Source organism: Lepisma saccharinum, chromosome 3 (genome assembly GCF_977018435.1).
Source record: "Lepisma saccharinum chromosome 3, izLepSacc3.1, whole genome shotgun sequence".
NCBI lineage: Eukaryota > Metazoa > Arthropoda > Insecta > Zygentoma > Lepismatidae > Lepisma > Lepisma saccharinum.
The window spans coordinates 16,968,663-17,257,020 of NC_139231.1; the positions used below are offsets into that span (position 1 = coordinate 16,968,663).

At 38.3% G+C, this 288,358-nt stretch overlaps 2 protein-coding genes across 5 annotated transcripts; one reads left to right on the forward strand and one right to left on the reverse strand.

Annotated features, from left to right (window-relative positions):
• The first annotated feature begins 41,166 nt into the window (after positions 1–41,166).
• Positions 41,167–53,804, forward strand: LOC145985712 (uncharacterized). Its single transcript, XM_083119773.1, has 3 exons — positions 41,167–41,672; positions 50,702–50,910; positions 51,763–53,804. The coding sequence occupies exons 1-3, from the start codon at positions 41,263–41,265 to the stop codon at positions 53,088–53,090; spliced, it is 1,947 nt and encodes a 648-aa protein (XP_082975899.1). The 5' UTR covers positions 41,167–41,262; the 3' UTR covers positions 53,091–53,804.
• A 10,048-nt stretch (positions 53,805–63,852) lies between these two features.
• On the reverse strand, positions 63,853–236,703 carry LOC145985713 (calpain-5-like). Of its 4 annotated transcripts, none has more exons than XM_083119775.1 (14): positions 236,533–236,703; positions 226,621–226,833; positions 221,869–222,009; positions 214,519–214,721; positions 206,491–206,689; positions 185,910–186,034; positions 178,012–178,131; positions 167,783–167,899; positions 147,089–147,263; positions 118,402–118,527; positions 108,104–108,309; positions 101,613–101,743; positions 84,245–84,378; positions 63,853–64,162 (listed from the first exon to the last, which is right to left on the reverse strand). In XM_083119775.1, exons 2-14 carry the CDS (start codon positions 226,819–226,821, stop codon positions 63,947–63,949), a joined length of 2,094 nt encoding a protein of 697 aa, XP_082975901.1. In that variant the 5' UTR covers positions 226,822–226,833; positions 236,533–236,703; the 3' UTR covers positions 63,853–63,946. The 4 variants fall into 4 exon arrangements, 3 of the variants coding, with proteins under 3 accessions (XP_082975901.1, XP_082975900.1, XP_082975903.1); XM_083119774.1 differs by lacking the exon at positions 236,533–236,703 and adding an exon at positions 232,135–232,364; XM_083119777.1 differs by lacking the exon at positions 236,533–236,703 and adding an exon at positions 232,131–232,364.
• Positions 236,704–288,358: the final 51,655 nt, after the last annotated feature.

A 288,358-nucleotide genomic window follows, 5' to 3' on the forward strand; every position in this document is an offset into this window, starting at 1 on the left:
GAAAAGCTCTCATGCTTTATCTTCGACAAGTCCACAATACACACTTTTTCATTATATAGTTAATTATTAATGTTGTTATTAACGATTGTTACCAGTAAAAAATATAAACCATGAGGATTTTTAAAAGGGTGATAAGTGAAAAAAGCCAAGACATATATTTTATCCCTGTTTATTACCAATATTTACAAAATTCAAAAGAGCCGCACACACACACACACACTCACACACACACACACATACATATGTAAAATGTTTATATTGTGTCACCAGTTTATCAGCATGTTATTTAACAAGTTTTTATTCTTCAAGTTTGTTCACTCACCCACATAAGGAATTGTGTCACTATCATATCCATTTTCTGCTGCAACCACTGAATTAAAATGTTTCACTATTTTTTCCACAAGCATGTTCTCGCAAAAAACAAACACTTCTTTGGAAAGTCTTTTTCCGTCGATGTTTTGTATAGACAAAGGCTCAGGTTTTGTACATCCATGTAGATGGGAAAGCACAAACTTCTCCTTATTACATGCATGGACAGGGGAAATATCTGTGCAACCGAAACATTGTTCGCGAAGGTCGAGAATGCAAGATTCCACACAGTTTCCAAAATATGATTTCAGATACGGCGACACTGTTTCACACATAACTTTCGCATGCTCGATGCACACAAATATCTTCATAAAGTTCCGCCACGAACTTTCTGCGATGAACACTATCTCCAGGGAACCGTAAGCTGGTTTCTTCCTTATAATGATCTGACGGCGATTGTACAGTGTGGTTATCAGCAATTCATGTTGCTCACTTAGTGGGTAGGAAACACGAGGCTGCTCACCTGGAATAGCGATGTAATTGTCGATTACTGGAAACAATTCCTGAAGAGCGTGCCACTCCTGCAACTGTAGTTCAACACCGGCCGCCCCGCTTCTGTGTAGCCTGACCACAGGTTGGAAATCCAGATGAGAGGAAAGTCCGATTGAGATAACTTTTGTTTTCGAAGCATTCAAATAGTAGACGTGATCGAATAATATCGACTGGCGTATAAGATTAGTTACTTGTTTTTGTTCTTCAGGTAAATGCTGATCGCTCTCTTTCTGAAGAACCCCTTTGAAATTAGTGTACGGTTGAAATCTTTTTTTCAACGGCATCGAAATAGAGGATTCCATGACTAAGAACTGCGAGATACTGCATGTCGCAGCGTGCAGGTATACATTTGAAGAAATGCGTGGGTGTGTTTTTGAGACGCATGCGCGCGTAGCAAACCAAGCATGTGCTGGACAAAAAAGGTGGAGGGGGCGGGGCATTACAAAGATCAATGGTGAGAGAAAAATCAGCAGAATATCATAAACGTCATATTGAGGAAATATTGAATAACAAATATTAATTAATTTAATTAAAGCATCAACCGCATTGTCGATCTGAAATTAGGTTTATAGACAGGGGACAAAATGGAAAATATCGACGATGTTCTAGTATTGGATTGTTTCTGTATTTCCATCGGTATAATCCTCCACCACATTTGAAGCATACTGTTTTATCCTCTTTTTGAATGTAAAATAATCCTGCTTCGGACAGAGCTTCTACAAACGGGAATTCTTTTGATTGCCAGTTTCTGAAAGAGGACAATCTAGCATTGAAAGATCCCATCTCTGGATATTGCGTCATTGTTCTGTAAAGACACAAAACAAGATAAATATTATAAGTAAGCTGTTGTAAACTGTAACGCTACAAAATTATTAATATACTATTAGGACTATATGTAACTTGTATAAAATTTCAAACAGTATTTACTGTCAATATTTTCTAGTATACGTACCGAGTATTATAAATTTAATTTACGAGTCAGCAAATAACTTGTTATAATATTGTCGTTTTTTATCGGTACTGGGAATAAAATTTGAAATTTATGCATGGGTTTACCAGAGGCTCTATGGAATAAATACAGAAAACAGTAATGCCCACAGTACACAGACCCGTAACTTTGTATCTGATGAGTGTTGTACGTATAGAATTTAGAGTTATTTTCCAAAAATCGCAAATGGTTATGCACATGTGGAGGTTTTCCGTAACTATCAAAAAATTCCCCCCGGGAGTTACTGTCTATGTAAATTGCTACCCAGTGCTTCCCGGGGCTATCTTTGGGATCTGTATTTACAATCAACGCTGCTGGTAGTTCCACATGTACAGGTAATTCATTAGCTGCGAAAACCCCAACATGATGATTGTCAAAGGCTCTATTTGATATTAACCCGTGAAGCAAATTTAAAGTCGACAGCATTGCTGGACACTAAATAGTAATATTGTGCAACTCACCTTTTTATACTTCAAAGTAGACGGTACACGTCACAGTAGATTCCAGAACCAATTTGATCTGGGCCACCAAGCTGTTTATCGTTGTTGAAACAATGGAGAGGTATCTAACACAACGCTGATGCTCGGAATATGTAGGCGGGGTTTACAAACGCGCATGCGTACAATGCTATCTGGCATTTGTTGTGCTGTTGTAAAATGAATTTTGTACTATAAGAAAATTGTCTGTATGTGTGTGTATATATATATATATATATATATATATATATATATATATACATACAGACACACACGCATATTTATTTATTGATGAAGTGTATATATATATATATAATACAATACAATATAATATATATATATGTAATTTGAAGATAGAACATATCAGTAAAATCTAACAACTAGAAAAATATTCATAACATTCGACTTTTATATTATATGTAATTTAAAACATTCTTCACAGTTTGAGAAATGGAGTGCTTGTGGAAACACCCGTTCTCTGCAATATTGGCTGGTCCATCAGGATGTGGAAAGACATATTTTGTGAAGCATTTTCTCCAGTGTTTACCCCAAATGGTAAATGTAAAATTCAACAATATTTTGGTGTGCTACGGGGAATGGCAATCTGCATACAATGATTTCCCTGGTTTTGTACAATTTCGGGAAGGAATGCCTAATATTGACCAATTTGTGCCAAATTCTGGACCTCATCTTATTATTATCGATGATCAGATGAGGGAATGCGATCAAAGAGTCACAGATTTATTTACAAAAGGGTGTCATCATCGTGATATTAGTCTTTTCTTTATCACTCAAAATCTATTCCATCAGGAAAAAGGGAATAGGGATATATCTTTAAATAGTCATTATATTGTATGCTTCAAAAATCCAAGAGACAGAGCCCAAATTAATTATTTATCTAGACAAGTATACCCGGAGAATCCAAATTTTATAAAAGATGCATATTACAATGCCACCGCTGAACCCCATGGATATTTGCTGTTTGATCTGAAGCAGAACACTCCGGAAGAAGTACGTTTTCGGTCGCGGATATTTCCCGACGATGATATCAATTATGTATATATTCCTACAAAAAAAGCAAGCATAATCACTAGTCGTTTATTCTGTCATCATGGCTCCAAGAGTGAAACACGCTAAAGTGCTCCAAGTTTTGTCGGATGCTAAACCAGCTCTTCGCACAGCGATATTACAAGCTGCTGATTCTTCCTTAGTTAATTCAATCTGTGAGTGTTGTTACAATGTTCTAAAAGGGAATGTTCCTCTTTCAACACCTCAGAAAACAAGATTGAGCCGGTACAAGAAGGTGATACGTAATCTCTCTGCCAAAGGACACTCTACAAAGCAGAAGAAACAGATACTAGTGCAACACGGAGGATTTTTACCTGCGTTATTAGCCCCTTTAATAGGAGGTGTGTTATCAAGTTTATTTAAGTGAAAAAAAAATCTGAACATGGAGCATGCCAAAAAAATGGTTATAATACCTCAAGAATTTATGGATAACATGAGACATCCTGTTATGTCTGCACCGTCTACATCCTTATCGCAATTGGATCAGGATATGCAAGTAATTTTGAATCTCAAAGGTCTTTCGGATGATGAAAAATGGAATCGTTACAGTATTGTGCTCCAAAAATTTCTGTCTATTACTCGAAAACAAAGAGAACCTGTGTCGCTACCGATTACAGAATCTACTGAGAAGTTGACTGATATGAAAGAAGAAATTCTAGCTGCTACACCTAGCATGTATCGTAGAAAAGCCGAACTGTTGTATGAACGTCTTTTACATAATAGTAATATTGATTGGGATAAATATGGGGCAGTTTTTATTAACAATAATAAAATTGAAGGCTCAAATATTGTCGATCTAGTATCGGATATAATTCGACCACGAAAAACAAGCAATCCTGTTGGGTGGCAACTATTCAATAGAGCTCTGGCGTTATCTAATATTCCTCAACAATATATAGGTAACCCCCGGAGACAGGAGTTTATTCAACAGATTGTTTTTGGCAACCCCGGACGCCATGTTCCGCTGTCCGGAGCTAACCAAGAAGAGGCACAAGAATTAACAGAAGCAGAAGAAGAAGAAGAAGAAAAGGAACCAATTTCTTTTGTATCATCATTTCCAGGGCACAAACGTAAACGTACTGTTCCAGTTTGGTCAAGATACAAACCATGAGCGAAAAAATATTAGAGAATATCTGGTACAATCCATCTCATCCAGCATCCTATTCTACAGCTTCAACACTATGGAAAGCTGTAAAAAAATCCATACCATTGTCAACAATCAAACATTGGTTGACAAAGCAAACTGCATACACTTTGCATAGACCTGTAAAGCGTCGATTTCCGAGAAACTTTTATTTTGTGCATAATATCGATGACCAATGGCAGGCTGACTTGAATGACATGCAGAGTTTGCGGAATCACAACAAAGGGTACAGATATATACTCACAGTTATCGATATTTTTAGCAGGCATGCTTGGGCTGTCCCTGTAAAAAATAAAACTGGTGTATGTATAAAAAAGGCTTTCCAGCAAATTTTCAAACAAAGCAAAAGAAAACCTTTGAAATTACAAACTGACAAAGGCCGTGAGTTTACCAACAGTATTGTGCAGGAATATCTCAAAAAACAAAATGTAATTTATTTTACAACAAAGAATCCTGATATTAAAGCTAGTATTGTTGAAAGATTCAACAGAACTTTAAAGGAACGCATGTGGAAGTATTTTACTAAGCAAAGAACCAGCTGTTATGTTAATGTACTCCCAAAGCTTTTGAAAGCTTATAATCATAAAATTCACTCGAGTATTAAAATGGTACCAGCAGATGTTACTCCTGAGAAGGTTTTGAAAGTATGGCACAATATGTATGACAAAAAACTCAAATCTGATTCATCTCCACTATTGTCATTGAAGATGCCATTCAAAATAGGAGATACAGTGAGAATAACAAAAACCAAAAAACGCTTTGACAAAGGTTACATGGAAAATTGGACAAGAGAAATATTTGTGGTGGAACGTATTTTGAAAAGAAATCCTCAAGTGTATGAATTAAAAGATCTACAAGGACATAAAATCGATGGAACATTTTATACGGAAGAGTTGCAATTGGTCCGCTTACCGGATATGCATGAAATTGATAAAATCCTTGCGACCAAAGGTAAAGGAGCCAGTAAAAAGTTGTTAGTTCATTGGAAAGGTTACTCCAGATTATTTGACAGTTGGATTAGCGCATCGTTTTTGGAGTCAAAAAAAGAGAGAGAGAGGCATAAATTTTTGTAGGTATTCTCATCAGTGGTACAAATAACCTTCATAACACATCATGAGAAAAGCAAACGCTTTCTACCTTACTTTGCCTAGTAACAGTTCCATGAAATATTTCCCAAGTAATACTCTAACTAATTACACCACAAAGCTTCAGAACCGTGTGGAGTTGGACACCAACAAATGGGAGATGGCATTGGTAGAAGTGCATTATCCTTATTCAATACTAAACATTACAAGATTTAACAACTATATTCAATATAAATCTATGGATGATGTCAAATGGAATGAACTTCGAATATCCGCAGGCTATTACGCATCTATAAACAGCATTGTTGCAGAAATCAATAAATATTCTGAAACATTAAATTTTAGTCTCCGAAATCATCCTGCGTACAAACATGTGACTGTTGATATATCTACCAAGCAGAGAAACATAAATGTACGATTGTCACCTCAACTGGCACCGATATTAGGTTTTAAACCGACCGATGATCTATCAGAAGTAAAAATTGGACGCTCGCCTCCAAATGTTGTGAGAGAAATTCCTTCCCAGATGTATATTTACACAGATATTGCGGAATCACATATGGTGGGAGATGCTGTCGCCCCTCTATTACGTATTATAAACATTAATCCTATGGAACATACTTTTGGAAGTGATGGTGTGCAAATTTTCGATTCACCACATTATATCCCAGTGCAGAAACATAATTTCGAACAAATAGAAATTGACTTAAGGGATAGCACTGGTGCACACATCCCATTCTCCTTCGGACTAGTGTGTTTGAAACTTCATTTTAGACGTTGTGGTGAAAAGCTCTGATTATGAATGACCCATATTTTCAATACTACCATCAACAAGCTGGATCTGGTGTAGGTAACATATATTACGGTGCTGCCTATCAAAAAGGACATGGCATTGGAAGTTTTCTTGGAGGACTTTTTCGGTCAGCTTTGCCTCTTATCAAAAAAGGAGCGAAAGCTGTAGGGAAAGAAATGTTAAAAACACGGGTAAATGTGTTAGGTGATGTTGTAGACAAAACACCCCTAAAACAGTCACTACAATCCAGAATTTCGGATGCCAGATCAAATCTTAAAAGAAAAGCTAAAACAAAGCTCAAGGAAATGATTGGTTCAGGTTATCAGGGGCATAAACATTTCAAAAGGAATCACTCTGCTTCGGGACAGCGAACTGGAAGGATCGCTCAGAGAAAGAAGAGATCCAGTGCCAATACAAACACCAAGAAAACAACCAAACGCAACCGTAAGAAAATTCAAATAACATCAGATATTTTTGATTAGATATGGCGCTAATTAGGGAGAAATCATGTGAGTGTTTTAAAAGTGAATTGGATATTTTCTCGGTAAAACCTACTCAGACAAGCATCTTAGAACACCACACCATCGGATACAAACCTGTTAGTTCCCTGGCAGATAATGCCCCCACCGAGTTTGTAATACCTGGACATGGTGATGATTATATGGATTTAGCACACACAATGTTGAATATAGATGCCAGAATTGTAAAAGCGAATGGTCAGTTATTGCTACCCACAGATAAAACAATTGGACCTGTCAATGATTTTCTCAATGCAATGTTCAGCGAAGTACAAATCTACTTAAATAACAAACTCATCTCGTTTCCATCTCATATGCACCCATACAGGTCTTATTTTGAAAAAGCACTGAACTATGACATATCTGCAAAATCATCTCATCTCCAAAGTGCATTGTGGTACAAGGATACAGCAGGCGCTTTTGATAACGTTTCGGAAGACAACAAAGGCTTTACAAAACGTAACCAACTAACAAAACGGAGTAAAACATTTGATATGTTTGGTTACTTGCATTCTGATATTTTCAATCAAGAGAAATTTTTGATCAATGGAGTGGAAATGCGAATAAAACTGATTCCTTCGAAAAACACTTTCTGCTTGATGGGATTAGATGACAGTGAAGGCAAAGTGGAAATTCTGGATGCTACACTATATGTGAGAAACGTATCGGTCAGTTCATCCATCAAACTTAGTCACAATCGCATATTGCAAAAACATACAGCAAAATACCCTCTAACAAGAGTACAACTTAAAGCTGTAACTATTCCAAAAGATATTGTTTCAAAAACAATTGACAATGTGATACTTGGACGTCTTCCGAAACGATTAGTTGTGGGGTTTGTTACCAACGATGCATTCAACGGCACACTGTCTACAAATCCATTCAATTTTCAACATTTCAATTACAACTTCTTTACTTTATATGTTGATGGAGTCCAAATTCCCGGCAAACCACTTCAACCAGACTTTGAAAACAACAAGTACATAACAGCATATCACACATTATTCTCTGGAACAGGGATACACTATATGGATGAAGGAAACAATATATCGCGTGAGGAATACCCCCAGGGATACGCATTACTTGTTTTCGATATAACACCAGACGCAGCTGCAAGTGCCATATCCCACTGCAGTCTTCAACGGCAAGGGGCTGTTAGCTTGGAAGTCCACTTCAAATCGGCTTTGGAATCTACTGTGACTTGTGTTATCTACTCTGAATTTGACGCTCTCATGGAAATTAATAATCAAAGAGATATTCATCTGGATTAATTGTATAACAAGGTGAGTTGCACAATATTACTATTTAGTGTCCAGCAATGCTGTCGACTTTAAATTTGCTTCACGGGTTAATATCAAATAGAGCCTTTGACAATCATCATGTTGGGGTTTTCGCAGCTAATGAATTACCTGTACATGTGGAACTACCAGCAGCGTTGATTGTAAATACAGATCCCAAAGATAGCCCCGGGAAGCACTGGGTAGCAATTTACATAGACAGTAACTCCCGGGGGGAATTTTTTGATAGTTACGGAAAACCTCCACATGTGCATAACCATTTGCGATTTTTGGAAAATAACTCTAAATTCTATACGTACAACACTCATCAGATACAAAGTTACGGGTCTGTGTACTGTGGGCATTACTGTTTTCTGTATTTATTCCATAGAGCCTCTGGTAAACCCATGCATAAATTTCAAATTTTATTCCCAGTACCGATAAAAAACGACAATATTATAACAAGTTATTTGCTGACTCGTAAATTAAATTTATAATACTCGGTACGTATACTAGAAAATATTGACAGTAAATACTGTTTGAAATTTTATACAAGTTACATATAGTCCTAATAGTATATTAATAATTTTGTAGCGTTACAGTTTACAACAGCTTACTTATAATATTTATCTTGTTTTGTGTCTTTACAGAACAATGACGCAATATCCAGAGATGGGATCTTTCAATGCTAGATTGTCCTCTTTCAGAAACTGGCAATCAAAAGAATTCCCGTTTGTAGAAGCTCTGTCCGAAGCAGGATTATTTTACATTCAAAAAGAGGATAAAACAGTATGCTTCAAATGAGGTGGAGGATTATACCGATGGAAATACAGAAACAATCCAATACTAGAACATCGTCGATATTTTCCATTTTGCCCCCTGTCTATAAACCTAATTTCAGATCGACAATGCGGTTGATGCTTTAATTAAATTAATTAATATTTGTTATTCAATATTTCCTCAATATGACGTTTATGATATTCTGCTGATTTTTCTCTCACCATTGATCTTTGTAATGCCCCGCCCCCTCCACCTTTTTTGTCCAGCACATGCTTGGTTTGCTACGCGCGCATGCGTCTCAAAAACACACCCACGCATTTCTTCAAATGTATACCTGCACGCTGCGACATGCAGTATCTCGCAGTTCTTAGTCATGGAATCCTCTATTTCGATGCCGTTGAAAAAAAGATTTCAACCGTACACTAATTTCAAAGGGGTTCTTCAGAAAGAGAGCGATCAGCATTTACCTGAAGAACAAAAACAAGTAACTAATCTTATACGCCAGTCGATATTATTCGATCACGTCTACTATTTGAATGCTTCGAAAACAAAAGTTATCTCAATCGGACTTTCCTCTCATCTGGATTTCCAACCTGTGGTCAGGCTACACAGAAGCGGGGCGGCCGGTGTTGAACTACAGTTGCAGGAGTGGCACGCTCTTCAGGAATTGTTTCCAGTAATCGACAATTACATCGCTATTCCAGGTGAGCAGCCTCGTGTTTCCTACCCACTAAGTGAGCAACATGAATTGCTGATAACCACACTGTACAATCGCCGTCAGATCATTATAAGGAAGAAACCAGCTTACGGTTCCCTGGAGATAGTGTTCATCGCAGAAAGTTCGTGGCGGAACTTTATGAAGATATTTGTGTGCATCGAGCATGCGAAAGTTATGTGTGAAACAGTGTCGCCGTATCTGAAATCATATTTTGGAAACTGTGTGGAATCTTGCATTCTCGACCTTCGCGAACAATGTTTCGGTTGCACAGATATTTCCCCTGTCCATGCATGTAATAAGGAGAAGTTTGTGCTTTCCCATCTACATGGATGTACAAAACCTGAGCCTTTGTCTATACAAAACATCGACGGAAAAAGACTTTCCAAAGAAGTGTTTGTTTTTTGCGAGAACATGCTTGTGGAAAAAATAGTGAAACATTTTAATTCAGTGGTTGCAGCAGAAAATGGATATGATAGTGACACAATTCCTTATGTGGGTGAGTGAACAAACTTGAAGAATAAAAACTTGTTAAATAACATGCTGATAAACTGGTGACACAATATAAAAATTTTACATATGTATGTGTGTGTGTGTGTGTGTGTGTGTGTGTGTGTGTGCGGCTCTTTTGAATTTTGTAAATATTGGTAATAAACAGGGATAAAATATATGTCTTGGCTTTTTTCACTTATCACCCTTTTAAAAATCCTCATGGTTTATATTTTTTACTGGTAACAATCGTTAATAACAACATTAATAATTAACTATATAATGAAAAAGTGTGTATTGTGGACTTGGACACGCAAAGGCAAGTATCTTTATTTTCATTCTATTTCTAACAATGATTCGCTATTTTTTCTTGTCACTATAAAAAACTAATTCAATTTTTCTTTTATCACATCTCTCGCCATTTTGCTTGTTTTTGTTTAATTCCTCTTTATGCATTGAGGTTAATCGAAACATAACTTTAGACTTTTACATGGAATTGAAACATAGAATCTTGCCTCCTTTGATTGAATCGAACCTGTGACTCCTCTTTGATCACAAAACAATAGTGACGGCCATCTTGCTTATTTTACCAACTCTTTATGCATTTAAGCTAATCGGTACTGGGGCCCCACAGGGCAAAACAACAGATTCTAATTTATCTTTATACATTAGCGGTAAAGTCTTTGCGTTGTAATCAAAAGGCATTTTGTTTTGATTTTTAATATCTGTTCCTGCCTAAATACTAATGGGGACTCAACACACTTCTTTTTTTTTTTTAAAAAAAAACATCATTATCAGCCAATTTGACATTGTGAATCGAACCCGGGACCTTTTCATTACAGCATAAACATCCTATTTCCAATTAGTTCATTTTCTCTTTGTGCACAAAAAAGCTAATCGGAACTTTTAAACAAATACAATTGAATATCCAATTTTCACTAACATTGGGAATCGAACCCTCAACCACTTGGTTAAAACATCTCGCGGAATAAAAAACACCACCCGCGCCGCGCCGCCCCGCCCCCCGCGCCGCGCCGCGCCCCGGTCGCCGCCGCCGCCGCTAAACACAAAACGCGGCCGCCATTTTGATTTTATTCAAATACTATTTATGCACAGATGGACTAATCGCAACCTATAATGGCGGGACAAAACAATTGGCCTCATTTAACTACCTAGAAAATCGAACCCCGCGACCTCTTCATTACCAGGCGATAACATTAACCACTAACCCAAGGCCGCCATATTGATTTTATTCAAACACTATTTATGCACAGATGGACTAATCGGGGACCTATAATGGCGGGGCTAAACAATTGGCCTAATTTAACTACCTAGAGAATCGAACCCGCGACCTCTTCATTGCCAGGTGACAACATTAACCACTAACCCAACTCGATTTTCGAACTCAACCATTTTGTTGCCTTTATGTACACACAGGCTAATCGAGACCATTCAATATTGACATCGTCGACTTGTAATCAAGGGGTCCCAGGTTCGATACTCGGTGGAGGCACATAGAGGTCCGAATCACCACTTTTCAACTGTAGCTCCAATCCTGATTAGTTTTGCCGTGCATAAAATTGACTTAAAAAACTAACTCAATCTATCAATCAATCAATATTGACTCTACCAGGAATCGAACCCTCGATGCCTCTTGTTTTACAGAGCAATAACCTTAGCCGCTAAGCTTTCGGGGTAAAGCAAAATTCGGCGCCATCTTTAAATCATTTCTTCATGTCTTTGAATCATACGCAATGGTTGCGCGCGCATTTCCTCCACACACACACAAACATACGCACGTGTTAGTTTAGCATACATCAAGAAACAACGTGACAAATCCATTGACCCCCCCTCCCCCCACCGCTTCCGATGTCTTCAATGTCAACAGTCACGTTCTGCTGACTCAACATTAAAATCGCTCGTACCCCGCTACCACCGGATGTAACATAACACCATCCGCATCGAATTTTTGCTGACGCGTAGGAACATAGTGCTGCCATTACTACTCACCAGTCGCATCGAATTTTTCTGACGCGTAGGAACGAAGTGCTGCCTCTCTACTGTACGTTACGTTTGAACTTGGAAATAAATATTTGGTCAAGTTTTCGGTGTTACTAGTTCGAAAATTCTTCTCGTGTATGAGTTTGGGTTTTCTTAAAATGTAAGTATACTAAGAATTTGTAAATTACGTGTAAATGTTATCATAAGATTTAACGACCTAGGTTGGAACCAATGTTCTTAAACACTTATAACAGCAAGGCAAAAGTTTAGTTTACTAAGTGGTAACATACAAATTTGAATACCCCCCAAAAAAACTACTTTTCGAAATGAAATCACAAATACGCCACTGAGTGAGCAACCCCCCCCCCCCCCAAGCAAAAAGTTAATTCGCACGGTTCAATGACCTCTGTCGAATACCCTTTACGGCCTGTCCTTTTCCTCAACCTTGCGACTATCCCAAGCACTCCCTCACCCTCACAAGAAGAGCCAAGACCATCTTGAGGTTCAGGCCACAGAGCTCAGCCAAGACGTCATCATCTGGAGGCGATCGTCTTAACGCTCTAAACTCCTTGTCGTAATTTTACCGTAGATAATTAAGGTATATTTATTTCTCTTATGAAGTTAAATTTCGACATTTACCCTCCCGACGAATATAGTTACAAGAAAAATTTATAATATTGAATATTTGCACCAAAATTTTCATTTAGGAAGTCACTATGGCCACCACATAAGTTCTTAAGTTACATTGCTTTTACATTCTGTTCAAAAAATCGTGAAGAATATTAAGAAATTATGAAACAATAAACATTTTCACTGATTTAATAAACAAAGTTACGAACATTGAAGCTTCACAAAGACAAAAAATAAAAAGCAGTAAACAGCATGAAACAGTTTTAAAAATTTAATACATTTGTAGTTCAAATTAACATAGCTAAGTAACAAAATGCTTTCTGTGTGAAAACATTTGTATTTGAAACATAAGTAATATATTCTTGGATAGTTTTACACACGAATATTTCATCGAAGTTCTTGTTACACATCGCACCTTTGTATTTGAATGTACAACATATCTTCCATTAGCCTCCGATTAGCATAAAGAAGCATAAAGCGGGATAAAATAAGAATAAATGTACACATGTATCAACTTTGCCCCGTTGTATTGCTTTCTTTCATTAAGCACATTTTGAAACTGAAAATTTGTGTAAATAATATGAATAATTTATCGAATGCTTGCATAAAATTTACACTAACAAATTGCTTTGGTAGACGTAATATTAACCAACGTTTGTAATTTAGGGTAAATTATTTGATATTTCTAAAACAAATGTAGATATTTAGAGTATATTTGATGCCTATTCCGGACACATAAAATGTTTACATCATGAACTATTACTCTTATTTATTTTTTAGCATAAAACATTTGTTACTTAACTTGTATCTTTTCGTAGTGATTGAATCACATTTAATTGCCCTAAAAAATCTCATTTTTAACAACATCTTGAAGAAATGTGAACGTTACTCTTACCTTTTTCATTGTAATTGCCTCTGCAATTGAGTACACAAGACTTATACACCATACCTCTTCCACATTTAAGCATATTTACACGTCATGTAAACTCGATTACAGTTCTTAAATTTGCATTACAATTCCATATTCACTAAAAAGGTCCAACATTGATTCCGAAGAAGCAAATCAAATATGGCGGCTATCTCGCCTCCAGTTGATGACGCTTAGTCACAGGCTTAGTCACGTGACCGGAGCAAGCCATGAGGCTTTCAGATTGAGAAGGTAATGGTAGAGCCCGGAAGTTCAGGCATTTATTTTGGTTAAAATAGGCAGGCAAAAAGGCATTTAACATGTGAAAAAAAAAACCAGACACAATGAACCGAAAAAATGTGTCAAATTCCAGTCACTTATACCTAATTTCATTCTATATCTACATGTATATAACATTTTTACTTTCGTTTGTTGCCTTGATTGCACATAACCACTAGTTTTTAATTTATTTTTTTAAGTTTTCGACATTCATAGAGAGTCGACTGTCAGAAAGAATGCTTTTTCATAACAGAAAATGATCTCTCTACTTCGACAGACTATTGTAGCTGGATTCATATCGTCACGAAAAGAATTTGCACCTTTAAGATTATCACAAATTGTTTTCAATTTTTCCAATTCCACATTTACACTCATTACACGTTTGCACTTTTCTGCAACAACTAACTTTTCCTTCTGGCACTTCATACAGCTGCTTCACTTATTCCTTGAAAACTTTCATAGATGCTCAAGAGTTTAACCTCTTATTTCAGCTCTGTGCTTGTTTCTGGCAACACCAGAATGTGCTAATCAATAACGTTTTTGAAAGAAAAATAAGTTATATACAATTAAAATAAATTAATCGAAAATTGAATTGAAAATGTAAAAAAAGGTGTTAAAATTTAAAATAGGCAGTAGGGTACAAAATAGGCAAAATGAAATAGCTTCTAAAACTTTGGCAACAACATAAAGATGTATATCAATAAATGCAGAAGGAAAAATATGTATTTTGCCAAACTTCTGGGCATTTTCATGAGGATCGCCCTCCGGAAGGTGAACACCTCTGCTTTAGAGAGGATGACGTCAATACAGACACTTCCAGATTCTCAAATTACAAAAAGATCGTAGCCCCCCACTCAGGGACAAATAGGAGATTATGAATAGACAGAATTCGAGGAAATTACAGAGCATGGAAAGGCCGAGAGAGCGTGTATTCCTCCTCGCAAAGAACAATGTCTCACCGTGGCACGTATCGCCTCAGTCAAGCAATCAGCCTCAATTTCCACCGGCCTTAATCCTCTTTGCTGTGCTTTTCGAAGCTACAAACCCACGTCGGGACGTGCTCGCCGTCAGGTCCCGTCTTAAGCCAGCTTCGCGCGGCCCTGCATCGCGTTGGCTTCTAAATTAGGCGAGCAATTTGAGTGGATGCCTCGCTATTTCTTTTAATTATGTCGATAAATCCCAGAAGGCCGTATCACGCAGTCAACTGGCATAATAACACACCGATGATTATTATTTTTTCTCTCCGAGACAGAATTACCTTTTTCTTAAGCTCTGTCCAAAAAGGTTACCACATCCTGCTGACTAAACCGCAAGTCGCGGTAGTTAGGGTCATATCCGAAGCTCGCAAAAATAATACAAGCCTTCTTCGTTGGCTGTTGGTTTTTGTATCGGAAGTTCGCCATCTTCAGCGAAGACCTTGGTGCCAATGATGTCCTGTGGTCTGTAACACTGGATCAAGCTCCTACCTGACATCAGTTTCAATGGCTAATCTCAAGGTGATTTTTTCAGAAAAGATCAAGCAATGCTTATTCTTTCAAAATAGCGTGCGCCCCCCAAGAAAACTTCATTGAATATCAGATTTACTAACCTTCCTTGTAATTATCAGAAGTTTCAAAATACATAATTCAATGTTGATAGTGAAATAATTAATTAATTTAATTTTACTACGCTTGTCTGCCACTTGTGGCTAATCGCGAAGATGATGATGAATGGTGATAAGTAGGTAAAGGATTTCTAGTTTCATACTTTTCCTTGTTACATCATAGACGTATGCTATTTACAGATCTTTTCGTTTCATGCACACAGTACATTCTATAGGACCTAAAATGTCTAAATGAGCCATAAACTACTATAAATACCTAAAAGCTTTGTTTGTGCCTGAGAAATACCTTTTAAACGTTTCGTATACATTTAAAAATAACTTTTACGAGAGGCAAGCAAGGGGCGTCACTGCCTTCAGCCTTTCTCTGTGCAAATTTCAACCATCTTACAGTCAGCATGACGAAATTGGACAAATGTGGAGCCACACTCAATGAGACGTTTACGCTGTATTTCCAGACGATAAAAGTGACTTTTATAATCAAAGAAACCGCGGTAGCTCAGTCGTTGTTGGCCCCCGTGGCGGAGTGGTTAGCACATCCCATGCGAGAGACCCGGGTTCGATTCCCGGCGGCGGAAAACCGGGACTTTCTCAACCTGTTCTAGCGGCTCCGGCGCCCACCCAGTGTCGTATAAAGTGGGTACCTGGAGGAAACTCTGGGGGGTAAAGGCGGCCAGGGGTGTGGTGCTGATCACATCACCCCCAGCTCGGCCGAGATCAAGAAAATGTGGGGCCCTAACCCCACACCCCCTATACGCCTTCATGGCGTGGTGCAAAGCACAGGGGAGCACTTTACTTTACTTTTTTTAAAGAATAGAATTCGTTGCACTGAAAATAGTGACTTTGTACGATTTGCACCTAAATGTCCTAAAATGAAGATTATGAAGTATTTGAGCACCTAAGAATCTGTTCCTAGTGACAAGCAGACCCGTAGCCAGGAATTATTAGTAGGGGGGGCAAAGTCAATTCTTGAGGGGGCAAATTTTTAATATATTATTTCGCATTGGCAGATATAGTGGGGAACATAGGAGGACGCGTTGCCCCCCCCCACACACACAAAGCAATTACTAACCGGAAAGGGATGATATTGTGAAACTCCAACGAACAAAAGAAAAAAAGTCTAACATCAAATATGAATAAAATTTAAGATAAATAGGCTAATCCGGACTGTATCTACTTGAAACTTAAATGTGCTGCCACCGAAAATCGAATCTGAGGGTCTCTTAGGACTACCACGGATCCTATTTGCTTCAAAGGGGAGACTCTTACATCACTACAGAAAATGTTGGCTTACTGGTTACTTTAACCAATTTGCAAAATATTGTGTGAATTGTATTATTTTATTGTTGAAAACACATTTCTTTGACACCCGACAAACAAATGGGAACCCCTTGATTGATCAATGACTTCTTGGATTACGATGTCATTTCATACTAAGGAATTTTGTATCCTCTTTACATTATGAAAAATATGTTCCTTAATGACTATAATATGAAATCAACTATACAGTGTATAAGGGGCCTCCTTCACCTTACTCCATCCTTGCTGCATGAGGTCTCACGGATGCCTGTCACCACCAAAGCGTACAAACCCCAAATATCAGGGTTTTTTAAAATACTGATACTGCTTTCTGTGAAAAATAGAATGCCTTAAGATAAGTAAAATTAGGAAAATCCACTCCACAGCTGAAGAGTTGACAGAATGTTTTGGCAAAAAATTAGGTTATAAAAAAGTCAAAGTTTCCTGTATATAGCACCTTGCCATGAAGACACATTTAGGGGATGTGGGGATAGATCCACACACATTCTCGACCTCGGCCAAATTGAAGGTGATGTGATCAGCACCATGCTCCGGCAGCCTTTACTCCCCAGGGTTACCCCCAGGTACCCATTGATTTGAGGCTGGATGAGGCCCAGAGCTGTTTTATGCGGGATAAGACAGGAAAAATTCCGATCTTAGTTCACCCACCCCAGGAATTGAACCCCGGTCTCCCACGTGGCATACAAACGCCATACCGACTTTTTTTATTTTTTAAAGGAATACCCCTAAGCGGTAGTATGCCCTGTTATTCACTTTTTCTCAGGTTGTCATTTTTTACATTTTTGGACAAACACAAACATCCATGTCCAAACCGGGATTCGAATCCAGGACCTCTGGCAACGCAGCGTCATTTTCTTGAACCTATATACGCAGGGCAATTTTCACAGTGTGTAGAGGACATCAAGGCGAACAACTTTTCTTATATTTGCTCGTCCAGTTCTTGTTTCGATGCTACAATACAAGCCATCGAAAAATGGCATCATCTGCCATTCTTAATGTATGCAATCCCAATTAGCTTCACGGTTGCAAATGGCATTTATTTTTACTGCCGCTAAATATTCTAAAAGCAATAGAATACTATGGAAATGATAGCATGCCAACAGGAAGTCAACACTTACCCTTTCCTTTATAAAATACATTTATCATATCACACACCCATGTTGCTTATGATATTTGCCCCCCAAAAAACACCATTTGCATTTGAAATCATCGCATTAATGTAAATTACTATGAAAAATCAAATTACACGTGTTAAATATATTATTTTAGGTTGACATTCATTTTTCTAAGGGGGAGGGGTGGCTTTGCCCCCCCCTTCCATGTTCCTACATTATTATACTTTCACCTAGAAATTTAGTGTAGAGGAATCTTATCACCCATATTAGACGACATTAGACTCTTAAAGAAAATCAAGTATTTTCAAGCGATTAAAGTTCAAAGCACTATGGGGGAAGAGGGTGCAGTGGCGCAACCACAGGGGGCAATGGGCATTGCCCCTCCCCAACCTTGAACAGAAATCAATTCTAGGGGGACAAACATTGAGGTTAAAGAAAGCAAGACTAGGAGAATCTAAGAGTAACAGGACAAAATGATACTCAAGATACTCTTTCTTGCATTATTTCTTCCAGGCGGCCAAGACCACCTGCAGGGGGACACAAAGGGGCAATTGCCCCCTCGATATCAAATTTTATAGAGATAAAAATACAATTGGTAAAGTTTTCTTGATCGCTTCGCAATGTCTGCTTTTATTGCAGTTTTGTTAAGTTCAGAGCCGTAGCTATACCGCGTTTGGTAGAACCTGTCCCGCTTCCCGCGCTAGGGAGCGCTCAACAGTTTCCGTGCTGGGGAAAGTCAAAGCCAGGCAGCCAATTAAAATACGCAACGTCGCAACAGCGTCTACGTAAACGCCTCTCTTCTGGCTTTCATTCGCTCCTCGCTGCCCAGCAGACGATTTTTTCCTCGTTTCTCATTGACACCGAAACTGTTGAGCGCTCCCTAGCGCGGGAAGCGGGACAGGTTCTACCAAACGCGGTGGCGGCGGGAGTTGGCCTTGGGTGCCGAACGATCTAAATGAAAAAAAATGTAAAAGAGAATGCCATGGCGCCCCATGGAATTTTTAGTGCCATATTAAATCAATATTGTTTTCAGTTTGCAAAAATTTGGATGTAAAAGATTTCTTGCTCGCTTCGCTCGCAATTTTATTATTTTCTCTAATGCATTGTAAATTACCAGTGAAAGAAGTTATAACTAAGTACTTCACACTCTTACTGCTAAACTATTTTGTCTTAAATGTATGAACACAATTATTTGAAGGAAAAGGAGGGCAGCATATTTCACAGATAATTTATTTATTCGTTATGATTCCTCTATGTTACTGCATTATATATACCCACCAATGCAATGAAACTAAACAGAGAATAAAATGAGGATTTTCTTTCCCGACTGAACTTTCATCAAGGCTTTTGCTCCCTTAATCAGAAGGTCTGCTCACGCCTATGCCAGTGTCTGTGCAAGAATCTCGATCAGTAAAGAAGAGGATGATGTTCGCCTATACTGTAAGGGGAGTTGTGGAGCACGTGGTGCTATTAACACAGAAGACCGTCACCGCGAAGTGGTACACCGAGGAGGGCTGCCCAAGTAGTTCAAGCTCTCAAAAATACTCGTCCACGTTCGAAGGCAGACGCTTAGTTGGCATCGAGTATTTTGCACCTACGGGACTGAAAGTGTTGGAGCATCCTCCCTACGGAGCAGACCTCGCCATGTGACTCTGCACTGTTTCCTCACGTCAATAACAGGCTAAAAGGAATAGGTTTTCCAATTAAGAGAACCTTCTAAGGGCGTGGGATGACGAGTGTACCCACTTCCCTCAGGAATTATAGAAGAGTTGGTTCGACGAATGGTTTTGAAGGTTGAAGAAGTGGTGAAAAGTATTTTCAAAGATTTGAAAATGAGAGGTGTATTGCAAAACTTTCGTAGAACCTTTTCTATTTACACTCCAAAAGATACCTGGTGTAACCGACATCACACCACAAATTTTATTGCTTTCTAACAGAAATAATAAATGCGAAACACTCACATTTTCGTCATGTTTGATAACTGACCCAGTAATCTGTCCTACACATTACGTATCTTTAATAACATAAGGTCACTCAGAATGTCTGAAAATCGTGAAATCATTTTCCGAAATCTGAATATGGAAAGATTTTTTTTCCCCAATTCTGGTACGACATTATGGAATCCAACACACGTTCCTTAATAAATCACCAAATCCATAAGTGTCTTTGTTAAGTTCCTAGAGCAATATAGGATATAATTGTAAAGAACAGTGAGAATTCCAGATAGTAATGTGTTCTATATTTTTCACAGGGGGGGCAAGGCATGGTCTCAGGGGGAGCAGTTGCCCCCCTTGCCCCCCCTCTAGCTACGGGCCTGGTGACAAGATAAAATGGACGAAGGGACTTATGGACGACAACACAACCTTCACAGAGTACTTTACAAGCTCAGAGTCGGGACGCCAGAGCCTCGTTAGTCTACAAATTCTATTTGAGTGTGTCTTCACAAATATTCATAGTGGTGTAAGGGGTGACCTTAGTACACCCTGGACTGCATTTTGCAGACTAACGAGGCTCTGGCGTTTGGACCCAAAGCCAGTATAATCCTCTGTGGGACTCGTGTTGCGTCGTCCATTCATCCATCTCATCAGCATTCATTTACGAGCACGTTAAATTCATCAATTCACAACTTGACATGATGTTTTACGGGGGCTATTCACCGGATGTTTACATTTCTGTGCTTCCTTGGCACGGACGGGAACTTTACTTCCGGTTTTCAATATTACTAATAACATGGAGATCAAAGGCGAGAAGGCAGTGTCTTAAGAAAAGGCGACGATCATTGTGTGGCTTTTGGTTATAACACGAGGTTGGGAACAAATATTTTTTCTCTGGTATTTGTGCAGTTTTGAGACAGATCCGATACAAAAAAAACAACAAAAAAAAAAACAGTGAATTCAGGCAGTAAAGGGAAAAGACTAGACACACACGAGGGAATAGGCTCTATAGTCGGCACTACATCACTGGAGTAATCGAAATGAAAATATTTTACGTGTTTCGAAAATCATAATTGTAAAACGCACATGTGTTGACTATATTTAAAAATTGAAACTGTTTATAATCATCTAGAATTCCAAAATTTATAATTTTATAATTTAATGTAATCAACGTATACTTTATTAATAATATTTTTACTAACTTCTAAAGTCTTTTCTTAATCGACACTTGCAAAGGTTAATAATAAAATACAATAAATGTGAATTTTAGTATTGTAACCGTTCTGCTGGATATGCACTCGAATAGCATTAATAAATAATCAATAATAATAAATTTAGAATAAAATTTGTTTATTTCATTAGTTAAGTACTTATTTATTGTATAGCATTTATAACAGTTGTAATTATTATTATTAGTATTATTTATACTATTCTACTTTTATTACTCGTACTAGCCTTTACCCCCTACAAAAAATTCTGACGACGCTCTCTCTAAGTCGTATGATAAAATTAAAGGGGCTGTGTTTGACTACACAATGTCGAAAATTATACATTTTACTGTTGTAAAATTGAAGTATGTCAATGTTTATAATTTATGTAAGCTTTATTTCAACCTGCGGAAGTGTTAACACGAAACTGTTGGAAGAAGATCAACATTGTCTTGGAAAATACTACTATTTACCGTAAATCTTCATCCAAAGGATCCGGGAAATTGCCAATCTTTTCAAGGTACCTTTGTTTCTCTATATCACTCAACAATTTCAAGTGATCCACTTTGTACTATCCGATCATTTATAAGAAAATAAGCTCGGTGACGATCTGATTCCACTTGTTTACATTGGAAAATTGCCCAAACCGGAAGTTCTTTCCCCGCCATCTATAATCGAATTGCCTGATCGATTATTTTTTGTTTACTCAGGAATACCTCGGAGTGCTCTCGCTGAATGGTTAACGTTGTCGCCTTTGTGATCACAGGTTAAATCCCTAGCGGAAACCCAAATGTGTGTTGACTCAGCATCTCATGAGGAGAACAGAGAAGTTACAGTGGACCCCGATGTAATAAGCCAGAAAACAACGGCGATGAAATTCGATGCGGTGGCTAAGCGTGATCTAGTGAACCCACGGGATTCTGTTCCAAATTTACATTGGAGCGAAACCGATAGCTGTATTTCAATAACGTTGATGTGGAAAGAGCGATGTGGCTTTTAGAATTCCAGATATATTATTTCCGCACGTGGATATAATGAAACATAAGAAGCATGCAAAGAAATGTGCATGTTGATAGCTTAAAGAGTTCGGTAACTACTGTCGGATTAAAAATTATAGACACTAGAATTTGGACTCCAATTAAAAATTAACAAGTAGACCTGCATAAAAACGCGTTACAAAATTTAGCTTAATCAATTCTGCGTTAATCTATGCTAACCAATTTCTTATCGTCATGATAACAAAGAAAGTGCCGCTTTATTCGAGCTTTGCAAAGGATCGTTCTCTTTGATAGTCTATAAATAAAAAAACGGGTAGTCCGATCGTCATGAAATTTTAGTATGGTGCACAGACACTGGCGTACGCAGAGGGGCTGAAGGAGCTACAGCTCACTTCGAAATTTTTAGAAAATCAACATTTTCAAATAAAAGCATTCAAGAACTCAGGAAATGTTAAATGCAAATTCGCCTTAAAATGATCCCTGATTGTAATTTTTAATATACGAAATATCTTACTGTACGTATGTGCAGTCCCCCTAGAAATCAACTATGCACTATCCAACTTTACAATTCCAGCCCTTCAAAAAAATAAAAAAATTATAAAATTTTTTTTTTAAAAAAATTAAAAAAATCGTATACGCCAAAGTAAGTTATCGGGACTGGAGCTACAGTTTTTAAAGCGGGATCCGAACCACTATACACCTGCATCAGAGACAGAGAACCGTTTGATTACAAGGCGACAGCCGGGAGACCCACGAGTGTGTGTGACAGAAACAGTTTGTAGTAATGGGGCTGTTCATTGCCAAACTTTTCCGGTGGCAGCGCCTCCCCCTGTTGTGTCCCTAAAGAATTTCGTTCATCATTTGGTTGACCTAAGCTTTAAATAGGAGCGGTATTTGTATGCCTATTCAAACGTTATTTTCAACGAAAGTAAGAATTTCTCGTGCATAGCGATAATAAAAATGTGTTTAGTAAAGCTTTAAGATTATGTATTAAGTCATACGTTTCCGAAAATTACATTCTTCTGAACCTGAGAATAAAAGCGCAACTGCAGGGTAGCTCAAACGGGCTAAATACCTAGGTATAGTATGTTTATGCACAAAGAGAACTCAACGACGACATTTTGGTCCTCCCAGCTGTCATGGGTCAGCTATACAAAAATTTAGATTTTTACACTACGCTTCATGTCTTTTTTCTGGATGCGAGTATGTCTGATTCAACGGCGAGAGTAAGAATCGCAGAAACTCCCATAATTATAAAGATAAAATGTATTGAGTGCGTAAGCGAATGATATTTATTATTATACACTATGACACTATACCCTATCTGATAACTTAATACGAGTAACGCGTTTTCATTGTATTAAGCAGACATTTCCCCTCGTTATTTCTTTCTTTCGGTAACAGACATTTTAAAATTATAATTCCTGTAAATAGACCTAATGAAGCTCTAGAAATTGCGAGATGTGAAACAGAAGAGATTAAATATTTTTTGTAATAACTATTCTTCTCGATAAATGTGTATATAAAACAGAGAATCATATGATATCACGGGACAAAAGAGTCAGTTAAAAATAACAACTATAAGAATAAAATTACAGTCAAGCGGAATTATTATGTATTCTTTTTTTTACCGGTTTCACAATAATAAAGCACTTAACTAACTAACTAACTTACTAACTCTCTAACTTTCTTGAGCCCGAAGGCTCATGGCTGCAGCAACACAGGCCTTCCATCTGTCCCTATCCTGAGCAAGATCTATATACTATTTTCCATCCCTATCAATTTCCTTTAGGTCCATCTCAACATTATCCCTCCATCTTCGTCTTGGTCTTCCTACATATTTAACCATATTTAATTAACTCAGTTGGTATTAAATCAATGCCAGGTGCATTTTTATTCTTTAGCCTTTTAATAGCATTTTTAACTTCAGTCAAGTTAGGTTCTGGAATTAAAGGTTCTGCTGTGTACTTAATTTACTTCTGTTTATCTCCTACATGAACATTTAAAAGGTCATTAAAGTAGTTCTTCCATCTATTTAAAATATCGCTTGGGTCAATCAAAAAATCACCTTTTTTATCTTTTATCAAGTTTACTTTAGGTTGCCACCCCTTTCTAAATTCATTCCCACCTTTATATTAATCTCTGATATTTTTTTATTTTTGCTGTTTGTTTCAATTTCGTTAATTTTACTTTCCAAGTAATCTCTTTTTTTACTTCTAAACGTGCAGTTAACTTTTCGCTTTATTCTATTATAATTGCTTAAATAATAATAAAGCACTTAAATTGTGAAAATTGCAAGTGACGTAAACAAGTGCTGTGCAAAGTTTAATGCTTTTTTGGGTTCCGATATATTTTCTGTTGTTGACGATCTTCTTTTCAAAAATCTTAGTTTTACAGCACTGATTATTCAACTATCATGTTCAGATATAATTTCTGAGGTTAAGATGAAATTAAACTTTGCATTTTAATGTGATAGCAGCACGTTCAGCATCAAATGCTCCATGTATTTAAATGGGAGACCAATTGCCCATCAAAATCGCGGGGACACAATAGGGGTGGCGCTACCTACAATAGTTTGCTTTGACCAGGCCCATTGTCGCAAGACATGCAGGAAATTGGTTCATATAAAAGCTTCGGGAGACCCCGTAGGTGGCAGCACAGGTTGAGTTCCCAGAGTTTACACAAATCACCATCTCCCGTTTTCAGCTGTTGAAGCTGTCGGTGATCACGACTAAATTACTTAATGCACGAAGATTGCCCGTAAGTAACGCCTCGTGGTTCACCCGCAGCTGTGAAATCGAACTTCATTTTGAGAAGAGTTAACGTTCAACATAATTAAGCGACAACTCCTAGTAGTATAGTTTATGCTACGGACAGCACCACTTACAAGTGTAGAAAAGGCGAGGCTATTTGATTGTTCAATCAGATTTGCTTACACTTAAAACAATGCCAAGAGGGGCCTATACCCCAATTCTTCCAGTGTGATATGCTCTGATTTTTAAGAAATTCTGAATTTCTAGTGTAGAAAAGGCGAGGGCTCAACAGATAGATTTGCTTACACTTAAAACAATGCCAAGAGGGGCCTATACCCCAATTCTTCCAGTGTGATATGCTCTGATTTTTAAGAAATTCTGAATTTCTAGTGTAGAAAAGGCGAGGGCTCAACAGATAGATTTGCTTACACTTAAAACAATGCCAAGAGGGGCCTATACCCCAATTCTTCCAGTGTGATATGCTCTTAATTTTAAGAATTTTGAATTCTAGTGTAGAAAGGGTGAAAGCCTCTCAGACAGATTTGCTTATATTTAAAATTATGCCAAGTTCCCATATGATCTTATTGCTTATAGTGTGTCAAAATCCCAGGAATTGAATTTTAGTGTTTCAGATTGATTCTGCCATGTATATTAATATAAAGCTTATAGTTACTGGGTTCTGAGGCCCAGTGGAGTGTGGTGCATGGTTTTTATTGCCTTGCAATCAGGAGGCCTCTGGGTTTGAGTCCTGATAAAATGTGAAGCCTCTCCTGATGGCAAAATGTTAATATTGTTGCTTTGTAAGCAAAAGGCTCGGGTTTGAGTCCTGATAAAATGTAAAGCCTCTCCTGATGGCAAAATGTTAATATTGTTGTCTTGTAAACAAGGGGCTCCGGGTTCGAGTCCTCATATAATATTTAAGATTGAAAACATGTGGCAAAATAATATGTCCACAAGTGAGATTTTGAGAATAGTTGATATACAACTCCCAGATCTGAAAACCTGGTAAAAAGTGTTTTACAATAATATATTGTACAAAAAACTGAATTTTCTTATTTTCTCATGTTTTATAACCACCTCCTCAAATACAATAGGAGAAGAAGCGGGTAAGCATTTGCATGCTTTGCCGGCACGCAAGAGACACGCTAGAAGGGGGGCATTAATGATTTTTCTATATGATTCACTGAAGAGGTCATTAATCTTTCAGCACGACAGGGGAAAAAGTGTAACAAATTCCTAGTCATGCAAGACAACATGTAAAAGTGTAACAAAGATTATTGAGATAAAGATACATATTTTCACACAGTGGCAATGAACTGTACCCCCCTCGTGCTGAAAGCAATTCTGTTCAGATAATATGAGCCTGGGCAAAGACTTAGAAAATATTATGGCAGTTCAAAATCCAATTTTGTCTGCATAAGGGTCTCAGAACCCAGTAAAATATGGGCATATTCTATTTGGAGACGTATTAATATTGTGGCATTGTAATCAGAGGCTTTGGGTTCGAGTCCTGATATAAGATTGAAATATATGCAACTGCCCACACATAAGATATTCACTGCTAGCTGATAAACAGTTGAGGTTTGTATGTTGTACATCAGCAAAACTATCACCAAAACCTAGTTACTGCTATTGTTTGGGTATAAAAGCACCAGCTCAGCCATTAACTGCTGAACCCAACTGATATTTTTATTAAGTATAAAGTTTGGAATTGAAGCCCAGAAAATCTTATATAATAAACTACAAGAAAAAATGCCAAAACAAAAATATTGCAATCGGTGTAATAAAAATATATCTAGTTCTTATTGGACTAGGCACCAATGTAAGCCTAGGAAATGCAGAAAGGCCATGAAAATATGTCCAAGATGCCATAAAATATTAAGCAAGGCATATTACAAATGGCATAAGTGTAATTCTTATGTACAGTCATCAACATTGCCCCCACAACCATCCACATCTGGTCTGAAAAGAAAATACGAAGCACCTGTTAATGCTGGACCTGCAAAGCAGCCACGCTATGAACCACCCATACATAGCAGTTTTAATGCCCAACTTAGGGATTACCGGTTTGTATCAGAGCCAAGATGCGGCATTGAGAATTTCTTGAACAGTATAAATCCTGATCTGCAGGCAATTCTAAATGCACAAAATGGCTCTTATAAGCTCTCCCTCAAATTGTTTGTACAATATAAGAAACCAAACGGCACAAAATTTACACATCCCCACTTAACAGAAACTGTACCTGTATATTCAAATTCAAATTCAGATACAATAATAAGCAGTTTAATAGTTCAATTAAATATTAAACACTCTGAATTTGCGGCAAAAGAGTCCGGATGGAGCCTATGCGGTTCTCCACACAAGTTATATGTTAATATTTCTGAATTCAGCCCATTACAAGGATCTACATATCTGCCATTGCCTGCTAATATCAAAAACAAAAGAGCCGTGGTCAATATAAAAAACACCGACCAGAAATGCTTTTTGTGGTGTATATTAGCTGCTTTGTATCCAGTTTCAAGGAATCCTCAGAGAATAAGTTATTACAAACAGCATGAACATGATTTTGATGATGTAATGGAGGGTTTGGAATATCCAATGTCAGTTCAGAATATTGATAAATTTGAAAAAAGGGCCAGGCACATCAATGGCAAACAATTATCTATTAATGTATTTACTTGTTCCACTGGCAATTGCCCGATAGCACCTCTCAGAATCAGTACATTTGATGATGAATCTGCAATTCCGATTGATCTGCTCTTAATTGAAAAGGATGGCACATATCATTATACTCTGATACATAATCTTGAAGCTTTAGTGAGAACACAACTAGACAAAACTCATAGAATATTCAAGTTGTGCAGAAGATGTTTAACTGTATTTGATGGTCAAAAAATGGTGAAGGGGGTTCCTGAATGTAATGCAGAAATTGCTAAAAACAAGTTAATTGAGCATCTGAAATACTGTGGCAACCATAAACCTGTTCATATGGTGATGCCCAATCCAAGTGAAAAAGCAGAATTCAAAAAGTATGAAGCCTTGTTGGAACACCCTGTATATATTGTCTGTGATTTCGAATCGAACCTCAATCCTTTTGCATTCTGTAGCCCAGATCCAGAAGAATCATCAATTACACCGTACCAGTTACATGAACCTTCCAGCTTTTGTTTTATGGTTATACGGGATGGTGTTGTTATTAAAGAAGATTCATACAAGGGACCAGATGCCATCAAAGAATTTGCACATAGAATAGAAAATGTGTGCCGTGACATAGCATCTAACATCTTATTAATATCAAAACCCATGTTGCCTTTAACAGAGGAACAGATTGAAGATTTCAACAATGCAGAAAAATGCCCGGTATGTGATTGTGAATTTTCAGATACAAATATCAAGGTTCATCACCATTCTCATACAGATGGTAAATTCTTAATGGCCCTGTGTAATAGCTGTAATATTAAGATCAAGAGACCAAGATTTGTCCCCATATTTTGCCATGGAGCATCCAATTATGATTTCCATCATCTGATCAGGTACGAGGGGTTTGACAAGCAGAATTTAAATATTTTAGCTGAAAATGACGAGAAATATATATCTATTAGCAAGATAATTAAAGTTGATGGTGTTCCTATTCACATAAGATTTCTTGATTCTTACAGATTTTTACCTGCTAGCCTGGCCACACTGACCACTCAATTATCTGATGATGACTTGAAAATCACACGTGCATTGTTTCCAAATCAGGACCTGAAATTAATTAGGCGGAAGGGTGTATACCCATATGATTATGTTACAGGTTTTTCTAAATTTGATGAGTGTTCTCTGCCACCACAAGAAGCATTTTACAGCAAAATCAGAGGATCTGGAATCACTGATGAAGATTATTACCATGCCAAGTTGATGTGGAACAGTTTCAAATGCGAGACATTTGGTGATTATCACATGGCTTATTTGAAACTTGATGTGACCCTCTCAGCTGATGTAATACAGACATTCAGAAAATCTTCGATGCAAAATTATGGACTGGACCCAGTGTATTTTTACAGTGCTCCGGGCCTAGCATGGTCTGCAATGTTTTTCAATACCAAAAAGCAATTGGATCTGATCCACGATCAAGATAAGTATCTGTTTATGGAGGAATGTATAAGAGGAGGGATGGTGCAATGTTCCCAGAGATATGCCAGAGCAAATAACAAGTATATGCCTGATTATGATCCAGCACGGCCATCAAATTATATACTTTATGTGGATGCAAACAACCTCTATGGTCACGCTATGATGGATAAACTGCCATATGCAGAGCTTGAGTGGGTCGAAGATTTCAATATTGAAGATCTTCAGGACTTTGATGACAGTGAATATGGCCTCTTCTTAGAGACTAAACTGATATTTCCAGATCATTTGCACAACAAATTTTCTGATCTGCCCCCAATTCCCGAGGTTCAGTGCTCACCTGGCTCTAAACAGAAGAAGCTCATGATGACTTTGGAGCCGAAAGAGGGTTATGTTATATATTACAAAAACCTCCAGTTTCTGATGAAACATGGTGTTCAAGTAACCAAAGTTGGCAGAGTTTTGAGGTTCAGGCACTCAGAATGGTTGAAACCATATATTGACACAAACACGGAGCTTCGAACATCCGCAAAGAGCCAATTTGATAAGGGATTGTTTAAATTGATGGTGAATTCAGTGTATGGCAAAACTATTGAAAATGTCAGAAAACATACCGATGTTAAAATAATTACTGACCCCAGCCGGAGCAAAAAATTGGTTGCAAAGCCCAACTTCAATTACAGAAGAATTTATGATGATGACATGGCACTTTTCAACATGATGAAAACAAAGATTAAGTTTGATAAACCTATTTATGAAGGGGCTGCGATATTGGAATTGTCCAAATTACGTATGTTAACATTGTATTATGATGTGCTGAAACCTTATTATGAGGATCGTGTAAAATTATTGTACATGGACACGGATAGTTTTATTCTTGATATTCAAACAGAAGATGTTTATCAAGATATGTCACAGCCTGAATTGTTTCAATACTTTGATACCAGTGAACATGCAAGAATTCAACCCCACAACAAAAAGGTGCCTGGCAAGTTAAAAGATGAGACACTTGGTGATGTTATTGTGGAATTTGCTGGGTTAAGTGCCAAGATGTACAGTTTTAAAACATGTAGTGCTGTTGTCAAAAAAGCCAAGGGAATTGGCAGAGTAACTGTTGAAAAAGAGCTTGTATTTGAAGATTATAAAAATTGCATCAAATCACAGAGTTCAATCAGAACATCAGAAAATAGAATTCAGAGTGAGAATCACTTGCTGACTAGCAATATTGTAAGAAAAGTAGCCCTGGACCCACATGATGACAAGAGATGCATTTTGTCATGTGGCACACATACTTTACCTTGGGGGCATTGTGATTTGAAAAATGGAAATCAATGCCCAATTCCAGAGCATGATTTGAAATAAATAAACATGCCTATGAACTTATTTGGGTTCAAAAAACAGGCTATTATGGACCTGCCTACACCACAACCCTCTCCTGATTTACAATCTGTAATGTCTAAACTGAGTGGCTTGTTAATTATTCATCTGAACAGCATACTTACAGATAATGATGAAGAAACAGGTAAAATATTGTACATATTTAACAATAATTTAAATCATTACCAATTACCTGTAGGTGGGCAATTGCAATTTATTACAACCCCTGAGGGCAATGTCAAGATTTCAATAGGGAGAAATATTTATAGAATTAAGCACTCAAACATGATTTCTGGCACTGTATATACTGTTTCTGCTGGTGACTGCTTATATATTGAGGTCCCTGGATCTTATGACAAGCTTATACCCTTTTTCATAGAATTAAGAATCAGATATTCAATAATAAATAACCATTAAAACAAAATGCCTAACGATATATTTGGCCATACAAGACATGAAGATCACAGTGATGAGATTCTGATGCTTGATGTCAGAGTCAAGAAATTAAGAAGTGATTTGCAAGCTTTACAAACCACACTCAATGCCAGTCTTCAACTAGAAATTACAAATTTGCAATCACAATGCATGGACCCTCTTCTTAAAATTGATTCTGAACTCAAAGTGCTGCTTCAGAAATATACTGACCTGGCAACATTGGATAATTTTCAAAGTTTGGAAGAAGCTGTAGCAGCTCTTCAAGCCAAATTTAAGACCCAGGCCACCAACTCTGAGCAATTGAAACAGCAATTGGAAGAGCAGATAAATAATGTCCAGGCACAGCTCCAAACAATTGTCAAAAGCATAAAATCACAAGAAGATTTTGATCTAGTGATTTCCACTCTAAAAGAACAGATTCAGTCACTCCAGATACCTAATCTGGACCCTCTGCACAATGCCATAGCCGAGGTTAAAGAAAAAATTGAGACACTTGAAAATTTTATGAACAACTTGCCATCTTCTGATGCTTTGAATGCAATAACTCGGAGTGTAGCCAACATTAAGCTGCAACTTGAAACATATGAAGATTTTGGAAAAATTCAAAGTACCATAACCCATCTTGAAGGTACAATAGCAGCAGTGCAAAGTGATTTGACAAATGTACAAGAATCCAAATTGCCTGGGATTGTAGATACTCTTGTCAGTGTCCAGCACCAAATCACAAAGCTTGAAAACCTCAACACTGAATCTGAACTATCTCATTTTCATCACTTGATAGATGATATCCAAACAAAGCTTGAAATTTTACAACGATCAACACCCTCTCAGGCAGATATAGCCCTGCTCCAAAATGCCATGCAAAATGTGGCTGATGCATCTGAATTAAACAATGTGAAATTGGCACTTGAATCTTTGCAAAATACAGTATCAAATCTTCCTACATCACAGGAACTTAAAAATATTAAGAGAGCTGTGAATCGCATATTGAAATCAGAAGATATCAAGAATATCCAAGCAGAGATCAAACAACTCACTCAGACAGTGGCTACTCTACCAACGAATCAACATATTAATGAACTGCATGCCCTGTTTGAGGATATCAGAAGGCAAGTCCATGATCTTACTGCTCAAAATTCTAAATTGGCAGTTGTTGAAAATTTGCAACAAATTGTAGCTAATATCAAGCAGCAGCTAGGGACCATGGAATCCAATCAAGCAAATGCTCTGTCTGTTTTTGCCACCCAGCTTCAAGAGATTGTGCAACAATACAAGAAACTTATTGTGGACATAAAAATCAAGCCAGGCCACGATGATGATGTTAGGACCATCAATGAGCACCTTGAATCTGTAACAAGCAGATTGCTTACAGCAGAAAAGGAAATAACAGGCATAATCGAGAATCCAAAACATACAGTAATTCTTGAATTGTACAGCATCCCCAACAGAGAATATGATTCACCATTTACACCAGGTGGCAAAATATATATGCTGTCCCCTGCACAATTTTATTACCAGTTTTTTGTTGGGGGCACATTGAGACCAATCAAGATCAAATATTGGCATCAACCACAGGCACACCACTACCCAACCTTATCAATAACAAATGCTGATAACAAAGTGAAAATCACCAGTGTAGAGTTAGAGGATTTTACAGACCCCAATACATTAGAAACAGCCTATGTTGAGGATGATGGCTCTTTGGAATTTAAAATACAAATAGGGGACAAATTATATTTAGAAAATCCTGCAGTATCAGCTGCTGAACACCCCATAGTTGCAATATTCTTGTTTACATATCATGTCTAGACAAATTATTGTCGATGAATTACACAGACAGGCCCGACATAATTATAAGAGACTCCCAGTAGTCACAAAGGGCATAGATGATTTATGGCAGAGCGACTTGATTGAAATGGCAACTGGACAGTTGAAAAACTTAGACAAAATCAACAAGGGCTACAAGTATCTACTCACTGTGATAGACACATTTTCAAAATTTGCCTGGGCTGTGCCACTCAAATCCAAGACTGGAACATGTGTTACAGAAGCCTTCAGGACAATCATCAATCATTCAGGAAGATCCCCGCGCTATTTGCAAACAGATAATGGCAAAGAATTTTATAATTCAGTGTTTCAACAATTTATTAAAAGCCAGGCAATAAAACATTACTCGAGTTACAGTGATCTCAAAGCCTCGATTGTAGAGAGATTCAACAGAACCTTAAAAAATCTTATGTATAAACAATTTACACTTCAAGGTAATTATAAATGGATTAATATTCTTCCAGAACTTCTACATAAATATAACAACTCGGTCCATTCCACAATCAACATGAAACCCTCTGAAGTAACTTCATCTGATGAGCAAAAATTGATCAGGACTGTTTATTATCCTAGATACCAGCCAACAACAAGAAGGGCCAAATTCAGGGTGGGTGATCAAGTAAGAATCAGTAAATATAAGCACTTATTCAAAAGAGGCTTTACAAGAAACTGGAGTACTGAATTATTTACAGTGGTTCAAGTTAAACCTGGGACCCTTAACACATATATAATAAAAGATCACCGAGGAGAAATTCTCAAAGGCAGGTTCTATGAACAAGAACTCAGCAAAACTAAACAGCCTGACACATATCTCATAGAAAAAATCATCCGCAGGAAAGGCAACAAGTTATTTGTCAAATGGCTGGGTCATCCGGAAAACAGCTGGATCGATGCAGACAAAGTGATAATATGAGCACCTGGGATGTTATAAAAAGGCTGCCAGAACCTGAACAGCAGAATAAGATAAATGGAGTGCTGCTACCTGATAATATTAGATGTCTTATTGTTGGGCCATCTGCTTGTGGTAAAACAACACTAATGGTTGATAATTTTTTATTAGCACCCAACTGGTTAGACTGGAAAAACAGGCACTTGTATATCTTCTCTAAGAGCTTGGAACAATTAAAATATCAGCAGCTGATGAAGCTATATGATGGATTGAATATTGCCACTTTTGAACCAGATGTTAAGCCACTTGATGAATGTCTCGATAATTCTGTTGTTGTGTTTGATGACATTATACTGGATAATCAAAACAAGGTTAGAAATTTCTTTACACAAGGGCGGCACAAAAACATTGATTGCTTCTACCTGGCACAGACTTTTTCTAAAATACCGAAGCAACTGATCCGAGACAACAGCAATTTTATATGTGTGTTTCATCAAGACCATACCAACCTCAAACACATACACGATGAATATGTAGGTGGGGACTTGAGCTACAATGATTTTTCCAAGTTTTGCAGCAGGTGCTGGAACCAGGACAGTTATGGGTTTGTCACAATTGATATGACAAGAACACCTAATACTGGAAAATACAGAAATAAAATCAACGATTTTCTAGACGTTGAAACATATATAAATAACCATGAAACGACCAGTCATTGATGATCTTAAGTTAAGAGATTATCTTGTAAAAAGATTTAAGGGATGGAAATCAGAGAACCGTGGAATTTATGAAAAACACAAACAAACAGAACAGCCTGTCATTGATGCTATTAATAATTTAGGTAAGAATATCAAAACTGTTACAGAGCAAAATCAAGATTTGATCACAGAGCTTGTACCTGTAGCTGCAAGGAACATATTAGATTATCCATTCACCCCACTTTCCAGTATTCATACACCTAGTCCTGTTGCTCCTAGAAGAATTGAAGCTACACAGGATCCTATTGAATTGGGTCTTCTTGCTCAAAAATATTTAACCACACCTAAAGACAACAAAGATGAGGTTTTTGGCTTATATGCCGACACAGAGCTTGATGGCAGCATCATACATAGAATTGGTAATTTCAGAGTAACATTTATGGGAGATGATCTAATTGTTTATTCAGAATCTCGTCTCGGAGAAAAAGGTGGTTTTGTTAAATATCCCGGCACACCTGGGTTGTGGGAACTGATAACTAGGAAAAGGCCTGGCAGCTATACAGATCAAGATTATGAGCATTACAAAGAAATATTAATAAAATCAGATGCTCTATACCAGAACAATGATCCCACACAAAAAAGGGTTAAGTCGAGCAGTGGGGCAAAATACAATAATTTAATCAAGCCCATATGGTCACAGATCAAGACTGGCAGTGGAATCAAACAATACAACACCCTGCCTAAAGAATTTGTGTGGGTTGATGATGTCAGGAAACTTATAGATAGGTTGCTGGTGATAGCTGGGGAGGAAAATGCTGGGAACCACAATTTTTACAATGAAAAGGTTGGAATTATGGACATGATAAGCACCAAATTGTCTAATTTTATAGTGAATGACCCTAAGGGGATTGGATATCTCATAAAAATTATTAATACTCTACCACCTAAATTTTGGAATGTTTCTGAGGGTCGGGGGCTTGTTAATGACATTATAAACAAGTTGCCATTTGAACTACACATTCCAGGCTATCAGTATTGTGGTCCAGGCACAAAATTGGACCATAGATTAAACAGAGGGGACCCTGGTGTTAATCCCCTGGATGCTGCTTGTAGAGACCATGACATAGCATACAACACACATTCTGATCTTGACAAGAGACATGTTGCAGACAAGAAATTAGAAGAGGCAGCATTTGGCAGATTTGTAAGCAAAGATGCTTCTTTAAGTGAAAAAATAGCAGCATTGGGAACCACCATAGCCATGAGCACCAAACAAAAACTGGGGTGGGGGTTGTGAATATGTATATAATAAACCTACGATGAAGGCCAAGGGTGTTATGTATCAAATACCTTATGCAGGTCTCAAATCTCTTAAAACTATTGACAGTCTTTTAACCAAAAAGCAGCGGAAGAAAAAAAGCTCTTGTCTTGCAAAGGGACATGGTATGAAATTGTTGCTTAGTACCCCCCAATTAAAAAAATTACAGCAATCCAGGAAAAAATTGCATACAGGGGGATTCATATTTACTATCCCTGCCATCTTAGCTGCTCTCGGGGCTGTGGGGAGCTTGGCTGGGGGATCAGCTGCCATAGCAAAAACAGTAATAGATGCCAAGAAAAATAGGGCAGAATTAGATGAGCAGAAGCGCCATAACCTGGCCATGGAGAAAAAAGGCAAAGGTGTTAAGAGAGCTATGAATAAGTTTAAAAAAAACAAGAGCCGCTTACAAACCAAGATATTGAAGCTTTGATCAAGCCACTGGGCATCAAACATTTTAGAGGTGTGTACATGTCTGATTCTTTACCAGAACAACCACTCAACAAAGAGTGTGGCATTGTTAATTTGGATGAGTACAAAAATCAGGGCACTCACTGGATCTGTTATCTTAAATATTTAAACAACGAGGCATTTGTGTTTGATTCATTTGGAGGTGTTCCACCTGAAAATTTAATAAAATATCTAAAATCAGCTAATCTTTATTACAATAATGCCCGTGTTCAAAACTTCAAAGATGTTAATTGCGGACATTTGTGTTTATCTGTTCTTAGATATATGTCTCAAATAAATAAACCATCAATTGAAAATTTTCAAAAAGCCTTGTGGTATTTGAAACATCATGGGGGTATTCCATCTCACCAGCCAAAATTCAATATTGAAACTTAGATTACATGATGATATAGTATATCCCAAAACAATAGCTCTCAGAGCATTTTACGGCATGTACTTGATACCTAATATTACACACCACAACAACAAAATTGCAGTAGGGGATCAAAAAATTGTCATCACTCCAGGGCAGTATAATCTATCCACTTTAAATGCTCAATTACCCAGAGGTGTGGTGTTAAGTCAAAATTCTGTCACTCACAGAGTAGAAATTGCATCTGCTACAGAAACAGTGCATCTGGGTACTATAGGAGAGCTGTTAGGCTTTGAGAACAACACAAAACTCGAACCGGCCATCAAACACACTGCTATTAATATACCCAAATTCTTAGCCATAGAGACTCTGAATATTCACTGTAATGTGGCTGAGGGTATGATCACCAAATCAAATGGCATAGGCACTCACAAACAAACTGGCATCATTGCAACATTCAAACCTAATTCCGAATTCATGGAGCCAATCATCTACAATCCATCCCCAACATTATATTTTCCTGTGTGCCATAATAGAATAGATTATATTGAATTGATGGTCACTAATGAAAAAGAAGAATTAGTTGATTTTGCTGGAGCCACAACAACTGCTATCATAGAGATTAACATTTAAATAAAAATACATACAATGGAAAATATTGAGAGTTATGAGCTACAATCATTCCCCCCAAACAGGAGGACATTTGCAAATTTAAATCAACCCAACACAGAGATTGAGGTTGATCTTGATGTAGGGGACGGTTTTATACACCCCCACAGAGCAGATCTATACATCAAATTTGATGTCGTAAAGCTCGATGGTACAGATTATCCGGCAAATACAAATATAAGATTGGTAGATAATTTTGTGCCGCATCTGTTCTCTGAAATTGAGATCAGAAAGCATGGCGTTGTTATAAACAGAATAGATTATCCCGGCATTACCTCCACAGCTTTGGCCACTCTAAAATTATCCAAAACCGAGGCTTCTTACTACAAAATAGGTGGATTTGAGGCTGGTGATAAGATATTATCTAAGAACCACACAGTGCTGTTCCCCATGCGCCTGTTGCCAGGATTCTTCTCGGATTACAAAGATATTATGTGGAAGGGGGGGTTAAGAATCACATTTAGAAGAGCTGCCAATGATAATAATGCCTTGATGAGGTACAGCACATTAAACACTACAGGAGAAGCTATGCCCAATACCCTACCTGATGAGGGCAAATGCATTATTCAGACTATGGAGCTAAGAATCCCCGTTGTTGAATATGAGGCCAGTTACGCTCTTAAATACAAAGCTGATATAATAAAAAATCCCCAGATTCCTCTGCAATTTTATACATATCAATGTGTACAGAAGCCCGCATCTGGCACCTATTATGAGTTTGATGCTACAAATTCATTCTCCAGTATTCAATATGACATGCCTGATTTTGTAGTGGTATTGTTTCAGACTGGAAGACACAATAATCAGGAAAAAAATTCAAGTAGATTTGATAACTGCAACATCAAGAACATATATCTTAAAAATGGCAGAAATGAGGTATTCCCCAGAGAAAATTACAATTTAGACATGTCCAAGGATGATTTTCTCAAATTATATGAGGCATTTTCGGCTTTCAAAAGAGTCACTACTGGCAGTACTGATATGTACTACACTCCAGATGAATTCAAAACACGGAGACCCATGTTTGTAATCAACACTTCAAAAAGAAAACAAGTTGTGGTGAATGACAGAACAAACATTAAAATTATCTGTGAATTCCATGAGGCTTTACCTGAAGACACCATTTGTAGTGTCATTCTCATAGGTGAAAAATCATATGTTTATGATGTAAGAAATGAGAGAGTCACGGAGCAGTTCTAGAAGATATTTGTTCTATTATCCTGTTGTACAACACACAAACCTCAACTGTATTATCAGCTAGCAGTGAATATCTTATGTGTGGGCAGTTGTATATATTTCAATCTTATATGAGGACTCGAACCCGGAGCCCCTTGTTTACAAGACAAACAATATTAACATTTTGCCATCAGGAGAGGCTTTACATTTTATCAGGACTCAAACCCGAGCCTTTTGCTTACAAAGCAACAATATTAACATTTTGCCATCAGGAGAGGCTTCACATTTTATCAGGACTCAAACCCAGAGGCCTCCTGATTGCAAGGCAATAAAAACCATGCACCACACTCCACTGGGCCTCAGAACCCAGTAACTATAAGCTTTATATTAATATACATGGCAGAATCAATCTGAAACACTAAAATTCAATTCCTGGGATTTTGACACACTATAAGCAATAAGATCATATGGGAACTTGGCATAATTTTAAATATAAGCAAATCTGTCTGAGAGGCTTTCACCCTTTCTACACTAGAATTCAAAATTCTTAAAATTAAGAGCATATCACACTGGAAGAATTGGGGTATAGGCCCCTCTTGGCATTGTTTTAAGTGTAAGCAAATCTATCTGTTGAGCCCTCGCCTTTTCTACACTAGAAATTCAGAATTTCTTAAAAATCAGAGCATATCACACTGGAAGAATTGGGGTATAGGCCCCTCTTGGCATTGTTTTAAGTGTAAGCAAATCTATCTGTTGAGCCCTCGCCTTTTCTACACTAGAAATTCAGAATTTCTTAAAAATCAGAGCATATCACACTGGAAGAATTGGGGTATAGGCCCCTCTTGGCATTGTTTTAAGTGTAAGCAAATCTGATTGAACAATCAAATAGCCTCGCCTTTTCTACACTTGTAAGTGGTGCTGTCCGTAGCATAAACTATACTACTACTCCTGTTCGGTTCCTGCTAACAAAGAAGCGAGAACATAAATTTCGGCTTGTTTTCTTGCAAGAGGAGGACTGATGAAGTGTCCGCGAGGTGGCGATCACCTGAACCTCGGTCACGTGCGTGAGTGATTACGCTTAATTGGTAACCGAAAAGAGTCTTGTTTTTAGAGTACTCATCGAGTACCCTTATACGTGTCCGCTCGTCTGTCGGTATTTAAAAGAAATAGCAGACCTAGAGGCAAAATTTGGTGAAGTTGAATTCTTGTTTTTAAGTCCACTTCATGCACAGATACGTTAATCGGGACTGGACGTACAGTTTAAAAGAGGATCCGAACCACTGTGCCTTCATCGGGTATCGAACGCGGGACCCCTTCATTAGAAGGCGACGACGTTACCACTACGCCATCGGGGAGGTCCAAAAAATTGGTGAAGTGATAGACCCAGTGGCGGCGATTAGGGGACGAGGGGGGAGTTAGCCCCCCAATTTTCGCCACTTTTGCCCCCGCAGTATGCTAAACCTTATATACAAAGGGAAATATACTATCTTTGACCTTCCCCCCGTTTTGGAACCCATTCGCCGTTACTGTCTGCAACCAAAACAGATATAATCAACGTGAGTAGATGGAAGTGTCAAGTTGTAGTACAGGGTGGGTCATAAGTCACTTGGCATATGATAGTGATATTTGAAGACTATAATTGGTAAACGCTGTAAGTGCCACAATAACTCAAACACGCTTTATCATGCGGTAAAAGTGAACAGTGGCTGGTAGCCCCTCTAAGTAGTTCAAAGGGCGTGTAAAGAGGTCGTGAACGTTCTTACGGGCTGATGTGCGGAAAGATGCAATTTCCCAACACTTTCGCTTTTGACACTTACAACGTTTGCCACTTTAGTCCTCATTTATTGATATTCTTGTACGAGTATTATGTACATTACAAATGTGTGGTTTCTTTCATCTATGTGTAAAAAATTATTTCACGTAAATGTCCACCATTATTGACTTTGCACGCATCATTCCACGTGTCAATGTTGCCAGTATTAGGGCTTGGATTTTTACACGGATGTGCTCATTGAGTTACTGGATTGCCTGCGGATTTTTGAGGTATCCCAAAAGAAAATTGTCTGCTGCTGACAAATCTGGTGAATGTGGAGGCCAATGAATGTCTGCATTATGTGAAATGATTCAATGCCCGAAAATGGTCCGAAGGAGCGCCATCGTGTTCCTTGCTGTGTGCGCTGTGGCTCCATCTTGCTGAATGGTGAATGTTGTAAAAAATGTTTATTCCTCCACTGGATTATTTGTTCGGTGTCTCATGTTGAAGCACTTCCACATTTATTATGACACTAAGGAGTTTTAGAGACATTAACACACGATTGAGAGTCACATTACGTCGACAGTCTGGAAGAGTGGAATTACTAACAAAAACAGGTTTTTCAGTTCCATGTGTTCACAATTAGGATGGATTGATTTTGTGTTTTAAGTCCACTTTATGCACAGTAAGGCTAATCTTGACTGGACCTACAGTTTAAAGTGGGATCCGAACCAATATGTGCCTCCACCGGGTATCGAAACCGGGACCCCTTGATTACAAGGCACGACGCTACCACTGCGCCATCGGAGAGACGTTCGCAATTAGGACATGGAATTATTTCGCACTTTTATGTGTTCGCAATTAGGACAATTTTGGCATTGTTCGTAATTAAGATCTACCTCCCTCACCGATTCTCAATGATTTTGCACCCTGAGCATACTGCATACGAGACCAATATTTCTACTGCACCCACAGTGCACATATCAATCACCAAGCACTTATCTAATCTCTAGCAACACGCCCGTTCTTATCGTGCACCGGATGAAATAATCAAAGTAAACCCAACAAGACGCTTCCTTATCAGTCAACCAAGAATTGATTGCTGATAAGCGGGACGCAGGTATTCCACAACAGATTGCGTGTGAAAGGTAACAAGTGAGATACAGTGCAAAAAGTCAGCACCAGCTTGAATTATTATATCATGCAAACGCGGTACTGCACAGAATGTAGCTGCCATTTTAAGCCATGACCAACGCGGTGAACTTACTTCAGGAAGTGGGGACTTACACCGTGAGCAATGACTTCCATGGGCCCTCCATCTTGGAGAAGAAACCGTCTTTTGTCTTGACGTATCAACTGAGCGACGTGCAGAAAATCTGGTTTTACTTTCTGCTGCCCGTTGTAGTGAGGTTCGCGTGCTTCTCTTTCGATTTGGCGACGGACGTTGCTCTGCTTGTGGACTACTTCAGGAGTGGGAACGTCTGGTGCGGTGCTCTGACAATAGTCTTCCTCTACCTCCCCCTGCTCACGTTTCTTCTCTGGATCGTCACCAAGCAGCAAGCCTGGGAGGACAAGGAGGGGGCTACGGAGAAGTGCCAGTGGATTCTTCTGCACACGTTCCATATTCTAACCTACCCAATATGGGCACTGCAAAGGTAAGATTTTCTTAGGACTGCAACGTCTTCCACACGTCACAAAGGTGTCCCACCTCATCTGGTCGGGACAATGAGACTCATCATCACTCAGGGCTTGCTGGGTTAAAGTGTTAGGGCCTAATCACATGGAACTGGATTTCCAGTTAGTTGGCGCTGAACTGGCCGGAATTGATGGCTGTCTGGCCGGCTACTTGACGAGCTTTGAGGAATAGATCATGTTCTAATTGCAACTGGCTTTCCTCGACTGGATTCTGTGGAACAGCCAATCAGAGCGAAGTTTGGCCATGTGAAGATTATCTGAGTTTGTCGAAGGAAATTTTTCGTCTGTGATTTCCGAGTGTTTTGTTTTCTTCGTTTCTCGATAAAAGAAAAAGTAACTGAAATGATTCGCGTTCGTGTTCAGTTCGTTAGGTTGATTGATTGATTTGCTTTTATTTTACTTCGCATTTTGTGGCACTTTTGGCTAATTTGCGAAGATGGGTATGAGTGATGATAAGATGAAATTGATGAATGGCCACTCACAAACAACCATGCCCAGGCCAGGATTCGAATCCTGGATCCTTGGCTTCGTAGCGCGATGTGCTAACAACTCCGGCACGGGGGCCGGCACAGTTCGTTATGTATTTGTGCAAAGCGATGAGATTTATACGTGACAAATATGATTAGCCGATAATGAAAATCCTTATTATTACAAGTGCATTGAATATTTGATATACATATTTACTTGAAAAAAATATTGTTTTAATGAATGAATCCTGTGAATCTCGTGTATGAATATGCATACCCGAGATCGTTAAAAACCTTGTTCACTACGCATTGATTACCATATTTTCTTTCGAGCCAATTTCTAGTCCATACTTTTCTATTTTTATTTTTTAATACAGCAGTAATTCTCCTACAACGTTCTTCAAATTGGCCGTCCATCCTTTTAGATTGTCTGCTCTGCGCAATGTCTTCTGGGAACAAAAGTCTACTGGGACATTCCTACTGGAAATCTAGTTCCGTGTGATTCGGGCTTTACTTATCAATTTTTTTTAAGTCTTCGCGTGAAATTAGATATGACTGATTGTAATAAAGAGTGGGTGTTCCACATTTAGCATACAAAGGGTCTTGAGCTTAGACAATGGACTATGGCGTTGTTTGTACTCTTAAGGTGGTTTCATTTGTAGTGGAGGTACCTCTCAGTGCATGCTCCTTCTTCTTCAGGCACTACAACTTCATGCTTTGAATGTTCTCACTTTCTCAACAACATCTGCCCACTTTTTCCTATCCTGGATGCTCTTCGTCCAATTCTTTACTTTCATGTGTTTCAAATCTTTAATTATTTCAATTTCCCATCGTTTCTTTGACCTGTCTAAGGCTCGTGTTTCGAGTGGATTACGTTTATATATTTATTTTACTAACCTTTCATCAGACATTCTATTTATGTGCCCAAACCATCTTAATCTTTGTAATTTTATGGAATTTACGATGTTTTCATTCCTTATTAATTTATTGAGTTCTTCGTTAGTTCATATTCTCCAATTACCATCGGGTTCTTTCGTTTCAAATATTAAGAGTTTCTGTTGACAGGCGTCTTTGAGGATTCAGGTTTCTCATGCATATGCGATTACGGGTCTTATTATGCTATGATAAAGTCTCAGTTTAGATGATATAGATATTAATTTGCTCATAAATAAAGTTAAAGCCAGTCTCACACGGTAGTCTTGTAGGTCCTCACTTCCCGATCCACCTCCGACTCGAAAGTACCATAAATTTTATTCCGTCTACAGTTCGCGAAGACAGCAAAAGGGGTCTCACACGATCCTGCACAAACACGGTATACCACTTCGCAAGTTTAGATGCTAATAACTGCTGAAGATTTGAGAAAACAATGTTTTCTCTTAAAACAATAAGAGAATAACTGTTACACTGTTGAAAAATGCAGCACATGTAACCAGCGTCAGTGAATGTGAGTATATAACATGTTATTTCAAGTTGATATACCACTTTACGGACACACTAGCATAAAGTTGCATTACCCGTATATTACGACAGAAGTTGCATATTCTAATGAAACCCTTCTCGTACGATTTTGAAATATATTCCCCAATATTACATAAACTTCGCAACATTCAAAGTGTGGAAATTGTGGTGTTTACATTAAATTACCATATTATATTTGTATTTCATTGACACTTCTTTGCTCCTAAAATACTTAGTGAAATTTACTTTCAAGTCCATGAAGAACTAATTACAATTCATAAATTATATATCATTACAACATTAGCAGATTCATTTACTGCGGTGCTACACACAGCACAGTCTATTTGTTACAGCTAACAAATCAGAGAGTACATACCTGGTGGCGTATCTCCCCAATGGCGCAGTGGTAGCGTCGCCGCCTTCTAATCAAGGGGTCCCGGGTTTGATACCCGGTGGAGGCACATAATGGTTAGGATCCCACTTTAAATGTAGGTCTAGTCCCGATTAGCCTTACTGTGCATAAAGTGGACTTTCAACACCAACTCAATCAATCAATCAATCAACATACCGCGTAGCCAGAATTAAAGCTGCCCAACTCAGAGCCCTCTATAGCCTGTTTGAGGCATCTGAAATCTGGTGAATCCACTATGCAGACCATGGGGAGGAGGATGGCGATAAAAATAGTTCGATTTTCCGCCACCAGGTTGAAATGTGGCGCTGTACTTCCATGATGGATTGTACAAATAATCACGTTAAGTGATTTTAGCTGAGTTATTAATTAGAAAGACATTTGTTAGTAGCTGGAAGCAGGCCCGTAGCTAGAGGGGGGCAGGGGGGGGCAAGTGCCCCCCCCTGAGAGCCTCCTTTGCCCCACCTGTGAAAAATACAGAATACATTCCTGCGTGACATTCTCAATAATCTTTACAATTATCTATATCATATGTTACTCTAGCAACATAACAAAGACACTTATTGATTTTGTGATTTATTAGGATGTATGGGATTCCGTATAATGTCGTTTCATGATGGGGGGAGGGGAATTCCCTTCCAGATTCAGACTTCGGGAAATGATTTCGCAATTTTCAGTATCTAGAACAGTTGTGACATTTTAAAGGTGCCTAATGTGTTCGGATGTTTTTCTTTTATGTGTTACTTGGAACTGCTTACATTTTTGTTTCCCAAGTCTACCTTTTGGTAATAGTGATTCATGTGGTAGAGAGAGGGAGTGGATATTTGATTTTTGTTACTTAGCGTTGCTTTTCTGCCACTTCTAGCTAATCGCAACAATAAGTGATGACGTGAAATTGACGAAGAGACACTCATAAACAGTGCCGCAACCACAGGGGGGGGCAGGGGGCATTGTCCCCCACCCCCGACCTTGGACGGAAGTCCATTCTAGGGGAACCAAACATTGAAGTAAAAAAACAGACTAGGAGAATCTAAGAATAGCAGGGCAATTGGATACTCATGATGGAATTAGTTTTTACGTCTTTCTTGCATTCTTCTTCCAGACGGCCAAGGGCACTTGCAAGGGGCACAAAGGGGCCCCCTTCGAACCAGGGACCTCTGTCGTCTTGGCGCACTGTGAAAAGCAGAGTGGATGATCCAAATATCGTACACTCTACTGACGTAACAGTGCCGATTAGTAATTCAGACCACTGTTTATTACATCTTGAGAATGCTGATAAACATTTTAAAATAATTTTCTCCAGAGACCATTCGATGTTAAGAGTTTTCAAATGAATGCTAAACATTTCCATTCACACAATATTAAGTAGTTAGATAATAACGAAAAAATACAATTAAAAAATAATAGTTTTGCGGGTTAAGTGGTAGAGCAGCCACAGGCTGAATTTCTATCACGAAGACTTCACCAACTTATTTGACAAAAACTGTGTTGATCTTTTAGTTTCTAATACACATCGCTGTTCGTGCGATAAATTATACAATGCAGTGGCCATTAAGAAGCAGTATATTTGAGATTGGTAAAGTTACGTCAGTCAATATTGCGTATTGTAGCATCACATAGCACGAGTTGCATGAGCGCGAAGAGAAAGAACCGGGTAGGAATTCTGCCGCTGTCGTCTGCTTCAGAAGGCAGGAAGGGTCACATGAACCAATCACGGTAGACCTCTCGTACGCTGGCGTAAGAGAGCCCATTTACTCGCGTGCTGTAGAAATGGAAGATTTCCCTCCATAAAGGCAGCAAGGAACATAGGAGTCCTGTACGCCGAACCTGCTCGGCGTCCGGCCGGGAAAGGCATTGAAAAGAGATGCTAGAACGAGTGTTGAGAGTGGAGCGTTGCAAGCGGATCATGAAAAATAGCCATTATAATGCCATGAAGGTCAAACATATATGAAATTAGTCACGTTTTACTTTATAATCACAGCATTTAAGCATTTTTGAAATTTTAAATCTGGGAACGCCGGGCGTACGGGCGTACTATAACGCTACGCCACTGGTGTTCTTTGTCGGTGTCCCTTCATCAATATCATCACTCATATTCATATTCGCAATTAACCAAAAGTGGTAGAAAAGCGAAATAAAATAAACCAAATCAATCAGAAGTTGGATCGCCCACAACAATGACGTCTATTGTTGTGCAGAGGCGCTTGTGATTCAGGTAGGTTTTTAATGACTTGCGTCATGCAGAAAGATATAAAAAAAGGTATAGAACACCAGAGTTCAAAACATTTGTGGCATAGTGAGGCATCTAATTTTCTAGCTAAAACATGCAATGATGATGTTTTATTGAAAACCCAGCTTACTTCAGGCAAATAATATCTGTGGCGACTAATACCATAAGTAAATTATTAAGCAAGAAAGGGCCGACTCTTCCTTCGGACTTGGCGTTCCCACCCGAAATGTCCATGCTACGCCACCTATTGATAGCCATTAGTATAAGTCAGAAATGGGATGTCCAATGCCAAGAGGAGCTTCATCAGTTATTTTACTTATTTCTTATGACTAACTGCAATGAATGCCGAAATCGGAATATCTTCAATACATAGATACCTTTGGTCATCCACAAAGAATGGTGAACTGCACCAGGAGCTCTAAACGACTCATTCCCACTTCTTCCTCCAAGAAACAAAATGTTGAGGAGCAGAATTAATTTGTAATCATCCCTTGGTTGCTGGATATCAAGAACATGTGGCAAATAATTTACTATCTCGTGCTTCAACATTCTGAACATCGAATGCATTTACCTGTTACCTATGGCACTTCGGCTTGTTTTCGGGCCATGGCCTCCCCAACTTTCTTCCTCCAGAACTTGGGCTGCTCTTCTCCAGTTTCTGATGTGAAGGATGGAGTCTGCGTCTTTCTGAATACTATCCTCCCATCTGATCCTTGGTCTTCTTTCTCCCATGTTTCCTCCTAGCATCTTCTTCGGGATTCGGTGCTCATTCATTCTAGCTACATGGCTAGCCCAATTTAGTATTTTTATTCTTATGTTTATGGAGAGAGGTACTTCCTTATAAAGTTTGTAAATTTCGTCATTATATCTAATTCTCCACACTCCTTGTGAGTGAATAGAGTCAAAGATCCTTGGAGGATTTTACACTCAAATGAGTAGAGTTTGTTAGCAGCTTGTTCTGTAAGAATCCATGCTTCACATCCATATACTACAATACTACGAATGAGTGTTTTGTGTAGCATCACTCGAGCTCTCCAATTGACATCTCTACATCTAATTAAAGGTAATATCGAGAAGTAGGTCTTATTTGCTGTTCGAATACGTGCTTGTATTTTTCATTGAGGCATCTACCTAGGTATGAGAAATATTGGTCATTTCAATGTTAAAGTTTTCTATTACCATGTTCTGTTCAAAGTTTCTTCTTTTCCTTGACTGGATTAATATCTTTGTCTTATTCTCGTTTTTTTTTTAGTCCAACTTTCTTTCCTTCCTCATTCAGGTCCTTAAAAACTTACTTTACTCTTCTTAGTGATCTACCCATGATGTTAATATCATCTGCATATCCAATTATTTGTGTAGATTTGTATTGTATCTGGTATCAATTCGTAGCTGACTGATATATTCCAACACCAGGTTGAAAATGAGTGGGGCCAGTCTATCTCCTTGCTTTACTTCAAAGAAGTCTCCCAATTCTGCTTGGATGCGTGCAGAGGAAAAGGTACTCTTCATTGGCAGTTCTATCAATCTGACTAACTTCTCTGGTATTCTAAATTCTCTCATGATATGGCCTATCATATCTCTATCTATGGAGTCATAAGCTTCCTGGACGTCAACGACATCTATATTTCCTTCCCAACACTTCTCCAATATTTGTTTTACTGTAAATATCTGGTCAATGGTGGAGCGGCTTTTCCTAAAACCAGCCAGGTATTCTCCTATGATTGTTTCTGCATATGGTTCCAATCTGCTTCTTATTACTGATGTGAATATTTTAAATGGTGTACATAAGATTGAAATACACCTATAGTTCTTACATTCCAATTTGTCCCACTTTTTGTATATTGGACAAATTATGCTTCTCTGCCAGTCCCTGGGCATTTCTTCTCAATTCCATACTTCTGTTATCAATTGAAACAGTGTCTCTCCGAGTTTGATCCCTCCATTTTTCCATAGCTCTGTTGGTATGTCATCTATTCCTGGAGCTTATTGTTTCTTTGGGCATTTAAGACTTTTTCAAGTTCTTGCCTTTTAGGGGGTTCACAGGTTCTTCATTTTTCCTGGCAATTCTTTCCTGCTAGTTTCTTTGTGTGCATTCACCGAGTGTGTTGAATTTAGTAGTCTAGAGAAATACTCTTTCCATCAATGTTTGATTGCTTCCTTATCTTCCAGAAGTAGACCATCCTTGTCTTTACAACAGTTTGTTCTGGTTTTAAATCCTTCTTTGATTGATCTTACTTCTTTATATGCCACATATGTACTGTTGGACTTAAATTGTTCTCCAATATTAATTATTTTCTCTGTTATATACACTTCCTTTTCTTTTCCCGGCAAATTGTGTGTACCTCTTTATTCCATGTATCTAGTTCTTGTTTTTTCCTTTTTGTTGGACAACTCAAATATGCATGGTATGCTTTATTTCTCAATTCAACGATTTCTTTGCAATCTTCATCAAGTTTTGTTCTTCCTACATTAGACCACTGGTAACGCTGTCTTAAGCTTCCAAAGCTTCATTCACGTTGACAGGGTGCATACTGAATGCTGCTGTACTGACATAAACTCAAATTCCCCATAGTCTCCGTAGCCTCTCTACGAAGTTTCACTGCAATCTGATGCTTCAAAAGGGCTCCTGAGAGCTCTTAATAGGACAACCTTAATTGTGGCAATATCCATTATTAGTGGGAGAATCTTTATAGACTGGTCTTTGCTCAGAGCTCTAAGTGCTACTGTTTCTGATTTACTTAGATTTGGTTTTGGGGAATTGACTTTCTCCCGAGCTGCAAGAACTCGCCACCTGTTTTCCTTGTGGTGGTTGGAGTTTACAGGGTGGCTACTCTAGGACCATGATAATATTCAAGTATAATTCCCGGTTTTAAAGGCGAAAATTCCAAAAATTCAAGAGTGCAAGCAGACGTTTTTTCAATTTCAACTCACACACAAATATATTAATCATATAAATGGTCTGTGTGATTCCAATGTATCAAAAAGATCTTGTTCAATTTAATTAAATGGTATAAATATTTAATTTAAGGTGTGAAGTTTACATTTGCCATTTCACATACTCAGACTAGAAATACATCTACAAACACAAGTCACAAATGCTACACTAATCTATGAAAAATTGTTAACATATAAGAATTTCAAACTCAAATTTAACTAAGATATCTTACCTTGCAATTATCTTTCATCTATCAGGTAGACTGCTCTGCAGAGGCCACTAACAAAGTAAATAAACTGGGAGAATTCTCTTTTATTTTCCATGCTGCTTTCCTTTCATTCCTTAATAAAAGCCAAAAATTGAAAATTTTCACGTCTATGGAAACAAATTCACGCAAAATTCCTGGAGTCAATAATTCACGGAATTCAAGTAATTCCTGATGAGTAGCCACCCAGGTTTAGGTATTGTCGATGCAACTGCTGCCATGTTATCTAGTTAGATATGTATGTCTAGGCTATAGAATAGGTTTGTGTTGAAACTTTACTAGCTTGGTAAAGTTGCTATTGGTGGTGTGAGTCTGCCTTTCAGCTTCTCGTATTAGTTTCCCTGAAGATGAAAGAAATATGCTCCCTGATACGTAGTGTAGTTAAAAGCACTAGACAATGGGTAAATGTTCAATTTAAGTGCATGCAGTTAGGACCCCCCCCCCCCAAAGTGACTGTTATTTGAAACTAGAATACAAGTAACTAGTTACTTCCAAACACTGGACAGAACTTAGAGATTAGAGAGGGTAAGTTGGTTCCATTGTATACTTTAACCCTTTCTGGACGGAACTTAAAATATCAAATTTTCACCAGGGGATGGGATTTTTTGTTGTTTTTAAAAAATCATGGAAAATATGTTAAGTGTTCTGTTTTTTAATATTTTTTCTAAAATCTTCAACATTTCCTCTTTCTACAGATATTTAATGTTACATTTTATGTAAATTTTCTACATTTATGAATTACTTTCTGCAACAATTTTTTGAAAGTAAAAAAAAAAATATATAACGTTGCTTGAAAATTACTGAAAACATATTTTGATTAGGTAATATAAAAAATAATTCATGAAAATAACGTAAAAACTATTAGGATCAAAAACATCACTAATTGCCAAATATGAAGTGGAATCATCATAAGAAATTTCCACAATGTGAATATAAATTTTGAAATGCTATTCTCAACAGTTATAAACAAAAGCGCAACTTAATTCAACATGGGTAGAAGTAAAATCCAGCAATGAAGAAAATACGACACCTAGGGGTTGAAGAGAAGCAGTTCAATTATAGCCTGTCGTTCATTCACAATGGAATTTTATAGTGAACGATGGGCTGTGCCAGTCTCTCGTCCGGAAAGAGTTAATCTCAAACAACAGATCTAGCAAAGATATTGATAGTGATATTTTGTGAAGTTAAAAACATGCAGATACTGGCAACACTGAATTCTTTGTAGATTGTCTATGGTGCTGTTTTGGAGCATAGAAGCCTTGGCACGCACAGGCTATGAGAGAGAAGATGCACTGGGGAAGTGTTCTAGCTGGAGCTACATTGAGTTCTACTTGCTCCTGCAACCCTTCCTTCAGTCAGCACCTCAGGCCCTGTTCCAGACATGGATGATGACATACGGATACAAGCAGGGACCGCTGCCTCTGACATCAACAGGTGGGTTGTTAGCCTTTGATCCTCTAATTGAGAATGTGTGTTCAATTTTTTATCAGAAATTCCATTCAAGCTTATACTGTACACTTGAATGGAACTGGAAACACAACTTGGATAATCCATAGGCCACTGGACTAGGTACCAAACTCGGAATATTTACTCTCAAACTGTTTACACCAGCTATTGTGACCTATTTCGCTATTGAATGATTTCATTATGGTCAATTCTACACCTCCCTGGTGGTGTAGCAGTAACGTCACTGCCTTGTAATCAGGGGGGACCCAGGTTAGATAACCAGTGGAGGGACATAGTGGTTCGGATCTTGCTTCAAACTGTATGTCCAGCCCTGATTAGTCTTACCGTGCATAAAGTGGACTTAAAATAAAAACTCAAACTTTCACACTTATTATGAACTTTTATCTTATAAATTAGTTTTTTCTACTAAGTGTTGAAAAAGGTTGCATCCCTCCTTTCTCTTTAATATCCCAAATGTGCTCCTGAGATCTAAATGAGATGTTTTGTTTTGAGTGGTCTGTAAATTGCTTTTCACTTGTTTTGTTTGACCAATTCATTACTTTCAACTTACTTTGATTTACACTTTGTGAAGACACCCAAATGCCCCCATTCCATCCTCGTAGTACACCCTGGACAACAGGCTTTGGCATATAGACTAACAGCCAGTAAAATCTCTGTGGACCACGTGTTGTATTCTGTCTATGAGTGTTTGTGATTATCCTTTCATCAATTTCATCTCATCGCTATTCATCCTCATTTTTGTAATTAGCCAAAAATAGCAGAAAAGGGAAGTAAAATAAAACAAATTATCATTTAGATTGGCTTTTCTGTTGTTTGCAGTGACATCTCAGGCAGCAAGCATTGCAACATCCCTTTTTTCCCTGGCCATCACAGTGACTGCTTTCCAATGGTACGAGAGCCAGAAAGTATTTGGAAGGAAGGTTCCGTGGTGCGAGAAAGAAGGGGATGCCAGAGACACTTGGAATTTAGACGTCCTTCTGTCCAGCAACCGCTCACCCAAAAGCAATGAGTATGATCCGGAAGATGGTTTGAACAACATGAAAACTTCAGGAAATTCATCATCACATAAAAACTCCACAACCAATAACGGAGAAGGTGAATTATCCAAAAAGAAATTTACTGGAGGGGATTCAAGACAAGTTTCTTTCAGCCTTGAAGAATCAACAGATATAGCTTCAACAAAAGACAGTGATGAAGAACAAAGCAAGAGTGCCAATGTAGTCGCTGACGAGACTGATGTTTGTCAAGAGGTAGAATCACAAGATAGTGACTCAGATGATCCATATGTACAATTTACACGTGAAAAACCAAGTACATCGTTATCACCTCCTGTTCGGCCCAGAAGTCTTATACTATCCCCACCACCAAGGCCACCAATGTCTGATGCAATTCGTAGAAGTCTGCAGAGATACAGCATGTATTACCCTCTAGAACTTCTACGGAAGAAAGTCTTTAGAACAAGTGATGCTAGTTCCGCCGTGACTAGTACCACAGCAGTTTCTATTATTAGTTCAATACAGCCACCTGATTATAAGGCCCCATCACCACCAATCGAAAGAAACAGGAAACAAGAAACGGATGTAGTGGATTCTGCTGGATCAAACAATAATCGTGCCCTCGATATTAGTCTTCCGAGAAAGAGGACTTACGTCAAAGGAATGGACGAAGACAATCCACTAGGAAAAGTAGTGGCCTTCCTATGGTGGTACTTCTTCATATCATCTCGAATCCTAGCACTGGCAGTTTTCTGTGCCTTCTATCCCTTTGCAGCTCTTGCACTAATTTTGGCTCATGTAGTCACTGCAACGACCTGGCTACTCTGTGCGAATGGATGCAGTGATTGCTCTTCGACTCTCTCACTGATTGGAATGGGACTTTTGTCCCTTTTCTGCTTCATAGAGTACAAAACGAAACACAGAAATTTGCCACTCAGGTTTCTAGTTTTCTTCCTAATTTCCTTCCTGGAGAACACAATCTCCAGTGCTGTCTGGTACAACTTAGAGGCTGTGAAAATCAATTCTATAAATTTCTGGTACTACAAATTTACATACTTTGGTATACTTGGTGCATACATTCTGAGCATTTCGTCAATGGTAGCATACATTGTAATATTGAAGCCTAAACCAAAAATAAAATATCTTGACTAAATAACATTAGTATGAAGAAGTGTTATTTATGTTTTTGTAAATATGTACCAATTTTTTATTGTATTTTCATTGTAATAAAATTTATAAACTAATGTTGTGAAACATGGTACATTATAAAAAATGGCTTATAGGTTTTCATAATAGTAGCTAGCAAAGTGGATTCATTTAAATCAGGTTGATTTAAATCAAGATTTAAATGTATAATTTATAGAATAATGTACATAAGGATTTTGTGGATATCAGAATTATTTTTGGTGAAAGTACATTAATCTCGTAACCATATAATGGTGTTTATTAGGTTCTAAGAAAGGGAAAGAAACGAAACAAATATATGTACTGATGGGGTGAAGCTCATACGAAGGAAATGTAAACTGTAAAAACCATTAAATTCCTCGATTTAAAATTCAATAATTTTTACAGGCAAAAATAGCAAACATTTTGTGTAGAAAAATATACAAAATACTAATCATGTTAAACTGTAAATAGTGCCATTATCATTAAACTGTAAGTAAACATGGCAGCAGATATTATGCAAACTATAATTTAAAAAATTGCCAAATTTCAGCTACAAAGATTTTAAAAAAAATTCAATTACAATTACAGAGTACATCCAGAAGATTTTATTTTCACTGAAAGAAAAGTTACTGAAAATCACTTGAGTTTTATTATCACAGTCAACAAACATTTCCATAGTAGGTTCATATATATAGTATCAGAAACAGAAAAATGTATATTTACATGTATTTTTTATTTGCTTTAATCAAACTGTTCAAATATTTTACAGGGCTATTTCCTTGAAAAAGCCTTTCTATAAAAATCATACATTTATATGGATGGTGCCAAAAAACATACATAAATTTTAAGCATGTTTTTTAATAATAAAAAAATAGATTTAAATTTTAAAAAAAACAAATTATTTTTTAAATATAAATCATGATATTCACCCACCATGGTAGCTACAATATTCATGTTTGGAAAATAAAATATGCAGATGATAATAATTAGATGTAAGGGAGTTACTAAAAAAGTTAGTAACTCACTTAAGTCTATTTATTATAGCTACTATTGTACTATTGTACTAAAACAAGCATTCAAGTTTTACGTAGCAATGTTTCCTCTTTACTTATGAAGCTTCTAGTATGCTATATGATTTAAAATGCACAAAGTACTCGTATTTCCAAAAGTAAGCAGACTTAGACCTTGTGCAGTTCAAGAGTTTCACGACAGCATCCAGTCCTTTGGAAAAATGAGCCGAATGGTTAGAGCTCTTGCCTTTGTTTCAAATGGCCTGCAGTTTTGATTGCCAGTCAGAATCCTCAAATTTTCGCTGCTGGCTGAGAATCATGAGGACAACTTGATGGGATGGTGGGAGGGTTACTTGAAAAGAAGTACCAAGCGCTGCCTAGAAAGCTAGATAGCAGAAGTAATGGGAATCAATGTGATCGCCACATATTACCCAATGTGTGGGGCCTGACCCTGTGGCCGAGTGGTTAGCACATCGTGCTGCGATGCCAAGGGTCCCGGGTTCAAATCCCGGTCGGGCTTGGTTGTTTGTGAATGTCCATTCATCAATTTCATCATTTCATCACTCATCCCCATCTTCGCAAATTAGCCAAGAGGGACAAAATGCGAAGTAAAATAAACAAATCAAATCAAAATCAAAACTAATGTGTGGGCTTGGCACAACTTGACAGTTGCACCACACAAGTTTTTTCTTCTTTCTTTTTTGGATTGTACGAGGAGGTATCAAAAAGTTTTGCCTGTTGAGGTATAATATGTTTAATAATGGAAAGATTGAAACAATGAACATACGTATAGTTTGCATGTAGTGTCCTCTACTCAGAGTTACCCTTCCACACAGTTGCCATCACGTTCGACGCATTTGTGCCAGTATTTTATCCATCCCACAAAACCAGTTTGGAAAAAATTCACAGAACACTCCATCCCCACAGTTCAGAGCTGTTCAAAGTGGGATAAAACGAAAGTGTGGACATGACAAGGAGTGGCAGGCCATCAACGTCGTTGACCGACGACAATCACCACAGGGATGATGAGCTCATTCGAGAGGATACCATCCAGGAAATTTCTGATGCAGTTCTCATATCCTATGGATGCAATGATTGAGAGTTTGGGATACCATAGAGTCTGAGCTAAGTCTGTGCTTCGTGGCATGAGATTCGATGACCTACAGGAGGTTAAAACAGCTCTGAACGGTGGGGAGGGAGTGTTCTGTGGAATTTTTCCAAACTGGTTTTGAGGGTTTGATAAAACGCTGGCCCAAATGCATCGAATGTGATGGCAACTGTGTGGAAGGGTAACTCTGAGTAGAGGACACTACAGGCAAACTATATGTATGTTCATTGTTTCAATCTTTCCATTATTAAACAAATTATACCTCAACAGGCAAAACTTTTTGATACCTCCTTGTACATTAAATTTCTGATAATATCTTGCCTTGAACAAAAACTAATGTATTTGTTTGAAATGCCATGATTTGCTTCGAATTGGATAACAACTGAACTAAGCAAAGCAAAACACATGCATAAGAAACTACTCTTCCTATGAATTGCTTATTAGTTTTAATTAACATATCAATATACGGCGTACGCTTTTAGAAGGAATATGAGTTCAGTCAATACGCAGCCAGTGCTGTCGCACAGTTGTAAAACCCACTTCTAGCGGAAGGGAAACGCAGAGAATTTGCTGGGTCCAATATTCAGCTTTTTATGAGTATAATGCATGCACGTGATATTTGAGTACAATGAAATATATAGTGAAGAATTCTACGCAGGATTATATCATACCTGAAAGAAGTTTCAAGGTACGTATTTATTGTAGAGGAACTGCAAGGTCATCATCATCGCTCTCGTTTCTGTTCTCTGGCATGTTTCCCAGAAGATTTGGATAGGGGTTCGCCGATTTCTGTGGTAGATTCTTTACCCTGTTTTATAATACGCAACACAGTATGCACACATAGGCTACACCACACGCTTTAACCGTAAGTTCTCAAAAACACTGTTTCAGCACGCACGTCTTGAGAACGCCAATTCCTTGAAGTAAGAATAAGCTTTAAAACTAAGATTTCTGTCTTGTAAACGTAATACGAGTACCATTGGTGCCTGTACTACTGGTACGTACTAGGTTTCGAGAGCGACATTGTTAATTTAATTTGATTTGCTTTATTTTACTTTGCTTTTCTGTCACTTTTGGCTAATTGCGAAAATGGGAATGAGTGATGATATAATGAAATTGATGAAGGGACGTTCATAAACATCCATGTCCAGGCCAGGATTCGAACCTGGGACTCTTTGCATCGTAGAGCGATATACTAACCATTCCACAATGGTGCCGGCGCGACATTATTAAATAACACTCACGCAACACACACACTATTGCACAACTATCGAGCATAAGGGCTGTATTGCACAACACGCTACAATGCCAGGAGTCTCGGATTCGAATCCCGGCCCTGGCATGGATATTTGTGAGTGTCCATTCATCAATTTCATCATTCATCCCCATCTTCGCAAATTAGCCAAGATGCACAAAACACGAAATAAAATAAACTAAATCAATCAATCAATCAAATCAATTTCATCATATCATCACTCATCCCCATTTTCGTAAATTAGCCAAAAGTGGCAGAAAAAGCGAAGTAAAATAAATCAATCAATAAGGGCTGTATTGAATCCTCTCACAACTGTTCCCCATGCCGTACGAGTAAAATTATCTTACACTGCCCTTGTTATGAAAACGCTGAACTCAAAACTGACCCAGAGTCGCAATGTTTGTGAACACACAAGACAATGAAAGGTCATTGTGCATATTCAGCTGAATTTGACACCCATAGCTTTACCAAGACACAACAACTCATCGGGGTCAACACGGTGGCAACGAAAAAAAACAAAGGACGGAACACGGAAGGAAAATGAAAGGGTCATTGTGTCTGTTTGTAGAGACGTGTTTTTTCCCGTGTTTCTTCGTGAAACAATAACTCCGGCTGTAGGCGACGGAAATTCATCGGACTTGGACAGTCAGGTTCAAAATGTCGTGCCCCATCTTATGATGGACCTTAAAGTGGCGAGTATTACGAAAACTTCTTGCGCGCAAGAAAAATACAGAACACGGCATTTAACTCGCGTACCACAGTTTCCTAACTGTATAACGTTGCACTCCTGCCATTGGCTGGTTGCCACGCACACCCTCTGCTTGGCTCCGCCCGATATCGCTTCTAAAACCGTGTGTCGTATAGCGTACTCAGGATTTCATCAAGGGGGAGGGGGTTATTTCTAAAACTTTCTCCAAATTCACATTACCATTATTTTTATACTTTAAATTAATAATACTCATAATTAATTAATAATATTTATAATTAATTAATTTAATTACTGCTAATAATACCACTACTACTATTAAGTAGTAGAGATCTACAGAAATATATTTATAAAAGTAATAGAACGAAATTACTTTCTAGTCATTCGATTTGTAACAAATTCTAGGAGCATTTTTTGTTTGTTACGAAATAATTGTCTAGTCAATGAGGTGAGACATTTTAAGTGTGAAGAAAAACCATAAAAGCAAGGTAATATACGAGGTGCATTTAAAAAAAAAAGGGAGCCGATATTTTTTTACGCAGGGTTGACAACACTGATGAATTTGAGCATGAGCAGGAGCATGGCCTAGTATTCTGTGCTTGCAACAGAGATAGAATCGTCAGAGTGGGGTTGCATACGTGCGAGTAGCAGTAAGGTGAAATGGCTACCGTAATACAAAATCTCGCCAAATGTGAAGTGAGACCTGTCATACGATTTCTGAACCCCAAAGGACAGAATGCAGCTGACATCCATCAGGAATTGTGTGCCATTTATGGACCGACAGTGATGAGTGAAGGGAAGGTCAGGCAATGGTGCAGAGAGTTTTGGGAAGGGGGTTCAAATGTCCATGACGATGACTGTAGCGGAAGGCCTAGTGGATCTGGTGGAACGCGTTAACCAGAAAGTGAGTTCCAATTGCCGGTTCACAATATCTGAAGTGACCAAAGTGTTTCCAGAAGTGTCTGCGAGAACAGTGCATCGAATTGTGACAGACAACCTGGGGTATCACAAACTGTGTGCGAGGTGGGTACCAAAAATGCTGACACGCTCACAAAGAGCAAAGAAGGACAGCTGCACGTGATTTTTTGGCCCGCTGGGGGGAGGATGGGGATGACCTCTTTTTGTACATAGTGACGGGGAATGAAACGTGGATATCATACGTCACTGGGGAGTCGAAGCAGCAGTCAATGCAATAGCGGCACTCTGGTTCTCCTAAAGCAAAGAAATTCAAACAAACACCATCAGTTCACAAAATCATGGCAACCGTGTTTTGGGACCAAAAGGGTGAGATTTTTGTGGAATTCTTGCAACCAGGACGAACAATTACAGCAGAGGTGTATTGCAAAACACTGAATAATCTGCAACGTGCCATCCAAAATCGGCGGAGGAATGCTACGCTCTGGAAATTTTCTGATCCATGAAAACGCCTGCCCACACACAGCTGCTCGTACTGTTGAGACAATTGAAAGATTTTGATGGGAACTATTCAATGATCCCCCCCTCGATTTCTTTTTTTTTTCACCTGAAAAAGTGGCTTGCATCGAAGCGTTTCACAGTGACGTGCTCAAGACATCAGTTCTGGACTGGCTGCACTCTCAGCAGAGGGTACGGAAGATTGTGCCACGCTATCAGAAATGTCTGGAGGTTAATGGTGACTACGTCGAAAAATAGCCAAGGTATGTACTTGTTTATCAATCACAATAAATTTCTTTTCCTATCATTTTCTTGTTTTTAAAAAAATATCGGCCCTTTTTTTTGACATGTGCTAAAAAAAAAATAATCAAAGTATGGAACTCATCCAAGGTGGTCTAGTCGATAGGGTGTCTGACAACCACGCGGGAGATCGAGCTTCGATTCCTGGAATTGGTTGCAATTTTTCCTGGGGCTGCCGGAGTGTGGTGCTGATCACATTACCTCCAAAATGGCAGAGATCGAGAATGTGTGGGATCCCACCCATACATGTGCCTTCATGGCACGCTTCTATATGGAGGAGGAAATTTACATTACCTTTACCTATGGAACTGACCCAGGATGATGATGAGGTGCGATGTTCTAGGGTCACTATTTATATTTTGAGCCTTGGCAACACTGATTGAAGTTAGGCGCGATTTGACGTTTGCATGGAATCGTCTGGCATTATTGACCATAACGTACTTCAAATGTTTTGTCAATAGCTTCATTTGTGTTGTTTATGTTGCCTTGGAGATTGCGCGACAACAATAAAATGAAATTAACTATTGAACATTTTCGTGCAATGATTTTTTACGATTTTCGACGTGGATTATCAAGACAAGAGTGCATCGATCAACTTACTTCCATATTTGGCGATGAAGCCCCATCCTTTGCCACTGTGAAACGCTGGTATAACGAATTTAATCGTGGCCGCCATTCGCTCACCGATGAGATTCGCGAAGGTCGTCCAAAATCAGTTGTTGTTCAAGAAAACATTGATGCTGTGCAAAACCTAATACTGCAAGATCGTCAAGTGACATACTGTGAGATTGAGGCAACCATAGGTATTAGTTCAACCAGCATATATAAAATATTACATGATCATTTAGCTGTGAGAAAGGTATGTTCTCGTTGGATCCCACACAATTAGACAAAAACTCAAAAAGACGCTCGCGTCAATTGGTGCAAACAAATGCTCAATAAATACAATTGTGGTGCTTCAAAAGACGTATATAAGATTGTAACAGGTGACGAATCATGGATATATGCATATGAGCCGGAACGTAAACAGCAGTCTACTGTATGGGTGTTTCAAGATGAACCCAATCCAACAAAAGTTGTTCGCGCTTGAAGTACATCGAAACAAATGGTTGCCTGTTTTTTCGGGAAAACTGGTCATGTGGCAACTGTGACTTTAGAGGAATGTAGAACGGTTAACTCTGAATGGTACACAACAATTTATTTGCCAGATGTCTTCGGTCAAATACGGAAAACAAACAAACGCCGTCGGATCATTCTTCATCAAGACAATGCCAGCTGTCACACATCTCGTCTAACAACCGACTTTATGAACAGTCAAAAAATCGAATTGATGGGTCACCCGCCGTACAGTCCTGATTTGGCACCCAATGACTTATTCTTGTTCCCGAATGTCAAGAATAAATTGCGTGGACAACGATTTTCGTCGGCGGAAGATGCCGTTGATGCGTTCAAAAACCATATTATGGAGGTGTCTCAAGAAGATTGGAAAAACTGCTTTGACAAATGGTTCGAACGGATGCAAAATTGTATTGACCATAAAGAAGAATACTTCGAAAAACAATAAAGCAGTTTTCAATGCCAAATTCCTGTTTTTTCATTGTTAGGCTCAAAATATAAATAGTGACCCTTGTAGAGTACATGTTGCTAAATTCCACTGAGTCTATTCTTGTGTTCAAAAGTAAGTTTAAAGACATTCCAACACATTTATCACTTTTAGGTGATTCACAAAGCACTTTTTCAACATTATTTATATAGTAATGTGGATGTAGATGCAGCATTGCTTGAGTGTTCACAAGGTGATGCGAAATCAGTATAATAAATATCACAATAACGTCGACACACAGCGACGAAGCAAGGAATTTTCACAATTCTCGAGAGTCACAGTGGGAATTTTTGCAAAAAAAATTTGCAAAATTGAACTTTGCGGTCGCTTAGATTGTTTCGACATATCAACGGATCCCAAACGACACTGCAAAGATTTATGAGAAACGCGCCAATACCGCCCTCAAAATCTACCATGCACATGCACGATAATTCACATCTGGATTTTCTTGCTGTTCTTACCAACAAAATATTTTACAATAATTCAGCTTATTGTCGTTCGAATTCGGAAATTCCATGGGTGGACTAGTGACTGTGTATTCTTGTCGGCCTAGCCTTTGTCTGCATTAGCCACTTACAACGAACCAAGAATTTTCTTTAGTTAATTCTCATTGCTCACAGAAAAAAAATATATGTTCATTGAACATTGTTGCAGCTGAGGTACAAAACAACTTCTTTTCTTTTTTAAATCATAGTTGACCTCATATTTTATTTTCAACAATTTGTGTTTATTTTCAAGTCAAGGCATTCACTCTTAAAGACGTGTGTGTTTGGAATGCTGTGCTTTTCTCTGTGCTGCATGGGAATAATAATTCAAATTATTATTATTATTATTATTATTAGTAGTAGTAGTAGTAGTAGTATTGTTGCAGATCTTTGACTGTGATAAATTGGCCATTTTTATTTTTTTCTACACAATTTTTTATAATATTTCAAAAGCTCAAGGGGGGGGGTTAAACGTGGTAACCCCCCTTGCGTACGCCACTGTAACATATTACTCTTAAAAGACAGCATTAAGAGCATTATATTGTTTAATGGCAAGGTGACTACATGGAGGAAAGTCTTTGAACATATTATTGTAAATTTTTACATTCATGAAATTTTAAATAGGACAAACTATTTGCTTCAAGCTTTCAAAGAAACTTCTTAGCATTGGCAATATAATATTTTCACTTGCACAAAGAAGGAACTAAGAAATTTAGGTGAAAGATAAGTTTGTGTTTTACTGTATCCTGTGCCTGCAGTTTAATATAGGATTCAAATCATTGTGCAGTAATTCTTCACAGAGGATAAAATATGGGACCTAAGTGGTGCAAAGTTTTACAGTTCAAAATGCAAACTTTAAAAACTAAACTACAGGGTGGGTCAAAAGTCGTAATACACCTAAATAAAAGAAGCTACTGTGGGGATAGGTGTCAGTGAGTGTTGGATATGCATGTTGGGGGTGGGGGAAAACTTTATGATGAGGTTGATCTTGACGGTCGCCATCTTGAAGTCCGCCATCTTGGATTCAACTTCATTTTTTTAAATGGGAAGGGGGTCGTGTGACACATAATTTTAGGCTAGAATTTTGTCAGGAATTAAATGGTGTTGTCCATTTTGATGTATCTTTATTCGTGTAGGAGTTACAAAGGTTTTCTCTTCGTTGCAGGTTGACAGGACAACATGAAACTAAGCGACACTGAACGGGTTGAAATCATCCTAATATCAGGGGAAAGAAGTTCTCGCACCATTGCAGCCGATTTCAACACTCACCATCCAGACCGACATCCAATTTCCCACGCCACAGTTGCATCACTGCTGTCCCGGTTCAGTGCCACAGGGAGTGTGAAAGATACGCCACGGTCTGGGAGGCCACGTTCATCAACAGATGAGGCGACAACCATCGCCGTGTTAGGTAGCTTCGCCCTCAGTCCCACAAGGAGTGTGCATAGCATGTCTCATGTGACTGGTGTTGGCAGATGCTCCATACACCGGATCTTGAAGACACATCATTTTCATCCATTCAAGCTGCAGTTATTACACCACCTTTCTGAAGACGATCCTGACCGCCGGCTTCAGTTTGCGGAATGGGCAACAGCACAGCTTGCAGATAACCCACAGCTCGCCCAGAATGACAGACGAAGCTAACTTTTACGTTAACGGGGAGGTTAACAAGCAGAACCTGCATTATTGGTCAGACAGTAACCCACATTGGACTGATCCATCCAAGATGGTTGGACATACCAAAGTCATGGTGTGGTGCGGGATCTGGGGAACACGGGTCATTGGTCCTGTGTTCATCCACAACAATTTGAATGCCGACAGCTACAAAGAGATGTTGGACGAGCCGGTGTTCCCATCCGTAGCGACGGAGGATGGTGACTTCCCCTTATGGTTTCAGCACGACGGGGCACTACCTCACTACGGTCTGCAGGTACGTGGATTACTCAACGAACAGTTTCCACAGCGTTGGTTTGAACGTCGAGGTCCAGTGGAGTAGCCTGCAAGATCCCCCGATCTCACTCCCCTGGACTTTTACCTATGGGGCACCTCAAAGCCATGGTGTATGCGGTCAAAATCAATGATCTTCGCCACCTGGAACAGCGGATTATTGATGCATGTGCGGCTATTACAGCAGATGTCCTGTTACGTGTGCATACGGAGTGGCAGAAGAGAATGGAAATGACTGTCCAGCATGAAGGAGGCCTCATCGAACACATCATGTAAAGTGTGCCACTTTTCAAAACTTGAAAAAGAAACCTTTGTAACTCCTACACGAATAAAGATACGTAAAAATGGACAACACCATTTAATTCCTGACAAAATTCTAGCCTAAAATTATGTGTCACACGACCCCCTTCCCATTTAAAGAAATGAAGTTGAATCCAAGATGGCGGACTTCAAGATGGCGGCCGTCAAGATCAACCTAATCATAAAGTTTTCCCCCACCCCCAACATGCATATCCAACACTCACTGACACCTATCCCCACAGTGGCTTCTTTTATTTAGGTGTATTGCGACTTTTGACCCACCCTGTACATAATGCAACAGCTCTCTGAGGCCCAGAACCTACTAAGTGGCTGTTTCATCATGTGACACATTATCCGTGCATCGAGTCCCATCACTGCTCTTTTCTGACTTTCAAGACTACAGCCTGCTACTTCTTCTTTTCAAGTAGCTCCCCAATCATACTCCCAACAGCAAAATTTTGGGGCTCCCACCGGGAATCAAAATCGGAACCATTCACACCAAAGGTGAGAGCGCTAACCACTTAAGAGACCTGTAAACTTTAAAAAGTGTTTTAAAATAAACGCTGAATTTCTCTTTTAATTCAGACATCAAGTAATGAAACTGTACTTCGAGGTTTCTATTTAGTACCTTTATTTTTTAAAAACAACACACACTGTCATTGTCACAAATGTTCAATGCCATACGGTTCCTACTCTCTGAAAAGTCTTCCTGCATCACACAGATAAGAAGTTCTTGTCAGCCTCAACATCAACAACAAGGGCTGTTCCTTTCTCCTCGGGAATGGATCTTGACAACATGGTGGTTGCCCTCCTCCCCTTGAATATGCCTGGGACCACCAATGGAATGTGGAGGACCTTATGCTCGGCTTTGGATGGAGTCGTCACATACCCAACAGCTAAAGGAACAGCTCCAGAATCATCTTTAAAAATCTGTATTTGGAAACCGTGCATTAATAGTACAAAAGAGACAGATCACACTCATGTTATCTACAAATTCTCAAGTACTGACACTGATATAGTCTACTGAAAACAACACTAATAACCCACAGGTTGCTTTTAATCTCAAATCTAATCTGTGGCTTGTCCTACATCATGGCAGTGTGGTCTGAGGCATCAGTATTTGTGTTTGGGCTACAGGATGCATGCTGGTTCGCGTCTCCTTGTGGAAAAAGGAACAAATTTTCTGTTGGAATTTTGGCTTGTGTACGAGACCAGTGGGCCACCCACCATCATGAAGAAATTGAGGACTATGAATGGGTAGCGTAACCCAGTCATGGAAACTTACAACAATGACTGGGGGTTTGTTGTGCTGACCACACGTTACCCTGCAACCGGTTGGATGATCAACCACCTCTGCTGAGGCATGAAGGAGTGAGGGCAGTAGGTAGGCCTTGCCCCGAATGGGCTGTTGTACCATGGGTGGAGGTGTGGGGCGATGCAAGTGATCCCACGTTACACAACTGTTAAAAATGTAGGTGTGATATTTAATCAGAAATCTGATCGACTAATTGATTGATATGGTTTACTTCCACTTTTCGGCTAATCACAAAGATAAGGATGAGTGATGATGAAGGGACACTCGCAAAGAACATCATTGCCCTGGCTGAGATTCGAACCTGGGATCCCTGGCATCATAGTGTGCTGTGCTAACCACCCATGCAGGTCGGCTTGCTTCACTAAACCACACAATATCTCAAATGTATGGTACATATGTTCGGATCACTATAAATCATCACATTTCCTCTCAACTGAAGCTAAATTATGTCTCATGGAATCTCTTGTTCTGCTGATCTTTGAATATTGTGATGTGGTTAATGGAATCAAATTAAGAAAAAGTAATGCTAAAATTGTACAAAAAGTATAGAATTCCTGAAAAGTTTTGCACTTAATTTGAAAAAACAAAAAAGGGATCACTTTTTGCGCTACCTAAATGAGCTTAAATGGCTTAATATGACATGTCGCAGAAAAATATACATCTGGTTTTCACAGTATTTAAAATCTTGCACACAAAAGCACAACATACTTGTAGGACAGACAGACGTCAATTTAGACATGAAATAGAACTACATGACTCGAAAAACTGCAAAATTTAATGTGGACAATGTTTCAAAATCTACTATATATGCCTGTAATCTTTTAAAGCTGCCTCCAATAGATGCTACCTCACGTACACTAGCAAAAGAACTTCTTGATGAGCAGGACAAAGCCTCAGGAGATATCACTAGATTCAACATCCTTACTTTGAAACCAAATACACTAGAAGTTTTTAATTACGAGCCACATTAAAAAGAAGGGGGGGCTGATTATAAAAAGTGACTTCCAAGTTTGTACATACTTGAAACACTTACTTTCATACACGAAACAAAATTGAACTATCCAATGAACATAGACACTCACAATTACAATATCAGACAAAAAGATAACTTCCACATTACCAAAGTGTGGCTAACTGCATACCAAACAGGACCTTTTTACTCAGGCATCCAGTTATACAATATGTTACCAAAAAGTTACAAAAATTTTGAAAGAACCACGATCTTTAAAAGTAAAGTGAAAAAATTGTTATTGGAATACACATTATATTCAGTTCAAGAATTTCAAGAATTAATTAACTTTATAAAATAAATTTAGATTGTATACACTATATAATATTGTACTTTTACAGCACTAGTTCACTTCAAGAAATAATTTGGCACTGTATGTTTTTACTATTATATTATCTTATATTATTATTAAAAAATTCTGCCAAATTGATGTATATATATATATATATTATGTGCAATGTCAACATGTTGTATTTTGTAATATACATACACCAATGCCCCTCAGGGGTACTTTCAGTGTGAAAATTGCTGAATAAACTCAATTGATCAGATCGCACCTGCGCAGTAACATCAACTGGTCCACTGGCAACCCAGCAATCATATACTTTTTTGCTAGTCACTTATTGGTTATCATGTGAGTTAGAGCATGTAAAAATGGTTGCATGAATACACCGGTTGTGAAGTACGACCTGTGATTCAAATTCATAATGCCTAAAGTCATAATGTTGCCCAAATTCACAGAGAATTGGGTGAAGTGTATGGTCGAGTGTAATGAGTGAAGAAAAAGTTTGGCAATGGTGTCATGCATTCACACCCACCAAATGCAAAAAGGTTGAAGCAAACTCCACGACCAACAAGCTGTGCTTTTGGTGGATTTCAAGGAGCTTGGGCAAACAATCACATCACTGGTGTACTGTGAAACACTATCAAAACTAAGGTGTGTCATATATAACAGACGACGTGGAATGCTGCGCTCAGGAACTGTTCTCATTCATGTCAATGTTAGACTACACACTGTTGTGGTAACTCTTCAGATGTTTCAGAGTTTCGGATGGGAACATTTTGATCACTGCCTGTATAATCCAGACCTTGCACCTAGTGACTATCACATCTTCTGGCACCTCAAAAGTGGCTTGCATTTTAATGATCTGAAGAAACCAAGGTATTGAAAACTGCAGTGTTGAAATTGGCTGAACTTCCAGGTGGCAAACTTCTATGTAGAGAGTATAAAAGAGCTTGTTCCATGGAACCAAAAGTGCTTGGAAAAGAATGGTGATTATGTTGAAAAATGAAGTGATTATCTACGTATTTGTAACCACTAATACAGTGTTGCTAAACTTCTTTTCTTTTTGGTTGATATAATCGATTTCTAAACGTACCTCATGGAAATTAATCACTATTAATTTGAGTGATTTTTTATGTATTTTTTGTAGTACTCGTTATTAACATTTTAGTAAGGATAAATGTAAGTGTTTCTCTTGTACGTATGCATTGCTTGCATTGTAGAATTATTTTCCTGTAGTTTACGGTTATTACAAGCATAAGAAAACAGTTTTTTGTTCTGACGTTTCAGGAGAACACATGCTCCCTTCATCAGACATTAATTTTCATTTGACTAAAGATACAGTTATAACAATGGTTAGCAATTTTTTAAACAAAAGAATCCATTATATAATGGATGTTGTAACGGATTCTTTTTGTTTAAAAAATTGCTAACCATTGTCGTAACTGTATCTTTAGTCAAATGAAAATTAATGTCTGATGAAGGGAGCCTGTGTTCTGAAACGTCACAACAAAAAACTGTTTTCTTATGCTTGTAATAACCGTAAACTACAGGAAAATAAATGTAAGTGGATACTTATATCTGTTACAGCATTTAAAAAAAAAATGCTCCATCGTACAAGTTTTGCACGTTAAGTGGTATAGCAGTTACAGGCTGAACCTTGCCCATGAATAAAGAATATCTAATTCTAATAAAACCAGGGATTGAACTGCTTAATAATTTGATTGTTTGTATCAGCTTAGTTGGGTGCAAGTGGTTAGAGAAGGACAATGCCTGGTGGGGAACAAACCTCATGCTCATTGACCAAGAAGTTCTTGGACTCCTGACAATATTGTGAGAACTGCTCAGCTTATTAAATAGTACATCTAAAAGCTATTCTACACTCCTCACAAAAAAAGGTTAAATTAGAAATTCACTCCAAGCTAAAGAAATGGCAGGGTTCTGTTTGTCTCCACCATAACGAGTTTCCTCTTGTTGCAGTATTAAGGGCCGGTTCCTCAATGTACAATTAAGGTTCAAGTTAGCATGTAACTGGAAGTTTGTGAAAATTTCGGTTTTTCAATGTACAGTTAGTTTGTAACTGGTAGTGATTATCTTACCTGCTACTCCATCTTGCAGTTACCAGCCTAACTGGAAGTTGTGAAGCAACATGGCTCCCTCATGGAGCCATCGAAGTTCCACACTCAACAACTTACTTCACCATCAGATTAAACAAGATATGATTCATAAAAAAGTTAAATTGGTACAGAAGAAGACTTGTTTTGTAAGGAGACCTTACCAATACCCATACAAACAGTGAAATAAAGCAGCAAGGTTGCTAGAATTCACTTAACGAGGTCGTGGTAGACACTTTGTGATGATGGATATCTGGCTACCAGATGCTCCAACCTTCGAGCCTGATTTGGTGCAGTGGTTAGAGGCACTAACTTGTGCTTTGTGGAGCATGTTGCATTTTACAATACAAGTTCGAGTCCTGGTCCCGGTTCTTTTTTTTTATTATTATTATATGTGTTCCCTTCACTTCATGCTTTATTGTTGAATGATCTTAACTCAGAAAAATATTACAGTAAATTTTAAAATTATTTTTTACTCTTTGCACCTTCACATTTTTAGAAGTTGACCTACGAAGCATATTCACTAAAATGTTTCTTTTTTCGTCCAACAAACATGCATAGAGATGGTACAAAGCTTGTAGTCACAAGACATGTACAATTTCTACATATTAATAGTGTTTTATCAACAGACAGGAATTATTAATGTTTCATCTTTCAAGCTCTTCACGAATCTTCTATAAGGAAGTATCTAAGCTTGTGCTCCATAACAGCATTTGACATATATGGAACTGACCTTTATTAGAGGAAAGCAAAATCTGTGGTGCTTGCTTTTGTTAAATTTTATTTCATAACCATGAAAAATGGATACGCAGCCATTGTTCCCAATGTTTCCAATGCACAAGCGTGCTTTTGAGAGCAGCCCGTGTAGCATATGTGCTTGTAGTTTTACATTTAAACACAAGGTTGTGTGTTAATCGATGCAGTTTGAAACGATACTAAGAAATGGTGCACAGATCGATTCCCTATATTTCCACGCTTCAGGATTGCCAACACACTATTTTGAAGTGCAAACTTAGGATTGGCTAACTGGCAGTTACTTTCACATTGAACACCCTGGTGCTGGTCAAGACTGGGGATAATCTGCAACTGGCAGATAGCTAACAGAAAGATTAACTGGACATTGGATAACCAGCCCTAAAGCCACCAGTTAAGAAAACTGAAGTAGGACATTATGCCTCAGGGTGGTTTGTGGACTCAGGTTGCATCCAGAAAACTTTGTTTTGGGGTTGTGATGGAAATTTCACTGAATAAACAATACAGACGGGATAAATTAATCGGTACTCTATCGGTATTGGCCGATATATTCATATCGGTGTATCAGTTTATAAGTAAAATTACCGATAATTTTACCAATCATATATATTGTAGAGATATGGAGATTATTAAACCGAGAAAACCTCGTCATGTTAATATTCACACTTGTTTATTTCCTGGAATTGTCAGACCAGCGGGAGATCCCAAGAATGCGCTAACTTGTAACTTCCGTTAAACAAGGAACTGGAAGGCAAACGCGTGGATCAAAACAAGATCTACCGCGTTCGAAAGGTTTAACAACCTTTCGAAGCCTAAGATGATAAAAGCAAGCTCACTCCCTGAGCTCGCTCTCATTTTGAACTCATTTGAACTACGCCCTTATCATCGACGCGGCTCTTTTGGATTTCGACTCTAATCGACGCTCACATGGATAATTAGTCTCTGATTACTTACAACACATTAACACTACTGAACTACGACGACGGACACGGAGTTACGGCTGCCTAGCATGCTACAAGTCGCAAGGGATTGCTCGGTTTGGTGAGCCAAGGGTCGAAGGATAGAACCTTGGCACTTGTCACGATTCGGTCTGCAAGAAGCATCTGGACAAGAACATCACACACCTACCAGGTATGAACAAGTGTGAATAACCTTTACATCAACTTTCCATATCTCTACCCTCCTAATCGGAGCAGGTTCAGCCAACAGATACAATTAAGCTCTACCTAAATGTATAATTGAAACTTCCCTGTGACCTCAGATCCCAGGTAAAACGGGATTACAACATGGTGGAGATGCTTCAGGCCCTTTTTGCAATTGAGTACCCTTCTGTACGAATTGCTTTACATTAAATTAGTCCCCCCACCCTCCCTCCCATTTTGGGAGCATTTTTTTAAAGTAAATTTTTAGTAATTCCAACTCATACTCCCACAGTACGCTTAAGATGCGTCAGACCCAGTGACAATTTTGTATATTACCCTATGGAATACCACCCCTCTTTTCTCTTTTTATGCCGAGTCCACCCCCCCTTCCAACAAAGTCTAGTTCTTCTGCATAACATATATTCAAGCATCATTCACACAGGAATGAGAACACTTGCTTATACTTATTTGACAAGCGATATATTAATGACATAAATAACTGCATAACCATACTTTCATTTGTTCTTTGGTCAGCACGACGAACCTTTGTTTATGAATACGTCACAGATAGCATTGCACGAACACCTAGATTCCTCCCTCGACCAAATCATAGAGTTAGCTACTGCAATCACGGCAAATCCAATAAATTCACGACCTTTCTCCCCAATTCCCTCCCCTCCGCTAACACGGTTAAGGTCTGCTAATAGAAACTACCCCCAATTTGTCCTTGGACTGGAAACACCCAAAAGAAACCAACCCCAGCCCTTAGCAAGTACTCCAGCTCACGTTCTTACTCCCTCTAACAATCCTAATAGCTCTGATAACGTAACTGTAGAAATTCCCACCACTAACATGGCCACCCCAATCCCACCTGCATTATACCCGGCACCATTTAGCGGAAATGACCCAAAAGACATTGACTCATTTTTCCTCAAGTTTCAAAATGTAGCACACGTCGCGGGATGGTCGGAAGCTAAGTGTAAAGAGATGTTGCCTTTATTTTTGACTGACACCGCTTTAACTTATTTTCATGACATACAGAAACAACCTAATTTTGTAGACCTGACGTACACACATATAAAAAACGAGCTAAGTACTTTATTTAAAGGCTCGTACCTATCAGCGGATCCCGTACAGATAATTTTAACAAGGAAGCAAATGATAACAGAACCGATTCACACCTATGTTATTGCTAAGAAGGCATTGGTCCAGCAATACTTCCCGAACGCCACTGAAGAACAAACTCTCTCTTATATAATCACGGGACTGCGAGCCAAATACATTGGCTGTTTAACTAATAAGCACTTTGCCAAAACAGAGGAATTAATTGCCCACCTGCAAAATTTCGAACGCCAGCAGTTATTGATTAATTCCCGTATGATGGAGGAAAAGTTTGAAATTGACCAGGCAATAACACAAGCAAGCTTGCAGCAACAGACATTGACCCAAACGCCACTTCACAGCTGTTCTCATGCACAGGTTTACTCCCCCTCCCAGTTAATCCTCACAACCCGAGTCAGCAGTTTGTACCATACAACCAGTGTCCATCTCCTTTCCTCCCACCATCGGCTCATCAAGTCCAAAGTCTGAAATCAAATCCCACTCTCGTCAATAACTCTCACGCAATGTATCAAGGAATGCATCATGTATCAAGTTCTGAAATTCCCCACGGCGTGGCGCCACCAGCCGTAGCCACAGTGGAACACGCTCAAAAGGCTACCTCTAGTGATGAAATAAATAAACTTTCGTCACAAATGTCGAACTTAGCATTACATTCAACCGAACAAATGAACACAGCTTCTCTTTTTAATTTTTGCTCAAATGTTTTGGAATTTGCAAAAACGGCTAATCAAAACGCACATAACAAAGGGAACAGAGCTCACAGCAAGGGGAATAATAACTCCTCTTCCTACAGGGGTAATAATAATTATAGAGCTAATCATAGAGGAAATTTTAGATCAAACTCTCGAGGCCAATTCAGAGGTAATAATAATAATAATAGGTTTCAACGTCGAGATCAGACTCGCAATATGGGTAATCGCGACGATGCAAATACATCAGCCTGTAAGTTCTGTGGTCGCTACAATCACGAGAGCGATAACTGCTTTTACAAGCCACAAAGAAACAGTAGTTTAAACTAAAATCATCTTCGACTTGCAGGAACGAAATCGAGGATAATAGTAGATTAGACAAAGTTCCTATCATTGAGAGAAATAGCCTATATTTTATCAATAGTAGCATACAAGGGAAAGAAGTAGATTTACTTATTGACGTGGGTTCCCAAATATCCATTTATCCCTCCCACCTCCTTCCTACTGAAAGAAAAACATACAAGGTGAAGTCCACAATCCAAGGTGTGTCCGGATCAAAACTGAGTGTGTCTGAAATTGTGGTTCTTCCTATCATAATTGGAAAGTGTAAATATTCGCACCCGTTTAGGATTGTAGATTCAACAAATGTCCCTCCCCTTTTAGGAAATGAATTTTTGCGAACGCAGAGGTGCGAAATGTCGTTAAAAGAGAACACAATAACTCTTCATCATTTAGGACGTACTCCAAAGTACAGTATTTTGAGGTCAAAGTACAAGACTCACCAGCTGTCACATGACATATTCACCCAAATTGAAAATGTAAATGTGTATGAGGGAAAAGCTACCCTTTCAAACACAATTCAGTTAAGTCCACGATCAAAAACTTATATCAATTTGAAACTCACCACTACGACACCTAACACCCCTAAGCCTGTACTTTTTACCCCATCTGCTTCCCTTATGACCCAGCATCCAGTAGTCCTTCCCAATGCTACAGTAAACCCTCAGTCACCTGACATTCCCAAAGACAACCCTATAGAAAAGACTAATCATGACAAGAAAGATGATGATGATGATGTACTATTCTTTCATCAAGTATTTCATGCACAAGCAGCAGATTTTGATATTAGTTCAGAACAACGTAAAGACCCCTATTTAAGAGACATTATTGACGTATTAGAAAACAAAGATAAAGCTAGTGATCCCAAGCTAGAGAAACTTTCGTATTCTTATGTACTCAAAAATGGAGTCTTATACAGGACTAATAAAATCAAAACTGGTTATAGGGATAGACTTTGTATTCCCCATGCATTAAGAAATCAAGTTTTCGATCTTATTCATGCACACAAAATGAATGGAAGTCACCAAGGTGCACAAAAGACATATAATTTAATGCTTATGCGCTACTTTTTCCCTAATATGAAGAAATTTGTGTACGATAAGGTTCGACATTGCATCCCTTTTCAGATCTCAAAGAAACCACAAGGTTCTAAACCGCATACGCTGCGAACATTTCAACCAGCCCAAATTCCTTTCCAACGAATTCATATTGACGTATGTGGTCCTTTAGTCTCTTCTAAAATGCACAAATACAAATATTTTCTATCAGTAGTTGATAGTTGTACAAGATACGTCATTACAGCTCCTTTGGCTAATCATGATGCACAAAACATAGCAACAGCTTTAGTTGAGAAAGTCTTTTTAGTCCATGGCATCCCGGAAACGATCTATTTAGATCGTTCAACACCCAATTCAAGTTTACTCTTACGAGAGTTAGCTAATACTACAGGCGTACAACTAAAATATGTAGATACTTGTGCACATTTCACAAATGGGTTAGTTGAGAGTTCATTTAGTTACTTAAAGAAAGTTATGAGAGTTTTTGTGTTAGAGAAAAAGGCTTCGTGGTGTGACTATTTAGCTAGTGCTACGTTCAGCCACAACATTACAATCCATTCTGGATCCCTCCAGAGCCCATATTTTACTTTGTTTGGATACAACCCAAGGATTTTAGCAGATGCAGTCCTTCCTTCGAACCCCGACAATATCTCCCAGACGAACGCACAGAGACTTGAACTCCTGACATCCATACGTAAGACCGCTCATGACAACTTACACAAGCGTTACGAACAGCAGAAAAAGTACACAGAGCGCACTTCTAGGCAAATAGAGTACTCACCAGGACAACATGTGTGGATTCTAAATGCCACTCCGACTCCAGGCGTGTCAAAAGCCTTTGCGTCCTCTTATAAGTATAAAGGAACTATTCTTCGCAAAGTTAACAAGAACTCCTATGAAGTTACTTTCATATACGGTAGGAGTAAACAAAAGACTGACACGATTACTGTTTCTAGACTCAAAGCCCGCTACGACTAGTGCCATAAAAACCCCACTAACATATACGCTAACATTCATTAACACTCCACTCCGTTATCACTCTCTTTAGCCTCCTCGCTACGTATATTGCACATGCTAACATCCCATGATCCAGCATTTTCTCACGCTCATCGACCCCCCCCTTTTCCCACTTCCCGTGCTCGCACTGCACTTCTTCGTTAGAACGAACTCATTTTTATTTTTAACAAGACCAGGATTACAGAATGCTATCTCAATCGTCAGAACATTTATAATACATCTCTTGCCTAATAATTAATTTCTACTGATATTTTAATGTTATTTTATAATTTACGATTATACGCATAGTAATAGTCAGAACATATCACTTAGCTGATTTGACTAATAAGTACTTAGAGCATTTATGATTCTCACTAGCAAACATTTTTTCTTTCCCATTTGCTGGTACATATACGCTCAAATGAAAAAAAAAGTACAAAGAAAGAAAGAAAGAACTAAGATAGAACAAGATGAATGATTTAAAGAACAAATGAACTGCGTAGAACTTGCTGAACTTTTTGGCTTTTTGGCCATAGCAATTTTTATTTACGCTCAGGTGTAACGCGAACTGCTTCTTTGAAAGCTGCAATGTACTAAATATGTTAATAAAGCATATAACAAATATAGGCAAATGTTCCCACTTTTTTTCCTTTAATTTTATAGTTCAAATATTGATAGCATACAACATGGTATAGCTCATATTTCATGAAATTAAAACCTACTCTCTTTTTCCATGAACTTTCTATAAACATATTACTTACTCTTTTTCAATTTTTTTTTATTAGCAGCGAATCGAAGGTGCTTAATCCTTTGACCACAATACACGTAAAAAAATTCTTGCAATTATTTTTATATACGACATTTACACATATTACAGACGGAAATGTCTCGTAATCACTTAGTTCGTTCTATTATCGCTGAACTCCCCTTTCTTTTCTCATTTCATTCCCGGCTAAGCCGGCTATTCCAACACCAACTTCCCCCCCCCCCCGTTGCCCCCCGGCGAACCTTCCCTCATGTAAACCTGTCACTCATAAACAGGTCCCCTTAAAAACTCTACGTCATATAAACAACAACGCCCCTTTGCCTTCACTACGATCAGATATTACCTCCCCTTCCCCCCAAAATAATATGAAAGTCCTTTTTCTGTCGACTTTATCACCCGACATCATTTATTGTAAATCTGCTCCACTACCTTTTACATTTTTCCTAATTTTTCCCTTTTTGCGCTTGTTTCATTCTCATCGCCGCAAATGCTCCTGGATGGATTCATCATGACGACCTCCTGCCTGTGCTTCCGAGCGAGAGATCTAGGCTCATCGCAGAGAACGACGACGATCTTGTGGACTTCCAGCACCAAAAGGACCCAATCCTGTCTGGACTGCTTGGCTTGATCTTTTTCCATCTTCCCGGATGCGATGCAGAACTGGAGCGCTTTGCTCAGGACGTCTCTTGACCCGAAGCGCCATCGCAAACTTGAATTCCAGACTACGATTCACATGACGTAACGGCGACCTACATCGGCAAGGCCCCTCCCACTCAGGGCGTACTGCCCTTGTTTACCTACCATCATGTGATACGCATCATCCTTTGTCGTCGGCTGAAAGTGTGTTCCAGCTCCATCAATTAACGTCAGGCACGCATATTTAGTACACAAATATGTCGTTTACAGCGCCAAAGTTTGTGACCATGGGTACTGCAAATATTTTAGTGGATTTCAATTCTTACGCCATGTGTGAGATAAAAGTGTTCGTTAAGTGTTTCTATTGTCTGCTGCAAAGAACGTCCCGCCTATGGCGACATGACGTCTACAGGCGTTGCCATGGTAGCATTACCTCAATGCTCCGCCCAACCTTGTGTGTATTTTTCAGTGTGTACTTTGAACTCCGCGAACAGTAAACAGAACCACGTGCGTGGTGTGGCGTTCTTTTGCTGAGTAATGACATGTGTTTTTCTGTTATCGTGCTGTCGTGTTTACTTCCAAGCTAATTGAATGTCAAACCTCTACGCTTATTTTTATATATGCCTCCAGACTTCGTTATTGGTGCTCGTACTCTTTGAGTATACAAGACTTACAGTTTTAATTTTTTTTTCCTCAACGGTGTTTGGTGCTACGATTTTTTTTTTTGATGATATGATTATTCTGGTGATCTCAATTTTTTTTATGGTGATGTGATTCTTATGGTGAATGGATTGATGTACTGGTTTTCTACGGCTTTTTGATATGTTAATAAATGATCATTTTTAAATATAACCTCCTCCGGAGAAGGTAGTCGACCATCACAGATTGGTTCGATTGACTCAACAAGGGGAATGTAGAGATATGGAGATTATTAAACCGAGAAAACCTCGTCATGTTAATATTCACACTTGTTTATTTCCTGGAATTGTCAGACCAGCGGGAGATCCCAAGAATGCGCTAACTTGTAACTTCCGTTAAACAAGGAACTGGAAGGCAAACGCGTGGATCAAAACAAGATCTACCGCGTTCGAAAGGTTTAACAACCTTTCGAAGCCTAAGATGATAAAAGCAAGCTCACTCCCTGAGCTCGCTCTCATTTTGAACTCATTTGAACTACGCTTATCATCGACGCGGCTCTTTTGGATTTCGACTCTAATCGACGCTCACATGGATAATTAGTCTCTGATTACTTACAACACATTAACACTACTGGACTACGACGACGGACACGGAGTTACGGCTGCCTAGCATGCTACAAGTCGCAAGGGATTGCTCGGTTTGGTGAGCCAAGGGTCGAAGGATAGAACCTTGGCACCTGTCACGATTCGGTCTGCAAGAAGCATCTGGACAAGAACATCACACACCTACCAGGTATGAACAAGCGTGAATAACCTTTACATCAACTTTCCATATCTCTACCCTCCTAATCGGAGCAGGTTCAGCCAACAGATACAATTAAGCTCTACCTAAATGTATAATTGAAACTTCCCTGTGACCTCAGATCCCAGGTAAAACGGGATTACAACAATATCTATAAATATCTTACAATTTCATTTTGCACCATTTTGTTATAATTTTTTTGGACATTAACAAATAATCACCATTCTGTACTTTTTTAAAGTAAATGTCTTAATATGCAACTTCTTTTACACTGCAAAAGCTTGATTCATCTGGTAACATACAGTTTTTAAAAAGATCAACGAACCATTTGAAATTTTATATCGGATTGGTAGAATATTGGTTATAGGTAAATTTTATATTGGTATCGGTCAAAATTTCATACAATACAGCAATTCACCATGGAAGTTGACTTATGTTATAATTTAAGCATCACTGCTATATAAATAGCAATTTGTAGACTGCCAACGAATATATCACAGATAGCAAGTATTATTAGATGTGTGGGGGTGGGAGGGGGCACAATATCCAAATCTCATATATTAAGTCTAAAATTCACAGGTGGATTCTTATGGGCGATTGAGCATTAAATTTTGGGCAGACAGTATTCCACTCTTGAGTTCTAATATTAAATCATATATTGCCATGGAAGTTCTGGGGGGGATTGGGCATAACATCCAGCTATGAAATGTCAATGCTAAGTTTTAGATCATGATGAGATTTCTTTAGGTTGAGTTTTAAATTTTGGGGGACAATTTTATTGATATGGCATTAGTACACTAGTTATTATTCATTATTTCTGGGTTGTTCACAAAGGTGTGTGTGTGTGTGTGTGTGTGTGTGTGTGTGGGAGGAGGGGGGACTTGCTGGTTGGTTTTACAACCATCCTCCTCTGTTCCTCCTCTCACAAAAAAAGTCTGATACCTACTACTAAATAAGAAGTCCATGGGCACCGATAGGGGAGAGGGGGATGGATTTTATTTGAACCTCTCTTAAACAAAAAAATTAAAACGTGTATTTCATCAATTTCGAGCACATATGTGAATGTATATACTGGTCAAAGGGCAATTTGCATCCGGTAGTTTATACATTCACACTTTCATAGTAGTCTATATCTTGGTAATTGGTACCTCCCCAAAGAAACGTGTCTGTTACCTAAAGTGGAGAATTCACCAGCCAGAATCACCATAAAATTATCAACAAAACAAGGTTTAAAGGTTTTTGATTACCCTTACAATTACCTGACATTTAACAACTTTTCATGCCACTTGTGAGTGATGTGCTCATTTTTTGGTGCATTTCCCCAGTCAGGGTGCACCCTTTCACGAGAGGAGTTTAGTACCACAGCCTCAAGATTTTGCTTGCATGTTGGAGTCAAACTACAGAGTGACTCAATAAGTCCCTTAACACCCCCGGTACAAGGTAACTGAAGCGCGTAACGTGGAAATGGTGATGACCAATAGTTTCTAGGCCAAGGGGGAACCACATTGACACCACCCGCACGGTCGGCTGCCATCTTGATATCCGCCATCTTGAATTCAACTTCAGAATTTTAAATGGGAAGGGGGTGATATGATATATCAAATCAGGCTAGAATTTCACGAGAAATGCAATGGTGAAGGTGTTTTAGACGTATCTTCAACCAGCAAAAAGTTATGAGTGAATTCTTGTACCAATTTGCTCCTTTTCGAGGTGTCAGAAATTAACATTGAAATGTCTTTAGCGCTTCAGTAACACATCGAGGTCAAAGTGACATCTAGGGAGAGAAGTTCGCATGCCATTGTACACGATTTTAATCAGATACATTGGCATGCTGCAGTAGCCTAGTATCGGGAGGTTAAGGGACTTATTGAGCCATCCTGTACATACACCTAGAGCCAGGAGTTTTGGGTTAGAATCCCAGCCTGCATATGGGTGTTCTTTATGAGTGTCCCTTCATCAATTTCATCATATCATCACTCATCCTCATCTTCGCCATTAGCCAAAAGTGGAAGAAAAGAAAAGTAAAATAAACCAAATCAATCAATCAATAAAACATAAACCTGCAACTTTCTTGGAATTTATAGAATTTGAAAATTATGCCATGCCTTTTTAACTTTGAAACTTAAAAAAAAAAACCGAAAAGGGGTGGGGGAAGAAGTAATGTTCATTTTAGGTAATATATCTAGCTATGTTGGTTACCATGAGGTAACTTTTAGGGAAGAAAACAACATAATGTTTAAAAGGTGTTGTGACCAATTTACAAAGAAACATTTCCGTACATGTTCCTACTTGAATAAAGCCACACAACTCAAAGAAAACAAGTATGCTCTATGACTGACAGGTTTCCGAATGCCTTATACTATCCATGATAGTGTCATGCCATAAAAGTTTTGTGAATTCCATTATCCTGAATCTGAGGGACCAAAATTTCTAGACAGTTATCAGTATATGGTTCAAGTAACACAAATAAGCTAAAGAAAGTGTCAATTTACACAGTCTGCACTATGTATGTGTGTGTGTAAATAAAATGCATATATACTTTTAAAAACTAACATTAAATTTAGCAATATTAACAAATTCAAATTTGGGGATAAGTTACCTACATTAAATAAGCAGTGGCGTAACAGCCCGTGAGGGTCAGTACCTACCTACCGACTGCCGGCCTCACTTCCACCAGAGGTGGGTGATCATCTAACCAATTACAGGGATATGTGTGGTCAGCACCACGAACCCCCAGTTATTGTTGTAGGTCTCCGTGACCGGGTTACGCTACTCATTCGTAACTCGCCAATTTACTCACTATGATGGGTGGCCACCAGTCCAATACACACGCCGAAATCTTAGGAGAAAAGTTGTTACGCTTCTCTCAGATGACTCAAACCTGCACACGACATGTAGCCCGAGCCCAAAGTTTGCACCTTAAACCGCATGGCCACGGTGCGGGACTTACCCACGTTACACTTTCATATTTATTGATTGCTGCTTTAATTAAGACTTTATTATCTCTTACTCACATAATGAAGGAAAGAAAACAAAGTAAACTTTTCAAAAATAAACAAAGGTAATGCCACATGCTATATAGGACTCTCGTCTTTCATGAAAATTATACCAGCTTAAATTAAATCTTTGATGGAAAACCCAACATTTTTGTGCAACCCCCAGGATCACAAGGACAATTGGAAAGCTACCTGCAAAGAGCAATGCCTCGAAAGGTGTGGGTGTGGGAGGGGGGGGACTAGGCCCTCAAGTAGCTGTTGCATCATAGAACATGCAAATTAATTCCAAGTTTTTACTATTTTGAAACTGAGCTTAGTTGTTTCATGAATGTTTATTAGGTATGGGATTAATTGATTGGTAGATTGTGGTATGAAAATATGTTTCACAGTATTGATACGTATATTTTACTTTGTTTTTCTGGCACTTTTGGCTAATCGCGCCTATGAGGATGAGTAATGATATGATGAAATTGATGAAGATAGACTCATGAAGAACACCATGCCCAAGATGGGATTCAAACTTGGAACCTCTGGCAGCATACATGGTGTGCTAACCACTCTGCCACGGAAGGCAGAAGTATCCATATTCTCAAGATGATGTACAGATGGGGACAATACCAGCAATTAAGGGAAGTCATTATCTGTCTCCAACATGTGATGGGCCTCCCTTATGTCATAGTGGTAACATCATCACCTTGTAATCAAGGGGTCCCAAGATCAATATGCAGTGGAGACACAGAGGTTCAGATCTCACTTTAATCTGTAGGTACTGTCCTAAATAGCCTATCTGTACATAAAGTGAACGGTTGTTCTACACACACATTCTGGAGTTCTGGCAATGAAGGAGAGACCCCAAATGACTTTGACAACAGCAGATGTTCTGGCAGAGTTCAGTTGGGAAAGATATCAAATGGCTTCCATTTCTTCTGGTCTTTAAGGGGTTTCTTCAACCTGTGTCACTAGCTTCTTAATGTCAGTCCGCTACATAACCTAAATTAAAAAATTGCTTCGTGAATATACCCCGAGATAGCCAGCAAAAACATTGCTATATACTAGCGCCATCTGAAAGCATGCCTTTCATATAATGCTAACGGAAGACAGTCAGAAACAGTGCTTTGCCATCATCCACTATCTCTTCCTATCTCTTAGCGTAATCTTGCCCACACACAGCCATGGCACCTCACAACATGCTTCTTCCTTGCTGCTTGCACTTGGGATACGAGACCTTAGCCGTATAAGACCTGGAGACTACTGTAGTGTTGGGGTAAATTCTACCACTAACCCAATGGTGGCTCAGTCGGTAACGTATCTGACTACCATGCTCAAGGTTCCGGGTTCGATCTGGGTTCAAATCCGGGAACTTTTCTAACGTTGGAAGCGGCCCCGGCGCCCACTCAGCATCAAATAACATGGGTACCTGGGGGAAACCCTGGGGGGTAAAGGCGGTCATGGCCAGATCAAGAAAGTGTGGGGTGTTACCCCCACACCCCCTATACGCCTTCATGGCGTGGTGCTAAGCACAGGGGAGCACTTTACCTTTTTTACCTTTTACCCAACTGAATGTATGGAGCTTAGATAATTAGATAATAATGTGCAATAATTTTTCTGAACTTTGCAATTCATTAGAGAACTGAACCTTAACATTACAGCATTTAAATATTGGATATGCGTTTTTCCCCTAGTACTCATTTTGGTTGAGTTTTAACAACTGAATATTTGGCCTACTTGCTTGCATCACAGTAGCACTTTTTAAACACAGAAAATTAAATTGTTAATTAACCATGAATATTGAATACGAAAACAGCAATTCAACCATGCCTACTGATGATTGCTACTATTTAAAAAAAACAACTACATTACTACGATTTCTTAAAATCGTAAATGCTGATTGCCTTTCTTTTATTCAGTCATACAGCAAGTGCTGGAGCGCCTCCCCAATGGCGCAGTGGTAGCGTCGTCGTCTTGTAATCAAGGGGTCCCACGTTCAATACCTGGTGGAGGCACATACTGCTACACTTTAAACTGTAGGTCCAGTCCCGATTAGCCTTACTGAGCATAAAGTGGACTTAAAACACAAACTCAATCAATCAAACTCAATTAAAAAAAGGCAAGTAGGCTTTCTATCATCTAATTAAGATCTTTGTGTTATTGACATACCAACTAAATCACGGAGCCTAAATGCACGTTGAGAAACCTTGTTCTGATTCTAACTGCGACACCAAATACGAGGCTGTTACTGAATCGGTGCATGTTCGTAAATATTGGATTTGATTACTTTGCAATTGTTCTATTTGTGCAAGTTCTTAAAACTGTTTTCACCTACATGGAAAAGTTACATCTCAAAACAAATGATTTCAAGTAGAGTTGTACGAGTCTAGAACTTTATCCACCCGAGTTTGCAATAAACTTTCCTTTCCATTTTATTTTTCAATATGACCATCTAAATTCGAGAACATTGAATTGGATTGAGTTGACATTTCAAGTCCACTTTATGCACTGTAATGCTAATCGGGACTGGACCTACAGTTTCAAGTGGGATCCGAACCACTATGCGCCTCCACCAGATATTGAACCCGGGCAAATTCGAGAACAATAAGTCTTACGATTCTGAACTACAATAACTATTTATACTGGTAATTTTAAGGTAGAAAGTGGGAATAACCTTTTATTTTATTTTTTTGCTTCTTTTGAAGCATTTAAAAATTCAAGCTTAAAACTAGGAATCTTATCCTGTAAGCATTTGAGTGTTTAGACTGCAAGTTTTGCATTAAACCATTCCTAAGCCATTTTAACTTGCAGGAATATCCCAATGCGATGGGGGAGGGAGGTGGGAGAGTATGTAGGAATTCAACTTTAACACTGAGTTAAATGAATCAAATGTAAGTTTATGAGTTTGGGTTTTCGACAGTAATTGTTTCTAAATTTTGGTTAACAGACATGAAGACATGGAGAAAGAATACTATGACATTCAAAATTGATATTTTTCATTCCCTTAATGAGTCAACTAAAATCACAAATGTACTGCATTGTACAAGATTGTTTTCAAGGTGAAAAATACCTTTTCATTTGACTTATTAAATAATAAAGTCCATTATTTGTTCACTTATTGTTAAAAGTGGGAGGTTTCTCTGCTATGCACTATTGTTGGGCTAATTGATAGAAATCTAAGCCTTGCATTTATTTTGACATCAGTAAATGTTCTTAGAGAAAGACTATGTCCTGAATGTTGATATTTGTATGGCATTTGTTGTAATGCACAATTTTATATTGAAAACTTGGTGGTTAAAATACATTTAAGAATTACATTGAACTGGGTAAACTTTTAATGTTACATTTGTTTTGGAGCATCAATATATATTACTTTATAAATTTGTTACATCACTGCTTACTATATTGTTGCCAAATTGATTGTTTACCTACTGTCGCTGAGCAACTTGTCCTATTGGCAAAATAAATAAATAAATTTTTGGAATTTGAAACATCCAAAACCTCGACTAGACCACCATTTTTTAACCATTAATGGCTTTGCTAAATTAGTTAACCTTATTGCATTGAATGTTAATAGTACATGCTTGAACAAAGTTATTTCTGACTAGGTGTAGATGTACAGGCAAATTGATGATACCTTTGCTAGTAAAAAGAGAGATAAATTGACACTATTGTGTATAGTGTGTATGAAGAAAAGCTTAAAGTTTATGACTATTATCTTAACTAATATTTTAAGTGTGATGAAGTGGAGTACTGCTCTACATATTGATGTGTATACCGACTGCTACTGTGTTGGATACGCCGAGAATTAGAAGCAATCTGCTTATTAAATAATCCTAATCTTGTCTTCAACTTTGTCTTCCTTGATTCTCTAAAAGGATGTCTTAATCTGTTACGCTGCAGATTTTCATATGTGTTGGCCAGGCAGTATTGGGGCCAACATAGAAGAAGAATTTTTGTATATGTGTAACTGAAGGTTTTCAGGGGCCAGTGCACGATATAAATAAACCGAAGCAACCCGCTTCAAACCACAGAACTTCTTTTCGGACTATCCCTCATGTGCTTGATCATCTGTTTATGGACAAAATTACTGGTAATTTCGCTGATTGATTGTCTTCCAAGTTCTGACAGTCTGCCCATATTACTTTTAAGAATTTCTTGTTGTTTCATTTCTTTTTACAGAGAGGATAGTGTGTGGTGGGGTTTCTTTAACGAGAGTAAGGGAACAGTGAAAATATCTAAATTAGGGTGTCATGGCCTGTGAACGTGGAGGCTACTGGTCTAGCAGACACCATGCAAGTTATCCTAGAGCAGATATTCACAAGGTAGAACAGTATTATTTGAAACAAAAAAAAACAAAACATACCTGAATACTAATGGGATCTTCTTTCTTCCTGTGAAACACAAAGCAGAGATTCCATTCTGGATCCCTTGTATGCCATATCACAGGCACAGCTTCTTTCTTGCCTTCACAGTTCACAATAATAGTTAATGGCATGGCTATAAGAAAGAAAATAAAAATGTTCTTATAAAAGTGGAAGTTATTATCTGTGCACACTCCAATCTTAAAAATTTCTTTCAGAGGGTAAGGCTGTTTGATAAAATAGGAAATGAAAAACTGATTCCCCAACATTACTAAAAGATAAGATAAAATTTTAAAAAGCAATTTCAATTAACAGTAGTCAATATCACTACATAACAACCTAAACACACAAAAAAGAGCTTTGAAAGATTTATTTGGTAAATTACTATGTGCCAAATGTGTGCTCTGTTTTGTTCCCATTCAATTGAAAACATGCCAAAATGTCTCACCATATTGGTGTTTGAAAAACTTCTAGCTTTTGAAATCACCAATTGAGTCCACTATAAAAGGTATTGTACACAATGTACATTCAAATGCATTATCTAGACATTCACTAATGATTAACTAGTACTATTCCGGAGAAGGTGGAAAGTTGTTTTCATAAAATGTAGGACACCCTATGCTCTAGGTTTCCCTAGACAACTGTCTTTTACCTGACACTACTTAGTGTCCTGCCACCCTTCATGATTCACATCCAGCAGCTAAGCATAACCACATTTATCTAGCTATTTGAAATACTTCTTCCAACAATAACTAAATTTTTCACAAATGCCTCGGCTAGAATTGACAATACCGGAAGCCTCTATAATTTGTATCCTACTTTTTATACTCATGAAATAATTAGTCGCGGCGGTTTATCTGATGTTCACATGTTGGGGTGAAGTCAAGAAATTAATTATTGAGCTGTAGGAGTTGTATAATAAGCTTCTTCATTTTGGCATTCATTCTCCATATAGAAGTATGTAAACCATGTTTGTTGACATAAACAATTGACAATCGCAATCGGTTACGCTGTCTACAGCGTTGCAAGACTGTTGACTTGAAACTTGGAAATCATGGATCGTGCAGGAATGGCGGAAGATAAGAGTAAGAAAGTTTTTAATGTATCACAGATCATGAAATGGAGTATGGAGGAGGATGGACGAGGACTAATTATGATTCAACGTAAATATATATGCGAATTTCAAATAGAATTCAACTTTTTCAAAATCATGTTTTCATTCGTATTTTTCAATGTTTTCATTAAAAGGAACTCTCTAGAAAAAGGCACGTGGCCGGAGCATAGCGTAGCTTTCAAATTCAGCATACTCACTAATTTTGGCCTCGTAATCACGAATCTGCAGTTAAAATTTGGCGGTCACATCTAGAAATTCCAAATAAGTCGAAAAAAGTGGGTCCGTGAACGGAGTAAACACCCTTCATTTATGAAGAAAACAACTATTTTTTGCAATGATTAGCGTTTCAAAACTATGTTTATGATGACCCTTCATTTTAACTATGCTTACCTAACCTAACCTTACCATGAATGGTTCGTGGGGCAAACATGTTTTCCACCTTTACGCAAGATGCCATTTTCTCACATGCAAATCAACGCTCCATGCAAGGGTCTCACTTATTGCACAACACTTGAGCAACGTTGTGTTATGACACAACACAAGGTAGCAAGACCATTGTGCGGAAAGGAAGCTGTCTTCATATCAGAAAACATGGAGAATCATAGCGGTAATTGACAAGGTTATTTTGCAATTTTTAGACGTGACCGCCAAATTTTAACTGCAGATTTGTGATTACGAGGCCAAAATTAGTGAGTATGCCGAATTTGAAAGCAATTGGAGATACTTCCAGTATTGTAAATTCATACCAGAGTTGAAATGTATCATACATAAGACTAACCTATCTATCTTATCTTTTTGTATGATAAATTTTAAATCTTTGAACATAGGGTGTAGAGAATAATTTTCTTGTTCAATGTTTAAGAAACATCCACACAGACAAAGTGCAAGGTTCATGTGTCTATCGCTTTTTGTACAAAAGTTACAAACATTCAAAATCTGGGATGCCTAGCTTTTTGGACACCCTGTACAAACCTCACTAAACTTAGAAACTATAAAAACTTTATACTTTAGTTTATTCCATTCATTATTAAGATATGGTATAGGGTCATTCCATGTGAAATCACCCAATTAAAAGACAAAAAATTGCTTCATAGTCACAAATATGTTTCCATTTTTTTTTACTCGTAGATACTTGGTCCAATATGAAAAATATGTAATATTAGGCTTGTCCAATATGTTGAGTTACAAATTTTTGAAAATTTGAAGATTTTCAGATATTGGGTGGATGAACGAATGCACCATATGACACAAAACATGTCATATCTTGGCAGGCCCGTAGCCAAGAATTCTTGGTGGGGGGGGGGGGGGCAAAGTCAATCCTTGAGGGGGCAAATTTTTAATATATTGTGTTGCATAGGCAGATATAGCTGGTACACCGAAGCATGAGTACCCAAGTAACCCAAAAGGAATGATATAGTGAAACTCCAACAAACAACAAAAAATCGAGTAACATCAAACAACAATAAAATTTAACATAAATATGCTAATCGGGACTGTATCTACTTGAAATGTGTCGCTACTGAAAATCGAATATGAGGCATCTACATTGCAGGTCGATAACGGTAATAGACGATTAATACGTACCAACAGTTTTGAGCCTCTCTGCAGAACTGTTTAAGGGAGTCCCTTATAAATCGTACGTCATATTGTTTCCCTCCAGTTTCCAGTATACAAGACATTTACGCATAAAGGAATCTAATGAGAATTCCATAACACCAATTTGTTGTGTTATGCAAGAATAATCGATATAATTAAATAATTACATATTATCTACACTTTGATGAATACTGTAAGAATGTGTAATATCTTTTTTGTACATTAAAACTTGGGCGCCTCTGTCTACCACGGATCCTATTTGCTTCAAAGGGGAGACTCTTACACTCGCTACAGACAGTGTTGGCTTACTGGTCATGTTAACCATTTTGCAAAATATTGTGCGAATTGTATTCTTTTATTGTAAAAACACATTTCTTTGACACCCAACAAACAAATAGTAATCCCTTGATTGATCAATGACTACTAGGATTTTGTATCCTCCTTACAATAAGAAAAATGCATTCCTTAATGACTGTGGTACGAAACCAACTAATGAGGGGTCTCCTTCGCGTTACTCCATCCTCTCAACGTGAGGTCTCTGGGGCACTTACCGCCACCACTGAGCAGAAGCTTTCAAGCACCAAATATCAGGTTATTTTATTCTGATACTGATTTCTGCTAGTCAGAGAACGACTTATGAAAAAAAAATTAGGAGAATCCACTTCACAGCAGAAGAGTTGATAGAATGTTTTGTCAAATAATAATGTTGTAAAAAAAAGGTAAAGTTCCCCGTGCCGTGCATATAGCACCGTGCCATGAAGACACATTTAGGGGATGTGGTGATAGATACCCACACATTCTATATCCTGGCCAGATGTGATCAGCACCATGCTCCAGCTGCCTTTACCCTCCAAGGTTTCCCCCAGGCACCCATTGATTTGAGACTGGTGATGCTTGAGTCCCGGAGATGCTTTATGCAGGACAAGGCTGAAAAAATTTGACCTAAGATCACCCAGCTCAGGAATCGAACCCGGGTCTCCCTCATGGCAGTTAGACACAGTACTGACTAGACCACCATGGTGCTTATAAATTAGGTCGTGGCTGAGCTATATCAACAGCCAATGTGTGTTACAGATACAGTGTAATATAAACATAAGAAAATATGTAGAATATAATTTGAGAGATTTTCAATCATATTCATTTTACTGCAACTATTTCTACTTGTCATTTTCTTGAACCTATAGTATATACACAGGGTGCCTCCCTATAACACTGACAATTTTCACAGTGTGTAGAGGACATCAAGGCAAAGAACTTTTCTTATAAATACGGAGGAAACTAGTACTCACTTTTATCCGCGAAGCTGTTTTTCTTCTTTTTTGATTAATTTCAGTGGCCACTGGCACCATCCTCGTTGGAACTTGCTGTACTGTTGCTTGACGTGCGTCTTTTGTTCGTGGTTCTCCGGCTGCCGCTAGGTGCGCTGTTGTTAACTGTGCATCTGGGTTTGTGTCGTCTGCTATATCCAGGCGATAACTGTTGTAGTAAGGGAATCCAAGTGTGGTGCACTTGCCCGCTATCGATGTTTAGCTTGTGCAGGAAGTGCATTATGGCATGCATTTCCTTGATTTTGGTGTCTACGAGCATGTGGACAGTGTGTTTGACTTGAACCTTTTGAATTTTATGGCTATTGTATTTGATATGTTTAGCAAGACCAGTAGTGGGTTGGGCTTTTCTTTGCATCTGCTAGGTGCTGTTGGATTCTTTCATTGACAGATCTGATGGACCTGCCAATGTAATGAGCCTTGCATTCACACTCTGCATCGTAAACACCTGGGTTAACAAGGGGGGAGAGGAAGTACCGTTTGTGTTTGTTCAGTTTATCAGCTATTTTGGAATTGGGTTTGTGTGCTACTTTGATGCCATATGGGAGAAGGGCTTTGGATATGCGGTTGGAAGTGGTGGGATGGTAGGGGAAGGCAAACCATTTATATTGGCTGCTGGCGGTTGATTGTGTCTGGGTTGCTTGCGGATGGGTTGATTGTGGTTGGTTAGGGTGTCTGACCTGTATTTCCGCTTTACTGCACCAAGTGGAAAGTTGTGCTTCAGTGTAGTCATGTTTCAGGGCTATTTCAGTGATTTTCTCTTGTAGATCCTCTTCTCTGCAACAGTAGGGGAAGGCTCTTCGATAAATGTTCAGCCACACATTGGCTTTTTGCTTAGGGGGATGGCTAGAGAGAGCATGTATGTACTGGTTGCCTGCACCCGGTTTTCTGTAGACAGTGGTTGTGAATTTGTTAAGTGCAAGGCTGATGGTGATATCCAGGAAGTTGATTTTACCATGTTTTTCTTGTTCTACGGCGAAGTTGAGCCTGGGGTGGATGCTATTTAGCTTGTTCACTAGAAGGTTGAGTTCTTCTGTCTTTTAGTATACAACTATTGTGTCGTTCGCATACCTTCCATATCGGATGTATTGTAGTTCTGGAGTATCTCTTTTTCAGCCAGGTGCATGACGATGTTCGCTAAAGGAGCTGATAGCGGCCCTCAGAAGGTAAAGCCTAACCCACTACTGGTCTTGCTAAACATATCAAATACAATAGTCATAAAATTCAAAAGGTTCAAGTTAAAAACACACTGTCCACACACTCGTAGACACCAAAATCAAGGAAACGCACGCCATAATGCACTTCCCACATGAGCTAAACATCGATAGCGGGCAAGTGCACCACACTTGGATTCCACTACTACAACAGTTATCGCCCGGATATAGCAGACGACACAAACCCAGATGCACAGTTAACAACAGCGCACCTAGCGGCAGCCGGAGAACCACGAACAAAAGACGCACATCAAGCAACAGTACAGCAAAATCCAACGAGGATGGTGGCAGTGGCCACTGAAATTAATCGATAAAGAAGAAAAAACAGCTTCGCGGATAAAAGTGAGTACTAGTTTTCTCCGTATTTATATACTAGCGCATCTCTCTTTTCCCAATTATGAAAACTTTTCTTAGTAACTATTTTCTGGTACAATTCTTGTTTCGATGCTACAAGCCATCAAAAAAATGGCATCTTCTATCCTTAATGTGTGCAATCCTAATTAGCTTCATGGTTGGATATGGCATTTGCTTTTACTGGCTTAAAGTTCTAAAAGGAATAGCATGATATTCAAAACATATCATGCCAACAGTAAGTCAACATTCACCCTTTCCTTTATAAAATGAATTTATCGTAACACACACCAATGTTGCTTATCATATTTAATGTTTGCATAAGAGAAATAATTCATAAGATTTGAAATTGATACAAAGGGTACTAGGAAAGTTTTCCAATATGGCACAACCAAAGGTCACGCATTGTGACAAGTTGAAGTGTGTTGAGGAAAATGGAACACCTCGCTACGTCAACAGCATCTTAACGGATTATGAAACCTGGCTTTACTATTAGGACATGCCCACAAAAACCCAGAAAAAAGTCTGGGTGTCCGAAGATGAAAACATGCAGCATCTGTGCCAAAATCCCGATCGGCTTCTTTACTGTGAGGCGAGTTGTGGAGTGTGTGGTGCTGGAAACACAGAAGACAGTCACCGTGAAGTGGTACAGTGAGGAGTGCGTGCCCACAGTAGTTCTAGCTCTCAAAAACGTTCTTCCATGCTTAAGGGAAGATGCTTAGTTTTCCATCATGACAACGCTTCTGCCCACCGCTACAAAATTTGCACCAAACATTTGGCACATACTGGGCTGAAAGTGCTGGAGCATCCTTCCTACAGTCCAGACCTCGGTCCATGCAACTTTGCACTGTTCCCTCATGTCAAGAACAGACTAAAATGAATATGTTTTCCAACGAAGAGGCCCCTTTTAACGGCGTGGGATGACGAGCGTGCCCAGCTACCTGAGGAAATATGGAAGAGCAGTTTCGATGACTGGTTTCGTGTGTGGTGGAAAGTATTTTGAAAGACAGTGAAAATGAAAGGTGTATTGCAAAAACTTTCCTAGTACCTTACCTATTTACACTCCAAAATATGCCTAGTGTAACCCGCATAACATCACAATTTTTATTGCTTTCTAACAGAAATAATAAATGGGAAACATTATCAAATTTATTTTCGTCATGTTTGATAATTGACCCAGTAATCTGTCCTACATCTTTCACTAGCCGACCTCCGTGGTGGGGTGGTTACACAACGCACTGCAACGACAGGGATAGCTGTGCAAACCCCAGCCTGGGCATGGGTGTTCTTTGCAAGTGTCCCTAAATCAATTTCATATCATCACTTATTCCCATCGTCGTGATTAACTGGAAGTGGCAGAAAAGCGACATTAAGTAACAAAAATCATATATCCACTCTCTCTCTCCCTCTCTCTACCACATGCAAGATTTTCTCACATCTACCTATTACCAAAAGGTAGATGTGAGAAACAAAAAAAACAAACAAAAAAGAGCATTTCAAAATTCATAGAAATCAAAGAAAACATATTACACGCCTTTAATAATAGAAGACCATTCAGAATTTCCCAACTGTTCTAGATACTGAAAATCTGGATCTGGAAAGGAATTATTTTCCCAATTTTGGTATGACAGTATGGAATGCAACACACCTTCCTTAATAAATCACCAAATCAATAAGTGTCTTTGTTGTGTTGCTAGGACGTAAGAATAGTGAGAATTCCGGATAAGAATGTGTTCTATATATTCACAGGGGGGGGGGGCAAAGTAGGGTCTCAGGGGGGGGGCAGCTTCCCCTCTATAGCTACAGGCCTGTATCTTGGAAACTATGTGGAGTATTGTAATGATTTAGATATTGTTGGAGAGGAGAAGAACAGTCCTAACAGAAAATAACTGTGTTACCACTATTACTTCCTCAGAAAATAGAAAAATCTTTAAAGAATGTAATATGTTGTGATGAAAAAGACACTCCACTTCAGGTAATTGTGTCAGGTATACTTATATTTATACAAATAAATGTTCACTTTTAATGAACTAACATGCAATTGTAACCAATAATGTAAATTTACCTTTTGACCAAATTCCCCTGTTGTAATTTTGTTATCCATGGAATATCATTCTCATTTTTTTTTTTTTGCAGAGTACTCTTTAATTATGTTGTAAATATTAAATTTCTGTTAGGTCCCCCACAAGAGATATTGGAGCCAAAACTTTGAACAAAATGAAAAACTAACATTTTCAAAGAGCTATAACTCAAAGAGAAAATCAGTAACAAAGCTCAAATATTTTCTGCCAAAACTTTGGAGGTATATGTTGCCTCTAAAAAAATTATAGGTCTGATATGACATCACTTCCCTACGAACAGGTGTTCTCGGGTTACCAGCCAGGTTAAATTGGAGTTAGCTTCCAGCATTTTGTTAATCTGGCTGGTAACCCAAGAACACCTGTTCGAATCACGCCGCCAGGAAAGCTACAATTCATATTATCACTCTACTTTATAAAAAATCCTAAACTTTGATTTTTGTTCAAAATTGAATATCAGTTTTAGGTCTAAATTTCAGCCAATTTCATTAGAGATGGTGAAAAAGTAAAGAACATAAAATATAGCTTAAAATGTACTGAAAACTGTGTTTTTACCACAGTTTCTTTATCATTTTTCTTAGCTGAGTTATCATAATTATTACGAGTATCGCAACTGTCTGCAAAGGCCAAAAATGCCAAAAGTCCTGAAACAAAAAAATGGCCACCATTTTTAAACAAAGTCAAGTTTAAGAAAAAAAAATGTTTGCTTTGAACTACCCTTGCATAGGAGTTAGAACCACTAAAATATTGGAAATTTTAAAAATGGTCAAACAATTAGTGCTGGACCATTCAGTATGGACTGACACATATGCATTCTGGACAAAAACTCTGGTCAACAAGTTCTGTGAGCTAAAAGTGGATAAACATCATAGCAATGCCTCTCCCACATTTTCAACATTTATAACAATATTATGTGTACTCATTTTAGTAGAGGTGTCACCCTCGCCATCCGACATTGCTCTCGCCCTTGTCCTCCAACACCCTCACCCTCCAACATCATAGTTGCCCTCACCCTCCGAGATTGCAGTCAACCTCGCTCTCCACCTCCCTCACCCTCTGACATCAAAGTCGCCCTTACCCTCCACCACCTCACCCTCCGAGCATGGGTTGGGTTCACCAGAATTTTTTAGGAGGGATCAGACCATTGATAAAATATCAATAATATAAATAATAACAATAATGATAAATATTATTATACAATGTTAATGAAAATACCATAACACTGATCTAATTTAATTCCATTAATATTATCATCATAATTTTCATTATTATTATAATTACTACTATTATTATATCCTTGAGGAGACTTTCATTCTCGATCCACCAGATGAACAGCATAATGGTTTTAACACTGCATTCTTTACATTTAATACAGTTAAGTACACAAAATGCATAGTTATTCTTTTTTGTTATTATCTTTTATATAAGTTGTTAAAAAAAGCTTTCAAAAAGAGACAGCTGGACATTTTTCTTAAAAAAATTTAGTTTGTCCTCTCACATAAAACTTAAAAAAACTGTGGAACCATTTATTATTTTGATTAAATGGTAGATTATCATATATATATACAGTGGCGGCTGCTTAATACGTGCTACCGTGCTATAGCACGTTATTCAATTTACTAAAATGAAAGGAAAGAAAGGGACACATTTCATAGATTGAAGAAGTTTAATAAAAAACTGCAGTGAAATGAAACTTCTCTCGTTAAGAGGCTCAAAAATTTGCAGCGCGCTATAATATTTTCCGCACGCTGTTAAGCTGCAACGAATCGAATACCGTGCTATTGGCTTCATAGCACGTTTTCACCACCTCGCGCCGCGCCGAATCTGGCCGAATGCCCCTCGGTTTCTACGGGGGAGGTATGGTCGGAGCCAATCAGCTCGCGTAATCCGTCTGCTAGCGTGCTACACAGATCCACAGCACGGTAAGTGTTGTCATCTCAGTATAAGAAGAAAGTTTGCGGATAGCTTTACAGAATCAGACACGATTTTGCGGTTCATGGACATGCGCGTGGCATATGGAGCAGTCATTGTAAAGGACAGTTGTGCTCTGTTGTTCCAAGCAGTGGCGTTCGAGAGGTTGGGGCTAGGAAATTGATGGGGCTACATGCCATCTCCAAATTTTGAGTTTTGGATGAAAGCAGCAAAGAACTCGGAAACAAAAAAAATAGTGTTAAATGCAAACACCCCTTAAAATGATCTCCGATTACCATTTTTGTCTTTGAATAACTTAAGATGATGGTTTAAATCGGTGATTGCAAAATATTTTATACTTTATTCCAGCCGTACGTAGAAAGCAGCTATATAATACAGACATTTACAATTCCAGACCCCTCGGGTAAAAAAAACCCTGCGTACGCTAGCAGCTCCAAGTGAGTGTGTAAATTTGTATGTGTTGGCGGGGAGGGGGTAATTGTAAATGCAAGAAACAACATCTACCTGTAGCACGCATCTGTGAAAAGTCACGAGCCGCCGCTGTATATATATATATATATATATATATATATATATAATGGTTTCTTTAATGCACCCTATTTTTGTTTTTTGATCTAATGAAACTTTTACTTTTGTTATTCTGTTTGAATACTAACTAAACTTTATTTCTCTTATTAATAATAAAAATGTTTTGTATCTTGAAATAAACTATGCCAATTCCAGGGGATCCATGGATCGATTCGGGTCGATCCTCTCCTCCCGATGCTCATAATTGTTCTTATACCTACCAAACAGCATTACAACAGTTACTATGCACTCTATGGACCGTAGTGCACGTGGAGCCGTCATTTTGTTTATTTGTGTGCCAGATGGATGGAATCATTCTTAATGTTGCCACCAGAGGTCAATAGAATCGGTTCCGCAATGACATAACAAGGAAACCTTGGTGCGAACTCGCAGCCCTTCAGGCAGCGCATTTTGGATTCTGACCCAGGGAGAGGAAGTAGTTGTTCCTCTAGACAGACATCTTAGGAAGGTGTCTGAGAAACCACGACATGGGAGGAGAAGGATAAGTACTTTTAAGTTTCGAATTGGCACTCACACACCCAAATTATATTTTGTTCATCTTTCTCGTCCGTTAAACTACATGGAGAATTGACTTGACTGTAAAGGAATAGATTTAGTTCATCATTATTAATTATTTAGTTCAATTAATATCCATCCAACTGGCACACAAATAAACAAAATGACGGCTCCGCATGCACTACGGTCCATACACATCTGTATGCACGTTAAACTGGCTTGTTTAATGCATACAAACCTTTAGAAAGCGCGCAGTGGAAATTTCCGCCTTATAGGTCTACTTATTTTGCTATGGGGCAGCTATGCTATTAGAAAGTACAGATACAACACCTTTTCCAAAATATGCGAGTTTATTCATATTCACATAATGTGCAAGCACCATTAGTCTACATAAAGAAAGATTTTCAATGTTAAACTCACTGAAATAAACATTTTCGTGTCGTACCACTTGTGCCAGTTGGATGGATATTAATTTAACTAAATAATTAATAATGATGAACTAAATCTATTCCTTTACAGTCAAGTCAATTCTCCACGTAGTTTAATGGACGAGAAAGATGAACAAAATATAATTTGGGTGTGTGAGTGCCAATTCGAAACTTAAAAGTACTTATCCTTCTCCTCCCATGTCGTGGTTTCTCGGACACCTTCCTAAGGTGTCTGTCTAGAGGAACAACTACTTCCTCTCCCTGGGTCAGAATCCAAAATGCGCTGCCTGAAGGGCTGCGAGTTCGCACCAAGGTTTCCTTGTTACGTCATTGCGGAACCGATTCTATTGACCTCTGGTGGCAACATTAAGAATGATTCCATCCATCTGGCACACAAATAAACAAAATGACGGCTCCGCGTGCACTACGGTCCATAGCACTAAGTACGTGTTTGATAGGACTGCATGTATACACTACATCAGCCGCTGAGTGGAGGGTGGTGAACGTGCTATGAAGCTGGAGGTCCTAGGTTTGAACTCCTGTCAGGGAGGATTAAAACCTTATCAAGTGGGGAACTTAAAGGTCGGGAAGGCAATTTTGGGACACCCCAAACAGAATTTTCAGTCTGAAAGAGAACAGCAGAAGTGAAAATGGAGGAATCGAGAATGGGCTGTGATTCCGAGAAAAGAAAACTGTTTCGCGCAGGTTTCGGGAATTCCAAATGTTTGAAAATTCTAGCTCAATCATTTGATTGATTTGGTGTATTTTACTTCGCTTTTTGTTACTTTTAGCTGATCACGAATATGAGGATGAAAGATTATATGATGCAATTGATAAAGGTACATCGATCGTCTCAGCATTGTCTCCCTGTTGTATTTTGAAAAGCTTCAAATACATTTTTGAAAATGAGATACTGATTTGGTTCCTGAACGTCCATTAATACATTTGAAACAAGGATTTTAAAAGAGTAAACATATTTGAACAAAAAAAATAATAAAACGAAGTGTCCCAGGTTCAATACCTGGTGGAGGCACATAGTAGTTCGGATCCCACTTTAAACTGTAGTTTCAGTCCCAATTAGCCTTACTTTGCATAAAGTACACTTAAAACACCAATTCAATCAATCAAAATCATGCTTAGAAGTTAGTTGGTACTTGTGTGGGGTTTTACTTTACATATGGATTCATATATCTCCATATATTAGTACCCTTATAAGGTCTTTATTCATGAAGGGCTTTAAATGTATTGGATTGTTCTATCTGTGTCTGTGTCACCCTTCGAGATCACTTTCACTCTCCCCCTCACCCTCAGACATTGCAGTCACCCTTGCCCTCCACCACCCTCACCCTCACAAGTCTTCTGGAGGGTGAGTGTGAAGTCTGCCCTCACGAGAGTCACCCTCCCCTCTGGAGGGTGAACAGCTCTTAGTGGTAATTTCTGAGTATTTTAGGGCCATTTGTCAAAAATATAACTATGTGCCAGTGGAAGAATGGTTCATACATTGCATAATGAAACCTGTGATATTTTTATTATGAACAATATTACCTTTCTGATTTTTTTTAATATTATGTTGAACATATGTAACAATTTTCATTGTGGGAAAAGCTGTCAAACAATTACCTGAAGTGGTGTTCATCACAACATATTACATTCTTTAAAGATTTTCCTACTTTCTGAGCAAGTAATAGTGGTAACACTGTTATTTTCTGTTTGGACTGTCCTTCTCCTCTCCAACAATATCTAAATCATCACAATACTCCACATAGTTTCCAAGATATGACATGTTTTGTGTCATGTGGTGTGTTCGTTCATCCACCTAACTTCTGAAAATTTTAAAATTTTAAAAAACTTGTAACTTTCAACATATTTTTTGGACAAGTCTAATATTACGTATTTGTCATATTGGATTAAATATCTATCAGTAAAAAAAAATGGCAGGAAATCCATGACTATGAAGCAACCTGCTCTGAGTGATTTCATGTGGAATGGCCCTATAGTATTTTGAGACAATTCACCTAGTAGGAAGAAAATATTTATAATGACCCAAATTATGGTAGGAGCCAAGGCAAAAGGCTACCTTTTTCAGGGAACTACGCACTGCCATGCATATATATACAGGGTGTCATTTTAATGGTGCCCACGGACAACATATTCGTGTAGAGGACATCAAAACAAACAACTTTTCTCAGTAACATTTTTCACGTTGGTGCGTCAATTCGACGCTACAGCCGTTCAAAAAAAGACCGTTTTGCCGCCTGGATGCTGGCAACCCAACACAACATTTGATCGTATCTGTGACGTCATTTCCTGCGACGAAACAGCGCACGGTAGGGTTGCAAGGAACACACAAATTTTGTGAAAAATGATAAACTACCAACCACATTATTAGCTGTAAAACGAAGCGAGAAACACGTGCAGCAGACCGAACATCATAGCCTACTAGCCAGAAGATCAGCAGTCATCTCAGGGGAAGGGGGAAGTGAACCAACGATATGAGAAATGGTAAAAAACGTATTCAAAATGAAGAGTCAATATCGGATTTTGTCTCAGCCTACATGTCAAATATCAACAACAATAACTTTTATTGTACTTACAACTTACATGTGGCTGTTTACGCCCAGCTACATGTCAATTATATTTGCAAATCTCGTTGCAAGGTTGATATCTACAGGTTTGTGTCCAGATGCCTTGTGGTACTTTGTGCTGATAACGGAATTATCTGAGGTTCACGTTGTTGCATTAATGTTCATCTAATGATGAATCAGTAGCGAATATACTCCCCTGTTCATAGTTGCAAACTATTACATTTGTATCCGGTACGTAGATAAACACAGTCGTCGGAGAGTTGTTTCACTGCTATTTATGTCCCTGTATTTTCAACCATTTTTGTCACTTGCCTCATAATGCCCTGAATATACATTATATTATCTGTTGCTTACCTTTGGAATTTTGAGTTCTTTCATTTCTATTTTGTCATCTGTTCAGTATGTCTCAGACAACTAGTATCAGAAGGACGAAGTAGATAGACTAAATTGTAGATGCCAACTTGGTAACTAGATTTGCAAATATTTGACATGCAAGCTGATACAAAATTCGATATGACCACTTCCACTTGAATTCTATTTTCTTTCTACCATTTTTTGTATCGTTTGTTTACTGCCTGTTAGGTTACATAACGTGTTTTCTCGTTTTGTTTTACGGTACACAATGTGGCTGATTGTAGCTATGTCATTTTTCACAGAATATGTGTGTTCCTGGCAACCCTGTAACGCATCGCTTCACGATGGGATATGACGTCACAAATGCAATCAAATGTTGTGTATGGTTGCCAGCATTCAGGTGGCAAAACGGGCTTTTTTGAACGACTGTAGCTCCGAAATGACGCTCCGAGAAAAATGTTACTGAAAAAAGTTGTTTGTTTTGATGTCCTCTATACGTTTCCGTGGTCCGTGGGCGCCATTAAAATGACACCCTGTATATATATTATAACTTCTCTATTATGTATTTTTAGGTTTAGGTTGAACAAAGACACTCATGACTACTGTAGAGGACCAACTGCAATCTTCTGTGCCTCTACACAGCTCAATGTTGTGTGAAAAAAGCACAAAATATAGTGGTATTTTTTAAACAACAAAATTCCAAGTCATATAAGAAAGATAGTCACATAAACATTTTTAAAAAAGAGTAAAGAATAATTTGCTAATTTATAGTTTTTATTTGCTTAAGAAATATTTAAAAATGCAATCTTTAACCAAGTTGCAAATATGAATGTGTAGAGTGCATTTTATGAACTGCCAAGGGTACCTATTTGTTGCTCAGACCAGAAATGAGAATGAATGTAAAACTGTACCATGTTAAAAATTTCATTAGTATGAGGCTTGGAAGGTAAGCCATGACTCATGACAACTATTTTTTTTTTCTCGAAGTTAAAAGGTGGTACTATAATATGATCATATGTCTGAGAGAACGTGGCCCCTGTAGTAGGTGGACAAGTCACTAGATGGCAGCATGAAGTATGGTTATTGTACAGAGGGTGGTAAAAAATCATTCGTGAGTTAATCGCCATACAGAGTGTATGTAACCTGGCATGAACAGCGGGCATATTATGAAAATAGCCAATTTTTGGAAAGAAATGCCAGATAAGACCACAGGGAGCTGGCAGAAGCTGTGAGGAAATTGCCTCTTTTGTTCCTGTTATGCTAATGTATGATTTCTGACTAACCAACACATGTAGCATGATGCTGTTGTTTATGGCTGTTTGCATGCTTCCCTATCCTGCACCTGATACATGATGTGCACTGTTCCAATTACATGCATTCCAGTAGAGCAAGGCCAGCAGCGCGGTCCACAACATTTCAGTTTCAAGATACTTTATTATTCCTTTAATTATTTTCTACCATCTCAGCGGAATGAATTTGTAATCCTCCCAGTCAGTTCGTTTTTGAGATGGCCACCCTTAGCACCATCTTGTGGCAATTTGACAAAACATCTGTGTATTTAACCTAACACTGGACCCGTGGGAAGCAGGATATGAAAATGGGACTAGGCGACCATGAACCATCCACTAAAAACCAGCTTCTATGCACGATACCTTTACTTACAATCAGAAGGGGCTGAAGTATAATTGCAGTACCATCAGTAAGTTGATTGATTTGGTGTTTTAAGTTCACTTTATGCAAAGTAAGGTTAATCGGGACTGGATCTACAGTTTAAAGTTTGATCCGAACCACTATGTGCCTCCACCGAGTACCATCAGTAAGGTCTGCTGCTGTAGCTACCATAGTGTTGCAAACTGTATGGATAAATAACTACAGGGATTTTCTCTATCTATGTCATTGCTAGGGTTGAGGCATATCAGCGAAGAGTTTCTTATAAATTATAATTAAAAGCTTTGGAGCAAGTAGAGATGCAAAACTATGATATTTGACAGAAGAATAACATATTATGGCTCAGGGTGATTGATTGAAAAAAAAAAAAAACTTTTGTAAACATTGAAAACAAAGGACACTTTTATCAAGAAATAACATGAGTTTCAAAGACAGGAAAGACTACTTCTTACCTTCAAATAGTTTTGTAGTAGAAAGAATGTAAATATTCTTGAGTTTCATAATTTTTCTGGGGCTGCTTCCCCAAGGATAAATGTCATCACACACCATTGCATTGTTCATACTGGTATATTCCAAAGTACCATACACTGCCTTTTCATTCATCCTCACGAAAAAAAAAAAAATAGTTCTCATGACTTACAACTCAACCAGTGATGCATTCTGCATGTTACCATGTTTACCGACAGTCAATCAATTTTTCTCATGTATTTTTTTATGCATTTAGTATTAATATATGGGAAGTAGCTCATTATATATTATGCAAACTATTAACACAATCTTTTAAACCACAATGTATGCAAATTATTTAAAGAACAGAGAGACAGGTTTATGTATGCTATTGATCGTTGTCCATTATACCCTTCTGACAATCCTCCTTGATTGTACGCGGTAAGGGCAAGGGAGATAAGGAAAAAGTGAGCGGTTGGCTATTTAAAACCACACAGACAGCATGGTCACTTCCACCAATGAAAACAGCATTTGCTCCTTTCTGTTTCTGTGCCACCCTTGGCAGAGGCAGTACTGCTACATGAAGGGAAATTTTCCTTGTGCAGCAAAAACCAGGTCCAATTTTCAGTGAAAAGCGAAATTTTATGAAAAATATCGAAATTTGAAGTTGTTGGGACTCCTGTTTTCATTTAACTTGCATGTCTGCATTTTATTTCTATTATAACACTAACTCTCTAGCCTTCTTAAACCCGAAGGTTCATGGCTGCAGCAACACATCTTCCCTCTGTCCCTATCCTGGGCAAGATCAATCCAATCTTTTCCATCCTTACCCATTTCCTTTAGGTCCACCTCAACATTATCCCTCTATCTTTGTCTTGGCCTTCCTACCTTGATATTTCCCAAAAAGAATCCTGTAAACTCTTCTCTCTTCTCCCATTCATGCCACATGGCCTGACCACCTAAGTCTTCTTGATTTAATCATTCTAATAATATCTGGAGATGAATACAAATGATGCAGTTCTAATATAATCGTTAGTTTGTTGCGATTTCAGCTGTAAACAGTTTCAATGTAAATGCTCATGGGGAGACAGAGATGGAATTGTCACATCCAATGTATTATCCCGTGTTCACATCTCATATTCATATTTTCTGAAATGTTTTTTTTTTAAAAAAAAATAGTTGTAATAGTACTTACTGTCTATCCCTGGCAAGAAGTTCCTCAGATTTTCTGCTTGCCTGATTCTTAGAACGACGACATGGGTGACTTTGGCACCAGCTCTTCTACACAGCAAAGTTGGTTTTGACGGACAATCTAGTGTCAGTTCCCTATGAAAGGATCAGCTTGCTCTCAGATCATAATTAAATAAATTGCATTCAATGCACATAATTTAAAAGAAATAGCAAAAGACACACATATATGAGTCACGTATATTTATGAAGCAGAGCCAAAAAGTTAGTAGTAACAATGCAGAATGTATTTTCTAAAAGAGATATTTTGATGAAACTTGATAGCAACACTAGTTACACTTCTGTTTCACAGTCACAATAATGCTTCCAACATGACAGGAAGAGTTTGTCTATTATCACTAGGGCCAGGGACTTTATGTTATAACATATTTTTTATTTGGCATCGGATCAAATACTGGGGTGAGATTTTTGTCTGTGATGAAAATCATCCAAAATAGATGAACTTGATAAGATATATTTCTGAATAATTTTGTAATTGTCTTACATATAATAAGTTATTTAATAATTTATTCTCCACAGTTTTAGCGCAATGGATAGTTTATATTATCGATGCCACGATAAGGAAATTACGGACAAAGAAATTAAAAGCAGATGCAATCTTTTCTTACTAACTAGTACAGAACAATAATAATAATCCTCCTTTTTATATCACGCCGACAATTGATGCCCATATCTAAATTTAAAGTACAACTTTCTATATGGAATTCATAGCTAGACATAACCAGTTAGCAAACCTTATGGTTTTTTTGAATGGATAGTCTTTCCAAAATGTTATCTTCAAATTTTGGTAGGTTTTAAAATATATATACATGATATGTACCCACTCTCACATAACTTCATAAGTTTTGCATATATATTTTGTAAATAGAATCTAATAGTGTAATATATTTTCAATGATTGATTTGTTTGTTTGAATTGTTGTTTTAAGTACACTTTTTGCACAGACAGGATCATTGGAACTAGACTCACAGTTTAAAGTAGGATCCAAACCACTACGCAATGTGCTTCCACAGTGTATAGAACCCAGGAATCTTTGATTACAAGGCCACGACGTTACCACTACACCTTGGGAAGGCACTTTTCAATATTTGAATTTGCATATAAAGCAAAAGAAGAATAAATCTTGCTACATCTTTTAACACACTTAATCAAATGTATCCTTGATGATACAGTTTCTTCTTGAACTATGTCAGTAAATGAAAATCATAGTATCAAACTCCTGTACATTTGTATTTAGCATAAAATATTTGTATTCTGCCTTTCACGTGTAATTTGAATTAATGGCTACTAAACTTGGTCATGGAACAAGATCTGGTGTATTTTGGGCACCTATAGTGGAGGCACCCTTCCAGCCGGCGTGGGGACCAGTACTATTTGAAAACTTCTGAGAATTGAATGTAAACAATAAACACTAAGTTGTACGGAGTGTGACAGCCTTTGCCAATAAGCGAGCATTTCTTGCTGTTTCTAGGGTCAAGGGGGATGATCGATTTTCTCATTACTTTGGACCATAATACTGAAACTCTACAATTGTATGATTAGGTTAGCAAGGCATGCTACGATATCAGTGGTCTCGGGTTCGAATGCCTGCCCGGGCATGGGTGTTGTTTGTAAGTATGTTCCTTCATCAATTTCATCATATCATCACTCATCCTCATCATCGCCATTAGACTTGGGAGGAAAGTGACGTAAAATAACCTAATTCAATACACACTACAGCATTTTGAATCTTCTTTGTTCCACATTTTCGGATCTCCCCCCTCCCCCAAGGATGTATTTCAGACCCCTGGAACTCTTCCCCCTTAAGACTTACTAAGGTCTTAAATTAAATAATGAAAATATACTTGTTTAGCATTTGTTGTATAATTAAGGGTTATTTACTGCTGTCAAACTTATTGGAAGGCAAGGATTATATTGAGATCCTATGGCTTTGAAGGGCAGTATCAAAGAAGATTTATGCACACTACTACTTATGCATAAAATATTAATCAGAAACTTTGCTTTTCATAAATTGGATCTAACATCCTTTTTTGTTATTCAATAAATATTAAATTATATTTTTTTACATTAAATTTCTTAACTGTACTGTTGTTTTGTACAAATTTTGGTGGTCTTAACTACACATAAGGTAGATAATGAATAAGTACTGTTATATTCTATTCTTGTACTTCCTTTTTATCTATTAACATAATAATAACAATACAGTATTAATTAATTTATGCATTATGAATAGACCTATAAATTATATTAACATATTAATTTAATTCACTCCTCACAAAAAGTTTGGAATATTGTTACATTAGGCAATAGGAGATAGGCATGGTGGCATATGTCGGCAAAAGATGAGAACGTTCACCAGACAGATACCATTTCAAGGCCATGTCTACTACCTACTGTCTAATATACCAGGTGTGCCGGTTAATAATTCTTAATTGATCCGAAAGAAAACAAGTGTATCTGGGGAGAAAGGTAACAAATGCTTTATTCAAAGTATGCACCATCACTAGCTATACATTGTGCCCATCTGTCCGTCAAATTGTGGATGCCCTTCCAGAAAAATCGTTCACATTTTCAGGTGATCCAGTCATCAAGCCATTGTTCGACATCTTCGTAATTGTTGAAGTGTTGCTGGGAAAGTGAGTGAGACATTGATGAAAACAAGTGTTAGTCCGAAGGGGCTAAGTCTGGTGAGTATGGTGGGTGGGGCAAGAATTCCCAGCCAAGTGCAGAAATGGTGTCTCTGACGCCTTTCGCTGTGTGTGATGAGGCGTTGTCGTCACTTTTCCGTGTCTTGAGGCCCAATCTGGGCACTTTTCGATCAATGCATAGTTCAAATTGATGAGTTGTTGGCGGTAGCGAACGGCATTCACTGTTTCACCTGGTTTCAGAAGCTCATGCTACACTACACCTTTCTGATCCCACCAAATGCACATCATTGTCTTCCTTCTGAAGCAATTCGGTTTTGCGGTCGATGTTGAAGGTTTTCCTGGGTCAACCTATGACTTTTTGCATTTTGGGTTCTCAAAGTAGATCCATTTTTCATCCCCAGTCACTATCCAATGCTAGAAAGACTTTCTTTCATGTTGATAAAGCAACACTTCATACACCGTTTTTCGCTTTTCCATTTGTCTGTCGTTCAGATGATGTGGGACCCTTTTTCCTGCCTTCTGGATCTTTCCCATGGCATGAAGACGATCAGATATGGTTTGGCGACCAACATTTAACTTCTCTGCCAGTTGTTGTTGCGTTTGTGTATCGTCTTCGTCCAACAGTGCTTGCAATTCAGCGTCTTGGAATTTTTTCGGTTGGCCCGGGCGATGTTTGTCTTCCAAGTCGAAATCACTACTTTTGAATCGTCGAAACCAACGCACACACGCGTCTTGCACTAGGACATTGTCACCGTACGTTTACACAAGGATACGATGGCTTTCACTCGCGTTTTTCTTTTGATTGAACAAGAAAGGCAGGACATGCCGCACATGCTCCTTATTTGGTTTGAAGGTCAACACGTTTCCCACACAAACCCAATATCACGATCACTCACACTCGGTTGCACATCCACGGCATTTTGACAGGTACTGTCCTGGAAACACACTGACGTAACAGTTGAGACTGCACCAACCCTTGCTTCCAGCGAAATTAAGAATTATTAACCAGCACACCTGGTAACAATATTCCAAACTTTGTGAGGAGTGTATATATGTAACATTAAATCAAAATTCTGGCCATTTTCCAACAACAGCACTTGCATTTATAAGTAACTTTGGGCTCTAAACCTCCCTTGTAGTAGCATACTGATCTTAAGTATTAAATGGGGTGTGTGTATATTTGTGCAGTTCTGCATACGAATTGTGAATAGTAAAGTTTTTAATTGTCCTGAAACATATAATAGTTTAATATTAACTTTTGCTTCAACTTGAGTATAACCAAATCATTTTTAGTTTCTAAAAGGCCGATGATACGATGACAATGGCACAAACATGTTCAAGTTTGTATTAAGTTCATTTTATGTTCAGATAGGCTAATCAGGACTGGGCGTACAGTTTTAAAATGGAATCTGAATCACTATGCGATATGTCTCTACTGAGGATGAAACCTGACACCCCCTGATTATAAGACAGTGTTACCACTATGCCATTGGATAGGTAATACAAACTCTCATATGGCACAAACAAATTAGTAACTATAGCAGAAATGGTCAATGTGTGTCTCTTGGATGTAAAATTATTTAGGTAGTTCCAAAGTATGACTTCATAATCTCTAAAACTCTTAACTGACACTACAAGTGAGATAGCCGTAATTAGTACAAAGCCAAAATTTCAGTCCCCCCCTGCAAAAGCCAGCTTTTTATCGGAAAAAGACAATCCATTCAAAAAAGCCGGCTTTTGTGCAACTCTACATAATAGTAAATGAGCATAATTGCAGTTGTTATCATCATCATCATCCTTCCCAGTTTCCTGTCTCTGGGTGGGTCGGCATAGAAGTAAAGCCTCTCCATTTTCTTCTGGTCTTCCACCATTCCTCTCTTTCTATGGTGTTCTAATCTTGTCATCTTCTCCTAACACTCTCTGCTATCTGCTCTCTCCACCAACATCTTGGTCTCCCTTGGCCTTATTCCCAATCCTTGTGCATTGTAAGCTCTTACTGGTAGTCTTTCTGCATCCATCCTCTTCATGTGTCCAAAACATCTCATATGTGCCTGATCTATTCTGTCCTGGAGCTTCACCTTATTCCTTATTCTATCCCTTCTAGTCTTTCCCAATATAGTCCTTAAAAATTTCATCTCCACTGCCTGCATCTTTCTTTTCTCTCTCTGTCATTGTCCAAGTCTCTGCTCCATACATATTTATTGGTACATAGTATGTATTATATATTACCTTCTTGCATTTCAGAGGCACATCCCTGTTCCATATTAATTTTCAAACGCTTTGATAAGAGTCCACCTCCCATTTGTCCTCTTCTGTTGGAATTAGCATCCAAACAGGAAACCAGCAAAGTGACTTTTTCTCTTGTGGACAAAAAGTGTAATTCCACTGAAATTGGTTGTCACTTTAATGCCAATGCAATTTTGCATCGTCACCAAACTGCATGTTGTTCAGGAACAGGTGCAGAGATATCAAAAGGATTTTTCCAGCAAAGAAGAATGTCATATTTTATGTTGAATGAAATATTTTTACAAATTGATTCTTGCAAAAAGAAACAAATCACAATGGATATGATCATGGATGAACTGGGAATTTCATTTGGAATTGCACTGATGTGGTACCCTCATGTTTAACAGGAATTTTTCCCAGAAGGTAAACTTGTGTCACATGAAAACTAAAATTTGTCATATGCAGCAACCGCTGACCCACCTGTGGAAATTGGTATTGTTCATTTCAAGTTATAAAAAACAGAGAGCTTGTTATTTTTATTGCTAATAGCAGAAATATAAAGTTTAGTTGGTAGTCAAGAAGAATAACCAAAGAAAAAACTACACTAGACGGGAAAAAAAACTAGTGTAAAATACAGAAAACAAGTTATATTTTCATATTCCACTCTTTAATCCAAAGAACAAGTAATTCCACAGTTTCCAAAATTCCAATAATTATAGATTTATGTGAAAGGTCGCACAACATAAGTAAAATTTCACCCAACTTAGAGAGCCTTTTCTTGAATTAGGTGTGAATAAATTAATAACAAAATACAATAACTATGCATTTCAGTAGACTAACTGCATGAAATGGGGGAAAAATAATGCAAACCATTGTTCTGGATGGTCACTCATCTGGCAGATCTAGTACAAAGTTTATACAATAATAATAAAAATGAAATTGCAATGTAATTTTATTAGTTTGGAATAGTTATTACTGTATAATAACCATTATAACAGTGACAATAAATTATAAAAAGAATAACAATAACAATCAAGTTTTATCAATGGCTTGACCTCCCCTACAAAAATTTCTGGTGATGCCCGTGGCAGTTTCCCCCTAAAAAAAAAAAGATTTAATTTTTGAAAGAGTTAATCACCTTTGACAGTCTTCATTTGATATTCACAACTGAATTGATTGAAATTAAAATTGTGGGTACATCAGCACTTAGGCTATTTGCCCCGGTCAATTATATGGGGGCAGCCCCCTACCGTAGCTAAAATCAATACCTGTCTCTGAGGACAAAAATATCCTTACCTAGTTAAAAGCTAAGCCTGTAAAGAGGCACTCAGTACATATATGGACAAAACACAGCCCTGCAAGGATTATCCTGGCTGTAGGTCCAGGTGCCAGAGCCTCGTTGGCCTCACTACGTGTAAATGACGTTATCATCTGGATGCCTTCTCAAGAGGTCACCCTTTGCATCCCGATATTCAAAACTGATGCTCACAAAAAAAGACTCATGTAAGAAAATGATGATGATAACTCCTTCATGTATGAAAAAATATTGAAACATTACACTTACTTAAAATCAATATCTGTGCGGGCAATAATCCTGAGCAGAAACTCTCCGTAGGCTTCCGGCAAGGGCGTCGAAGGAACGATGAGAAAGCTTCCTCGCGTGAAATGCTGGTCCCAAGTTAACATTTTATTTTGCTGATGAGGAACTGATGACAAGATTGGTAACATACTTCTCATCCTGTGGATTCGATACCGAGTGTTCTCAAATGCCTATAGAAAGGGACATTTCTAAATTCAAATTAGACCAAGTAAAAAAATCATTATACAGTGGAACCTCGATTTTATGTTTTTCAGGGGACCAAACTGAAAAAACTTAAAATGCGGGAAAATGTAAAATCGAGGAAAATTTTCCAATATTTTGCTATGTGGGGACATCAAGACTGAATGTATAATGCGGGAAACATAAAATCGGGGTTCCACTGTATTATGTTTAGACTAGGGACGGTCAAACATGGATAAAATTTTATCAAGACATCGGATAATTTTCTATCCAGATATCCAAGCTGTCTGGATTATCCAAATTATCTGTATATTCAGATATCCAAATATTTGGATTATCCCAATTATCCAAAATGTCTGGATAAGCAAATGTGTGTAATATCCGCACAGTTTTATCATTTATCCATTTTATGGGCACTATATGCACTATCTGGATATCCAAATTATCTGAATATTCAGATTATCCATTACATTCAAAACAGGTATCAGATAATTTGGATATTTGTTATCAGGATTTGGTGGTCATTCCTAGTTTAGACATGCGCACAGGAGGCATGTTGAAATGTACCCAAAATTGCTTTGTTGATCAGGACTCAAGCCTGAGACTCAAAAATACCATGGCATTTCTTGTACAGATCTCCTGAGTAATGGCATAATTTGCTTATGTAATTTAACCTATGTGGATATTACCCCAACCAGTAGTACATTTTATGCTCGAGTCCAAGCATAATACAATATTCAGTTCTGGACTAGGAGATACTTCACAGGATACCAAAGTTTGCATGCACACGCGTAAGACCTCGTTTTCGTTAATAATGCCGTGAGCAGCAGGAATTTTTAATAAGAAAAATGATCATTATAAAGCATAGTTTACCCTCCAATAGGCTATGTATTCTTCGTTCAAAATGCTGCCTAAGTCTATTAAACATGAAATATTTATTGTCAAGAAGAATATGTTGACATATAAACAAATAATCCTACTGAATTTTTATTTCCGTATAGTTGTAATCAATAATTTGCGTAACACCCTTATTGCAATATTCATGTGTCAAATTTGAACTGATATGCCACTTACATAGGTACGTTATTCTCAAGCACTGTAGTGAAAATAAGTGACTGAAGTAACACTGCTATCAGATATATCCAATAACGGGAATCAGGGCCATCTTTACGAATGTGCAATGCGTGCCACCGCACAGGCCTCATGCTTTGAGGGCCCTCACGCTTCCAAATTAAGAAAGCCTATGCAGCACTAAGATCCCTCTATAAATTTAATGAATACTTAAATACAAATATTAAAATGAAACTTGTGCAAACACTGATTCTCCCTCTTCTAGACTACTGTGATATAGTATACGGTGCAAACTTGTCTGTTCGAAATAAAGTAAAAATTCAAAAAGTTCAAAATTCGTGTTTACGCTTCCTTTATAACATTAAAAAATTCGATCATATTCTTCCAACTCTGAACGAGAATAAAATGCTAAACATGAACAGACGTCGCAGACTTCATTTCTGTTGCTTTATACAGAATCTTTTGCATAAAAAAATCACCGAAAATTTATTCGAGAAACTAAAAACCAGAAGGGAAATACACAACTACAAAACAAGAGGAACAGCGAAACTTGAACTCTTCAAACACTCGCTGGACATTTTCAAATCGTCTTTTACACTTTCAGCGGCAAAAACATGGAATGAACTTCCGCCCTCCATTACCTCCCTCCCCAGTCCTAACAAATTTAAGAATAAACGAAAGAATTTTCTGTTAGATGAGCAATATCTCTGTTCAAGCTCCCACGAGTAACACTACACAATACAGTTTAGATTACATACGAGCCTCGCCAATCCAATCCAATCCTTGACAAATCTACAACTATATTGTAATATTTACGTATGCGTTATTCTACCGTAAATCACAAAACTACCATAATCATGTACATCAATCTCAACATCAGTGCGTGAACGTCCTGCTCAGAAATGTTTAGTATGTGTGTTTTAATGTGTGTGTGTGTGCATGAATGTGTTTTTTTCTCTCTTTCTTTTTTACGTGTTGTCTTGATTTTTTTTTTAAATCTCGTCTTTGTTCTTTCCTTGTAACCATTTTTTTTATTTTATTGTATTTTCTTCTCTTTTTTATGATTTTGTTTATGTACACTAGGTAAATGTCAAACGGGGTTAGGTGGGAGAACAGCCACAGGCTGAACCTCGCCCTTTAATAAAGAAAATTTGAATTTGAATTTGAATTTGAATTTGCTCATTTGTGTGCATTGGTAATTGTGAGGGAACAGAGCACAGGTTGGAAGAATGTTGACACAGGTAAAACAGTGCAAGGAAAAATTGCCAGGGTCAGATCAGTAGCTAAGTTGGTAGAGCAATGGCAAGGTATACCAGAGATATGGATTTAAGTCCTGGTCAAACCTAAATTTTTAATCAAATTTCTACAAGAATCACACACACATATACAAAGTGCTCAAAAAAAAATAATTGTATAATTTGATATTTACAGAATGGAATGTGATATAGCTCTTGTAGGGGATGGGATATGCCAGGAATAAGTCAGAAAGCAAAAATCCATATTTGAAAGCAAAGATGAAGTGTTTTTACATGAAACAAAAGGGGAAAATTACAAAATGAACCAAAACCGAGCGCATAATAAGTGTTGGCAATTCCAACGGCCATCGCTGATGCAATCGTTCCTGGTCTTCAGGTGTCATGGACCCTCCACATGTGTACCTCTCTACACAACATGGCATGCTTCACACAAGGTTGTCTAGTATATCCTGAGGAACATGCACCCATTCCTTGGTGAGCTGTTGGAGGATGTAACGACCCTGTGTGGTCGCCACATTTAACGACCCTGCGAGGTTGCAATATTATATTTCGTTAAGAAGGTATGGATGAAGAATGCATGCTAAATGTTTAAATGTGTTAACGGATCCACCTCTATGGTTATTAGTTTCGCTTATTATTATTTGACCCTGCGTGGTCGCTGTATTCTGTAAATGTTAACGGGTCCACCTCTACGTTTATTAACTTCGCTCATTATTAGACACTGCGTGGTCGTTGTATTTGGTAAATGTTATCATTTATTGTCATTTACACTGTTCAACTCGATGTTTAGGATTGCAGAGTCCTGCGAGGCTCACTATTAATTGTATTGTCTGAATGCACACAGTTTTAGTTTATATTGACACGTGCAACTAGTGATTTTCCCACTAGTGTTTTCTTAATGTTACTTCTTGGATGTTTCTCAGTACGAAGGTTGCAATATGTAAAAAAATGAGTTAGCAACGTGTACTGGTAGTTAAAATTTTCAACACCCATGCGCCACCACGAGTATAAAGCCAGCGCAGCGAGGCCCGGAGTTCAGTTGGCTTTCAGGTCGGCTCCCGATGAGATCTCTCTTACCAACGGACCTGGAAGAAGGATCACTCCGCTCTTGCGAGAGTCCAAGCATCCTAGGGAAGGAAGGAAGGAAGGAAGTTGTGCTCCGCTCTTGCGAGAGGCCAAGCACCCGAGAGAAGCCGCACTCTGCCTTCGGCAAGAGAACCCACTCCACTTTCGAGTGAGAGATACCCCACTCCGCTTATTGGCGAGAGAGAACAACTCCACTTTAGAGTGAGAGGACCCGCTCCGCTTGCTGCGAGAGGTTTCCTTCCCCTATCAACCTGCGGCACCCCACCAGGGTAGTGTGGCGTTGGGGTTCCAGACAACCTACTCTCTCTTTCAGTGGAACCCGTGACGACTGCGGCGACCAGGCCCTAAATAAAATTAGGTCTCCATACTCCCCATTGGTGCCTCACTGCGAGGAATGAATTGGATGATCCCTGTTCCCCTTTTTTTTCTTCGAGTCTAAAGGTGGTACAGGTAAAAGCACGTAAGGGATACAGGTAAAGACTTGTGACTAACGGACATCTTTGTGTTCAGATTATAATAAACTTTATATATATATATATATATATATATATATATATATATATATATAAACCTGGTTTAGTCTTTCTTTACACCCAGCAAGCCCTGAGATATTTCTGAGTCTTTGTACTACGACTGAATCAGTTAGCACATATGGGTAAACTTTTGCCGACCACCCAACTGCAGTGTTTAGCATGTTGAACGCAGCCAGTACCAGTACTCCTGCGCCGTGGTGCTGAGCACTGCGTGGGTGGACGTTGCATAAAGTTTTTGGCACCTTAACGTGGGGCCCGAGAGATTGTAAAGACTGAAACCAGCAAGCCAGTGGGGGCCTATTAGCTACAAGGACTAGACAGGGCTCATACGTGTCAGTGTTAGTGTTCGTCCAAAGAATTCACGAAGGAGAAGATATAGTCTTGTGTAGTGGAAGAAACCATAGACGGTGTGCCAGAATGGAAAGGGACGTGTCAAGTATGAACTTAAGAAGCAGAGGGAGGAAAACCGTAGATGAAGAGACTGGGTTCGGATGCTGTGAGGATACCGGAGGAGAGATGGAGTACTTCCAGTGTTGCCAATGTCTCCAGAAGTTCCATTGGAGATGTGAGGGGCAAGAAGAGACCTCAGTGTCCACTGCAGAGTCCAGATGCAAGACGTACTCAACAGTACCCTTGATGGCTTTCGGGCAAGAACCAAGTACTCCTAGTATGACCCCATCAGACCATTGGTTATTAGAATGGCTGATGAGAGATAAAGAAGAGAGAAAGAAAGAAAAAGTGGAGGAAGAGAAGCAGAGAAAGAAAGATATGGCTCAACTAGAGAAAGCTAGAAAGAAAGAGAAAACAGAAGAAGAAGCTAAATGGAAACTAGAGACACAGAGTCTAATAGAGTCTCTTGAAAAGAAAAGAGAAATTGAAAAACTAGAAGCCGAGCAAATGAGAGAAAGGGAGTTACAAATTCTCCGTGCGTTGGTTGAAAGTCAGGAAGAAAAGACAATGAAAGAAAAAGAAGTGGAGAATGAGAGAAGACAGCAAGAAGAAGCAGAATTACAGACTCTTTTCTCCCAACATAAGACAGACCAGTTAGAAAGTCTTAGGGAGGAATTAGATAAAATTAGAATCTCTTGTCAGCTGGAAGTAGTGAAAGTAGTGGAAGAACAATTAGAACCTTTAGCTGTCTGGCGTGGTGAAATGGAGCAAGAGCAGGAACAAATGAAGAAAAATTTAGATGTCTGTCTACAATTGGTAGCCCAGTCTACGACGGAAAGCGGAAGTGAAGAACGAGAGAGAGTGAAGCAGATAGAAGCATCTATAGAAACCATAAGTTCAGCAGTAAAGACTGAGTGAGCAGGCCGTAGAAGAGAAGGCAGCTGCAGAAACGATGGCCAAAGCAACTGGCGAAAAGGTGAACTCTCTTCGCGGAGAGACACAGAAATTGGAAGTATCTCTTCGGCAAGAAATACATGAGCAGACTGGATCTATAGTCAGAAGAGTAGGCGAACTGCAAGATAAAATTGAACGGTTGCAGCTACCACCGGGAGTGCCTTCTGATGTTCTCCCAGATTCCATTGAACGGGATAGAAGTTTGAATCCTGAAGCAGCATCTTATGAACCTCCTAGAGCAGTGCAGAATCCTTTCTATCTGGGAACCATTCAATCAGATAAGCGTAAGCGGCCTAGAGAAGCAGATAGTTCGGACGGGACATCTCCTCGGCGAAGAACCGGATTTAAGATGCCTAGAATGGCTGACATTGCACACATCCCCAAGTTCAAGAGCGATATCAAAGCTCAGTCAGCTGAGAAATATCTTCATGAGCTCAATGTAAGCTTCGAGCTCATGCAAGTACCTGACAATTACAGACTCGAATTGCTACCTAGAGTATTCACAGGTAAAGCTGAACATTGGCTGGCAGGTAACATAGACAGTTTTGCTAGCTATGCTGATTTCTGCATAAAGTTTAAAGAAGAGTTTGCCTCCGAGAAGGCTAAGCAGAGACAATTAGCTGCAATAAGAAATAGAAGATATTCCCGTCCCGTACATGAAAATATGGAGAGCTTCGCTTGGAGCATTTATGCCGCCTATAGGAATCTAAGTGACAACTTCAGCGAGAGCGAGGTGCTGAATTTAATCATAGGTCAGTTACCTTATAGAACTCGAAATCTCTGCCTTGCGCACTCTCCCAGAACAGTCGACGAATTGACCAGCTTCCTCAAAGACTTTGAAATATACGATGACCCCGACTTCTGGAGAAATAAAGAGACTTCAAAGGTAAAGAACTTCCCAATAAGAATTTCAAAGTGCGAAGCATTGAGACCAAGGGTGACACTAAACAAGAAAACTCTTGGAGAACTCAAAATTTTAATAGAGGTGGAGGTAACGGAGGACTGAACCGTAACCCGAATGGTCGATGCGAACCTCATCAACCAAATCCAGGGCGTTCAAGAAGAGACTTTCCCAGGGGAAATTTCCTGAGCGACCAAGACAGAAATTGGAGATCCTCGGTCGGAAGAGAAGGAAGTCCAGTCCAACATAGTTCCAGAAGGTACTTTTCTAGAAACCCAGATCGTAGTAGTGAACCCCCTGATCCTGGAGAAGTGCAGATTGTGGAGCAGCTAGACCCTCTGGGGACAGTTCGAGAGTTTACCAGTAACCAGAGGTCACAAAGTTGCCAAACCAACTAGTCACCCTCACAGTGTCTACCCCATTTTCCATAGCCAAGCAGCCATCCAAGAAGGAAGAAAGGAGCGAAGAAGAGGACCAAGTGACTGAAGTGTAGAAGAGACAGAGACTCTTACCAGTTTGATCTCTAATATTTCCAGTAAAATTTTTCCAGAAATTGTAAGTTTTAAATTTCTACCAAAATTTTTGCCCGAGTAAGGGGCGTATGTAACGACCCTGCGTGGTTGCCACATTTAACGACCCTGCAAGGTTGCAATATTATATTTTGTTAAGAAGGTATGGATGAAGAATGTTTAAATGTGTTAACAGATCCACCTCTACGGTTATTAGTTTCGCTTATTATTATTTGACCCTGCGTGGTCGCTGTATTCTGTAAATGTTAACGGGTCCACCTCTACGTTTATTAACTTCGCTCATTATTAGACCCTGCGTGGTCGTTGTATTTGGTAAATGTTATCATTTATTGTCATTTACACTGTTCAACTCGATGTTTAGGATTGCAGAGTCCTGCGAGGCTCACTATTAATTGTATTGTCTGAATGCACACAGTTTTAGTTTATATTGACACGTGCAACTAGTGATTTTCCCACTAGTGTTTTCTTAATGTTACTTCTTGGATGTTTCTCAGTACGAAGGTTGCAATATGTAAAAAAATGAGTTAGCAACGCGTACTGGTAGTTAAAATTTTCAACACCCATGCGCCACCACGAGTATAAAGCCAGCGCAGCGAGGCCCGGAGTTCAGTTGGCTTTCAGGTCGGCTCCCGATGAGATCTCTCTTACCAATGGACCTGGAAGAAGGATCACTCCGCTCTTGCGAGAGTCCAAGCATCCTAGGGAAGGAAGGAAGGAAGTTGTGCTCCACTCTTGCGAGAGGCCAAGCACCCGAGAGAAGCCACACTCCACCTTCCAGCGAGAGAGGTTGAACTCTGCCTTTGGCAAGAGAACCCACTCCACTTTTAAGTGAGAGATACCCCACTCTGGTTATTGTCGAGAGAGAACGACTCCACTTTAGAGTGAGAGGACCCGCTCCGCTTGCTGCGAGAGGTTTCCTTCCCCTATCAACCTGCGGCACCCCACCAGGGTAGTGTGGCGTTGGGTTTCCAGACAACCTACTCTCTCTTTCAGGGGAACCCGTGACGACTGCGGCGACCAGGCCCTAAATAAAATTAGGTCTCCATACTCCCCATTGGCGCCTCACTGCGAGGAATGAATTGGATGATCCCTGTTCCCCTTTTTTTTTCTTCGAGTCTAAAGGTGGTACAGGTAAAAGCACGTAAGGGATACAGGTAAAGACTTGTGACTAACGGACATCTTTGTGTTCAGATTATAATAAACTTTATATATATATATATATATATATATATATATATATATATATATATAAACCTGGTTTAGTATTTCTTTACACCCAGCAAGCCCTGAGATATTTCTGAGTCTTTGTACTACGACTGAATCAGTTAGCACATATGGGTAAACTTTTGCCGACCACCCAACTGCAGTGTTTAGCATGTTGAACGCAGCCAGTACCAGTACTCCTGCACCGTGGTGCTGAGCACTGCGTGGGTGGACGTTGCAAGGATCTGCGGTAAGTTGGGACGATTGGCGATAGCTGTGCTTGGAAGAGCCCATGCATTTTCGATGCATTCGAGGTTGGGTGAATAAGCTGGTCATGGCATGCAACGGATTCTGTGATCCTAAAGGACAGGAGCAGAGAATCGTCACAAGGAATACATTTGATATGTATCATGTTTTCAAAATATGTGATATTTTGCAAAACAAGAGTGGCTTTGATAGTTAAATTGTGATTTTCAATTTATCTGAAAGAAATGTACCTTTCCAGGTCCTCAACAATATGCCAGTGCATAATACAATGAAATATAAAACTAAAATTCATGTACAGTCTTGTAATATCTTTTTTAAGATTTTTTCAAACTCCATCAAAACAATGTCACTACATAGTATAAATGGACAAATATATATCATAAAAATCATGAATTATTTGTTATATTACAAAAATATATAAATTACACTTAATAAACTTAATTTTCTTTTTTGGCTGTGTGAGTTGCTGTAATGTAACAATCAATTAAATGTAACACTTATAAAGTGTAATTTATATAATATACTATAAATATCTTGCATTCATTCTAATGTTCTTCTGGTATCTATCATTAGTTTCCTAATCACATATTCCAGAGATAGATTGAACAAGAGCAGTGCCAAGCAATCTCCTTGTTTGAGACATTGTTTAACTCAAAAGCTCTCTCCCATATTTGCTTATATCTTCACACATGCTTTGGTGTTCTGCATGGTCATTTCTACCAATCGAATTTTGTGGGTATTCTGAATAATCTCAATATGTTTTCAATTTTAGTTCTGTCAATGGAGTCATATGCTTGTTTAAAATCGACAAAGACTTGTGTTATTTCTATGTTCCCTTTCCACACTTCTCCAGTATCTGTCTGAGTGTGTATTTGATCTATTGTAGACCTGCCTTTTCTGAAGCTGGCTTGGTACTCTCCTAATGCTTCTTCTGCATATGGTTGTAGTCTTTCTCTAAGTATGCTTGTCAATATCTTGTGTGACAAGCATTAGAATATAAATATAAATCGACCCAAATAGTTGGGTATGCAGATGAAATTAATATCATAGGAAGATCAATAAGATCAATTAAAGAAGTGGTGGAAACACTACACAAGAAAGGGAAGGAAATTGGATTACAAATTAATACAAATAAAACAAAAGTATTAGTCCAAAGAAAGTAAAGCCAAAGGAAAATCATATAAAAATTGGAGAACATGAATTGGAGGTCATATCAAGCTTCCCTTATCTAGGAGTATTCATCACAGACAAAAATGATGAGATGATTGAAGTAAGAAATATAATACAAAGAGCCAATAAATCATACTTCTAATTACTACCTTTGATTGATAATGATATACGGGAGTGAAAAATGGGCCTTTAATCAAAGTGCAGCTGAAATGGTGGGCTTGTTTGAAAGGAAAATATTGAGGAAAATATTTGCACCAATAAAAGTGCAAGATATTTGGAGAATAAGAACAATGTCCCCATATCAATATATATAAGAGCTAAAAGGTTAGAGTGGGCAGAACATGTAATTAGGATGGATGAAAGCCGAATCCCCAAGAAGGAGATGCAAGGAAGTTTTGGAGGAAAAGATCAGTGGGGAGACCCAGAAACAGATAGGAAGAAGTGGTTAAAGCAGACACAGTACAACTGCTGAGAACTGGAAGAGAGCAGCTTTGGATAGGATGGGATGGAAGGGGAAGATTGAGTAGGCCATGGAAGAAGACAAAGAAGAAGAAGATATCTTGCATTTACACTGTTTTAAATATGCAAATTTATGTAGTACAAATGGACATCTTTAAAAAACATACTGGAATATTGCATAAAATAATCTAAAGAAAATGTGTTAAAAAGAGCTACATTTCCTCTGTTTACTTTGTATTCTCTAAAAAAAATTCCAATGCACCTTAATAATTGTAAACCCAATGGACAGAGCCTCTTCATCCACCAGTAGCCTCCTTCCATATGATGTCTCCTTGAACTGGTACATCTGGATGAAGACTTGGTCATCCTTGGGGAGGGCAAAGATGTACTGCAAAGCAGAGAAAACAGATTCATAAGACACAAGTGGAATCAGAGAAGTCTAGAGTTTTGGCCTAATGTCTGTGTTATCACTACAACTACATATTTATGGTGAATAAGGCTCGCTGCACACCAGATCCGACATGAAGCGACAAGTCATTTTTGTTGCAAACCGACTCTGGGAACGTTTAACATGGGGCTCTTATGGGCCAACATACACTGGACGAAACATTTGACTCGAGTCACATTGCGACAAAACAGTGAAGGTCCCGGGAATTTGGTCTCGCAGGAGCACGGTGCGACAAAACACTATGCGCATGTGGCAAGAGCGAATCCTTTCTTCTCGGTGCACCATCTGCATGCGACTCATCACTGTAATGTTTGACAGCCCATATTATATGTAGGTTTGATGCTGCGGTCAAGGTTCAAAATAGAGCTTGATTACAAAATGAATCGTACATTGTACAAGAGCATTCAAATTGGTCTACTTACGCAAGTGAGTATGTATTCTTACGTGGACGATGTTTCGGAAGCTTTACTGCTTCCTTCCTCAGGTTGTCGTTTTCAGCTCGGAATATCAAGCCATGTCAGAGAAGTGTCATGTAAGGATACTGGGTAAAAGGTTCGGGTTAAAAACGCTTCATAGTGCTTGACCTATACAGAATTAAAACCACTTTGCTAAAAACCCCTTAAAACTCACAATAAAACATGTAAAACCACCGCTACGGTAAACTGGAGTGGCCGTTGAGAGCCTAAACTCAATGTCAAGGTGAAGCGAGCGGGCAGATGGCACCGCGCAGCGGAGTGGTACTTCCCCTCCCACGATAGATCCCTCCCCTCTCTTTTTCTTCCCCTCGTCACCAATCCAAGGAAAATTCCCGTTCCACTTCGGCTGCTTTCCTTACTTCCGATATGACATGGAAGCCCATCGGGGCCCTTTTATTATTCAAATTGTCCCACTTTTTAAAAAAGCTAATCCATACGTCATCTAAATTGCCCTCGTCCCGGTTCAGTTTATTTCTGTGTCCCGCGCATATCAATGCCGTTTCGTACACGTTCCTATCCAATTTACTATTACTTTTTTTGATAACCTCTCTTTTTATTATTCTATGCCCACTGTTTATTATATGCTCTGCAAGCCCAGTTTTCGGATCGCTTTCTTTGATGTTCTTATCATGTTCGCCCCATCTAATACGCATGCTCCGGCCGGTTTGTCCAATATATTCCATCCCGCAATTGCATTCAATTCTATACACCCTTTTTGTTCATCAGGGTTATCTCGAATTTTTACCCCCCTCTTATAATCCGTGAAATGCTTTTCAATATTTCTAGGTGCTCTCGTCCCGCATTTAACACCATACTTTTTCACTGTTTTTTCAATTTTCTCAGTGAGCCCTTTACAGTACGGTATCCCAACATAGTTAACTTTACTATCCAACCCTCCCTCCACTTTTTCCTCCTTTTCTAATCTGCTATCAGAATCGGGGTTCCCCTTTGAAATATTCTTCCTTGCTCTCCTAGCTAACACGTTCATTTCATATTCGGAAAATCCATTCTTCATTCCTACCTCTATTATCCACGATATTTCTTTTTCTTTTTCTACGGCATTATTGCATAACCTCTCAACCCTTATGAAAAAGTTTAAATAAACATTCGATTTGACCCTACTTGAATGTTCCGATGCCTTATTAATATAAAGACTGCCTGCCAGGGGTTTGTGAAACACCCCTGTCTTTATCCCCTTTTCAGTTTTAGTAATACTTAGGTCCAGGTAGTTGATATTACCTTCCACCGAATTCTCCCTAGTGAAGCTTATTCTGTCCTCTTGTTTTCCTAACTCCACAAAAAGGGTGTTAAGATCTTTTTCTTTTCCAACTACAAGGATATCGTCCACATACCTACAGTAATATTTTATGTCTACTCCCACCCTTTCCATAACCGCTTTTTCTAAGTAATGCAAGAAAATGTTTGCCGCAAAACCCGATATCGGGTTGCCCATCGCTAACCCTTCTTTCTGTCGAAAAATCTTATCGTTTACGCGGAAATAATTGTACCCGGTTACAAGAAAAAACCACCTGACATATTCCCATGCTACCAATATATCCACGCCATGGTCTAGTAGCCATCTTTGAAGGCAGTCACCGGCTTTCTCTCTCGGTACACTAGGGTACAAATTTGTTACATCAAAACTGCTAATTTGGTCATCCCTCCCGATTTCTAAATTTTCAATTGACTTTTTTACCTCAAAGGAGTTTTTAACGCTATACTGGGTGTTAACATTAATCTTCTTCATTCTTTTAATTAATTCCTTTGCCAACCCATAACCTGGGTGTTCATAGGTGGGGATTATTGGTCTAAGTGGGATCAGTGCCTTGTGCGTTTTTGGAATGCCGAATGCTGTGGGGATATTCCCCTCCTTCACTTCTTTAATGAGCTTCTTCTTTTCCCCGCTGCCTAAGGTTATGCTGGTTTCTATCCCACGTCTAATCTCATTTCTAATTTTACTAATTGGGTTCCCATTAACCATTTCGAAATCATTATTTAGAAAGCATTCTTCTAACTTACTTTGATATACGCCTTTTTCTATTACTACCATCTTATTTTCTTTGTCAGATCGAATGAGATACACATTATTATCTTTGGCCCATTTTTTCACAGTGTTTAAATCATCCCTAATTCTCCGGTCATTTTTCTCTTTTTGCGTTCTATTCCCACCCCTGGAAACACACCCTCTCTTAATTTGACTCAACATGTATTCATCAATAATCTCACTTACACCCTGCCTGACTTTGGACTTATCTTCTTTCTCGTCTAACTTCCCGATAATTTTCTCCGTGGCGATAACAACCTCCTCTTTCACAAACCGTTCGTTCTTTACAGCGAATTTATGCCCCCTGCTCAACATATCACCCAAAGCTTTTGGGGGGTTTAATTTTGTCAGATTTAAAAAGTTTTCGCCCATACTATCGATATTACCCTCGCATATTTTAGTTTTATTAGTCTGCTTACCGATGCCTAATTTTACAGTTTTTCTCCTTATGGTTTCTAAATCTTTAATTTTTGCATTTTCGATGGTTCTAAAATGCCGCTCTTCGATGCGCCTCCATGTCAAATCGTCGTGTTTTTTCCCTATCTCCAAATGTAAATTATAACATTCATAGTTCAGTCTATCCACCTGTTCGTAAGCCTCCCTTATGCATTTCCCTAACATTTTATGTTGCAATTCTACTTTTTGCGACCGACAGTTATTGCTTAAAGGTTGATATCCCCATTTTAAAAATCCTGGCAAAACCCCCATCCTCTTACATTGTTTAAAAAAGCCTATCCTAATCAAGGTTTTATTAAGTCTTATCCTCAACTTCTCGAATGCACGCACTTTTCTCCCCGTATCGGAGGTCAATAACATATTGGTTACGTGCGTGTTACTCACTATCTATAAACAAAAATACGTTAGAGCATTCAAATTGGTCTACTTACGCAAGTGAGTATGTATTCTTACGTGGACGACGTTTCGGAAGCTTTACTGCTTCATTCCTCAGGTTGTCGTTTTCAGCTCGGAATATCAAGCCATGTCAGAGAAGTGTCATGTAAGGATACTGGGTAAAAGGTTCGGATTAAAAACGCTTCATAGTGCTTGACCTATACAGAATTAAAACCACTTTGCTAAAAAACCCTTAAAACTCACAATAAAACATGTAAAACCACCGCTACGGTAAACTGGAGTGGCCGTTGAGAGCCTAAACTCAATGTCAAGGTGAAGCGAGCGGGCAGATGGCACCGCGCAGCGGAGTGGTACTTCCCCTCCCACGATAGATCCCTCCCCTCTCTTTTTCTTCCCCTCGTCACCAATCCAAGGAAAATTCCCGTTCCACTTCGGCTGCTTTCCTTACTTCCGATATGACATGGAAGCCCATCGGGGCCCTTTTATTATTCAAATTGTCCCACTTTTTAAAAAAGCTAATCCATACGTCATCTAAATTGCCCTCGTCCCGGTTCAGTTTATTTCTGTGTCCCGCGCATATCAATGCCGTTTCGTACACGTTCCTATCCAATTTACTATTACTTTTTTTGATAACCTCTCTTTTTATTATTCTATGCCCACTGTTTATTATATGCTCTGCAAGCCCAGTTTTCGGATCGCTTTCTTTGATGTTCTTATCATGTTCGCCCCATCTAATACGCATGCTCCGGCCGGTTTGTCCAATATATTCCATCCCGCAATTGCATTCAATTCTATACACCCTTTTTGTTCATCAGGGTTATCTCGAATTTTTACCCCCCTCTTATAATCCGTGAAATGCTTTTCAATATTTCTAGGTGCTCTCGTCCCGCATTTAACACCATACTTTTTCACTGTTTTTTCAATTTTCTCAGTGAGCCCTTTACAGTACGGTATCCCAACATAGTTAACTTTACTATCCAACCCTCCCTCCACTTTTTCCTCCTTTTCTAATCTGCTATCAGAATCGGGGTTCCCCTTTGAAATATTCTTCCTTGCTCTCCTAGCTAACACGTTCATTTCATATTCGGAAAATCCATTCTTCATTCCTACCTCTATTATCCACGATATTTCTTTTTCTTTTTCTACGGCATTATTGCATAACCTCTCAACCCTTATGAAAAAGTTTAAATAAACATTCGATTTGACCCTACTTGAATGTTCCGATGCCTTATTAATATAAAGACTGCCTGCCAGGGGTTTGTGAAACACCCCTGTCTTTATCCCCTTTTCAGTTTTAGTAATACTTAGGTCCAGGTAGTTGATATTACCTTCCACCGAATTCTCCCTAGTGAAGCTTATTCTGTCCTCTTGTTTTCCTAACTCCACAAAAAGGGTGTTAAGATCTTTTTCTTTTCCAACTACAAGGATATCGTCCACATACCTACAGTAATATTTTATGTCTACTCCCACCCTTTCCATAACCGCTTTTTCTAAGTAATGCAAGAAAATGTTTGCCGCAAAACCCGATATCGGGTTGCCCATCGCTAACCCTTCTTTCTGTCGAAAAATCTTATCGTTTACGCGGAAATAATTGTACCCGGTTACAAGAAAAAACCACCTGACATATTCCCATGCTACCAATATATCCACGCCATGGTCTAGTAGCCATCTTTGAAGGCAGTCACCGGCTTTCTCTCTCGGTACACTAGGGTACAAATTTGTTACATCAAAACTGCTAATTTGGTCATCCCTCCCGATTTCTAAATTTTCAATTGACTTTTTTACCTCAAAGGAGTTTTTAACGCTATACTGGGTGTTAACATTAATCTTCTTCATTCTTTTAATTAATTCCTTTGCCAACCCATAACCTGGGTGTTCATAGGTGGGGATTATTGGTCTAAGTGGGATCAGTGCCTTGTGCGTTTTTGGAATGCCGAATGCTGTGGGGATATTCCCCTCCTTCACTTCTTTAATGAGCTTCTTCTTTTCCCCGCTGCCTAAGGTTATGCTGGTTTCTATCCCACGTCTAATCTCATTTCTAATTTTACTAATTGGGTTCCCATTAACCATTTCGAAATCATTATTTAGAAAGCATTCTTCTAACTTACTTTGATATACGCCTTTTTCTATTACTACCATCTTATTTTCTTTGTCAGATCGAATGAGATACACATTATTATCTTTGGCCCATTTTTTCACAGTGTTTAAATCATCCCTAATTCTCCGGTCATTTTTCTCTTTTTGCGTTCTATTCCCACCCCTGGAAACACACCCTCTCTTAATTTGACTCAACATGTATTCATCAATAATCTCACTTACACCCTGCCTGACTTTGGACTTATCTTCTTTCTCGTCTAACTTCCCGATAATTTTCTCCGTGGCGATAACAACCTCCTCTTTCACAAACCGTTCGTTCTTTACAGCGAATTTATGCCCCCTGCTCAACATATCACCCAAAGCTTTTGGGGGGTTTAATTTTGTCAGATTTAAAAAGTTTTCGCCCATACTATCGATATTACCCTCGCATATTTTAGTTTTATTAGTCTGCTTACCGATGCCTAATTTTACAGTTTTTCTCCTTATGGTTTCTAAATCTTTAATTTTTGCATTTTCGATGGTTCTAAAATGCCGCTCTTCGATGCGCCTCCATGTCAAATCGTCGTGTTTTTTCCCTATCTCCAAATGTAAATTATAACATTCATAGTTCAGTCTATCCACCTGTTCGTAAGCCTCCCTTATGCATTTCCCTAACATTTTATGTTGCAATTCTACTTTTTGCGACCGACAGTTATTGCTTAAAGGTTGATATCCCCATTTTAAAAATCCTGGCAAAACCCCCATCCTCTTACATTGTTTAAAAAAGCCTATCCTAATCAAGGTTTTATTAAGTCTTATCCTCAACTTCTCGAATGCACGCACTTTTCTCCCCGTATCGGAGGTCAATAACATATTGGTTACGTGCGTGTTACTCACTATCTATAAACAAAAATACGTTAGAGCATTCAAATTGGTCTACTTACGCAAGTGAGTATGTATTCTTACGTGGACGACGTTTCGGAAGCTTTACTGCTTCATTCCTCAGGTTGTCGTTTTCAGCTCGGAATATCAAGCCATGTCAGAGAAGTGTCATGTAAGGATACTGGGTAAAAGGTTCGGATTAAAAACGCTTCATAGTGCTTGACCTATACAGAATTAAAACCACTTTGCTAAAAAACCCTTAAAACTCACAATAAAACATGTAAAACCACCGCTACGGTAAACTGGAGTGGCCGTTGAGAGCCTAAACTCAATGTCAAGGTGAAGCGAGCGGGCAGATGGCACCGCGCAGCGGAGTGGTACTTCCCCTCCCACGATAGATCCCTCCCCTCTCTTTTTCTTCCCCTCGTCACCAATCCAAGGAAAATTCCCGTTCCACTTCGGCTGCTTTCCTTACTTCCGATGTGACATGGAAGCCCATCGGGGCCCTTTTATTATTCAAATTGTCCCACTTTTTAAAAAAGCTAATCCATACGTCATCTGAATTGCCCTCGTCCCGGTTCAGTTTATTTCTGTGTCCCGCGCATATCAATGCCGTTTCGTACACGTTCCTATCCAATTTACTATTACTTTTTTTGATAACCTCTCTTTTTATTATTCTATGCCCACTGTTTATTATATGCTCTGCAAGCCCCGTTTTCGGATCGCTTTCTTTGATGTTCTTATCATGTTCGCCCCATCTAATACGCATGCTCCGGCCGGTTTGTCCAATATATTCCATCCCGCAATTGCATCCAATTCTATACACCCTTTTTGTTCATCAGGGTTATCTCGAATTTTTACCCCCCTCTTATAATCCGTGAAATGCTTTTCAATATTTCTAGGTGCTCTCGTCCCGCATTTCACACCATACTTTTTCACTGTTTTTTCAATTTTCTCAGTGAGACCTTTACAGTACGGTATCCCAACATAGTTAACTTTACTATCCAACCCTCCCTCCTCTTTTTCCTCCTTTTCTAATCTGCTATCAGAATCGGGGTTCCCCTTTGAAATATTCTTCCTTGCTCTCCTAGCTAACACGTTCATTTCATATTCGGAAAATCCATTCTTCATTCCTACCTCTATTATCCACGATATTTCTTTTTCTTTTTCTACGGCATTATTGCATAACCTCTCAGCCCTTATGAAAAAATTTAAATAAACATTCGATTTGACCCTACTTGAATGTTCCGATGCCTTATTAATATAAAGACTGCCTGCCAGGGGTTTGTGAAACACCCCTGTCTTTATCCCCTTTTCAGTTTTAGTAATACTTAGGTCCAGGTAGTTGATATTACCTTCCACCGAATTCTCCCTAGTGAAGCTTATTCTGTCCTCTTGTTTTCCTAACTCCACAAAAAGGGTGTTAAGATCTTTTTCTTTTCCAACTACAAGGATATCGTCCACATACCTACAGTAATATTTTATGTCTACTCCCACCCTTTCCATAACCGCTTTTTCTAAGTAATGCAAGAAAATGTTTGCCGCAAAACCCGATATCGGGTTGCCCATCGCTTACCCTTCTTTCTGTCGAAAAATCTTATCGTTTACGCGGAAATAATTGTACCCGGTTACAAGAAAAAACCACCTGACATATTCCCATGCTACCAATATATCCACGCCATGGTCTAGTAGCCATCTTTGAAGGCAGTCACCGGCTTTCTCTCTCGGTACACTAGGGTACAAATTTGTTACATCAAAACTGCTAATTTGGTCATCCCTCCCGATTTCTAAATTTTCAATTGACTTTTTTACCTCAAAGGAGTTTTTAACGCTATACTGGGTGTTAACATTAATCTTCTTCATTCTTTTAATTAATTCCTTTGCCAACCCATAACCTGGGTGTTCATAGGTGGGGATTATTGGTCTAAGTGGGATCAGTGCCTTGTGCGTTTTTGGAATGCCGAATGCTGTGGGGATATTCCCCTCCTTCACTTCTTTAATGAGCTTCTTCTTTTCCCCGCTGCCTAAGGTTATGCTGGTTTCTATCCCACGTCTAATCTCATTTCTAATTTTACTAATTGGGTTCCCATTAACCATTTCGAAATCATTATTTAGAAAGCATTCTTCTAACTTACTTTGATATACGCCTTTTTCTATTACTACCATCTTATTTTCTTTGTCAGATCGAATGAGATACACATTATTATCTTTGGCCCATTTTTTCACAGTGTTTAAATCATCCCTAATTCTCCGGTCATTTTTCTCTTTTTGCATTCTATTCCCACCCCTGGAAACACACCCTCTCTTAATTTGACTCAACATGTATTCATCAATAATCTCACTTACACCCTGCCTGACTTTGGACTTACCTTCTTTCTCGTCTAACTTCCCGATAATTTTCTCCGTGGCGATAACAACCTCCTCTTTCACAAACCGTTCGTTCTTTACAGCGAATTTATGCCCCCTGCTCAACATATCACCCAAAGCTTTTGGGGGGTTTAATTTTGTCAGATTTAAAAAGTTTTCGCCCATACTATCGATATTACCCTCGCATATTTTAGTTTTATTAGTCTGCTTACCGATGCCTAATTTTACAGTTTTTCTCCTTATGGTTTCTAAATCTTTAATTTTTGCATTTTCGATGGTTCTAAAATAGTATGGGCGAAAACTTTTTAAATCTGACAAAATTAAACCCCCCAAAAGCTTTGGGTGATATGTTGAGCAGGGGGCATAAATTCGCTGTAAAGAACGAACGGTTTGTGAAAGAGGAGGTTGTTATCGCCACGGAGAAAATTATCGGGAAGTTAGACGAGAAAGAAGATAAGTCCAAAGTCAGGCAGGGTGTAAGTGAGATTATTGATGAATACATGTTGAGTCAAATTAAGAGAGGGTGTGTTTCCAGGGGTGGGAATAGAACGCAAAAAGAGAAAAATGACCGGAGAATTAGGGATGATTTAAACACTGTGAAAAAATGGGCCAAAGATAATAATGTGTATCTCATTCGATCTGACAAAGAAAATAAGATGGTAGTAATAGAAAAAGGCATATATCAAAGTAAGTTAGAAGAATGCTTTCTAAATAATGATTTCGAAATGGTTAATGGGAACCCAATTAGTAAAATTAGAAATAAGATTAGACGTGGGATAGAAACCAGCATAACCTTAGGCAGCGGGGAAAAGAAGAAGCTCATTAAAGAAGTGAAGGAGGGGAATATCCCCACAGCATTCGGCATTCCAAAAACGCACAAGGCACTGATCCCACTTAGACCAATAATCCCCACCTATGAACACCCAGGTTATGGGTTGGCAAAGGAATTAATTAAAAGAATGAAGAAGATTAATGTTAACACCCAGTATAGCGTTAAAAACTCCTTTGAGGTAAAAAAGTCAATTGAAAATTTAGAAATCGGGAGGGATGACCAAATTAGCAGTTTTGATGTAACAAATTTGTACCCTAGTGTACCGAGAGAGAAAGCCGGTGACTGCCTTCAAAGATGGCTACTAGACCATGGCGTGGATATATTGGTAGCATGGGAATATGTCAGGTGGTTTTTTCTTGTAACCGGGTACAATTATTTCCGCGTAAACGATAAGATTTTTCGACAGAAAGAAGGGTTAGCGATGGGCAACCCGATATCGGGTTTTGCGGCAAACATTTTCTTGCATTACTTAGAAAAAGCGGTTATGGAAAGGGTGGGAGTAGACATAAAATATTACTGTAGGTATGTGGACGATATCCTTGTAGTTGGGAAAGAAAAAGATCTTAACACCCTTTTTGTGGAGTTAGGAAAACAAGAGGACAGAATAAGCTTCACTAGGGAGAATTCGGTGGAAGGTAATATCAACTACCTGGACCTAAGTATTACTAAAACTGAAAGGGGGATAAAGACAGGGGTGTTTCACAAACCCCTGGCAGGCAGTCTTTATATTAATAAGGCATCGGAACATTCAAGTAGGGTCAAATCGAATGTTTATTTAAACTTTTTCATAAGGGCTGAGAGGTTATGCAATAATGCCGTAGAAAAAGAAAAAGAAATATCGTGGATAATAGAGGTAGGAATGAAGAATGGATTTTCCGAATATGAAATGAACGTGTTAGCTAGGAGAGCAAGGAAGAATATTTCAAAGGGGAACCCCGATTCTGATAGCAGATTAGAAAAGGAGGAAAAAGAGGAGGGAGGGTTGGATAGTAAAGTTAACTATGTTGGGATACCGTACTGTAAAGGGCTCACTGAGAAAATTGAAAAAACAGTGAAAAAGTATGGTGTGAAATGCGGGACGAGAGCACCTAGAAATATTGAAAAGCATTTCACGGATTATAAGAGGGGGGTAAAAATTCGAGATAACCCTGATGAACAAAAAGGGTGTATAGAATTGAATGCAATTGCGGGATGGAATATATTGGACAAACCGGCCGGAGCATGCGTATTAGATGGGGCGAACATGATAAGAACATCAAAGAAAGCGATCCGAAAACGGGGCTTGCAGAGCATATAATAAACAGTGGGCATAGAATAATAAAAAGAGAGGTTATCAAAAAAAGTAATAGTAAATTGGATAGGAACGTGTACGAAACGGCATTGATATGCGCGGGACACAGAAATAAACTGAACCGGGACGAGGGCAATTCAGATGACGTATGGATTAGCTTTTTTTTAAAAATGGGACAATTTGAATAATAAAAGGGCCCCGATGGGCTTCCATGTCACATCGGAAGTAAGGAAAGCAGCCGAAGTGGAACGGGAATTTTCCTTGGATTGGTGACGAGGGGAAGAAAAAGAGAGGGGAGGGATCTATCGTGGGAGGGGAAGTACCACTCCGCTGCGCGGTGCCATCTGCCTGCTCGCTTCACCTTGACATTGAGTTTAGGCTCTCAACGGCCACTCCAGTTTACCGTAGCGGTGGTTTTACATGTTTTATTGTGAGTTTTAAGGGGTTTTTAGCAAAGTGGTTTTAATTCTGTATAGGTCAAGCACTATGAAGCGTTTTTAACCCGAACCTTTTACCCAGTATCCTTACATGACACTTCTCTGACATGGCTTGATATTCCGAGCTGAAAACGACAACCTGAGGAAGGAAGCAGTAAAGCTTCCGAAACGTCGTCCACGTAAGAATACATACTCACTTGCGTAAGTAGACCAATTTGAATGCTCTAACGTATTTTTGTTTATAGATAGTGAGTAACACGCACGTAACCAATATGTTATTGTACAAGAAAAGCAATCTTTAGGCCAGTTTGATATTTATTGCTCAATTAACAATGTGTTTGCAGTTCGCGAATTAAACTTTTTCCTTTTTTGCAGAGGTTCATCTATTGATGAATTCATGTGTAAACAGGAAATATATTTACAAGGAAATCTACTCTCTTTTGAGAGGAGATAAATTAACATCACAATGAAATGTAACTAGAAATACAATGTGAAAGAAAGCTACGCAATTGATTGCTCATTTCCTCACACAAAAAGTGTTTCCAAAGCTTCAAAGGCTTTACTGAAATTTCATGTTTTCACGTATTTGTTAGTGATTTTTATTTAGTTTTTGTACAAACAAAATACCAAAAGTAACTTATATGTACATATAAAGTGCCAAAATGGTAGGGGGATAGAAACATCCCTGGTAGTAATGAAAAATAACTTTTGTTGCCAGGTAAAATTGGCTCCTATGGGGGTATCCCTGATCTCCCATTCCCCGTTACCTCGCACACACTGTCGTGTAACACCCTTAACAACTTCATTTTTGTTAACAATTTGTAACATTATCTTGTCATGGAACACTACCATGGATGGCATTAAAGTAATCGACACCTCTTTTGCCTTCTCATTCTTGTATGAAGAAAACAACAAGACTCATCTTGCCTCGATGTCCCTTTGTGACTCGTCACGTTGTGTCTCATTGTGATGCATCACATCGTGATAGATCCGGTGTGCAGCTGGCCTAAAAGATCAAGATTTCGGTACAAAAACTGGGCACATTTCAGGATCAAAATTATGCATATTTCATGGACATGTGTGTTACATGAATTTTGCACAATTTCCAGGATATTTAGAGCATTGGCGAATCCAGAAGTTACAGTTGGGAGGGGAGAATTTCGTTCAGGTCAATCACCTCACCGAGAATCAATTCCAAGCAACACTTACACTATTTTACATAAACAATTTATAGTGCCATAAACAGGAACTAAGCAGACATCCTGTTCTAGAGAGTAGCTTATTGTTTAGCAAAAATAGGGATGTAGGGCTGGAATAGATGGTTCCAGAGTTTGAGTTATAAGTGCGCTTTATGCACAAATAAGACTAATTGGGACTGGACCTACAGTTTAAAGTGGGATCCGAATCAGTATGTGCCTCCTCCGGATATTGAACACTTGATTACAAGGTGACAATGGTACCATTACAGCATCAGGAAAGCTCCAAATAGATGATTATTACTAATATTTTATGTCATCATAATTCTTCCCATTGCCACGGTAATTGAATAATCAAGATACATGGACTAAAGTAAATAAATAAAGAAAACAAAAACCTATTTTGTCAAGATGTCTTGGGTTCAATCTCATTTTCAGACACATTTCACAGAGGTTTGGATCCAAATTTGAACTGTAGGTCCAGTTCCGGTTAGCCTGTCATGTCAAAAAATGTTCTCAATCCTGTTAAACTTTGTGATAAAAGACAGAACATTTGAGTCCTCAAAAGTACAGTTCAACCTGAGTTATACGTATGTCAAGGTGAAGAGAAAATAATACATATAACTGAGAATTACTTACAAATCAGATGTAGGTACCAAGTCATATAATTATTAAAATACTGTAATTGTATCTAAACTGCTCGCCATTAAAAATGCAACACCCAGAAGGAGTAATCGGAATCGGACGAAATGTGCACAGTGTGTAGAGGAGAGGTGCAGAAGGAAATGATTAGGTGTTCAAGGCCGTCATGCGTTATGTGCGCCTGCCACGCCATCGGGTAAGTGGTACCTGTAGCAGGTCAGATAGGTGCAGACGAGCAGTAAAAGTGCATGGTCGTGAGTGTAGTGTGTTAAAATCGGTCAGCAATGCCACGTCGTCGAATACGGCAGCGATTCCAGCAGGTTTCCCAGTTTGATCACGGCTGAATTGTTGCATACCGTGAATGCGGATTATCCTACCGTGAGATCGGTGCCCGTGTAGGACGGAATGCATCCACAGTGATCAGTGTATGGAACCAGTGGGTGTAGGAAGGCACGGTAGAGCGACGTAGAGGTTCACAACGTCCGTGTCGGACGACGGAACAAGAGGACAGACGTCTGATACGCATGGCCCTTACAGACAGAACGGCCACGTCAACGAGGATTGCGCATGAAGTACGGGATGTTTTACAACTTTCAGTGTCCCCACGAACCGTGCTTCGCCGTTTGGCGAACCGGGGAATTTTTTCTCGGCACCCACTGTTGCGGATTCCGCTGATGCTAGAGCATAGGCGTTTGCATCTGAGATGGTGCCAAGACCGTCATGCATGGATGGTGGAGTGGAATGCTGTAGTGTTCTCTGATGAATCCCGCTTCTGAATACAACATCATGATGGACGTACACGCATGTGGTGGCACCGTGGCACTAGGCTTCATGCATCATCACACAGGGCTTTCATTGGGTATCATGGTATGGGGTGCCATCACCATAGGTGTTCGTTCGCGTCTCGTACGCATTCAAGGGACATTGAACAGCCAACGGTACATCACACAGGTTCTCACCCCTGTTGCTGTCCCATTAACCCATGCACTGCATAATGCCACTTTTCAACAGGATAACGCGCACCCCCATGTTGCAAGGAATGTCCTCGCATTTATGGAAGCTAATCACATGCCCCTGCTTCCTTGGGCAGCACGTTCGCCGGATATGTCGCCAATTGAACATGTCTGGTCCATGGTGGGTCGCCGGCTGGCCCAACTCAGGTTTCCGGCACATAATGTTGAAGAACTCTGGCACCGTGTGGAAGGCGCTTGGGACGCCATACCGCAAGCAGACATCGATAGACTCATTCTGTCCATGGCTCGCCGTGTTGCAGCAGTTATTGCCGCCCGTGGAGGCTGTACACGCTACTAGCTCCTTGGGGTTATGCAACCATGTTCTACGTGTTACACCACCGAGCTCTAACTGTAATCATTTTCTTATCTTATTATGAACTACATATTTGCCAAGTTTCGTGTTTCCATCTCATTTCCTTCTGGGTGTTGCAATTTTAATGGCGAGCAGTGTATTTTAAGGAACAAGATATAAGTAATTGTATCTATTTTGAGGAACAAGTTACAAGACACATTACTCTATCGCTATTTATTTATTGCTTTTGTTTTCAACATGTCGTCATTAACTGGTAGAGCTGCTGAATGTTTTTGCCAAAATCAGGTAAGAAGCACCTTTTCTGCATATCTTTCCTCTTGCTTACAGCTGTGTTTTGTTGATTTACTACCCAACTTCTTTTACTAATGACTCTGCACAGTATGGTATAAGCAATGCCTAAATCTGCAGCTAATTCAGTTTTAGTTTTATGTGGGTTAGCGTATACTTCCCATATGAATTTGTCACTTAACACCCCCAGTACAAGGCCACTGCGGCATGGGACGTGAAAATGGCGATGACCAATCGTTATCAGGAAAAGGGGGAACTACATTGACGTCACCCGCATGGTCGGCGGCCATCTTGATGTCCGCCATCTTGAATTCAACTTCAGAAATTTAAATGGGAAGGGGGTCGTGCGACTTATCAAAATGGGCTAGAATTTCACCAGGAAAACAACTGTGACATTTGTTTTCACCTAACTTTAATTGTTGCAGAGTTAACAATACCACAAACTTATGGCTCAATAAGTCACTTAACACCCCCAGTACAAGGCCACTGCGGCATGGGACGTGAAAATGGCGATGACCAATCGTTATCAGGAAAAGGGGGAACCACATTGACGTCACCCGCATGGTCGGCAGCCATCTTGATGTACGCCATCTTGAATTCAACTTCAGAAATTTAAATGGGAAGGGGGTCGTGCGACATATCAATATGGGCTAGAATTTCACAAGGAAAACAACTGTGACATTTGTTTTCACCTAACTTTAATTGTTGCAGAGTTAACAATACCACAAAGTTATAACACATGCTCAATATGACGTCCCTCTTGCGCAACACACACGTGTAATCGTCTCTTCCATGACCTTATAAAATTCTGAAGAACCTCAGGAGTTATTGCAGTACAGGCATCCACAATGCGTGTGCGCAAGTGGGCCAGATCCCTGATTTTCGTAGCATACACCATGGCTTTCAGGTGTCCCCAGAGGTAAAAGTCCAATGGTGTCAGGTCAGGTGAGCGTGCAGGCTATTCCACAGTCCCTCGGCGACCAATCCAGTGGTGAGGGAATTGTTGATCCAGGTACTGACGGACTATCATCCCATAGTGCGGTGGAGCACAATCTTGCTGGAACCGTTCAGGATAGGTCCCATCCTCGGACAGTAAGGATGGTAAGATCTGCTCCCGTAGCAGAAGCAAGTAGCCCTCTGCATTTAAGTTGCCCTCAATGAAAAATGGAACAACAAGTCGGGAACCCAAAGTACCTCACCACACCATTAGCTTCCCGCCTCCCGTCACCTTGCTGGGATCTGTCCAATGTGGATTTTCGGGTGACCAGTACCGCAGATTTTGCTTATTCACCTCTCCCGACACATAAAAATTAGCCTCATCACTGAACAGAATCTTGCTACTGACGGCAGGGTCACGTTGCAGTTGTGCTATAGCCCACTCACAAAACTGCAAACGCCTATCTGGATCGTCCTCACTAAGGTGTTGCTGCAGCTGTATCTTATATGGATGCCAGTGGTGGTCACGTACAATCCTTTGAATTGAACCCCTGCTGACACCGCTTTCTAGCGCCAGTCTCCGTGTGCTACGGGTTGGGGACTTTGCAAATGATGCCAACACCGCTACAGCAGTACCCTCATCCGTGGCTGTTTTCGGACGTCCATGTCGCAGCTTGTCATCCACAGATCCAGTATCTTGGAACTTTGCCAGCAACTGGCTGACGGTCACATGTGACACCGGTTGTCTTGCAGGATTGAGGTTATTGAAGTCTGCGGCAATGTCACGCGTACTTCTCTCCCCTGACATCAATATGATGGCAATCCGTTCCTCATGAGTTAGTGGCATTTTCGTTCAGATCAGTGAAAAAGGAAATATGCTACTCTTGACACGATCAATTCACATCATCATTCTTTTAAACTTTTATGTAAAGACAAAACACAATCGTAATTCCCATGCCAACCAATACTACAAGATATATATATAACGGTAAGTCAATATCCGGACATTTTCAGTGATTGGTCTAACAATAAATACCACATAATCACATACTAATGATTATTTGAACAATAAACATTTAAGCAAAAAGGAAAGGACGTGTCACTCTCCCATGCGAAAATCGCCCTTAAATTTAAAGTTAGGTGAAAACAAATGTCACAGTTGTATTCCTGGTGAAATTCTAGCCCATTTTGATATGTCGCATGACCCCCTTCCCATTTAAATTTCTGAAGTTGAATTCAAGATGGCGGGCATCAAGATGGCTGCCGACCATGCGGGTGACGTCAGTGTGGTTCCCCCTTGGCCAGGCAACGATTGGTCATCGCCATTTTCACGTTCCATGCCGCAGTGGCCTTGTACTGGGGGTGTTAAGTGACTTATTGAGCCATAACTTTGTGGTATTGTTAACTCTGCAACAATTAAAGTTAGTTGAAAACAAATGTCACAGTTGTTTTCCTGGTGAAATTCTAGCCCATTTTGATATGTCGCACGACCCCCTTCCCATTTAAATTTCTGAAGTTGAATTCAAGATGGCGGACATCAAGATGGCCGCCGACCATGCGGGTGACGTCAATGTGGTTCCCCCTTGGCCTGATAACGATTGGTAATCGCCATTTTCACGTCCTATGCCGCAGTGGCCTTGTACTGGGGGTGTTAAGTGACTTATTGAGCCATAACTTTGTGGTATTGTTAACTCTGCAACAATTAAAGTTAGGTGAAAACAAGCGGGTGACGTCAATGTGGTTCCCCCTTTTCCTGATAACGATTGGTAATCGCCATTTTCACGTCCCATGCCGCAGTGGCCTTGTACTGGGGGTGTTAAGTGACTTTTTAAGCCACCCTGTCCAAGTGCATACCCTGGCTATTTTTCTACATAGTCACCATGATGCTCCAAGCATTTTTTGGTACAAGTTTCTTCTGCGTAGAAATCTGCCACCTGGGATCTCAGTCAGACGAGAACTGATGTCTTGAGAACTTCACTATCATCGGAACGTTGCGAAGCAAGCCACTTTTTGAGGTGAAGGAACAGAAAGTAATCACTTGGGGCAAGATCGGGACTGTATGGTTGGTGATTAAAACGTTCCCATCGGAATTTTTGAATTGTCACAACAGTACCCAACTGTGTGTGGGTGGGCGTCGTCGTGAATAAGCAGAATTCCAGACCTTTACATTCCTCTTTGCCAGTTTAGGATGGCACGTCGCAGATTAGACAGTGTTTGGCAATGCACATCTTCTGTGATGGTTCGTCCCGGTTCCAGGAATTCCACAAGGATTACACCATTTTGGTCCCAAAACACGGTTGCCATGATTTTGCGATGTGATGGTGTTTGCTTGAATTTCTTCGGTTTCGGTGAACTGGAATGACACCATTGCATGGATTGCTGCTTCGACTCACCAGTGACGTACGATATCCAGGTTTAGTCTCCAGTCACTATGTGAGAAAACAAGTCATCCCCATCTTTCTCCCAGCAGGCCAAAAAATCACGTGCCGATTTCAATCTTTCAACTTTGTGTTTGTCAACATTTTTGGCACCCACCGCGCACACAGTTTGAGATAACCCAGATTGTCCGTAACAATTTGGTGCAATGTTTTATTAGATACTTCAGGACACTCCTTGCCTAGATCAATAATGGTCACAAGGCGATTGAATCGCACTTTCTCATCAACATGTTGCATAAAGTTGTCTGTCTCAACACTAGGCCTGCTGCTCCGCTCGTCATCATGAGCATTTGAACGTCCTTCCTGAAAACAACGGCACCATTGTCTTTCTTCACTTATTACTGTTGGTCCGTAAATGGCACACAATTCCCGATGAATGTCAGCTGCACTCAGTCCTTTTGTGTTGAGAAATCTAATCACCGACCTCACCTCGCATTTGGCGGGATTTTCTATTACAGCAGCCATTTCAACTTCCTGCTACTTGCACGTACGCACCTCCACACTGAGAAATATGCTTCTTTTGCAGACACAAAATACTAAAGCATGCTTCCGTGCACGTGCAGCTTCGTCAGTGTTGCCAGTCTCAAGAAAAAATTATCAGCCCTTTCTTTGACATGTGCCTCGTACAGTGCATTCAATTTAAAAGCAGTATGGAGCACAAATGTACACTATACAAAATATACAAGTAATATTTTTAAAGCAAATGTTGAAAATGATGACCTTGTTCTTGAATACACATGTTAACATGTTTTTCCATATTTCTTGCATTAGTCACTGCCTCTTGTATTAGTACGTCGGTGTTTCACGTTACATACAGACCATGTCTCACGGAATTTATTGACCATTTTGTGAATTGAACTTACGGTCGGAGCACTCTTACCGAACATTTCCGTGAATTTACTGCAGCTTTTTTTTAATGAATTTGTTCTGAAATATTGTTCAACAATAAAGGCACGTTCCTGAACACAAAATGCCATCGTAGAGGGCAATTTCTCACTCACTCAGCTCAACAAAGAACAAACACAACCCAGCAGTACAGGGGAACAGCTGCAACTGACAATGCATCTGTCCCCTCCCTTCCCTCCTCATCACCCCCTCCCCTTCCCTCTCTTCCGCTACAATAAACTTTTCCTGTAACAATGGGCATAACGGAATGGGTGGAACATAACGGACAACAACAACAAAAACAAGACTCAAATATACCTTACGTACCGCTTTTAAATTGAACGCACTGTACTTTCTGGCCAGGCATGTAAATTTTCCTCTTTCTGTTCTCCATGGCCGAGGCTGACCAGTAGCAACTGAAAATGTTCACTGAAGGAACAGCTGTTCTGTTTTTATTATGGAACACTGCAAACATCAGCTATCAGCATCCTTGCTTACTTTCGAATTGTGATTGCAAAAAACAGATTGATTGATTTGGTGCTTTAAGTCCACTTTATGCACAGTAAGACTAATCGGGACTGGACCTACAGTTTAAAGTGGGACCTGAACCACCATGTGCCTTCACCAGGTATTGAACCCGGGACCCCTTGATTAGAAGGTGATGATGCTACCACTGCACCATCGGGGAGGCCCATGAACAAAAGAAAATGCATCTCATGTTCTGAACAATTGGGCCAAATCTTTCTCCTCTGATTTCATACAATGCGCCGCCTATCCTTGCCTTCTCATTGATTATGCAATGGCTCCCTCCATTTCCCCATCACAGCCATACTATCCTCACCTCTATTTATTTGGGATGATTTTGATGAATGTAAGCATATCGGTGTGTTGGTAATTTTACCAATCTGATATACGAGGTGTGGCTAGAAAAAAACTGGATTGATGTTGCTGTCGACAAACGGCAAGCGCGTCAAGGATAAGCGGTGCATGGGTGTATAACATGATATCTTGCCTACCGACTGTGTGATTGCCCAGGGTGCACGGAGCTCAGTTCTTATGTAGTTTGTGGATGAAGTGAACCGTACATCTGTGCTCCGTCGGAAAAGAAATTAAGCATGAAAGTGGAACAGCATATCAATCTGAAGTTTCTTATCAAACTCGGAAAATCCACCACAGAAACTTATGGTTTGTTGAAGGAAGTGTATGGAGATGTGTGTTTATCATGCACTCAAGTATTTGAGTGGTTTCAAAGGTTTAGAGAGGAACGAGAAGTGATTGCGAATGACAAGCATCCTGGACGGTCTTGCACGTCAAAAACAGAATCAAACATTGCAAATGTAGGTCAATTGATTCGAATTGTGTACCTGAAGGTCAAACTGCCAACCAACAACATTTCATTACGATGCTGAGAACCCTTCGTGGGTGAGTAAGAAGACAACGACCTGATTTGTGCAAAAGCAAGTCATGGATTCTTCATCAGGACAATGTTTCCGACCACACGGAATTGTCTTTATTGGCCAATTATGGGATCTCAGTGTTAGAACATCCACACTATTTGCCGGATCTCGCTACGTGCGACATTTCTTATTCCCAAAGGTCAAATCAGCACTGAAAGGAACCAGATTTAAGACCGCAGAATGTGTGAAAACAAAAGCAACTGAGGTCATGAACATGGTTTCGGAAAATGATTTCCAGCACTGTCTCCAGCAATGGAAGATTCGTATGGAGCGGTGTGTCGATAGTGTAGGGGAGTACTTTGAAGGGGATAATGCTCATATTGTACAAAATAACCAATAAAAGATTTTGTAGCAACAGTCCGTTTTTTTTCTAGCCACACCTCGTATTCATAAATAGCAATTTAGTGCAATATTATACCATTTTATTATTGTTTTTATGAATAAAAGCATATAATTCATATGACATGTTTTTGTAATGTAAATGTTCAAATGCACAGTTTTGTTTTCAAAGACAAAATCCATTGCAGTAACCTGTTTACATATATTACTAAAGGAGATTCATGTTCTTCAAGGAACATTAGCAATTTTATATTGGTTCAGTAGAATATCGATTATTGTTAACAGTAAATATATATTAGTAGTTTATCAGTATTGGGAAAAATTTGATAGCAGTACACTTTCTAATACCAGTAACAAAAAATAATTCAAGAATAAAATCTCTGTGTATATTGGCCATTCTCAAAAAAAGGGGTAGAAACCTTGTCCGGCAGTCATAAAAATTGTTTTAAAAATATTTACACATTTTTTTCAGTAGGAGTTAATTGTTAGTTACAAGATTCATCATCTTTATTTCTTTCAGAAATAATCTTTCCTCTTACCAGAATTTTACAAAGAATATGTATATTTACCTCTCTGTGGACTCTGCATTCAAAATTTATGGATGGAGATTATTTTAATATCTTTTCCTACAGACAAGTTAAGTTTTAATAGATTATGATTAATTAAGTAATCATATGAGAACCCCCAATGAACATTAAAAAAATAATTTCATGAAGATCATAGTTGAGTAAAATATTAAAATATAATGTCCCATGGGGAGCTTTCAACTCCGTGGACACTGATAAAAAGGTCACATAAAAATCCACAGTGTGCAGCATTGTTAACTCCACATTAGGAATTGAAGGGAATGAAAGCCATTGTGATTTTAAGGGATAGTTGGAGGTGCTTGTCTTGACTTTTGTGCGAGATTTTTGGGATTAAATCAAAAAGTAATAAAGTTCACATCTACTTTTCACCAAGGAAAAGGTTATGATAGAAACATTTTGGTTGCTCAAAAGGGAAATAAGACACAAATCTACTTCAAGGTGTTCAAAATCCACTCTATGGAGATGAAAGTTTCCTCCATGGACAAGCCAATTTTACAAATTTTAATTTTATAATTAACTAGGAGCAAATGATCTTGGCCAAGGTTTGAATAGGTTCTTGAAGGACAGAATATTTCATCATTTTTAGATTTGCCACAATTTTACATTTTGTGAAATCATCTTCTCGTTCATGCCCCATTTTTTGAGAATGACCATATAATTAAAAACCATGGTGGGGAGATAAATATTTTTTAAACCATATTACAGCACATAATATATAAACCAATATTCACACTTTTAACAAAAGAAGTTTACAAATAGACACACTATCCATTAATCTGTGATGCAAAATAAACATATATCTAATGCCTGTATTTTCCAAAGTAGATTGTGTAAAGTAGGTTAATGAAGTTATTGTATTAAGAATTACATTAGTTGTAATTTTTATTATCAACAGGTAAGAGCATATTCTAATCCCTCAGATGTACTTTATTGGGACTCCTGGATCAATTAGATCATTTTCCCTGAGACGTCCATGAGATTTTCAGGTTTCCAGGTTTTTCCAGGTGTGTGGGAACCCTGCTCAAAATTACGCAGAACTGAGTTACGTATAAAGCAGTCTCAACTGTATTAAGAATAATAATACTAAATATATATGTACATTAGAATGATAAGAAGAAGAAGACAACTTGCACGTTGTCAGGGTATATTCTAGTTTTGTTGATTGGAAATATGTCGGTAATGTGTATGAATGGGGAAGACACGGATTGTGTAAAATGTTTGCGGTTAATAAAACCAAATGCTTAAGTAACAAAACCTTTGTACACTTCACTTTACATGGTCCATCATATTTTTCAACGCTCATCATTATGGCGCAGTTGATAAAAGGATCATAGAATGAGCAAGGATCGTTAAACAAGTTGTTGACCAGCTATTGAAGTGTGGATTACACTAACGTCATCACGCGATAGACAAATTATTTCTGAATCATGGTTCAGCGGACAGAACTGTCAGGATTTGACACAATTTATTTGAATATACGACAGGATTTGTCAATTGAGAACATTGCTGTATGATTAGAGGAATATATGATGGAAAATGGGTTTGAAGGCAGGTTTGTCTCAAAGTTCATCGAAGTATTATTCTCGAAATATTTGATGATGCATCAGTGTTGTGTAGAGATTTTGCTCAGTGAACCAACCTAGTCCTTGTTAACAACACAACATTAACTATTTGTTCAATTCGTTAAAAGTACTGGCAAAGCTACTCTTAAATGTGCAAGGGCAAAACATTAGGCTGGATATTATTTGTGAGTTTGTTGCGTTCTGTGATTATATTACAACTAACAAATGAAGGACATATACAAACTGCTTCATCGAACTATTAATTTATCCTGGTTACGTTGAATATAGTTTATTGGCAATCGATAAAGAAGAATGTTGTTACCAGCTGTCTGCTAATCAAGAAAAACGACACAAATAAATGTACTGAAATCAGAGTGATACTCATCAGAATGGTGTTGTTTGAACCAGAGTATTATATTCCACAAGCAATAGGAGCTTGACTGTTTTGGTGGACTACCAAAGAGACTGGCTGTAGAAACTACATTTTCAATATTCATAACTTATGCAGTTTGCGTAGTAGTCATCACTTCAACGCAGTTTGCATATCATTTAACAATGTAACGTGGTTTGCATATTATTCATCCACTCATTCCATATCAAATCAACCGATAAAAATTATTTTTGAACCTTAAGGATTCAGATTATTTAGATTTTTTGTTTATACATTGCATCTATCAAGAGAACAAAAACTGCCAAATTTCAGATTTTTTCGGCTCTTTTGTTTTTGAGTTAATGACTTTCAAAAAATAAAAAATCCCAAAAATTGATGACATTTTGAAATCTTTAAACAACTGTAGATCAAAAACTATTTGACCTAGAGAGCTCAAATTGGAGTCATTCTCATCTGCTTTTAATGAGCTTTAATTTGAAATGCAACATGACTATGGTATTTGAATTTTGTAATTTTCAAAAAACTTGAAAATAAGTTTTTTAAAAAAATCTCAAAAACACCATTTTTAATTTTCTTGAAAAACATATACGATTTGAAGACATCAAATGACTATTTGTGTGCAAAATGTCATAATGGGACGACAATGGGTTCCTATGGAAATTAATTGTTTGTATTGTAATGTGTGCGAAATCTGCTAAATTTGTTGACTTCCATGTTATAACCAAAACTATATGCTGAGTGGTAGATGTTGAAATCTTCATATTAGTCTATTTTATAATTTTTGGAGTATAAATAACATGAAAATACCAAAAACTTATCACTTTTAATATCTAACTAAAACTAACTAACTCTCTAGCCTTCTTAAACCAGAAGGTTCATGGCTGCAGCAACACAGGCCTTCCATCTGTCCCTTTCTTGAGCAAGATCTATATACTCTTTTCCATCCCTACCGATTTCCTTTTAGGTCCATCTCAACGTTATTCCTCCATCTTCGTCTTGGAATTCCTCCAGGTCTCTTACAATCAGGTTTCCCAACAAGAATCCTGTAAACTCCTCTTTCCTCTCCCATTCGTGCCACATGGCCTGCCCACCTAAGTCTTCTTGATATAATTATTCTAATAATATCTGGATTTGAATACAAATTATGTAGTTCTAAATTATGTAACCTTCTCCACTCACATGTCTCCTCATCCCTTTTAGGTCCAAAGATTTTCCTAAGGATCTTATTTTCAAATACTCTCAATTTATGTTCCTCTTTCAATGTAAGGGACCAAGTTTCACACCCATATAATAATACAGGCAAAATTACTGTTTTGTATATTTTAACTTTTAGTTTCTCTGATATTAAACGAGAAGACAAAAATTTATGAAGAGAGAAGTAACATGCATTTCCTGAATTAAGCCTACTTTTTATTTCCTCTTTAATATAATTTTCATTTGTTAATATTACTCCTAAGTATTTGAATTTGGAAACTGGTTCAAACGAGTTGTTATTAATAATTCGATTTTGATTATTACCTAACACTTGGTTTTGGCCTGTAAGCATATATTTAGTTTTCTTTTTGTTAACTTCCAAACCTATCTCTTTAGCAGTTTTGAAAAATATTTTAGCATTATTCTTAATTGTATTTATATCATCCCCTAATAAGTCTACATCATCTGCATATGCAAACAACTGAGGCATACCATTTAATTTTAGTCCTTAATATCAGGTAAACAATTGAAAAATGTACGAGGGGAAGTCATTAAGTAACAGGAATTTTATTCTAAACTTCATGGAAATTTATGCACAACAATAATTTGAGTACTGAGACTCAAAAAGGTTCCTTACCAACACGCCATAAAGGTGTTGTGACAATTGAGAAGTATGCGCCTGCACAGTAGCTCGTACAGCATGGCCACTCCACTGTTGACTTGCAATGTAGAAACGTAGAAGAGTTACAATGTGTTATTCGTTTTTTGTGGTTTTTGGAAACTTTACTGGTAGTACCACTGGACCAAAAATTATTAATTTCTGAGATGTCAAGGTTGAGACCCCAGTTGATTTGGCATGGAATGACCCCATCTACAAAATGTGGTTTGCGTCAATTTTCTCTGGTAACACCATTTGAAGTCTATCAGTGGTTAGGTGCATTTTTACATCTAGTGGCTGGCAAGAGGATCACACATATAAGATGACACATCAAGAGGACTGAGGAGGAATTTGCACTTTAGTTTTGAGTGTAGTACCTTAAGTACAATGCAAGAGGAATGTAGGAAATTACCCTGAACAATGGTTTATTGACGGTAAAATTTTCATTTTTTAAACATGAATTTTGTAAGTTCGTTTTACGCACCTGCATTAAGATGTTGAAGTTTCTTATATAATGCAGTGACAAAGATAATCTGACATACTTATTTTTAAGGTACATTTTAAATATTTTTTTGTACTCTGTGGAGGAATGATAGGTGTACATTAGAATGTTAAGAAGACGACAACTTGCACGTTGTTAGCGTATATTCTAGTTTTGTTGATTGGAAATATGTCGGTAATGTGAATGAATGGCGGATACGGATTGTGTAAAATGTTGTTTGCGGTTAATAAAAACAAATGCTTAAATAACGAAGTCTTTGTACACTTCACTTTACATGATCCATCATATTTTTCAACGCTCATCAATATAAACCTGCATTGGGAGGGAAGATCACACCTATCACTCTCCCCATGGATTCGTGCCTGATTTAGACTCCTTCAAAGTGCCATGCATCATTTTTGTGAATTCCACGAGGTAGACGGTTCCCAGAAAAGTATCAGCCAATATTGATACATCGGTTAAAATTTGTTGACACGAATGCTCACCAGAGAACTACAAACCAAATTCCAACCTCCCTTCCACGTAGTACACCCTGGACTGCATTCTGCAGACTAGCAAGTCTCTGTCATGTGGACTCAGCGCCACTATAATCCTCTGTGGGCCCATGTTGTGTTGTCTCTGTGATTGCCATCACCGTTCAGCTTCATCTTCTCAATTAGCCAAAAGTTGCAGAAAGGAGAAGCAAAATAAACTCAATCAATCAAAAAACTAAACACACAATGAAAACTGCCTTCTCATATGATACTCAGTGCATTCAACTTAGCTAGCTTTGCCACTCTAGTACCTCAGTAATAACTAGGGGGCAGATTATTGCCTATTTACCTTTCTTCATTCCTTCATAGTAAAACAATAGGCTTTAATGTCTTAAGTTCGTTTCATGATGTTTCTAGTCCAAAAATGCATTTTCATAGTGCCTATAAATGCCTATTTTGAGGGCGAGTGTCTATTTGTCTTAATCATGCCTAAAATGCCTATTCTGCAATTTTTGCTTACTTCTGCTTTCCCTACATTGAAGAAGGTAACCCTTTGTGTATGTTGAACTGACTGAAATCTGGTATTCACCAGATTTGAGAGTTGCAAGGGATGGCAGATCTTTGGAAATACCAAATGTCCCTTAATCAGGGTAAGCAAACTGGACAACCTGTTGGGGACTCATACTTGGACAAAACGACGCCAACCCACCTTTTTCTTTTCAGCTTAAAGCTTGTAGGAGTCAGTCAGTACTTATTTGCTTTGTTGTGTGTGTGTGTGTGTGTGAAAGAAGCAGGTAAGTTATCTGTGAAGATATCGTGTTCATGTGTTTAAAAATGCCAAAGCACAAGACAGCCAGATATGTGTGTATTAATTTAAAAATGGATTGCTGCAGAAACATATTTTGCCACTGATGGAATATTTGATGTCTGTTATTTAGCAACACATTCCTTCCACTTTTGGCAAAATGCGACGATAAGAATGAGTGATGATATGAAATTTATAAAGGAACACTAAAAAAAAAAACACCCATGCACAGGTTGGAATTCGAACCCGGGACCTGTGGTGTCATAGGCAACCACCATGACTATGCTAACCACTCCACCACAGAGGTTGGCCCCGCTGACAGAGAAGTAATTTTCTATCAAGCTTGTGTCAAATTACTTTACAAATAAATATTTTAGCCCACATGTACATATTTTTTTTTATAATGGCTTTGTTCAAAACTCTCAGCTACTGACGAGATTTCCGGCTGCTCTAAAAATGTTTTCTTACCATTCGCGTTATTCTGAAACAAGGATAAATGGTGAGCAAAGCACACTGTGACGAGGCGTCATTTTAAATTATCTCAGTTCTGTATACAACAATGCTAAGTTATGTGAAAATCTAAGTTTGGGTTGCATACAGAGAATTACACTAAGTGAAACGATGTTATTTATTCTGAAATTTAATGCCATACACAGATTAACAGTTCACATACTCATGCAAAAAAAAAAAAAAAATTAAAATGGTTTAAATTAACCAGGTTCTGTTATCCTAGCCTTCCTGCAAATGAGGATTTCATTCTAACAATTGTCAGTTCTTTGTGAAACATTTGTGCACAATCTGCACAATGGGTAACACAAGTTCATTTCTTCAGAGAAATTTTAATTTGAACATCCTTTAATTTTTTTTTGTTAAAAGGGTGCACTTTTTTTTTTCCATCACGTGTGAACAATTGGGCACACAACTCGATCATTTGTTCAAATTGGCTTTATTTAGCACAAGCTCTTTATGTGAGAATTACTTCAACTGACGATTCCCCACGAATGTGAATTTCGATCAAAATAGTGTTAATAGTTTGTGAATCGTCAGTGGACTTTAATGCATAAAACTGTAATGCTAATACAGTGGCATGCCCAGGATTTTCGGAAGGTAGGGTTACATGTACTTTTTTAGTAGTCAGTCCTCATTTTACAATCTTTTCCTTCCTTTGATATTCCTTTTTTAGGAATACTGGGCCAAAGGGGGGATTATGATCCCCACCAAACCCCCTCCCCTGGACATGCCCTGACTATAACTGTGCATTGGAAGAAGAAAATTGAAATAAGTTCACGTTCAATGCCTATTTGAATGTCTTTTTCTATTTTGTGGTGCCTTTTCAGTGCCTTTTCTTATTTTCTAGCAACCTTTTAAATGGCTATTTTCATCATTTTTGGTGTCTTTTTGCCTGCCAAATTGAGAGGTTTTTAGTGCCTTTAAATCTGCACCCCAGTAATAACACATTTTATTGTTACCATATTCGATGCAATCACTAAGCAACAATTAACTAATCACACCCCTAACTGCTTAACATTTTTCATTTTTGAAACGTGCACAGAAAAACTCAATACCTGTGGATTGTTGAAGAATGTTTCTATGTAGTCAATACTCCCACCAGCTCTATTAACCTTGTCCGTCATGTACCAGCTCCCAGCAATCTCAGCCTGCCTCCAGTCCTCTCCCAAATTCACAATATAGCAGATATGCAGTTCTGTACACTCCTGCAGCAGTTCCAGCCATATTGTCCTAAAGAAAAGAAATTTATTTATTTATTTACCAGATAATTCCAAATACAGCTTTGGCCATTTTACATTGGAATGTAATAACAATGGAAATAACAAAAAATAACAATGGAAGTAACAATAAATAATAATAACATAAACTAAAATACATACTTTTTTTCCTTCATATTTCACGTTTGTGCATACATACATATGAAATAAAGTGGATTACATGTTGTTACACAGTAGCTTTTTAAAACGTGACTGGTTTTCAAAAATATCAACTTGGTTTGGTAGTGTTGTATTGGCCGAGTAGTCTGTGGAAGAGAGAACGCTGTATTAGGCTTAATCTGGGTTTCTGATATGTGAAAAGCTGAGTGCTCCTTGAGGTGTGGGACGGTACTCGAAAGTGAATTTCTTGAAGAAGGTGATCACTTCTTATGTTCCCATTGGTTATTTTATGCAGGAAAATATGGTCTGCAAGTTTGTGTCTGTCATGAGGGGTATGGATATATATTGTGTACACAATCTGGCCATTGCTCATTAACCTTTAGTGGACAGAGCTTCATTCACGAGGATAGCCTTTCTCGACAGGACTTTTCAAATGTGCACTTTTCAAACTTGCTGCAATGTAAAAAATCGCATCTCAAAATTAATTGTCATAGACAGATGAAATCATTTTTCCCCCCAGAATGGCAGGGCTTATACATTGCAATAATGATTGTTAAAGGAAGAAGAAGAAAATATATATTTTTTAAAACAATTGATATTCGGTGTGGGCACTATCACTGCTGTACGCAGAATTTTTTTTTACGGGAGGAGCTGGAATTGTAAAGGTGGATAGTACGTAGCTGCTATGTATGGGTATGTTATGCGCAATAAGATATTTCTTATATTCAGACTTTCTACTCTCAAAAATGTCAATTGGGGGTCATTTTAAAGGGAGTTTTCATTTATCACTCTGGTTTTTCCCGAGTTCTTCACTTCTTTTAATTGAAAATGTTGATTTTCTTAAAATTATGGAGGGGGCTGTAGCCTCATCACCCCCTCCCCTGCATATACCAGTGACCACAATAGACCAAAGTGAATGAAAAATGTAGTTATGTAGCAGTCGTACATTCCTACAACCATGCAATGTTTCGTTGAAAACAAGCTGATACTTCTTGGGGGAAAAATTACTAAATTGTATAAGAGCAGCAGTGTTGCCAGCCTATGAAAAACTTTTCCAGAATTTCGCTCCTAGCATCAGACCTATGGTTGTTGGATGGATCAACTTTGCAGGGAAGTAGGACAAAATACCACTTTTTGAAGATTAAAAAAATTGAAATAACACATCATTTTCGGGAAATTTTGGAAATCGGGCATTTCCCCCTGAAAATGTTGCATTATTACACGTAAAAGTTAAATATATCTGCAAAAAGCAGTGGTTGAGGAGTTGTACGCCATTTTATAAGATCTAACCCATAATACTCATAGAGAAACAAATATAATAGAACAATATTACTTTCTAGTCAACAGTTATTAATATATGATAGACGAGACATTTTAAGTGTGAAGAAAATCCATGAGAACAAACAAATATATTAAAATAAATTGAAATAATCACATGGAACTCACCAAAAGAGGCAAATATAATCATAAATTCTTAATTTACCCAAAATTTGTATAGCATTGCGATGACATACAGTATTCCGAGCCAAGCATGTGGCATTTTTGGTTACCAATTAGAGTCATACCAGTGTATATCCTGAATGGTGTATACTACGTTGAATATTCAAGCACTTCAGATTGAAACTCGCCTAGTTACATCAACTTTCCCCTCTTATAATTTTTCACTATGTGCACTAATAACGGAGTTGCCTATGGAACCAAACTTTTCAGTCACCCTGTATTTCTACTAAACAGAAATTTAAACATCATATTCATGTACGTTAATTCAAACAATATTGTATTTCATTTTTGTTAGACTTTTAATTTTGAATATTAGAAATTTGTCTATCAAAATCTGTTATCATCCATTACCCAACCTACACTACCCTACCCTAACCTAACTTAAATATAATGTAACTCCAGATCCCATTGGCGTTCCATTTTTAAATTTTGTATACTCATTGAGTAATAGCGTATGTATGACGTAATTTTCTGAAGAAAAAAAAATAATTAAAAGACCCGTTTTTGAGAAAATTGCTACCAATGTTTTCTTTACACCACCTTCAATTGTTTTTTTACCCTGGCATGGGCACAAAATATATCTTGTGAAAGACCTTTCCAACTCTGTCTGAATAACTTCTATAGGTGCCCTGGTTGCCGAAATATTGCAATTTAAAGTTAACAAGATTTTGGAACAAAATGGTCACAAACGCACAGCTTGAAACACTGTAATTTCGGAAATACAATAGATATGGATCTGCAAAGTTGCAAATTTTTCTACCTCAAGTGACCTTTTTAGTATGCCAAATTTCAAATGGATCAAATATGTGAGGTTGAAAAGTGACCTTTTACTTGCTGCGTTCACATGGAATGTCCCAGGGTAAATTTCCTGCAGCCCAGTACTTAAAAACAGACCCCAAAAGATTGCTGAACTGAAGGGAAATATCCGGTGTGTAACGATTTGTTGCAAGTAAAATTAGCAAAATCTTACAACTTCCAACTTCGTTGAAAAAAATAAATGCTCCACTCAAAATTACGCGATGTATAATCGCTCATGATTTAATTCTCATGAGTTACGACAGATGGCTCCTACAATCACTCTCCAGTTATCGAATCGTAAAAAAACCACGCCCCCTAAATCAACGGAAGACGAGAACGGCAGACATGTGCAGGTAGAGGCAACAGTTGTGTATTGCGTTTGGTTCCGTCGACTACTTTTTGATTCGCTGCATAATGCATCATCGGTAACAAAACTTTGAACCTTGACGTTTGCTACCATGTTACTTTAAACACGCGATGAATTGCAAGTGCTTCATTAAATATAATTCCGGAACATTTGTTGCAAAGCCGCTAAGCACTATTTCTTAAATTACGTTACATGTTGGAATATGGACACGCGGATTGTGAAAAAGGCCATTTCGACAGTCTGCAATTATGGGTAATTTTGGCTATCAAAAATGTACTACGTCGGAATCCAAGCAAGGCGTACGCTGGTCAACGAGGATTTGACGATCAAAAAAGTGAAGGAAGTTGTGCACCCCATCTTTTCCAGGACTACGAGAGTGGCTTCGTGCAAAATCAAGGTAGGCAACTGTGGATTTGTTATATTAGTGATAAATGGAAGTGCGACAGACAAAAAGCACGAGTTCAATATTCGAGCACGATAAGTGAGAGTTGCTTACGAAGTGCGCCATATTACTGAAATAAACCTTCCTTGTCAAAAAGGTAAAATTTTGGCGTAATTGAGAACTGAATACGGCTTGTTGTAAAATAACTGTTCATCTCGATACTGCGTTACCTGTCCCTCACTTTCAATAGATAAAATGAAAACGCAAAATACGTGGATACAAAATTGTGTAGTATATTACGTTGTTACGTGTTATGTTACGTGCTTACGTTCACTATCATATTAACGAGAACAACGGTTGGCATTTTTGTAAGACACGTCGCAAAAGCATACATCAGGTAATCGCGACGAAGTTTCCGTTAATGTCACTTCTCCTCACATCATCCCCCCCCCCTTTTTTTGGTCGCTTAGACTTGGTTAAAACTTTCTTTGTAATTGAATGAGGCAATGAAACACGTAATTTAAGAATGAGCATCTAAAGGGATGGAACCTCTCTTATACGTGTCAATAAGATTTTTGTAATTTCTTGTAGACGTTTGTCTTTTTTTCAAAAAGGTGGGTTTTTTTCCACATTTTTATGAACTTGTTATCACAAACAAATCGGCGGTTGTTGATTATTGGAGGTGTAAGAAGAGTTCTTTGATCAATGTAATGTAAAGTGAAAGAAACTTAAAACTTGCACATAAACGCAAAATTAAAAATAAATTGTATACTTTTGACTTAGTTTGATGCGTTGACCTTTTTGAATTCGTTGTTGAGTTCATTGATTATTAATAAAAAAAAATTACGCTTAAAACTGTTGTAAATTGTTAGAATGCCAAAAAGGAGTTACACTACTGTTATTAAATTGTTAAATTGAATCTTTGACTTTAGTTGATACAATTTACTCTAACTACCTTCCTGATTCGTCGTGCGCACATACTTACTAGTATGCAAGAGTGTGTGTGATATAGTAGTTAGTGATTGGTGGATTTGTAGAAAGTTGCGTAGTAATAGTTTAGTGACATAATTTATTTTGCAGGGATTGCGCAACGCATTTTTGAAAACTTATTGGGAATACGTTCTCCTCCCTTTGGATACTTTGTATAAATACTTGTTTGCGAATATCCTCGTAAAGACTGTTACACTCCCTTTTCTTAATCGCTTTTCCCCCATTTAGATTTTGTGACGTATGCCGAGGTGCACATAATTTAGATCCAGGACTCTAGGGAAATTGTTTGTAACAAAAGGGGCCCAGTTTACCCAAAAGATATAAGCACCCGGCAACTTGAACGTTACAAAATTTCTGGCAGCAGAGCTTTGGTTGGAAATTTTTTTTGGGGACAGACATAAAATTTTTTTTTTGGAAAGTTGTCAGATATTCATTTTTTTTTTAAAATCAATCCTAAACGATAAAGTTTTGGGGATTTTGTAATTGATTTCATACCTTTGAAATTTTGTAACGTATTATTAATTGCCCTTTTTCCTTATTATTTTCCTTTGGCTGAATCTCAAAATTATAGTACCCCTATAGAGTCCCTCTTTGACCTTTAACATGTCTCTTCCAGCCAATCTGCAACAATTTAATTATCTTCCTTCCACGCATTATGTTACCACTACTCCTACTCCATTTATTAATCCACCTCCCATTCATAATTTTAATGAATTGGTATTACCTCCAAATGAAACTTTTCTTACCAACCAGATTCGTTATAATACTGCAATGGATTTATTACAGCATTTACCTTTCACTGATGGCTCCAATCCTGAATTACTTTTTCAGTTTATGCTTATTATCCATAGAACTCTTAACTTACAGCTTCTGGATATTGAATCCTTACTCTTTATTGCTTTTGCTAAAACTTTGGGCCCATTTAAGGAAATTTGGTATGAGGCCTTATTGGAAAAATTTCCATGGCCTATGTTTCTTCGGATTGTTTGGCATAGATTGGTTCCTCCTTCTTCTGTAAGAGTCTTAATTGACAAATATCTGTTACGATGTCAACACACAAAAGAATTTCTTTCTTCTTATCTGCGTAACGTTTACGAAGCCTTTCATATTTTACCGATTGATTGGTCGGAGGACAACTTATTATATTCTATTACGATGGGTCTACAATCATCGACTCGTCTCCATTTGGTCGGTTATCAACGTCCCAGATCGGTTCAGGAGTTTATGCAGATGGCGAGAGAAATTTGGTCGATGGAACTACGTGCCCATAGTGACTTCCATCCCACAGTAGCAATGACAGGTATTACAAAGAATGAAGAAACATCCCAATCTACTTACCAGTCAAATATTGACGTTTCACCTTCTGATATACCGCTAACAAAATCTTCGGATGTACAATCACCTTCCTTTTCTTCAGGTTTGAAGGACACCCATCCATCGCCTCAAGTTTTGTCCTCTTCTTTCCCTGATATAACATCACTTCCTCAATGCCATTCAAATTCCGACATTATCCATTTGGATCATCCGTTTTATATAAATGAAAAGTCGGTGCCAGTGATACAAGCTTTGATAAATTCTACTCCTTCCCGTGTACTACTCGATTCGGGTAGTTCTGTTTCCTTAATTGCTAGTGGCTTTTTATCCACTCTTCAGGTTCATCCCACTATCCTTCAAGATGGTAACAAAACGCTTCATACTGTGGATAGTAAACCTTTAAATTTGACTTCTCGTGTTTGCCTCTCTGTCAAAATCAATACTTTATCTTGGAAATGGTATTTTTGGATTTCGGATGCTCTTCCGTTTCCACTTATCATGGGTGCTGACTTTTTATCCCATTCACATGCTAGTATTTCTTTTGCAACCTCGACCCTTACTTTTCCCTTTTTTCGGGAACCTATTTCCTTTACTGGGAAACATCAAGTGAAGGAGATTAATAATATTTCTCCTCCACTTCCTTCGGAGTCTTCTCTTGTTACTACACCTGAAGCTGTTCATTTATTGTTAACGGAATTTCAGGATGTGGTTACAGAACGTGTTGGAGAATGCAAATTGGACCCAGTTTCCATTCCTATTATAACTGATGTACCATTCCGTACAAAACCTTTTCAGTTGAATCCTGCGCAAACAGCCATATTACGTGCTCAAATTGCTGATCTTTTATCACAAAACATTATTGAAGAATGTTCAAGTGCTTATGCATCGCCATGTTTTCTGGTGGATAAGAAGGATGGGGGACACCGCCTAGTTTGCTCTTATAAGCAATTAAATCGTTTAATAGCTTATGACAATTTTCCCCAGCCTAAGATTGAGTTAATTTTTCAGCACTTACAATCTGCGAGGGTTTTTTCATGCCTTGATTTATGTAAAAGCTTTCATCAAATTCGTTTGGATGAACCAAGCAAAAATCTAACATCTTTTGTTACCTCATTTGGACAATATCGCTACACTAGAGTTCCTTTTGGAATAAATTTGGGCACACAGCTGTTAACACGGGCTTTAGATAAGATTTTGGGCAAATTCAAATACAAGTTCTTAATAAATTATGCTGATGATTTGCTAATTTACAGCCCTGACGAAAATACTCATCTTCAGCATCTTAGATTGGTATTACAAGCCTTACGTGAAGCGGGTCTAACAGTAAACCCGTCCAAATCCAAATGGTTGCAGACAGAAGTTAAATACCTTGGATATATTCTGCGTGAGGGCCAGCTTGTTTTGGACGCTGAACGTATTTCTGCGATTCAAGACCTCCCCCCCCCTAAGAACTTGAAAGCTCTTCAACGTATTCTAGGATTATTGGCATATTACGCTAAGTTCATACCTTCGTACGCAGACATTACTAGTTTTTTGACCGATAAAAAGAAAAAGGGGACCACCTTTGTTTGGACACATGATGATCAAATTCAATTTGACAAGCTAAAACAGGTGTTCTTGGATCATACGGTGTTGGCATTACCCGATTTCTCTCGTGAGTTTGTGTTACAGTGTGATGCTTCTAGTTTGGCGCTCGGGGCTACCCTCAATCAACGAGAGCCTGATGGTTCCTTGCGTCCCATTGCCTTTGCTTCTCGTAAGCGCACTGATTTGGAACGGCGCCAGTCAATTTATGAGGCTGAATGTTGCGCCATTGTTTTTGGTCTAAAGAAATTTGAAACATACCTAACGGCAAAGCCCTTTACACTACAGACCGACAATCAGGCCTTATCCTGGCTCCTTCGTCACCCGGAACAATATGGAAAATTCGGTCGATGGTTATTATATTTGTCCCGTTTTTCTTACCTTGTTGAACACATTCCTTCCCGTCTCAATCCTGTTGCTGATTGCCTCTCCCGTATGTTTTGTCCAGAGGAATTTCAATCATCTCAAATACCTATAACTTCTTTGGCTTGTGTAGCTCCAAAACTTCAAATTATTCCTTTCAGCAAGAGTGATATTATTGATTTGCAACAAAAGGACACCCAGTTATTTCCTATTATTCAAGCACTTAAGTCAGGAAAACCGGATAAATATTATGCCTTATACCAAGATCTTTTGGTGTGGCAACCGCCTCGTACACATTCTTCATTGGTGGTTGTTCCTCAGTCTTTACAGCATTTAATATGTCGCTATTATCACGACACACCTTGTGGTGGTTCACACCTGGGCGTCAATAAATGTACCAAGAAGATAAATTCTATATATTGGTGGCCTACATGTCGACAGGACATTAAGCAATATATTCGTACCTGTGATGTTTGTCAGAAGGCTAAATTGGCGATTCGTAAGCCTCCGGGCTTTTTGTCTTCAGAAGTTATTCGACACCCTTGGCGTCGCCTATATATAGACCTTGTCGGACCTTTAGTTCGTTCTTCCAGGGGAAATAATTTTATCTTGGTACTAGTGGATGCATTTTCTAAATGGGTTTCATTGTACCCAATTCGTTCTGCTACATCTATTCAAGTGATTGAAAAACTTCGTTCCTTGTTTCTTACATTTGGTGCACCCTGTGAACTAGTTTCTGATAATGCTTCCTACTTTAGATCTTATCTTTTAAATAATTTTCTGTTTGAGTCGCAGGTCAAGCATATATACACAAGTGCCTATTACCCAAATCCATCTTTAGCTGAACGTTTTATTCGCAACCTTAAGGCATCACTTATCAGCTATCATTCTGAGGATCACACAAAATGGGATATTCATCTTCAGGCCATTGCTTTTGCATTTAATACTGCGGTTCATGATAGTATTCAGACTTCTCCTTCTCAAATAATATTCGGCCGCGACATTGACGGACCGATGAATTTTCATTGGGAGCTTCAAAGTGACTCAGAATTAGCGGGTCCTCCTTCCTCTGAACGTGCACATTGTTGGGCACAAGCATACCACCATTTACAGAAAGCATGGCATACCCGTAAGACGAAATATGATCCCAAGCGACAGGCATCTACATTTAAAGTTGGCGATTTGGTTCTATTTCGCACCTTTCCACAGAGTAATGCACTACAAAAGGTTTCCGCCAAATTACAGGAACATTGGTCGGGTCCTACAAAAATCTTTAAATTTTTGGGTCCTGTAACTGTATTGCTAGTTGACCCTGATACTCAAGTCTTTGTAAGAAAGGTCCATGTTTCTCATATTAAGCCCTACCATATTCGTGATCCACCTGCATCTCCGGATGTAACTCTCAATGTTCATTTAGCCTCACTATTTGTTGAGACTACTCCATCACCATTAAATAGACCTCAACCACCATTAATCTGTTCATTCTGCCATAAAACTGGACACAAAGTACATTCTTGTCGCCTAAGACTTTCCAGAATGCGTATGCACCCTTGAGATACTTACGGGTACTGACTGTATTTGAAATTATGCAACCCATGTTTTGATAAGATGTATATAAGAGTGTTCTTGTTATTAATATTGCATTCTACATATAATAATTTTTTGGGCAAAATTAATGCTCTGTTTTTCACCATTCCAGTGTATAGATATGAGTTTTTTCTATGAGAAAATTAGGATATTCATTGTGTAATGTGTACATGTGTTCTTTTTTTCATAATATATATATGGTAGTGTCATTTTTATCATAATGATTTACATTTACAATTTGCATAAAAAATCAATTTTCATTCCATTGCCTCTTAAAATTGATAATATACTTGCTGGTTTTGACTTTACCATTAAATTTGCTTATGTTTGCATATATGTTTCACCATGGCTTTAGTTGACTTTGTAAAGATGCTCATTCCGTAAATTGTCTCTGTAACATCAATATTTCCTCCTTCTTTCCTATTCCCTCTTCTTTTCAATATTTTAATTTCAGATTCTTTTTCTTTTCATGTATTTTTTTGCGGAGGAAACATTCGTCACAAATCTTTTTACCAAATCGATCCTTGGTATATTTTGGGACAACATACGATTATGACTCCATTTGCATCATTTTCTGGTCATCATTGTTATTATGAAGATTCTATAATGGAAGTATTCAAATAATGTATATTCTATGTCTTTTCTTGATTTGTTTTTGTTTCAGAACCAACAAATCATATTTATTTATATATATATATTTATATTATTACAATGCACTTGTGTGATTTTTCCATTTATATACAGGTTTCTATAATCAATGTCTAAATTTTGCATCTAATCATTTTTGAAATTGTAATTACTTGTTTGGTGCATTTTGTGTGTAGGTCATTACTTTTTCATTATATATGTATACAAGTGTTCTTATATTCATGTTTGTTGATAATTCCTAGGTTTTATCTATATTTACTATTTATCATTTTATTACTATTGTATATTTCATCGTAAATAATTCTAATGCTTGAATATTTAAAATTCATTGTGTATGATTGATTGATACAAACAAGTTAGAGATTCAAGTTTGTCAAGATGCTCAAGTGGGGGATTTTTTTTTGTCATTGCCAGTGGGGGGAGAATTTGTAACGATTTGTTGCAAGTAAAATTAGCAAAATCTTACAACTTCCAACTTCGTTGAAAAAAATAAATGCTCCGCTCAAAATTACGCGATGTATAATCGCTCATGATTTAATTCTCATGAGTTACGACAGATGGCTCCTACAATCACTCTCCAGTTATCGAATCGTAAAAAAACCACGACCCTAAATCAACGGAAGACGAGAACGGCAGACATGTGCAGGTAGAGGCAACAGTTGCATATTGCGTTTGGTTCCGTCGACTACTTTTTGATTCGCTGCATAATGCATCATCGGTAACAAAACTTTGAACCTTGACGTTTGCTACCATGTTACTTATAACACGCGATGAATTGCAAGTGCTTCATTAAATATAATTCCGGAACATTTGTTGCAAAGCCGCTAAGCACTATTTCTTAAATTACGTTACATGTTGGAATATGGACACGCGGATTGTGAAAAAGGCCATTTCGACAGTCTGCAATTATGGGTAATTTTGGCTATCAAAAATGTACTACGTCGGAATCCAAGCAAGGCATACGCTGGTCAACGAGGATTTGACGATCAAAAAAGTGAAGGAAGTTGTGCACCCCATCTTTTCCAGGACTACGAGAGTGGCTTCGTGCAAAATCAAGGTAGGCAACTGTGGATTTGTTATATTAGTGATAAATGGAAGTGCGACAGACAAAAAGCACGAGTTCAATATTCGAGCACGATAAGTGAGAGTTGCTTACGAAGTGCGCCATATTACTGAAATAAACCTTCCTTGTCAAAAAGGTAAAATTTTGGCGTAATTGAGAACTGAATACGGCTTGTTGTAAAATAACTGTTCATCTCGATACTGCGTTACCTGTCCCTCACTTTCAATAGATAAAATGAAAACGCAAAATACGCGGATACAAAATTGTGTAGTATATTACGTTGTTACGTGTTATGTTACGTGCTTACGTTCACTATCATATTAACGAGAACAACGGTTGGCATTTTTGTAAGACACGTCGCAAAAGCATACATCAGGTAATCGCGACGAAGTTTCCGTTAATGTCACTTCTCCTCACATCATCCCCCCCCCCCTTTTTTTGGTCGCTTAGACTTGGTTAAAACTTTCTTTGTAATTGAATGAGGCAATGAAACACGTAATTTAAGAATGAGCATCTAAAGGGATGGAACCTCTCTTATACGTGTCAATAAGATTTTTGTAATTTCTTGTAGACGTTTGTCTTTTTTTCAAAAAGGTGGGTTTTTTTCCACATTTTTATGAACTTGTTATCACAAACAAATCGGCGGTTGTTGATTATTGGAGGTGTAAGAAGAGTTCTTTGATCAATGTAATGTAAAGTGAAAGAAACTTAAAACTTGCACATAAACGCAAAATTAAAAATAAATTGTATACTTTTGACTTAGTTTGATGCGTTGACCTTTTTGAATTCGTTGTTGAGTTCATTGATTATTAATAAAAAAAAATTACGCTTAAAACTGTTGTAAATTGTTAGAATGCCAAAAAGGAGTTACACTACTGTTATTAAATTGTTAAATTGAATCTTTGACTTTAGTTGATACAATTTACTCTAACTACCTTCCTGATTCGTCGTGCGCACATACTTACTAGTATGCAAGAGTGTGTGTGATATAGTAGTTAGTGATTGGTGGATTTGTAGAAAGTTGCGTAGTAATAGTTTAGTGACATAATTTATTTTGCAGGGATTGCGCAACGCATTTTTGAAAACTTATTGGGAATACGTTCTCCTCCCTTTGGATACTTTGTATAAATACTTGTTTGCGAATATCCTCGTAAAGACTGTTACACTCCCTTTTCTTAATCGCTTTTCCCCCATTTAGATTTTGTGACGTATGCCGAGGTGCACATAATTTAGATCCAGGACTCTAGGGAAATTGTTTGTAACAAAAGGGGCCCAGTTTACCCAAAAGATAAAAGCACCCGGCAACTTGAACGTTACAGGTGGAAGATAAAGGACATTTTGGCCGATTTGCTGTGCCGTAGTATGGAAGGTATGACTAAGAGAGCCCATGAGGTGGTGTCCATCTACGGGATGCTACCTGTATATTCAAACGATGAACAGTGCTGAGAACTCCTGTATCTAGGTTATGTATTACACACAGTGTTTAATAAATGGGCTTGTTTCATTCCTAGAAATGTGCATTTGAAATGTGTCCCATCAATATGGTTCACATTGCATTAGTGGAAGAGTATTCCACTCCAATCATAAGCATCAAAATACCAGAGTTTTGCTTCAATATATTCAAGAATTACGTCAGAATATTAAAATGGCTGTTATGTCATCACAAAATACAGTTTTTTGCACAATATTGGTGCAAAATAAAAGAGACTTGTGAAAAAATTGAGCGGCATTTTTGCTGAACCTGCAAAAACCCAAAATGCCTATTAAACCACACGTAAGTATGTACAATATTAATCAAAAATGCAGGTTCGACCAGGCCTCGAACCCAGGTGTTTGGCATACCGTGCCATTGCTCTACCACTGAGCCAGCGAACTGGCCTGACTTCGCCTGATTATTCACTGCTACTGTTTTAACTGTGTCGAATTTTTTCACTGAAAATTCTATGTACTACATCTCCTGTGTGCGCCTACTTTAATGAATCACATGTAAGTAGTAGTTACATGTATTTTATTTAATAATTTTTCACATAAATTTATATTTATATGAATATTTCCTGTGTGTGCTAAACTGCAAAATTGCAAAAAAAGCTGGCTTTTTTGAATGTATGGTCTTTTTCTGATTAAAAGACAGCCATTTTGGAAAAAAAATGGAAATTTGGGCTTATTTGGCTCTTTACCAATTGCAGCTAACCAATTCCACTTGAAATGTTAGTCAAGAGATTTAGAGGTTCTAAATCTTGGAACCAGCTACGTAATTTTACATGGTGTTGCAGCCAAAAGACACATACATACACAGGGTGGGCACAAAGTCACTTTCCTCAATAAATGAAGAAATCAAATATTTGGGGAAAGCGACTTTGTGCCCACCCTCTATTTTCCATTTCTTCTACAGGATATCATAAAATCAGGGAATCGAGACTTTGAACGTACGTAACTTTTGTACAAAAAGTGATAGATGATAACTTTTAAGCATTTTATGTATTACAGGTGATTTATGTGGTTAATTACAGAGTATTCATAAAAAAAGTATGATTTTTAGACATTACGAGCTTTACTGGCAACACTGGTTGTGACAGAGGGCAGTACCAGGTGTGCCCAACACCTGCCTATGCTATTCAATTAGTATCCAGATAAAAGAGACCTGAAAGTTATCGTACAAAAAGATAGGTAGATTAGTTTAATGTTTAAAAAATATCTGCATTCGCAAAATTAATACCCCATGTAAGCTTCATGTCTATCACTGCAAAAATTTTCTATCTATAGATTTTCTCTGTTGATATTTACCAAATTGATAAAGGAACAATACATTTTTAAGCATTTTACGTATTACAGTTGATTTATGTGGTTAATTACAGAGTATTCACAAAAAAGTATGATTTTTAGACATTACGAGCTTTACTGGCAACACTGGTTGTGACAGAGGGCAGTACCAGGTGTGCCCAACACCTGCCTATGCTATTCAATTAGTATCCAGATAAAAGAGACCTGAAAGTTATCGTACAAAAAGATAGGTAGATTAGTTTAATGTTTAAAAAATATCTGCATTCGCAAAATTAATACCCCATGTAAGCTTCATGTCTATCACTTCTTGTACAGAAGTTACGTACAGTCAAAAGTCTTGGTTGCGTGACTTTTTAGATACCCGGTAGTTATTTACTTGTTTTTGCCATACGTGAGTTTATGTATGTGCCTACCCATTGGCTTATTGGCAACTCTTTTGTCTTGTAATCAATGGGTACCAGGTTTGTTCTTCAGTGGAGACATATTGCATAAATATTCAGATTCCATTTAAAACTGAAGGTCCAATCCTGATTAGACTATCTGAGCATAAAATGAACTTAAAACAAACTTTTACATGTTTGTCATTGATGCCACAAAAATTTAGACAAATGTTACCGTTAAACTATTACATGTTTCAGGACAATTAAACCATTTAATACTTATAATCAATATGCTACTACAAGGGAGATTTAGATCCCAAAGTAACTTACAATTGTGAGTACTGTTGTTGGAAAAATAGATGGTATACTATATATAAAAGAATGAGCTTCCCTGATGGCATAAAATAATGTCACCTTGTAATCAAGGGGTTCCAGTAGAGACAAAGTGGTTCATGTCTCATTTTAAGCTGTAGGTCTAATCTCAATTAGAATATCTGAGCATAAAGTGGGCTTAACAAACAAACTTTTACAGAGAGAATGAACTTTTAATGAACTTCTTTTTTCCATTTGTGGTCAATCTATTTCATTTTCTGCTTCACTTTCAGGTCCAGCAAGCTCTAGGGTGACAGCGTATCTTAACTGTCAGGTGTGGGCCAGTACCAGGCCGTGAGAGTTCATTAGATTGGTTGCCAACTATTTTATACCTGATTTTACATTTCTCAACAAGCCTAGACATATACCATATGTCATAATTTAGTTCTTAATAGTATTTAATTTCAAAGGTGCATATTAATGTGTAAAATTTAAAAAAATAGAAAGCAGTAAAATTTTTGAGCATGGAATCGACTTTTCTAAAATGAATTTACCACACTGTGTTCTCACAATGGTTGACAACCACAATAGATGTTCAAAATACATCAAGACTTGCACTGTGACCAGGTTTACCAGCAATCAAAGCAAATTATACATGATTCACTTGAAAGTCAGAATACAATTTAACATAAAATATTTGTAAAGGGGTTTGATACTAGATTTTCTATTTTAGATATAGGCCTCCTGATATCTATTGTCGCCTTGTAATCAAGGGGTCCCTGGTTCAATATCCAGTGGAGACACACAGTTTCATGGATTTAATTTTAAACTATAGTTCCAGTCCCGACTAGCATTCCTATGCATAAAGTGGACTTAAAATCAAAAACTCAAACCCAAATCAATTTTAGATGTAGTTAAAATAATCATCTGTATCTTTGAGGGTACATTTCATGTTTTTTCTTCTTTATGTGCACGTTTATATGCCACATTAAAACATTTAAAATTATATTATACTATTAGATTCTATTGGGTTGGTGCGAATGAAATGTCCGCTTTGACGTCTGGTGGGAAACTCAACTCAACAACACAATACAGGGATTGACTGAGGTCACGGGTCTAACTTCATAAACTCTGTATACGTCCAGCAAACAGGCTGGATCAGCCAGGCAGTCAGGAGGCAGTGTGTTGCTGAACAGGGTCGTTTGAAAGTGCACCATGGAGAACACACAATTGCGAGTGATTTGTCTTTACGAATTCAAACTGCGACATTCTGCTCAGCAAGCTGCCAAAAACACTAACAGTGCATTTGGGCCAGGAATGGTAAATGAACGCACCATTCCCCGCTGGATTGTCAAATTTCGTTCCGGTGACACAGCATTGCAAAATGAACCACGTGACCATCAACCAACATCATGTTCGGATGTGCTCCTCAGGAACCCCGTGGAAGCGGACCCTCGGAAAAGTGTTGGTGCCATTGCAGACGAGTTAGGCATACACCACACCACTGTCATTCGGCGGCTCCGTGCGATTGGTAAAGTGAAAAAGTTGGACTCATGGGTACCACATGATTTGACACCGGCCAACAAGACTCGCCGTCTGGAGGTGTGCAGTTCTCTCAGTGTAAGGAATAACCGGGATGGTTTCCTGCATCGGATTGTCACTTCAGATGAAAAATGGATCTGCTATGACAATCGTAAACGATCAGGACAATGGTTGGATCGTGGTCAACGTCCAGAGCGGTTTCCGAAAGCACCTCTCCACCCACGGAAGGTGTTGTTGCTAGGATGGTGGTCTATGGTGAGTGTGATCCATCTTTTCTTTCTCAGGCAAGGTGAAACCATCAATGCACATCGTTACAGTGCTGAACTCTATGAAATGCACCGGAAACTTCTCCGCAAGCATCCAGCAATGGTCCACAGACATGGTGTTCTCATTTTGCACGATAATGCTCGCCCACATGTCGCGAAAAGGACGGTGCAGGCTCTCCATGAGTTGCAATATGAAACCCCTCCTCATCCAGCATATTCTCCCGATTTCTCTCCCACTGACTACCATCTCTTCCGGCATATCGATCACTTCCTGACAAGGAAGACCTTCGCTGATGATCTGGCGTTGCAACATGCCGTTGAGGAGTTCTTTGCGTCGCAGACTCCAGACTTCTTTCGCCATGGAATCCAATTGTTGGCTGAGCGATGACAAAAGTGTGTGGCTGCAGAGGGCGACTATTTTGATTAACCAGGTATTGTAGTTTTGATTTTTTTGGCCTTTGGCAATGATGCACCTGGGCCGGACATTTCATTCGCACCAAGCCAATATTTACAAAACATATATGCAAAACCACTTTAGTTATTCGAGTCTTTGTATACTACGTAGATACAGGGTTAGTCAAAAGTATCGGGACAGGCCAGTAATAACGAGAACCGTGGACGGAGGAAAATCACATATTGCAAGTGGGTATTGGTGAAGAAACTGCATTGAATGGGGGTGTGGCCATCATGGCAGCCATCTTGGATTCCGCCATATTGGATATCACACAATATTTTCAAATGGAAAGGGGTATGTATGACACATCAATTTATGCTAGAATCGTCCAACAAATGACAATCCAAACTCATTTTGGACCTATCGCCATTCGTGGAAGAGATAGGGTGTGCTACGTTTGACTGCAAAAAAATGAGATTTGTCTGAAAGAGACGCGTGGACGGAGGACAATCACATGTTGCAAGTGGATATTGGTGCGGAAATTGCAGTGAATGGTGGTGTGGCCATCATGGCAGCCATCTTGGATTCCGCCATATTGGATATCACACAATATTTTCAAATGGAAAGGGGTATGTATGACATCAATTTAGGCTGGACGGAGGACAATCACATGTTGCAAGTGGATATTGGTGCGGAAACTGCAATGAATGGTGGTGTGGCCATCATGGCAGCCATCTTGGATTCTGCCATATTGGATATCACACAATATTTTCAAATGGAAAGGGGTATGTATGACATCAATTTAGGCTAGAATCGTCCCACAAATGACAATCCAAACTCATTTTGGACCTATCGCCATTCATGGAAGAGATAGGGTGTGCTACGTTTGACTGCAAAAAAATGAGATTTGTCTGAAAGAGACGCGTGGACGGAGGACAATCACATATTGCAAGTGGATATTGGTGCGGAAACTGCAATGAATGGTGGTGTGGCCATCATGGCAGCCATCTTGGATTCTGCCATATTGGATATCAAACAATATTTTCAAATGGAAAGGGGTATGTATGACACATCAATTTAGGCTAGCTTTGTCCCACAAATGACAATCCGAACTCATTTTGGACCTATCGCCATTCGTGTAAGAGATAGGATATACTATGTTAGACTGCAAAAAATGAGATTTGTCTGAAAGAATTGTTGACTGTATTCTTGTGGGTAACTGTACACTGCAAGTAAACAGAGAGCATGAACAAGAAAACATGACATTGACTTACAGAATGCCTCAAAACAAGTGCTCACACTGCTTCCCGTCGACTGTCTGACAATGCTATGTCAACCGATCGTAAAAACTGCAAGGTGCACGTTGTAGCATATCCTGAGAAAGTCCTCTTGTTTCGTCCACAATGCGATTCTGTACATCATTCAGGGAGTGTGGTTTGGTGCTATACAATTTGTCCTTCATGTGCCGCCATAGGAAGTAATCCAGGGGTGATAGATCAGGAGATCTTGCAGGCCATTCGATCATACGTCGTCTTCCAATCTATCGTTGTGGAAAGGTTTCATGTAAGTATTGTCGAACATCCCGTCCATAGTATGGCGGCGCTCTGTCCTGTTGGAACTAAACACTATTAAAGTCCCGTGTCAACACTTCGATGGCAGGGACAAACTACTCACGAAGCATTGTCAAATACTTCTCACCTGTCAGATTGCCGTCAATGAAGAAAGGGCCAAGAATGATGCCTCTTATCATTCCTACCCAAACATTCAGTTTCTGTGGATACTGGGTATGATGTACCATCATCCAATGCGGGTTTTCATCGCTCCAATAGTGGCAGTAATGTCGGTTCACAAGTTAGTTTAACATAAATGTCGCTTCATCAGATAATGCAATGTCATTGAGGTAAACACTATCGTTATCGATATTTCGCATCATTACTTCGCAAAATTTAATACGGCGATCAAAGTCATCTTTCGTCAGTTCGTGCCTAAACTCACTTTGTAGGGTTTAAACTTACTGTGTTCGTTGCACTGAACTCTGGGAAATGTCCAGCATGTTGGCAACGCTGGTTGTCCATGTATGCGGATATTTCACAGAAGATTGAAACAAATCCAAAGAAACTGCCTGGTTGCTACACGATTTCGGCCTTCCTGATTGCACATGGTCTTTAGCACTTCCACTTGCTGCAAAACATCGAATGGTTCTTTCGATGGTTGACTTCGAAATTGGGTTACGTTCAGGGAATGTAGCATCAAATAACTGTCGCACCTCGGTATACGATCGCTTGCGATCTCTATAGCCACGCATCATTAATAACGTAATACGTTCTCGTTGACTGAGCTCCATTTTGACCACTGACACGGACACAAATCGCCTTCCTTTGGCACAACACTCACCAACATGAGCGTCATGCAGAACCTTCGCAAGGACGATAACAAATGCAACTGACCTTCGAGGAAGTTGACTACAATCTACAAGGGATGTGTACAGGTAGAATCCATTCAGATGAATACTGTTATTGCTGTCCGTGGAAGGGAAAGTAAAACAAATTCGCAATTGATGCTCTTAATTCGTCAAATAGGATTGTTAGCTACAAAAGAGTATGTTACTCTGTTGTAAGGAAGGATTGTTTAGACTGGCATTCTTTAATTCGTTAATTTTGCGATATTATGTTGTTTTCAACAAATCATCAAAGCAACCTGGGGAAAGGACTAGAGGCAGGAAAGGAAGAAACGAAGAAAAGTAGAAGTCACAGCCTGGAAGTAAGGTACCATACCTGCATTCACCTGGGGGAACTGAGGAAAACTGATCTCCCGATCTATCACCCCTGGATTACTTTATGGGGGCACATGAAGGACAAAGTGTATCGCACCAAACCACACTCCCTGAATGATCTACAGAATCGCATTGTGGACGAAACAAGAGGACTTTCTCAGGATATGCTACAACGTGCACCTTGCAGTTTTTACGATCGGTTGACATAGCATTGTCAGACAGTCGACGGGAAGCAGTGTGAGCACTTGTTTTGAGGCATTCTGTAAGTCAATGTCATGTTTTCTTGTTCATGCTCTCTGTTTACTTGCAGTGTACAGTTACCCACAAGAATAGTCAACAATTCTTTCAGACAAATCTCATTTTTTGCAGTCTAACGTAGTACACCCTATCTCTTCCACGAATGGCGATAGGTTCAACTTGAGTTCGGATTGTCATTTGTGGGACGATTCTAGCATAAATTGATGTGTCATACATACCCCTTTCCATTTGAAAATATTGTTTGATATCCAATATGGCAGAATCCAAGATGGCTGCCATGATGGCCACACCACCATTCATTGCAGTTTCCGCACCAATATCCACTTGCAATATGTGATTGTCCTCCGTCCACGCGTCTCTTTCAGACAAATCTCATTTTTTTGCAGTCAAACGTAGCACACCCTATCTCTTCCACGAATGGCGATAGGTCCAAAATGAGTTCGGATTGTCATTTGTGGGACGATTCTAGCATAAATTGATGTGTCATACATACCCCTTTCCATTTGAAAATATTGTGTGATATCCAATATGGCAGAATCCAAGATGGCTGCCATGATGGCCACACCCCCATTCAATGCAGTTTCTGCACGAATACCCACTTGCAATATGTGATTTTCCTCCGTCCACGGTTCTCGTTATTACTGGCTTGTCCCGATACTTTTGACTAACCCTGTATATTTATTATGCCTACTGAAATACGATGTTTACACTTGGGGAAAAACCATCAGTTCAAAAAAGCTGGCATTTTTGCAACTACTGCTTGTGTCTAGTTATGAATTCCATGTCGAAACTTGTATTTTCATTTAGATACGAGTGTCCTTTTACAGTAGAGAGAACATGGCTGTGGAACAACCAAGTAATGTATTTTCATTAATTTGAAACACTTTGGGGATAAAGGCTGAAAAAAAAAAGCCCAACGAAAAAAGCTGCGGGGAAAAAACTCATTTTTTTCCCCAAAAAAGGTTTTTTCGACCACTTACAAATCTAGTGCTAAATCATAAGGTGGCACAGGTTTTATTTTTGTAAAAGTTATTTTCATCTCCGTATGAGACACAAATCATTAAGACTTACCAAAACTCTGAAACTGTGGGCAGTTTCATTCCAAACAGTTCCCTCTCTTCATTTGAGATGCTTACAAATTCTTTTGTTTTGGACATCAAACTAGGCAAAATACGAACAGCAGCAAAACTGAAAGTAATTGAGATACTAAGTATCAACAAAAAGATGTCCACATGTGATTAAATGATTATTTCTATTCATGCAATAGTAGTACTAATCTGTGCAAGCACTTTTATATCATTGTTCTAATTACCCTATGAATTATATGTATTTGAGGAATGAGCATTAAGAGGAACATAAATCTTACTACCTTCTGTCAAATGATTTTATGATTTTTTTAAAAAAAATAATAAATTACTAAGGTTAACCTGATGTCGTTGGTTACCCAACTATCTAGTTTGCATATCAAGCTTCAAAATAGATACAATAAATGGAATGGAAATAAAAAGTAAATAAACTGAGAACATAAGTTCTTGCACATTAAACAGCATGTAAAAAAAATGGGCCCAGCTTCCACTAAACACCAACACCAATACTAAATGCTAAGAGTACTAAACCTGGCCCTCCTAACTTAAGCAGAATTGTGGGTCAGGAATTGTTAGCTTAGGAGGGCCATGTTTAGAACACTCAGCAATTAGTTTTGGCATTTGATGGAAGCAGGGTGTGTCCTGCACCAGACCAATAAAGAAATTGTAAAAAAAAGATAATTTTACAAATCCTATTGGTATGTCTCAACTAAATTACACAGGGAAGCATTTTTTTTAACATTTTACATAAAGCTAAGGCCCCAGACAGTAAGTCACACCATTTACTCAATATTATCGAAGCATGTTTAATTCCTGACTTGATTTTTAATGGTGGCCTTGGTTTCATTATCATCTATACAAGGTTATTCAAAATGATTGTCGGGGGAGGACATGAAACACATGACTTTCATAACCATGAAAATTGATGCAGACACTTCCAAAGTTTAATTTCAATACAGATGGTGCCCTGTAGACACAGATTTGGCTGCTAGGAAGCAGGCTTTACAAGATGGCTGGTCACGGCTCTGAAAAGGCCTTCTTGCCTTCGAATTTCATCAGTCAGCCAGTTACCATTGTCTATTACACATCTCAGAATGTCTTCCTTCGATAAGCAACATATCATTCTTACTTACTTCAGCAACACATGCCTCTATTTTGGTTTGGTATGCTGACTCTCCTCTGATTTTCTAGGACTCCATTGGAAAGCCTCTCAAACCTGGTCCAAATGTGCTTCTGGTTTTGCCTTGTGCCTTGATAGTGTACCACCAGTGAATGGAATTTGTTGTTGAACTTATCATGAAGTAAGTCTAAGCAACGGAGAGCGAGATATCATGATTTATGGCACAGGCCTTTAGGATGGAATACTGTGAAAGATTGGTAATGAAGTGGTTCCAGGTGAATTCATGTATACTTACTAATTTGCAGGATTTGCATCGCTTTAAGTAAGAGTACTGATTAAGTCAGAATGACATTATTTTTCTTTGCACCATGTGGTACAAGGGTTGTTGATATTCATGTGAGTAGCTATTTTTATTAAATGCCATTATGTCAACTTCTATAACATTTGTTGAGTTTCGGTCTGAAACACAAGATATCGATGATTATTCACTTCGTTTTGAACAATTGCGTGTTGTTCAAAAGTTACCTGACGAGCATAAAGTGCCTTTATTCATTTCTGTGATTGGAGCTCCAACGTTTAAAGTATTGAAAAATCTGCTGGCTCCTGGGCAAGTACAGTTACAGCCTTATTCAGTGCTGAAAGATAATCTGTTGTCTCATTTTAAGCTAAGACCAAGAAGTATGTCGAAAGATTTAAAATTAGGCGATGTGTGCAAGAGATTGGTGAATCAGTAGCAGATTTCATGGTTAGACTTAAGCAACAGGCTCTAAAATGTATGTACGAGCAATATTTAGAAGAAGCCTTAGTTGAACAGTTGACAGTGGGAATTCATTCCGAGGCTACTAGAAAGAAGTAATTATCTAATAAGCGATGGGAAATTTTATAGAAATCCTAAAGGGGGCACATGAGAGAAGATACCCTCTCCCCACATCCGTCATCCAGGCTATTAAAAATAAATCAATGGTTTTCCTCACATTTAACTTTAATAAAAATTGTCGGGCTTTACTTTTTTTACACGTGCACTTTGGTTTCATAATGGAGAACAATGATAGAATTGTGACTCTTGTAAAATTCTTACCGAATGAATGAATGTCTCCGTAGATTCCAGAATAATGACTCTTCATTTTGAAATAAATAGTTTAAAATAATATAATTTATGTGCCGTTGGTTAATGAGATTTGTCGTCATATAGCAGAATCCACTATATTGATGGGAAGTAGTGAATGGTAATCATTTAGATTTGGAAACACTAACCTTCCAAAAAAAGCACGACTTGCCAACGTCTTCATTAATTTTCATGCACAAGCTTCACTTGTATCTTGTCAACAATGCGTACAGTATATGAACCCTATCTGATGAAGCATTGCTTTCAAATTAATGTAATTAGCGAGAAGCGACATCAAAAGTTTTGAGCTGGGCAGGAAAAGATAAAATCTTCTTGATAAATTACTCGAATAAATTTGTTTCTTCACCGTGGCTTGTGGCCATGTCGGTTAAAGACCAGCTATCTAAGCTGAAATCCTAGGTTCGAATCCCCGTGTCTCCAAAATATTTTTTCTTACCAAATGGGTGCTACATAATGTATTTTATTCTCGTCACACCAATTGCAGCCTGAAACTGTGTTATTGTTTGCGTGCCAATAAGAAAATATGTATTGAAACTATTACTCGTTCAAATAACGTGACTGTTACTCGAGACTACTTGAAATTGAAATTTTTTAGTTGCTGCTAAGCCTCGATATTTACAACAAGTGCTAAAATTGAAAATTGTTGTGTGATAAAACACACCGTTAATATTCTCAAGAAGAAAACCACTGAAATTAAATGAGTAAGTTGTGAGGAACATCAGCAAATGTATTTTAAGATGTTCCGTCATTCACGTGTCACTCCCCTAGTTTTATACATAGATAGATATTTACACTCACTTGATGAATGCTTGCACCTTAAGAGTAATTTTCAGATGGGAAAGAATAAAAGCCTGGTCCAAATTGTAAAGTCAAGACGTGCGCAGATTGTAGATGTTATTATCAGAAATAAACGGAATTAATCAGTAACTACAATTATTTACCTAAACATCACTCATATGGCACTTAGAATAGAGATGTAAAATATATCTTTTGGATAATTAGCTGTTTGAATTATTCTTCTTATATTATACTTATTATACTTCTGCTTTCGAGGTGTAATTTGTGCAAAACAGCTGAATGCAGACTGCAATCTAATATTAATAGCAATACAACCATTGCAGTATAGAGATATGAAAGGGACAAATATGTCGTTTCCATTCACATTATACTACGCAGGTAACGTCTCGGGTAACTTATCATATGAATTGGTTTTTACGAACTATCTGAATAAAAGCTTCCTCTTGTCTGTTGGCTTTCGTAGTTACATGAACCTGTCAATCCAGCTGTTTCTTCTCTGCGACCGAGAAGCAGAAACATTTCATTTTGCTTTGGTATAAATTAACAAGCTGCAAGGGTCGCGAGTTCGAACCCTGTCAGGATCAGATTTTTTTTTTCTTCCCTTTATTTACGCAGTAAACAGTGAAGTGTATCAAGATTCGAAAGTAGATTTTGATATTTCAGTTTATTTTGGCCATCGATATATAATATGTAATTTCAAAAACCGCAATCGTTCAATTCAATAGGAAACATTCACATGTAAAAACATATGGTGCTAATGGGAAACCTATATTTCTGCCCTTTTAGAGGTTACATAGAGAAGGAAAAATTATACATTTATTTCAAATTCCTCTTAATTTTCACAGGGGCATGTGGCAAAGTGATTTTTTTCAAAACGTGTCAAAAGTCTGTCGATACATCACACTCACACTTCAATTATACTGGGGACGGGACTTAAGAGTTGCAAGTGAGATCTGAACCACTATGTGCCTGCCATCTGCTATCGAACCCAGAACCACTCTATTACAAGGGGATTAATTTACAACACAACATACGAAAGTCTCTCCCTTATGTCACAAAATTTATCAATTTTTATGAATTATATAGTCGCCGAATATAGTGCTTTCTTTTTATACAAACACTACTAGAAAGCAATTTTGGTCTACAATATTACTTAAAAGTAGTTTCTTTTAATTCTTAGTAATAACTCCCGCAACCGGATCAAATGATATTCCTTGACGTTTACAAAATTACAGATCTATAGCCTGACAAGTTATGTCCCGATATGAGCAGATCGCTGCGAAGCACTTCCTATTACGTCATCATCCCCACCACTCTTCTACGTACTGGTCTGGCCTTGAGAGTACGAGTGGTGCCAACACAGCAAAATTAAGCTAAACAAATATGACAAACGATTTTTACTGTGTGGATTTACAGTGTCGGCTCATATCAGTTTATCAGTGGTTCATTTGATTTAATCTGGCCTTTCAAAATGCATGCGGTGCACGGATCTTAAACTGTAGTATTACGGATGCACGTTAAGGTTTATAACGAAGAGAAACTTCTGGAAGAATGACTTCATTTTCTGAATGCGACATCGAGCGGTGGCCTGCTTTTCTTTTTTAAAAAAAAGCCGAGTGGGGTGGGGGTTCTTTTGTTTATCGTACAACAATCACTACGAGAAGGTAATCTGATAACATGCTTGCCTGTGTTCTTTTTTAAAGCATTGAAATCTTCTTGCTCTTTACTCTTGGCGGCATATTTTTGAAATGCAAAAATCAAATCATGCCGGGTCCAACGAAATCAACAATCTGCTCTGGAAAGCCCCTTAGAGGACAGGCCGGATAAATTGTTTACAATGTTGCAACATATTTGTGAAATCAGGAGTTACATAAACATAAGTATAATGTTGTCGAGTCCACAAGTGCTGCCATGGGAGTATCTAAATGGATGGTTTCTCAAGTTTTAAAAGAATTGGATTGGATTGCTTTGTTGTTTTAAGTCCACTTTATGCACAGTAAGGCTAATCGGGACTGGACATACAGTTTAAAGTGGGATCCGAACCACTATGAGCCTCCACCGGGAATCAAACCTGGGACCCCTTGGTTACAAGACGACGACGCTACCACCGAACCATCGGGGAGGCCAAGTTTTAAAACAAGGAAAAGAGTCGTTGGCGAAAAGTGAGCTGAATTTCTGTACTCCAACAGATAAAAAACAGCCCAGGAAAAAGCAAATACAAATTTCATTGAAAATCCTCGGACCATTCTGCTCCCTCCAGGTTGCAACACTGCAAACCAACGTCGCACCAGAGAATGGAGAGGGGAAATGTTGTGTGAGAGACGCAACAGCTATTTGCAGCTTCTTGTGTTTAAACTTGTCAAGTTATAGAAGAGAGAGTTGATCCAAACACTTACTCCTGCACTATAAAATAACTCAAACAGCTAATCATCCAAAAAGACATATTTTACAGCTCTATTCTAAGTGCCATATGAGTGATGTTTAGGTAAATAATTGTAGTTACTGATTAATTCCGTTTATTTCTGATAATAACATCTACAATCTGCGCACGTCTTGACTTTACAATTTGGAGCAGGCTTTTTTTCTTTCCCATCTGAAAATTACTCTTAAGGTGCAAGCATTCATCAAGTGAGTGTAAATATCTATCTATGTATAAAACTAGGGGAGTGACACGTAAATGACGGAACACCTTAAAATACATCTGCTGATGTTCCTCACAACTTCCTCATTTAATTTCAGTGGTTTTCTTCTTGAGAATATTAACACATTGGGGTCTCGCGACGGGCATAGCCCGCAGTGCATTTTAAGTCAATGTGGACGAACGACGGGCATAGCCCGTCCTGCGGTATGCAATCGATTTGCTGATTGAACGACGTGCTATGCTCTTACTTCGTCTCATGCGCGTGTTCATTCAAGCCCCTCTGTTGAAATTCCGACCGCAAGGTGACTCATGTGCTATTTTTATCTCACACCTGTGACTGTTTGTTGTCGGGTTGATGTACTGTGCATTGTTTTGAATGGCGTCGTTAGATCCAGACTGCATTTAGGATTCCGCCTCAGAGTTTGAAGTTAGCGGCGATTTTGATTATGCAGATGAATTTGAAGATTTGGAAGGTATGTTATATTCGTAATAATTATTGTCGACAATATAAACAGTGTTGCAAACTCTAGTATTTTATGAATGAAGTGAGAAGAGGTAATTTTTTTGGGTCTATTCATCTTGCCTCTTGATTGATTCTCCTACATGCACTGATGTATTTTTAGTTTTTCCATTTATTATTTTGTATAGTGTATGTAAAATGAAAATTTATTTAATTTACTTAGTTTATTTATTTATTTGTTTAATTTTTACACATGACGCAGAACCAACTGATACATCGTCTGCAGCCACTTTTTCATACAAAAGATAATTACTTGTAATTTGTAATTATTTTTTGTTATGTGCACATAAGAAGTATTCTTATGCAAGATTCAAAAGATGTATTGATAGTTTATGTAGTTAATTATTGAAATTTCCAGATTACGAACTTAAAATATCTCTATATTAACATTTGTTACAATGTTGTACTTTTTTCTCATTCACAAAACATTGCTGAAAAAAATATTAAAAAACGTCTGAAAATGAAAATAAAATTTAACAAATTTTTGTTAATTGAAAAGAGGAAGTTTTGTAGATTTAAGAAATATGTGGTAAATAAAAACAAATTAAATTTTTTTTTCTATGATTTTTTGTAAAACAACCAAAAACTGCAGTCCAGAGGTAACAATGCTGTATTATGAGGCCAGACCCGAATGTGTTAACGGTGTGTTTTATCACACAATTATTTTCAATTTTAGCACTTGTTGTAAATATCGAGGCTTAGCAGCAACTAAAAAATTTCAATTTCAAGTAGTCTAGAGTAACAGTCACGTTAATTGAACGAGTAATAGTTTCAATACATATTTTCTTATTGGCACGCAAACAATAACACAGTTTCAGGCTGCAATTGGTGTGACGAGAATAAAATACATTATGTAGCACCCATTTGGTAAGAAAAAATATTTTGGAGACACGGGGATTCGAACCTAGGATTTCAGCTTAGATAGCTGGTCTTTAACCGACATGGCCACAAGCCACGGTGAAGAAACAAATTTATTCGAGTAATTTATCAAGAAGATTTTATCTTTTCCTGCCCAGCTTAAAACTTTTGATGTCGCTTCTCGCTAATTACATTAATTTGAAAGCAATGCTTCATCAGATAGGGTTCATATACTGTACACATTGCTGACAAGATACAAGTGAAGCTTGTGCATGAAAATTAATGAAGACGTTGGCAAGTCGTGCTTTTTTTGGAAGGTTAGTGTTTCCAAACCTAAATGATTACCATTCTCTACTTCCCATCAATATAGCGGATTCTGCTATGTGACGACGAATCAGTTACTGTTATCAGATGCTGCGCAGAAACTTACAATCGTCAACACTCATATTGGTTTATTTAGAATCAAAAGGTCATGCTTTGGAATCTCCATAAGTGGAGATATTTTTCAAATGACATTGGTAAAGATCCTTGGAGAAACCCCAGGAGTTGTTTTCTACTTTGACGATGTCATAATTGGTGGAAGAACGAAGAATGAATGTTATGAGAGAACTTTTTTAGTGCTCTCTAAATTACAAGCACACAATGTGAAAGCAAATTTGGAGAAATGCACCTTTATTTCTCAACATGTTGAATATTTGGGTTACTTAATAAGTGATCAAGGAATCAGTCCGTCTTCTAAAAACATAGAAGCTTTAGTATGCTGTCCAGAACCAAAAAATGTGACCAAAGTTAGATCATTTATGGGCATGTTAAACTTTCATCGAAGATTTATTCCAAATCTGCTGAAGAAGAATGTCACATTTAACTGGTCAAAGAATTGTTCAGATGAATTCCGCAACATAATTTCGGAAATATAGAAGATTGAACCAATTATCCCATTTGATCTGAATAAAGAGATTGTTCTTATTTGCGATGGTTCACTGTATGGATGTGGAGCTCACCTATGCCATCGGATTAATGGTAAATTGCATGCTGTTGCATGTGCATCTTCTATCTTTAATGAAACGGAGAAGAAATATACTCAAGTTGAACGTGAGGCAGTGAGTGTGTTATTTGAATCAAGAAGTTTTATAAATTTCTTCTAGGTCAGAAGTTTGACATAATATCTGATGTCACTGCAATAAAATACATATTTTCTCTGGACACAGCTGTGTCAAAACATACGTCCAATAGACTTGTTCGTTGGTCTTTAGCGTTGTCAGCATTCAAGTACAACATCATATCCTCATCTAAAGTTCCAGTAGCGGACATGTTAAGTAGACTACCATTAGCGGGAGACTCTTCAGTTGATATTGATGCTGTTCAATGTTGACAAATAGACGAGAGAAGAGAACCAATCTCAGTCGATGCAATAGCAAAACACATGAGTAAAGATCCTCTACTCAACCAAGTAATTACATTTATTCAGAATGGATGGCCTCCACGCTTAACGTTAGGACTGACACAGGATGGTTTGGCACCCTTTTTTGAAAGAAGGCAGTTTCTTTCCTATGAATCAAATTGTGTGATTTGGATGGGAAAACCAGTAATTCCGTGTTCTCTTAGAAATACTATATTACAGCTATTCCACAAACATCATCCTGGAGAAATTGCAATGAAAGAGATGCTCATCTCACAGTTTTGGTGGCCAAAAATGTCCAAGGATTTATTTATTTTCATGCAGAAATGTGATATCTGGCAGGCTTGCAAACCTAAGGTTCGGAAGGGACCAAACAATAAATGGAAAAGTGCATCATCTGTAGGACAAAGACTCCACGTGGATCATTTCTTCTTAGCTGGTTGTAAATTCTTAATTATTGTTGACGCTTTCAGTCGTTGGTTGGATGTTTGGCCCGTGCATTCTCTCGATTCTTCTGAAACTATAAGGTGGATACTATGGTCTTGTTCAGTAATTGGCTTACCTAAAACATTGACGTCTGACAATAGACCTGCCTTTAGTAGTCTTAAGTTCGAGACATTCTGTCAACAGCACAGAATACAACATTTGACTAGTCACCCATACCACAGTCCAAGTAATGGGTTGGCAGAGAGATACGTCAGAACGGTCAAGAATCATTTTTACAAGATACTTCAGCAACATCCTCACTTAACGCCGTTGCAGCTAGATATAAAAATTTCTGAACTATTACTGCTGTTGCATAATTCAAGATTAGGTGAAGAAAGAACTCTTCCTTCAGCTTCTGTATTAGCTTTTACCCCTAAAACTTGGTGGACAATGGAGGATAGTTGTGGAGACATTATAGGAAGTGATAAAGCTCCATTTCTGAAGGCTCAGAAGCCGGGAAGGCAACCAGAAGAGTATAGAGAAGATGATTTAGTCTGGGTACAATCCCCTAAATTTGTGAGACCTGCCTTTTCACTGGGAGTGGTACACTGCAGAATAGGTGCTACTTGTCTCTATGAAGTTCATATGTTGGATGGTACTCAAAAAATGGTGCACATTCGATGGATGTGTCATACGTAGATGGGACAACACTTCCAAAGAAGACATAAGCTGGAGTAAATTGTTTATCTCCCCCAGATATTCAGCAACACTCTCCGCCTATTGTCCAGGCAGAAGGCAGGAACACTACTTCTACTCCGTCCAACAATGGTACGGCTACTCCCAGAACACTTAGGAGGTCTACTGGATATCAGAAACCTCCCGATAGATATCTATGTAATTAAATGTGTCTGTGGTGTGTTCAAATTTTTCTTTTTCTTGTTTACTTTTTTTAGTCTGGGAAAAAGATGATAGATGCAAGTTATAAAGAAAAGGTAACCAAGAATATAGTCTGTGTGGGTTACCATCACTACAGAATTTTGTTATATGGATGAATAAACATGGAGTAAAAGTATACTTGAATACGTTTTAATTGTTATATTATGTGTTAGTTTTACACAATTAAAAAGGTGTTATCATTGTTCAACGTTATACTTAATGACTTTTATTTATCATGAAGTAAGTCTAAGCAACGGGGAGCGAGATGATATCAGTTATTGAACAAGAAAATTTTTATCTCCCCCACCTGACACTCCAGCCCCCCAACAATGAATATATCCTAGCATCCCCAATCTGTACTGATACACTGTTGTCAGTCATTAATACCTACCTATCTGATCCCTCCATATCTGCATCTGCAATCTCTGTACTTGAACGAAGTCTCTCTCTGAATATATTTGGAAATCCATAAGGATCCTGAAGGCGTACAACTTGCAGCTTTCCTTGACCTCTGCAAATACATTACAAGTAACTGTAACAATAAACACTGGCTTATAAGGTTCTTTCTAAAACTGATGTTTTGGGTCCATTGCCAGATCCGCCTTTAGTGTTTTCCAATAGTCACATTCATGTGCATTGTAGTGGTAATATCGTCGATTTATAATCTAGGGGTCCTGGGTTTGATACCCGATGGAGGCACATGGCACAGATCCCATTTTAAACTGCAGGTCTAGTCCCTATTAGCCTTTTTGTGCATAAAGTGGACTTAAAACAACAAGTCATTCAATCAAACAGTTCAACAATGTGCAGTGTTAACACAGAAGGATCTGGTGATGGACCTGAAATGTTGTTTTTAGAAACAACCTCATAAGCCACACACAAGTAAAACTTGCATTTTATCTCTAATAGTTAGCAACTGTGGTTATGCGAACATTTAAAAAATTATGCAAACATTTGTGCATTGAGTTCCAGAACTCCCAACAAGGAAGGCACGGACTGAAAATAAATAAATAAATAACCCGTGGCCTACCTACTTGCTGAGGTGTGAGATCATCCAACCAGTTTCAGGGTGATGTGTGGTCAGCAGGACGAACCCCCAGTCGTCGTTGTAGGTTTCCATGACCGGGTTACGGTACTCATTCGTAGCCAGAGTTGGCATTTTGCACGTTTTTTTCTTCGGAAAAAAACAACCCAGGTGGTTTTTTTCAGTTTATGTTTAAAAAAGTATATTTTAAAAATGAAATACATTTTCCCCTGGTAGTAATATATATCTTAACACTCAATTTGTATCTATCTCTGGAGCAAGCGAACGAAAACAAGTCTCTGCGCAAGTAGTGACGTGAGACGGCTCCACCAATGAACACTTGAGAGTGAACGGGACTGCGTGGAGAAGGGGTAAGCGACTGCAGTTACTAGCCTTTACAACAGCATGCACTGCTTCACTCAGCCCACTCGATTTCCTCCCCTTCTCTGATGCTATGCATGGCCTTGTTCCAGAGATAACTGAGACAGGGTATAGTTGACTGAGGGCCAGTTAACCTTTCTGTTAAAATGATGTTCTAAAATATTTGTCCAACAGTTTGATTCTACTCTTCCTGGATGGTGTAATACATAATGCTGTTGCTATGTGATCGGTTTTCAGGGTTGCATTCCCTGAGGAGCCACATACTTTAGTGCATCCAACAATCAGACTATGGTGGGATACAAAATATGTTATAAGCCGTGTTTTTGGGGGGCAGCCAACAACAATACTCCGTACTGGCACCTTACTATAGGTGAGGACTCATTTTAACAAGAGAAATGCCTATGATGAAAAAGGTCCCGGGCTCAAATCCCATCCTGGGCATGGATATTATTTCTATGTTCTCTCATCAATTTCATCATATCACTCATTCTCATTTTTGTGATCAAACAAATGTGTCAGAAAATAAAAATAAAATAAACCAAATCAATCAATCAAACAAAAGAAATGCATGTGTGTGTGGGTGTGTGTGTATACTTGGATGAAGTGACGGCGGTTAGGGAGAGGACCGAGCAATTGCCCTTCCTCCCTTCTTGTTTTGCTAATTTTGCCCTCGCACTATGCCAAACCTTATGTATAAAGGGAAATTAACTGTCCTCGACCCCCCTCCAGATTTGGAACCCAAATCCACTGCTTGGATGCATCATCGTTTATGAACGTAACATAATTTTGAGTGGTTGTTATGACGAACACATTAACAAGCAACACAGTAAAACAACAAATCAACTTGAATAGTGCCAGAACCATTCTTCCCAGGAAAAAAAGCAATGACTGTAACTTTTTTACAGTGAGACTTTCAATTTTATCAATCAGGTTTGTTACTTTCATCCCCCTGCAAAGATACTCAAATTTAAGCACGTTATACATAGGTTGCTATTTATGTATCCGGAACTGGCAACACTAATGTTGCTAGGTAACATCTAATATATCCATTGCGAAGTTGGACATTTCTATGGTATATGTACCCAGAATGTTGTGCTTACGGATGCTATTTTTGTTTGTTACAGGGACTTGAAAATTTCATCTGAGGCCAACAATGGAATTAACTCGAGAACATATTCGAGCAATGATTTTCTACGACTTTTGATGTGGATTATCTCAACAACAGTGCATTGATGAACTCACATCGACTTTTGGTGATGAAGCACCATCTAAAAGCACTGTATATCACTGGTTTAGTGAATTCAATCGTGGCCGTCATTCGCTCACAGACGAATCTTAAGAAGGCCATCCAAAATCGGTTGTTGTGCCAGAAAACATTGATGCTGTCCAAGAACTGATACTGAAAAATCGTCATGTGATATATTGTGAGATTGAGGCATCCCTGGGCAATAGTATGACTAACATACATAAGATATTGCATGAACATTTAGCCGTGAAGAAGATTTGTTCGCGTTGGATCCCACATAATTTCACAATCACTAAAAAAAAAGGCTTGTGTCGATTGGTGCAAACAAATACTCACAAAATACAATTGTGGTGCTTCAAAACCATGTATAACATGTCACACATCGGTCCAAACAACTCAGTATTTGACAAATGAAAACATTGAATTGATGTTTTGCCGTATAGCCCTGATTTAGCACCCAATGATTTCTTTTTGTTCCCGTACGTGAAGAATAAGCTACGTGGTCAATGGTTTTTGCGATTGATGCGTTCAAAATGCATGTTTTTGATATACCTCAATCGGAATGGACAGTGCTATAAGAATTGGTTGAAACGTATGCAAAAGTGCATGGATCATCATGGAGAATATTCTGAAAAACAATAAAACCATTTTCAACATGCAGCACATTTTTAGTAAATACTATTAATGAATATTCCATTCTGAACTTCAGTTTATGAAACAAATTAGTTTATGAATGCAGTGTTGTGCCTATGTTGGAATGCATTATATATGCTACAGCTACACACACACACACACATTTGTTTATCCCATTTACAGGCGTCGAATAACATGGGTACCTGGGGGAAACCCTGGGGGGTAAAGGCGGTCAGGGACGTGATGATGATCACATCACCCCCACTCACGACCGGATCAAGAAAGTGTGGGGCGTTACCCCCACACCCCCTATACGCCTTCATGGCGTGGTGCTATGCACAGGGGAACACTTTACCTTTTTTTTTTACCTTTACAGTAAAACCTTGTTAATCAGGACTAATAGGGGGGGATAAGTTGACCCGTTTAACGAAAGTCCGGATTAACTGAAATAACCTAAAAGAACAGTAGAAAGTGCATTAAAACTACGTATATAATGATGAAAAACGTTTATTATGGTGTATTCAAAGGGCATAGGCCTAAATACACTATACAGTACAGCAAAACGTAAAGCAATATGACAATGCAGTGCTTCTAGCTACACAATGTTTTAAATCTGCTTCAGTACAGTTTGTTTTCAGTTTATCACAGTTGTTTTTTCCCATTATCTTTCTGGATGTTTCAAGCATAAATAATGCCAAATTATAAGTTTGCCATATTTCATTGTCAGACTGATTTTGTCCAAACATGCACTGTATTTCAAAACATTTGTTGTCAGACTATAGCTTAAGTGATGCCCTAAAATTCTCAAAAGAGCCTCCTCTCTTTTCTTATCTCCAAAAAAGTAGTTTAGGCAGGATTTGAAATTTACCTCAGCATATGAAAAACTCATTTTTAATCTACAATCTTGTAATGCTTTGAACAAATGCAAATGCAAAACAAAAATCATTCTCAAGGTGTATCTAGTTTTGATTAATTTCAGCTCCTCTAAATATTCTGCAGTTATCATGGTCTCAAAATTGGTGACTTACCTGCACCTTCCCTGAAACACACACTATATTACATTGCTGAGACCTGCGTTTGTTAATCTACGGAAATGTAACCCAGTGCATAATTTAAAGCTCTCCCAAGACATGTTAAACCAGTCTCTCCTGTACTATCTTTAAACATGGTGACCAATTTTTCTCAAATGGCGTTTATCATAAATAAAACGTTTGTGATTTTACCACCTCTCCTCTCCTAAACTATGAATATTATTTTAAAAGTTTTATTGCAAAACTGTGAGCCAATGAAATCTCTAAAATCACTCAGTTTAATTCCTTATACTCCGATTTTTTTTTAAAAAAAAATTACAGCATAGCATAGAGGGAAAACATGGAAAAAAAATCAGTTTTTCAATCAACCTCTTTGAAACACATTGCCAATTTTGCTCACAAGTTTTCTACCTGCAGAAATAAATTTACAGTAGTTATCATGGCCACTAAATAGATGACTTATTGCCCACCCACCCTAACTCATGCATCATATTTTTATAATTTTATTGTCTTATTATTGTGCAAGTACATAATTTTCCTGTTAAGTTTCATGCACAAAACACAAAACTGTAGTCTATTCGAAGATTTGAAAATGTCAAAAATGATCAAAATATGAAAGTATACATATACACTGTATTTACTTGAGTACCCTACCCCTTAACAAAAAGGGAGAAAAAGAAAAACTAAAATTGTCGTAGATCATGAAGGTGCATGACTTACAAGGGTATACAGCTCCTGACCAGACATGAATAACATTTTATCTTGCATAGGCAAGCAACCCATTATGACGAGAAAAATTATTTATAGTGTTCCGATTTAATTATGCCACAATTAACAGCATTTCATTAAACTATAATAAATTCTCACTTGTCATGCTTTAAACATGCAAAAATTGATTGTTGATCATCACAGTTGAAAGTATGATGTGCCACTATGACTTCCCCCACATAAGGAAGTGACTGATGGTCAAAGTGCTACCACATTTCAAAAGTATAATCTTTGTTCAAGTATGCAATACAAATGTTTTATCTAAAAATTTCTGGTACTTTCTTCTTTTTGGTTTCTTGGATATATATTCTTTTTTATTTCTATTGAAAGTCCATTTGTAGCACGATTTGAGGAAAATAGCCTGAAAAAAACCACTATGACTTGTGTTGAATCATTATTTTTTTCGAGATGGGCTGATATGAAATTTTGGCCGATACCGATAAAGTACCGATATAAAATTTACCGATACCGATAACCGATATTCTACCGATCCGATATAAAATTAGAAATGGTCCTTGATGAACCTGAAATGTTAATTGATCTCCTTAATAAATGTGTGTTTCGAGGTGACCGCAGTGCAAAAGAAGTTGAATATTTAGACATTTAATTTTTTTTAGAAAGAAGGGCATGGAGATTATACATAAAAATTACAACAAAATGGCAGAATTTTACACTAAATTACAAGATATTTATCGATATATCACATCGGTAATTTTACCGATAAACTGTTACGCCGATAGACCTATATTGGCCGATAACGATAGAGTACCGATTAATCGGTCCCATCCCTATTATTTTTAGTATTATAAACTCTGCTAAGCCTTTTCAGTACAAGTTTTACAAAATATTTTTACAATTGTAGAAACTCACAAGTATTTTCTGAAACATTCTCACAACATTTTCTGAAAAAAACCTGCTTTTTGACTGGGTTTTTCTGAAAAAAAAAAAACAGCATGGGGAAAACTGGGCTGGGCCCACCTGGGCCAACTCTGTTTGTAGCTCCCCAATAGTGGCCACCAGTCCCTTACACAGGCCAAAATCTCAGGAGAAAAAGTTGTTACATTTCCCCCAGGAGACTCGTACCTGCATCTGTCCCATAGACAGAACCCAAAGCATGACACCTTCAGGGTTGCTATGATTTTTTGATTATGGAATTCCCTGACATTTCCAGGTTTTCCAGACCAAAAATGAAATTTTTCCAGACATGTTTATCATCATGATTTTGCTTTTGAACCTTTTGTTTTTCAATTAAATTTATAATCCGTTAATTATTATGAATATTCACTTTCACAACTTTTTTTTTAGTAAATTTCATTCTACACACATGAAAATTCGAAGACTAAAATGTAAAATTACAATCAGCATCAAATGTATTGGTGCTACAATCACATGCATCTAGCCTTCAGGCTAAGGTAACAGAGGTACATTATGTCACCATATTTGATCTCCACAACATAAAACAGAAAAATTTCATAAACCATACACAATTTTCTAGCAGATTTATAGTGTCGTAGGAGATGCTGCTTTTTGGATTGGATTGGATTGATTTGGTGTTTTATGACCACTTTATGCACAGTAAGGCTAATCGGGACTGGACCTACAGTTTAAAGTGGGATCCGAACCACTATGTGCCTCCACCGGGAATCGAACCCAGGACCCCTTGATTACAAGGCGATGAAACTACCATTGTGCCATCCGGGAGGCCCGAAATGCTGCTTTTTGCTTACATTTATAAGTACACAGCATCTGGAGAAATTTTTGTTGCATATAGAATTCCTATATGCAACAAGACTTAAGATAAAGTAAAAAAACGATAACCTCATCTTCCTTCACTACCTTTCCGATAATTATGATCATATTGTCACTGTACTTTAGTCTTTAGTTATCAATCAGATATCTGGACTCCAAGTTTTATTTTGATATTCTTTCTAATATCTAGTATTATAAAAGTGAAAATTTATTACAGAAATTAGAAGGAACCATAAGTCTAAAAGACTGAGAATAATAAGAACGAAAGGAACAAGTTTCTAAACTGAATCTTTTTTGGGAGTGGAATCACAAGAACCAAATCCAGAAGTGGAAGTGGAACTGCTTGTTTATTTTGCAACTTTTTCTCTTATAGACTCAAAAATATATGTAAATTCCAGACGATCTGCAAAATTCAATGACATTTCCCTGTTCTCCAGGTTTTCCAGACACGCAGCAACCTGCACCTTAGACCACACACGCATAGTGCTGGACAATACTACATACAGTATTTCAATAAAACATTTGAAATCAACTCATAAGAAGGAAGCAAGGGATTGAAAATAATCTATAACAACATACGTGGGCTGTTCAATACAGAATAATAATTATTTTTTTATTCATATAATTCCTCGCATTAACACTTAATGTGTAAGTTACACGTGCTACTAGATTCGTTGTTTTGACGTCAGTTGTATGGCCATGACAGCCATTCAGGTTGACACATGTGCAGCAATAATGGAGGCAACTGATGGACGAATAATACGCTGTGTTGAAATTTTGCTTTCGCCTGAACAAATCTCTAACTGAGGCCTATGGAGAGACTGTGAGAGCAGAGCTAGAAGGTGGTTTAAAATGTTTCAAAGGAAGGTGAACCCAGGGTTCTGATCATTTTTCTTACAGAAGTAAACATCAAACCGCTGCTGTCATTGTGAGCAATGTTAACAGTACTTACTGAAAATTCCATTGGGTGCCACCAACATGCTGGTAACAGAAAAATTACACATGAGATATGTGTGTGTGGGTGCATGGTGGGTTCCAAGACTACTCATACACGAACAACAGGATGTTCCCATGCAAGTTTACTCGCAGTTGAAGATGATGATGTAGGAAGACGAGGAGTTTCCTTCACTGCAGATGAAACTGGGCAACATCATTTTGATCTGGAGAGCAAACAGCAAAGTCTTTGCGGGAATCATTTTCCATCATCAGAAGCAGTAGTGAAGGCTGCAGAGGCGATTTTGAAGAACCTATAAAAAACGGCTTCCAACATGTCTTTGAAGACCGGCAAAAACACTGGGACAAGTGCATCACATGCAATCAGGGTTACTTAGAGCAAAAAAGAACAAAAAAAAAAAAACACTCGAGATGAGTAAAGGTATGTTGTCAAAAAAATCAATGATCATTCTTTATTGAATGGCGCTCATACATTGAAAAATAAAAAAAAAGATAGAACTTACTGTGCAAGTCCCTTCAGTGCGTTGCTATCCAGGACTGTGAACTCTGATACCAGAGTGATTCCATACACTCGTCCTCGCACAAAGCCTTGTACAGTCTTGTTCGTTCGCTGTGATGCAGATTGTGGCTAAAACAAAATCCATAATAATGTTAGATGGAGTTTTGCATTCTTACATATTATGAAAACATGGACAAATCTAAAAAGCCCAACATTATAGACACTACAACCCTCCTCTTTTCATATTTTTGAATATGCTCAAGCTTCATGAGAAATTTCATAAATTTCAATGCTAAAATGATCAGTGCAAATTCCTTCCATTTATTTAAAGAATGCACATGTATGTATATATGTGTGTGTACCTATGCATACAGCATGTCCCAAAATGATTATCGGCGTTTCAATTAGTTGTTATATTGCAACAGATTAAAGTGAATGTTTATATCGTAAATGTACGATAAGAACGGCTGTGCAAGTTTGCTATCGTGTCATTTGTTTCTCATCAGTCACAGTGGCACAGATGTACTGCAATATGGCAACTCTCATGCAGAAGTGCATTCAGTTCATTGAATTTGGAAAGTGTGGTTCTGCTTTTAGTTCAGTGAATTGGAAGTGATCTTCCATCTGATAACAACATTTGTCAATAGTTTAATAAGTTTACAACAACTGGATGTGTCTGCGAAGCAATAATTCTGGACATACAAGTGTGTCGAACGAAAGTGCCGAGAAGCATGGGACTACCGGATTGATGTGGGCTGTGTCATGAAAGGTGCTCACATTGAACATTTTCAAGGTACACTATGTAAACTTGTTGAGTTGTTGTTTACTCCCATGTAAGCTTTGTCCTTGTACACTGGCGAACTTTAAAAAAAGGACTCCCTCCTCTTAGTTCGATTGGAAGGTAGTTGGAAACACTTCATTACTCCTGTATTGGATAAGAAAGTGGGGGAAGGCAGTTGCAGACAAGGCCATCACTACCCTATGCGCATGTAAACTTGTTTCCAGAAAGCTTTCTGTTGGAGTCTTGTCAGGCATGATCTGGGCAGTTTGTGGAAGATTCTTGTGTTCCTACCCCCCCCCCTCTCTATGTATGTGTGTGTGTGTGTGTGTGCACGTGCCAACACCTGTTTCTTTTTAAGTTTGGCATATTTTTATTGCATCGACTAATTGCTGTTATGGCTGGGAATGAACCAGGTTAGCAATGGGCAAATAAAAAAGTATAAAAAATACCAAAATTCCTGGCATGAGTAGTTAGTAGTAGTAAAGGTTAGGTAAAGTTCCTCGTGTGTATAGCAACGTGCCATGAAGCACATTTAAGGGATGTGGCAGTAGGACACCGCATATTCTCGAGCTCGGCCATTTTGGAGGTGATACGATCAGCACCACGCTCCAGCCACATTTTTTTCACCAGGCTTGTAGTAGAAATGAGAAAATAGAAATGTTTTGCATTCTGCGTTTGTGACAGTATTCTTTGGATATTGTCCCTGAAATATCTGTTAACATCATAACCCACAGTTTTTTTTTTCAGGATAAACTAGTGGTTCCTGAGAAGTAATGAACATATCACAGAATGCACACTAGTTTAGCTCACATTTCTTAGGGGGAGGGGGGAGAATGATATACAAATTTATTCTACGAATGCTTACGTCATTGTGACAATGGAGTATATTTTGCTGACTAACGAGGATCTGGCATCTAGACATAAGGCCAGTAGAATGATCTGTGAAGTTTGGCCTGTGTCCTACGTTTGTGAGTGCCTTTCGCACATTTGGTCTTAACACATGCACCTTTCATCCTTATCTATGTGATTACTCAAAAGTGGAAGAAAAGCGAGGTAAAATAAATCAATCAATTGGTCATTGTGTCCCTGCATTTATCAATATTTCTTCCTGAACTAAAATTAATGTTTCACCAATGTAATGCATCACTATAGTCATGTGAATTATTATTTTCCGTCATCATAGTGTACTTAATCATTCCTTAAAGCATAGACTTTAATGATGTTGTCCTTAGTGTAAACGATCTTAACTGTGTGGAAGTTTTTATGTAGGCAAAAAATGGTTAAGAGTAAATCCCAATTGATTGTTATAAATTTAAAATATTATAACTCTGACGTGACGCATATTAACTGTTCTTAGTTCGCTGTCAAGGAACAATTTCTCCTAACTAAAAAGGCCTCCATGGTAGAGTGGTTAACACAGCTTGCTTAAACACCACCTTGGCATTGTGTTCGTTCGGTGTTCATTGTGACTGTCCCTTCATCAATTTCATCTTTTCATCGCTCATTCTCATCGTCGCGTTTAGCCAAAAGTAGCACAAAAGCGAAGTAAAATAAACCAAATCAAACATAAATAAGAAGCTGAAGGAAAAATATTCCATTACCAAAAATAAAATATATAAATATACAGTAATTACTTTGTTAACACTGAAGTTTATTTGGCAGTGTGTAGCTGTCTTAGGGTCGTATGTTCGAATTAGCTGACCTCAAAATATACGAAGAGTGAACGATTAATGGAAATGTGGATGCACATTTCTATTACTTTAGTAAGCGTTCAGTCGTAAATCCTGTGGACACAGTGTGATTTTTGTGCAAGGAAGGGTTCCTGGGACATCAACTAGGTTGACGTTTACTTATAAAATTACGAGGGTATGGATTTCTCTCAACAAGTGCAACAAATGTTTATGGTCATGGAAATTATTTATACAATTTGTTTGAGTAACGTCATTTTATACCTCTTCAAATTAATGGTGACTGGAGATGAAAAGACACAAGTGGCGATTGTAACTTGCTTTGAAGACAGAGGTCTTAAGTTCGAACCATGATTAAGGCATGTTTGCCCCATCACATCCATGTTATCAATTGGTCAATCATTCTCATCGCCACGGATTAACCAATAGGTAAAAAGGCAATATATCCTAAATAGAAAATAATACAGAAAAGGGGCAAGGAAATGCACATATCGTGCAGAGTCGAGGTTGTGTGTTGCAAAACTGAAATGTTTAACTATTATCGCAAGAGCACGTTCAATTATATTAGGGTAGAACCATATATCACACAATACAGGTGAAATTGTTGTAGGTTTACCAGAATTGTTAACCTGCCTAAACTCTTAAAATACTCTAATATCAGTTTTTTTGTTCCTCTTATTATGTCAATTTTGAGGGTCTTCATGACCGAATGCTTTGCATACTGCTATATGAAACTGGAGACCCTATGTTCGATTGATTGATTTGCTTTATTTTACTTCGCTTCTTGTGCCACTTTTGGCTAAGTTGCAAATATGGGGGAGGCCTCCCCGATGGCAAAGTGGTAGCATCGTCACCTTCTGATCAAGGGTTCCCGGGTTTGATAACCGGTGGAGGCACATAGTGATTCGGATCCCACTTTAAACTGTAGGCCATGCCCAGGCCAGGATTCAAATGCGGGATGCCTGGCGTCGTAGCGTGATGTGATAACCACTCTGCCACTGGGGCCGGAATCTATTTTCGAAGCGTGGGTAATATTTAAGAGCTTATTGTGTTCGTTCATTTTTCTCGTCACTTCAACATTCGTCCTTATCGTTGAAAGTAAACAAGAGGGATATAATATGGGCGTAAAAATTGCAAAGTTACCACATATGCCTGTCACGTGCCGAAAGAAACGATCTTCTTTGCTCGTTTTAATTTTATATTTGTTTTAGAGCTAATGACAAAAGAAAGAAAAGAAACGAAAAAATGAACAACCTATTTTCATTCATGAAGGAAATAAATCGCCAGCTCAGAACCTGATTTCTTGAGAGCTCAAAATGGACAACAAATATTTCTTCCGAGGGTGAATGACCACAGAAAGAAACGCTGTGCTAATTCCTTGATGACTCATGGTTAACATTGCTCTTCTGACAGCTGTGGAGCTCTTCCTTATCTTGCAGAGAGTTTCGGCATTGACACTGGATTGTTTCCAATTCAATATCGGTTTTTGTTTCTTGCTTCCAAACTAACTAAGAGGAGGGAGACCTTCTTTTAAAGTTCGCCAGTGTGCCCTATATAAGGGAAATTAAACGATTATGAAACCCTGATAATCATTTTGGGACACACTGTATATAAATGAAAGGAAGGAGGGCCAGAAAGGGCTATATAACAAATGAGAAGGTAAAGGGAAATGCTCACCAAACACTGGAAAATTTTAAATTTTCTCAACCGTGGGATGCACCTTCATGTAGATAAAAGATGGCAGACACAGAAGAAAGAAGTGCTTTGCCTGCAGAGGTTGCCATGTCCACAGTGAAGATACAGTTGGCATGGAAACTATGGTTCTCTCAAGAGAATTGCTGAAAATTGTGAGTGGTAGTGTGTGTGTGTGGTGTATGAGTGGGTAAGGGGGGATGTGTGGAGAGGGTTAGTTGTTGTTGATCCACCAAAAACCTGGACTTCTCTGTCAGCATAAATACGAACATCCAGAAAATAGCATTCAACAACTGCATCTGGGTAGCAATTATCCACCCCAAATGCTTTTCAGCAACCACACTTCCCAGAACTTCCTAAACCCAACCCCATCTCCACCCTTCATCAGGGTTCCCATATAAACTTCAATTGTCATTTCCCCGAGTTTTCCAAAAACTACCATTTTTTCTGCAGAATACTCAATACACAGTACCATCCTCACATTATTTATCATCAGGAATGGCAAAAGGGACATGTTAATTGGTACCCGATCAGTAATGGCCAATGTAGGCATATCAGTAGGGGAATGCATATTTTGTTTTCGATGAAAACACAAAATGTGAAATAATATGCTGCAATGCTAATTTTTCTTGTCTTTCAAGGGTGCGAGGTGCATTTTCCTACCCTGTTTTGGCATGAAATGAACTGTAAAATGCGAAATAAATTCTTAAACATGAAATTTACAGTTAATTTACCGACGTGACACTTTCTGAAGTTTGAATTACCCTGCGAGTTATGCAATTCATGAAAAAATTATTAATTCTGATATAAATATTTGAGAAGCCAAAATGGACCCGTTTTATACAGGCATAAACTTAATACTCTGGTAACTTGATTTGATGTTTTAAGTCCACTTTATGCACAGTAAGGCTAATCGGGACTGGACCTACAGTTTAAAGTGGGATCCGAACCACTATGTGCCTCCACCGGGTATCGAACCCGGGACCCCTTGATTACAAGGCATCGACGCTACCACTGCGCCATCGGGGAGGCCCTATATATCTTTTATAATTTGGTAACTACATAAATGTACTATTAGAAGAGATAAGTTTATTTTGTGTAATAAGCGAATTTTAAAATCAAATTTAGGACCATATTCACAATTTTAAAACCAAAATATCACTTTACATAGTGCTTTTGATCCAATTCTTCACCAAAATAACACTTAAATTTTATTTTATCTATCGCCTTTGAACCTGGAATTGACTGTTTTTGTACCAAAATGTTGCTTTATTATTTACCAAAAAGATGTGCTTCTACATATCAGTAATTACTGGTAATTTTACAGATCAAATATATTTATAAATTGCCTGTATTTCAGTGAAAAATTATTGACTTTTATTATTATTTTCATGAGTAAAAACATAATTTGTATGCCATACTTTTACAAAGTATTGTCTAAAAATGCATTTCCATTTTTAAGACAAAACTGATGGCAGTCACCTGGTACATACATTAATTGAGGAGGTGAATTCATGTTCTTCAAGTAACATTTGCAATTTTACATTGGATCAGTAGAATATTGGTTATCAGTGTCCTAAATTTTGTGTAAGTAGTTTATTGGTATAGGCAAAAATTATTATTGTTGTTGTTACTTTCTGATACCACTAACACAACTACAATATTCCAGTCCTGATGTACTTCATTGAGATACACTGAACAATTAGGACAGACACACACCAGATGCAACACGACAAGTCATTTTGTTTGTTGGCTAGAATCTGATAGCAGATTTAATCATTTTATGTATTGAGTCTAGGTATACCTTTTATTTATTGATTGATTGATTTGGTGTTTTAAGTCCACTTTATGCACAGTAAGGTTAATCAGGACTGGACCTACAGTTTAAAGTGGGATCCAAACCACTATGCGCCTCCACCGGGTATTGAACCTGGGACCCCTTGGTTACAAGGCAACGACGCTACCACCGCACCATCGGGGAGGCCCTATATATCTTTTATAATTTGGGAAGTGAGTTAACGATACATAACAACAGTTTACAGCAGAATCATTGTATCAATGTAAATGTAGAATTGATATATCAGTTTATATGTTGTGAATTGAATGTACTTCTAGCAAATAATTTGTTAGAAAATATGACACTAAACAATTAATGTAAGATTTGATTACTACATTTAATTGCTGGCTTCAAAGTAACCTTGTTTCCTGTCTGTGATTAGATGTTTGTGCCTGAAGTGAATGGATTCAAACATGTACACATCGTTTTGTCACAAGCTGCTCCTTACGATACCAAATTCTCCACACAATATGTTGTTTTGTCACAAACCATAACAACAATGACTCAAGGTGACTCAAGTCAAATGTTTTGTCTGGTGTGCGGCGGCCATTAGATTTCCCTGAGATTTTCATTTTTTTAATTCCTTGAGATTTCCAAGTTCTCCAGGTTTTTAAGATGTGTGAGAATCCTGCTAAACCACATTCCCCTCATCGTATCACTCACAATTTTCGAGAAGACTAGCCATGTTTCTGTGTACCAACTGCATCTTTACTCTGGACACGGAAACTTTGCAGATCAAACACTTACTTCAGTTTCTGCCATCTCATCTTTTGTGTACTACATCTGAAGATGCAGTCACACAAACTTTTCCAGGGTGAACTGAGCAATTTCTTTTTCCTTTAACCCGTGACAGAGTGGTTAGCACAGCATGCTCTGACGGCAGGGGTCCTGGGTTTGAATCCCCATCTGGGGATGAGTGTTTTGTGAGAGACCAACGGTGGTCTAGTCAGTATGGCATCTGATTGCCATGTGGGAAACCCAGGTTCGATTCACAGGGTGAGTGATCTAAGGTCTTGATTTTTCTGGCCTTGTCACTGCATAAAGTGGCTCTGGGGCTCTCCCAGCTTAAATCAATGGGTACCTGGGGGCAACCTTGGGGGGGAGTAAAGGCAGCCAGAGTGTGGAGCTGATCTCACCACCTCCAAAAATGGCCAATATCAAGAATATGTGGGGCCGTACTCCCATATTGATTCACATCTACGCTCAAGTAACGATATGTTCATGCTCCACTCACGGTCCAGTCAAATATTTGATTGATTGATTGATTTGCTTTATTTTACTTTGCTTTTTGTGCCACTTTTGGCTAATTTGCGAAGTAGGGATGAGTGATGATAGGATGGAATTGATGAATGGACACTCACAAACACCCATGCCCAAGCTATGATTCGAACCCGGGACTCCTAGCATCGTAGCACGATGTGCTAACCACTCTGCCACAGGCACCGGTCAGTCAAATATTGTTGAATGATTTTTAAATAGAAGCATTCACACCTAGTGGTCCAGTGAAGGTTTGTTACAATCATGCTCCTCTCACGGACAACCAAATTGTCATTTTTTGTGTGTGAAAAGGGGAATGAGGTGTTGGTCAACCCTCTGAATAATGGGGGAAACTGCCACTCAGGGGTTTTCCGCTCCTCTTAAACAAAAAAGTGGTTAGGAAGTCACACTACGATGCCAAGTGTCACTTGTTCAAATCCTACCTGGGCATGGATATTCTTTGTGATGCCCCTTCATCAATTTTAACATATCACCACACATACTCAACTTCGCAATTAGGCAAAACGGGCAGAAAATCTAAGTAAATTAAACCAAATCAATCTCCACTTTCACAATTATTTTTATTCTTTGTCATTTTCTTCTAATGCCAGTGGTACAACAGTCAAATCAGTTGTTGAAAATCTCTTAAACATTGCAGTTAGCACAGTCGGGAGTTTCTTTATACAGAAATATTGGTGTGCAATGTCAACATCAGACCGGAGCAAATCTTGACCGCTAGTGTGGGTACAACCTGACCATGACCTAAGCATTGCTTGAGCCTAGATGTGAATCAAGCCTAAATATGCCTTCATGGCACGGGAAACTTTACCTTACTTTACATGTGCATACACACACACACAAACACATACGGTGATTCAGTAAAAGTGTGCAAAAAGGAAACAGGAAATAGGTGATGCAGCACTGAACTGTTTGAGATAGGGAACCTGGAATCGGAGAAGCCAGCGAACCAAGATACAGGGAGAAACAGGATTCAGCCCGAACAACACAGCAGTGGTTAGAGGAAAATGTTCCAGACTTAATTTCCACTTCGGATTGACCTTCTGCAAGTCCGGACCTATACCCTTTGGAATACAAATTGTGGTTCAAGCTTCAGGAGCTGGCTTGTAAGAAGAGACATCCCAATATTGGAAGTTTAAAGCGGTCGGTCTCTTCTGAAGGCAGTTGCTCATTTTCCAGTCGATGTGTTGCGTAATTCAATTGATGCGTGGCCACAAAGACTTCCGGAATGTGTGCGTGCTAAGCGTGCCCATTTTGAATAATGATTTGTGATTTTGATTTGTCATGCATCCATTTCAGTAATGTTATTAGGATATTAAAATATCTCTCAGCATTTTGTGTAAATTAACTTAAAACTTTGTGACAGTATTTATGGTAAGACTAGGTATATCGTGTCGCCGATATGGTTTGTCTCCATATTTTACGAATTTAATGCTTGTTGTAATTTTACTTATGGCACGTGTTCGATGGTAAACTATGAAAATGGTATGCCTACTTTTCTGTTGCTCCAGTCCTTATTCCATTACTTCTTCCTTACACAGTGCACTTATGAAGAAGTTTGTGCTATAAGGAAGGTGTGGGCATGAATTATTTCTATAGAATACATCTCTCTCTCTCTCTCTCTCTCAGTATTTCGGTAAAATTTGCACTATTCAACAATTTCACCAAAGAACATCGGTAGATTCTGAACATTTTACCACGTGATATATGTATCTCGTCAATGATATAAGCATACATATTATTTATATGTCAGCAAAATATATTGTGTCCAAAATTAATACAAGACACACTCTAATGCCAAGCAAGCACTGTTTGACTTATATAGGAAAAAAAGCATTACAGTAAGCTATACATGAAATTAAAATTCGTGGTTCTGGGCAACTATTAATGAGCAGCATGAGCCGTAAACAGTCTTAGGCTTAAATAGAAGCACTAAAAGGTCTAAAATAAAACTTCCTTAACAATGCTGGATGAATGCGGAAATATGGAAGCACTTGTTACAGCTAAATTAGTCTGTCAGCACTTTTGGTGCATGGAAAACATTATTTGTGAAGAATGAATTGTGCAGCTCACTATACTGATTTTTTGATATTCTAAAATAATACTTATACAGCTTATGGTGCGTATCTAGCATTGACTACCCAGGAGGTCAAATTTCAAGTTTGTGTTCAGCTCACTCTGCAAAAGTCTCTTTTCTATGCCTAACATTTTGTTCATTTTTACAAGAAAAAACATGAACAACTCAATATGATGACAAAGGCAGAAATTTATTTTATTATAAAACATAAACATAGCGTTTCAACCTTCTAGCAAGGTTTTCTTCAGACTCTGCACCAAGTACAAATGTAACAAGGTACAAAACAGGCCGATATATATACACAAAAATTACTCCCCTCCAGACTATTAGAAAGTTGTTTTCCTGGAACATTCTAGCAGGTGGCCTTCCCTTGTCAACTGTACTTTCACTTGACAGGCGATTTAGCTCAACATTTTCTTTCATCTGGAATGTGGTTGGACTCTATCTCACGCTCCATTTTCCTTTCTGTCTTCTTCTCTCCTCTTTCCAGGAAAACAACTTTCTAATAGTCTGGTGGGGAGTAATTTTTGTGTATATATATCATCCTGTTTTGTTCCTTGTTACATTTGTACTTGGTGCAGAGTCTGAAGAAGACCTTGCTAGAAGGTTGAAACATTACGTTTAGTTTATGTTTTACAATAAAATAAATTTCTGCCTTGGTCAGCATATTGAGTTTTTCATATCATGTAAACAAGGCTTAATGGTGATATAAAAGAATAAACATAACTTATTATTTTTATTAAGTTTCCTGATTTGTGTGCGAATATCCTAGCTTTCATGTATAGGAAAGTATAGTTATTGCACCTCTCATTGAATTTGAGGAAGTTGTTTGTTTCGATTATACATTTTCTCTTTGATTTCCACAAGAAAGCTTAGAAAAATTCTCCCGGAAATAGAATCTTACACTAATTCTTTTGTTGTTAAATAATCACATACTTCCATTCTAGGTAGTGCATCACGTTACACTTTCAATATACCATGATGACAGCTTTATGATATCAAGTCTGATGTTTCGTACCGCTGATGTTTTATTTCACGATAGTTGTTGTATTATTGTGTGTGTGTCCACTGAATGACTGATGTTAAACTCTTAATAGTTCTAGTGCATGATAAGCCTGATCTTTGCGATGAAAGGGTATGGTATCAGGCAGATACCATAGCTGCATGGGGGGAATAGATTCGTAATAGAAAAGATGCCTGAAGCGAGAACTGCAAAATCGTTTAGCTATTCCGTAAAGGAGCACAAAATGCCCCCTATTGAAAATAGTATTGTCCTGATAAAATAGTAGTGCTTACAATCAAGAAAACTACATCCCACCTTTTTCATTCTAGGTTCAAGAGCATTTTTTTTTACCATCTGTTGGGTTACATTTTAGTTTATCCTGCATTTTCCTACCAAATTTATCTGCAATTGATGAAGTGTTGTTTGTGTGCCTGTGTGCAATTCAAATATTCGTCCTAACCACAGAGAGGTGAAAGCTTTTTATTCTCTTCATATAAATACAACCAAATTTTGCGATTATCCATGTTGATAAACTAGAGACAAGGAGCAGGCTGACTCATGTAAGTCATGTTCACACGCGACGCAACCTTCACAGAGGATGGAAATTCGTTAAGTCTGAAAGGTAGACCATGGCACCGTGCTTATGTGCATTGCTGGTGCCGGTGCGTCTGCAAGGAATAAAACATTTACATTTCCAATCAAGGCAGTGGCATTCGAGTGACGTTCTCAAAATTGCATGACGAATCTCTTCATTACCCTTGACTATATAAAAAATAAATAAAAAACTAGCTTGTTTATCACTTCCCTTAAATACAGTGATACAATGCTATCACATTCATTGTACAGGTGAAATGCACCATGGCTAAAAAGGATTATGATCTTCGTGAAGAAGTAATGAAACTTTCATATGTATTCAATGTTGTGAAGCATTGCCCGATAGGGAAGTATGTCTCCACGATATTTATCGAGATGATAATAGAAATAGTGTTGAAGATATATGTATATCGTTATCACGATTTGAGTGAAAGCCAATACCGTGGTTAAGGCAAGGGAATTATCATAACGTGGAATGTTTATATTTATTTTGGTTCTCGTACATAGTCAGCCAGAAGGATGAATATCTGATTTTCCACGTAGGTCACAACAACTCAATTTTTTAGCATTTGCAGATAAGCTTTAGTTAATTTCGCACGTCTATCGTTCATAGTTATAGGTCTTGTCCAGTCTTACGGCAGATGCCCTACATGCAGGCAAGGGAAGTGGGGAAGTGACCAAACCACGATAAGAAATGCAGCAGCCTGTAGAACGAGGTGAGCGTAGTAGTTCCTCCCTTCGATGTCGTAACTCTCGGCACCACGGATGTTGTCTGGTTAGTCTGCTGTGTATTCCCCACTCCCCACTTCTCTTACCAGCATGAGGGCAGGTAAATTCATTGAACTCTCCAAACTAACTATTGCCTATTTTTGTGGGCGCAGGAAAAGGTTCTTAAAAGTCCATGCCTTGACTCACCTCACCCAGCAGGTTGTTAAGTGCCGAGGCTTGCCCCAAGTTGATAGTTTCCTGGAGATGAGGCCTGCTCAAGAAAAGGTTCTTAAAGCCGCCCACCGGAAGAGTAGACAAGAGTTATAGCCAGATCGACAAATTCCAGGCCACCAATCAACAAATCTTGCAAACTTTATATGAAATAATATTGTGACAATGGAAAGAACATTTTTGGAAAATTATCTTGGTTGTAATGGAAAATGATCGCAAGACTACTTTGATTTTGCAACATAGGTAATTACCATTAACATTTGTACAATATATTTACATGTAATTATTGCGTCAAACGTTCTATTTTTTTCTCACCCTGCTAACGTATGTAAGAAGCACACATCTTACAATGTAGTTTTCTTCAACCGAATGTGACAAACCGAACTTGGTTGTTATTACACGAAATACTCTTCTGTTTGTGACAGAAACAGAAACACGAAAAAGGGGACGATAAATATCGCCATCACGATACTTATCGTGGGAACGATATATCGTCGATACGATACATTTCGTTGAGACAATATATCGCCGATATCACGATACAGAAAAAATATTGTATCGTCTGTGACGATATTTTCGTGATGATATTCTGATATCGTCCATCCCTAGAAGTGACGCACTCCTGTCAGCATTCATACCACTTGTCAAAACAGCAGTGCAGGCCATCTATGGTCACCTCCTTCAGAGCACGCGTCGCATACGTCTTGATTTCTTTAAGCGAATCTCTGCCATTTGAGCAACTGCGGAAGGATAGGAATGTTGTGCTTTGTGAGATATTTGTTTACCTTGAGCGACCAGTGTGCGGGGCATTGTAGTGGTGGAGGAGCCAGTTCTTGCTTTGCCACAAATGAGCCCTTCCCCATATACTGCATTTCGAAGATGACCAAGAATAGCAACATCCTATCCTGATTGACAGTTCAACCTTCAGGAATGAATTTGATATTCACCAATCCCTGGATATCGACAAAAACTTACAGCACAACCTTTCCCTTGGCTCTGTATGCATGAAATATTTTTTTGTCGGGGTGAGGAGGATGATTTCCATGTTGACGACTGCCGTTTGGATAGTGGATCATAAAGGAAACACCATGTCTCATCACCTGTAACCACTCTGAACAAAATATCTGGATCCTGGTCCACTCTGTCAATTAACATCGGTTAACTTCTTGGAAACATGATCGCACACATGCATCTGCAAATCATTCGTGAGGATAGCATAAACCGATCCATGACCGAGTCCTGTCACGTTTGCCAAGTCATCTATTGACTGTCTGCGGACCTCTTCATAAACTCTGGCAATAGTTTCTTCTGTTCTTGCTGATCTGGGTCTTCCTGGATGTGGATTATCTTTGATGGACATGCAACAACTTGTGAATTGCTTGTGTCACTCGTGAACTTGGGTCCACGAGATTGCTTCCTCCCTGTACGCTTGACGTAACAGAACAATGGTTTCCGTAAATGTCTTACCTAGTTTAACACAAAATTTGATGTTCACCCACTGCTCCTGAAGCATCATCTTACAACTCTGACAAACTGGGCTTTCAGCACCATATGACCGACTTATGACCATAAAATGCTTAATTATAGTTAAATCTTTATGAAAACTAATTAGTAAAGCCACTAATAACTTAATCTTGAAGAAAATTACTAAGTAGCACCAAGAACTTCGTTAATAATTTTATTTTTTATTGCTCAGTTTTTATGTGAACATGTAGTTATACAAGGATCATAAACCAAGAAATCTCGAATTTATGTAAAAATTTGACTTTTATTTCAGGATATATGATTGGAACTTGTTTAATTATTTAATTTAAATGTTCAATATGTTATGCAACCTACAACCAGTTAAATTGAGTGAAAATCAGTGTTGCCAGATAATTTTTAAGAAAATGTTCGATATTCCATGGAAATTTTTCCAAGTTTCATTTTTTCTTTGAAGTACTGAAGTACCGGGTAACTTGATTTGATTGATTTGGCTTAAGTCCACTTTGTGCACAGTCAGGCTAATCGGGACTGGACCTACAGTTTAAAGTGGGATTCGAACCACTATAGTACCTCCACCGGAAATCAAACCCGGGACCCCTTGATTACAAGGCCCGGGTAACTTGAAAGATTTTTTTTCCTCATGGTAGAAGTTAGGAGTGGGGAAGGGGAAGACTGGGGCGCACCGCATGTCACCTGTCCCTGCAGCTCTTGAGGTGCTATGGCAGTGCGAGCTAAACATGATTATGAATTTTTATAAGTTTATGTGGAATCCGATAGTTTTCATGCGACAAGCATAGTTTATATTACTCTATACCTCCTCAAAGTTTTCTGGGATTTTTTTTTAACATAATATCTTGATGTCAGATTCAGGGGGATTTTTTTATATATATGAGGGTTGGGTTCTGGACGTATTTGGTTTCTAAGTTCTATCAGCCATGATAGGTCGACATTTAGTTCTAGAGGTTAGGAATTAACTACTGTGTCCTCATAATACAGTCATAAGGGGCTAGAACATTTCAACAATTACTTAAGTTTAAACTTGCAGACAAAGACACTCGACCAAGAACAAAAATGATACGCATACTTACACTTCTACTTACAGACAAAGACACTCGACCAAGAACAAAAATGATACGCATACTTACACTTCTATTATAAATGTGTTTTAATTTTTATGTTTATCTATGCAAAGCGGCACTTAACCCTCTATTATTTTTTGATGCGTTTGAACTTTATGCTTCTGTTCATTTTAGTTATTTTATAATTATGATTTTGTACTTTTGTTTGTTTTTATTATACTTGTGTTTGTAGTAAACTTGTAACATCAGGTGCAGGCAGCACTATAACTGTGCATATGTGACTCTGTAGGTCACCTTATACACTAGTGTCCAAAATTAAAGCAACAACAGCAACAGAAATCCTTTCCTCGTGTGCTTTATTGATCACAAAATACAATCAGGTATAGTCAAATATAAAGTATAAACAAAGTAAACACTGTCGCAGTATGTATTGAGTTGTTGTTGTTGAAAGAACAGTCACAAACCACCATTGTCTGTTGTGCTGAAAAATGTATCCACCTGATCGTATTATATGGTCAAATGGACACACGGGGAAAGAATTTCCGTTTGTTGCTTTAATTTTACACATTAGTATATAATTTTATTAATATATAGCTTAAAACCAGACGGTTAGTCTTGTTTATTAAGTGCACTTAGCCCATTTATAATGTATGAGAACTAATTTTTGCTTGATTTTTTCAAGTATTTTTATAAAGGAAAATATGTTAATTGATTATTATTTGATTTATTTTCATTTTTGTTTTATCTAAAGTGTATTTTGATTTATTTTTGTTAGTATTATATAGGCTAGGCATACCAACCCAGCCAGAGGCATGGAATGGCCAAGGATGATGAAGAAAATAGGTTGGGTAGAATGAATATTAGAGATAAGATCGCAGGAATGTTCCAAAATACAGATGCGTGGTGCCTGGAAGTCTGGACCATCTGTCCAGCTCTGACTCTTTTCCCAGGAACCGTGAAAAATTAGAAAAAAAGTTGAAAAATTGAAGTAAATCGGCCGAAAAATAAGTTTTTGGCACTCAATACCTTCATGAGCACTCTACCACTCGCAAGTGCATCTCATCTAAAAATAGACACCACCACACCAAGCTTGAGTGATATCCAATACCACTTGACCTCTACCTTCGCCTCCCCCAAGCATGCTACTGTTACGCCGCAACCCGACAGCTGCTACCCAACATGCTAGGCTTGTTTTGCCATTGTGATTTCACTTGCTCTTGGATACGCGAGAAGAGAAGATTGAATGTGCTTGGATGTTATTTTAAATTGACCTTGACTTGATTCCTTGTCCCAAGAGCTGCTGACAACTGGATGGGGAGCAGCTCGAAAAATTACTGTGTTGGACTTGTAGTTTTTGTCTATGTTTATAGCGGGTCAAGCTCTTTCATCGATAAATACACCACCTTGAGAAATTAGAGATAAGATCGCAGGAATGTTACAAAATGCAGATGCGTGGTGTCCAGCTCTGACCTAGAGTTCATCAGGTTCCCATGAGTGAGCAACTCTTGGCCTTGTAGCTGACAACATCCGGTAACCGCTTTCATTCAAAACGTGTTCTTTGTTCCCTGTAACACTTCATAAAAAAGTGAAACTGTTACAGATAATCAAAGCCACATATGCCAACTGTTGGACCCCACCATGTACCTTGGATCAAACATGGTGGCCAAGACATTTTTCTGAATGACATTTGCCAAGTAAGTGTTGGCAACACTTGTCTTCGAGTGTGCAACAATCATGGCTGCACGACGTCGTTTTGTGTAGGCAGAATTATGCTTTGTCATCTGCTTGACAAGGAATGTGTTATGTATCTAACATGTGTAGCGTTATTAAACCTGTATTTTACGTAAGGTGAGTGTCCTTTTCAAACTCACACCTACCCAACCACCGAAAGTTTTTGGATACAAATTGGAATGGAGCTCGCTCCCCGACACCAACTAAAGATCCTCAACCCGCTTAATGATTTGTCATCCAAGTTTCCACAAAAGTTATCTTACGAGCATCATAACTCCCGTTTCCCACTTCATACATTTTCCTAACTGTGCAGATATCGTAATATTTGCCAAAAAAGTGTTCAATTGGATGAGTGACTTCTCTCTCTTTCCTATCAGTAGAGGAAGGGGGGAGGCGATGCCGATTGTTTCAGCCACTATTTTCTTGCTCATGTGTGCACACGGGGTGATTATAGGCTGGGATGGAAGTGAACCCCTCTTCCTTTCCTTTGATGCCTAAAATGGGGCAACCAGTTCTGGATACATTCTTGAAAATGAACAAGTAATAAAAAGAAGAAAAGACCACCCCTTCCCAGTTCATTCTCTGCCACTGGTGTGCATGGCAATGTCAGAGAGGTAATGTGATAATTGCAGAATTCAGGTCCTATTTTTTTTAATGCTATTTACTGTACAGGAAATATTGCCCATATTATTGTCTGTTGCATAGTAAAACATAAAGCAAGGGTCATTTCTTTCTTCTTCACACTGATGATAAAAGTTCAGTCTTCGACAGTTGCGTTATCTTAAAGTGCTGAGGATTTTCTCTTCCACCACCTGTTGCTCGAACCTCCTTGTTATTATGCTTCAGCTGGTGCCAGTGTTTTGTCTAGCGTCTGCAAAGCTGTCGCTTTCCGATAACAGCAATGACTCATCCAGCGCGAAGCAAAAAGTCATTGTTTTAAATCTCGCAAAGCTGTTTTGATTTGAAGATAACGAAATTCAATCTCCAGAAAAAAAAAAAACAAGAGTTAAAACAACTTCATGTTCTGCGCCCTCTGATAAGCAAAACTGTAAATTTTATTTTGCATTGGGTGAAAACAGATCGCAAGTTGCGTGTTTCCTTTTTCAGGCTGGATTTCAATGCAAGTCGAGGAAGGAGTTTGTACTGCTCCATTGAATGGGGGAGGGGGGGGGGTGACTATGAAGTTGGTTCAAGCAAAGAAAACATGACACTTTTTACGATGTATTTTACACAGCTGAACCAGAATGAAATTTACAGCCCCGCCCTTTTTTTTTGTCTAGTACCTAAAGAGGTTGTGTTGTTTCTCCCGAGAGATCTAATCTTACCAGTTAACCTTGTAACAGACAATGCTACAGTAGACCCGTATAAAATCCAACATTCATTCTGCCCGATTATCTCCAGACTTTTGCTGGCACCAGAGTGACTGGTGTCAAGATTCTTCGAGTTTCGCTTGCAATAAGCAAGAGATTGTTTTCCTTTCCATAGGTCTCAGTGCAAACTGGTTTCTCATGAACTAGAATTGTAGGAATTTCCTGGAAGAGCAACGACTGTGCACAATTGAAAGAAAGTAACATTATTTTAAATCCTTTTTTTGTGAAAATGTTTTTGTGAAACTATTTTCCTCCTCACAACATGCATCCTGTGCATAACAGGTTGTATAACTACCAGGATAAATGGTGTTGCAGTCTACTAGGAATCTTTGTGTCAGTTTGAACTCGGTTTAAGTTGAAAATTGGTGCAAATTCCAATAATGACCCCTTCAAAATAACGACCCTTTTCCCGGGAACTGTGAAAGATCGTTGTATCGAGAGTTGACTGTATTATCATAATTAATATTTATGTTATTTATGTAGAACCTACACATTTTCCTGTAATTTTCTTTGTTTATATTAACAATGTAAAAATAAGGGAGTACCTAGAATGTATAATCTCAAGAGACATAGTGGTGAAGTGCATAAAGACAAAGAATTTACAGTGGTCAAGAGAATTGAAGATGTGACATGGGAAAATAGTGCATGAAGATAAATTAAGACTTTCAACTAAGCTATATTGTAATGCCTATAAACTTTCACAGACTTGGACATCAGTAGAGAGAGCCACTTATCCCAGAACAGATTACCACTGCCAATAAAAGGGAGAAGATGCACCAATGGAATCCCATCCGGTCCGAGAACTTCAGCCGTGCAGATCAGATGACAGGGTGGGTTACGAGTCTACACCAAGATGACTCTGCAATGCGGGCAGTACAGCCTTTAACACCAACCGCATGCCTAAGCCACCCGACATCGGAGAGTTAGGAGTTGGGAAGAGGATGAACTCCGCAGACCTTCCAGATGTGACTGAAGACAGAATATAATGCCAGGGTCATACACATGAAGCAGTGGGAACACTATTCACTTGCCCAGAGCCATTCCAGAAGCAGCAGACAACAACAATGAAAGGGGGAAAGAAAGAGACAGGCAGACTTGCCAAAGAAAGGCAGATGTGACCCAAACACTTAAGTCTATGGGTGCTAGGGTTACATTCTGACCTAAGCTAACGACGTGAGGCAAGAAGCAAAAGAATCGAAGTGATGTGCCACTACAGCAGACTGAAAAATTTGCTTAATTACAATTCAGCAAATTTTATTCGGGAGCAGGGGGATGTATGACCGATTTACCATTACAATTTCGGTCTTCCTTCAAACTTCCCCAAGATTTTTTTTTGCTCTCTGAAAATTGACACAGCTGTCTCTAACGAACAAGCTTTCTTTTCCACGAAGCCAGGCGTGAGCTCAATCAACAAACTCCCTACCTGACATGGAAACTAGTGTGGTCCCGCAATGAACTCTAATCCTCAACCAGTCTACATTTCGTTCATGTCACCATAAAAACTTATGAGCTGCATTTGGTTGAAATTGGGAAAGGCAAATGACCAACAGAAACGTGGCATTACTTCTGTGTTCCGGGACTTTAATTTTTAAAATATCCTGACAACTTCAGTGGGAAATATCGCTCACTCTCAGCGTAGACCAGTAAAAACAATGAAACCTCTGTAAACAAAAAAGCAGTCTAAGCACGGAGTAGGGACTGGGCCGACGTTGTAAAATTCCAGTGTCGTGCCAGCGAGTCTACATCTCTGACACATCAATGACAGAAGAAAAATTGAAGAATTCTGAACCCTGACTTCGCTCTAAAAGCTGTACAAAATATGTCATCAAGTTCAAAAACATTAAACCAACCGGGAAAGTGATAAACTAAACAAAATTGTCAGAAGTGAAATGTTCAAAGTGAGTCTTGACAAGAAAATTAATTTGAACCAAATACATTTAACTCCCCAAATCACTTCCCTCAGCCGAAAGTTATTGTGCATTGGTGCGAACACAGCGTAAACACGGGGCGAGACTAAAAAGCCCATAGACCAATTGGATAGAAGGACATTTCCCCCTGGTGCCGTAAGATTGAGAAAACTCGGAGGAAAAGACAGTACTAGGACACACTCCCGCTACAGCATTCTTACCGATTAGAGGGGAAAATATTTTTCTCCTCACTTGACCAAGTTTGGACACTGCTTAAAAATTAGTTTTGTGTACTGTGCTATATAGCCAGATTTTTAAACTCATTGAGAAAAGGTGCATCGGTAAAGACAATATTAAAATAAGATATGTACTAAGATTTTGTATACAACCCCTGCCATCTGCAGTCTACGTTGTTCAAGTGTTTTGACCCAGTGCACTATGGGTAAGTGATTTTCATTTGTCAAGAAGGCGAGCGGAGAAGGGTGGTGAGATGATGTAAGTATTCGACAGCCCAGTAAATATTTTCTCCTAACATTTAAAAGTGTCCTGTTTCTTTCATATGTAACAATCATTACTTACACTGGCTTGTGATCAAAGACTGATGGTGAAAGAACATAATATTCTTTGAGCACCGGCCGAGCTCTGGGCTGTAAACACCTACAACAATGCACCCTCATGTTCGTAGTTGTTTTTGATAAATTTATATTCAGATTTTTTTCTGTTGTGTAGTAAACATCCATGCCTGGTATCCCGGATTCGAACCTCGTTCATTCCTATTACTATAACCAGATAGGCTTCACCATAACGTGTTTACCTTAAGAGCTACACGAACGAACTGTCTGCTACACACATCATACCACACCAGCTAACCCTCTGCGCATCCGCAGGCCATACATTGCAGATACAATGCTGTGGTGAAAACAGTTTGGTTCATTTTTTACTATACTGATATATAGAGCCAACTTAAAAATATTTCATTGACCCTTCAGATTATTCAAATGAAATTATCTAGCAACTACACCGAGGGATGTACACTTAGAAACCCACTCAGTCACCAGAATACTCGATTATAGAATTAAACATATTATCGGAGGAGCTTATAAGCCTCATTTCAAAAGGTAACTTACACTGATGGCTGCATACACAAAGGTATGGCCCATCGTTCCTAAACTATTTGCAACCAAGCTGTGCAGTTCCTCTTGGGCCTCAAGGTCATCAGCATATTGCCCGCCTTCAAGGCCGATGGTGTGTACAACACCTCCTGTGAACTCCACAAACACCTCCTGGATATTTTCAGCCATTAGTGCTTCATAGGATCCTTTCACCCTAAAATGATTCAACAGAATTACATTCATTATTCAATAATGCTAGTTTGTTTTGTCTTGCGTAGTAGTTGTGCTGTCTAATTTGTTTGTGTTTGTCTTGTGTACAGTTGTGGTGTGTAGTTTGTTTGTGTTTTTATATTGTGTACAGTTGTGGTGTGTAGTTTGTTTGTGTTTTTATATTGTGTAGAGTTGTGGTGTGTTTGTGTTTATATTGTGTTATAGTTGTGATGTGTTTGTGTGTGTCTTGTGTAGTAGTTGTGCTGTCTAATGTGTTTGTGTTCGTCTTGTGTAGTAATTGTGCTGTCTAATGTGTTTGTGTTTGTCTAATGGAGTAGTTCCTCCATTCATATTGGGGGTTAGGCGTAGAGCTGACAACTCTGAACTGTAAAAAGACATGCTAAGAAACAGCAATATAAGGCCATGGATGTTCCCAAGGTAAAATATTCCGGAGGTAAAATAGTCCCCCGTTCGGATCTCCGAGTGGGGACTACTTTGGGAGGTCCCTGGACTAAGGATAAGATCTACATTAGGAATAAGGATATTAAATTAGGCACCTGGAATGTTCTGAGCCTTTACCGGCCTGGGGCATTTCAGTGTACAGTTAATGAGATATTTAAGTATAAATTAGATGTAGTAGCTGTCCAGAAAGTTAGGTGGCCAGGAGAAGGGAATTGTAAAACTAAAAATTATACTTTTTTCTATGGTGGTACTGAAAATCATAATTTTGGAACAGGCTTTTTCATAAATAATAGAATTATCTCTGCTCTTAAAAAAGTAGAATTTATTAATGATAGGATATCATGTGCAGTTTTACAGGGTAGGTGGTGTAAAATTATTTTAATAAACATACATGCACCAATGGAAGATAAAGATGATAATACTAAAGATGATTTTTATACAGAGTTAGAACAGGTGTTTGATAAATTTTCTCAGTATGATATGAAAATTCTGTTAGGCGACTGTAACGCACAGATTGGCAAAGAAGAGACATTTAAACCTACGATTGTAATGGTATAAGATTGATTACTTTTGCAACCTCAAAGAATTTAATTGTGAAAAGTACCACATTTAAACATAAAGATATCCATAAATATACCTGGTCTTCTCCAGATGGTAAAACTCATAATCAGATAGATCATATCCTCATTGATAAGAGAAGGCATACTAGTATAATTGACGTTCGTACACATAGAGGTGCTGACTGTGCCAGTGACCATTATTTAGTAATTGCTAAATTAAGAGAAAGACTCTCAGTGATAAATCCTCAGCAACAAAATCTAAGAGGTGCTGACTGTGCCAGTGACCATTATTTAGTAATTGCTAAATTAAGAGAAAGACTCTCAGTGATAAGTCATCAGCAACAAAATCTAAAACTTATAAAATTTGATACAGGAAAGTTTACTGATGAAAGAATTAAGAAAGATTACCAAATTAAACTGTCAAATAGATTTGATGTTTTGCAGGATTTAAATGATGATGAAAATATAAATGAAACAGACGTAAATAAGAATTGGGAGCATATACGTAATGCAATAGAATCAGCAGCTAAAGAAAGTATAGGATACCATAAACCGAGAAAAAGTAAGCCATGGTTTGATAATGAATGTCATAATCTAATAGAAATAAAAAATCAGGCTAGACTTAGGTGGTTAAATAACTCGGATGATACAAATCTAAACAATTATAAAAGAATAAAGCGAGAAGTAAACCGCACGTTTAGAAGTAAAAAAAGGGATTACTTGAAAAGCAAAATTAACGAAATTGAAACAAAAAGCAAAAATAAAAATATCAGAGATTTATATAATGGTGTAAATGAGTTTAGAAAGGGGTGGCAACCTAAAGTAAACTTGATAAAAGATAAAGACCGTGATTTTCTAGCTGACCCAAGCGATATTCTAAATAGATGGAAGAACTACTTTAATGACCTTTTAAATGTCCATGTAGGAGCTAAATCAGAAGTAAATGAAGTACACACAGCAGAACCTTTAGTTCCAGAACCTAATTTGACTGAAGTTAAAGATGCTATTAAAAGGCTAAAGAATAACAAAGCACCTGGCATTGATTTAATACCAGCTGAGTTAATTAAATATGGTGGAAATTCATTAATATGTCAAATTCATAAATTAATTTGTTTAATATGGAGTAAAGAATAAATCCCTCAACAGTGGAAAGAATCCATAATTGTTCCTGTGTTTAAAAAAGGTGATAAAATGAACTGCAATAATTACTGTGGAATTTCTCTACTCTCAACAACATATAAAATATTATCTAACATACTTCTAACAAGACTAACACCATATGCTAATGAAATTATAGGTGATTATCAATGTGGATTTAAACATAACAGATCAACTACAGATCAAATTTTTCACATCAGACAGACACTTGAAAAAAAGTGGGAATATAATCAAAATGTCCATCAGCTATTCATTGATTTCAAAAAAGCATATGATTCGGTCAAAAGAGATACATTATATAATGTATTAGTAGAGTTTGGAATACCTAAGAAGCTTGTTAGTATGATAAAAATATGCACCAGTGAAACAGAAAGTAAAATTCGTGTGGGTATTAATATGATATGTCTGAGAAATTTACAATTCATGATGGGTTAAAACAAGGAGATGCATTATATCCATTGCTCGTTAATTTTGCCTTAGAATATGCTGTTAGGAAGGTAAAAGAAACTAACGAAGGACTAAAATTAAATGGTGTGACTCAGTTGCTGGCATATGCAGATGATGTAGACTTACTGGGGGATGATGTGAATACAATTAAGAATAATGCTAAAATATTTTTCAAAACTGCTAAAGAGATAGGTTTGGAAGTTAACGAAGAGAAAACTAAATATATGCTTACAGGCCGAAACCAAGTGTTAGGTAATAATCAAAATCTAATTATTGATAAAAACTCGTTTGAACCAGTTTCCAAATTCAAATACTTAGGAGAAATATTAACAAATGAAAATTATATTAAAGAGGAAATAAAAAGTAGGCTTAATTCAGGAAATGCATGTTACTTCTCTCTTCATAAACTTTTGTCTTCTCGTTTAATATCTAAGAAACTAACTAACTACTAACTAACTCTCTAGCCTTCTTAAACCCGAAGGTTCATGGCTGCAGCAACACAGGCCTTCCATCTTTCCCTATCTTGAGCAAGTTCTATATACTCTTTTCCATCCCTACCGATTTCCCTTAGGTCCATCTCAACGTTGTCCCTCCATCTTCGTCTTGGCCTTCCTACAGGTCTCTTACCATCAGGTTTCCCAACAAGAATCCTGTAAGCTCCTCTTTCCTCTCCCATTCGTGCCACATGGCCTGCCCACCTAAGTCTTCTTGATTTAATTATTCTAATAATATCTGGATATGAATACAAATTATGTAGTTCTAAATTATGTAACCTTCTCCACTCACCTGTCTCCTCATCCCTTTTAGGTCCAAAGATTTTCCTAAGGATCTTATTTTCAAATACTCTCAATTTATGTTCCTCTTTCAATGTAAGGGACCAAGTTTCACATCCATATAATACTACAGGCAAAATTACGGTTTTGTATATTTTAACTTTTAGTTTCTTAGATATTAAACGAGAAGACAAAAGTTTATGAAGAGAGAAGTAACATGCATTTCCTGAATTAAGCCTACTTTTTATTTCCTCTTTAATATAATTTTCATTTGTTAATATTACTCCTAAGTATTTGAATTTGGAAACTGGTTCAAATGAGTTGTTATCAATAATTATATTTTGATTATTACCTAACACTTGGTTTCGGCCTGTGAGCATATATTTAGTTTTCTCTTTGTTAACTTCCAAACCTATCTCTTTAGCAGTTTTGAAAAATATTTTAGCATTATTCTTAATTGTATTCACATCATCCCCCAGTAAGTCTACATCATCTGCATATGATAACAACTGAGTCACACCATTTAATTTTAGTCCTTCTTTAGTTTCTTTTACCTTCCTAACAGCATATTCTAAGGCAAAATTAAAGAGCAATGGAGATAATGCATCTCCTTGTTTTAACCCATCATTAATTGTAAATTTGTCAGACATATTATATTAATACCCACACGAATTTTACTTTCTGTTTCACTGGTACATATTTTTATTATACTAACAAGCTTCTTAGGTATTCCAAACTCTACTAATATATTATATAATTTATCTCTTTTGACCGAATCATATGCTTTTTTGAAATCAATGAATAGCTGATGGACATTTTGATTATATTCCCACTTTTTCTCAAGTGTCTGTCTGATGTGAAAAATTTGATCTGTAGTTGATCTGTTACGTTTAAATCCACATTGATAATCACCTATAATTTCATTAGCATATGGAGTTAGTCTTGTTAAAAGAATGTTAGATAATTTTTTATATGTTGTTGAGAGTAGAGAAATTCCACGGTAATTATTGCAGTTCATTTTATCACCTTTTTTAAACAAAGGAACAATTATGGATTCTTTCTACTGTTGAGGGATTTCTTATTTATTCCATATTAAACAAATTAATTTATGAATTTGACATATTAATGAATTTCCACCATATTTAATTAACTCAGCTGGTATTAAATCAATGCCAGGTGCTTTGTTATTCTTTAGACTTTTAATAGCATCTTTAACTTCAGTCAAGTTAGGTTCTGGAACTAAAGGTTCTGCTGTGTGGACTTCATTCACTTCTGATTTATCTCCTACATGGACATTTAAAAGGTCATTAAAGTAGTTCTTCCATCTATTTAGAATATTGCTTGGGTCAGCTAGAAAATCACTGTCTTTATCTTTTATCAAGTTTACTTTAGGTTGCCACCCCTTTCTAAACTCATTTACACCTTTATATAAATCTCTGATATTTTTATTTTTGCTTTTTGTTTCAATTTCGTTAATTTTGCTTTTCAAGTAATCCCTTTTTTTACTTCTAAACGTGCGGTTTACTTCTCGCTTTATTCTTTTATAATTGTTTAGATTTGTATCATCCGAGTTATTTAACCACCTAAGTCTAGCCTGATTTTTTATTTCTATTAGATTATGACATTCATTATCAAACCATGGCTTACTTTTTCTCGGTTTATGGTATCCTATACTTTCTTTAGCTGCTGATTCTATTGCATTACGTATATGCTCCCAATTCTTATTTACGTCTGTTTCATTTATATTTTCATCATCATTTAAATCCTGCAAAACATCAAATCTATTTGACAGTTTAATTTGGTAATCTTTCTTAATTCTTTCATCAGTAAACTTTCCTGTATCAAATTTTATAAGTTTTAGATTTTGTTGCTGATGACTTATCACTGAGAGTCTTTCTCTTAATTTAGCAATTACTAAATAATGGTCACTGGCACAGTCAGCACCTCTATGTGTACGAACGTCAATTATACTAGTATGCCTTCTCTTATCAATGAGAATATGATCAATCTGATTATGAGTTTTACCATCTGGAGAAGACCAGGTATATTTATGGATATCTTTATGTTTAAAAGTGGTACTTTTCACAATTAAATTCTTTGAGGTTGTAAAAGTAATCAATCTTATACCATTATCATTACTTAATTCATGAAGACCCAATCGTGGGTTTAAATGTCTCTTCTTTGCCAATCTGTGCATTACAGTCACCTAACAGAATTTTCATATCATACTGAGAAAATTTATCAAAGACCTGTTCTAACTCTGCATAAAAATCATCTTTAGTATTATCATCTTTATCTTCCGTTGGTGCATGTATGTTTATTAAAATAATTTTACACCACCTACCCTGTAAAACTGCATATGATATCCTATCATTAATAAATTCTACTGTTTTAAGAGCCGAGATATTTCTATTATTTATGAAAAAGCCTGTTCCAAAATTATGATTTTCAGTACCACCATAGAAAAAAGTATAATTTTTAGTTTAACAATTCCCTTCTCCTGGCCACCTAACTTCCTGGACAGCTACTACATCTAATTTATACTTAAATATCTCATTAATTGTACACTGAAATGCCCCAGGCCGGTAAAGGCTCAGAACATTCCAGGTGCCTAATTTTATATCCTTATTCCTAATGTAGATCTTATCCTTAGTCCAGGGATCTCCCAAAGTAGTCCCCACCCGGAGATCCAAACGGGGGACTATTTTACCTCCGGAATATTTTACCTTGGGAACATCCATGGCCTTATATTGCTGATTCTTGACATGGTTTTTTACAGTGCAGAGTTGTCAGCTCTACGCCTAAACCCCAATATGAATGGAGGAACTACTACACAAGATAAACACAAACACATTAGACAGTACAATTACTACACAAGACGAACACAAACATGTTAGACAGCACAACTACTACACAAGACACACGCAAACACATCACAACTATAACACAATATAATCACAAACACACCACAACTACTACACAATATAAACACAAACAAACTACACACCACAACTACTACACAAGACAAACACAAACTAAGAAACTAAAAGTTAAAATATACAAAACAGTAATTTTGTCTGTAGTATTATATGGATGTGAAACTTGGTCCCTTACATTGAAAGAGGAACATAGATTGAGAGTATTTGAAAATAAGATACTTAGGAAAGTCTTTGGACCGAAAAGGGATGAGGAGACAGGTGAGTGGAGAAGGTTACATAATTTAGAACTACATAATTTGTATTCATGTCCAGATATTATTAGAATAATTAAATCAAGAAGACTTAGGTGGGCAGGCCATGTGGCACGAATGGGAGAGGAAAGAGGAGTTCACAGGATTCTTGTTGGGAAACCTGATGGTAAGAAGGCCAAGACGAAGATGGAGGGACAACGTTGAGATGGACCTAAGGGAAATCAATAGGGATGGAAAAGAGTATATAGAACTTGCTCGAGATAGGGAAAGATGGAAGGCCTGTGTTGCTGCAGCCATGAACCTTCGGGTTTAAGAAGGCTAGGGAGTTAGTTAGTTAGAATAAAAAATTGTATTCTTTTTAAAACAAATAGCCATTCACCCAGTGGAGGCGCATAGTGGTTCGCCTCGCACATTAAACTGTAGGCCCGGTCTCGATTAGTCTTTCTATGAATAAAGTGAACTTAAAAATAAAAAACAAACCAAGAAATAGCCACACTTATGTAATCAGAAATAAGGTTTTGGCACTAATATAGGAGGATGCCATCTCCCAAGGATGGCAGCCCTTAAGCTGCCTCTAAATACTTGAGTACAGTGTGGGGAGGAAGGAAGCATTTATTTGCACCCTGAGTGGGGCAATTGGCAAAATCAGAGCTAATTCACATGCTGATACGAACACAGATAAGATGGCTAATGGGTTTAAGAAACTACATCATGAGCCCTTTCCTAGGTCTTACCAAATATACTGCTAAATAAAACAACCCTCCAAAGCAAGAAAGCTTTCCTATGTTTGAAGTTTAGGAAGAAAAACAGAGATATAACATTCAATAGATCAAAATAATAAAAGCCGAGTAAGCATACTGAGTATTGATGACTTGATGTTTTAAGTCCACTTTATGCACACAGAGGGTAGTCAGGTCTGGACCCACAGTTTAAAGTGGGATCCAAAGCATTATGTGCCTCCACCAGGGAAGACCTACTGAGTATTGTGTACAAGTATGTAAATACATTTATGATATTCACGGGATATCAAATTTTATCATTTTTGAACATATTTGGAAAATTTTCAGCACATAAAAAATAAATAATTTCCATTTTTTAGCACCTAGAAATCTGCTTCTTAGTAGCGAAATCAAGATTCCCTTTGACGCTGAATTACTGCATCTTGAATTATTCTACTCTTGACCAAGAATTCAGTTTCAGCCACACGAAATGAACAGAACAGAGAAGAAGAACCCAGACTTACTTTGCATATGCCTTTTCCAACAAGGAACACCAGAAAGTGTCGGGAATATCTGACCGTGTACAGATGAGGGTGCCATCGACAGTAGGTAAGAAATCATCAATCACCACGTCTATCCATTCGCCACACATAAAAAACTGAAAGTGGAAGATTCCTGTGTAATAGTCCCTGCCCTTCCAGTTCTGGTACTCGCTATCTGGACACACCTGCCGAGAATAATACGTAAGAATTAATAGTCATACAAATTAATATTTTCTTGTATATTGAGCACAGTGATATTCATTTGTCTAACCTCAAGTCCTCTACAACCTCTAATGTGAGATATGATTACTCTATACAGCGTGTATCATAACAGTGTAAACAATTTATCAGATTTATTGTTGAAAACTTATCTGAAACACAACAATAAGGCCTGTTGTAAAAAATTCGAAGATCTTAAGTTTTGATTTCATGGGCAAGACTTTTGTAAACATGGTCATTGTGGCACTGGTGTAGTGTTCAAGAAAACGACTACTTTCACAGGTGCAGAAAAAGCAGGCTGTCTTAAAGTTCCCAGACCTTACACCCGTAGACTCCTGCCTTTGGGGCTATGTGAAAGACAAAGTCTATGTGCCACTTATGCCACAGAATGTGCAACAGCTAAGATGCCCTTGCTTTGGTGGACAAGGAGTTCTTGGAAAAGGACAAGAACTAGAATTTCGATGGGATATGTGTCACATAACTCGTGGAAGCCACATTGAACATTTGTAGACATTCATAGAAACTGATTGATACATAGCAAATATTATTGTTGTATTCCATATAGTTTAGTCAAAATAAATTCTTAAAGTTGTTTACCTTAAAATGATACACTCCGTATTATGAGGTACCTTATTGTGTTGCTTTTCACAAAATAATTATCTACTATCAACTGGCTTGGTGGCCAAATGCCACTCAAAGTTCCTGTCCTTGAATCCCAGGTAGGGCACCGCTGCTATTTGTGAGGGGCCCTTCATCAATTTCATAATTTCATCCCTCATCCTTTTCACTATGATTAGTAAAAAATGGCTGAAAAAACAATGTTAAATAACAAAAATACAAATACTGCCCCCAAAGGCATCTCAAGGATTAATTTTTGCAACCAGAAGGAAGATGCAAGTATCTGGAGAAGGGGAAATTTACCCTCATTCCCCTCCAAATATCATAATGAAAAATTATTTATTCCTTAACTTCGGAAACATTATCTTCATTCTGAGGGGCAAGCCTCAGCAACCGGGCGGGTCGCAGGTGGCGGATAGCATACGGCCATCAGATATGGTGGTTAGCTGCGAATATGGCAATGCCAAATAAGCAGTCCCAGACTGAGGGGCAGTGCTAACAGGGTCTGGGGGGTTGGTTTGTGGCAGGACCATCCTCATTAAAACCCAGAAAAGCTAATTGACAGCACTGTGACATGACGAGGAAGTGCCGCCATTAAATAAGCACTGCCCCTGCTGCCTTGCAGGGAGGGGAGGGATCCCCAAAGGCTAAGGGAAGGATACCCTGACAAAGAACTAAGGGTGGGGCAGACTCAAAAGGCATGGTAAAGCCAACTGCCCTAGGGGAATAAACCCTAAATAAATCCACCCTGCTTTGGGCCAATCCCGCATGCAAGGGTATTAACGGATTCAGAGAGAAAACAGGAGCCTCGGAATAGACAGATCAACACAACAACGACCGGACTGGAAAAGGAAAATGAGAATGGGAACATGGAACATTAAAACTACAACCTCTGACAATAAAGTTCGGTGAATGATCCTGAATATCGAGAGTAGATGAATTCTTAATGAAACCTACCTTACTGTCCTTCGAAGTAGTCCCCTCCCATGGCTATGCACCATTGAGAACAGCTGTACATGTCCTGGAAACTTTTAGAAAAGTCTTCTTTCGGGATGGTGTTCAAGACCCTCGTCACGTTCCGTTGGATGTCCGGAATATCCTCAAATCTCTGACCTTTCAAAGCGATTTTGAGGCGTGGAAAGAGAAAGAAATCTGGAGGATTCAGATCCAAATTTCTTGCAATGCATTGCTACAGAGGATGAGAGCTGGTGTGTGAGGTACGACCCTGAAACGAAATGCCAAAGCATGGAATGGTGTTCTGCATCACCCCGTCGGACGAAGGTCAAGGTGCAAAAATCACGCATCAAGACAATGCTTATCACTTTCTTTGACAGTGATGGCATGATCCACAAGGAATTCCTGCCGGAGGGAACAACAATTTTTCCGCCTTGGCCTTCTTCCGATGGGGTGATGCAGGAGAACGCCATTCCATGTTTTGGCGTTTCGTTTCAGGGTCGTACCTCACACACCAGCTCTCATCCTTTGTAGCAATGCATTGCAAGAAATTTGGATCTGAATCCTCCAGATTTCTTTCTCTTCCCACGCCTCAAAATTGCTTTGAAAGGTCAGAGATTTGAGGATATTCCGGACATCCAACGGAACGTGACGAGGGTCTTGAACACCATCCCGAAAGAAGACTTTTCTAAAAGTTTCCAGGACATGTACAGCCGTTCTCAATGGTGCATAGCCATGGGAGGGGACTACTTCCAAGGACAGTAAGGTAGTTTTCATTAAGAATTCGCCTACTTTCGATATTCAGGATCATTCACCGAACTTTATTGTCAGAGGTTGTATATTAGGAAAAGAAGTTGAATTAGTACAGGAAATGAAGATACGTAAGATAGACGTAATGGGAATTATTGAAGTAAGAAAGAAAGAAAATGGCATACAAAGGCTTGAGGAGGGATATACCTTCAGATAATCCGGTGTTGGACAGGGAAGAAGAGCAAAAGAAGGGGTAGGAATTGTAACAAGTCAGCAATATGAAACAATGGTCAGTGGCTGGGAATCAGTTAACTCAAGAATAATTGTAGTTAAATTTGATATAGAATATAAAATATCATATATCCAAGTATACGCACCAACAGAAGATGCCTCTGTGCTTGATAAGGAAGAATTTTATGTACAACTCCAGAGGACAGTAGATAAAGAAGTAATGGAGGGACGGTATGTAATGATAGTGGGAGACTTAAATGCAAGAACAGGTAAAGATAAGAAGGTAGCCCATGGTAGTATGGGAAGCTACGGGGGAGAAAAGACAATGAATTAGAATGGCAAGAGATTACTGGAGTTTTGTGTAGAAAATCAGTTGCTTCTTGGAAACTCCTTCTTCCCACATAAGGAGGTTGTAACGACCCTGCGTGGTCGCCACATTTAACGACCCTGCGTGGTCGCAATATTATATTTTGTTAAGAAGGTTTGGATAAGGAGTGCATGCTAAAAGTCCCTGCGAAGCGTTATTTGACCCTGCGTGGTCGCTGTATTCTGTAAGCAATAGAACTGATGAAGACAGGTAAAGCAGCAGGATCAGATGGAATAAATCCAGAATTAATAAAATATGGAGGTGTAGAAATAGTTAAGAATTTAACCAAGATGTTTCAAAGAATATGGAAGGAAAACAAAATACCAAATGAATGGAGAAAAAATATCATTATCCCACTACATAAAAAGGGCAGTAGCTATGACTGTAATAACTACAGAGCAATATGCCTCTCATCAGTCGCTTATAAATTATACACAAGGGTACTAGAAAGACGTCTCAGAAAAGTGGTGGAGGAAGATATGGAGGAGGAGCAGGCAGCATTCCGCCCTAAAAGGCAAACACAAGATCATGTATATACTATAAGAACGATTATGGAAAAAAGAATTGCCAAGAACAAGGACACATATATAGCTTTTATAGACCTAAAAGCTGCTTTTGATTCAGTCCCTAGGCAATATGTATGGGAAGCATTGGAGGCAACGAAAGTACCAGTAAGATTATTGAATGCAATACAAACTGTATATAATAATCCTGTAGGAACAATTAGAGTAGATGGCGAACTCTCAGGTGAATTTGACATTGAGAAAGGCATAAAACAAGGAGACAGCCTCCGTCCAATCCTATTTAACGTCTTTTTAGATGAAATTGCTAAAATATGGAAACGACGAACACATAGAACGAAAATAGGTATGTGAAGATTAAGGTCAGTATATATCCAAGCACTATTATATGCCGATGATATCGTATTGATATCAGATACACCTGAGAGACTTCAGCAAGCAGTGGAAGAATGGTATGAAGAACTTAAAAGGAAAGGCATGAAGATTAATGTAGAAAAGAATAAGATCATGCGGGTGACTAAAGAGGACAAGGAAAATGAAGCCCTGAATATAATATGCGAAGGGAAACAACTAGAGAAAGTAGAAACATATGAATACTTAAGAACTATCATAAGAAGCAGTGAGAAAATTGATCAAGAGATAATGAATAGGACAAAGAAGGCAGTATCAGCATACTATCTAATGAGTAATACTTTAGTGGGAAAAAGAGAGATCAGTACAAAAACAAAAATGCAACTCTACAACTCAATTGTAGTTCCCATCATGGGCTATGGCACAGAGAGCTTAGCACTCCAAGATAAACATCTAAGTAAATTTCAAGCAATAGAGATGAAATATCTCAGAACAGTGGGGAAAACTCGAAGAGACAGAATAAGAAATTAAAGAAAACGAGAAGAGGTAAAATAAAAGAAGACAATGACTGAAGTAGTATGGACATGTAAATAGAACGAATGAAGATAGGAAAGCCAAGCAAGTGATGGAGATGAGGGTTGAGGGTAGAGGAGGAAGAGGCAGGCCAAGAAATACATGGGAAGATAGAATAGAAAAGATAGGACTAAAATATGGAAAAACTACGAACGAAATGAGAAGAATGAGTCGAGTTTGTTTGTTTGAGTTGGTGTTTTAAGTCCACTTTATGCACAGTAAGGCTAATCGGGATTGGACCTACACTTTAAAGTGGGATCCGAACCACTTGTGCCTCCACCGGGTATCGAACCCGGGATGCCTTGATTACAAGGCAATGACGCTACCACTGCACCATGGGGGAGGCCAAGAAGAATGAGTCGAGACCGGACGGAATGGATGAGATGGACAGAACGAGGTACCCAACACTTAACGGCATAAGGGAAAGAAAGAGAAGAGAGAAGAAGAACATTTTACTGCTCTAATGCAATGTAATTTACATATTCATAAACAGGATGTACCAGAAGTCTCTGACAGATTGCAACTTACAGTTCTCTGCATTGTAATCGGGAACTCGAAAAGTTGTATTGTCTTGTCTCAGATCTCCACTTCTACACGAGATGGATATCTAGGATATTCTCATGACAAAATATCATGAGAAAATGCAGCATATTTCCACACAAAAAAAAAAAAAAAAATGCCAGTGACAAAAACATATTTTATTCCATGTGTCAATGAGGTAAGATGAAACTGTTAAAAGAACACACAAAAAGAAACAAACATACAGGGCTTGAAAAATCCAGGTCACCATGCCGACTAAAAATTTCAGCCTGGCGTCTGTGATCTTTTGCTGTAATATGTACGAAATTTTGATGATTCTAAGTTCAAATTGCAGTACAGCGTAAGTTAGCATTTTTTTTTTATCATCATCAACGTTGTGAACATTCCATAGAGTTAGTAACAATTTCTTACCCTTTGTCCCCCAACACCCCATTTCCTGCTTTCTCAAATAAATTAGCGACGTTTTGAATACTGTGATGCTCAACATCTTATACAGAGTGTTACAAAAGTTGCACAACCCAAAACTTTGGAAATGTATATCATGTAAACTGTAAGAGATATTTACACCGGGTTTTCTGCATTATAAAGCCTCGTCCATCAAGATATTTTTCAATGCTTAAAATTATCAGTTGACTCCGTACAGAAAATTATATAAATTAATAACTGACCGAAAGCAGCATTCAAATTATTCCAGAAATGAACTTCTAGGTGAGAGAAATATGTAAGAAATTATCGAAGGGTCATAATTAGACATTTGATGACTGATGCCATGTCCCTCTGTCATATGCAAGCACTATTGGTCATGTGCAACATTTGATGAATTTTTGACTGGCGATTTTATGGGTTGAGTGAAAAGTGCCATTTTTGGGACATATCTCCGTATGTGGCAACACTACCAGGTCGAAATATTAGCAACAGTCGCATGCAACATGTGTCTAAGAATTGGCTATATATTTACGTGAAAAATCAAGATTTTGTGCAGAAATTGAACTCTTGAGAGAATCCTAGGCTGCCCCTGGTTACATTGAATTCTCTTCACTCACTTTCACCTTTACTGCGCATGTTTTTTTTTTAATTCATTCAGCATGGCATATTCATTGGAGCAGTGCTTGTGCATTGCTGAAGAGTATTTTACTACTCATTCTTACACTCATGTGCAAGAGGTTTTCCAATAAAAATGCCCTGCTTCTGCTGTACCTCACAAAGCAATGGTTTTACAACCAGTCAAACACAAACAAATGATCCCACAAATTGTTTAAGAGTTGATGTTTAATGTTGAAAATCAGTTCCCAGATGTTTTCAGCAAATAAACAATGTATTTGAAAATAATGTAATTGCTCTTATTTAGATAGATGCTAACATAAATTTATGAACCCAGTGATAGCCTACAGGATTAGTTTAGTGCATAAAACCTGGTGCAAATATCTCTCATGATATATATTTTCAAAGTTTGGATTGTGCGACTTTTGAAACATACTGTAGTATGCACAATTGGTAGTAGGTGGTTTCCTGCTGCCTAGCTTTGAAGAAAATTTTTCAAGCACTGCAAACATACCCAGGCTTAAGACACTGAAATATACATCCTTTAGTGTTAAGGCCATGAGTCAACCGGACGGACACACTGCCTGATCCACAGTTTATATGTATGGAAGTATGAAAAAATATTCAAATAATTTTGTAGCAAAAACATTTTTAGGCAACATTAGTGTTGAATCCTGGAAAAAAACAGGAACAATCCATACCAAGTTCGGCCACAAAATCCAGATAACGAATATTCAGATTTCAAACTATCATATATCTGTTTTGGAGGCAACGGATTATCTGGATAATCTAGATATCCAAATATCCATATAATTCTGATATCCAGGTAATTCATATATCCTGATAATTTGAATATCCGGATAATCCAGATAGTACTGATTTGATGTTGGATTTGTAAAAAATCCATACAGTAAAATTATGAACATGATGAATAAAAGAAAAAAAGTAGTTAGTCTGTAAAACTGACAAAACTGTCTGGATAATGCACATATTCGGATATCCAAACATTTTGAATAATCCGAATATCTGGATAATCTGCACATCCAGATAGAAAATTATCCAATATCCGGATAAAATTTTATCTGGATTTGACCATCCGTATTCCATGCCCCTGTCTATCAACTGCCACACAACGTTTACTACAATTCAGATAATTACTACACATACCTTGTCCAGCATGTCAGGCAACATGGCAAGCACAGAGCATGCCAAGAGGAAGGCATTGCCACTCAATTCCCCAGTAACAATTTTTCTCAGATCTTCTGCCGTACACTTCCTTGGGAAGAACTGAGGGTCCTCAGATAACTCCTGGCAATTTTTTTTTAAAAAAAGAGAGATTAGTTTTCTACCTATAATTACAAGAAGAAAAAAAATGGATGTCAGTGATACATTGACAATTTAGTGGAAAATTTTCCTTGACCATGTTTATAACTAGGGCCCAGATAGTTATGCATTTTGCATGTACTAATGCATATTTTAAATAGGGATGGGCTGATACCGATAAAGTACCAATACAAAATTAACCGATCTGATATAAAATTGCAGTGCAAAAGAAGTTGCATATTTAGACATTTACTTTTTTAAATAGTAGGAAATATCTATATCGGCTGATAAAGTACCGATTAATCTGACCCATCCCTAATTTTAAACATTTTTGATATTTAATTGCATATTGCATATGCAAATGCATGAATCATATGTATAAACTTCATGCATATTTTAGATCCAATAACCACTACTAAAATTGTATTGTCTTCTTAAAAAAATAACTTCAGATTTCCTTCTGTTTACTCTCCTCTTTCTTCTACAAGACAAGAAGATAAGACTTCTATTGTCATCCTAACGGGAACACTCAACAACTACTCTTTTTGAAAGAGAAATGACAACAATGCAATAGGTAGTCTACAGATGATCTTGAACTTGGCATGTCAGACACTGTTAGCTTATTGTCTAACTGCATCTTGTGAAGTATTTAGTTATTTCTGATCATAAAAATATTCTTCCTGAAAACAGAATGAGTTTCAAGGTTTGAGATATGTTGTAATCAAGTGCAAACATCATCTGTTAGGAATGTAATTTTTTCTTTCATGAAACAGCAGTGTAAACAAGACTGTGTGAAAGAATTCAGAACTGCACCTTTTGCATTTATTACATGCGTATTGAGACGCATGTTAAAACGTATGCGGTGAAAAAGAATAAATATCTGTTTACATCTAGGTTTTTAGCAATAACTCATAGAAAACGTTTTAAAAAAGGTTGTTGCATATTTTGCACCATTTTAGTGCATATTCTAGGTATTTTAAGTGCACAACTATCCAGGCCCTATTTTAAACTAAGTAATAAAAACTGGTGAAATCAGGGCCCATTTCTATTGGATTGTAATATGATATATAGTGTTGCTTTTCTACCACTAATCTAATTGTGACCATGAGAATAAGTGGCCAATACAGTGACAAAATGCATGCAAAACTAAACTCTGATGGCTACAAAAAGCTGAAACGTGACCCCACAAGCAGATACAATATAGCCATCCGCCGAGCCATAGATAACTGTGCCCTCCTTCAAGATACTGAAAAGAAGAAACTAAGGAACACCCACCCCAGCCTTCCCTGTGCATACGGCATACCAAAAACTCACAAACCAGAAACCCCCTTGAGAATCATAGTGGCCGGTTTCAATCAACCCAGTGTCCACCTGACCAAATGGCTCCTCCAGAAACTGACCGCCCACAATGACAAACTCACCTACTGCCTAAAAAACAGCCTTGAAGCAAAAGAATTTGTCACCTCTTTTGTCAAAGCCAACAACTGCAAACTAGCCAGCATAGACGTAGTGGACATGTACTCCTCCATTCCAATCAGCCTTGCACTTGACTCCACCAGAACATGGCTACTCAGCAATAGCACGCCTCCATTTGTAACTGATGAAATCTGCAACCTTCTACAAGCCTGCCTCACCCACAACTATTTCCAGTTCGAGGACAGTTTCTTCCACCAGACAGGGGGCCTAGCGATGGGCAACCCCCTTTCTGCACCCCTATCCAACATAGTGCTGCATGTGGCCGAGAAGTCAATTCTCACCCAACCAGAGTTTGCTCATATAAGATACAAAAGATATGCCGATGACACCATAGTCATTTACAAACAGGAAGAGGACCTAACCCATATCCTAACTGCCCTCAATAACATACATCCCAACATAAACTTCACCGTTGAAAGGGAACAAAATGGCCGCCTCAACTTTCTCGACCTCAGCATCCGACGACTCCAAGACAAGTTCGTCACATCCGTATACAGGAAACCAGGTTCGGGCACCCAGAACATCCATGCAAAATCCAACCACCCACCAAAACAGAAAGCTGGAGTATGGATGAACTTTTACAGAAGAGCCTTCACACACAGCTGCACAGAAGATGACCTGCATGATGAAATAGCGTGCGTAACGGAAATAGGCCTAAACAATGGTTACACCGAGCGCCAACTATCCATGTGGTGCGCAAAAACAGAAGCCCAGCTAAGACACCCAAGAAACAGAGATAACCCGAACCAAAATCCTAAACCCAAATGGATCGCCTTTCCATACCACCCCACCACATCTGGCAAATTTGCCAAGACCCTCAAACCCTTCAACATCCGAGTGGCACACAAACCCATATCCCAAATCGGACGGGCACTACCCAACTTCAAGAGATACTACCTACCCAAACTCTCATCCCCCGGGTGTCTACAAGACCACATGCCAATACCACAACACCTACATTGGCAGAACCATTCGCATCGTCCAAGAACGGATTAACGAACACGTAAAAGATGCCAAAAACGACACACCAAAATCAGGCCTCTCCTAACACCTCCACTCCACTAACCATACCATCTCCTCTATATCCATACTTCACCCAAAAGGCTCTGTCATAGAAAACACCATCAAAGAAACCCATGCCATCATCCAACAGAAACCAGCACTGAACCTGGATAATGGACAGGCACACCCAACTTGGCACCCTGTCCTCAGAAAGATCCCCGACCTGGAAAAGAAAAGATGCGGTGCACATACTCGACCCCCTTCCAGCCACGCGGGGAAGAGGAATGGCACATTGCCGAGCAGCATGGCCCAGCCCCCCAACTCCCATCTGGCAACGCCACCCGACAACAGGAAGCAGACGACACAAACCAAGATGCGTGCGCCAGCGCCACCGAACGGGAGAAATCCCAACTACCGCCTCCCGGGAACAAACAATGAAGTGACGCGGTACCATCTCCGCTTCAAACGCCGTACCCTTTTGTGAATGAAGACAGTGGATCTTCGAAATTAATAGGATTGAACCATTAAATTGTGCAATGCGGAAGTGCGAAATCTTCTAAATTTTACGTAAGTAATTTTAAACCGCGTTTACCGCAACCATCATGAAGTGATGATATGATGAAAGAACATCTATGTCTATGCTGACTCGTAAAACTTTGGTGGTGAAATCAAAAGTCGTTCACTAAACACACTTTGGCACCAAGTCAGCTACACTATTTCCAATAGCCACTTCATTTGATCGTAGGAGATAAGTCACATGAGCATTAGCTATAAATTGAGGTGAAAACAAAGCCCACATTACACTATATTGTAAAAAAATTAGAAGTAATTCAAATAATTTTCACATTATATGTATCTATACTGCTGGACAAAGAAAACCGGACACTTTAATATTTGACATCTGAATTGCAATTACTTATGAATTATGCTCTCAGTTTGGTAGTTTTCTGTAACTTTCGTTTTTGTTCTAATTTAACTTATTAATGTATGTAGAACATCCTCAAAGTTTGTTTTCTGTTGAATATATTTCCAATAATTTAGTTAGCCTTCGAATCAGAATGTATGCGTTATCACAAAAAATGCAAGTGTCCATTTTTTTTTGTCCAGCAGTATACATAAAACTTTGTACTTTTTATATATTTCCTAAAAGATGTCAGCCTCACACCCAATCATCACTCAATTCCAAAATATTCTTAAAAATTTAGTAGTCATTTTTTACTCCATACACTCTCGCTTCAAAATGCATTGAAGTTGTGTTATCTTGCATACAGTAAGATTCTCAGATATATATAAAAAAAAATAATAGAAGGGTGAGAATATATTGTCACATTTTGTAATTCTAAATATCACTTGACAAATGTTTATTTTTAGGGCACAAGTTCACTTAAATGCCAAGGGAGTGTGTTTGCATTGTAAGGTGGCATCACTCCTACAGCCTCCTCCTGATATCTTTGATGTTTTCATCAAAGTAATACACTACTGTAAAGAGTTACTTTTTTAAATAAGTAAGTGTAACTGTAACAGATAATTTTTGAAACAGAGGAGCCTTGCATTAACTTTTCCTGATGATTTCCCATGAAAGTAATTTTAATTTGGCCAGATTTCTATCATATCTTGAACCAAATGTTCACATGAAAAAATGCAAAGATTTTTAAAATTGTATCGTATATATAACACTGTTATTGCAGAAAAAAGTGCATGTGCTCAAACATATTTATTTTAGAAAACCTAGGACATGATAGTGTATAATCTCTGACAATCATCATATCTTAGACACCTTTTTGGCTCAACAATATTTAACATGTGTTGTTTTTTTTTTAATAGAGAGAGAAATGAATACTTCTTCTCCATTTCAAAGCATAGGGTTTACTTTGAAAATTTCATAACCATTATATTTTTTCTACTTTACCATTTGTGAGGATAATGACATCTTAATGAAAAGTAATGTTACTATTTTGGGGTGATCTGCGAAAGTAAAAGAAGTTCCTATTTGTAAATTCATGCATAAAACATGTTATATGAGTTAAAGCTCATTTAGAATAAAGTAAGTTTGAAAGTTACTTTAGTACTTGTAACAGCTCTAATTATAATTTAGTGGCAATCACACTAAACACTTACTCTAGGCCTTTTCCACTCCACAGTTCCTTGAAACACCCCAGAGGGGGAGATGCTTGCCTTCACAGTCCCAAACAGGGGATCAACAAACATGGATCTGAGTCTCGTGTGCTTCTCATCCAGCACGGTGAATCTCTGTCCTTTGAAGCATGAACTATGCCTATGAGTCCGGTTCAGTTTGCTGGGAAATTTTCGTCCTGGCATCTTATATAGGAACTGAATATTACATAGAAATTCAGAAGTTAACATATGTTCATATTTTGCATTTTAAATTCATATTTGGCATACTATGAGGGACAGTCAAATGAAAACCTTCATTTGTTTTCAATTTTTATCTAGTAGAGTTTCTGCATGTAGAGTTGGACGAGTTTGCTGCATTTTAGTATATATATCCATCGCTGATCCACATATATTTTCAAGTCTTGAGTTAGTGCCTGTATATCTTAGGAATAAAAATGGGATGCACGCACAGTCACTTATGAGCGAGCTACTGCGAAGATCCTTTCAGCCATCTGCCTGCAAACTGAAGCCATTGTCATACTTCTCCTCATATTCGAAAATTTGCTGGCATGCAAATCATGCATAGAGATATTGAGTTTTCATTTGCCAGAGAATTTCTATAAGTTTCAGGCTTTCAGAGGGCAAGAAACCACTGCTCTTCACTGGTGCATGTGTGTGAAGGAGGCGCCATCTTTAAAAATGTTGAAAATGGTTGGAAGCTCACTTGATCAGTGTTGCACCCTTGAGATCGTTTTGTAAATTAACAGTTGATACCTAATGTAAATTTGACCTGTATACAGTCTATTATATATATTAAATTATAAGATTTTTATTTGACTCTCTCTATATATCTACACGTATATATAGTACCATGGGTAGCTTTCAAGATAGGCAACAAGGTGGTAGACAAAACTAAAAATAACACTAGCCACTTTTTCCCCAGGAGCATTTTTCTTTCTTTCTTTCTTTCTTTGCAAATATGGTCTAAGCATGAATGCAAAACATATGGCCGACTACCATATCACTCTAGTTTTTAAAATTCGGCTATTGTGAAAAAATTAATAATGGCATGTTTATTATTCTGATTTATAGATACATGTGATACAGAAAACACACAACAAATAAAAAAACACATACTGTACTCGTTATATAAATAAAAAGTAATGGAAATATTCATAAACATTCCCCAAATATTAAAAAATACTAATTTAGAACCAAATGTCCATGTAGGAGATAAATCAGAAGTAAATGAAGTACACACAGCAGAACCTTTAGTTCCAGAACCTAACTTCACTGAAGTTAAAGATGCTATTAAAAGGCTAAAGAATAACAAAGCATCTGGCGTTGATTTAATACCAGCTGAGTTAATTAAATATGGTGGAAATTCATTAATATGTCAAATTCATAAATTAATATGTTTAATATGGAATAAAAAAGAAATCCCTCAATAGTGGAAAGAATCCATAATTGTTCCTGTGTTTAAAAAAGGTGATAAAATGAACTGCAATAATTACCGTGGCATTTCTCTACTCTCAACAACATACAAAATATTGTCTAACATTATTTTAAAAAGACTAACCCCATATGCCAATGAAATTATAGGTGATTATCAATGTGGATTTAAACGTAACACATCAACTACAGATCAGATTTTTCACATCAGACAGACACTTGAAAAAAAGTGGGAATATAATCAAAATGTCCATCAGCTATTCATTGATTTCAAAAAAGCATATGATTCGGTCAAAAGAGATAAATTATATAATATATTAGTAGAGTTTGGAATACCTAAGAAGCTTGTTAGTATGATAAAAATATGCACCAGTGAAACAGAAAGTAAAATTCATGTGGGTATTAATATGTCTGACAAATTTACAATTCATGATGGGTTAAAACAAGGAGATGCATTATCACCATTGCTCTTTAATTTTGCCTTAGAATATGCTGTTAGGAAGGTAAAAGAAACTTAAAGAAGGACTAAAATTAAATGGCGTGACTCAGTTGTTAGCATATGCAGAGGATGTAGACTTACTGGGGGATGATGTGAATACAATTAAGAATAATGCTAAAATATTTTTCAAAACTGCTAAAGAGATAGGTTTGGAAGTTAACAAAGAGAAAACTAAATATATGCTTACAGGCCGAAACCAAGTGTTAGGTAATAATCAAAATATAATTATTGATAACAACTCGTTTGAACCAGTTTCCAAATTCAAATACTTAGGAGTAATATTAACAAATTAAAATTATATTAAAGAGGAAATAAAAAGTAGGCTTAATTCAGGAAATGCATGTTACTTCTCTCTTCATAAACTTTTGTCTTCTCGTTTAATATCTAAAAAACTAAAAGTTAAAATATACAAAACAGTAATTTTGCCTGTAGTATTATATGGATGTGAAACTTGGTCGCTTACATTGAAAGAGGAACATAAATTGAGAGTATTTGAAAATAAGATCCTTAGAAAAATTTTTGGACCTAAAAGGGATGAGGAGACAGGTGAGTGGAGAAGGTTACATAATTTAGAACTACATAATTTGTATTCATGTCCAGATATTATTAGAATAATTAAATCAAGAAGACTTAGGTGGGCAGGCCATGTGGCACGAATGGGAGAGGAAAGAGGAGCTTACAGGATTCTTGTTGGGAAACCTGATGGTAAGAGACCTGTAGGAAGGCCAAGACGAAGATGGAGGGACAACGTTGAGATGGACCTAAGGGAAATTGGTAGGGATGGAAAAGAGTATATAGATCTTGCTCAAGATAGGGAAAGATGGAAGGCCTGTGTTGCTGCAGCCATGAACCTTCGGGTTTAAGAAGGCTACAGAGTTAGTTAGTTAGCTAATTTAGAACTGAATTTTAAAAACTCAGGCCCTGGTTGAGTTCAGGCACCACGATGACTGAGCGTGCAATATTTATCTACTCCTGACTAGGGTTGCCAGACTGTATATACGGCAGGGCATGAAATTTCAAGTTTGAAATTAGTCGCCGGACTAAAATCTTTGGTCGCCACTATTTTATATTCATAAATAATAAAAATGTGAGCAATTATTAAAAAAAGTTAGGAATTAATGTTTGTGTAGCGCTGTCCTTCTGCACTGAAGTACCACTTATCAATCGCAGCTGCTGGGTCAAACTCTGACAGTGAGGATGAGGGGGGGTCAGTTTACGAAAACTCTGAGCAAATCATCCAGTGTCTCAGTCTTCAGAGAGTTCCTGTAAGTAGTCTTGAGTCTGTTGTGACAGCTGAAACCTCCCTCACATGAGGCTGTGCTCATTGGTAGAACAGAACAAAATGTCAAAATCTGGAGCAAATTGGGGAATCTTGCTGAACACTCCACACTGTGGATCTTCTCCAGCGTCTGATTCAAAGCTGGAGAAGGAAACAAAAGTTTGTATTCTGTCCACTCTGCTGACATAACATCCATTTTCTCATTATAAAGGCTCGGGTTCAAGTATATGTAGAGCTTCTTTATTTCTTCTATCCGAAACTGAAGAATATTTTCTTTGGGAGGCCAACCCAAGGTGTCGAAAACATGCAGAGATGCAATCGCATCTGTTGACATAGACGGCAATGTTTCTGTGATGTACAAGTTCGCATTGTTAATTAAGTTTCCTCTAACAGTCTGAAACTCTTGCACATCCCTTATCTTCCCTGAAATGGATACATGGTCCAATAAATCTTGTTCGCATGGTCCAACATTAGATTCCAGGTAAGCCAAAACTGAAATACAGTGTTCAATTCTTATTTTCAGAGATGAAATCAAAATATTCTTATTTTGTAGTGCCACGCTTAAAGGGTTCAATTTCCCGTAGAAATCCAAAAGGAAGTACAGAAGCTTAACAAATTTAAATTGCTTCAAACTTTTCAGCAAATCCTTAGCTTTAGCGCCATCATTGTCTCTTCTATGGGCCACCTGTTCAAGATGGGTCACAACAGCTTTCCATGATTGCAAGAGAGCTCTTATTGCACGTTCTTTCCTGGCTAACCACCTAATAGTGTGGATATCACTCAGTTTTAGAATTTCTTCTATAACTTCTGCCGTTTCTCTCAAGGGGTGAAGTCTTGAGGCGTGTTTGACACACATTTGAAACAATTAAATTTTAGTCGCCAGCCCAAAACTTTTGGTCGCCAATGGCGACCTGGCGATCGGAAATTTCGCACCCTGATATACGGGATTGTCCCTTTTTAAAGAAATGTCCCGGTATCCTGGAAAATGTTCTCGGGACGTCCACTTGTCCCATATTTAGCTAAAGAAATAATAAGTGAATGAGAATAAGTCATGTTCTGAATTTTATAGTAATGCATCGAAAAAAAATGTCCTCCTAACGCCAAGAGTTCACTCAAATATTAATATATTTTGTCAAAATGTTAAAAATTAGGGATTAACAATGCTTTAAACAGCAATTTATTTTGTAATGTTTAAAAAATAAATTTAACTATATCCATGCCTATATAATCTGTATGTCCCCTTTTTTTTTATTTTAGAAATATGGCAACCCTACTTCTGACCCAACTGACTAGCAACACGGGCACTTCCAGTCGGTACAAAAAAATACGGAGCGATTTTACAATACTGGGAATTTCTCCATTTTGTTTGAAATTTGGCATGCTCACTAAATTAGGGCTCCCAATCACGAATCTGAAGTTAAAATTTGGCGCTCACGTGTCAAACTTGCAAAATAAGAGGGTCAGTCATCGAAACCGACAATGCACAATTGCTCATTATTTATCGCAAGATTTTCCGTTTCGAATACTTAAAGAACGAAATACATATATTGCTGATATTACTACGACCCTAATTTTTTTTAACTATGTTTCCTAACCTAACCTAACCACGCGCCAATGGTCCGTAGGGCTAGGCATAATTCAGGAATTTCTATACGTGAGCGCCAAATTTTAAGTGCAGATTCGTGATTAGGAGACCCAAGTTAGTAAGTATCCGACATTTCAAACAAATTGGAGAAACTCCCTGTATTGTTAAATTATACCAAAAATACATTCACTGTACGCTATCAATACACACATCAAAATATGCACGGTGTTGTGGAAAACGTCCAGTCCGATTGACAACACAAATGACATGTGTTGCTTCAAACTGAAAGCTCTCTTAAAGGATGAAAATTTGAAACCAAAGGGAAGGATCCTTCTCATCATATATTACCACTATGCTAATGTAAAAAATGTACTTTTTTGTGGTTGGTATAATTTATTTTAAGTTTTGACACATGCACATGTATCTTTATGTATATATCGACCACAATAATATATATTTTTACACTGATGTTTAACGCACCCACATGCACCTAAATTCCATTACGTATTTACTTTCAAATATTTTTAGGTGGGGCACTGGTTAGGATCCCACTGTTGATCAACTGTGTGTGTGTCTATCTATCTATCTATCTATCTATCTATCTATCTATATATATATATATATATATATATATATATATATACACACACAAACACACACACACACAAACTTTATTTTAAAATCAAATAGGAACTCACTTACTCGTAGTTCTGTTTCGTATGATATTCTTGAAGCATTCCTGTATCATACTCCCGCAGCTGCTGGCTGCGTCACTTCTTATGTGTTGAAAATACTTTGTACTGACATGAAGGATTTTGTTTTATATGATGAATCACTCTGTTCATTTCCGTTATGAATATCAAAATTTTCCTCATCGAAAAGTAAGTTTTCTATCACCGAATGTTCCACAACTCTATTCGCAGGCATGTTCGAATTGGAAGACGTCACGTGACAAAAGAAGGTTTGTTTATATGAAAAATTACTTACAGCTTGCACGGGTATGAAAAACTTAGCAGCACATTCTTACACGGCTTCCCGTGCTAAAATTACTGCGAGCGTGAATAGTTTCTGCTAGGATGACGTCAATAGGGGGGGGGGCTCTTACAGGTTTATCGCCTTGGAGGCAATTATAATTATAACTCTTGGGAAACAATGCTTATAACATGTTCCTTTTTATTGCTTTCCCGTACCTTTCCAAGTTAACTGTGGATGGCAGACGAAGAAATTCATGTCGAATTCATCAAAAAAGGCATCCATGTCTTTAGTTCTCTAACATTATTTTTTCCACACTTCGACACGCATCAATGAAGGTAAAAGATTATTAGATGAGACGAACACAACAGAACACCTGAAAAATCGTAAAGTCAAACCATTTTTAAGGCCTCTATGTGTGCGAGAGAGAGGGGGCGGGGGTCGTGTACGTGGGCATATTTTCATGCAAGTAATTAATTTTACCAAGGATATAACCGTAACAGAATCGGGAGCAAATAAAGAATACCGGAAGGACCTTCAATTGCTTTCATATTCGGCATAGTCACTAATTTTGACCTCGTAAACACGAATCTGCAGTTAAAATATGGCGGTCACGTCTAGAAATTGAGAAATAAGTCGAGAAAAGTGGGTCCGTGAACGGACAAAACACCATTGATTTATGAAGAAAACAATTATTTTTTGCAATGATTAGCGTTTCAAAACTATGTTTACGATCACCCTTAATTTCTACTATGCTTGCCTAACCTAAGCTAACCTTACGTGAATGGTTCGTGTGGTAAAGGTATTTTTCAACTTTACGCAAGACGCCATTTTCTCACATGCGAGTAAGATGGTTTCCATGTTATTGCATAGCGGTAATTGACAAGCTTATTTCGCAATTTCTAGACGTGACCGCCAATTTTTAACTGCAGATTCGTGATTACGAGGCCAAAATTAGTGAGTATGCCGAATTTGAAAGTAATCGGAGATACTTGCGGTCATGGACGTCCGCAGGATTTTTTCCAGGGAGGGGCAAGGAATATATTTTTTTCCAGGGGGGGCAAACAAGTCACATTTTCCCCCAAAAGAGTGTTGTTCCCTAAAAAAAACATTGCTTAAATTTGAATTTATGGTGTTCATGCAATAATTAACACATATTATTGTGGCTAAAATGAAATTTTCTGTGCGAAATACATAATTTTTGGTTGATTTTCATTTTCCAGGGGGGCCACGGCCCCCCTTGTCCCCCCTTTTGGACGCCCATGCTTCCGGTATTCTTAATATATATCCAGAATCGAGAGAGAGAGAGAGAGAGAGAGAGTAGGATTGGAAGGAAAGGTTTAAGTAAATCCCACCTGCCGGATTAAGGTGGGTGCTATTGATGCTGCAGCATTAGGCCCATTTCTGAAATAGGCCCAGATGAAAACAGACGAGAATTTTTCGAAAACTGAACATTTTTCTATTGCTATATTAACCTGAAAATAAATCTTAGAATGAAATTTGGAGCCCTAGACACAGCGTTACTGATTATACACCTACTATTATTCTTTGCGCTGTGACGTAACTATAACGTCGTTGTGTTTATTGTTCACCCAAGATTTCAAGCATCAGGCCCAATTTCGTCCTAATCCGGCCCTGGTCTCCATGACAGATTGGTCAGCAGAACACTCTAGGAATCCAGAGGCTCCAGTTCGAACCATAGTAAGGCATAGATATAGCAATATGTTTGTCTCATTCTTCATTTCATCATTTCATATTCATCCCCATCGTAGCGATCAAACCAAGATGTGGAAATTCACCTTAAAATACACAAACACGCATGTGTGTATTTGTTTTATTTTTACTTCTTTTTTCTGCTACTTTTCGCTAATCGCGAAGATGAGGATGAATGGTGATAACGATAAGATGAGATGAATGGGTGACGTGCTTGGCCATTGAGCTGGTACGAGTTTCTTTGTGATTATTCCTTCATCTACAGAGGAGGGGTGTCATATTTTATTGGGGCTGGGGGTTACGTTTTCCAACTTTAGATATATTCCTTTTAAAATGTATATAAAAAGGATATTTGAAATGGCATAATACGCGTACTTTGATTTTTCAAATACAAAAATATTTTTCAGTTACCGTTTTCTAAAAATTGAGAAGTTTAAGTACGTATATTATTTCTGCAATTTTCCCATAGCTTGGGAAACATGGTTGCCACATTTATCACTTCATCATTCATTTTTATTGTTGCGAACGCCATTATAAATAAAAAAAATAAATCTGAAAATTTGAAGGCTATGAAGGATATTAAGTGTTAGCGTGGTAGCGAAATATTTAACTCATAAAGTTGTACTTATTTACCAATACGCAACTTTATAGATTCCAAAGTAGCGGCGATATGGGGGCTATTCACCGGATGTTTACATTTCTGTGCTTCCTTGGCGCGCGCGGGAACTTTGCTTCCGGTTTTCAATAGAGTAACATGGAGTTCAAAGGTGAAAAGGCAGTGTTTTAAGAAAAGGCGATGATCATTGTGTGGCTTTTGGTTATAACACGAGGTTGGGAACTAATATTTTTTCTCTGGTATTTGTGCAGTTTTCAGACAGATCCGATACACACACAAAAAAAAAAAAAAAAAAAAAAAAAAAAAAAGTGAATGCAGGCAGTAAAGCGAAAAGACTGGACACACACGAGGGAATAGGCTCTATAGTCGGCACTACATCAGCGGAGTAATTCAAATGAAAATATTTTACGTGTCGAACATGTGTTAACTATATTTAAAAATTGAAACTATTTATAATCATCCAGAATTCCAAAAAAATATATTTTTATAATTTAATGTAATCAATGTAAAATTTATTAGTGAAATTCTTACTAACTTCTAAAGTATTTTCTTGAAAGACACTTGCAAGAGTCAATAATAAAATACAATAACTGTGCATTTCAGTATTGTAACTGTTGTGCTGGATATGCAATCGAATTGTAGATCGAATAGCATTAATAAATAAATTTAAAAAATTAGAATAAAATTTGTTTATTTCATTTGTTTAGTAATTATTTATTGTATAACATTTATAAAAGTTGGAATAATTATTATTATTTCTACTATTCTACTTTTATTACTGGTCTTCGGCTGTGATCAAGAAAGTGTGGGGCCCTAACTCCACGCCCCCTATACTATGCTTTCATGGCGTGGGGCAAAGCACAGGGGAGCACTTTACTTTTTACATAAGTATGTTTTGTATTGGTACTACTGTCCTTCGAAGCTGTATGATCGTAATATAATCTTTTCCTTCCGGTGGGTTCAGAGGAAATAAATAAGCATCGATTATACAACAAATACTAAAGAAGTACATTTTCATTATTTAATTTGTGTACTTGCTAGGCATTTCGGGGGGGGGGGTCCGGAACTCCTGGACCCTCCCCATTAATACGTCCTTGCACAGTGACTAATGCTTATGCCTGGTAACCAGGGAGTTTCAGGTTAGATTCCCAGTCGAGAAACATTGTGCAGTGATTCAGATCCCACTTTAAACTGTAGGTCCAGTTGCTGGCCTAATGGGGGTGGCGATTCTACAAATAACGATTCTACAAATAATAACAAAACTAAAAATGCAACACAAAAATTATCCTCAGCTTATATTGATATAAATAATATCAATGAGCTATTCAAGCCCTTAGACGGCCGCCGTCTGAAATACCTGTTTCCTGTGTGTCGGTTGTCTTCCCCTCCTCTTGGCTGTGGACGTGGCAACCCAGTGTTCAAATTCCCCCCAGAAAGTGAACGTCAATCTCTGGCTACGACGCCAGAGGTCCAGCGTTCCAATCCCGACCTGGGTGTTCCTTCATCCGTTTCATCATATCATTACTCATCGCCATCTTCGCGATTAGCCAAAAGTGGAAGAAATGCGAAGTAAAATAAATCAAATCAATCAGTCAAGCTCTGTCTGGGGGAAAACAAAGCACGTACTGATAGCACTGCACTGGTGCGATGGCTGCCAGCAAACGGGAGGCCAACAAGTGGCGGGAACTGTACACCTGCTAAGGTATAGAAAGCGACAGGAACGACGTGATTAGGTAGTAATGCAATGCGAAACAAGGTCAGCTAGGAAAGTAGAATTGTATTGTACAAGTTGTACTCACTCATTTTGTTTTGTCAGGATCCGGAAAGTAGGCTAACAAAACACTCATTTAACTTGTAGAAAAGTAAAATTGAATGAATCAACATTAATAGATCGTGGCACATATATCTGCTCGTGCATTTCTCTATAAGTCCTTCAGAATTATCTACAGATGAGCCTTGGTTCTTCAGCAAGCAGGTTCTGGTTATATTCATTATGACAGAAGCTAGATTTTATAACATAAGGTTAAGGTAGAGATTGAAGGAGTGTGTTTATTGGCTGCTATAAAATACGTCGTTCTAATATCATATGCGAAATGAATTCCTTTCCCTCCAAAAAAGAAAAAGTCCAATACATGAATGGTAAAAATGAAACACCCCCTCCCTCCCTTCGACCATTGTCTCCATTAATAAACATTAATAATAATTAATAAAGGCATGTAAGAGCAGAGGCGCAACCACGAATGTTTGTCTGGGTGGGGCAAGCAAGAATCAGGATAAATATAATAATAATAATAACAACAAAAATTGTAATAATAACAATAAGAACAACATTGTTGTTGTTGTTGTTATTATTATTATTATTACCTGTGTTACAAGCAGCAAACTGTATTTTTGAAAGACAGAAACTGCATGATAAATCCATTCCGAATGTAATATTTCTCTTACATATATATATATATATATATATATATATATATATATATATATACACACACACACACACCGCGTGAGGCACCTAAAAGTACCATCAGAAATAGCGAAGAAACCAGAAACAGTAGCGATGTGAGGTTTGCGGGAAACAATAATATCACATGGGGCTCGTAAATCGGAGGTATGGGGTGAGTCGAAAAATATCAACAAATGGGGCATCTGGAGCAAAGTCATATTTTTTTAAATGGAACGATATACAATAACATGCATAATATAAAAGAGCACACGCAGAGAAACACAACGCCGTTGGTCTCATGCATCTACTGCACATAGGAACGAAGATATGGCCATGTGAAAATATGTAAACAAACTAACAAGTGGCCCACTTGACCGTCAGTACCACGGCAAGTAAGACTTCTCAGGTGCCTGACAGAACTGCCTTTACGCAGAGCAAGTTTTGATAGCAGGTCCACGAGATCCTGTTAGTTCATAGCAAGCAGTCGTAGTGGTAAGAGCGAAGATTATGGTGTTCACAAACATAAAAAAAGCGGACATGATCCTGATTTATGGTGAATGCCGAAAGAATGCCTCAGAAGCCTACCGTGTGTACGCAGAGAGATATCCGGACAGACGACAGCCATCTCGACGTCTGTTTGGTAAGTTATTTATTAAATTAAGAGACACCGGAAGTGTAACACCACGAGCACGTGTGCGGAACAAGCCAACTACAGGTGAGGCAGGTGCAACAAATGTTCTCGCCGCTGTTTCTGTGAATCCGCACGTTAGCTCCCGTGAAATTGCCAGGGATGCTGGGATGAGTCAGCGAAGTGTATTGCGCATTCTGCACACACACAAGTTTCACCCATATCATATCTCCCTCCATCAGGAACTTCACGGGAATGATTTTGTGGACCGTGTTCGGTTTTGCACATGGTTGTTACGACACGACACACCCGATTTGTCACGTATCCTCTTCACTGACGAGGCAACTTTTACAAATCATGGAAATGTCAACCTAAGGAACATGCACTATTGGTCGGTGACAAATCCACATTGGTTTCGCCAAGTGGAACGCCAGCGCCCATGGAGTGTGAACGTGTGGTGTGGTATAGTGGGTGAACATCTCATTGGCCCTTTTTTATACAAGGGACACTGAATGCTGACCGATACATACAGTTTTTACAACATGAACTGCGTGTACTATTGGATGACATACCACTTCAGACAAGGAGGGACATGTGGTACCAACATGACGGGTGCCCAGCTCACAGTGCAAGACGCGCTACAGCATGTGTGGAAAATACATTTCCAAATCGTTGGATTGGACGTGGAGGGCCTGTCAAATGGCCGGCTCGTTCCCCAGATTTGTCACCGTTAGACTTTTTCCTGTGGGGAAAGCTTAAGGACATTGTCTACCGGGATGTGCCAATAACTCCAGAGGATATACAACAAAGCATTACTGCGGCCTGTAGGGACATTCCCTACGAGATGCTACGTTCTGTGCAATGATCTTTGCGTGGGCGCCTCGTTGCCTGTATCGCAGCTGACGGCCACCACTTTGAACACACACTTTGACAGGTTTTTGCTTCTTACGCAGTGGTTCTTCGACATACTGTCATGGTCATTTTCATTATGCTGTAATACTGTCAAATACATGGTGCTGACGATGTCTACTGTATTTTTTCTCCTTTAACACGTTCTGTCTTCATCTTGTCCAATGGCTTCCGACATCTCATACTTGTACATGCCGTGGTACTGACGGTCAAGTGGGCCACTTGTTAGTTTGTTTACATATTTTCACATGGCCATATCTTCGTTCCTATGTGCAGTCGATGCATGAGAACAACGGCGTTGTATTTCTCTGCGTGTGCTCTTTTATATTATGCATGCTATTTTTATCGTTCCATTTAAAAAAATATGACTTTGCTCCAGATGTCCCATTTGTCGATATTTTTCGACTCACTCCATACCTCCGATTTACGAGCCCCATTTGATATTATTGTTTCCCGCAAACCTCACATCGCTACTGTTTCTGGTTTCTTCGCTATTTCAGGTGGTACTTTTAGGTGCCTCACGCGGTATATATGTGTGTGTGTGTATGTGTGTGTGTGGGGAGGGGGAGGGTGTCTGTGTGTTTGTGCCGGCCTCCGCAGCAAAGTAGTTAGCACATCGCGGTACAACACCAGGTGCCCCGGGTTCGAATTCCGGCCTGGACATGAATGTTTGTGATTGTCATTCAAAATATGTGTGTCTGTGCGTGGTGCGTGCGTGTGTCCACTTTTAAGAACAGCAATTTTGTCGGCCTCCGTCGAGTATTGATTAGCAAATCGATTTGCGAAATGAAGGTATAAACCATGGTGGCTATTTATGCATTTGTTATTTGACGTAATTTTTCTGCCATTCTTGGTTAATCATGACGATGAGTGATGATCAGATTAGATTGATGAAAACACAATCCCAACCAGGCACGTATCCAAGGGGGGCTTAGGGGGCTCAAGCCCCCCCCTAAAGTTTTCTGTTTACACTAGATAGAATGAGGTTTGTGGTTTCTTTTGGCGTGAAATAAAATAATGTGACGATAATTTAAGAAGATAAATAATTATCGAGGCAAGACGGAGAATGTTCTGTAAGCCTCTTATTGATAATAGCACGTATCGAAGGTAGGGTACGGGTGGATCGAGCACTCCCTCCAAGAAATGTTTCAGTTTACACTAAATGAAATTAGTTTCTTTTTTTTTTTTTTTTTTGCTTCTTGAATAATGTGACAATAATTTAAGGAGAGAAGTAAATATCGAGGAAAAATTGGGAATGTCCTATAACCGTTTTATTGTCAATAGCACATATCCAAGGTGGGAATCAGGGGCTGGAGGCCCCCCCGCACCCCTTTCAGGAATATTTTCTGTTTACACTAGATAAATTTACGATTTTGGCTTCTTGAATAATGTGACGATAATTTAAGGACGTAAATAATTATGGAGACAAGACGGAGAATGTTCTATAACCCTGTTATTGTTAATAGCCGTATCCAAGATGGGGGAGGTGGTTCGAACCCCCCCACCGCCAGGAAATTTTTCAGTTTACACTACATAAAATTAGGTTTTTGGCTTCCTGAATAATGTGACAATAATTTAAGGACAAAAATAATTATCGAGGCAAAATGGAGAATGTTCTGTAACCCTGTTGTTGATAATACTGCACGTAAACTTTTCTTACCCTTTCGGTGTTGTCGCAGCAAACCTGAGCACTATGTCACTAAGAGACTTGTCAGCATTTGGAAGCTGCACAACCAAGGTAGCGCCATACGTAGGGCGACTCGTTGTAATTTTTAATCTTTGGAAAGCACGAGAGAAGAAGTCGAACCACTTGTAATATTTACGAATCGTTTTATCTGCATAACATTCTAGAATATAATGAGGATATAAATACGCGGCTAACAGAATCGGTTAATGAGACTTCAGTTTATACAGTCGATTAGTGATCAGTTAGTGTCTATGTGTCCCCGAGCCACCCTTGACTTCGACTGATTTTTCGTTAAAATGTCTACATAGTACACTGGCGAACTTTAAAGAAAGGTCTCCCTCCTCTATGTTAAATTGGAAGGTAGTTGGAAACACTTCATTACTCCTGTATTGGATAAGAAAGTGGGGGAAGGCAGTTTCAGACAAGGCCATCACTACCCTATGCGCACGTAAACTTGTTTCTGTAAAGCTTTCTGCTGGAGTCTTGTCAGGCATGATCTGGGCAGTTTGTGGAAGATTCTTGTGTTCCTATCACCCTCCCTTCCTCTGTGTGTGTGTGTGCGCCAACACCTGTTTCTTTTTAAGTTTGGCATATTTTTATTGCATCGACTAATTGCTGTTATGGCTGGGAATGAACCAGGTTAGCTATGGGCAAATAAAAAAGTATAAAAAATACCAAAATTCCTGGCATGAGTAGTTAGTAGTAGTAAAGGTTAGGTAAAGTTCCTCGTGCGTATAGCAACGTGCCATGAAGGCACATTTAAGGGATGTAGTAGTAGAGCACCGCATATTCCCGAGCTCGGCCATTTTAGAGGTGATACGATCAGCACCACACTCCAGCCGCCTTTTTTCCGCCAGGGTTGTAGTAGAAATGAGAAAATAGAAATGTTTTGCATTCTGCGTTTGTGACAGTATTCTTTGGATATTGTCCCTGAAATATCTGTTAACATCATAACCCGCAGTTTTTTTTTTCAGGATAAACTAGTGGTTCCTGAGAAGTAATGAACATATCACAGAATGCGCACTAGTTTAGCTCACATTTCTTAGGGGGAGGGGGGAGAATGATATACAAATTTATTCTACGAATGCTTACGTCATTGTGACAATGGAGTATATTTTGCAGACTAACGAGGATCTGGCGTCTAGACATAAGGCCAGTATAATGGTCTGTGAAGTTTGGGCTGTGTCTTACGTTTGTGATTGCCTTTCACACATTTCATCTTAACACATGCACCTTTCATCCTTATCTATGTGATTACTCAAAAGTGGAAGAAAAGCGAGGTAAAATAAATCAATCAATTGGTCATTGTGTCCCTGCATTTATCAATATTTCTTCCTGAACGAAAATTAATGTTTCACCAATGTAATGCATCACTATAGTCATGTGAATTATTATTTTCCGTCATCATAGTGTGCTTAATCATTCCTTAAAGCATAGACTTTAACGCTGTTGTCCTTAGTGTAAACGATCTTAACTGTGTGGAAGTTTTTATGTACGCAAAAAATGGTTAAGAGTAAATCCCAATTGATTGTTAGAAATTTAAAATATTATAACTCTGACGTGACGCATATTAACTGTTCTTAGTTCGCTGTCAAGGAACGATTTCTCCTAACTAAAAAGGCCTCCATGGTAGAGTGGTTAACACAGCTTGCTTAAACACCGCCTTGGCATTATGTTCGTTCGGTGTTCATTGTGACTGTCCCTTCATCAATTTCATCTTTTCATCGCTCATCCTCATCGTCGCGTTTAGCCAAAATTAATACCCCAATTCAATTATATTAGGGTAGAACCATATATCACACAATACAGGTGAAATTGTTGTAGGTTGACGTGAATTGTTAATCTGCCTAAACTCTTAAAATACTCTAATATCAAGTTTTTTGTTCCACTTATAATTTCAATTTTGAGGGTCTTCATGACCGAGTGCTTTGCATACTGCTCAATGAAACCGGAGACCTTATGTTCGATTGATTGATTGATTGATTTGCTTTATTTTACTTCGCTTCTTGTGCCACTTTTGGCTAAGTTGCAAATATGGGGGAGACATCCCCGATGACGCAGTGGTAGCATCGTCGCCTTGTGATCAAGGGTTCCCGGGTTCGATAACCGGTGGAGGCACATAGTGGTTCGGATCCCACTTTAAACTGTAGGTCCAGTCCCGATTAGCCTTATTGTGCATAAAGTGGACTTCAAACTCAAACTCAATCAATGAAACTCAATCAAATATGGGGATGAGTGATGATATAATGAAATTGATGAATGGACACTCACAAATCCATGCCCAGGCCTGGCGTCGTAGCGTGATGTGATAACCACTCTGCCACTGGGGCCGGAATCTATTTTCGAAGCGTGTGTAATATTTAAGAGCTTATTGTGTTCGTTCATTTTTCCTGATCACTCCAACATTCGTCCTTATCGTTGAAAGTAAACAAGAGGGATATAATATGGTCGTAAAAATAGAAAGGTTACCACATATGCCTGTCATGTGCCGAAAGAAACGAGCTTCTTTGCTATTTTTATTTTTATATTTGTTTTAGAGCTAATGACAAAAGAGAGAAAAGAAACGAAAAAATGAACAACCTATTTTCATTCATGAAGGAAATAAATCGCCAGCTCAGAACCTGATTTCTTGAGAGCTCAAAATGGACAACAAATATTTCTTCCGAGGCCGAATGACCACAGAAAGAAACGCTGTGCTAATTCCTTGATGACTCATGGCTATTAATATTTGTTAATTCAGTCAGTACTGTTTTTAAAGAGAGAATTTTGTGACTGGAATTGAGTTAAACCTATATAGTACTTAATTAAGTTGAAGTTTAAACTACGGAGAAAGGAAATATAGACATTAATGTGATTTGCGTAAGGCCATGGCGGATGCCATATGTTATATGGAACTTAATAATCAAGTAGAAATTATAACGAATTTGGTAGAAGACAATGAAATTATTATAAAAGATAACATTATAGAAGAAACATTTAGAAAACAAGCTAAAAGAGTCAGGTCTCCTGAAGATGATCAAGTTCCAGCAAAAGCGGTAAGGATGGACAGGTTAGATAATAGAGATAAAGTAAACAAGTTTGGAGAAGGTCGAAGAGAAAATAATGTAGACAAGTGTAAAATGTATTATGATACACATAATGGGCCATATTTAGAAATAATGATGAGTACAAAAGGTGCAGAAAAGAAATTTAACTCTATGAAATTAGGAAATGAATTGCGAAAGAAAGATATAAGGGTCAGATAGTCATATCCAACCAAGTGGCTTATATAGAGCAAAGATTTATTTTTACACCAGGAATGAAGCTAACAATTTCATGAAAAATATGCATTTTCATAAAGAAAATAATATTGATGTGTTCATCCCAGAATCCTTATTGATGAGGGAAGGATTGATATATGGTGTGCCCACTGAATTTCAAGAGGAGGAGATTAAGGAAAGTATTGAAGACCCGACAGTAATATCAGTGGAAAGAATGAAAAATAGAATTCGAAAAGATGATGGATTATCTTATTTTGTTCCTACTAAACTAATATCAATCACGTTTAGATCTCAAGAAATGCCTAACAGATTATAGTGGTTAGTCACATTTTCGATGTTACTCCTAAAGTTAGAAATGTGATGCAATGTAAGAAATGTTACAGATTTGCACATTCAGCAGCCATATGCAAGGATAAAGCTAAGTGTGCTAGATGTGGAAGAGAGGAAAGTAGTAGGATAAGGCCGCTTCTGGAACATCAAGTGGGTCTCAGTGTTGCCAACCCACCCCAAGAAAATTTCACCGTATGATATTTTACAGGCGAAGCTAACCTACAAATAGGAGTTGGCAACAGTGACTAGTTGCTTCACAACGTCTTGGAAAACGTCTTAAGACAAATATCTTAATCTTTAAGAAAGTCGACTTCCGGTTTGTCAAGATGTTACTTCCATTCTGTCAAGAAAATTTTCTTAAGACAAATATCTTAAGATGTTTTTCCAAGATATTGATTTTCTTGGCTCATAATTGAGCTAGGATGATAATTTTAGGTTTGTTGGATAGGATTTGACGAGAACTATTCGACTAGCAAATACAATCGATTCTACCCCCTCTCTATTTTTTTCTAGCGTACTGATCTATTGCATGCTAACCAAACCTCTTGGGAGGCAGGGCTCTTGTAACGCCACGGGTCCTCCACATGTATGTATGTATGTATGTATGTAATGCGATTTGTGGTGATTGATTAAGAAGCAAGAATAGCATATACATAAATAACACACCAAACCCAGCACCATCGTGAATTAGCCTTCCAAGGTTTTTTTTTATTATTATTATTGCAAAATATTTATTTTGTGACACTCCACTAAATATATAAAAATAACATAACCCACAAATATTTTTCAACAAGATGCAATCTGTAAAAATTTGCCCTGTGTGTGAAACTGGTGTTTCAAGTAAACATTTCAAAAGACACTGCCGTGCATGTGTACCTGGTAAGCATGTGACCGCTACAGAACCATGTCCCAGGTGCGGTAAACATATTACTATTGGTAATCTGAAAAGGCATATAACAACATGCAAAGTCGTCGGAGCACCTGTCTCACAACCGTCGACCAAGAGGAAAGCGAAAGCCGACTTGCCGCCATCCGCCAAATGTGTCAAGCCTGTGGCGAAAGGGAACCAGTCTACTTTCGAGGGTTTGTTAGAGGACTTTGTCCTCACTTCGGAGGACTCATGTCACGTGCGTAGCTTTTTGGAGAACGAGGAAGCCAAAATTATTTCCATCCTCAGCGATGCGCTTGCAACGCACTCCACCAAATTCTACGCATCGCTATGTTGCCAGTACAAGAAGCCGTCTGATGAAATTTGTAGCTTCTACCACAATACCAAGGCGAAGACGCTTCATCTGGCGGATGTCGACAACCTAAAGGCCATCTTCAACGAGTTTGCCGAGGAGCTGGTGGCCAAGCAGGAGGAACATCAAGCTGTGGGCTCAGGAGGTTCGCTGTGTGGTGAACCTCACGAACCGTGTATCAAACTTAACAAGTTTGTGCCTCTCTCTGCGTCCAGCTACGTCCCCTTACCACGTACCATTGCGTTAAAGAAGGCTGTCCTGAATATTCAGAACAGTGACGCCAAGTGCTTTCTTTGGTCGGTGCTTGCAGCGTTGCACCCTGTCCACCGGAAAAAAAACAACCACGCCGAGTTAACCACTACAAGCAGTACGAGCCAGAGCTGGATGGTTGGGATCGACCACCCGGTGGAGGTCTCGGATATTCGCAAGTTCGAGGCCCGTACACACAACCCGCAGTTGGATATCAATGTTTATGGCCTCACTGAGAAAAATGTGGTGTACCCTATTCGGGTGAGCGATGTAGACGACGATGGTGCGCAGGAAATCTTTTACTCATCAAGGATGAAACTCACCATCACTACACTCTTATTCGCTCTCTCTCTCTCGGCTTGTTTCTAGCCAAACAAGCAAACAAAAACACCACATAGAAGTTTGTCGCAGGTGCTTGTCAATATTTGACGGAAGGGATAAACGCAGTTACCAACATGTTCGAGGCTCCAACATCGCTGCCGAGAAACTCGCTCGCCACAAGCTCTACTGCAGTAACAACGAGATAGGGGTGGCAGTCTTGTCCAAACCTGGTACTGTAGAAACATTTCACATGCACAGTACCATGGTAGAGCACCCTGCTATCATCATCACCGATTTCGAGGCCTTCCTCAAACCTATCTCCACATGCGATCCCAATCCCAAAGTTTCCTCTACTACCCCTCACCAACTCCACGAGGCCTCGAGTTATGCTTATGTTGTGGTGTGGCGAGACCTACTTGTTGACCCCGAGCCCTATGTGTATCGCGGTTCCGACGCAGTCAAACTTTTTCTAGAAAGGATGGTTGTGGAAGCCAACGAGATAGGGGTGTTCCTGTTGACCCCCAAGTCTATAGAATCGCTGTCTCCTGACGACGAAATCGAGCACGAGGAGGCTACTACCTGTCCTGTGTGCACCTGGTAAGCATGTGACCGCTACAGAACCACTTCAACGGTAGATACATTGGTCCTTGATGCAACCGGTGTAATTTGTTGGCCCGGGACCCGCGCTTCATCCCTGTGTTTTTCCACAATGGCTCGGGGTACGACTTCCACCATCTGGTGCCACATCTTGGGTACGACGATATGCGAATCAACGTCCTGGCGCAGAACGAGGAGCGTTATATTAGCTTGAGCAAGTGGTTGCGAATCCCAGAATCAGGCTCTTCCATCGAACTTCATTTCCTCGACTCCCTGAGGTTCCTCCCGGCCAGCCTCGATGCCCTGGCGAAAAAGCTCAGGGAAGAGCAAATGCTCATCACCTCTGCCAACTTTCCAAATTTGGACGCCGGTCTCTTCAGGCGTAAGGGGGTCTACCCCTACGAATACATCATCGACTCTACCAAGTTTGTGGAGAAGTCGCTGCCTCCTCGAGCGAAGTTCTACAGCAAGCTGCGAGGCACAGGCATCTCTGAGGACGACTACAACCATGCTCAGTCCATGTAGCACGAGCTGGATTGCCAAAATCTTGGGGACTACCACGATGCCTACCTAAAACTCGATGTGACGCTTCTCGCTGATGTGATCCAGGCGTTTCGTGCAACTGCGAAGACCATCTACAAGCTGGACTCTGTATACTTCTACAGTCTTCCTGGACTGGCATGGTCGGCCATGCTTCTTGTTACAAAAGTTAGGCTTGAGCTTCTTTCAGACGTGGACATGATGCTGTTTGTAGAACGTGCCGTCCGGGGTGGAATGGTCCAGGTGTCGCAGCGACACTCGCACGCCAACAATCACCACATGGCCACCGGTTACGACCCCTCCCAACCGTCCAGCTACATCATGTACACAGACGTCAAGAACCTCTACGGACACACCATGATGCTGCCACTCCCCTCCGGAGGGTTCAGGTGGGCTGATCCCTCCAAATTTAATGTTTAAGGTTTCACCGATGTGGAATGCGGACTTTTGCCGAGGTGGACCTTGAGTTCTCCGAGGAGCTGCAGGATTTGTTCTGCGACCTTCCGCCAGTCCCGGAATTCAAATACCCGCCTGGCTCGAACCAACGAAAGCTCGTCATGGACTTCAAGCCCAAAGAGCGTTATGTTCTGCACTACCAAAACCTCTGGTGGTTGATGGAGCAAGGGGTTACCGTCCGCACAGTACATCGAGTTCTTATGTTCGAGCATTGTCTATGGTTGAAACCATACATCGAGCTCAACACCGAACACCGCACAGTCGCTACTTCTGATTTCGATCGCGATTTCTTCAAGTTAATGAACAACGCGGTGTTTGGAAAAACCATGGAGAATGTGCCAAATCGTGTGGATGTAAGGCTAATATCAAACAAAGCACAATGTCGCAAGCTTGTAGCAAGCCCGTTATTCAAGTCACGTACTATTTACAATGAGCAGCTTGCTCTGGTGCATATGAGGAAGAGCGAGGTGATGCTCAACAAGCCAATCTATGTTGGTGCCACAGTATTAGACCTGAGCAAGCTGCACATGTTTCAAATATATTATGGGATACTACGCCAGCACTATAACGACAATATCAGCCTACTCTACATGGACACAGATAGTTTGGTGTACCACGTTCGCACGGACGACGCATATAGGGATATAGCGACGGTACCAGCTTTTGTGAACCTCTTTGACACGTCAGGCTATTCCCAGCCGAACCGATACAAAATCCTGGCTCGAAACAAGAAGGTGCCTGGCAAACTCAAAGACGAGAAGGACGGTGATGTAATTCTTGAGTTTGCCGGTCTTCGCGCCAAAGCCTATGCTATTCGTGCAGAGGGTTCCATCACAAAAAAAGCTAAGGGTTGTGACGTCTTGCTCGCTTTCGGTGTTGTTTGGAACAATCCGTCACAAGTCATTATTTATTTGTTTGGAAGTACGTGCTTTTTTTGCCTGGCAATCTCCCTATAAAACAAAGAAATAACACACCCTCCACAAAAGAATATATTTACAAATATATATATATATTAAGTTTTTTTAATCTCGGGTGGCTTCGATGCTGTAGGGAGAAAAACCAAAACGTAATCATCAAAATGGGCACATGTCAATTTTACTAATCTCAGTTTTTACCTTTTTTTTTGTGTGTTAAGTAATGCGTCGCTCCATTATCTTCCATATACCGCCAGCTGGTCGGGAGTTTTATAGCGGGCTCGTCTAGTCCCACTCCCGACGAACTGACATGTATATGAGCAATCAAAAAAATACGACTCCCTCCCTTTTTCTGACCCTTTGCCAAAAGAAAATATAATAATCTGCTACACAAAAATTTATGTTGAAAGAGGGGTGGACTTATCTTAAAAAGCGGCCCGCGCTTTGCGTAATGACATGAAAGTAAAGTTAGATAATTTCTCAACAAATACCTTTTATTTTTGCTTAACAAGTGGCACAGTTATTTGATTAGTTACAACAGTATTAACAATGTACTTTCATTTTAAAACTCGTTTCTCTCCACAAAAGAACAGATACCAATTACCCCAGTAGAATGACAGCATTTTGTTCCTACGCGTCAGCAAAAATTTGATGCGCCTGGTGTTACGTTACATCCGGTTGTAGCGGGCCACGAGTGATTTTATTGTTGAGTCAGCAGAACGTGTCTGATCACCTTGAAGACATCGGAAGCGGTGGGGGGAGGGGGTCAATGGGTTTGTCACGTTGTTTCTTGATGTATGCTAACTTAACACGTGCGTATGTTTGTGTGTGTGTGGAGGAAATGCGCGCGCAACCATTGCGTATGATTCAAAGACATGAAGAAATGATTTAAAGATGGCGCCGAAGGTGCTTTACCCCCGAAAGTTTAGCGGCTAAGGTTATTGCTCTGTAAAACAAGAGGCGTCGAGGGTTCGATTCCTGGTAGAGTCAATATTGATTGGTTGATAGATTGAGTTAGTTTTTTTAAGTCCGTTTTATGCACGGCAAAACTAACCAGGATTGGAGCTACAGTTGAAAAGTGGTGATTCGGACCACTATGTGCCTCCACCGAGTATCGAACCTGGGACCCGTTGATTACAAGGCGACGATGTCAATATTGAATGGTCTCGATTAGCCTGTGTGTAAATAAAGGCAACAAAATGGTTGAGTTCGAAAATCGAGTTGGGTTAGTGGTTAATGTTGTCACCTGGCAATGAAGAGGTCGCGGGTTCGATTCTCTAGGTAGTTAAATTAGGCCAATTGTTTTGTCCCGCCATTATAGGTCCCGATTAGTCCATCTGTGCATAAATAGTATTTGAATAAAATCAAAATGGCGGCCGCGTTTTGTGTTTAGCGGCGGCGGCGACCGGGGCGCGGCGCGGCGCGGGGCGGCGCGGCGCGGGGGGTGTTTTTTATTCCGCGAGATGTTTTAACCAAGTGGTTGAGGGTTCGATTCCCAATGTTGGTGAAAATTGGATATTCAATTGTATTTGTTTAAAAGTTCCGATTAGCTTTTTGTGCACAAAGAGAAAATGAACTAATTGGAAATAGGATGTTTATGCTGTAATGAAAAGGTCCCCGGGTTCGATTCACAATGTCAAATTGGCAGATAATGATGTTGTTTAAAAAAAAAGAAGTGTGTTGAGTCCCCATTAGTATTTAGGCAGGAACAGATATTAAAAATCAAAACAAAATGGCTGTGACTGGTGTTTAGTATTCGAAAGGTTCCAGGTTCGAGTTTCTAGTTTTAATTATTTTTTTTTTAGTTTACAGAATTAGTCCCCATTTATTGCGTTTTGGCGAACACGTTCTCCCCCTTTGTGGCATTTGGACATGTTGGAGATATACATAGAAATTGTTGTCAAAGTGGCTAATAATGATTTTCTGTTTAAATAAAAAAGAAGTGTGTTATCAGTCCCGATTAACACGAACAGATATTCAAAAAGCAAAACAAAATAGCTGATATTGTTGTTTAGTATTCAAAAGGTTTTGGGTTCCAATGCTGGCAAATTTGCAGAATAACATTGATTTGTTTAAAAAGTGAGTTACTATTCCCGATTATTTTTGATACACAAATAGAAAATGGGGTGATTTTGGAGTTTTGCAACCAAGGGGCTAATGTTGGCGTTTTTTTAACGCAGTCCCGATTAACCGTAATGCATAAAGCTGTTTCAACGAATATCGAACCTGGAACCTTTTGATTACAATGCAAAGACTTTACCACTAATGTATGCTATGTTTTAAAACCAAAAATAAATAATAGTATCGAATTTGTTAAAAAATGCGTTACCAGTCTCGATTAGCCATTATGCACAAACAGATGTGTTTTGAAACCAAAGGGGGGGTCGAGGGTTCGATTACAACTGGGTATGTGTGTTGAGGAAACTAAAGGTAAACTGGCATGGAAAGTTTTTATTCGCCATCTCAAAATAAGTTTTTGGGCTTGGTACAGGTAGCTTTTTGTAGAAAGCCCCACAACGACATCAACGTGGCTACCATCTGTGGGGGCCTCTTTTTTTTTTAAGTTGGAGAGGGGCACAAAGCCGTTTGTACCATACAACGTTGCACCGAAGAACCAACTTGTCAACTAGTCACTCACTCCATCATTAAAGTGCACAACATAATATCAGATTTGCACTGATAATAAGCAAAAAATTATAGCGGCTGCATAATTATATTTCAATGACAGCAAATGGTTTCAAATGAATGGTTTTCACTTTTATTTTTTACTAAGTAACAGATTTTGTAATGAAAAGCTTTAACATTTGCATATAATATGAGATTTGTTTTGGTATCCAGTTTGTATGTTGACCAAATCACAGATATACTATTACTAAGGATAGCAGTAACTTAATCTAATAAAAATATATAAATATAAAAAATATAATATATTATATATAAAAATATATAGAGGAGGTGTTGTTGAGAATAGCATTGGTGAGTGATTCGAAATTGATTGTGCTGCTGTTTTTATGGTTTAGACATATGCCTTTCACCTTGCAAACAGTAGTAACATTAGTATTGTCTGGATTTACTACCTCAAATGCATAACTTTTCGGCCCACTGGATGAAAATGCTCTGATATAAGCATTTTTCCCATAGAGTTCTAGTTCATTTGTCAACTCCCCTAGGTAGTCTCCAACGGGCAGATCAACATCACCTGGCCTTTGAATATAAATAACACTATCGGTATCATAGTACAATACATTTTCACCTAATGTATCCAAATATTCATAAAGCTCTAATCGTGCATGTGTTGTAGTGTATGCTGCAATAACTACATTTACAGTCGATAATGGAAGTGCAGATTCTTCGAGATATTGCCAGTGAACAATCAACATATCTTCATTTATAGGTATAACTTGATGTACTTCAACATTGGGACTTTCTAGTTTATCGAAAAAATCCTTAGGGTTGTTGATAATACTAACTTGACCAGGGTTTTCTCTCTGTCCAAATTTACCCCAAAATGAATTCAGCATAAGTTTTGCTAAGCTTCGTAATCCAGGATTAGCACATATTCTGTTTTCATCCAACAACACACCCTCCTTTTCAAAATAGTCAGCTATGTATTTTTTTTTTGATTCTTCATCAATACACCACAATGGCCAGCCGCTTGCTTCAACTTTTGCTTTGAGAAATGTATTGATGTACTCTGCAAAAACACCACCTGATTTTTTTGCAGGATCATATTGTTCAACATTATATTCCCATACCTCATGTAATTCTAAAATTTTGTATTTCTTTTGAACTGCCTTCTGAACTTCATCCACAACCCAGGTTCCAGTTATAGCTCTTTCCCCAGCAGTATGGTTACATTCCGCCTGGTTTATTTCATCGGCACAAGTTCTACATAGAGGGAAAGTTAATTTTGAATTGGTTCGATATGGTAACACAGGATGGTACAGATCTCTCGGTGGAAGTATTGTTGCTTTGACAAGTCCTTCAAAAGAATAAATATCGGGGCATTCTTCCCCCACATAAATTTTCACCGGATGGCCAACTGGAAACTTTTTAACTTTGCAACAATAAGGGTACAGGCTACATACATCCTTATATTGAATTGTTTCATTTTTTTTCACAGTGTAATGTAGTTTGGTAGCATCATTAGTTCTACCACCATAAAACGCCTCCCGGGGAATTATGGGGGCTTTAATTGATAACGGATGTTTTTCAACATAATGTTTCATGGTTTTGTTATTTCTCAACTGCTGGTGAAATTCGCACCCCCACATCTCATGGACAATGTAGTTAAGTGCTTTTAATCTGGTAATTTTATTTTCTGTTCTTTCGTACCGAAAAGACAAAGTATCATATGGGTATTTACGGTACTATAAACCCGAGAAAGTACGAACCCCTCTCCAGCAGATTTGCTATACTTAAATCAAGCTTAACATGAGCATATGAGCTTTTTGCTCAAGTGTGGAATCTTGTCTAATCCAAGATTTTTGTGAAAATGCCCTCGGGAATTTCCTCAGAAAGTATGACCCTCTCAGATTGATTTGCTTATACTTACAAAAGGCACTTCTGTGAGATTGTTATCCATAAATTTGTTAAAAATATGCCCCTCTTGATATTGTATGATATCTTAAGTATAGTAACTGTTATAGTGCCCTAGCATGTATAGATTTCAAAATATTAACAATTTTGTTAATATTGCATTTTTCAGAAAATTCTATTTATAAAAATTGGACATTTACAGCTTAAGTATTGCATATATCAGGAAAATTATAGAGACATAAAATGTAGAGAATCATGTCTAAAATATGCCTACAAAATTTCAAGTCTCTAGTACTGATAGTTTTTGAAAAATCTCAAATCCAAAAAATTATCGATTTTTTAACAAAACTTCTAAATCTCATCCAGAATTGAAATAAACAACTCCCATGCCTCTATCTTGAAAAATAGGTAAGTTATTTAAGATCTAGAGAACAACAAGATATTTTGAAAAATTTATAGAGACCAAAAAGTTGCATCTTGCCATGCCCAGTCCAAAGCAACAAACCCCATGTCTCTAGGATTCATGGTTCCAGAGATAATCAAAATCCAAAAAATTATCGATTTTTTCAAAATTTGAGTATGTTGCTCAGGGGGCTATGCTGAGTCACCCCATAAAATATTACTGGCCTAGGATCAAAATTAGTGAAAATAGCAAAAATAAAACAATCGATTTTTTCAAAATTTCAGTATGTTGCTCTGGGGGCCATGCAGAGTCACCCCATAAAATATTACTGGCTTAGGATCAAAATTAGTGACAGAATGCAGAAACAAAAATTATAATAGGGCTTGGATACAGCTACCAGCCACTATATTTTTATTTTGAACACAGCACTTAAAACTAAGCCAAGATGCACCCCCACCCCTACCCACCCCCACCCCCACCCACACACATACACACACACACACACATACACACCCACACATACATACACACACACATACACACATACACACATACACATACATATTTATTTCTGGTTTAAGTTCAATTGGGCACCAGGTTCAATTTACATATCTAATATTAAAACAATGTAATTCTTCTAGAATTGCTCTGTGACAACAGACCCATCTATGTGCAAATGCCTGAACTCGGTGAATACTTGGGAACAAGTCAATTTTTTTCATTATGTCAACATTTTTAACTTCTTTTGCCAGTAATAGGGAATGGTAGTAAGTGTTAAACAAAGTACTTTGGAGCTGAATATGCCTTTCTTAAGACGTCGTATATTGCTAAAATATCTTTAATTCACATATTTCTCATACCGCCGTATCTTGTTCTATTAGGCCTCTTCAAGAAAATTGCCAATTAGTGAAAATTAATTGAGCACAACAGCAAAAGAGGCTAATAGGCAAGCATACAATGATATGGGGATATGTGAATTGTCGGTTTCTTCAATTCAGATAAATGGATTGAATAGAAACTGGGATATTTTGTATTTGTTATATTCAGTTTCTTTGTTGTAATCTGTTCATAATATAAAATCAAGCCCCGAGAAAGTATAAGATCAATACTTGAACAATATGTGCGCATGACGGCCCCAAAGCGGTGGGATCGATACTTTCTGCACAGCGATCAGTTCATTTCGAGCCCAGCACCGGCGTGTCGATCAATATTTGGAGCAGCGATCCTTTACAAATTAGTTCCAGACAATTCCGCTCCCCTAAGCGTGGAGGCGCTGCGGTCTCGATTGCATGTATGCTCAGCAGAAAAACGGGATACATTCAGAAGAAAGTACTTCGGCAAAAATGTTAGAGAATAGCTCATGTTTCTGAATGTACCCCCACAGTGTTTCTATTGGCTCTGTAAAACTATAAAAGCCAGGGTACAGTGCAGATTCTTCACCATTGCTGGATTGGCAGTGGAACCCACTGTTCCGCCAAAGTATAGGAGACTTGAAGCATATAATTTGGCGGAATAATCCAAGTAAGGTCATATATACATACACATACAAAGCACAGTGCTGAACTCAACTGATCCAGCATAGAGTTTTGAATTTGAACCCCAAGAAATTGTATATAAATACCAAAGCCAAAACTATTAATACACATACACACATACACACACACACAAAGCATAGTGCTGAACTCAACTGATCCAGCATAAAGTTTTGAATTGAATCCCAAGAAATTGTATATAAATACCAAAGCCAAAAAATATTAAGTGTATACACACATATATACATACACACACACAAAGTACAGTGCTGAACCCCAACTGATATTTTTATTCAGTATAAAGTTTTGAATTGAAACCCAGGAAATTGTATATAATAAACAACAACAAAAATGCCGAATCAAAAATATTGCAATCGGTGTAATAAAAATATATCTAGTTCTCATTGGGCTAGGCATTGCCGTATTTGTAACTCTAAGAAATGCAGAAAAGCCACAAAAATGTGTCCAAGATGCCATAAAATATTAAGCAAGGCATATTACAAATGGCATAAGTGTAATTCTTATGTACAGTCATCAATATTGCCCCCACAACCATCTACATCTGGTCTGAAAAGAAAGCACGAAGCACCTGTTAATACCAGAGCAGCAAAACAGCCACGCCATGAACCTACCCGTAGCAGTTTTAATGCCCAACTTAGGGATTACCAGTTTGTATCAGAGCTAAGATGCGGCATTGAGAATTTCTTGAACAGTATAAATTCTGATCTGCAGGCAATTCTAAATAAACAAAATGGCTCTTATAAGCTCTCCCTCAAATTGTTTGTACAATATAAGAAACCAAACGGCACAAAATTTACACAGCCCCACTTAACAGAAACTGTACCGGTATATTCAAATGCAAATTTAGACACAATAATAAGCAGATTGATGGATCAACTGAACATGAAACACTCTGAATTTGCGGCAAAAGAATCAGGATGGAGCCTATGCGGTTCATCACACAAGCTCTATGTTAATATTTCTGAATTCACTCCATTACAAGGATCCACTTATCTGCCTTTACCTGCCAATATTAAAAACAGAAGAGCCGTGGTTAATATAGAAAATACCGACCAGAAATGTTTTCTGTGGTGTATATTAGCTGCTTTGTTTCTAGTTTCAAGGCATCCTGAGAGAATAAGTTATTACAAACAGCATGAACATATTTTTGACGATGCAATGAAGGGTTTAGAATATCCAATGTCAGTTCAGAATATTGATAAATTTGAAAAAAGGGCCAGGCACATCAATGGCAAACAATTATCTATTAATGTTTTTATTTGTTCTACTGGACGTGGCAATTCTTTGATAGAACCTCTCAGAATCAGTACACTTGATGATGAATCTGCAATTCCGATTGATCTGCTCTTAATTGAAGGGGATGGCACATATCATTACACTCTGATACACAGTCTTGAAGCTTTAGTCAGAAAACAACTAGACAAAACTCATACAATATTCAAGTTGTGTAGAAGATGTTTAACTGTATTTGATGGTCAAAAAATGGTGAAAGGGGTTCGGGAAGAGAATGCAGAAATTGCAAAAAACAAGCTAATTGAGCATCTGAAATACTGTGGCAACCATAAACCTGTTCATATGGTAATGCCCAATCCAAGTGAAAAAGCAGAATTCAAAAAGTTTGAAGCCTTGTTGGAACACCCAGCATATATTGTCTGTGATTTCGAATCGAACCTCAAACCTATTGCATTCTGTAGCCCAGATCCAGAAGAATCATCAAGTACACCATACCAGCAACATGAACCTTCCAGCTTTTGTTATGTGGTTGTACAGGATGGTGTAGCTAGTGAGCCACACTCATACATGGGACCAGATGCCATCAAAGAATTTGCACATAGAATAGAAAATGTGTGCCGTGACATAGCATCTAACATCTTATTAATATCAAAACCCATGTTGCCTTTAACAGAGGAACAGATTGAGGATTTCAACAATGCAGAAAAATGCCCGGTATGTGATTGTGAATTTTCAGATGCAAATATCAAGGTGAAACACCATTCTCATACAGATGGTAAATTCTTAATGGCCCTGTGTAATAGCTGTAATATTCAGATCAAGAGACCAAGATTTATCCCCGTATTTTGCCACGGAGCATCCAATTATGATTTCCATCATCTGATCAGGTACGAGGGGTTTGAGAAGCAGAATTTAAATATTTTAGCTGAAAATGACGAGAAATATATATCTATTAGCAAGATAATTAAAGTTGATGGTGTTCCTATTCACATAAGATTTCTTGATTCTTACAGATTTTTACCTGCTAGCCTGGCTACACTGGCCTCTCAATTATCTGATGATGACTTGAAAATCACACGTGCCTCGTTTCCAAATCAGGACCTGAAATTAATTAGGCGGAAGGGTGTATATCCATATGACTATGTCACAAATTTTTCTAAATTTGATCAGTGTTCCCTGCCACCACAAGAAGCATTTTACAGCAAAATCAGAGGATCTGGAATCAGTGATGATGATTATCACCATGCCCAGTTGATGTGGGACAATTTAAATTGCCAGACATTTGGTGATTATCACATGGCATATTTGAAACTTGATGTGACCCTCTTAGCTGATATATTGCAGGCATTCAGAAAATCTTCCATGCAAAATTATGGACTGGATCCAGTGTATTTTTACAGTGCCCCTGGTCTAGCATGGGCCGCAACATTTTTCAACACCAAAATGCAATTGGATCTGATCCCAGATCAAAATAAGTATCTGTTTATGGAGGAATGTATAAGAGGGGGGGTGGTGCAATGTTCCCAGAGATATGCCAGAGCAAATAACAAGTATATGCCTGATTATGATCCAGCACGGCCATCAAATTATATACTGTATGCGGATGCAAACAACCTCTATGGTCACGCCATGATGGATAAATTGCCATATGCAGGGCTTGAATGGGTCGAAGATTTCAATATTGAAGATCTTAAGGACTTTGATGACAGTGAATATGGCCTCTTCTTAGAGGCTGATCTGATAATTCCAGATCATTTACACAACAAATTTTCTGATCTGCCCCCAATTCCCGAGGTTCAGTGCTCACCTGGCTCTAAACAGAAGAAGCTCATGACGACACTGGAGCCGAAACAGGGTTATGTCATATATTATAAAAACCTCCAATTCCTGATGAAACATGGTGTCCAAGTGACCAAAGTTGGCAAAGTCTTGAGGTTCAGGCACTCAAGATGGTTGAAACCATACATTGATACAAATACGGAGCTTCGAACATCTGCAAAGAGCGAATTTGATAAGGGCTTGTTTAAATTGATGGTGAATTCAGTGTATGGCAAAACAATTGAAAATGTCAGGAAACATACCGATGTTAAAATAATTACTGACTCCAACCGGAGCAAAAAATTGGTTGCAAAGCCTAATTTCAATTACAGAAGAATTTATGATGAGCACATGGCACTCTTCAACATGATGAAAACAAAGATCAAATTTGATAAACCTATTTATGTAGGGGCTGTGATATTGGAATTGTCCAAATTACATATGTTAATATTGTATTATGATGTGCTGAAACCTTTTTATGGTGATCGTGTAAAATTATTGTACATGGATACGGATAGTTTTATTCTTGAAATTCAAACAGAAGATGTTTATCAAGATATGTCACAGCCTGAATTGTTTCAATACTTTGATACCAGTGAACATACAAAAATTCAACCCCACAACAAAAAGGTGCCTGGCAAGTTAAAAGATGAGACACTTGGTGATGTTATTGTGGCATTTGCTGGGTTAAGAGCCAAGATGTACAGTTTTGAAACATGTAGTGGTGCTGTTGCCAAAAAGGCCAAGGGCATTGGCAGAGTAACTGTTGAAAAAGAGCTTGTATTTGAAGATTACAAAAATTGCATCAAATCACAGAGTTCAATCAGAACATCAGAAAATAGAATTCAGAGTGAGAATCACTTGTTGACTTCAAATATTGTAACAAAAGTGGCTCTGGACCCACATGATGATAAGAGATGCATTTTATCATGTGGCACACATACTTTACCTTGGGGGCATTGTGATTTGAAAAGTGGGAAACAATGCCCAATTCCAGAGCATGATTTGAAATAAATAAACATGCCTATGAACTTATTTGGGTTCAAAAAACAGGCTATTATGGACCTGCCGATACCACAACCCTCTCCTGATTTACAATCTGTAATGTCTAAACTGAGTGACTTGTTAATTATTCATCTGAACAGCATACTTACAGATAATGATGATGAAACAGGCAAAACATTGTACATATTTAACAATAATTTAAATCATTACCAATTACCTGTAGGTGGGCAATTGCAATTTATTACAACCCCTGAGGGTGATGTCAAGATTTCAATAGGGAGAAATATTTATAGAATCAAGCACTCAAACATGATTTCTGGCACTGTATATACTGTTTCTGCTGGTGACTGCCTATATATTGAGGTCCCGGGATCTTATGACAAGCTTATACCCTTTTTTATAGAATTAAGAATCAGATATTCAATAATAAATAACCAGTAAAAGAAAATGCCTAATGATATATTTGGCCACACAAGACATGAAGATCACAGTGATGAGATTCTGATGCTTGATGTCAGAGTCAAGAAATTGAGAAGTGATTTACAAGCTTTACAAACCACACTCAATGCCAGTCTTCAATTAGAAATTACAAATTTGCAATCACAATGCATGGACCCTCTTCTTAAAATTGACTCAGAACTCAAATTATTGCTTCAGAAATATACTGACTTGGCAACATTAGATAATTTTCAAAGTTTAGAAGAAGCTGTAGCAGCTCTTCAAGCCAAATTTAAGACCCAGGCCACCAACTCCGAGCAATTGAAACAGCAATTGGAAGAGCAGATAAATAATGTACAGGCACAACTCCAAACAATTGTCAAAAGCATAAAATCACAGGAAGATTTTGATCTAGTCATTTCCACTCTAAAAGAACAGATTCAGTCACTCCAGATACCTAATCTGGACCCCCTGAACAATGCCATAGCCGAGGTTAAAGAAAAAATTGAGACACTTGAAAATTTTATGAACAATTTGCCATCTTCTGATGCTTTGAATGCAATAACTCGGAGTGTAGCAAACATTAAGCTGCAACTTGAAACATATGAAGATTTTGGAAAAATTCAAAGTTCCATAACTCATCTTGAGGGTACAATAGCAGCAGTGCAAAGTGATTTGGCAAATGTACTAGAATCCAGATTGCCTGGGATTGTAGATACCCTTGTCAGTGTCCAGCAACAAATCACAAAGCTTGAAAACCTCAACACTGAATCTGAACTATCTCATTTTCATCACTTGATCGATGATATCCAAACAAAGCTTGAAATTTTACAACAATCCACACCCTCTCAGGCAGATATAGCCCTGCTCCAAAATGCTATGCAAAATGTGGCTGATGCTTCTGAATTAAACAATGTGAAATTGGCACTTGAATCTTTGCAAAATACTGTATCAAATCTTCCCACATCACAGGAACTTAAAAATATTAAGAGGGCAGTGAATAGGATATTGAAATCAGAAGATATCAAGAATATCCAAGCAGAGATCAAACAACTCACTCAGACAGTGGCTATTCTTCCAACCAATCAACATATTAATGAACTGCATGCCCTGTTTGAGGATATCAGAAGACAGGTCCATGATCTTACTGCTCAAAATTCAAAATTGGCAGTTGTTGAAAATTTACAGCAAATTGTAGCTAATATCAAGCAACAGCTAGGGACCATGGAATCCAATCAAGCAAATGCTCTGTCTGTTTTTGCCACCCAGCTTCAAGAGATTGTGCAACAATACAAGAAACTTGTTGTGGACATAAAGATCAAGCCAGGCCACGATGATGTTGTTAGGACCATCAATGAGCACCTTGAATCTGTAACAAGCAGATTGCTCACAGCAGAAAAGGAAATAACAGGCATAATCGAGAATCCAAAACATACAGTAATTCTTGAATTGTACAGCATCCCCAACAAAGAATATGATTCTCCATTTACACCAGGAGGCAAAATATATATGCTGTCCCCTGCACAATTTTATTATCAATTTTTTGTTGGGGGAACATTGAGACCAATCAAGATCAAATATTGGCATCAGCCACAGGCACATCACTACCCCACCTTATCAATAACAAATGCTGACAACAAACCAAAAATCACCAGTGTAGAGTTAGAGGATTTTACAGATCCCAATACATTAGAAACAGCCTATACTGAAGATGATGGCTCTTTGGAATTTAAAATACAAATAGGGGACAAATTATATTTAGAAAATCCTGTAGTCTCAGCTGCTGAACACCCCATAGTTGCAATATTCTTGTTTTCATATTATGTCTAGACAAATTATTGTTGATGAATTACACAGACAAGCCCGACATAATTATAAGAGACTCCCAGTAGTTACAAAGGGCATAGATGATTTATGGCAGAGCGACTTGATTGAAATGGCAACTGGACAGTTGAAAAACTTAGACAAAATCAACAAGGGCTACAAGTATCTACTCACTGTCATAGATACATTTTCAAAATTTGCCTGGGCTGTGCCACTCAAATCCAAGACTGGGGCATGTGTTACAGAAGCCTTCAGGACAATCATCAATCATTCAGGAAGATCACCGCGCTATTTGCAAACAGATAATGGCAAAGAATTTTATAATTCAGTGTTCCAACAATTTATTAAAAGCCAGGCAATAAAACATTACTCGAGTTACAGTGATCTCAAAGCATCAATTGTAGAGAGATTCAACAGAACCTTAAAAAATCTTATGTATAAACAATTTACACTCCAAGGTAATTATAAATGGCTTACAATCCTACCAGAACTTCTACATAAATATAACAACTCGGTCCATTCCACAATCAACATGAAACCCTCTGAAGTAACTTCATCTGATGAGCAAAAATTGATCAGCACTGTTTATTATCCTAGATACCAGCCAACAACAAGAAAATCCAAATACAGGGTAGGCGATCAAGTAAGAATTAGCAAATATAAGCATTTATTCAAGAGAGGCTTTACCAGAAACTGGAGCACCGAATTATTTACAGTGGTTCAAGTTAAACCCGGGACCCTTAACACATATATAATAAAAGATCACCGAGGAGAAATTCTCAAAGGCCGGTTCTATGAACAAGAACTCAGCAAAACTAAACAGCCTGACACATATCTCATAGAAAAAATCATCCGCAGAAAAGGCAACAAGTTATTTGTCAAATGGCTGGGTCATCCGGAAAACAGCTGGATCGATGCAAACAAAATAATAATATGAGCACCTGGGATGTTATAAAAAGGCTGCCAGAACCTGAACAGCAGATTAAGATAAATGGAGTGCTGCTGCCTGATAATATTAGGTGTCTTATTGTTGGGCCATCTGCTTGTGGTAAAACTACACTAATGGTTGATAATTTTTTATTGGCACCCAACTGGTTAGACTGGAAAAACAGGCACTTGTATGTCTTCTCTAAGAGCTTGGAACAATTAAAATATCAGCAGCTGATGAAGCTATATGATGGATTGGATATAGCCACTTTTGAACCAGATGTTAAGCCACTTCATGAATGTCTCGATAATTCTGTTGTTGTGTTTGATGACATTATACTGGATAATCAAAACAAGGTTAGAAATTTCTTTACACAGGGCCGGCACAAAAACATTGATTGCTTCTACCTGGCACAGACTTTTTCTAAAATACCGAAGCAGCTGATTCGAGACAACAGCAATTTTATATGTGTGTTTCATCAAGATCATACCAACCTCAAACACATACATGATGAATATGTAGGTGGGGACTTGAGCTACAATGATTTTTCCAAATTTTGCAGCAAGTGCTGGAACCAGGACAGTTATGGGTTTGTCACAATTGATATGACAAGAACACCTAATACAGGCAAATACAGAAATAAAATCAACGATTTTCTAGACGTTGAGACATAAATAAACAACCATGAAACGACCAGTCATTGATGATCTTAAGTTAAGAGATTATCTTGTAAAAAGATTTAAGGGATGGAAATCGGAGAACCGTGGAATTTATGAAAAACACAAGCAAACAGAACAGCCTGTCATTGATGCTATTAATAATTTAGGTAAGAATATCAAAACTGTTACAGAGCAAAATCAAGATTTGATCACAGAGCTTGTGCCTGTAGCTGCAAGGAACATATTAGATTATCCATTCACCCCACTTTCCAGTATTCATACACCTAGTCCTGTTGCTCCTAGAAGAATTGAGGCTAGTCAGGATCCTATTGAATTGGGTCTTCTTGCTCAAAAATATTTAACCACACCTAAAGACAACAAAGATGAGGTGTTTGGCTTATATGCCGACACAGAGCTTGATGGCAGCATCATTCATAGAATCGGTAATTTCAGAGTAACTTTTATGGGGGATGATATAATTGTTTATTCAGAATCTCGTCTCGGAGAAAAAGGTGCTTTTGTTAAGTACCCCGGTACACCTGGGTTGTGGGAACTGATGACTAGGAAGAGACCTGGCAGCTATACAGATCAAGATTATGAACATTACAAAGAAATATTAATAAAATCAGATGCTCTATACCAGAACAATGATCCCACACAAAAAAGAGTCAAGTCGAGCAGTGGAGCAAAATACAACAACTTAATCAAGCCCATATGGTCACAGATCAAGACAGGTAGTGGAATCAAACAATACAACACCCTGCCCAAAGAATTTGTGTGGGTTGATGATGTCAGGAAACTTGTAGATAGGTTGCTGGTGATAGCTGGGGAGGAAAATGCAGGGAACCACAATTTTTACAATGAAAAGGTTGGAATTATGGACATGATAAGCACAAAATTGTCTAATTTTATAGTGAATGACCCTAAGGGGATTGGATATCTTATAAAAATTATTAATACTCTACCACCTAAATTTTGGAATATTTCTGAGGGTCGGGGGCTGGTTAATGATATTATAAACAAGCTGCCATTTGAACTACACATTCCAGGCTATCAGTATTGTGGTCCCGGTACAAAATTGGATCATAGATTAAACAGAGGGGATCCTGGTGTAAATCCCCTAGATGCTGCTTGCAGAGACCATGACATAGCATACAACACACATACCGACCTTGACAAGAGACATGTTGCAGACAAGAAATTAGAAGAGGCTGCATTTGGTAGATTTGTAAGCAAAGATGCTTCTTTAAGTGAAAAAATAGCAGCATTGGGAACCACCATAGCTATGAGCACCAAACAAAAACTGGGGTGGGGGTTGTGAATATGTATATAATAAACCTACGATGAAGGCCAAGGGTGTTATGTATCAAATACCTTATGCAGGTCTCAAATCTCTTAAAACTATTGATAGCCTTTTGACCAAAAAGCAGCGCAAGAAAAAAAGCTCTTGTATTGCAAAGGGACATGGTATGAAATTGTTGCTTAGTACCCCCCAATTAAAAAAATTACAGCAATCAAGAAAAAAATTGCATACAGGGGGATTTATATTTACCATCCCTGCCATCTTAGCTGCTCTCGGGGCTGTTGGGAGCTTGGCTGGGGGTTCAGCCGCCATAGCAAAAACAGTAATAGATGCCAAGAAGAATAGGGCAGAATTAGATGAGCAGAGGCGCCATAACCTGGCAATGGAGAAAAAAGGCAAAGGTGTTAAGAGATCCATGAATAAGTTTAAAAAAAACAAGAGCCGCTTACAAACCAAGATATTGAAGCTTTAATCAAGCCATTGGGCATCAAACATTTTAGAGGTGTGTACATGTCCGATTCTTTACCGGAACAACCACTCAACAAAGAGTGTGGCATTGTTAATTTGGATGAGTACAAAAATCAGGGCACTCACTGGATCTGTTATCTTAAATATTTAAAAAATGAGGCATTTGTGTTTGATTCATTTGGAGGTGTTCCTCCTGAAAATTTAATAAAATATCTAAAATCACCTAATCTTTATTACAATAATGCCCGTCTTCAAAACTTCAAAGATGTTAATTGCGGACATTTGTGTTTATCTGTTCTCAGATATATGTCTCAAATAAATAAACCATCAATTGAAAATTTTCAAAAAGCCTTGTGGTATCTGAAACATCATGGGGGTATTCCATCTCACCAGCCAAAATTCAATATTGAAACTCAAATTGCATGATGACATAGTGTATCCCAAAACAATAGCTCTCAGAGCATTTTACGGCATGTACCTGATCCCTAATATTACGCACCACAACAACACAATTGCAATAGGGGATCAAAAAATTGTCATCACTCCAGGGCAGTATAATCTGTCCACTCTAAATGCTCACTTACCCAGAGGTGTAGTGTTAAGTCAAAATTCTGTCACTCACAGAGTAGAGATTGTATCTGCTACAGAAACAGTGCATCTGGGTACTATAGGAGAACTGCTAGGCTTTGAGAACAACACAAAACTTGAACCGGCCATCAAACACACTGCTATGAATATACCTCAATTCTTAGCCATAGAGACTCTGAATATTCACTGTAATGTGGCTGAGGGTATGATCACCAAATCAAATGGCATAGGCACTCACAAACAAACCGGAATCATTGCAACATTCAAACCTAATTCCGAATTCATGGAGCCAATCATCTACAATCCATCCCCAACATTATATTTTCCCGTGTGCCATAATAGAATAGATTACATTGAATTGATGGTCACTAATGAAAAAGAAGAATTAGTTGATTTTGCTGGAGCCACAACAACTGCTATCATAGAGATTAACATTTAAATAAAAATACATACAATGGAAAATATTGAGAGTTATGAGCTACAATCATTCCCCCCAAACAGGAGGACATTTGCAAATTTAAATCAACCCAACACGGAAATCGAGGTTGATCTTGATGTTGGGGATGGCTTTATACACCCTCACAGAGCAGATCTATACATCAAATTTGATGTTGTAAAGCTCGATGGAACAGATTACCCGGCAAATTCAAATATAAGATTGGTGGACAATTTTGTGCCACATCTGTTCTCTGAACTTGAGATCAGAAAACATGGTGTTGTTATAAACAGAGTAGATTACCCTGGTATTACCTCCACGGCTTTGGCCACTCTAAAATTATCCAAAACCGAGGCTTCATATTATAAAATAGGTGGATTTGAAGCTGGTGATAAGATATTATCTAAGAACCACACAGTGCTGTTCCCTATGCGCCTGTTGCCAGGATTCTTCTCAGATTACAAAGATATTATGTGGAAGGGTGGTTTAAGAATTACATTCAGAAGAGCTGCAAATGATAATAATGCTTTAATGAGGTACAGTACAATAAACTCTACAGGAGAAGCTTTGCCTAATACCCTACCTGATGAGGGCAAATGCATTATTCAGACTATGGAGCTAAGAATCCCAGTTGTTGAATATGAAGCCAGTTACGCTCTTAAATACAAAGCTGATATCCTAAAAAATCCACAGGTTCCTCTTCAATTTTACACATATCAATGCGTACAGAAGCCTGCATCTGGCACATATTATGAGTTTGATGCTACAAATTCATTCTCCAGTATTCAATTTGACATGCCTGATTTTGTGGTGGTACTGTTTCAGACTGGGAGACACAACAATCAGGAAAAAAATTCAAGTAGATTTGATAACTGCAACATCAAGAACATTTATCTTAAAAATGGCAGAAATGAGGTCTTTCCTAGAGAAAATTACAATTTAGACATGTCCAAGGATGATTTCCTCAAATTATATGAGGCTTTTTCGGCTTTCAAAAGGGTCACTACTGGCAGTACTGATATGTATTACTCACCAGATGAATTCAAAACACGGAGACCCATGTTTGTAATCAACACTTCAAAAAGAAAACAAGTTGTAGTGAACGACAGGACAAACATTAAAATTATCTGTGAATTCCACGAGGCATTACCCGATGACACCATTTGTAGTGTCATTCTCATAGGTGAAAAATCATATGTTTATGATGTAAGAAATGAGAGAGTCACAGAGCAATTCTAGAAGAATTACATTGTCTTAATATTAGATATGTAAATTGAGCCTGGTGGCCAATTGAACTTAAACCAGAAATAAATATGTATGTGTGTGTGTGTGTGTGTATGTGTGTGTGTATGTGTGTGGATGGCCAGTTTTAAGTGTGGCCACAAGAGGGGCATATTTTTAACAAATTTATGGATAACAATCTCACAGAAGTGCCTTTTGTAAGTATAAGCAAATCAATCTGAGAGGGTCATACTTTCTGAGGAAATTCCCGAGGGCATTTTCACAAAAATCTTGGATTAGACAAGATTCCACACTTGAGCAAAAAGCTCATATGCTCATGTTAAGCTTGATTTAAGTATAGCAAATCTGCTGGAGAGGGGTTCGTACTTTCTCGGGTTTATAGTACCGTAAATACAACTACTATCATGAAGAGGTTCTGTACGTGAAGTAGGGAAACATTTGACACAACCATGTGTTCTGCATCCTTGATATTCAAATACATGCTCTTGCCCCTTTTGATCTTTAAAATATCCATCTACTTTCAAATTTCCTCCAACTTTTACTTCTGGTCCTCTGGCTGCATGTTGGATTTCGATTTTATGTTTTTTTTCCTCCCATACCAACCATTGAATAGCCTCTATAGACTGAATATCACACCATCTGTATCCGTTTTTAGGAATAATTCCTATATGTTCTGCTTTCAAAAATCTTTTACGGAATACTTTATTACAAGCTGAAGCGATGGTGATGGCTTCCAATAATGGGTTCACTGTTGTTTCTTTTTCAAAAGTGGTCATGAATTTCAAACAGGCAGCACGTAGTACATTAACATCTTCTACACAGTACTTTCTCAACTGCTTCTGCATATCGAAAACTACCCCTGTTTTCTGTTGTTCACTATGCCATTCCAAAAAACTGGTTCTCTGATTCTCCATCATAGAATCAACAGCGTAAAATTCAGTACCAGGGATACATCCGACATATTCTTTATTTTTCAAAGTATTAAAAAAATGAGGAAAATACCCTTTGGACATTGGGAGATCAAATGCTTTCGGTAATTTGTTGAGCGCCATTGGAATAAAGTTGAGAGAATCTATGAAATGGATATTGTGCATCTTCAAAGATAATATTTTGGCTCCATTCATGATAACAGACGGTGTCCATTTCATTTTTTCGATCATAGTTTGCAGTACAAAGTGCGAATCATACCCTCTACTATTGTGTGCAATACACACAATATTGTTAATTTTGGTGCGGTGAGCTGAAACAAATTGCAGAAAATTGTAAACAGGTTCTGTACTATCTAAAATGTGCTGTCTTTTTCCGCATACACTGCACCATTGAGACATATCTTTGTTCTCAATGCAATTATAGCTTACATTTTGGCACACCAAAAGATTTGGAATATGCAGAAATTTGTTTTCAGTGCCTTCTAGTTTTGTGTCCTGCCTCGATTCAATATCGTAGAAAACAAGCATTGCTTTTTTTGATATAAGAGAAGATATTTGTTTGCCATACATTTTTTGGATGTGACATAGATGTTCAGATGGTACCATATTTTTACAGCTGACACAGAATTTCTCTCCACATATATGAGGATTTCTGTTTGTACGAATAGCATACGCTTTCAGGCATTTTTCACAACATTTTACTGTCTGACAAAGAGAGTTTTTTCTATTGTAACATGTTTTATGATTATTGTAACATTTTTGACCATAGAAAAATCTGTTACAATCAGTGCACTTTATTTTGGTTTCTGAAACAGTACATTTGGGCTTTTGTTGGCATTGTGAACAAACAGCTGTACAGGATCCTAGATGTCTAGAAACATGATCATATTTTTTATGGCAAGTTTCACAATAGAAATTAGCGGAGAATGCAGCTGTAAGAGATGTTATAACATTAAAATGGTTGTTTATGTACACCAAATTTAAAGTTTCGCGCCTAGGTAATAAAGGACCTTCATATATCACATCACTCCCGGAAAATCCATTATATACGGTAATCTTGAAATCAGATAAATAGTTCTGAAATTTTTGAATTTCGGTAGTTCCTCCATCATAATTCAAATTTTCCCCAGCTTCTCTGCACAGTTTATCCACTTCTTCTTCCATAACACATTTATGTTGTCTAACATATTGATAACGTTTTTTAGGTTCATTTTTGTAAACATTAATACCTCTTGCCACAACCAACGCATAAGCCAAACACCTGCTATCGGAATTTTTAATAGTTATAATTCCTTTTTTTAGTTTACAGAATTGTTCCCCATTCATTGCATTTTGGCGAACACGTCCTCCCCCTCGTGGCATTTGGACATGATGGAGATATACATAGAAATTGTTGTCAGAAAGAAATGTTGTATTGCTCTGCAATACTTTTTCCAATGCTGCCCACAATATCTCCATGTTTACCGCCTGTGCTTCCCGAAAAGATAACCAAAAAGGGCGATCAGGGTGATCTTCATTTCTGATAGTAATACCAACTTGGTCATGCGCGGCCACATCACGTAGAACATATTGGACCAGTTCTTGCAATCCCTCCTGAACCCATATCACCGGATTCTCATTGTGTGGTGCCCCCCGCAACCGAGCACGCACCATTCGTCCTTCCATATTGAATCTTTGGTAACGCCTTTTTGTCTCTTCTATAACTTCAACATGATGTAACACTGCATCATCGCCACCGCCTACCTGTCTGCACACTTCCGCTTCCTGAATACAATCCCTAAGCACCATTTGGTATAACGCTGGCGAAATATGATTTGTACATTGCTCCAATTCTCTAGTGTCTAAAACAGATTCTAAATGGAAAATATCTCCACATTTTTCATCGATTGTTCCAATACACCCAAATATCTCTGTATCCTGGTTGTTATAGTTGTTAGGAAACATTTCAACATGTTGGTTGGTCTCACTAGAAATAGAGACAGAGGGTCTGGATTGATTGCTGTTAATAGCAGTAGAGGTAGAGGGGGTAGATTGGTTGAGGTCATGAACAGTACTATGAACAGTAGAAGAGACATTTTGTTTGTGCTTATTATGCTTTTGTGAATAATCACCCCCCGTTGATTTATTAGCATTATTTTCCCCCAATTCATTGGCAATAGCAACAAAAATATCCTGAGTATCATTGTTTACAGATTTGTCTATGTTGTCAATCGATATATTTGCTCCATCTGTACCCAAGGCCAAATCCAGATCACTGAGCATACTCTGAGTGGATATATAGCTACTCTGACTATATTCACCAATTTCATTTCTGATTGTATTCAAAACCTCTTGGGTGCTTATTTCAATACCCCTCTCAAAATTAGCAGTGCCTGCATTTTCCATTGAGGTGGAGGGCGTAGATTGGATGTAGTCACTATAACTACCATAACTATGAACAGTAGTAGAAACATTTTGTTTGTGCTTATTATGCTCTTGTGAATAATCAACCCCAGTTGTTTTATTAGCATTATTTTCCCCCAATTCATTGGCAATAGCAACAAAAATATCCTGAGTATCAATGTTTACAGATTTGTCTATGTTGTCAATCGATTTATTTGCTCCATCTGTACCCAAGGCCAAATCCAGATCACTGAGCATACCCTGAGTGGATATACAGCTACTCTGATTATATTCACCAATTTGATTTCTGATTGTATTCAAAACCTCTTGGGTGCTTATTTCAATACCCCTCTCAAAATTAGCAGTGCCTGCATTTTCCATTGAGGTGGAGGGCGTAGATTGGATGTAGTCACTATAACTACCATAACTATGAACAGTAGAAGAGACATTTTGTTTGTGCTTATTATGCTGTTGTGAATAATCAACCCCAGTTGATTTATTAGCAATGTCTTCCCCCAATTCATTGGCAACAGCAACAAAAATATTCTGAGTATCAATGTTTACGGTTTTGTCTATGTTGTCAATCGAATTATTTCCCCCAGTTGTACCCAAGGCCAAATCCAAATCATTGAGCACACCTTGGGTGGATATACAGCTACTTTGACTAAATTCTCCGATTTCATTTCTGATTTTATTCAACACCTCTTGGGTGCTTATTTCAATAACCTTCTCAAAATTAGTAGTACTTCCAGTTTCCATTTTTCGAAGATATCTGAAAATTATAAAGTTCAAAATTACCTAACAACTTGTCAACTAGTCACTCACTCCATCATTAATCTATATAAAACTGTGTTTGTAAAATTGTCTCCAGCCCCCGATTACCCCATCTATGCATAAAACGGGCTTCTAAACAATTTCTCTGTTTGCGCACTGCGGCTGATTGGAACTAGTGCCAGTTTTTAAAAACTAATTTAAATACATACATATGACACCGCTTCAAACTGTAGACCCAGTCCCGATTACCCCATCTGTGCATAAAGCGGCCTTCTAAACATTTTTTTCTGCATACAGCGGCTGATTGGAACTGGTGACAATTTAAAAAAAATATATAAATACATATAGTACCGCTTCAAACTGTAGATCCAGCCCCGATTACCCCATCTGTGCATAAAGCGGCCTTCTAAACAATTTCTCATTTTGCGCACAGCGGTTGATTTGCATTAGTGACACAGTTTTAAAAACTAATTTAAATACATACATAAGGCTCCGCTTCAAACTGTAGGTCCAGCCCCCCCGATTACCCCCTCTATGCATAAAGCGGGCATCTACACATTTTTTTTTTTTGCGCACTGCGGCTGATTGGGATTAGTGACACAGTTTTAAAAACTAATTTAAATACACACATAAGGCTCCGCTTCAAACTATAGGTCCAGCCCCGATTACCCCCATCTGTGCATAAAGCGGGCATCTAAACAATTTCGCTGTTTGCGCACAGCGGTTGATTGGTGCTGGTGACACAGTTTTTAAAAACAAATTTATATAGATACATATAACCCGCTTTGATTCGAACCCTAGAATTTTTTATTGCAGTGTTAATTTTATTCCATTTCAATTTGGTTTACATCTTATCGTTGGTGAATTCTACTGTTGGTTGAGCTACATTGGTCAAACTACACACCAGACACACACGCACTAGAGATTAAAATTAGTAACCATTAGAGAAGTAGGGTAAGCAGTTTGAAATAACAGTTAACTAGAAAAACAAACTTATATCACGCACTTACCTCCAGTTGCATTGTGGGGTTGCAGCAGAAATAAAAAAGTATAGCAGCGAAACAATCGGCTTAACTTTTTCTCACTACAGAGCACAGCAAACTGAGTTTTTGAAACTATTTTTGAACTTAAAAATACTGAATAATCACTTTCTGCTGGATGGGGGCAAAAGTTGGACTTTACTATCTGTGACTCGGGAAATTCTTAAATGCGCCTTTTCTAACAAATGAACTAGAACTCTATGGGAAAAATGCTTATATCAGAGCATTTTCATCCAGTGGGCCGAAAAGTTATGCATTTGAGGTAGTAAATCCAGACAATACTAATGTTACTACTGTTTGCAAGGTGAAAGGCATATGTCTAAACCATAAAAACAGCAGCACAATCAATTTCGAATCACTCACCAATGCTATTCTCAACAACACCTCCTCTTTAACTTTACTCAACTCGAACAAAATCGTACGCACAAAAACACATTCCGTTGTTAGTAAGCCGGAAATAAGGGTTTTTCAGGTGGTATATACCAAAAGAAAAAGATGTGCATCAAGTTTCGAGACTTTACCATATGGATTCAAACAACAGAAAACAGAATGAGTTAATTTTGTAATGCAGTGGAATATATTTTTATTAGATTAAGTTAATGCTATCCTTAGTAATAGTATATCTGTGATTTGGTCAACATACAAACTGGATACCAAAACAAATCTCATATTATATGCAAATGTTAAAGCTTTTCATTACAAAATCTGTTACTTAGTAAAAAATAAAAGTGAAAACCATTCATTTGAAACCATTTGCTGTCATTGAAATATAATTATGCAGCCGCTATAATTTTTTGCTTATTATCAGTGCAAATCTGATATTATGTTGTGCACTTTAATGATGGAGTGAGTGACTAGTTGACAAGTTGGTTCTTCGGTGCAACGTTGTATGGTACAAACGGCTTTGTGGCCCTCTCCAACTTAAAAAAAAAAGAGGCCCCAACAGATGGTAGCCACGTTGATGTCGTTGTGGGGCTTTCTACAAAAAGCTACCTGTACCAAGCCCAAAAACTTATTTTGAGATGGCGAATAAAAACTTTCCATGCCAGTTTACCTTTAGTTTCCTCAACACACATACCCAGTTGTAATCGAACCCTCGACCCCCCCCTTTGGTTTCAAAACACATCTGTTTGTGCATAATGGCTAATCGAGACTGGTAACGCATTTTTTAACAAATTCGATACTATTATTTATTTTTGGTTTTAAAACATAGCATACATTAGTGGTAAAGTCTTTGCATTGTAATCAAAAGGTTCCAGGTTCGATATTCGTTGAAACAGCTTTATGCATTACGGTTAATCGGGACTGCGTTAAAAAAACGCCAACATTAGCCCCTTGGTTGCAAAACTCCAAAATCACCCCATTTTCTATTTGTGTATCAAAAATAATCGGGAATAGTAACTCACTTTTTAAACAAATCAATGTTATTCTGCAAATTTGCCAGCATTGGAACCCAAAACCTTTTGAATACTAAACAACAATATCAGCTATTTTGTTTTGCTTTTTGAATATCTGTTCGTGTTAATCGGGACTGATAACACACTTCTTTTTTATTTAAACAGAAAATCATTATTAGCCACTTTGACAACAATTTCTATGTATATCTCCAACATGTCCAAATGCCACAAAGGGGGAGAACGTGTTCGCCAAAACGCAATAAATGGGGACTAATTCTGTAAACTAAAAAAAAAATAATTAAAACTAGAAACTCGAACCTGGAACCTTTCGAATACTAAACACCAGTCACAGCCATTTTGTTTTGATTTTTAATATCTGTTCCTGCCTAAATACTAATGGGGACTCAACACACTTCTTTTTTTAAAACAACATCATTATCTGCCAATTTGACATTGTGAATCGAACCCGGGGACCTTTTCATTACAGCATAAACATCCTATTTCCAATTAGTTCATTTTCTCTTTGTGCACAAAAAGCTAATCGGAACTTTTAAACAAATACAATTGAATATCCAATTTTCACCAACATTGGGAATCGAACCCTCAACCACTTGGTTAAAACATCTCGCGGAATAAAAAACACCCACCGCGCCGCGCCGCCCCGCCCCGCGCCCCGGTCGCCGCCGCCGCTAAACACAAAACGCGGCCGCCATTTTGATTTTATTCAAATACTATTTATGCACAGATGGACTAATCGGGACCTATAATGGCGGGACAAAACAATTGGCCTAATTTAACTACCTAGAGAATCGAACCCGCGACCTCTTCATTGCCAGCCAGGTGACAACATTAACCACTAACCCAACTCGATTTTCGAACTCAACCATTTTGTTGCCTTTATTTACACACAGGCTAATCGAGACCATTCAATATTGACATCGTCGCCTTGTAATCAACGGGTCCCAGGTTCGATACTCGGTGGAGGCACATAGTGGTCCGAATCACCACTTTTCAACTGTAGCTCCAATCCTGATTAGTTTTGCCGTGCATAAAACGGACTTAAAAAAACTAACTCAATCTATCAACCAATCAATATTGACTCTACCAGGAATCGAACCCTCGACGCCTCTTGTTTTACAGAGCAATAACCTTAGCCGCTAAACTTTCGGGGGTAAAGCACCTTCGGCGCCATCTTTAAATCATTTCTTCATGTCTTTGAATCATACGTAATGGTTGCGCGCGCATTTCCTCCACACACACACAAACATACGCACGTGTTAAGTTAGCATACATCAAGAAACAACGTGACAAACCCATTGACCCCCCTCCCCCCACCGCTTCCGATGTCTTCAAGGTGATCAGACACGTTCTGCTGACTCAACAATAAAATCACTCGTGGCCCGCTACAACCGGATGTAACGTAACACCAGGCGCATCAAATTTTTGCTGACGCGTAGGAACAAAATGCTGTCATTCTACTACCCCCCTTTTCATAACAGATTTTCACAACTCCCCCTTTTTTTTTACAATGACGATCCACGTCATAGATTCTTTTTTTTTTGGATTGCCACTATCATTTGCATCCTTCTTTTGACTACCTTTTACTTTTGGAGGAATTAGACTCGGGGCAATTATTAGTAAAAAAAAAAAAAATGAAGTTAGAATGTTTCGCCAAAAAAAAATAAATGAATGAATGAATGATTCAAAAGAAAAATGTCTATTAAAGTAACCCGATAACTAAACCATTCTTGTAATAATACTTAACTCCGTGTTGCAAGGATTCCATGTCCTAGTCTAAGCTCTCAGGTGTATCGGAAGACAAGAGCTGAGTCACGCCACTTTGACCCAGCCTGCTATCACGTCATGGAACACCGTTGCTGGAGTTGTTGTTATCGGAATCGGCGCGGAGAGAACACTGGTCCGCTCAACAAGGAAAACTTGAACTACGAGAAGCTCGCTAGGTGGCAGTCTAGTCGCCGCCATGCGAGTTTCTTTGAAAACAAACGAAGTTTCTCTGCGAACTGACAATCTCGCGCATCGGTCTAATTCCTCTATACAGGGTGGGCCGAAGAATGTGGCGAAACGGGATATTCAAGTCCCGATTCACCACAACCTCCCCCACCTTCGAAAAAGAAAAACTCAGGCACCAAATAGCAAACAATACACTTGTACCAAAGCCAAAAAAGGCGTATAAACCATAGCCATATAGCATATATCTTCAAAAAACTCTTTGTTCAATGTTTTTTTTTTTTGTTTTGTTTTTTTTTGTTTCCAATATTTTGTTATATCCCGATTAGCCCAATTAAAAAATTAATATGAAACAAGATATAATAAATAATGGAATATATATATCCAATAAATATAAAAATAGGCATAAGTGGAACCATTAATATAAAGTAGTGGCGACCAAAAAATACCAAGGCCGAAATATAACCAATGAGCACAATAATATGCCAATAAATATGATAAATACAAATGAAGCAAGGGCCTTGCGAACACATAATGAGACTGAAAACTGACACTTGGACGAAAACATGATGATAGTAACAAAGATTACATGCAAAATATATACTCTGATTAAAATATCGTCCTGGAGCAATAACAAAGATAAGAACTCCAAAGGAGAATAACAAATTGTGGCAAAAAATCTAAGTTCACACATATATATGGATATATATTATATCATCAAAGTAGCTCGATCCACCTGAAAAGGAAAAGAGTGTCCAGTGCACCGTAAAGTTTCTGCATGAAAGACATCTCAGAACTATCCAGCGGTGACCACCAAAACACACCCACAGGGTCGGCATTCAAGTCCCAAAAATTCCACACCATGGTGAATCCATTGAAGGGTGAATAATTGATCAGTCGATCTGGTTTTCCATCATCTTCGCGCATCCCGCAGCAAAGGTAAATAAATATGGAAGTCCAGCGTCATCTTGCGAACAAAACAACGTAGAGCGACGCTCAGACGAAGAACAAAAAGGATGCTGGAAATCTAGTCAAGCTTCGACCAAACCATGTCGAAGGAAACAAGACAATAATACACTTTCCAAAACACCATACTGAAGATCGCAACGACGAAGATGCGAAAATTCTTCTCACAATAACCAGGGCAAAAATTTATATAAATAGCACTGCCCAAAAACACAGGAGAAAGGTGGATCACCACCACGATCGAAGCACTACATATTCACTTGTGTGACTCCAAGGAGAGTACGAGCCAAAATTCACACATAAAAACCACAGGCGTTCCTTCAGACATACCTGAATTCCCAAAAAATTCATCGGTTTGGTGCAATCCATGATCACCAAAATACCGTTCCCGGCGGAGATCCAAAAATCCAGTCCAGAGCCAAACATGCAATATCCATGCAGTATACCAGGAATCAGGGGCGTACAGATGTACTGAAGAAAAAAATTCCATAGCAGCGACGAGAAGCAGGTGGAAAACAGAAGGCGCAGCGTAGCATGCAGAATCTAGTGGCACTGGTCACTGACAACCGGTTGGTAAGCCACATTTTCAACAATCGAAATTCTCCAGGAAATGTACATGCAAAAAATAAAATAACCAAAATTACTAATTAGAAAAGAGAAGAAGGAAGAAAAGATATAGAACAGATAGAGAAAAATATACACTCTGGAAAACAATATTGAACAGATAGAAATGACAAGATTCTACAGAGCAAGACATACAAGTTAACAAAACTGCTCTTATCGTCGAACATTTTGGGGTGGTTCATTAGGCATACGAACTCTACAAGTAGCCTGTACATGTCCCCATTTCGAACAGCGACGGCATTGAACATTACGCCTAGACATACCACTTACATTATAATTACCACCTCTAAAATTGGTGCCTGAAGCCAAGTGATTTGAAGTCTTCGCGATTAACCTATGTGTATTTGTATTCATGTTCCTTTCATCCGATGGCGGAGCGCTATAAAATTTTCGCTCCATGGGAGAAATGTCCCGTGCCAATTTGAGCAATTCAGCTAAATTCTTTGGTTTGGTTTGAAATAAAAGAAAACCCCGTGTATTCGGGTGTAAATTTTGAAAAATTTCATCCATCAAAAGTGTTTCTTCCCAGACTAAATTCAAGGCATTGGCACAATCAATGACCGAAGAAACGTAAGCAGATAATGATTCTGTAGCGTGTTGTACTCTGCAAACATGAGAATTAATAAGTAAAGCTACAGTATTTGATGGGACCAGGGTTGACCATATGTGACATTTTAGAGCAAACCAAGAGGCGGAGGCGGCAAGTGCCTCACGCCAAAGCGTCTTCAAAAGTCCAGTAGTTTTTCTAATAACATTACGGAGAACAAGTTGGTCAGGATATATATTGAAACTGAAAAGTAATTGCAAACGTAAAACAAAGTCAAACAAAAAATCAACATTTTCCCCATCACATGAAGGCAATTCATCAATTTCTGCATCAAGGTTACGTAAGGTAACTTTATCTGATGAAGAAGAAGGTTGAGTAACAGTTTGCTCCGTTTTACCGTCCGTTGTAGGTTCTCCTCCGCTTTCGGGGCTAACAAACAAGACCTTAGGCACCTTGACATAATCCACCCGCTTGGGACGGGTCCAATTGGACATTTCCTCGAAGTTGTGACATAATGAAAAAATTTACAGGAGGTCAAACCTTAAGGAAATAATGGGAATCGGAACTGAAAGTTAAACAATTTTAAAACCCTGAAAAAAAATTCTATTAATAATCAAAGATAGTGGGTGTAAGAAAAGTCTGCAATTCGGCAAGGCAATACAATTAAGTTAGCAACAAATCACTAAGAAAGTCAATTCCCCCAAAAAAATTTCACTGCAAACCTGTTTAACAGAACTAAACGCAGTTGGTCAAAGGCGGAAGTCCAACACTGGAGCGAAAGCACCTCGGGAAACGTGGCCGTGCCTGCTACCATATAGTTTGTGACGTCTTACTCGCTTTCGGTGTTGTTTGGAACAATCCGTCACAAGCCATTATTTATTTGTTTGGAAGTACGTGCTTTTTTTGCCTGGCAATCTCCCTATAAAACAAAGAAATAACACACCCTCCACAAAAGAATATATTTACAAATATATATATATTAAGTTTTTTTAATCTCGGGTGGCTTCGATGCTGTAGGGAGAAAAACCAAAACGTAATCATCAAAATGGGCACATGTCAATTTTACTAATCCCAGTTTTTACTTTTTTTTGTGTGTGTTAAGTAATGCGTCGCTCCATTATCTTCCATATACCGCCAGCTGGTCGGGAGTTTTATAGCGGGCTCGTCTAGTCCCACTCCCGACGAACTGACATGTATATGAGCAATCAAAAAAATACGACTCCCTCCCTTTTTCTGACCCTTTGCCAAAAGAAAATATAATAATCTGCTACACAAGAATTTATGTTGAAAGAGGGGTGGACTTATCTTAAAAAGCGGCCCGCGCTTTGCGTAATGACATGAAAGTAAAGTTAGATAATTTCTCAACAAATACCTTTTATTTTTGCTTAACAAGTGGCACAGTTATTTGATTAGTTACAACAGTATTAACAATGTACTTTCATTTTAAAACTCGTTTCTCTCCACAAAAGAACAGATACCAATTACCCCCCTTTTCATAACAGATTTTCACAACTCCCCCTTTTTTTTTACAATGACGATCCACGTCATAGATTCTTTTTTTTTTTGGATTGCCACTATCATTTGCATCCTTCTTTTGACTACCTTTTACTTTTGGAGGAATTAGACTCGGGGCAATTATTAATAAAAAAAAAATGAAGTTAGAATGTTTCGCCAAAAAAAAAAAAATGAATGAATGAATGATTCAAAAGAAAAATGTCTATTAAAGTAACCCGATAACTAAACCATTCTTGTAATAATACTTAACTCCGTGTTGCAAGGATTCCATGTCCTAGTCTAAGCTCTCAGGTGTATCGGAAGACAAGAGCTGAGTCACGCCACTTTGACCCAGCCTGCTATCACGTCATGGAACACCGTTGCTGGAGTTGTTGTTATCGGAATCGGCGCGGAGAGAACACTGGTCCGCTCAACAAGGAAAACTTGAACTACGAGAAGCTCGCTAGGTGGCAGTCTAGTCGCCGCCATGCGAGTTTCTTTGAAAACAAACGAAGTTTCTCCGCGAACTGACAATCTCGCGCATCGGTCTAATTCCTCTATACAGGGTGGGCCGAAGAATGTGGCGAAACGGGATATACAAGTCCCGATTCACCACAACGTGCGGGCAGGCAGGTCGTCCAAGAGCACCTCAAGTTCGAGGATTACGCCAAGACTCTTCAAACTAGGACGCCAATTCTAGGAGTGGAGCAGCGCATCCAGAGTGTCGACCATGTGTTGACAACCAACAAGGTGAGAAAGGTTGCCCTGGACGCACGCGACGACAAGAGGTGTGTTCTGAAATGTGGGATTCACACGCTCCCGTGAGGCCACTATCGTCTAAAAGCTAGTAAGATGTGCCTCAAATGTAGTAGATAGTATGTATGAAAAAAATCCCTCATGTAACAGAAGTTCCAATTTAATATAGCCAAGATACTAGAACAATAGTGTTTATCTTCAAATACAAACAGGTGGAGGTTTGGGAGTTTTTTTTTACTGAACTAACTCCCTGCCGTGCCCTACGGGGTGAAAAAGGGTCACACGCAGGGCCAAAAGAGGAAGTTTCTTTCGAGCGCTTAAGTGTGATTATTTCTAAAATGCATCAAAATTCAATTTTATTATTTTCTTTCCAGATTATCCTCAAAAAATTTTCTCCACAAATGTAAGAAGATGTTCCATGAAGTATGTTCTTCGCAGTACATCTTTGACACTGCGTTGCAGGTTAACAAAAAAAATCTAATGTTTGAACCTACGGTCAGTATAATTTTTATAGAATTATGAGATTTTTTTCTTGTACTTAAAACTGTTCGGTCACTCTTTCATTCTTGACATCATACACAAAAGTTTTCTCTGCAATAAGGATAACGCTGCACAGGGTGTTGGCGGGCAAGGCATCGTGGAACTCACAGACAATCTTGATGTTGGTGCGATCGTTAACAACCACCTGCTTTCTCTTCGATGTGTTAATGACAAACGTGGGTCTGCGAGCTATGAACTCATTGGGGTTGTAGTACACGTCCACATTGCCGGAGGTCACTCTCTTGTAAGCTGTGTATGCCTCGTACAGTTTCAGGTAGTCGTTGTTTGCAATGTTCAGGTTGTAGTTCTCACGCGGGAATATCTCGTTCTTGCCATTTTTGAGGTAGATATTCTTGATCTTGCAATTTTCGAACTGGCTCGAATCTTTTTCTTGGTTGTTGTCCTCCCCCGACTGGAAGAGCACGACCACAAACACTGGCATATCGTACCGGATGCTGTTAAACTGTGTGGTCACGTCAAATTCAAAATGGTTGCCGAAAGCATATTTCTGCAGGCACTGGTAACCGTAAAATTGGATGGGTACTTGGGGATTCTTCAAAATGTCTGCTTTCTACTTGAGAGCGTAGTTAGTTTCGTATTCCACTACGGGCATGCGCAGCTCCATGGACTGGATGATGCACTTGGCAGGATCGGGTAGTGTGTTGGGAAGTGCTGAACCGTCTGCACTCAAGGTGCTGTAACGCATCAGCACATCGTTGTCGTTGGCGCTTCTGCGAAAAGTGATGCGCAAACAACCATTCCACATAATCTCTGTGTAGTCGGAGAAGAAACCAGGAAGCAGGCGAATGGGAAACAGTACTGTGTGACTTTGAGTTTTGATTTTTATACCTGCTTCGAATCCCCCTGCCTGGTAGAATGCTGCATCGGTCTTGGAGAGTTTCAGTGTTCCCACTGCTGTAGAGGTAATCCCGGGGTAGTCAACCCTATCGATGACGGTGCCATGCTTTCTAACATCGACCTGCGAGAACAGGTACGGCACAAAATTGTCCACGAGTCTTAAATTTGCATTGTCAAGGAATGCTTCGCCGTTGTCTCTCTTCACAATATCAAACTTGATATACAAATCAGCTCTGTGAGGGTGAATAAATCCATCCCCGACGTCCACGTCGTATTCTATCTCTCGATTCGCTTCGTTAAGGTTGGCAAACGTGCGACGATTGGGTGGGAAGGACTGCAACTCGTAACTTTCGATTTGCTCTATGATGGTTATTTATTATATGTTAATCTCCACGACGGCAGTGGTCGTGGCTCCTGCAAAATCAACCACCTCTCCCTTCTCGTTGGTAATTGGCAATTCTATGTTGTCTATGCGATTACGAGATACAGGAAAGTATATCGGTGGGGAGGGTGTGTAGATAATTGGCTCCATGAACTCAGAGTTTGGTTTGAACGTAGCGATAATACCTGTCTGCTTCTGACTCCCTGGGATGCCGTCCGAGGATTTGGTGATCATAACTTCTGACACATTGCAATGTATGTTTAGAGTCTCGATGGCTAGAAATTTAGGAATGTTAGCACCGATGTGCTTGATGCCAGGTTCGAGCTTTGTGTTGTTCTCGAATCCCAAAGCTCTCCGATGGTACACATGACGTCACGCGCTCGTGCATGATCGGCAATTTTCGGATGGCGCTACCTTATATATTAAGTTACCTTGGCACTCATTCCTTCAGTGGCTACTTTCAAAATACAACACAGAGAGTCTTGCAAGTCGAGGAAGTGAATCGCCATCAATTATTATAGTTTACATAAATTACGTCGGCTTACAAGTCTGATCCGAAAGAAAAAGCCAGTTACTTCGTTAACTTATTCTGTGATGCTCTCGGATTTTTTATACATATCTATGTTATGCATCATAATGGGAATTGAAGAAAATGTAGGATAGGAGTGGGGGGTTCAGAGATTCCAATTTCCCATTTTGACTTTTATTTTTACCTAATACAATTATAAATACTTATCAAAACTCTTGCGCTAAGTTGAGACCCAATAACTGATATATTTTAATTTCTTGAGTCTCAAAGGGAATAATAAATGAAAAGTTTCAATTAACGTTCATCATATTATTATTATGATCATCATACGTATTATTATTATTATTATGAAATGTATTAAGCGCAAAATTTAATAGGACGACAATGCTCTGTATGAATTTGGTGTGGAGTAAGAAAATGTTAATAAATTTATATCCAAACCATGAATTTTATCTCCCCAATGGCATAATGGTAACGTCATCACCTTGTAATCAAGGGATCACGGGTTTGGGTCCCACTTTAAAATATAGGTCCAATCCCAATTAGCCTATCTGTGCATAAAATTGGACTTAATACAAATAAGCAATGTAAGATTTTATGTAAAAATCGACAATTTTGACTGAGGTGTCGGCGTTAAATGAATCTAAAAATTAAGGGGGAACTAAATGCACTTTTGCAGTAAATTTTCGATAACAGATGGCAGCACCGTTTGTCGTGGCAACCGAGTGCCATGTTGCCAGATCTACTCGTGAATCAAGGGTAGGTACTATTTGTCAATAAAAGTTTATGCTTGGTTGTCGGTGGCGTTGCAAGCAAAACTTCAAATATTAAACATTTTAAGGTCAAATGTGTAACTGAACTCTTTATCGGAGATGCGTCCCAATAATGTATTGCAGAAATATTTACATGGGTGGCAGAAGGTTAAAAATTATAGCGGTCTGAAAAAAGAAACTATATCTGAAAGAAAATGAGTGAGATGAGATACACGTCGGCGTCGCCCGTGATGAAACAATCGAAACAACTTACGTTATAAGTAAATGCTCACGTAGCTACCAGTATAGGATCTGCAGGTGATTAGTTGGCGGCCTCCGTGGCGGAGTGATTAGCACAGCGCACTACAACGCCAGTGGTTCCGGGTTCGAGTCCCGGGTAAGGCATGGGTATTTGTGTTTGTCTGTCATAAGAAAAATCTATGTCTTCAAATTCATATACATTGGATTTGAACGATTTATCTAAACCTTAGAAATGGAAGCAGTGGAGGAAGAAGAGAAATTAGTTGAAAAGCTCTCTGGCCCATCTCGTGTCATCCTAGTTTTCTTCTCAAAGACCTGCCGCTTGAAAAGGTGAGATGATAGATATGCTGCAGTGCGCATCGTTTCATGGATATCAGAATTTGAGATGACTTTACAAGTACTTTGAACATTTCTGTGTTCTGTTTGAATATTCAATTGATTTGAAGGATTTTATGAATTGAAGATTTTTATATGAGTTTAAGATTAATTTGGACATTTCTATGTCTTCAAATGATGCATATACATTGAATTCGTACGATTTATCTAAACCTTAGAAATGGAAGCAGTGGAGGAGGAAGAGAAATTAGTTGAAAAGCTCTCTGGTCCATCTTGTGTCATCCTAGTTTGTAACGACGTCTACCTTATTTTATGTGCCTGACGACGTTCTGGTTGTACATTACATGGGTAATGCAAACCAACAAGAAACAATTAAACAAATAAACAAAAGGCAATCATTAATAACATATTTACCTTTTGTGCCAGGGTAGGTGCCATCAGTTGGAGCCCAAGAGATTGCATAGGGTAGAACAAATTACACACCACAGGGTTAGTTTACTATAAATGGTATAATTGCTAGATAAGAGCACATGCATAAAACACTTATATTAATGCCCCTTTCATTATTACATTCTCTCTCGCACTCATACCTCGGCATTCCAAAAGACATGGTTAATTAATACAAATGTAGTTCGGCGTGATGTTTAAAGATAGTAACATTGATTAAAACTTTTCTTAATTTTACATTTACTTTTCCATTTCCGGGAAACCTACGTTCCGGTAGGAGCTTAAACCTTGACGGAAAAACACTACTCCTTTATGCTGTTATAATTGAATTTTAAGTACTTTGGCTAAATGAATAACTGAAAGTTGTACGGTTTTACATGATAAAATTATCGTTGGTTCGATTTAATCACCGTAATAAGCAAAGTCCCTTGGTAATTTTTACGTAATTAAGCGAGTTCATTAGGTGTTACGACGGGACGAACGAAGCTTATCCATTTTCACTTTCCACTCACGGCTTACCTTTGTCGGCTCTGATTGAAGTAATCGTGCTGGTGAATTAGATGGCTTCTGTGCGATAAGGTTGGATCTCAGCATCTTCAAGGGAGGCAAGGGAGGTCGAACCCCCCCCTCCCCAGCGGGTCTTTCGCTGTCTCTACTCCATCGTGTTGATAAACAATCCCGTGCGAACTATAGTACACAACACGGATCGGTCCGACACACGAGGCTGGTACTTTTATGTGGGTGGTTCCCGAGAGGTTGTCAACGATAAACTGTCAATGAAAAACTGTGTCTTCCGCTTCTCCGCTTGTCTATTTATCTGTTATTCAAATTGTTCGTTAAGATACCCTCTCTGACTAAGCCTCGTTAAATCGTACTCAAACCGTGGCATCCTACCCTTCTTTCTTTGCCTGTGTAATTTGAGTTCCTTGACCTATCTCCAGCGGCTCCTCGGAGGGAGGCTACCCTTCCGCCGGACCCATTGTATCCTGCACGGTCGCTTCGAAGAGAGCGCCGGGGAGTCTGTATGGGAGAAGAGAGTGCAGTGTGTGCCTGATTTTGTTGAGATGGGGATGATATTGGGTGATGAGTGCAGGTGGGTTGGTGGCAGCAGGTTTCTTCGTGGTAGTGGTATGTGAGGCAGCTCGTGATATTTGCTTGGTGACCAGGATGGAGGGATATCCACGGTTAACCAGGGCCTGGTGTAGAATTATAACCTCAGGCACACACTGCACTCTCTTCTCCCAATCCTCCACAGTGATCCCGAAACCAAAAACATATTTCCCGACAAACCCAGGGTGGTTTTCAAACGCCCCCCTAACCTCCAAAACATCCTGGTCCACAACACTCCTTCACCACACATCCAACACCCCCCTGCCCATAAATGCAACCGACCCAGGTGCAAGACCTGTCCCATCCTCATCACTTCTCACACCCTCCAGGTGCACACGGCCACTGGCAAATTTACCCTCCATCCCAAAGGGACCTGCCATGCCTCAAACCTTATCTACATCCTCACCTGCAACATCTGTGGTGATTTTTACCTGGGGTAAACATCAACGGCCCTCAACCTCCGCATCAATAACAACCGCTCCTCCACCCACAACCTGGACTTCACTGTCGCCGTCCACACCAACCACCACAACATCAGTTTCAACGAGTGCTTCCGGGTAGCGATCATCCACCTCCTACCCCAACCAGCCAACACCTCTGTTCGCAAAAGATGGGAGAGGGCCTATATATCGGCCATGAGTGCAACCACTCCACCTGGCCTGAACAAGGCCACCCAGTAATGCCCAACCCTCACCCACCCTCCCGCCCTCCCTCCCAACTCATCCTACACACTCACAGTTTACGACGAGCCTGGTGACGAAACAGTGTTTTTTTTCGTTCTACGCACCGCTTCATCTTCAATGGGGACCTGGCAACTCTGCAGGACCCCAACTTCCGGTTCCGTCTTCTGTTTCTTCTCACACCGATGATGCTATAAATTAGCGAAAATTTTGAATTTTACTACTGTCCGGTGAGTGTTTCCTTTTACCTTATTTGATTTTTACTTAGCCCTTTTGGCCCTCCTTGCTTTTATCCATTATATATATATATATATATATATATATATATATATATATATATATATATATATATATATATATACAGGGTGTTATTTTAATGGCGCCCACGGACCACAGATTCTTGTAGAGGACATCAAAACAAACAACTTTTCTCAGTAACATTTTTCACGTTGGTGCGTCAATTCGACGCTACAGCCGATCAAAAAAGACCGTTTTGCCGCCTGGATGCTGGCAACCCAACACAACATTTGATCGTATCCGTGACGTCATTTCCTGCGACGAAACAGCGCACGGTAGGGTTGCAAGGAACACACAAATTTTGTGAAAAATGACAAACTACCAACCACATTATTAGCTGTAAAACGAAGCGAGAAACGTGTCCAGTAGACCGAACATCATAGCCTACCAGCCAGAAGATCAGCAGTCATCTCAGGGGAAGGGGAAAGTGGACCAACGATATGAGAAATGGTAAAACACGTATTCAAAATGAAATATCATGCCGGATTTTGTCTCAGCTTACATCTAAAATACCAACAACAATAAATTTTATTGGACTTACAGCTTACACGTGGCTGTTTACGCCCAATACATGTCAAATATTTGCAAATATCGTTGCAAGGTTGATATCTACAGGTTTGTATCCAGATGCCATGCGGTACTTTTGTGCTGATAACGGAAGTATCCGAGGTTCATGTTGTTACATTACGGCTAAAACAAGTACAACCCCAGTAACAATCTAATGATGAATCAGTACCGAATATACTACCCTGTTCACATTTGTAATATCCGGTGCGTAGATAAAAACATAGTCGTCTTAGAGCTTGTATTACTCGTACTACTACTTACTATATCCCTGTATTTTCAATCATTTTTCCCACTTGCCTCATAATGCTCTGAATATACATTGTATTATCTGTTGCTTACCTTTGGAATTTTTAGTTCTTTCATTTCTATTTTGTCACCTGTTCAGTGTGTCACAGACAACTAGTATCAGAAGGACGAAGTGGATAGACTAAATTGTATATGCCAACGTGGTAACTAAATTTGCAAATATTTGACATGCAAGCTGATACAAAATTCGATATGACCACTTCCACTTGAATTCTATTTTCTTTCTGCCATTTTACGTATCGTTTGTTTACTTCCTGTTAGGTTACAGAACGTGTTTTCTCGTTTTGTGTTACGGCACATAATGTGGCTGATTGTAGCTATGTAATTTTTCACAGAATATGTGTGTTCCTGGCAACCCTGTAACGCATCGCTTCACGACGGGATATGACGTCACAAATGCAATCAAATGTTGTGTGTGGTTGCCAGCATTCAGGCGGCAAAACGGGCTTTTTTGAACGACTGTAGCACCGAAACGACGCACCAACGAGAAAAATTTTACTGAAAAAAGTTGTTTGTTTTGATGTCCTCTACACGAATCTGTGGTCCGTGGGCGCCATTAAAATGACACCCTGTATATAAACATCGTACCCTCACCAAAAAAGCACCAACATCAGCACGAAAGAGAAAACAACAAGAGAAGAAGACGCCCATGTCACATCGCCCAATAATGTGAGAGAATTATGAGACCTTGCAGCAGCATCTAAAAGCCTATAGGTTTTGCTAAAATCTAATGCACGACAGAACATCACATTATACAAAAAGAGAGACAGCATTTTTTAAACTGATAGCTCCACCAGTTCTGATGACGAATCGTTAGAGGAAAGTGAAGGTAACGACAAGTGTGGATTTTGTGAGCGGTTATACTCAGATTTAGATTACAGTTTTATCCGCGATTGGATATCTTGCATGCAGTGCTCAGCGTGGTACCACGAACAATGTGTTGGAGCACAAGGTAAAAATACATTCATTTGTGGGGAGTGTGCTGTGTAGGGAAAAGTGTTTTATGTAGTGAATAGTGTATTCAGTAGTGCAAGGTGTTTTGTGTAGTGAAATGTGTTAGTGAAATTTTGGACAAATATGTTTCTCACTGTAGTTATATTTTAGCTAATACCCTATGATCCGCTTTCAAGAACACGTGATTCGGTTTGCAGGACATTTTTACAAAAAAAAAAAAATTAACTTTATTAAAATGCAAATGTAAAAAACAGCTTTTCGGGGACATATGTAGCAATGATGTACCTATCGGATGCTGTTGAGTTCGTGTCGAAAAAAATGAGTGTCGAAAAAACTGTCGAAAACCATTTACTGATTTTATTAGCTAGGAAAAGACAAATACAGAAGCCTGAAAATTTTCCCCTGACGCATAGAGTTTCAATTCAGTTCTGAAAAATATTATTATTTTTTTTAAAATTGCGAGTTGGCTTGTTGAAATTCCCATTACTTCTTTTAAGAAAATACAGTACATTACAGTATGTGTTTTTTATGATCTGTGTATTTTCTGGATCACGTCTATCATTAAGTCAAAATAATAAAAATACCATTATAATTTATTTCACTCTTACTAGCCGAATTTGAAAATCTAAAGTGATATGGTAGAGTCTACTATATATTAGAATGTATTGCATAGTTATTCATGGAGTAACTGATTGGGCCATCTTTAGGAAGCCC

Excerpts from the sequence above, each read along its gene's own strand:
- LOC145985712 (XM_083119773.1), top strand. The coding sequence starts at position 41,263 with ATGACCAACGCGGTGAACTTACTTCAGGAAGTGGGGACTTACACCGTG. Across the intron at positions 41,673-50,701 it reads CCAATATGGGCACTGCAAAG|ATTGTCTATGGTGCTGTTTT; the intron begins GTAAGATTTTCT and ends AATTCTTTGTAG. Across the intron at positions 50,911-51,762 it reads GCTGCCTCTGACATCAACAG|TGACATCTCAGGCAGCAAGC; the intron begins GTGGGTTGTTAG and ends TGTTGTTTGCAG.
- LOC145985713 (XM_083119775.1), bottom strand. The coding sequence starts at position 226,821 with ATGCCAGGACGAAAATTTCCCAGCAAACTGAACCGGACTCATAGGCAT. Across the intron at positions 101,744-108,103 it reads CGCACAGATATTGATTTTAA|GGAACTGACACTAGATTGTC; the intron begins GTAAGTGTAATG and ends ATCCTTTCATAG. Across the intron at positions 84,379-101,612 it reads CTTCTTGCCAGGGATAGACA|CCATGCCATTAACTATTATT; the intron begins GTAAGTACTATT and ends TCTTTCTTATAG.